General features: G+C 46.7%; 2 protein-coding genes and 1 long non-coding RNA gene across 20 annotated transcripts; 1 reads left to right on the forward strand and 2 right to left on the reverse strand.

The window, feature by feature from the left end:
• The first annotated feature begins 75,539 nt into the window (after positions 1 to 75,539).
• Positions 75,540 to 81,800, forward strand: LOC144325718 (uncharacterized). The gene is made up of 2 exons (XR_013390926.1): positions 75,540 to 78,800; positions 81,383 to 81,800. It is a non-coding gene; the product is annotated as an uncharacterized LOC144325718 (long non-coding RNA).
• A 10,151-nt stretch (positions 81,801 to 91,951) lies between these two features.
• Positions 91,952 to 171,807, reverse strand: LOC114585055 (indoleamine 2,3-dioxygenase 2-like). Of its 8 annotated transcripts, none has more exons than XM_028707298.2 (10): positions 170,864 to 171,807; positions 165,164 to 165,250; positions 162,842 to 162,961; positions 161,742 to 161,860; positions 160,050 to 160,064; positions 158,126 to 158,225; positions 108,018 to 108,135; positions 106,296 to 106,347; positions 97,063 to 97,211; positions 91,952 to 95,938 (listed from the first exon to the last, which is right to left on the reverse strand). In XM_028707298.2, exons 1-10 carry the CDS (start codon positions 170,963 to 170,965, stop codon positions 95,586 to 95,588), a joined length of 1,215 nt encoding a protein of 404 aa, XP_028563131.1. In that variant the 5' UTR covers positions 170,966 to 171,807; the 3' UTR covers positions 91,952 to 95,585. The 8 variants fall into 8 exon arrangements, with proteins under 8 accessions (XP_028563131.1, XP_028563130.1, XP_077775985.1 ...); XM_028707297.2 differs by having other exon boundaries at positions 165,155 to 165,250; XM_077919859.1 differs by having other exon boundaries at positions 170,800 to 170,939.
• A 134-nt stretch (positions 171,808 to 171,941) lies between these two features.
• On the reverse strand, positions 171,942 to 243,411 carry LOC114585056 (disintegrin and metalloproteinase domain-containing protein 2-like). 11 transcript variants are annotated; one of them, XM_077919842.1, is made up of 21 exons: positions 243,221 to 243,411; positions 242,583 to 242,650; positions 241,594 to 241,655; positions 240,617 to 240,695; positions 239,092 to 239,168; positions 237,775 to 237,952; positions 236,493 to 236,549; positions 233,701 to 233,772; positions 233,120 to 233,286; positions 226,033 to 226,114; positions 224,626 to 224,759; positions 204,679 to 204,859; positions 202,222 to 202,317; positions 200,522 to 200,720; positions 199,635 to 199,740; positions 198,155 to 198,338; positions 196,612 to 196,692; positions 179,420 to 179,531; positions 177,810 to 178,017; positions 175,607 to 175,639; positions 171,942 to 173,445 (listed from the first exon to the last, which is right to left on the reverse strand). In XM_077919842.1, exons 1-21 carry the CDS (start codon positions 243,276 to 243,278, stop codon positions 173,427 to 173,429), a joined length of 2,253 nt encoding a protein of 750 aa, XP_077775968.1. In that variant the 5' UTR covers positions 243,279 to 243,411; the 3' UTR covers positions 171,942 to 173,426. The 11 variants fall into 11 exon arrangements, with proteins under 11 accessions (XP_077775968.1, XP_077775972.1, XP_077775970.1 ...); XM_077919846.1 differs by lacking the exon at positions 243,221 to 243,411 and adding an exon at positions 242,847 to 243,185; XM_077919844.1 differs by lacking the exon at positions 243,221 to 243,411 and adding an exon at positions 242,772 to 243,185.
• Positions 243,412 to 243,793: the final 382 nt, after the last annotated feature.

Here is a 243,793-nt window from a genome sequence, read left to right on the forward strand (position 1 = left end):
CTCTCCATCAGGTCAGGTTGTTGTGCTATGTTGATTTGTAAAAAATCAGATCTTGTGACAAAATTGATTACATTTTGTGGCATTATCAGCTGATTTTTGTCAACACATATCATCCTAAATATGTTTTTAAGAGAAAATAATGTTTTTCCAACAACATATATTGATTACCTGATAGAAACATCGATTACTGTAAACTGAATGCTGGGCATTGATAAAGGTAAGAATACATAAATTGCACGTTGCTTCACCATTTTTCAAACTTCAGGGCTTGAACTTCCGTTTCTTGGAACTCCTGGAATGCTCAGCGGCAGGGAGGTCTCTCTTCAGAGTCCAACAGTAGTCAGCCATCATGACTGCGTCCCAGCGACCCTGATACCTGGTCTCCATCTCTTTCATGTCCTGATGGAATCTCTCCCCCTGCTCGTCACTCATTGAACCCAGGTTCTCAGGAAACCGGTCCATATGTGAAAATAGGTAGTGCATCTTGACGCTCATGTTGCAGCCCAGGTTTCTGAAAGCAGTCAGCATGTTGTTGACAAGTTCTGCATAGTTTCTGACCTTATTGTTGCTTAGAAAGTTCTTCACTACCAGAACAAATGCCTTCCACGCTTCCAGTTCCATTTCCTTCATTGAGTTTCCGAACTCTGGATCTCTGATGAGCTGACGGATCTGAGGACCATCAAAGATGCCAGCTTTCAACTTCTCCATGGTCAATCCTGCCACAAGTGAAGCAGTCACCATCCTTGTCCAGAGCCTTTTGTGAACTGCTTGATTAAGCCAAGCTTGATGTGCAGCGGTGGGAAGAGTATTCTGTCTCTGTCCACCAGAGGGTCGTTGATGACGTTCCTTTCTTTGCAAGGCACCAATTCCTCCCGCACAGGCCAGTCCTTCTTCGTGTAATGCTGAGCACGGTCCCTACTATCCCACATGCACAGAAAACATGGGTACTTGTTGAAGCCAGACTGTTGTCCCAACAAAAAGTTCACCATCTTCAGGCCAACACAAATAAACCACTTATGCTGAGCATAACCAATTTTCTCCAGCACATACTTCACTGCTTCATAGTTCTCCTTCAGTGTAGTCGAGTGAGCCAGGGGTATAGAGGCAAACTGGTTGCCGTTGTGTAGCAGAACACATTTCAGTGATCGCTTGCTGCTGTCAATGAACAGTCTCCAATCTTTGGGTTCGTACTGTGGCACTCCAAGCTTGAGCAGAAGCTGCGCAATATCTGCACAGTACACCAAGTCCTTCTCTTCTGAGAAAAAACGGAGGTAACTCTTGATGCCTGTTGCGGAAGAAGCTGATGTCAGAGAGGAGTTTTTCCCCCTTCAATCTGGATGCCAACAGTTCGGCAGAGTCCTTTGACAAGCTGAGGTCACGAACTAGATCATTCAACTCCTTTTGGGAAAATGGATGTGGAGCATCATCTTCAAGAACCACTTCTTCTTCATGTCCTTCAGCACTGGAGGTATCTTCGTCACTAATGTCAGGAAGTTCTCCGAAGACAGGCACTGGAATTTCATCACAATGGGGCAGGACTCTTGAGGAGGAGGAGAAAGGGGAGGGAACTGGAAGGGGAATATATGCTCTGCGCAAATGGCTGTGAACTCATGCTTGTTTTGTGAATCTATCACACTTGCTCCTTCTGCCACCCCGGATGGCAGAATAAAGCTTTTCTCTGAAACTATTCCTTGAGTGTCTGTTGACTCCCAATTCCTCGTCCCGGGCGCAAAGCTCTTCTCACCCGAGGCTAAAAAGGCTACAAGCAGAGTCTGTAACCTGAAGTGTATGTTAACCCAAGGTACCACTGTATCATTGAATTTGTCCATGGCAAGTCTGCGTTTATCTGCAGGTTGTTCATATGTGGTGATGTCAGGGGTTCAGGAGCAGAGGCAAGGGCAAGGGAGGAAACAGAGAGCGAAGGGGAGGAGGCAGAAGAAAGGATGAGCGATGACGACGACCCGAGATCTCCGAGTCTCTCCAGTGAGTCGGAGGATTCACAGAAAGGAGCACCAGTGGCCAAGGCAAGGGGGGAGTTTAGGGGGGCACCCCAGGGAGATAGAGCCAGAGGGGAATCAGAGGAGAGCAGTTGGAGATCGGGTCCAGCGTCACCGCCAGAGAACAGGGAAGAGGAAAGGAGCCAGGGGGCAAGCGCTGGCAGCTCACAGCAGGAGGGAGGGCACGAGTCAGGGGTGGCCACACCTCCATCTGGGAGCGAAGAAACGGTTAGACGGAAGGTGGAAGGTTGGGCGCGCGCGCCAAGTTCAAATGCACAGGAAGGAGGCGCAGTAGGCAGCCCGGAAAGAGAGCCGGGTCCTAAAGCCCGGCGCAAGGAGACAGGAGAGTCCGGGGGGTCAGCGTCCGAAGAATCCCGGAAGGAAGAGACCCAGGGGGGCAGAGGGACCCAGAGAAGAACAGTCAGGCGGAAAAGGTGGAGCAGGGCTAGGATATTAAGTTGGTGTACGAGGGGCGGAGATTCAGACGGAGCTTCGCCGATCTAGCTACTAGACGTAGGGTTGCACGCAGCAGCTTGAGAATGGAAACTGTAACTCAATAAAGACTTTTACTTAATGACCGTTGGCTAGCGTGATCCTCTGTGAGCTAGGATCTTGAAGCAACCCTGACAGTAAGCTCCGTCTCACTGTATTGTGGGCATCTACAGCCTCGAGGAGAGGAGAGAAGCAGGTGCCTACTAGTGAGCTCACGAACGGCAGCCGACATGACGGCTGAACAGCAGATAGCGGAACTCAGAGAAGCAGTGTCACAGCTGAATGCCGAGGCTCTCGCATCCAGGAAGAGAGAGGAGGACGCAGCTGCCGCCTACAGGGATCTCCAGGTCAGGTTGGAAGTGCTTACGAAGCAAGGGCAACAGACACCCAAACCAGAGGGGATTGGGTTGGGGAGACGCACAGGCGGTCTGGTCTCTCACTTCGATGGGAACCTGCAACAGTATCCCAATTTTAAAGCAGACGTACTGTGTGCACTGCAGCTGCTGAGTAAAGATTTTAGAGATGAGCAAGAGAAAGTGGGGTTCATCATGTCTTATTTGCATGGGGATGCCAGAGCATGGCTGCGCAATTTATGGAGGGATAACGATCCGGCGCTCCAAAATGCGAATGCCTTTATTAAAGCGATGGATGCGTGTTTTTTATCAAGCATTGACGTGGATCTTGCTCGGCAACAGATTCATGGACTGAAGCAGGGAAGGGCCTGCTGGGCATTGATAAAGGTAAGAATACATAAATTGCACGTTGCTTCACCATTTTTCAAACTTCAGGGCTTGAACTTCCGTTTCTTGGAACTCCTGGAATGCTCAGCGGCAGGGAGGTCTCTCTTCAGAGTCCAACAGTAGTCAGCCATCATGACTGCGTCCCAGCGACCCTGATACCTGGTCTCCATCTCTTTCATGTCCTGATGGAATCTCTCCCCCTGCTCGTCACTCATTGAACCCAGGTTCTCAGGAAACCGGTCCATATGTGAAAATAGGTAGTGCATCTTGACGCTCATGTTGCAGCCCAGGTTTCTGAAAGCAGTCAGCATGTTGTTGACAAGTTCTGCATAGTTTCTGACCTTATTGTTGCTTAGAAAGTTCTTCACTACCAGAACAAATGCCTTCCACGCTTCCAGTTCCATTTCCTTCATTGAGTTTCCGAACTCTGGATCTCTGATGAGCTGACGGATCTGAGGACCATCAAAGATGCCAGCTTTCAACTTCTCCATGGTCAATCCTGCCACAAGTGAAGCAGTCACCATCCTTGTCCAGAGCCTTTTGTGAACTGCTTGATTAAGCCAAGCTTGATGTGCAGCGGTGGGAAGAGTATTCTGTCTCTGTCCACCAGAGGGTCGTTGATGACGTTCCTTTCTTTGCAAGGCACCAATTCCTCCCGCACAGGCCAGTCCTTCTTCGTGTAATGCTGAGCACGGTCCCTACTATCCCACATGCACAGAAAACATGGGTACTTGTTGAAGCCAGACTGTTGTCCCAACAAAAAGTTCACCATCTTCAGGCCAACACAAATAAACCACTTATGCTGAGCATAACCAATTTTCTCCAGCACATACTTCACTGCTTCATAGTTCTCCTTCAGTGTAGTCGAGTGAGCCAGGGGTATAGAGGCAAACTGGTTGCCGTTGTGTAGCAGAACACATTTCAGTGATCGCTTGCTGCTGTCAATGAACAGTCTCCAATCTTTGGGTTCGTACTGTGGCACTCCAAGCTTGAGCAGAAGCTGCGCAATATCTGCACAGTACACCAAGTCCTTCTCTTCTGAGAAAAAACGGAGGTAACTCTTGATGCCTGTTGCGGAAGAAGCTGATGTCAGAGAGGAGTTTTTCCCCCTTCAATCTGGATGCCAACAGTTCGGCAGAGTCCTTTGACAAGCTGAGGTCACGAACTAGATCATTCAACTCCTTTTGGGAAAATGGATGTGGAGCATCATCTTCAAGAACCACTTCTTCTTCATGTCCTTCAGCACTGGAGGTATCTTCGTCACTAATGTCAGGAAGTTCTCCGAAGACAGGCACTGGAATTTCATCACAATGGGGCAGGACTCTTGAGGAGGAGGAGAAAGGGGAGGGAACTGGAAGGGGAATATATGCTCTGCGCAAATGGCTGTGAACTCATGCTTGTTTTGTGAATCTATCACACTTGCTCCTTCTGCCACCCCGGATGGCAGAATAAAGCTTTTCTCTGAAACTATTCCTTGAGTGTCTGTTGACTCCCAATTCCTCGTCCCGGGCGCAAAGCTCTTCTCACCCGAGGCTAAAAAGGCTACAAGCAGAGTCTGTAACCTGAAGTGTATGTTAACCCAAGGTACCACTGTATCATTGAATTTGTCCATGGCAAGTCTGCGTTTATCTGCAGGTTGTTCATATGTGGTGATGTCAGGGGTTCAGGAGCAGAGGCAAGGGCAAGGGAGGAAACAGAGAGCGAAGGGGAGGAGGCAGAAGAAAGGATGAGCGATGACGACGACCCGAGATCTCCGAGTCTCTCCAGTGAGTCGGAGGATTCACAGAAAGGAGCACCAGTGGCCAAGGCAAGGGGGGAGTTTAGGGGGGCACCCCAGGGAGATAGAGCCAGAGGGGAATCAGAGGAGAGCAGTTGGAGATCGGGTCCAGCGTCACCGCCAGAGAACAGGGAAGAGGAAAGGAGCCAGGGGGCAAGCGCTGGCAGCTCACAGCAGGAGGGAGGGCACGAGTCAGGGGTGGCCACACCTCCATCTGGGAGCGAAGAAACGGTTAGACGCAACTCTTGATGCCTGTTGCGGAAGAAGCTGATGTCAGAGAGGAGTTTTTCCCCCTTCAATCTGGATGCCAACAGTTCGGCAGAGTCCTTTGACAAGCTGAGGTCACGAACTAGATCATTCAACTCCTTTTGGGAAAATGGATGTGGAGCATCATCTTCAAGAACCACTTCTTCTTCATGTCCTTCAGCACTGGAGGTATCTTCGTCACTAATGTCAGGAAGTTCTCCGAAGACAGGCACTGGAATTTCATCACAATGGGGCAGGACTCTTGAGGAGGAGGAGAAAGGGGAGGGAACTGGAAGGGGAATATATGCTCTGCGCAAATGGCTGTGAACTCATGCTTGTTTTGTGAATCTATCACACTTGCTCCTTCTGCCACCCCGGATGGCAGAATAAAGCTTTTCTCTGAAACTATTCCTTGAGTGTCTGTTGACTCCCAATTCCTCGTCCCGGGCGCAAAGCTCTTCTCACCCGAGGCTAAAAAGGCTACAAGCAGAGTCTGTAACCTGAAGTGTATGTTAACCCAAGGTACCACTGTATCATTGAATTTGTCCATGGCAAGTCTGCGTTTATCTGCAGGTTGTTCATATGTGGTGATGTCAGGGGTTCAGGAGCAGAGGCAAGGGCAAGGGAGGAAACAGAGAGCGAAGGGGAGGAGGCAGAAGAAAGGATGAGCGATGACGACGACCCGAGATCTCCGAGTCTCTCCAGTGAGTCGGAGGATTCACAGAAAGGAGCACCAGTGGCCAAGGCAAGGGGGGAGTTTAGGGGGGCACCCCAGGGAGATAGAGCCAGAGGGGAATCAGAGGAGAGCAGTTGGAGATCGGGTCCAGCGTCACCGCCAGAGAACAGGGAAGAGGAAAGGAGCCAGGGGGCAAGCGCTGGCAGCTCACAGCAGGAGGGAGGGCACGAGTCAGGGGTGGCCACACCTCCATCTGGGAGCGAAGAAACGGTTAGACGCAACTCTTGATGCCTGTTGCGGAAGAAGCTGATGTCAGAGAGGAGTTTTTCCCCCTTCAATCTGGATGCCAACAGTTCGGCAGAGTCCTTTGACAAGCTGAGGTCACGAACTAGATCATTCAACTCCTTTTGGGAAAATGGATGTGGAGCATCATCTTCAAGAACCACTTCTTCTTCATGTCCTTCAGCACTGGAGGTATCTTCGTCACTAATGTCAGGAAGTTCTCCGAAGACAGGCACTGGAATTTCATCACAATGGGGCAGGACTCTTGAGGAGGAGGAGAAAGGGGAGGGAACTGGAAGGGGAATATATGCTCTGCGCAAATGGCTGTGAACTCATGCTTGTTTTGTGAATCTATCACACTTGCTCCTTCTGCCACCCCGGATGGCAGAATAAAGCTTTTCTCTGAAACTATTCCTTGAGTGTCTGTTGACTCCCAATTCCTCGTCCCGGGCGCAAAGCTCTTCTCACCCGAGGCTAAAAAGGCTACAAGCAGAGTCTGTAACCTGAAGTGTATGTTAACCCAAGGTACCACTGTATCATTGAATTTGTCCATGGCAAGTCTGCGTTTATCTGCAGGTTGTTCATATGTGGTGATGTCAGGGGTTCAGGAGCAGAGGCAAGGGCAAGGGAGGAAACAGAGAGCGAAGGGGAGGAGGCAGAAGAAAGGATGAGCGATGACGACGACCCGAGATCTCCGAGTCTCTCCAGTGAGTCGGAGGATTCACAGAAAGGAGCACCAGTGGCCAAGGCAAGGGGGGAGTTTAGGGGGGCACCCCAGGGAGATAGAGCCAGAGGGGAATCAGAGGAGAGCAGTTGGAGATCGGGTCCAGCGTCACCGCCAGAGAACAGGGAAGAGGAAAGGAGCCAGGGGGCAAGCGCTGGCAGCTCACAGCAGGAGGGAGGGCACGAGTCAGGGGTGGCCACACCTCCATCTGGGAGCGAAGAAACGGTTAGACGGAAGGTGGAAGGTTGGGCGCGCGCGCCAAGTTCAAATGCACAGGAAGGAGGCGCAGTAGGCAGCCCGGAAAGAGAGCCGGGTCCTAAAGCCCGGCGCAAGGAGACAGGAGAGTCCGGGGGGTCAGCGTCCGAAGAATCCCGGAAGGAAGAGACCCAGGGGGGCAGAGGGACCCAGAGAAGAACAGTCAGGCGGAAAAGGTGGAGCAGGGCTAGGATATTAAGTTGGTGTACGAGGGGCGGAGATTCAGACGGAGCTTCGCCGATCTAGCTACTAGACGTAGGGTTGCACGCAGCAGCTTGAGAATGGAAACTGTAACTCAATAAAGACTTTTACTTAATGACCGTTGGCTAGCGTGATCCTCTGTGAGCTAGGATCTTGAAGCAACCCTGACAGTAAGCTCCGTCTCACTGTATTGTGGGCATCTACAGCCTCGAGGAGAGGAGAGAAGCAGGTGCCTACTAGTGAGCTCACGAACGGCAGCCGACATGACGGCTGAACAGCAGATAGCGGAACTCAGAGAAGCAGTGTCACAGCTGAATGCCGAGGCTCTCGCATCCAGGAAGAGAGAGGAGGACGCAGCTGCCGCCTACAGGGATCTCCAGGTCAGGTTGGAAGTGCTTACGAAGCAAGGGCAACAGACACCCAAACCAGAGGGGATTGGGTTGGGGAGACGCACAGGCGGTCTGGTCTCTCACTTCGATGGGAACCTGCAACAGTATCCCAATTTTAAAGCAGACGTACTGTGTGCACTGCAGCTGCTGAGTAAAGATTTTAGAGATGAGCAAGAGAAAGTGGGGTTCATCATGTCTTATTTGCATGGGGATGCCAGAGCATGGCTGCGCAATTTATGGAGGGATAACGATCCGGCGCTCCAAAATGCGAATGCCTTTATTAAAGCGATGGATGCGTGTTTTTTATCAAGCATTGACGTGGATCTTGCTCGGCAACAGATTCATGGACTGAAGCAGGGAAGGGCCTGCTGGGCATTGATAAAGGTAAGAATACATAAATTGCACGTTGCTTCACCATTTTTCAAACTTCAGGGCTTGAACTTCCGTTTCTTGGAACTCCTGGAATGCTCAGCGGCAGGGAGGTCTCTCTTCAGAGTCCAACAGTAGTCAGCCATCATGACTGCGTCCCAGCGACCCTGATACCTGGTCTCCATCTCTTTCATGTCCTGATGGAATCTCTCCCCCTGCTCGTCACTCATTGAACCCAGGTTCTCAGGAAACCGGTCCATATGTGAAAATAGGTAGTGCATCTTGACGCTCATGTTGCAGCCCAGGTTTCTGAAAGCAGTCAGCATGTTGTTGACAAGTTCTGCATAGTTTCTGACCTTATTGTTGCTTAGAAAGTTCTTCACTACCAGAACAAATGCCTTCCACGCTTCCAGTTCCATTTCCTTCATTGAGTTTCCGAACTCTGGATCTCTGATGAGCTGACGGATCTGAGGACCATCAAAGATGCCAGCTTTCAACTTCTCCATGGTCAATCCTGCCACAAGTGAAGCAGTCACCATCCTTGTCCAGAGCCTTTTGTGAACTGCTTGATTAAGCCAAGCTTGATGTGCAGCGGTGGGAAGAGTATTCTGTCTCTGTCCACCAGAGGGTCGTTGATGACGTTCCTTTCTTTGCAAGGCACCAATTCCTCCCGCACAGGCCAGTCCTTCTTCGTGTAATGCTGAGCACGGTCCCTACTATCCCACATGCACAGAAAACATGGGTACTTGTTGAAGCCAGACTGTTGTCCCAACAAAAAGTTCACCATCTTCAGGCCAACACAAATAAACCACTTATGCTGAGCATAACCAATTTTCTCCAGCACATACTTCACTGCTTCATAGTTCTCCTTCAGTGTAGTCGAGTGAGCCAGGGGTATAGAGGCAAACTGGTTGCCGTTGTGTAGCAGAACACATTTCAGTGATCGCTTGCTGCTGTCAATGAACAGTCTCCAATCTTTGGGTTCGTACTGTGGCACTCCAAGCTTGAGCAGAAGCTGCGCAATATCTGCACAGTACACCAAGTCCTTCTCTTCTGAGAAAAAACGGAGGTAACTCTTGATGCCTGTTGCGGAAGAAGCTGATGTCAGAGAGGAGTTTTTCCCCCTTCAATCTGGATGCCAACAGTTCGGCAGAGTCCTTTGACAAGCTGAGGTCACGAACTAGATCATTCAACTCCTTTTGGGAAAATGGATGTGGAGCATCATCTTCAAGAACCACTTCTTCTTCATGTCCTTCAGCACTGGAGGTATCTTCGTCACTAATGTCAGGAAGTTCTCCGAAGACAGGCACTGGAATTTCATCACAATGGGGCAGGACTCTTGAGGAGGAGGAGAAAGGGGAGGGAACTGGAAGGGGAATATATGCTCTGCGCAAATGGCTGTGAACTCATGCTTGTTTTGTGAATCTATCACACTTGCTCCTTCTGCCACCCCGGATGGCAGAATAAAGCTTTTCTCTGAAACTATTCCTTGAGTGTCTGTTGACTCCCAATTCCTCGTCCCGGGCGCAAAGCTCTTCTCACCCGAGGCTAAAAAGGCTACAAGCAGAGTCTGTAACCTGAAGTGTATGTTAACCCAAGGTACCACTGTATCATTGAATTTGTCCATGGCAAGTCTGCGTTTATCTGCAGGTTGTTCATATGTGGTGATGTCAGGGGTTCAGGAGCAGAGGCAAGGGCAAGGGAGGAAACAGAGAGCGAAGGGGAGGAGGCAGAAGAAAGGATGAGCGATGACGACGACCCGAGATCTCCGAGTCTCTCCAGTGAGTCGGAGGATTCACAGAAAGGAGCACCAGTGGCCAAGGCAAGGGGGGAGTTTAGGGGGGCACCCCAGGGAGATAGAGCCAGAGGGGAATCAGAGGAGAGCAGTTGGAGATCGGGTCCAGCGTCACCGCCAGAGAACAGGGAAGAGGAAAGGAGCCAGGGGGCAAGCGCTGGCAGCTCACAGCAGGAGGGAGGGCACGAGTCAGGGGTGGCCACACCTCCATCTGGGAGCGAAGAAACGGTTAGACGGAAGGTGGAAGGTTGGGCGCGCGCGCCAAGTTCAAATGCACAGGAAGGAGGCGCAGTAGGCAGCCCGGAAAGAGAGCCGGGTCCTAAAGCCCGGCGCAAGGAGACAGGAGAGTCCGGGGGGTCAGCGTCCGAAGAATCCCGGAAGGAAGAGACCCAGGGGGGCAGAGGGACCCAGAGAAGAACAGTCAGGCGGAAAAGGTGGAGCAGGGCTAGGATATTAAGTTGGTGTACGAGGGGCGGAGATTCAGACGGAGCTTCGCCGATCTAGCTACTAGACGTAGGGTTGCACGCAGCAGCTTGAGAATGGAAACTGTAACTCAATAAAGACTTTTACTTAATGACCGTTGGCTAGCGTGATCCTCTGTGAGCTAGGATCTTGAAGCAACCCTGACAGTAAGCTCCGTCTCACTGTATTGTGGGCATCTACAGCCTCGAGGAGAGGAGAGAAGCAGGTGCCTACTAGTGAGCTCACGAACGGCAGCCGACATGACGGCTGAACAGCAGATAGCGGAACTCAGAGAAGCAGTGTCACAGCTGAATGCCGAGGCTCTCGCATCCAGGAAGAGAGAGGAGGACGCAGCTGCCGCCTACAGGGATCTCCAGGTCAGGTTGGAAGTGCTTACGAAGCAAGGGCAACAGACACCCAAACCAGAGGGGATTGGGTTGGGGAGACGCACAGGCGGTCTGGTCTCTCACTTCGATGGGAACCTGCAACAGTATCCCAATTTTAAAGCAGACGTACTGTGTGCACTGCAGCTGCTGAGTAAAGATTTTAGAGATGAGCAAGAGAAAGTGGGGTTCATCATGTCTTATTTGCATGGGGATGCCAGAGCATGGCTGCGCAATTTATGGAGGGATAACGATCCGGCGCTCCAAAATGCGAATGCCTTTATTAAAGCGATGGATGCGTGTTTTTTATCAAGCATTGACGTGGATCTTGCTCGGCAACAGATTCATGGACTGAAGCAGGGAAGGGCCAGCGTACGGCAGTACCATGCCCGCTTTTTCGCCTTGGCCAGTGCCCTAGAATGGGACAGAGATGCGACCCCTGTAAGAGACCTTTTCTGGGAGGGACTAAACAGCTCTGTAAAAGATGAGATTGCGAGGGGGGAGAGACCCCGGACCACCCAGGAGGTCGTGCAGAGGGCGCTGGCAGTGGGGGTACGGCTGGAAGGACGTCCGTGGAGCAGGGACGAAGGGCGTGGAGGGCGCGAACCAGCCAGGGGCTCCTCCTTCTTTCCCAGAGAAGCAGCACGTACGCAATCCACGCCTCCGCCAGGGGGAGGAGCTGAACCGATGGAGGTTGGAGGTGCCAGGGCTCAGTCAGCAACCAGAGCCCTAGCACCAGCAGCAGTGAAAGCGAAGCCTCCTAGAGGGAACAGGAAGTGTTACGTCTGTGAGGAGCCAGGGCATATGGCGAAAGAGTGTCCCCAGAGGCTCCACAAGCTCACTGCAGCCTCAGCAATGGCGACTGCAGCAACGCAGCAAGGAGAACCACAACAGGGAAACGACGCTGTCTGGCTGGAGGAAGAGGCACTGGGGCCCAGCCAGACGTATTAATGATGCAGTCCCCAGAGATTTTACAGCCCGTGAACCCCCTCCCGCCCAAACCAGTGGTGAGGCTCACCGCGTCGCTCCAGCTGCCCAATGGCATCACCATGGACGTGCCAATCACCATTGACTCAGGCAGCAATGCGGACTTTATGGGGCAGGACTTTGTCAACCAGCATGCTATTCAGTTGCTGCCGGCCACACTGCCCCTGCAGGTGGTCACGGTGGATGGCAGGGAGCTGCTAGGAGGGCAAGTGGTGCAGCAGACGCCACCGATGGTGATGCGACTTGGGAATCACCAAGAAGTCATCAGCTTCAACGTCACTCAATTGTCGGACACGCCCATTGTGTTGGGCATGAGTTGGCTGGACAAACACAGCCCAACGCTGGCTTGGTACCAGAGGCAGCTGACCTTCGGCTCTTCCTTTTGTGCTGAACACTGCATCGTGCCCAGGCAGGAAGGAGAGGAAGAGGAGTCACAGCTACTGCTAGGCACGCTGCAAGCGATTCCCCACAAGTACGCAGAATTTTTGGAAGTTTTCTGCGAGAAGGAGGCAGACAGGCTACCCCCTCACAGGCCATATGACTGCAAGATTGACCTGCTGCCAGGGGCGGCGCTGCCTAAGGGGAGACTGTATTCCATGTCAGAGGACGAGCTGCAAGAACTCAAGGAGTTCATAGATCATAATTTGGAGCGCGGTTTCATCCGAGAGTCCAAGGCGGTGGGAGGCAGCCCGGTGTTCTTCGTTAAGAAGCGGGATACGCCCCAAAAGAGGCTCGTAGTGGATTACAGGATCTTGAACAGTGTGACTAAGCCGTCGGACTTCCCCATGCCCCGAATTGACGACCTCCTCGCAAAGGTGCGGAAGGGCAGAGTGTTCACCAAATTGGATCTGCGAGGTGCGTACAACCTCATTCGCATGCGGGAGGGAGACGAGTGGAAAACAGCCATGTTCACGCCACTGGGGACCTACGAATATAGAGTTATGCCTTTTGGATTGCAAAATGGCTCCCACGTTTTTCAAGCATTCATGCATCACGTGTTGGCGGGACTTCTCTACAAGACGTGCGTCTGTTTCTTAGATGACATCCTGATCTTTTCGGAGTCGCAACAGGAGCATGACAAACACGTCAAGGAAGTACTGAACAGGCTGAAGCACCATAGGCTCTACGCCAAGCTGGAGAAGTGCCAATTTGACGTGACGGAGGTGGATTTTCTGGGCTACAAGCTGTCTGACAAGGGGCTCGCCATGGACAGCGCCAAGGTTCGAGCGGTGTTGGATTGGAAGAGCCCGCGCAACCGGAAGGAGGTCCAACGGTTTGTCGGCTTTGCGAACTTCTATCGCAAGTTTATCAAGGGCTTCGCTATGCAGACGGCGGCCATCACTGACACGCTTAGCTCCAAGAAGAAGAAGTTCATTTGGACAGAGCAGGCGGAACAGTCCTTTCAGGCACTCAAGCGTCTCTTCGCGTCGGAAGAGCAGCTGCTTCATGTCAACCCCAGCAAGCCGATGAGGGTGGAGACTGACGCCTCGGACAGAGCCGTGGGGGCGGTCCTGCTGCAGAAAGACCCGCAGGGGGTGTGGCGACCGGGAGCGTTTTACTCCAGGAAGCTCAGCAAGTCCGAGCAGAACTACACCATATGGGACAGGGAGTTGCTGGCCATTCATGCAGCGTTCAAGGCGTGGAGGCACTTTCTGATCGGCGCCAAGCACACGGTGCAGGTTTGCACGGACCACAAGAACCTAGAGCACTGGCGCACGGCACAGTTCCTGAACCAAAGGCAGATACGTTGGGCTGAGTTCTTTGCGAACTTCGACTTCCGAATAGAGTATGTCCCGGGGGACACCAACATCATGGCGGACGCTCTCTCCCGCAAGCCACAGTATCTGGAGGAAGCAACGCCAGCGGCCGCCATGCACATCTTCGCACCAACAGTGTGGGCGTGCGCCGCGGCAACCGTGGATCTGGAGGCGGTGCGACGAGCGTTGCAGGGGGACTCCTTCGCGCAAGCAAAGATCTCAGAGGTGCAAAGGGGCAAAGCAGCGGCCGACGGTTTCCAGCTAAGAGATGGATTGCTCATCCGTAAAGGGGCCATCTACGTGCCGGGAGACGAACTTCGCGCCAAGGTGCTGCAGCAGCTGCACGACGCGCCCACTGCAGGGCACTTCGGCAAGGAGAAGACGGTGGAACTAGTAGCCAGGGATTTCTGGTGGCCTGGAATGAGAAGGGAGGTCGCGGACTACGTGGCGAGGTGTGACACCTGCCAGAGGGCGAAGCCAGTGCTTAGACCGCCGGCCGGACTGTTGGAACCGCTGCAAACTCCGGCCGAACCTTGGGAGAGGGTGGCCCTGGACTTTGTCACGGATCTGCCCAGCTCGAGGGGCAAGACGGCAGTGCTGGTGGTGGTGGACTTGTTCTCCAAGATGGCACATTTCATTCCGTGTGCGAAGGTGGCCACGGCGGAACAAACCGCCAAACTGTTCATAGACCACGTGTTCAAGGTTCACGGTCTGCCACGGTCTATTCTGTCCGACCGGGGGCGGCAGTTCATCTCAAATTTCTGGCAGCGGCTGATGGGCTTCCTGAACGTCAAGATCAACCTGGCGTCGGCGAGACACCCGCAAACCAACGGGCAAGCAGAGCGGGTCAATGCCATCATGCAGCAGTACTTGAGGTGTTATGCAAATCAACAGCCTGCGACGTGGGTGGATTACCTGCCGCTCGCCGAGTTCGCTTACAACAACACGAAGCACGTGTCCACGGGGGTCACACCGTTCTTCGCCAACAACGGGAGGCACCCCAGAACCTTCCCGGGACTGGAAAGGCTGGGGGAAGGGGAGCCGCAGACGGCAGATGCGTTCGCGTCGGAACTGCAGGAAGTCCACGATCAGCTGAGGCGCCACCTGGAGCTGGCCAAGCACGCATACAAGGTACAAGCGGACAAACGCAGAAGGGTTGGCGAAGAGCTACACGTGGGGGACTGGGTCTGGTTAGCAGCCCACGCAGTGCCGGCCAGGTCGTTGGCCAAGAAGAAACTAGGGCATAAGCAACTGGGGCCCTATCAAGTCGAAGAGCAGGTCAACCCGGTGGCCTTCAGGCTGGCGCTTCCGGAGGGTTCCAGAATGCATCCGGTATTCCACAGATCGGTGCTCACTCCCTACAAGGCACCGCACAGGTTTCAGGAACCCGGAACGGCGCAGAGTCCGGCCAGAGACAGAACAGGGCACGCAGGAGTGGCACAGAAGGAGCGCATCAACGAAGTCACAGAGATTTTGGATTCCAGATGGGGGGAAGAAGGGGTAGAATACTTTCTCGCCAGGGAGGGCACCCCGGCCAGTGCGAACAGTTGGGTGCCGGACTACGCCTTGGACGAACCTCTGCTCAAAGACGAGTTTCATGCCCTCTTCCCACATAGACCGATGCCAGCAGACTTTTTCGACGACTGGCTTTTCACACCCACGCTTTCGGGCAGCACGTTCCGGGGGTTCGACTCGGACGAGGACCCGATACGAGACGTCCGTTCCCCGGAGGGGTCGCCCTCGGGATCTGCCTCAGAACCCTCGTATTGGTGGGACGACAAACCAGAGGAACAGTGGCGCAGGAAGTGGCAAGAAGGTCCAGGCCGAGCAACGCCGCCTGGAGGAAGCGAGGGAGAGACGATGGACATTTTCGGGGACGATCCAGGTTTCGAGCACGGCGGCACAGAGATGGAAGCAGAGGTGACCGTCGTCGACGAGAGAAGGGAGGAAGAACCGGAAGACTTCGGAGGGAGGCCCGCTACGGGAACTGAACGGTACCCGACATTCGTCTCCTTGACGCAGCAGCACCCAGCTCCAGCACCGGAAGGAGGGGAAGGGGGAGTGGGGGGCTTCGAGGGGGGGATGGATGTCAGGGGTTCAGGAGCAGAGGCAAGGGCAAGGGAGGAAACAGAGAGCGAAGGGGAGGAGGCAGAAGAAAGGATGAGCGATGACGACGACCCGAGATCTCCGAGTCTCTCCAGTGAGTCGGAGGATTCACAGAAAGGAGCACCAGTGGCCAAGGCAAGGGGGGAGTTTAGGGGGGCACCCCAGGGAGATAGAGCCAGAGGGGAATCAGAGGAGAGCAGTTGGAGATCGGGTCCAGCGTCACCGCCAGAGAACAGGGAAGAGGAAAGGAGCCAGGGGGCAAGCGCTGGCAGCTCACAGCAGGAGGGAGGGCACGAGTCAGGGGTGGCCACACCTCCATCTGGGAGCGAAGAAACGGTTAGACGGAAGGTGGAAGGTTGGGCGCGCGCGCCAAGTTCAAATGCACAGGAAGGAGGCGCAGTAGGCAGCCCGGAAAGAGAGCCGGGTCCTAAAGCCCGGCGCAAGGAGACAGGAGAGTCCGGGGGGTCAGCGTCCGAAGAATCCCGGAAGGAAGAGACCCAGGGGGGCAGAGGGACCCAGAGAAGAACAGTCAGGCGGAAAAGGTGGAGCAGGGCTAGGATATTAAGTTGGTGTACGAGGGGCGGAGATTCAGACGGAGCTTCGCCGATCTAGCTACTAGACGTAGGGTTGCACGCAGCAGCTTGAGAATGGAAACTGTAACTCAATAAAGACTTTTACTTAATGACCGTTGGCTAGCGTGATCCTCTGTGAGCTAGGATCTTGAAGCAACCCTGACAGGTGAGTTTGTAGAAATCTTCAATCCAATCATAGAAGGGAAACGCATTTTTATTTTTCCAGCTCACCAGTATCAGTCTTTTTACTGTGGTAAGGGCACAGAGAGTCCGCTTGTATTGCCCCTTTGTCAGGTTCCATGTGCTGGGTGTATAATTCGAAAGGATATTTTGCTCGGTAAAGGTACATTTGGCCTCAGCGATGGGAGTCCAGCAAGGAATCATTTAGCCAGTGCAATGGAGGAGGAAGAGGTTGAAAATGGGAGACTTACTGGCACCTGTAGTAGCAGCAGCAGCAGCTGGAGCATGGCCTGCAGTGCCACCTGGTGGCCCACCTCGGAACGTCCATGCCCATCCCAGATTTAAAGCTTTAGGCATGTGTTTTACACACACACACACACACACACACACACACTCACACACAAAGACACAAATAATAATTCACAAGCAGGAAATATCCCAAACAGCTCTTCCCCTGAAATATACTCGGAGTCGAGAGTGGATTTCATGCTCTATATTCAGCTCATAGCAGTGAGGAATGAAAGTTCCCCCACAATATCTGCTTTATATACATTATTTACACAATGGGCTGCACGTGATTGGCTAATTCTGGGATTCTCCTGTAGGCCAATCAGGTTGTGGATTCACTTCCACCTGGAGCTGGATTGGGTGGCTCCTGCGGACCAATCAGACTGCTGCATGTTGGATCCTATTGTTCTAGGACCAATCAGACTGTAGCATTATTATTTTTTAAAAGATATTTATTAAAGTTTCACAAGTAAAACACACTTCACCATACAAAAAAAAAAAAAAGAAAAAAAGAAAGAAAGAAAAAACCCCATTCAGACTCAAAAGAAAAACACAGTGAAAAACACAGTGAAAAAACCCATCAATAACAACAAGAAAAAGTTACCTAAACAAGCAATAAAAAGAAAGAAGAAAGAACCAATTTCTCATATGTTGTTCTCATAACCCTCTTTCCTGACTCCCTCACATCTCCCTTTTCTGCGTTCCTTTTTACAAAATCTTATTCAGCAATACCTCACCTTCTTTTAGATCTTACTTCAAGCTATACGTTTCCTATATTATGTCTCCAATTATTTCCCGTTATTTCCTTTTAAAAAAAAAAAAACCTTGACATAATATTGTTCTGACTTCACATTTGTTCTATCAACCATTTTTACATACACCTTTCAACTATACCACTAATACCATGTTATCTTCCTCTCCCGCATCATTCTAACATTCATACAATTTACAATGCTTTTGCAAATATTCTTTAAATTTCTTCCAGTCCTCTTCCACCAGCTCTTCTCCCAGGTCTCGGATTCTGCCAGTCATTTCTGCCAATTCCATATAGTCTATCAGTTGCATTTGCCATTCTTCCAAGGTGGGTAAATCTTGAGTCTTCCAGTGCTTTGCAATAAGTATTCTTGCTGCTGTTGTTGCATACTGTCAGGGGCTCAGGAGCAGAGGCACAGGAAAGGGAAGAAATAGAGAGCGAGGGGGAGGAATCCGAAGGAAATGTTAGCGATGACAGAGGTCCGAGGTCTCTGAGTCTCTCCAGCGAATCGGAGGATTCACAGAAAGGGGCTCCCATGGTCAGAGCAAGGGGGGTGCCGAGGGGGACACCCCAGGAAAAGGGGGCCAGAGGGGACTCAGAGAGCAGCAGTTGGAAATCAGGACCAGCTTCCCCACCAGAGCGCAGTAGGGGGGAGGAGTCCCAGGTATCGGGAGCAGGCGGCTCACCGCCAGCGGGAGGACATGAGTCAGGATTGGCCACGCCTCCATCGGGGAGCGAGGAAACGGTCAAGAGGAAGGTCGAAAGCTGGGCGCACGCGCCAAGTTCAAATGTACAGGAGGGCGGCGCAGTTGGCAGCCCGGATAGGGAGCCAGGTCCCAAAGCCCGCCGAAAAGAGGGGGAGGAGTCAGGGGGGTCAGCGTCAGCGTCAGAAGAGTCCAGAAAGGAGGAGACCCCGGGGGGCAGAAGGACCCAGAGGAGAAAGGAGAGACGGAAAAGGTGGAGTAAGATTAGAGCCTTAAGTTGGTGTACAGGGGGTGGAGACTCAGATGGAGCTTCGCCGGTCTAGCCTCTAAGACGTAGAGCTGGGGCGCTGCGGCTTGAAAATGGAAACTGTACTTCAATAAAGACTTTTGTACATTACTGCCGGCTAGCGTTGGTCCTCTGTGAGCTGGGACCTGGAGCCAGCTCTGACACATACATAAAAAAAGTTCTATCCTTCTTTAACACCATTTGGCCAACAATGCCCAAAAGAAAGGCCTCTGGTTTCTTAGGGAAGGTATATTTAAATACCTTTTTCAGTTCATTATAGATCATTTCCCAGAAAGCCTTAACCCTGGGGCATGTCCACCAAAGGTGAAAAAAAGTTCCCTCAGTTTCTTTACATTTCCAACACTTATTATCTGGCAAATGGTATATTTTTGCAAGCTTGACTGGGGTCATGTACCACCTATATATCATTTTCATAATATTTTCTTTCAAGGCATTACATGCCGTGAACCTTACTCCAGTGGTCCATAACCTTTCCCAGTCAGCAAACATAATATTATAACCAATGTCTTGAGCCCACTTTATCATAGCTGATTTAACCGTTTCATCTTGAGTGTTCCATTTTAACAGCAAGTTATACATTCTTGACAATACCTTGACTTTCGGTTCTAACAATTCAGTTTCTAATTTCGATTTATCCACCTGGAACCCTATTTTTTTTGTCCTCATTAAAGACCTCCCTAATGTGACAATAATGTAACCAATCTCGCACTTTGTCTTTTAACCTCTCAAAACTCTGCATTCTCCAAGAGTCTCCATCATTCTCTAGTATCTCCCAATATTTTGGCCATTCGGCCTCCATATTAAGTCTTTTCTGAGCCTTAGCTTCCATTGGTGACAACCACCTTGGGGTCTTATTTTCCAATAAATCTTTATATCTTGTCCAGACATTAAACACTGCTTTCCTAGCATTTTGGATCCTATTCAACTCAGTACATAACATCCCCACAAACCACCCCCAAATTCCCCAGCATAGGAATAGTGTGAGTGGAGGCTGGGTGCACCACATTGGAGACCCCAAGCGGAGTAGTAGGGGAATCTCATCCTTTACTTCCACACAAGGGTGACAGGCCAAATCATCTGTCAGGATAGATATGGTGGCCACGATTTCGCTGAAAACCCGATGTCTTAGGATTCACAACAAAGCAACAGCAAACACCTGCTAAAGACCCCCTGAAATGTTTGGCAGTGAAAACCCCACATTTCATGACACCCCAAAAAATGAGCCTTCGGCGCCGTAACTCACGGGATCCCAATTTCTCCAAAAGTCAGACGTTGTCCAATTCACTCCAAAGCGGCGCCAAACATCCAGACAATGCCCCCTGCAAGGTTTGGGGGTGAAAACACTACGTTTCACATCGCCCCACAAAATGAGCCCTCGACGTCGTAACCCACATGGTTGTCAGGGGCTGGACTGAGGAGGAATGGTGGGAGCCCCCCCCCCCCACTCTCGAGGACCTGCTCCACAACTCCAATTTATAAAGATTATAATCCAAGTTAACGAGATCTTCTTGCTATTAGAGGTCAAGAGATATGTAAAAGTCAGTGCTTTATATGATTCAGCCACATGGTGGAGCAATACACAAAGATTAAAGAAGCCATGATAGCCAGCTCTGAAAAGCTGGGATGGTTTGTGTCTTCAAAGGCATGGCAGTGTGGCTTGAAGTTAATGACGTGTAACACCTCACAGTCATCATCATAATTAATAATAATAATAATAATAATAATAATAATAATAATAATAATAATAATAATAATAATTTATTATTTATACCCAGCCACTCTGGGCGGCTTCCAACAAAATATTAAAATAAAATAGTCTGTCAAACATTCAAAGCTTCCCAGAACAGGGCTGCCTTCAGATGTCTTCTATATGTCAGGTAGCTGTTTCTCTCTTTGACATCTGGTGGGAGGGGGTTCCACAGGGCAGGCACCACTACCCTGTAACTTGGCTTCTCGTAGGGAGGGAACCGCCAAAAGGCCCTCAGCGCTGGACCTCAGTGTCCAGGCAGAATGATGGGGGTGGAGGCGCTCCTTCAGGTATACTGGGCCTTTGAGGCCGTTTAGGGCTTTAAAGGTCAGCACCAACACTTTGAATTGTGCCCGGAAACATACTGAGAGCCAATGTAGGTCTTGGGGGCCACTCCCAGTCACCAGTCTAGCTGCCGCATTCTGGATTAGTTGTAGTTTCCGGGTCACCTTCAAAGGTAGCCCCACGTAGAGCGCATTGCAGTAGTCCAAGCGGGAGATAACCAGAGGATGCACCACTCTGGCGAGGCAATCCGCAGGCAGATAGGGTCTCAGCCTGCGTACTAGATGAAGCTGGTCAACAGCTGCCCTGGACACAGAATTGACCTGCGCCTCCATGGACACCATGAACTGAAAGGTCCCGGGGGCGTTACCCTGAGCCTCAGCCACAAGGAATGTGCAGCAGCAGAAAATGGTAACGCTGTTCTAGATTGCATCTATGGAAGTCCAGGGTCCTGATGAAACAAAGTCCAAGTCCTACTCTCTCCTACCTTGGTCAGGCCACACCTGGAGTCCTGTGTCCAGTTCTGGGCACCATCATTGAAGAAGGATGTTGACAAGCTGGAATGTGTGCAGAGGAGGGCAACCAAGACAACCAAGGGTCTGGAAACTAAGATTGAAGAGAAACACTTGAAGGAGCTGGGGAGGTTTGGCCTGGAAAAGAGGAAACTGAGAGGAGATCTGACAGCCATCTTCAAATATCTTAAGGGCTGTCACATGGAAGAGGGAACAAGCTTCTTTTCTCCTGCTCTAGATGGTAGGACTCGAACCCATGGATTCAAGTTATAAGGAAGGAGATTCCAACTAAACATTCATAAAAACTTTCTGACAGTAAGGGCTGTTTGGCATTGGAACAGATTCCCATGAGAGGTGGTGGACTCTTCTGACATATGGTTGTCAAGCCTCTGCTTAAAGACCTCCAAAGAAGGAGACTCCACCACACTCCTTGGCAGCAAATTCCACTGTCGAACAGCTCTTACTGTCAGGAAGTTCTTCCTAATGTTTAGGTGGAATCTTCTTTCTTGTAGTTTGGATCCATTGCTCCGTGTCCGCTTCTCTGGAGCAGCAGAAAACAGCCTTTCTCCCTCCTCTATGTGACATCCTTTTATATATTTGAACATGGCTATCATATCACCCCTTAACCTCCTCTTCTCCAGGCTAAACATGCCCAGCTCCCTTAGCCGTTCCTCATAAGGCATCATTTCCAGGCCTTTGACCATTTTGGTTGCCCTCCTCTGGACACGTTCCAGTTTGTCAGTGTCCTTCTTGAACTGTGGTGCCCAGAACTGGACACAGTACTCCAGGTGAGGTCTGACCAGAGCAGAATACAGTGGCACTATTACTTCCCTTGATCTAGATGCTATACTCCTATTGATGAGGCCCAGAATTGCATTGGCTTTTTTAGCTGCCGCGTCACACTGTTGGCTCATGTCAAGTTTGTGGTCAACCAAGACTCCTAGATCCTTTTCACATGTACTGCTCTCAAGCCAGGTGTCACCCATCTTGTATTTGTGCCTCTCATTTTTTTTGCCCAAGTGCAATACTTTACATTTCTCCCTGTTAAAATTCATCTTGTTTGTTTTGGCCCAGTTCTCTAATCTGTCAAGGTCGTTTTGAAGTGTGATCCTGTCCTCTGGGGTGTTAGCCACCCCTCCCAGTTTGGTGTCATCTGCAAATTTGATCAGGATGCCCTTGAGTCCATCATCCAAGTCGTTGATAAAGATGTTGAATAAGACCGGGCCCAAGACAGAACCCTGTGGCACCCCACTAGTCACTCTTCTCCAGGATGAAGAGGAACCATTGATGAGCACCCTTTGGGTTCGGTCAGTCAGCCAGTTACAAATCCACTGAGTGGTAGCATAGTCAAGACCGCATTTTACCAGCTTCTTTACAAGAATATCATGGGGCACCTTGTCAAATGCCTTGCTGAAATCAAGGTAGACTACATCCACTGCGTTCCCTTCATCTACCAGGCTTGTAATTCTGTCAAAAAACGAGATCAGGTTAGTCTGACATAACTTATTTTTCAGAAATCCATGCTGACTATTGGTGATCACAGCATTCCTTTCTAGGTGCTCACAGACTGTTTGCTTAATGATCTGCTCCAGAATCTTCCCTGGTATTGATGTCAGACTGACTGGGCGGTAATTATTTGGGTCCTCTCTTTTCCCCTTTTTGAAAATAGGGACAACATTTGCCCTCCTCCAGTCTGCCGGGACTTCGCCTGTTCTCCAGGAATTCTCAAAGATGACTGCCAGTGGTTCTGAAATCACATCTGCCAGTTCTTTTAATACTCTTGGATGCAGTTCATCTGGCCCTGGAGACTTGAATACATCTAGACTAGCCAAGTATTCTTGTACTATCTCCTTAGTTATTCTGGGCTGTGTTTCCTCTGCTGAATCATTTGCTCCAAATTCTTCAGGTCGGGCATTGTTTTCTTTATCGGAGAAGACTGAGGCAAAGAAGGCATTGAGGAGTTCAGCCCTTTCTGTGTCCCCTGTTTGCATTTCACCATCTTCTCCTCTGAGTGACCCCACGGTTTCTTTGTTCTTCCTTTTGCTACGAACATACCCATAAAAGCCTTTTTTGTTGCTTTTAACCTCTCTAGCAAGCCTGAGTTCATTTTGTGCTTTAGCTTTTCTGACTTTGTGTCTACACGTGCTGGCTATTTGTTTGAATTCCTCTTTGGTGGTTTCCCCCCTTTTCCATTTTTTGTACACATCCTTTTTTAATCTTAACTCAGTTAAAAGTTCTTTAGATAGCCACCCTGGCTTCTTTAGGCACCTTCCATGTTTCCGTCTCATTGGTATTGCCTGAAGTTGTGCTTTTACTATCTCCCTCTTAACAAACTCCCAGCCATCTTGAACTCCCTTTCCTTTTAGTATTACTGTCCATGGGATCTCACCCAGCACTTCCCTAAGCTTTATGAAGTCGGCTTTCTTAAAGTCGAGAAATTGAGTCCTAGTATGCTTGGCTGCTCCTTTCCGCTGTATAGTAAACTTCAGAAGAGCATGATCACTCGCGCCTAATGATCCTTCCACTTCTACCCCACTAACCAGGTCATCAACATTGGTTAGGACCAGATCTAAAATGGCTGTTCCTCTTGTTGCTTCTCCCACTTTCTGGACAATGAAGTTGTCTGCAAGGGCAGTGAGGAATCTGTTTGACCTTATGCTCTTGGCTGAGTTTGACATCCAACAAATATCCGGGTAATTGAAGTCCCCCATTACTACTATCTCCCTTCCTTTTGCATGCTTGGCCATCTGTTCCAGGAAGGCATCATCTATGTCCTCCGTTTGGCTTGGGGATCTATAGTAAACTCCCACAATGAGGTCACTGTTATTCTTCTCTCCCTTAATTTTGACCCAAATGCTCTCACTTTGGCTTTGAGGTTCTAAATCTTGGATCTCTTCACAGGTATACACATCCCTGACATATAACGCCACTCCTCCTCCTTTCTTGTCTGGTCTGTTTCTTTGAAATAGATTGTATCCCTCCATTATTACATTCCAATCGTGGGATTTATCCCACCAGGTTTCAGTGATTCCTATTATGTCATATTTAGTTTGCTGTACCAGGAGCTCAAGCTCATCTTGTTTATTTCCCATGCTTTGCGCATTAGTGTACAGACATTGAAGTCCATTAATCATTCCCCCGTGCCTCTTATTTAAGGATTTTCTCCTCCCACCACTAGGTCTGCATGCTCTTTGCTCCATTCGGTCTATGACATTTGGATGATCATCTTCATCAATTGATAGACTCCTACCTTCAGGAGCACTGTCTCCCTCCCCCACATTAGTCAGTTTAAAGCCCTCCTGATGAGGTTTCTGAGATTTATTGCAAAAACATTCCTCCCAACCGTTGTGAGGTGCAGCCCATCGCTTGCCAGAAGTCCATCTTCAAGAAACTGCATTCCGTGATCTAAGAATCCAAACCGTTCCTGTTTGCACCATTTGCGAAGCCAGTTGTTCACTTCCACTATTTTTCCCTCTCTCCCTGGGCCACGTCGTTCAACTGGGAGGACAGATGAGATGACAATTTGTGCATTTAATTGCTTCAATTTCCTGCCCAGAGCCTCGTAATCTCTTTTGATCTTCTGGAGGCTATTGCTTGCAGTGTCATTGGTTCCCACATGAACCAAGAGGAAGGGACTCTCCTTCCTTGGAGGTTACTAAGCAGAGGTTGGATGGCCGTCTGCCATGGATGCTTTTGCTGAGATTGCTGCATCACAGGGGGTTGGACTAGATGACCCTTGGTGTCCCTTCCAGCTATAAGTTTCTATGATTCTATGAAATTGATCTGGATTAATGACAGCCATCCACCAGTTTCATATGCAAAACTGCTTCCCACCCCACCCCCTTACTGATTAATATATATAAAAAATACATTAAAGTAGACAAATAATAACTTACAAAAAGGATCAATAAACGTGTCACCTTTATTATATAAACTGTTATCATAATCACATGTCAAAATTTCTTTTGTGAATGAAATAAAATGGTTTCAATCAGTTTTTAATAACCAACAATCAAATGTAGTGCTTGGGGTACAGCTTAGATCAATTCCCCCGATGTTCAGTGTCCAGGGGTTCAGTGCCTGGCACCCAGAAACTCATGGCAAAGGGGAGTCTGGCACCAAGTAACTCATAACATTTCACTTCCTTGCAAGCTAAGGAAAGCTGTTGATTGGCCGAAGACACGGGGCAGAAACAGAAAGAAACAGGGGGATGAGGGGGTCTAAGGGTGAAGTCCTGCTCCTGTCCATCCTAATACTGGACAGATTATTACAGGATGTTGAGAAGGGTCATTTTTTACTATGAATTGAGAAACAGCAGCCATAGTCTAGGCCAGGAGTGTTTTTCCTTGGTGACACCGCCATGTTGAAAAGTGTGTGTTTGCAAGGTGTTTCCTGTCCTGTCCAGAAATGCACCATGCTGGATGAAGCCAGCTCTAGATCCTTCCTAAATAAATAAAATAAAAACCCACTGGAAGATATATTTGAAAAATTAATGTTAAGGGGAACAATTCACATTGTTAAGCAAGGTAGCTAAAGCAACAGGGTCAGGGCCTCCATTGTGACACGTCCCCCTGCTGAGTGACTTGGCTGAGGACTTTGGGAAGAGCAACTATTTGAGGATAGTTCAGGAGAAAGGAGGTGGTTTGTGAGAAGTAATGATGTTTTCCGGCAAAATAAAGATTTCTTCTTCTTGAGTGTAAGTAGGATGTCTAATTCTTTCTGCATTCTGCTTCTTTTGCTCTCCCTCAAGATTTAGAAACATAGGGCAGTAAGGCAGATCTGGAAAAAGCCTAGGTAAAGGTACAGGTACCCCTGACCGTTAGGTCCAGTCGCGGACGACTCTAGGGTTGCGCGCTCATCTCGCTCTATAGGCTGAGGGAGCCGGCGTACAGCTTCCGGGTCATGTGGCCAGGATGACGAAGCCGCTTCTGGCAAAAGCAGAGCAGTGCACGGAAAGGCTGTTTACCTTCCCGACAGAACGGCACCTACCGTATTTTTGGCTCTATAGGACGCACCGGACCATAAGACGCACCGGATCATAGGAGGGGGAGAACAGGGGAAAAAAATTCTCTCCCTCTCTGCTCAGTGTCCCTTCAGTGAAGCGGCAGGAGAAATGGAGCCCCTTCCATTTTTCCTCCTGCTTCGCTGAAGGGGCGCTGCGCAGAGAGGGAAAACTGTGCAGCGCCTCTCCAGCGAAGCGTAGCCTGGAGAGCAAGAGGGATCGGTGTGCACCGACCCCTCTCGCTCTCCAGGCTTCAGGCGGCTATCCGCAAGCCTTCTGAGTGCAGCGGGAACTCCTGCTGCTCTTGGAAGGCTTGCGGATAGCTGCCTGAAGCCCCCAGAGCGCAGCCTTTGAAGCCTCCACAGAGCAGCAGGGTAAAGGCACCCCGCTGCCCTGCGGAGGCTTTGTGCAGCCATCCCCAAGCTAGAACAGTGAGACGGAGCGCCGCGCAGTGCTCTGCCTCACTGTTCTGGCTTCGGGGATGGCCTTTGAAGCCTCCGCAGGGCGGCAGGGTGCCTTCACCCCACTGCCCTGCGGAGGCTTTGCGCAGCTAACCCCAAGCTAGAACAGCGAGACGGAGCGCTGCGCAGCACTCCTTCTCCCTGCTCTGGCTTTGGGCTTAGCTGCGCAGCCTGCATTCACTCCATAGGACGCACACACATTTCCCCTTAATTGATTTTTTTAAAAATAAAATAATTTTTATTAGCAAACCAATCAAATCACATTAGTTCCAAATTACAAAACCGAATTTTAAATTTTGTTTGGGGGTACCCATGCTTCGAGCTCAGAAAGGGATCCAATCATCTCTTATTTCTGCTGCTTTGATCATTTCCTCTTAATTTTTGGAGGGGGAAAAGTGCGTCCTATAGAGTGAAAAATACGGTATTTATCTACTTCCACTTTCAAACTGCTAGGTGACTTCAGGCAGCTATCCGCAAGCCTTCGAAGTACAGCGGGAACTCCTGCTGCGCTCCGAAAGCTTGCGGATAGCTGCCTGAAGCCAATGGAGTGCAGCCTTTGAAGCCTCTGAAGAGCAGCGGGGTGAAGGCACCCCGCTGTCCTGCGGAGGCTTTGCGCAGCCACCCCCAAGCTAGAACAGTGAGACGGAGCGCTGCGCAGCGCTCCGCCTCACTGTTCTGGCTTCGAGGACGGCCTTTGAAGCCTTCGCAGGGCAGCAGGGGGCCTTCACCCTGCTGCCCTGCGGAGACTTTGTGCAGCTAACCCCAAGCTAGAACAGCGAGACGGAGCGCTACGCAGCTCTCCTTCTCCCTGTTCTGGCTTTGGGCTTAGCTGCGCAGCCTGCATTCACTCCATAGGGCGCACACAAATTTTCCTTAATTTTTGTTTGTTTTTTAAAATATTTTTTATTAGCAAACCAATCAAATCACATTAGTTCCAAATTACAAAACCGAATTTTAAATTTTGGTTGGGGTACCCATGCTTCGAGCTCTTAAAGGGATCCAATCATCTCTTATTTCTGCTGCTTTGATCATTTCCCCTTAATTTTTGGAGGGGGGAAATTGTGTCCTATAGAGAGAAAAATACGGTATTTATCTACTTCCACTTTGTGCTTTCGAACCTCTAGGTTGGCAGGTGCTGGGACCGAGCAGCGGGAGCTCACCCCGTCGCAGGGATTCGAACTGCCGACCTTCGGATCAGCAAGCCCTAGGTTCTGTGGCCACCCGTGTCCCTATGGAAAAAGCCTATCGCAGACCAAATCCCCCTCCCAAACCTGGTATGTAAGGGCTTCCGGTTTTTCCGCCCTCTGTTGTGGATGTGTTTCGTGGGTTCTCCGTGCCTAGCAGGTGTTAGAGGGAACTTGGGGGGGGGGGCAACGCGGAGGCTACACGACCCCCAAAAAGGCTCTGGGCGTGGCCCAGGGCTGACATTGTCCGGCAGCGTCAAAAAAGGAACCCTTCGAAGCCCACGTCCTAAGCAGGAGGTGAGTCGACAGAGAGTACCTAGACGCAAGGACACGAGCAATCCTCAGCAGCAAGCCTCAAAGTCCCAAACGGTAAGAACAGCAGCTAACAAGGAGAGCTTGAGGAGAAGAGGGTCTGTGAGACTTATTTATACAAACTGAACTGCTCAGAAACAGACCCGAAAGGCTAGCACATAAAGAGTAAAGAACGGGAGATTTTATCTTAAACATATTGGAAATCTTTCTCATTATACGTAACCATAAGCAAAGATTTCTCTAACAAGTACCAGTAAGAAAAGGAAGACAGATTCAAATTTCACTCTGCAGCAGCAGTAGTAGCCCATTAAAAGAAGCGGAATTCAAGGACTTAACTTGTTTTTTACTTTGAAGTGGCGTGAGCCCAGCGAAAGAGACTGAGTTAAAAGATTTGGATTGTCAACGCTGTTTGTGGTAAAAGAGTGGAAGTTACTGGAAAACAAAGGTAAAAGAGAAGGCAACACTTTTAATATTGAACTTATATTAAACACTAACCTATAAAGATGGCAAAGATGGCGTAGCGTGGTCTAGGAGAAGGAGGAGGTGGTTTGTGAGAAAGGAAATACGTTTTCTGGTGTAACGAAGAGACTTTCTTCATCTAAAGTATAAGTAGGATTCCTAATTCCTTCTGCATTCTGTTTCTTTTACTATCCCTCAAGATTCAGAAACCTAGGGAACCATGTCATGGTTAAATTAGTTTATAAAGATTGGCTGTGTGAGCTGCTGGTCTCCTGCTGTCACGTGCCAAAGATCCATCCCCTGGTCTGTGAGGAGGAGGAGGAAGAGATATTGGAAGAGAAATGGGAGGATGAAGTGATGGTTATGAAGATCAGAAGGAATCTTTAGTGAAGGTGAAAATAATTTCTGATACCCATATATAGATGGGGAGTGTTGATCTTTGTTCATCAGGAACAGGGAGGCCAGAGAAAATCCCGCTCGCTGGGGAGCAGGGAGGCAGCTCCCTCATTCAAGAAGAATTCAGGGATGGGATGAGGACTTTGGGATGAGAAACTATTTGAGGATAGTTCAGACGAGAGGAGGAAGATTTTGAGGAAGCAAACATGTTTTTTAGCGCAACGAATTGACTTTCTTCATCTAAAGCGTAAGTAGAATGCCTAAATCACTGTGCTACATGAAAAGGAAGAGGTATCGAACTTTTAAAAATAAACTAAACAAAACTGCTTAACCCACTAAAATATATATTTTTAAAAATGAATATTAAAGGGAGCCATGTCCCTTGTAAAGACAGGTAGCTAAAGTGACGGTGTCATGTCCTCCATTGTGACACGTTCTCCGGCTGACAGGCTTGGCTGACAACTTTGGGAAGAGCAACTATTTGAGGATAGCTCAAAGAAAATAGGTTGTTGGTGTGAATTGTGTTTTCTGAAAAATGAAAATTTATTCATCTTGTGTATACGTAGGATCTCTTATTCTTCCTGCATTTTGCTACATTTGCTATCCCTCAAGATTCAGATATATAAGGAACCATATCATGGTTAGATTAATTTTTAAAGATTGACCTCAGGACCCTCTTAGATCCTTTGAGGGAAATGGCTTGCCTTCTCCCTTGCGGGCATCACCACAAGAAAGGGATCTCCCAGTTCTGGAGGGTCTCTTGACAAGATGCCCTCCTCTCTGGTTTCAGCTGCTTGCTGCAATCGCCATGAGAGGTTTCTGAAAGTAGGTTTATCTGCCAGATAAAGAGTATCAAGGAAGCATCTAGAACCCATTTCCTGACTATTTTCCCTCTTCTTCCCTAGATTCTGCAGTCTGTGAAGGCTGGGTGAGCTGCTGGTCTCCTGCTGTCGTGCCACAAAAATCCATCCCCTGGTCTGTGAGAAGGAGGACACAGTGAGTGTAATGAAGGATGGAAAGGAAAGAAGGGTAAAGGTGAGAACAATCTACGTAAGGCCAAGGGACCAGAGGATGGATACCACAGATGCTACTACCAATGGTGAGTGTTGATCTTTGTTCAGGAGGAACAGGGAGGCCAGAGAGAATCTGGATCACTGAGGGTGGGGGGAGGCAACTCCCTCATTCAAGAAGAGTTCAGGGATGGGATGAGGAAGGGAGGAAGGGAGAATAACACAAGTCACCTGGAGATCCTTGCAGGAAAGATGGGTATTCAATGTAATAATTAATGAAAAAATTAAGAATCTTTTCTCTTCATTTCTCTTCAGGCAGTGATAGCAGTGAGGCCAGCAGCTCCAGTACAGCTCTACCCCGCTCCAAGACCCAGTTCTCCCTTCGCCCAAAACCCAAGTATCTAAATAAATAAATAATAGGGATGCGGGTGGCGCTGTGGGTTAAACCACAGAGCCTAGGACTTGCCTATCAGAAGGTCGGCGGTTCGAATCCCCACGACGGAGTGAACTCCCGTTGCTCGGTCCCTGCTCCTGCCAACCTAGCAGTTCGAAAGCACGTCAAAGGGCAAGTAGATAAATAGGTACCGCTACGGCGGGAAGGTAAAGGGCGTTTCCGTGCGCTGCTCTGGTTCAGAAGCAGCTTAGTCATGCTGGCCACATGACCCGGAAGCTGTTCATGACCGGTCCGCCAATAAAGCGAGATGAGCGCTGCAACCCCAGAGTCGGCCACGACTGGACCTAATGGTCAGGAGTCCCTTTACCTTGATATATTTCAAAAACACTGAGTCTCCAGTGTGGTCTCTCGTCACAAGGAAACAGACTTTATAAAGAGGCAACCTTTCAAACTTCTTATAAATGGAAACTGGGGAAAGCCCCCTCCAAAAGAATAGACTGTGCCCAGTGACTAGCTGATCCACATGCCTGTTCAGTTGACGCTCTAGATGCCTAATCAGTTGTTCTCCAAGGCTGTTGAAAGAGAGAATGGCCAGTGTGGCAGGCTGTGCGAGCTGCTGGCCTCCTGCTGTCGTGCCCCTAAAATCCACCCCCTGGTCTCCGAGGAGGAGGAGGAAGAGATATTGGAAGAGAAACGGAATGAGGAAGTAAATATAATTAAAGAAAGGGAGAATAGCGTAAGCCACCTGGAGATCCTTGAAGGAAAGATGGGTTGTCAACAGAATAATTAATGGAAAGATTAAAAATATTTCCTCTTCTTCTCTCTTCCGGGCAGCGACAGCAGTGAGGCCAGCAACTCCAGCACAGATCTCCCTCCCCACCAAGACCCAGTCCCCCCCTTCCCCACAAACCCAAATAGAAAAATAAAAAAAAATCATCATCATCATCATTATTCTAATCAAGTTCCTTTACAAACATGCTATTCTGTGATCATCCTTTTATCCTAGGCGGTGCTTTTTCCTACGTTTGTGAGCATGAGTGGAAATCCTGAGTCTCACTGCAGGAGTCGACAGTTTGGCTCCTTCCCTTGTTGGTGCTCCTAGATGGAACTGCGCATGTGCGAAGACAAGACAGAGCCTTCCAAACTGGATCAATAAACGTGTCACCCGTTGTCTGAAAACCACTGTCCTAATCACATGCCAGTTTGTCTTTTGTGAATGAAATAAAATTCTTTCAAATAGTTTTTTAATGTTGGCATTTGTCTGTCTTGAGAAGCAATGGAGTGCGCCTCCGGGGGTGAGGTCAAAAGTCAAGCAACAGTGTCAGCAGTCCCAAAGTGACCTCTCCAGGGAGCAAGACTGGGCAGTGTGTCTGGAGGTCCTGGGCTTCCCAGATGACAAGACTCCCTCTCTTGGCTTTGCAGATGTGTCTCCAAGGAAAGCAGAGTTAGGCACCAGTTGGGCTGCAGGAGTTGTCAGAAGGGGTTGTAAACGGCGCCATCCAACCGCCTGAGGGACTCCACTCCAGATTTGTGTAGGCTTTACTCCTTAGCCTTTTCAGCTCCCAAAGATATCCCACAAGGCAAATTAGGATCAGAGTTTTCCTTCTCTTCGATGGGCTATCTTTATAGGTGGATGAGCCCCATCTGCCCCTCACTTCCCTCCACAGCATTGCAGAAACCACCTTCTTGACCACTGGGCCCACGCTTGGTCTTGTCCGCTCAATCTGCTGGAGCCTGTCTTTGCACACAGGGGAAGTTCCTGAGCATTTGAGACTCCTTGGCTGCTCTCACCTGGTTTGGGTGGTCAGTCAAACCGTTCCCAGGGTGTGGCCTCTGTCACATGCTGACCGTTTCTAGGAGCAAGAGAACAAACTTTTTATTAAAGAATGGAAATGGTTTAATGAATAGTTACAAACTGTAAACAGATAAGAACATTGGCAGGATTATTGGAATAACCTGCAGTTGAATAAGATTATATATTTAAAGCAGATGCATAAATGAAGAAATTGAGGTAATTTGGATATGCATAAGATATGAAGAATCAATTTAAAGAACTGCAGAAAGAGGGGGAAGGAAGTCAAGTTTTGAAATGTTAAAATGACTGCAAAATTATTGAAATGTATAAACTTGAAAATCATAATTTTTTTTAAAAAAAATATTTCGCCAAAAATCAGACGTCATCCGTCTCGCTCCCAACTGGAGCCAAAGGACACAGGCCTGGCCAGGACAGCTTTCCAGTTATAGCTTCTGCGGTGATGAGGCATGTGAGCCTCAACTGTCCTGCATCTACTCCAGCTGAGGAATCACACACCTCCTCCCCAAGCTAGCGAGCCCCACCTGGGCTGTGGGTCCTTGCCTTCCGTCCCTCCCAACTGACAGCTGTTAGTTCTGGAATCCTGAGCTTGAGGGGGGGGTACATCCCATTTCGCCCCGTGGGACACGCACCACCCCTTAGCCACCTGCCTTTGGCGCTGCAGCAGTGATGGCTTTGGTCCCTGAAAGAGCATGCAAGATCTCTCCCAAATCTCAATACATATTTTGCTCTCCTAGACATCATGCAAGACTTCAATGAGATCTCACAAGATCTTGCAGAAAATCTCCAATCTGTTTACCTGCAAGCACACACCTTTATTTTATTTTTTCTTATTTAGTACAAATTTCTCAATCTAACAGATTTGCACATAGGATTCTGTATCACATGAAACGGCACATTTGTTTTGTTCTATTGTTACATTATTTGTGGCCTTCTAACACTTTGGGAGAAGCCTTCTCTCCCTTTTCCCTTAAAAAATGAGGATCTATGCTTTACACTCAGCAGGAAGGCCCATTTAAAAGGAAACATGTAGTTGTTTTGCTGCTGCTTTTTTGTGTTCTCAGGTGTCCAAGTTAGCCTCCTGGCCCTGCTCCTCCACTATACCACAGCAACACGCCCCACTAGGAATCCCTACTTGGGCTTTCATTGGCCATCAGCAATATCCGGTGGAGCCAGGTGGAGAGAAATGCCCCATCTTGCCCATCTTTGGGGTTTCAAGAAGTATAGCCTCTGTGCATGTACAGAATTCATGATTCAGCAAATCTATTACACCACGGAAAGAGTTCTTTCCTCTGATTAAATTACCAAAGGAAGAAAGCAGGATTGGCTTTTCTCCCCAGGGACACAAGGAAGGGGAAGGTGTATGTTTAAGAAATGAAATTTCCCAAGGGCTGAAACTCTGTTCAGCCAGTTAAAAAACCCAAATTCTCTCCGTACAGTGCTTCACATCTGGCGGGCAGGGCTTGTGTGCTTTGCTCATGATCCCTTGGATGTCCTGAGGCTGTTAGAGCAGCAGCCGTAAGTCTTGGGGCTCTGGGAGGGAGACATTGTCCTCAGAAGGCAAAGAGTAACTGAGGTTCCCTTTTCTCTCCCTTGGAGGCCCTGAACCAGGAGCTGGCCAGTTCAGGGCCTCCATGGGAGAGAAAAGGGGGGCCAGCACTTGTGCTCAAATGAGCTTTCGTACGCGGTCATCCTGCCCCACACTCACATTCCAAAATATCTGCATGCTCACCTATCCAAGAGGTGGTTGGTCTTGGGCTGGGGGGTCCCAGAAGGCAGAATAAGTTGAGAAGCAAAGCCCAAGAAGTTGGAGGCATCCTCTTCGCATCCACCCAAACCCAATCTAAACAGCTTTGCTCCAGAACCAGCCCCTCCCTTCAGTTCTGTTCAGTTCAGAATGTCAGTTAAGAGGGACTACCTGTATTTTCTTGATTCTTGCCTGAGGTCATAATGGGCATGCACACTGGTATCTGTTTACCTGTAAGCACACACCTTTAGTTTATCTTTTTAAAAATAAAAATAAAATACTAGTTTCTCAGTCTACCAGCTTTGCACAAAACAGCAGCCGTTTTGTGATCCATGGCAGTGAAAACCCCACGTTTTATGGCGCCCCCCCCCCAAAATGAGGCTTCAGTGCCCTAACACACAGGGTCACGATTTCTCCAAAGGTCCAATGTCATCTGATTCACTCCAAAGCAGCACCAAACACCCAGAGAATGCCCCCTGCAACATGGGGGGGGGCTTTGAAAACACTACATTTCCCATTGTTATAGTGGCATACGAAGGATGAACAAGTTAAATCTTTTTTTTTTTATAAATCATTTTTATTCAATTTTTCCAATACAAAATTATACAAGTCATACATCTTTTTTTATAATATCCACTCCCTTTTTGGACTTCCCTCATCCTGCCTGATACTCCTTCCACTTTAAGTTTCATACACATTTCTAAGGTCTTACTTCAATTATTCTTAAAACTAAAGCCTTGCTTTACTCCAATTCTAACATTTCTTTTTACAGAGCTTCATTTAAGCTTACAAGCGTTATTTGATTGTCACTTAATTTATGCATATATTCTTTAAATTTTTCCCAATCTTCTATAAATCTTTGGTCTTGCCGGTCTCGGATCCTTTCCGTCAATCTATCAAGTTCTGCATAGTCCATCATCTTCATTCTCCATTCGTGTAGTGTAGGCAGCTCCTCTTGCTTCCATTTCTGAGCCGGATGAACAAGTTAAATCAGTGATGATAGATTGGGCAAGACATGTAGGACATAACATAATGTTTGAGGATTGGGAAAGATTGTGGAAGAAAGGGGTCAAGTTCACTGCATGTACTGTACTAAAGGAAAACATAATGAAAATGGTGTATAGATGGTATCCGACCCCAGTTAAATTAGCAAAGATTTATCATAACTGTGATAACCATTGCTGGAAATGTAAAGAAAACGAAGGTACTTTCTATCATATGTGGTGGTCCTGCCCCAAGGTGAAAGACTTCTGGGGAAAGATTTATAATGAATTGAAAAAAATGTTGAAATATACATTTATAAAGAAACCAGAGGCCTTTCTTCTTGGAATAACAGGTTTGGAATTGCCCCCAAAAGATGCAAAAACTTGCTCCGACCACAATGCTGTAAAGATGGTGATGAAGCAAACAACAGCTGGCACCTTCAGATGGAGGATGAATGACACCTTATTTGGAGATGAGGAAATTTGTAAAAAGGCCCAAAAAACCTTGAAAGACTACTTTGAAATTAATATGAAGACTGACGTAGAAAAAAGAGTAATCTGGGATGCAAGTAAAGCTGTTATGAGAGGATTCTTGATTCAACAAAATGCAATAAAGAAGAGAAGCCAAAATGAAAAGAAAGATAAAATTTTGGAGAAGATAAAAGATGGGGAAAGGAAACTAAGATCAAAACCAAAATCGCATGAGAGTTTGAGAGAAATTAAGTTATATCAAACACAATATATGGAATTGATGAATCAAGAAATAGAATGGAAAATTAAACAAATGAGACAAAAGACTTTTGAATCAGCAGATAAATGTGGTAAATTGTTGGCTTGGCAAATAAAGAAAAGACAAAAGCTGAATACGGTAACAAATTTAGAAGTGGATGGAAAGAACATTTATAACCCTACGGAGATTAGGAACTGCTTCCAGAGATACTTTAGACAACTTTATTCACAAGGGCCGCAGAAAGATATGGACATAGAGCAATTTCTTGGAAAAAACGGACTGAAAAAGATTTCACAAGAAAGTAAAATAATATTGAACCAGGAAATATCAGAACAAGAAATAGAAGGTGCTATTCAAAATTTGGCATTGGGCAAATCCCCAGGACCTGATGGACTGACTTCCAGATATTATAAAGTTTTGAAGGAGTGGTTATTACAACCTTTGAAGGAAGTTTGTAATGAAATTTTGGAGGGGAAAAGGGCACCAGAAACGTGGAAAGAGGCTTATATTACACTTATCCCGAAGACAGAGACTGAAAAGACTCAACTTAAGAACTACCGCCCCATTTCACTACTAAATGTGGATTACAAAATTTTTGCTGACATTTTAGCAAAGAGATTGAAAATAGTTTTGATGGAGGAGATTCATAGAGATCAAGCGGGCTTTCTCCCGAGAAGACATTTGTCGGATAATGTAAGGAACATAATTGACATTTTGGAAAAGTTGGAAGTGAACATAAATACGAAAGCAGTTTTGATATTTGTGGACGCCGAGAAAGCCTTTGACAATATTTCTTGGAGTTTCATGATGAAGAACCTCCGGGGGATGGGGGTAGGCCAAGGGTTTGAAAATGGTATAGGTGCAATATATTCTGAACAAAAAGCAAAGTTGATTGTAAATAATGTGGTTACGGAAGAATTCAAGATAGAAAAAGGGACACGACAGGGATGCCCAATCTCTCCATTACTTTTTATATCAGTCCTGGAGGTTTTGCTGAATATGATTAGAAGGGACCAGTTAGTTAAAGGAGTGCAGGTCGGAGCTAAACAGTACAAATTGAGAGCATTTGCAGATGATTTGGTACTTACATTACAAGAGCCTGAGTCTAGTACGAAAAGAGTATTAGAATTAATTCAAGAATTTGGTCAAGTGGCAGGGTTTAAATTGAATAAGTCAAAAACTAAGGTATTGGAGAAAAATTTAACACTTTTGGAAAAAGAGGTTTCAGAATGAGACAGGATTAACTGTGGTTAAGAAAGTGAAATATCTGGGGATAAATATGACAGCTAAAAATGTGAACTTATTTAAAGACAATTATGAGAAATCTTGGACAGAAGTGAAAAAAGATCTAGAAATTTGGTCAAACTTGAAGCTTTCCTTGTTGGGTCGAATTGCGGTTATAAAGATGAATGTATTGCCTAGAATGTTGTTTTTGTGTCAAACATTGCAAATAGTGGACAAGATGGATTGTTTCAAGAAGTGGCAGAAAGATATTTCAAAATTTGTCTGGCAGGGCAAGAAACCCAGAATTAAATTTAAGACTTTAACTGATGCAAAAGAAAGGGGGGGATTTGCCCTGCCAGATCTCAAACTGTATTATGAATCGGCAGCTTTCTGCTGGTTGAAAGATTGGCTACTTCTTGAGAACACAGATATCTTGGATCTAGAAGGTTTTAACAACATCTTTGGGTGGCATGCATATTTGTGGTATGACAAGGTTAAAGCTCATAAAGGTTTTAAAAATCATATTGCCAGGAAAGCACTATATAATGTCTGGACTAGATATAAAGATTTGTTGGAAAACAAAACTCCACGGTGGTTGTCCCCAATGGAGGCAAAAGCTGTTAAAAAGCTTAATATGGAGTCCAAATGGCCGAGATATTGGGAAATTTTGGAACAAGAAGGGGATAGATGGATACTGCAGAGTTTTGTGAAATTAAAAGATAAAGTGAGAGATTGGCTCCATTACTATCAAATAATGGAGGTTTTTAAGATGAACAGGAAAATTGGCTTCCAGGTGGAAAAATCAAAACTAGAGACAGAATTGTTAGAATCCGGTACTAAAAATTTGTCAAAAATGTATAACTTGCTGTTGAAATGGAATACACAAGATGAAACGGTTAAATCAGCAATGATTAAGTGGGCACAGGATATTGGTCATAACATTATATTTGCTGACTGGGAAAAGTTGTGGACCACCGGGATGAAATTTACGGCATGTAATGCCCTCAGAGAAAACATTATGAAAATGATTTATAGGTGGTACATGACCCCAGTCAAGCTTGCGAAAATTTATCATTTGCCTGATAACAAATGCTGGAAATGTGGAGAAAAGGAAGGTACATTTTTCCACCTCTGGTGGACGTGCCCAAAGATTAAGGCGTTCTGGGAAATGATTTATAATGAATTGAAAAATCAGATGGAATCTCGAACCGTGGGAGAGGGTGGCCCTGGACTTTGTCACGGATCTGCCCAGCTCGAGGGGCAAGACAGCAGTGCTAGTGGTGGTGGACATGTTCACCAAAATGGCCCACTTCATTCCGTGCGCGAAGGTGGCCACGGCGGAACAGACCGCCAAACTGTTCATAGACCACGTGTTCAGGCTTCACGGTCTACCACGGTCCATCCTGTCCGACCGAGGGTGACAGTTCATCTCGAACTTCTGGCAGAAGCTGATGGGCTTCCTGAACGTCAAGATCAACCTAGCGTCGGCGAGACACCCGCAGACCAACGGACAAGCGGAGCGGGTCAATGCCATCATGCAGCAGTACCTGAGATGCTACGCAAATCAGCAGCCCGCAACATGGGTGGACTACCTGCCGCTCGCCGAGTTCGCCTACAACAACACGAAGCATGTGTCCACGGGAGTGACACCGTTCTTCGCCAACAACGGGAGGCATCCCAGAACTTTCCCGGGATTAGAGAGAGTGGGGGAGGGGGAGCCACGGGCAGCGGAAGCCTTAGCATCAGAGTTGCAGGAGGTCCACGAACAGCTTCGGAGGCAGTTAGAACTAGCAAGGCATGCATACAAACTGCAGGCTGACAGACACAGAAGGGTTGGGGAAGACATACAGGTGGGAGACTGGGTTTGGTTAGCAGCTCAGGCAGTGCCGGCCAGATCGTTAGCCAAGAAGAAGCTCGGACATAAGCAGCTAGGGCCTTACCAAGTCGAGGCACAGGTCAATCCAGTGGCCTTCCGGTTGACACTTCCGGAGGGATCCAGAATGCACCCGGTGTTCCATAGATCAGTACTCACGCCCTATAAAGCACCTCACAGATTTCAAGAGGCAGGCACGGCACCAGACCCGCTCAGGGAAACGCCCACAAAGAGGGGGTCGCCAAGGGGGGAGCCCATCAACGAAGTCACGGAGATTTTAGACTCGAGATGGGGGGAAGAGGGAGTAGAATATCTCCTCGCCAGAGAAGGTACCCCGGCCAGCGCCAACAGTTGGGTGCCGGATTATGCCTTGGAGGAACCTTTGCTCAAAGAAGAATTTCATGCCCTCTTCCCACACAGGCCCATGCCAGCCGAGTATTTCGACAACTGGCTTTTCACACCCACACTTTCAGCCAGCACGTTCCAGGGGTTCGCCTCGGACGAGGAACCAGCACCAGACACACGCTCTCCGGAGGGATCACCCTCGGGGTCGGCCTCAGACCGCTCTTATTGGTGGGACGATCAACCAGAGGAGCAGTGGCGCAGGAAGTGGCTGGGGGGTCCTTGGCAGGCAACACCCTCAGATGAGAACGGGGGAGAGACGGACATGGACCTGTTGGGGGAGGACGTTGGGTTCGAGCACGGAGGCAGAGAGATGGAGGCAGAGGAGATCGACGTCGGCGAAAGCACGGAGGACGAGCCGGACTTATCCGGCTGGATGTACGACAAGGGGGACGAACTGTATCCGGCACTCACCCCCACAACGACGGAGCACCCAGTACCCACACCGGAAGGAGGGGAGGGGGGAAGGGGGGGCTTCGAGGGGGGGATGGATGTCAGGGGCTCAGGAGCAGAGGCACAGGAGAGGGAGGAAATAGAGACCGAGGGGGAGGAATCTGAAGGAAATGTTAGCGAAGACAGCCGTCCGAGGTCTCTGAGTCTCTCCAGCGACTCGGAGGATTCACAGAAAGGGGCTCCCATGGTCAGAGCAAGGGGGGTGCCTAGGGGGACACCCCAGGAAGAAGGGGCAAGAGGGGACTCAGAGAGCAGCAGTTGGAAATCAGGACCAGCTTCTCCACCAGAGCGCAGTAGGGGGGAGGAGTCCCAGGCATCGGGATCAGGCGGCGCACCGCCAGCGGGAGGACATGAGTCAGGATTGGCCACACCTCCATCGGAGAGCGAGGAAACGGTCAAAAGGAAGGTTGGAGACTGGGCGCGCGCGCCAAGTTCAAATGTACAGTAGGGCGGCGCAGTGGGCAGCCCGGATAGGGAGCCAGGTCCTAAAGCCCGCCGAAAGGAGGGAGGAGACTCAGGGGGGTCAGCGTCAGCGTCAGAAGAGTCCAGGACTGAAGGGACCCCGGGGGGTAGAAGGACCCAGAGGAGAAAGGAGAGACGGAAGAGGTGGAGTAAGGTTAGAGTCTTAAACTGGTGTACAGGGGGCGGAGACTCAGATGGAGCTTCGCCGGTCTAGCTCTAAGACGTAGAGTTGGGGCGCTCCGGTTTGGAAATGGAAACTGTACTTCAATAAAGACTTTTGAACATTACTGCCGGCTAGCGTTGGTCCTCTGTGAGCTGGGACCTGGAGCCAGCTCTGACAATAATGAATTGAAAAAGGTATTTAAATATACTTTCCTGAAGAAACCAGAGGCCTTTCTCTTGGGTATTGTCGGCCAAGGGGTGTCAAAGAAGGACAGAACATTTTTTATGTATGCTACAACTGCGGCAAGAATACTTATTGCAAAGTACTGGAAGACACAAGATCTACCCACCTTGGAAGAATGGCAGATGAAGGTGATAGACTACATGGGACTGGCAGAGATGACGAGCAGAATCCGAAACCAGGGAAGGGAAACAGCGGAGGAAGATTGGAAAGATTTTAAGGACTATCTAAAGAAATATTGTAAAATCAATGGATGTTAGAATGACGCTGGATTAGAAAATATGTGGTTATTAGCGGCAATGGATAAGCTTAAAAGAAAAAGAAAGGTTAAAATTTAAGTGAAAAATAAGGGAAGGATTTGCTGAAGAATAATTTAGAAATTGGAATACAGGAAGGGGAGGTAAGAGGAAGTCGGGGAAGTAAGGTATAAGAAAAGAAGGGCTGAAATTATATTTGTTTTTTATATGTTTTTTGTATGTTATTTTTACTGTATTGTTTTGTTTTTTGTTGTTATAAAATTTCGGAAACTTTAATAAAAATTTATATATATATATATATAAAAGATGTCAAATTATACACTGGGCAACAATTTTTTACCTTTTGAATGTTGTCTAGATTTCTACAATTGATTTAGGGTCTTTTTGCACTGATGAATCAGGAAATGGCATCCGTTTCTCTCCATCAGGTCAGGTTGTTGTGCTATGTTGATTTGTAAAAAATCAGATCTTGTGACAAAATTGATTACATTTTGTGGCATTATCAGCTGATTTTTGTCAACACATATCATCCTAAATATGTTTTTAAGAGAAAATAATGTTTTTCCAAGAACATATATTGATTACCTGATAGAAACATCGATTACTGTAAACTGAATGCTGGGCATTGATAAAGGTAAGAATACATAAATTGCACGTTGCTTCACCATTTTTCAAACTTCAGGGCTTGAACTTCCGTTTCTTGGAACTCCTGGAATGCTCAGCGGCAGGGAGGTCTCTCTTCAGAGTCCAACAGTAGTCAGCCATCATGACTGCGTCCCAGCGACCCTGATACCTGGTCTCCATCTCTTTCATGTCCTGATGGAATCTTTCCCCCTGCTCGTCACTCATTGAACCCAGGTTCTCAGGAAACCGGTCCATATGTGAAAATAGGTAGTGCATCTTGACTCTCATGTTGCAGCCCAGGTTTCTGAAAGCAGTCAGCATGTTGTTGACAAGTTCTGCATAGTTTCTGACCTTATTGTTGCTTAGAAAGTTCTTCACCACCAGAACAAATGCCTTCCACGCTTCCAGTTCCATTTCCTTCATTCAGTTTCTTACCTCTGGATCTCTGATGAGCTGACGGATCTGAGGACCGCCAAACATGCCAGCTTTCAAGTTCTCCATGGTCAATCCTGGCACAAGTGAAGCAGTCACCATCCTTGTCCAGAGCCTTTGGTGAACTGCTTGATTAAGCCGAGCTTGATGTGCAGCGGTGGGAAGAGTATTCTGTCTCTGTCCACCAGAGGGTCGTTGATGACGTTCCTTTCTTTGCAAGGCACCAATTCCTACCGCACAGGCCAGTCCTTCTTCGTGTAATGCTGAGCACGGTCCCTACTATCCCACATGCACAGAAAACATGGGTACTTGTTGAAGCCAGACTGTTGTCCCACCAAAAAGTTCACCATCTTCAGGTCTACACAAATAAACCACTTATGCTGACCATAACCAGTTTTGTCCTTTGACAAGCTGAGGTCGCGAACTAGATCATTCAACTCCTTTTGGGAAAATGGATGTGGAGCATCATCTTCAAGAACCACTTCTTCTTCATGTCCTTCAGCACTGGAGGCATCTTCGTCACTAATGTCAGGAAGTTCTCCGAAGACAGGCACTGGAATTTCATCACAATGGGGCAGGACTCTTGAGGAGGAGGAGAAAGGGGAGGGAACTGGGAGAGGAATATATGCTCTGCGCAAATGGCTGTGAACTCATGCTTGTTTTGTGAATCTATCACACTTGCTCCTTCTGCCACCCCGGATGGCAGAATAAAGCTTTTCTCTGAAACTATTCCTTGAGTGTCGCTCTTCTCACCCGAGGCTAAAAAGGCTACAAGCAGAGTCTGTAACCTGAAGTGTATGTTAACCCGAGGTACCACTGTATCATTGAATTTGTCCATGGCAAGTCTGCGTTTATCTGCAGGTTGTTCATATGTGGTGAGTTTGTAGAAGTCTTCAATCCAATCATAGAAGGGAGACGCATTTTTATTTTTCCAGCTCACCAGTATCAGTCTTTTTACTGTGGTAAGGGCACAGAGAGTCCGCTTGTATTGCCCCTTTGTCAGGTTCCATGTGCTGGGTGTATAATTCGAAAGGATATTTTGCTCGGTAAAGGTACATTTGGCCTCAGCAATGGGAGTCCAGCAAGGAATCATTTAGCTAGTGCAATGGAGGAGGAAGAGGTTGAAAGTGCGAGACTTACTGGCACCTGGAGCAGCAGCAGCAGCAGCTGGAGCATGGCCTGCAGTGCCACCTGGTGGCCCACCTCGGAACGTCCATGCCCATCCCAGATTTAAAGCTTTAGGCATGTGTTTTACACACACACACACACACACACACACACACACACACACACAAATAATAATTCACAAGCAGGAAATATCCCAAACAGCTCTTCCCCTGAAATATACTCGGAGTCGAGAGTGGATTTCATGCTCTATATTCAGCTCATAGTAGCGAGGAATGAAAGTTCCCCCACAATATCTGCTTTATATACATTATTTACACAATGGGCTGCACGTGATTGGCTAATTCTGGGATTCTCCTGTAGCCCAATCAGGTTGTGGATTCACTTCCACCTGGAGCTGGATTGGGTGGCTCCTGCGGACCAATCAGACTGCTGCATGTTGGATCCTATTGTTCTAGGACCAATCAGACTGTAGCATTTTGGATCCTATTCAACTCAGTACATAACATCCCCACAAACCACCCCCAAATTCCCCAGCATAGGAATAGTGTGAGTGGAGGCTGGGTGCACCACATCGGAGACCCCAGGTGGAGTAGTAGGGGAATCTCATCCTTTACTTCCACACAAGGGTGACAGGCCAAATCATCTGTCAGGATAGATATGGTGGCCACGATTTCGCTGAAAACCCGATGTCTTAGGATTCACAACAAAGCAACGGCAAACACCTGCTAAAGACCCCCTGAAATGTTTGGCAGTGAAAACCCCACATTTCATGGCAACCCCAAAAATGAGCCTTCGGCGCCCCAACTCACGGGATCCCAATTTCTCCAAAAGTCAGACGTTGTCCAATTCACTCCAAAGCGGCGCCAAACACCCAGACAATGCCGCCTGCAAGATTTGGGGGTGAAAACACTACGTTTCACATCGCCCCAGAAAATGAACCCTCGACGCCGTAACCCACAAGGTTGTCAGGGGCGGGACTGAGGAGGAATGGTGGGAGCCCCCCCCCCCCCACTCTCGAGGACCTGCTCCACAACTCCAATTTATAAAGATTATAATCCAAGTTAACGAGATCTTCTTGCTATTAGAGGTCAAGAGATATGTAAAAGTCAGTGCTTTATATGATTCAGCCACATGGTGGAGCAATACACAAAGATTAAAGAAGCCATGATAGCCAGCTCTGAAAAGCTGGGATGGTTTGTGTCTTCAAAGGCATGGCAGTGTGGCTTGAAGTTAATGACGTGTAACACCTCACAGTCATGATCATAATATAATAATAATAATAATAATAATAATTATTATTATTATTATTATTATTATTATTATTTAGTATTTATACCCAGCCACTCTGGGCGGCTTCCAACAAAATATTAAAATAAAATAGTCTGTCAAACATTCAAAGCTTCCCAGAACAGGGCTGCCTTCAGATGTCTTCTAAATTTCAGGTAGCTGTTTATCTCTTTGACATCTGGTGGGAGGGGGTTCCACAGGGCAGGCACCACTACCCTGTAACTTGGCTTCTCGTAGGGAGGGAACCGCCAAAAGGCCCTCAGCACTGGACCTCAGTGTCCAGGCAGAATGATGGGGGTGGAGGCGCTCCTTCAGGTATACTGGGCCTTTGAGGCCGTTTAGGGTTTTAAAGGTCAGCACCAACACTTTGAATTGTGCCCGGAAACATACTGAGAGCCAATGTAGGTCTTGGGGGCCACCCCCAGTCACCAGTCTAGCTGCCGCATTCTGGATTAGTTGTAGTTTCCGGGTCACCTTCAAAGGTAGCCCCACCTAGAGCGCATTGCAGTAGTCCAAGCGGGAGATAACCAGAGCATGCACCCCTCTGGCGAGGCAATCCGCAGGCAGATAGGGTCTCAGCCTGCGTACTAGATGATCCTGGTCAACAGCTGCCCTGGACACAGAATTGACCTGCGCCTCCATGGACACCATGAACTGAAAGGTCCCAGGGGCGTTACCCTGAGCCTCAGCCACAAGGAATGTGCAGCAGCAGAAAATGGTAACGCTGTTCTAGATTGCATCTATGGAAGTCCAGGGTCCTGATGAAACAAAGTCCAAGTCCTACTCTCTCCTACCTTGGTCAGGCCACACCTGGAGTCCTGTGTCCAGTTCTGGGCACCATCATTTAAGAAGGATGTTGACAAGCTGGAATGTGTGCAGAGGAGGGCAACGAAGACAACCAAGGGTCTGGAAACTAAGATTGAAGAGAAACACTGGAAGGAGCTGGGTAGGTTTGGCCTGGAAAAGAGGAAACTGAGAGGAGATCTGACAGCCATCTTCCAATATCTTAAGGGCTGTCACATGGAAGAGGGAACAAGCTTCTTTTCTCCTGCTCTAGACGGTAGGACCCGAACCCATGGATTCAAGTTATAAGAAAGTAGATTCCATCTAAACATTCATAAAAACTTTCTGACAGTAAGGGCTGTTTGGCATTGGAACAGATTCCCATGAGAGGTGGTGGACTCTCCTTCCTTGGAGGTTACTAAGCAGAGGTTGGATGGCCGTCTGCCATGGATGCTTTTGCTGAGATTGCTGCATCACAGGGGGTTGGACTAGATGACCCTTGGTGTCCCTTCCAGCTATAAGTTTCTATGATTCTATGAAATTGATCTGGATTAATGACAGCCATCCACCAGTTTCATATGCAAAACTGCTTCCCACCCCACCCCCTTACTGATTAATATATATAAAAAATACATTAAAGTAGACAAATAATAACTTACAAAAAGGATCAATAAACGTGTCACCTTTATTATATAAACTGTTATCATAATCACATGTCAAAATTTCTTTTGTGAATGAAATAAAATGGTTTCAATCAGTTTTTAATAACCAACAATCAAATGTAGTGCTTGGGGTACAGCTTAGATCAATTCCCCCGATGTTCAGTGTCCAGGGGTTCAGTGCCTGGCACCCAGAAACTCATGGCAAAGGGGAGTCTGGCACCAAGTAACTCATAACATTTCACTTCCTTGCAAGCTAAGGAAAGCTGTTGATTGGCCGAAGACACGGGGCAGAAACAGAAAGAAACAGGGGGATGAGGGGGTCTAAGGGTGAAGTCCTGCTCCTGTCCATCCTAATACTGGACAGATTATTACAGGATGTTGAGAAGGGTCATTTTTTACTATGAATTGAGAAACAGCAGCCATAGTCTAGGCCAGGAGTGTTTTTCCTTGGTGACACCGCCATGTTGAAAAGTGTGTGTTTGCAAGGTGTTTCCTGTCCTGTCCAGAAATGCACCGTGCTGGATGAAGCCAGCTCTAGATCCTTCCTAAATAAATAAAATAAAAACCCACTGGAAGATATATTTGAAAAATTAATGTTAAGGGGAACAATTCACATTGTTAAGCAAGGTAGCTAAAGCAACAGGGTCAGGGCCTCCATTGTGACACGTCCCCCTGCTGAGTGACTTGGCTGAGGACTTTGGGAAGAGCAACTATTTGAGGATAGTTCAGGAGAAAGGAGGTGGTTTGTGAGAAGTAATGATGTTTTCCGGCAAAATAAAGATTTCTTCTTCTTGAGTGTAAGTAGGATGTCTAATTCTTTCTGCATTCTGCTTCTTTTGCTCTCCCTCAAGATTTAGAAACATAGGGCAGTAAGGCAGATCTGGAAAAAGCCTAGGTAAAGGTACAGGTACCCCTGACCGTTAGGTCCAGTCGCGGACGACTCTAGGGTTGCGCGCTCATCTCGCTCTATAGGCTGAGGGAGCCGGCGTACAGCTTCCGGGTCATGTGGCCAGGATGACGAAGCCGCTTCTGGCAAAAGCAGAGCAGTGCACGGAAAGGCTGTTTACCTTCCCGACAGAACGGCACCTACCGTATTTTTGGCTCTATAGGACGCACCGGACCATAAGACGCACCGGATCATAGGAGGGGGAGAACAGGGGAAAAAAATTCTCTCCCTCTCTGCTCAGTGTCCCTTCAGTGAAGCGGCAGGAGAAACGGAGCCCCTTCCATTTTTCCTCCTGCTTCGCTGAAGGGGCGCTGCGCAGAGAGGGAAAACTGTGCAGCGCCTCTCCAGCGAAGCGTAGCCTGGAGAGCAAGAGGGATCGGTGTGCACCGCCCCCTCTCGCTCTCCAGACTTCAGGCGGCTATCCGCAAGCCTTCTGAGTGCAGCGGGAACTCCTGCTGCTCTTGGAAGGCTTGCGGATAGCTGCCTGAAGCCCCCAGAGCGCAGCCTTTGAAGCCTCCACAGAGCAGCGGGGTGAAGGCACCCCGCTGCCCTGCGGAGGCTTTGTGCAGCCATCCCCAAGCTAGAATAGTGAGACGGAGCGCCGCGCAGTGCTCCGCCTCACTGTTCTGGCATCGGGGACGGCCTTTGAAGCCTCCGCAGGGCGGCAGGGTGCCTTCACCCCGCTTCCCTGCGGAGGCTTTGCGCAGCTAACCACAAGCTAGAACAGCGAGACAGAGCGCTCCGCAGCGCTCCTTCTCCCTGCTCTGGCTTTGGGCTTAGCTGCGCAGCCTGCATTCACTCCATAGGACGCACACACATTTCCCCTTAATTGATTTTTTTTAATAAAATAATTTTTATTAGCAAACCAATCAAATCACATTAGTTCCAAATTAAAAAACCGAATTTTAAATTTTGGTTGGGGGTACCCATGCTTCGAGCTCAGAAAGGGATCCAATCATCTCTTATTTCTGCTGCTTTGATCATTTCCCCTTAATTTTGGGAGGGGGAAAAGTGCGTCCTATAGAGTGAAAAATACGGTATTTATCTACTTCCACTTTCAAACTGCTTGGTGACTTCAGGCGGCTATCCGCAAGCCTTCGAAGTACAGCGGGAACTCCTGCTGCGCTCCGAAAGCTTGCGGATAGCTGCCTGAAGCCAACGGAGTGCAGCCTTTGAAGCCTCTGCAGAGCAGCGGGGTGAAGGCACCCCGCTTTCATGCGGAGGCTTTGCGCAGCCATCCCCAAGCTAGAACAGTGAGACGGAGCGCTGCGCAGCGCTCGGCCTCACTGTTCTGGCTTCGGGGACGCCCTTTGAAGCCTCCGCAGGGCAGCAGGGGGCCTTCACCCTGCTGCCCTGCGGTGGCTTTGCGCAGCTAACCCCAAGATAGAACAGCGAGACGGAGCGCTGCACAGCGCTCCTTCTCCCTGTTCTGGCTTTGGGCTTAGCTGCGCAGCCTGCATTCACTCCATAGGGCGCACACAAATTTTCCTTAATTTTTGTTTTTTTTATAAAATATTTTTTATTAGCAAACCAATCAAATCACATTAGTTCCAAATTACAAAAACGAATTTTAAATTTTGGTTGGGGGTACCCATGCTTCGAACTCTTAAAGGGATCCAATCATCTCTTATTTCTGCTGCTTTGATCATTTCCCCTTAATTTTGGGAGGGGGGAAATTTTGTCCTATAGAGCGAAAAATATGGTATTTATCTAGTTCCACTTTGTGCTTTCGAACTGCTAGGTTGGCAGGTGCTGGGACCGAGCAGCGGGGGCTCATCCCGTCGCAGGGATTCGAACTGCCGACCTTCTGATTAGCAAGCCCTAGGCTCTGTGGCCACCCGTGTCCCTACAGAAAAAGCCAAATCCCCCTCCCAAACCTGTTATGTAAGGGCTTCCGGTTTTTCCGCCCTCCGTTGTGGATGTGCTTTGCGGGTTCTCCGTGCCTAGCAGCTGTTAGAGGGAACTTTGGGGGGCAACGCGGAGGCTACACGACCCCCAAAAGGCTCTGGGCGTGGCCCAGGGCTGACATTGTCCGGCAGCGTCAAAAAAGGAACCCTTCGAAGCCCACGTCCTAACCAGGAGGTGAGTCGACAGAGAGTACCTAGACGCAAGGACACGAGAAATCCTCAGCAGCAAGCCTCAAAGTCCCAAACGGTAAGAACGGCAGCTAACAAGGAGAGCTTGAGGAGAAGAGGGTCTGTGAGACTTATTTATACAAACTGAACTGCTCAGAAACAGACCCGAAAGGCTAGCACATAAAGAGTAAAGAACGGGAGATTTTATCTTAAACATATTGGAAATCTTTCTCATTATACGTAACCATAAGCAAAGATTTCTCTAACAAGTACCAGTAAGAAAAGGAAGACAGATTCAAATTTCACTCTGCAGCAGCAGTAGTAGCCCATTAAAAGAAGCGGAATTCAAGGACTTAACTTGTTTTTTACTTTGAAGTGGCGTGAGCCCAGCGAAAGAGACTGAGTTAAAAGACTTGGATTGTCAGCGCTGTTTGTGGTAAAAGAGTGGAAGTTACTGGAAAACAAAGGTAAAAGAGAAGGCAACACTTTTAATATTGAACTTATATTAAACACTAACCTATAAAGATGGCGAAGATGGCGTAGCGTGGTCTAGGAGAAGGAGGAGGTGGTTTGTGAGAAAGGAAATACGTTTTCTGGTGTAACGAAGAGACTTTCTTCATCTAAAGTATAAGTAGGATTCCTAATTCCTTCTGCATCTGTTTCTTTTACTATCCCTCAAGATTCAGAAACGTAGGGAACCAAGTCATGGTTAGATTAGTTTATAAAGATTGGCTGCGTGAGCTGCTGGTCTCCTGCTGTCACGTGCCAAAGATCCATCCCCTGGTCTGTGAGGAGGAGGAGGTTTAGATATTGGAAGAGAAATGGGAGGATGAAGTGATGGTTATGAAGATCAGAAGGAATCTTTAGTGAAGGTGAAAATAATTTATGTAAGACCAAGTGACCAGGGGATGGATGCCACTGATACCAATTTAGATGGTGAGTGTTGATCTTTGTTCATCAGGAACAGGGAGGCCAGAGAAAATCCCGCTGGCTGGAGATCGGGGAGGCAGCTCCCTCATTCAAGAAGAATTCAGGGATGGGATGAGGACTTTGGGATGAGAAACTATTTGAGGATAGTTCAGACGAGAGGAGGAAGATTTTGAGGAAGCAAACATGTTTTTTAGCGCAACGAATTGACTTTCTTCATCTAAAGCGTAAGTAGAATGCCTAAATCACTGTGCTACATGAAAAGGAAGAGGTATCGAACTTTTTAAAATAAACTAAACAAAACTGCTTAACCCACTAAAATATATATTTTTAAAAATGAATATTAAAGGGAGCCATGTCCCTTGTAAAGCCAGGTAGCTAAAGTGACGGTGTCATGTCCTCCATTGTGACGCGTTCTCCGGCTGACAGACTTGGCTGACAACTTTGGGAAGAGCACCTATTTGAGGATAGCTCAAAGAAAATAGGTTGTTGGTGTGAATTGTGTTTTCTGAAAAATGAAAATTTATTCATCTCGTGTATACGTAGGATCTCTTATTCTTCCTGCATTTTGCTTCATTTGCTATCCCTCAAGATTCAGATATATAAGGAACCATATCATGGTTAGATTAATTTTTAAAGATTGACCTCAGGACCCTCTTAGATCCTTTGAGGGAAATGGCTTGCCTTCTCCCTTGCGGGCATCACCACAAGAAAGGGATCTCCCAGTTCTGGAGGGTCTCTTGACAAGATGCCCTCCTCTCTGGTTTCAGCTGCTTGCTGCAATCGCCATGAGAGGTTTCTGAAAGTAGGTTTATCTGCCAGATAAAGAGTATCAAGGAAGCATCTAGAACCCATTTCCTGACTATTTTCCCTCTTCTTCCCTAGATTCTGCAGTCTGAGAAGGCTGGGTGAGCTGCTGGTCTCCTGCTGTCGTGCCACAAAAATCCATCCCCTGGTCTGTGAGGAGGAGGACACAGTGAGTGTAATGAAGGATGGAAAGGAAAGAAGGGTAAAGGTGAGAACGATCTACGTAAGGCCAAGGGACCAGAGGATGGATACCACAGATGCTACTACCAATGGTGAGTGTTGATCTTTGTTCAGGAGGAACAGGGAGGCCAGAGAGAATCTGGATCACTGAGGGTGGGGGGAGGCAGCTCCCTCATTCAAGAAGAGTTCAGGGATGGGATGAGGAAGGGAGGAAGGGAGAATAACGCAAGCCACCTGGAGATCCTTGCAGGAAAGATGGGTCATCAATGTAATAATTAATGAAAAAATTAAGAATCTTTTCTCTTCATTTCTCTTCAGGCAGTGATAGCAGTGAGGCCAGCAGCTCCAGTACAGCTCTACCCCGCTCCAAGACCCAGTTCTCCCTTCGCCCAAAACCCAAGTATCTAAATAAATAAATAATAGGGATGCGGGTGGCGCTGTGGGTTAAACCACAGAGCCTAGGACTTGCCTATCAGAAGGTCGGCGGTTCGAATCCCCACGACGGAGTGAACTCCCGTTGCTCGGTCCCTGCTCCTGCCAACCTAGCAGTTCGAAAGCACGTCAAAGGGCAAGTAGATAAATAGGTACCGCTACGGTGGGAAGGTAAAGGGCGTTTCCGTGCGCTGCTCTGGTTCAGAAGCAGCTTAGTCATGCTGGCCACATGACCCGGAAGCTGTTCATGACCGGTCCGCCAATAAAGCGAGATGAGCGCTGCAACCCCAGAGTCGGCCACGACTGGACCTAATGGTCAGGAGTCCCTTTACCTTGATATATTTCAAAAACACTGAGTCTCCAGTGTGGTCTCTCGTCACAAGGAAACAGACTTTATAAAGAGGCAACCTTTCAAACTTCTTATAAATGGAAACTGGGGAAAGCCCCCTCCAAAAGAATAGACTGTGCCCAGTGACTAGCTGATCCACATGCCTGTTCAGTTGACGCTCTAGATGCCTAATCAGTTGTTCTCCAAGGCTGTTGAAAGAGAGAATGGCCAGTGTGGCAGGCTGTGCGAGCTGCTGGCCTCCTGCTGTCGTGCCCCTAAAATCCACCCCCTGGTCTCCGAGGAGGAGGAGGAAGAGATATTGGAAGAGAAACGGAATGAGGAAGTAAATATAATTAAAGAGAGGCAGAATAGCGTAAGCCACCTGGAGATCCTTGAAGGAAAGATGGGTTGTCAACAGAATAATCAATGGAAAGATTAAAAATATTTCCTCTTCTTCTCTCTTCCGGGCAGCGACAGCAGTGAGGCCAGCAACTCCAGCACAGATCTCCCTCCCCACCAAGACCCAGTCCCCCCCTTCCCCACAAACCCAAATAGAAAAAATAAAATAAAAATCATCATCACCATTATTATTCTAATCATGTTCCTTTACAAACATGCTATTCTGTGATCATCCTTTTATCCTAGGCGGTGCTTTTTCCTACGTTTGTGAGCATGAGTGGAAATCCTGAGTCTCGCTGCAGGAGTCGACAGTTTGGCTCCTTCCCTTGTTGTTGCTCCTAGATGGAAGTGCGCATGTGCGAAGACAAGACAGAGACTTCCAAACTGGATCAATAAACGTGTCACCCGTTGTCTGAAAACCACTGTCCTAATCACATGCCAGATTGTCTTTTGTGAATGAAATAAAATTCTTTCAAATAGTTTTTTAATGTTGGCATTTGTCTGTCTTGAGAAGCAATGGAGTGCACCTCCGGGGGTGAGGTCAAAAGTCAAGCAACGCTGTCAGCAGTCCCAAAGTGACCTCTCCAGGGAGCAAGACTGGGCAGTGTGTCTGGAGGTCCTGGGCTTCCCAGATGACAAGACTCCCTCTCTTGGCTTTGCAGATGTGTCTCCAAGGAAAGCAGAGTTAGGCACCAGTTGGGCTGCAGGAGTTGTCAGAAGGGGTTGTAAACGGCGCCATCCAACCGCCTGAGGGACTCAACTCCAGATTTGTGTAGGCTTTACTCCTTAGCCTTTTCAGCTCCCTCTATATCCCACAAGGCAAATTAGGATCAGAGTTTTCCTTCTCTTCGATGGGCTATCTTTATAGGTGGATGAGCCCCATCTGCCCCTCACTTCCCTCCACAGCATTGCAGAAACCACCTTCTTGACCACTGGGCCCACGCTTGGTCTTGTCCGCTCAATCTGCTGGAGCCCGTCTTTGCACACAGGGGAAGTTCCTGAGCATTTGAGACTCCTTGGCTGCTCTCACCTGGTTTAGGTGGTCAGTCAAACCGTTCCCAGGATGTGGCCTCTGTCACATGCTGACCGTTTCTAGGAGCAAGAGAACAAACTTTTTATTAAAGAACGGAAATGGTTTAATGAATAGTTACAAACTGTAAACAGATAAGAACATTGGCAGGATTATTGGAATAACCTGCAGTTGAATAAGATTATATTATTAAAGCAGATGCATAAATGAAGAAATTGAGGTAATTTGGATATGCATAAGATATGAAGAATCAATTTAAAGAACTGCAGAAAGAGGGGGAAGGAAGTCAAGTTTTGAAATGTTAAAATGACTGCAAAATTATTGAAATGTATAAACTTGAAAATCATAATTTTTTAAAAAACAAATATTTCGCCAAAAATCAGACGTCATCCGTCTCACTCCCAACTGGAGCCAAAGGACACAGGCCTGGCCAGGACAGCTTTCCAGTTATAGCTTCTGCGGTGATGAGGCATGTGAGCCTCAACTGTCCTGCATCTACTCCAGCTGAGGAATCACACACCTCCTCCCCAAGCTAGCGAGCCCCACCTGGGCTGTGGGTCCTTGCCTTCCGTCCCTCCCAACTGACAGCTGTTAGTTCTGGAATCCTGAGCTTGAGGGGGGGGGTACATCCCATTTCGCCCCGTGGGACACGCACCACCCCTTAGCCACCTGCCTTTGGCGCTGCAGCAGTGATGGCTTTGGTCCCTGAAAGAGCATGCAAGATCTCTCCCAAATCTCAATACATATTTTGCTTTCCTAGACAACTTGCAAGACTTCAATGAGATCTCACAAGATCTTGCAGAAAATCTCCAATCTGTTTACCTGCAAGCACACACCTTTAATTCCCCCCCTTATTTAATACAACTTTCTCAATCTAACAGATTTGCACATAGGATTCTGTATCACATGAAACGGCACATTTGTTTTGTTCTATTGTTACATTATTTGTGGCCTTCTAACACTTTGGGAGAAGCCTTCTCTCCCTTTTCCCTTAAAAAATGAGGATCTATGCTTTACACTCAGCAGGAAGGCCCATTTAAAAGGAAACATGTAGTTGTTTTGCTGCTGCTTTTTTGTGTTCTCAGGTGTCCAAGTTAGCCTCCTGGCCCTGCCCCTCCACTATACCACAGCAACATCCCCCACTAGGAATCCCTACTTGGGCTTTCATTGGCCATCAGCAATATCCGGTGGAGCCAGGTGGAGAGAAATGCCCCATCTTGCCCATCTTTGGGGTTTCAAGAGGTATAGCCTCTGTGCATGTACAGAATTCATGATTCAGCAAATCTATTAGACCATTGAAAGAGTTATTTCCTCTGATTAAATTACCAAAGGAAGAAAGCAGGATTGGCTTTTCTCCCCAGGGACACAAGGAAGGGGAAGGTGTATGTTTAAGAAATCAAATTCCCCAAGGGCTGAAACTCTGTTCAGCCAGTTAAAAAACCCAAATTCTCTCCGTAGAGTGCTTCACATCTGGCGGGCAGGGCTTGTGTGCTTTGCTCATGATCCCTTGGATGGCCTGAGGCTGTTAGAGCAGCAGCCGTAAGTCTTGGGGCTCTGGGAGGGAGACATTGTCCTCAGAAGGCAAAGAGTAACTGAGGTTCCCTTTTCTCTCCCTTGGAGGCCCTGAACCAGGAGCTGGCCAGTTCAGGGCCTCCATGGGAGAGAAAAGGGGGGCCAGCACTTGTGCTCAAATGAGCTTTCATACGCGGTCATCCTGCCCCACACTCACATTCCAAAATATCTGCATGCTCACCTATCCAAGAGGTGGTTGGTCTTGGGCTGGGGGGTCCCAGAAGGCAGAATAAGTTGAGAAGCAAAGCCCAAGAAGTTTGAGGCATCCTCTTCGCATCCACCCAAACCCAATCTAAACAGCTTTGCTCCAGAACCAGCCCCTCCCTTCAGTTCTGTTCAGTTCAGAATGTCAGTTAAGAGGGACCACCTGTATTTTCTTGATTCTTGCCTGAGGTCATAATGGGCATGCACACTGGTATCTGTTTACCTGTAAGCACACACCTTTAGTTTATCTTTTTAAAAATAAAAATAAAATACTAGTTTCTCAGTCTACCAGCTTTGCACAAAACAGCAGCCGTTTTGTGATCCATGGCAGTGAAAACCCCACGTTTTATGGCGCCCCCCCCCAAATGAGGCTTCAGTGCCCTAACCCACAGGGTCACGATTTCTCCAAAGGTCCAATGTCATCTGATTCACTCCAAAGCAGCACCAAACACCCAGAGAATGCCCCCTGCAACATTGGGGGGGGGGCTTTGAAAACACTACATTTCCCATTGTTAGAGTGGCATACGAAGGATGAACAAGTTAAATCTTCTTCTTTTTTTAATCATTTTTATTCAATTTTTCCAATACAAAATTATACAAATCATACATCTTTTTTTATAATATCCACTCCCTTTTTGGACTTCCCTCATCCTGCCTGATACTCCTTCCACTTTAAGTTTCATACACATTTCTAAGGTCTTACTTCAATTATTCTTAAAACTAAAGCCTTGCTTTACTCCAATTCTAACATTTCTTTTTACAGAGCTTCATTTAAGCTTACAAGCGTTATTTGATTGTCACTTAATTTATGCATATTGTCAGGGGTTCAGGGAGAGAGGCGCAGATGAGGGAGGAGACTGAGAGCGAGGGGGAAGGATCCCAGGGCGACGAGGAAGAAGATGACAACGAGTCGAGGGGTTCCATGAGTCTCTCCAGTGACTCGGAGGATTCCCAAAAGGGAGCGCCCCTGGTCAGGCCAAGGGGAGCCACAGGGGGGAGTAGTCAGGAGCAGGGCAGCAGCAGGGGAACCCCCAGTGGGAGTTGGAGATTGGGACCGGCTTCTCCGCCGGAATGGAGTGAAGGGGGTGGAGTTCCCAGTGTGTCAGACGGAGCAGAGCAGGAAGGAGAGAGGGGAAGGAGATCGGGGCAAGACGTCCTGCCGGAAGGGGTGGAGAGTAGTACCGAGAGCAGTGTAACTGTCAAAAGGAAGGTCAGAAGCAGCGTACGCGCGCCAAGTTCAAATGTGGAGGCGCGCGGAAGTGAGGAGAGCCCGGAGGAGGAGCCTGGTCCCAAAGCACGGAGGAGGGGGGAGCAGGCGTCAGAGGATTCAGCCTCTGGGGAATCCCGGAGGGAGGGAACCCAGGGGGGCAGAAAGACCCTGCGGAAAAGGAAGGAGAGGAAGAGGTGGTCCAGCGCAAGCCTCTTAAACTGGTGTAGAGGCGGGACTGATTCAGAAGGGACTTCAGCGGTCTAAGCCTAACAGACGTGGGGTCACACGCCTCGGATGTGGAGCTAACAATGTTCTTCAATAAAAGCTTTTGTACATAAGCTGGACTTGGCGTTGGTCTCTTGTGAGCTGGGACCTTGGGTGGCCCTGACAGTAAGTCCCTTCTCCTAAAGAACGCAAAAAAATTTTTTTTGCAAAGCTCACGAAGTGTGGCAGCCATGAGTGCGGAGGAATAGATGACAGCACTGCGGAACGCAGTCACCGAGCTCTCCGCTGCAGTCGTTGCATCTCAGAAGAAGAGTGACGAAGCGGAAAAGCGCTGCCAGGATCTGCAAACCAGGTGGGAGCGTGCATGCAGAGAGGGGTTCCCAGGGTCCAGATCAGAGGGAATTGGACTTGGAAGGCGGGGGGGCAGTTTAGTTGCCCACTTCGATGGGAACCTGAAGCACTACCCAAGTTTCAGAGCAGACGTCTTATATGCACTGCATTTGCTTCGTAATGACTTTAAAGATGAAGAGGAGAAAGTGGGATTTATTGTGTCTCATTTGCATGGGGACGCTAGAGCGTGGCTGCGCAATTTGTGGCGCGAAGATGGCCCTGCCCGCCGCGATTCTGATGAATTTATTAAAGCTATGGACGCTTGCTTCCAGTCCACCGTGGATGTTGATGTTGCGCGCAAAGAAATGCACGGACTCCGGCAAGGCAAAGCCACTGTGCCTCAGTATCATTCACGCTTTTTTGCATTGCTGACTGTATTGGGCTGGGAAAAGGACTCCAAACCAGTGAGAGATTTGTTCTGGGAGGGTCTCAGTGGCCCCATAAAAGATGAATTAGCCAGGGGTGACAGACCTCAGACCCTAGCAGACGTAGTACAGAGGGCTCTTGCGATTGGAGTGAGACACGAAGAACGTCCTTGGCACAGTGAGGAAGGTCGCCAGGTGCGTGCGCCAGCGAGGGCACCTCCTTTTATCCCCAGGGAGTTCGGCCAGGCACTTCCCTCGCCTCTGGTGCGGCAGGGGGAGGAACCGATGGAGATTGGCGGCGCTAAGGCTCAGACAGCAGCCAGAGCCCCAACGTCCGGTGCAGTAAAGGCGAAGCCTCCTAGAGGGAACAGGAAATGTTACATCTGTGAGAGTCCACAGCACATGGCTAAAGAGTGTCCCCAGAGGCTCCAGAAGCAAACTGCAGCGTTAGCAACAGTGGCAGCAGACGTGCTGCACAAAGAGCAGCCTCAGGGAAACGACGATGCCTGGCTGGAGACAGCGATGCTGGGGCTCAGCCAGGCGAGTCTGTAGAGCAGTCCCCAGCGCCTTTGCAGCACACAGACCCTTTACCACCCAAGCCAGCGGTGCAGCTCACTGCAACACTCCAGTTGCCGAATGGAACCACCCTGGAAGTCCCCATTACAATCGACTCTGGTAGCAACGCGGACTTTGTGGGGGTGCAGTTCGTCAAGCAGCATCGCATAGCGCTTCTGCCAGCTACGACGCCCCTGAACGTAGTCACGGTTGATGGCAGGAAATTGCTAGGAGGGCAAGTTGTGCAACAGACGCCTCCTATGGTGATGCGGATTGGAGATCACCGAGAAGTCATTAGCTTCAATGTCACCCGCCTGTCAGACACGCCTATAGTATTAGGCATGAGTTGGCTAGAGAGACACAGTCCAGCTGTAGCGTGGTACCAGCGGCAGATCACCTTTTGCTCATCGTACTGTGCTCAACATTGCATCCAGTCCAGCCGAGAGGAGGAAGCTGAGCAGCAGCTGCAACTCGGCATGGTGCAGGCAGTCCCTCGCAAGTACGAAGGATTTTTGGAGGTTTTCTGCGAGAAGGAAGCTGACCAGTTGCCACCCCACAGGCCTTACGACTGTGCGATCGACCTGCTGCCGGGGGCGAAGCTGCCGACTGCAAAGCTGTATTCCATGTCTGAAGATGAGATGCAAGAACTCAGGGAGTTCATAGAGCATAATTTGAAGCGCGGATTCATCCGGGAATCCAAAGCAGTGGGGGGCAGTCCTGTGTTTTTTGTGAAGAAAAAAGACACGCCCCAGAAGAGGCTCATCGTGGACTACCGGGCCATAAACTCGATGACTAAGCCCAAGGCCTTTCCCATGCCCAAGATTGACGACCTCCTAGCAACCGTGCGGAAGGGGAGGATTTTCACCAAGTTGGATCTGCGTGGAGCGTACAACCTCATACGTATGCGGGAGGGCGATGAGTGGAAGACGGCCATGTTCACGCCTCTGGGCACGTATGAATACAGAGTTATGCCATTTGGTCTCCAAAATGGATCTCACTGTTTCCAAGCCTTTATGCATCACGTACTGGCGGGACTCCTCTACAAGAAGTGTGTGTGTTTCCTCGACAACATCCTGATCTTCTCGGAATCGCAGGAAGCTCATGAGAGGGACATAAAGGAGGTCCTGCAGAGACTACGGGAACACAGGCTTTACGCCAAGTTGGAGAAGTGCCAGTTTGATGTGACGGAGGTGGATTTCCTGGGCTACAAGCTGTCCGACAAGGGACTGGCCATGGACAGCGTCAAGGTCCGTGCGGTGTTGGACTGGAAGAGCCCACGCAATCGGAAGGAAGTCCAGAGATTCGTCGGGTTCGCCAATTTTTACCGCAAGTTCATCAGAGGTTTCGCGAAGGAGACGGCAGCTATCACGGACACTCTCAGTTCCAAGAAGAAGTAGTTCACTTGGACGGACCAGGCGGAGCGCTCTTTTCAGAAGCTTAAAAGCCTCTTCGCCTCCGAGGAGCAGCTGCTGCACGTAAATCCCGGCAGGCCCATGCGAGTCGAAACTGACGTGTCAGACAGAGCGGTTGGAGCTGTCCTTCTGCAAGAAGATCCGCAAGGGAATTGGAGACCCTGTGCTTTCTACTCCCGAAAGCTCAGCAAGGCGGAGCAAAACTACACTATCTGGGACAGGGAGCTGTTGGCCATTCACGCAGCTTTCAAAGCGTGGCGGCACTTCCTCATAGGAGCCAAGCACACCGTGCAGGTCCGCACGGACCACAAGAACTTAGAGTATTGGCGCACGGCGAAGCTCCAGAGCCAAAGGCACATGCGCTGGGCGGAATTCTTCGCGGATTTCGACTTCCGAATAGAGTACATCCCGGGGGATTCCAATGTCATTGCTGATGCGCTCTCCAGGAAACCGCAATATCTTGAGGAAGCAGCAACAGTAGCAGCCAAGCACATTTTCGCACCGCAGGCGTGGGCGTGCGCTGCCATCGACGTCGACCTGGACGCGGTGCGACGCGCGTTGCAAACGGATCAGTTTGCACAATCCAAGATGGAGGAGCTGTGCAGGGGTGCAGCGAGAGACGATGAGTTCCAGCTACGCGACGGGCTGTTAACTCGCAAAGGTGCCCTCTACGTGCCAGGGGACGAGCTCCGCGCGAAGGTTCTGCAGCAGTTGCACGACGCCCCCAGCGCGGGCCACTTCGGCAAGGAGAAGACAGCGGAACTGGTGGCCAGGGACTTTTGGTGGCCCCAGATGCGGGGAGAGGTCGCGGATTACGTCGCCAGGTGTGACACCTGTCAGAGGTCCAAGCCAGTACACCAGAAGCCAGCGGGACTACTGGAACCGCTGGAGACGCCACAGCAACCGTGGGAGCAGGTAGCGCTGGACTTTGTTACTGATCTGCCCAGCTCCAGAGGCAAGACGGCGGTACTGGTGGTTGTGGACCTGTTCACCAAGATGGCGCACTTCATTCCTTGCGCGAAGGTGGCGACAGCGGAACAGACCGCCAAGCTCTTCATCGACCACGTGTTCAAAGTGCATGGGCTGCCACAGTCCATCCTGTCCGACAGGGGGCGCCAGTTTGTTTCCAATTTTTGGCAGAAGCTCCTAGGTATCCTGCACGTCAAGATCAACCTAGCGTTGGCGAGACATCCACAGACCAACGGCCAAGCAGAGAGGGTCAACGCGATCATGCAGCAGTACCTGAGATGTTACGCCAATCAGCGACCCGCAGCTTAGGTGGACTACCTGCCGATGGCTGAGTTTGCCTACAACAACACAAAGCACGCGTCGACGGGGGTGACGCCGTTCTTCGCGAACAATGGGCGTCATCCCAGAACCTTCCCGGGGTTCGTAGCGACGGGAGAGGGGGTGCCACAAGAGGCCGACCAGTTCGCAGCAGAACTGCAAGAGGTGCACGAGGAGCTGCGGAGACATTTGGAACTAGCCAAACAAGCCTATAAGGTGCAGGCGGACAGACACAGGAGGGCGGGAGAAGACATCCAGGTGGGGGACTGGGTATGGTTAGCAGCCCAAGCGATGCCGGCCAAGTCGTTAGCTAAGAAGAAGCTAGGACACAGGCAGCTAGGGCCATACCAAGTTGAGGCCAGGATCAATCCCGTAGCGTTTCGACTGGCCCTCCCCGAAGGCTCCAGAGTGCACCCGGTCTTTCATAGGTCGGTGCTCACCCCCTACAAGGCCCCGCACAGGTTTCAGGAGTCAGGGACGGCACCAGACCCACGCAGAGAGTTACCCAAGAGGGGGGGGTCACCTAGGGCCGAACCACTCAACGAGGTCACAGAGATCCTGGACTCGAGATGGGGGGAAGAGGGAGTAGAATACTTTCTCGCCAGAGAGGGTACCCCAGCCAGTGCCAACAGTTGGGTGCCGGACTACGCTTTGGATGAACCTCTTCTCAAAGACGAGTTCCATGCCCTTTTCCCACATAGGCCCATGCCAGCCGAGTACTTTGATGACTGGCTCTTTACGCCCACACTTTCAGCCAGCACTTTCCGGGGCTTTTCTTCCGCCGAGGAGGAAACGCCAGAGTCAAGCCCGCCCAGGGGATCGTGCTCGGGGGTGGAAACGGAACCCTCTTATTGGTGGGATGAGCAACCGGAGGAGGACTGGCGCAAGAGGTGGATGACGGGGCCTTGGCCAACAGCACCAGACGAAGTAACAATGGAAGAGGAAACTGAGAACACTTTGGGTGACGAACCCGAGTTCGAGCACACATACACCGAGCTGCTAGCAGAGGACATCGAAGTAGACGAACTGTATCCTGCATCTACCTCCGAAGAGACGCAGCTCCCACAACCTGCGCCCGATGGGCGGGAGGGAGGAAGGGGGGGCTTCGAGGGGGGGATGGATGTCAGGGGTTCAGGGAGAGAGGCGCAGATGAGGGAGGAGACTGAGAGCGAGGGGGAAGGATCCCAGGGCGACGAGGAAGAAGATGACAATGAGTCGAGGGGTTCCATGAGTCTCTCCAGTGAATCGAAGGATTCCCAAAAGGGAGCGCCCCTGGTCAGGCCAAGGGGAGCCACAGGGGGGAGTAGTCAGGAGCAGGGCAGCAGCAGGGGAACCCCCAGTGGGAGTTGGAGATCGGGACCGGCTTCTCCGCCGGAACGGAGTGAAGGGGGTGGAGTTCCCAGTGTGTCAGACGGAGCAGAGCAGGAAGCAGAGAGGGGAAGGAGATCGGGGCAAGACGTCCTGCCGGAAGGGGCGGAGAGTAGTACCGAGAACAGTGTAACTGTCAAAAGGAAGGTCAGAAGCAGCGTACGCGCGCCAAGTTCAAATGTGGAGGCGCGCGGAAGTGAGGAGAGCCCGGAGGAGGAGCCTGGTCCCAAAGCACGGAGGAGGGGGGAGCAGGCGTCAGAGGATTCAGCCTCTGGGGAATCCCGGAGGGAGGGAACCCAGGGGGGCAGAAAGACCCTGCGGAAAAGGAAGGAGAGGAAGAGGTGGTCCAGCGCAAGCTTCTTAAACTGGTGTAGAGGCGGGACTGATTCAGAAGGGACTTCAGCGGTCTAAGCCTAACAGACGTGGGGTCACGCGCCTTGGATGTGGAGCTAACAATGTTCTTCAATAAAAGCTTTTGTACATAAGCTGGACTTGGTGTTGGTCTCTTGTGAGCTGGGACCTTGGGTGGCCCTGACAGTGTATGTAATGAGACCCAAATGACAAAACACCGTCTTTTCGCTACCATATGCGCAGAAAGAAGACGAATAAGCTTTGATTGCGCTTACTTCCAATTGTTGCTTTTCGGATTAGAATGCACATTCACCTAAAAATCAGGCAGTGTGATGTTTGTTATCAGCTCAAATTAAGCATACGTGTTTTGGTTCCATCTCAATAGAAACAAGACGAAGAAGCTGGGATTTTTTCATTCGGTGTTCATTCACCAACAAATAGCAAAGCAAAGTGTAGTAAGCTAAAACAGAGCAAAACAGGTTGTTTTGCATTCCAGCTACATCGAAACAAGAATCTTGGATGTCGCTTATTTCAAGTTGTGTTCTCCGGTGTTAATGCAACATTAACCCAGAAATCGCAAAGTGTATGTAATGAGACCCAAATGACAAAACACCGTCTTTTCGCTACCATATGCGCAGAAAGAAGACGAATAAGCTTTCATTGCGCTTACTTCCAATTGTTGCTTTTCGGATTAGAATGCACATTCACCCAAAAATCACGCAGTGAAATGTTTGTGATCAGCCCAAATTAAGCATACGTGTTTTGGTTCCATCTCAATAGAAACAAGACGAAGAAGCTGGGATTTTTTCATTCGGTGTTCATTCACCAACAAATAGCAAAGCAAAGTGTAGTAAGCTAAAACAGAGCAAAACAGGTTGTTTTGCGTTCCAGCTACATCGAAACAAGAATCTTGGATGTCGCTTATTTCAAGTTGTTGTCAGAGCTGGCTCCAGGTCCCAGCTCACAGAGGACCAACGCTAGCCGGTAGTAATGTACAAAAGTCTTTATTGAAGTACAGTTTCCATTTTCAAGCCACAGCGCCCAGCTCTACGTCTTAGAAGCTAGACCGGCGAAGCTCCATCTGAGTCTCCACCCCCTGTACACCAACTTAGGACTCTAACCTTACTCCACCTCTTCCGTCTCTCCTTTCTCCTCTGCGTCCTTCTGCCCCCCGGGGTCTCCTCCTTTCTGGACTCTTCTGACGCTGACCCCCCTGACTCCTCCCCCTCCTTTCGGCGGGCTTTGGGACCTGGCTCCCTATCCGGGCTGCCAACTGCGCCGCCCTCCTGTACATTTGAAATTGGCGCGCGCGCCCAGCCTCCAACCTTCCTCTTGACCGTTTCCTCGCTCTCCGATGGAGGCGTGGCCAATCCTGACTCCTCTCCTCCCGCTGGCGGTGAGCCGCCTGATCCCGATACCTGGGACTCCTCCCCCCTACTGCGCTCTGGTGGGGAAGCTGGTCCTGATTTCCAACTGCTGCTCTCTGAGTCCCCTCTGGCCCCTTCTTCCTGGGGTGTCTCCCTAGGCACCCCCCTTGCTCTGACCATGGGAGCCCCTTTCTGTGAATCTTCCGATTCGCTGGAAAGACTCAGAGACCTCGGGCCGCTGTCATCGCTAACATTTCCTTCGGATTCCTCCCCCTCGCTCTCTATTTCCTCCCTTTCCTGTGCCTCTGCTCCTGAGCCCCTGACATCCATCCCCCCCTCGAAGCCCCCCCTTCCCCCCTCCCCTCCTTCAGGTGTGGGTACTGGGTGCTCCGTCGTTGTGGGGGTGAGTGCCGGATACAGTTCGTCCCCCGTGGCGTGCATCCAGCCGGATAAGTCCGGCTCGTCCTCCGTGCTCTCGCCGACGTCGATCTCCTCTGCTTCCATCTCTTTGCCTCCGTGCTCGAACCCAAGGTCCTCCCCCAACACGTCCATGTCCGTCTCTCCCCCGGTCTCCTCTGGGGACGTTGCCTGCCCAGGACCCCCAAGCCACTTCCTGCGCCACTGCTCCTCCGGTCGATCGTCCCACCAATAAGAGCGGTCTGAGGCAGACCCCGAGGGCGATCCCTCCGGGGAACGTGTGTCTAGTACCGGTTCCTCGTCCGAGGCGAACCCCTGGAACGTGCTGGCTGAAAGTGTGGGTGTGAAAAGCCAGTCGTCGAAATACTCGGCTGGCATGGGCCTGTGTGGGAAAAGGGCATGAAACTCGTCTTTGAGCAGAGGTTCCTCCAAAGCATAGTCCGGCACCCAACTGTTGGCGCTGGCTGGGGTACCTTCTCTGGCGAGAAGATACTTAACCCCCTCTTCCCCCCATCTCGAGTCTAAAATCTCTGTGACCTCGTTGAGGGGCTCCCCCCTTGGCGACCTCCCCCTTGTGGGCGCCTCCCTGAGAGGGTCTGGTGCCGTCCCTGGCTCCTGAAATCTGTGAGGTGCCTTGTAGGGCGTGAGCACTGATCTATGGAAGACCGGGTGCATTCTGGACCCCTCCGGAAGTGTCAACCGGAATGCCACTGGATTGACCTGTGCCTCGACTTGGTAAGGCCCTAGCTGCTTATGTCCGAGCTTCTTCTTCGCTAACGATCTGGCCGGCACTGCCTGGGCTGCTAACCAAACCCAGTCTCCCACCTGTATGTCCTCCTCAACCCTTCTGTGTCTGTCAGCCTGCAGTTTGTATGCGTGCTTTGCTAGTTCTAACTGCCTTCGAAGCTGTTCGTGGACCTCCTGCAACTCTGATGCGAAGGCGTCCGCTGCCTGTGGCTCCCCCTCCCCCACTCTCTCTAATCCCGGGAAGGTTCTGGGATGCCTCCCATTGTTGGCGAAGAACGGTGTCACCCCCGTGGACACGTGCTTCGTGTTGTTGTAGGCGAACTCGGCGAGCAGCAGGTAATCCACCCATGTTGCAGGCTGCTGATTCGCGTAGCATCTCAGGTACTGCTGTATGATGGCGTTGACCCGCTCCGCCTGTCCGTTGGTCTGCAGGTGTCTCGCCGACCCTAGGTTGATCTTGACGTTCAGGATGCCCATCAGCTTCTGCCAGAAGATCGAGATGAACTGCCGCCCCCAGTCGGACAGGATAGACCGTGGTAGACCGTGAACCTTGAACACGTGGTCTATGAACAGTTTGGCGGTCTGTTCCGCCGTGGCCACCTTCGCGCACGGAATGAAGTGGGCCATTTTGGTGAACATGTCCACCACCACTAGCACTGCTGTCTTGCCCCTCGAGCTGGGTAGATCCGTGACAAAGTCCAGGGCCACCCTCTCCCACGGTTCGAGCGGTGTCTGCAGCGGTTCCAGCAGTCCCGCCGGCGGTTTGTGCACTGGCTTGGCCCTTTGGCAGGTGTCGCACCTCGAGACGTAATCTGCGACTTCCCCCCGCATCTTGGGCCACCAAAAGTCTCTGGCTACTAATTCTACAGTCTTCTCTTTGCCAAAGTGCCCGGCGGTGGGTGCGTCGTGCAACTGCTGCAGTACCTTCGCGCGGAGGTCGTCTCCCGGTACGTAGAGGGCCCCTTTGCGGATGATCAATCCGCCGCGTATCTGGAACTCGTCGTCCTTCGCCATGCCCCTGTACACCTCCTCCATCTTGGCTTGTGCGAAGGAGTCCTCCTGCAGCGCTCGACGTACCGCATCCAGGTCCACGGTTGCCGAAGCGCACGCCCACGCTTTCGGTGCGAAAATGTGCTTGGCCGCCGCTGGTGCCGCCTCCTCGAGGTATTGCGGCTTCCTGGACAGTGCATCCGCCATGACGTTGTTGTCGCCTGGGATGTACTCTATCCTGAAGTCGAAATCCGCAAAGAACTCCGCCCAGCGTATGTGCCTCTGGTTCAGGAACCTTGCCGTGCGCCAGTACTCCAGGTTCTTATGGTCTGTGCGTACCTGCACTGTGTGTTTGGCTCCGATAAGGAAGTGCCGCCACGCCTTGAATGCTGCATGAATGGCTAGCAACTCCCTGTCCCAGATGGTGTAGTTCTGCTCCGACTTGCTGAGCTTCCTGGAGTAGAAGGCGCACGGCCTCCAGTCCCCATGCGGGTCTTGCTGCAACAGGACTGCTCCCACGGCCCTGTCTGAGGTGTCCGTTTCAACCCTCATCGGTCTGCTGGGATTCACATGCAGTAGCTGCTCTTCGGACGAGAAGAGACGCTTGAGTTTCTGAAAGGACTGCTCCGCTTGCTCCGTCCAGATGAACTTCTTCTTCTTGGAGCTGAGCGTGTCGGTCTGCATAGCGAACCCCTTGATGAACTTGCGATAAAAGTTTGCAAAGCCGACAAACCGCTGGACCTCCTTCCGATTGCGCGGGCTCTTCCAGTCCAACACTGAGCGAACCTTGGCGCTGTCCATGGCGAGCCCCTTGTCCGATAATTTGTAGCCCAGGAAATCCACCTCCGTCATGTCGAACTGGCACTTCTCCAGCTTGGCGTACAGTCTGTGCTCCTGCAGTCTCTGCAGAACGTCCTTGACGTCTCTCTCGTGAACCTCCTGCGATTCTGAGAATATCAGGATGTCGTCCAGGAAGCAGACGCACTTTTTGTAGAGGAGTCCCGCTAACACGTGATGCATGAAGGCTTGAAAACAGTGGGAGCCATTTTGTAATCCAAACGGCATAACTCTGTATTCATAGGTGCCCAGGGGCGTGAACATGGCCATCTTCCACTCGTCGCCCTCCCGTATGCGAATAAGGTTGTACGCCCCTCGCAGATCCAACTTGGTGAAAACGCGTCCTTTTCTCACCGTCGCGAGCAGGTCGTCGATTCTGGGCATGGGGAAGGCCGTGGGCTTGGTTTTCGAGTTCAAAATTCGATAGTCTACCACAAGCCTTTTTTGGGGCGTGTCTTTTTTCTTCACAAAGAATACGGCACTGCCCCCCACTGCCTTCGACTCCCGGATGAAACCGCGCTTCAAGTTGTGATCTATGAACTCCCTGAGTTCCTGCAGTTCGTCTTCGGACATGGAATACAGTTTCCCGGTCGGCAGCGTCGCACCCGGCAGGAGGTCAATCTTGCAGTCATAGGACCTGTGGGGAGGTAGCTTGTCCGCTTCCTTCTCACAGAAAACCTCCAAAAACGCTGCGTACTTGTGGGGCACTGCTTGCAGCGTGCCTAATTGTAGCAGTGGGTCATCCTCTTCCCCTTCCGGGCTAGGCAGAATGCAGTGTTCTGCACAGTAGGAGGAGCCGAAAGTCAGTTGGCGCTGGTACCAAGCCAATGCTGGGCTGTGCCTGTGCAGCCAACTCATGCCTAATACTACAGGCGTGTCCGACAGTTGGGTGACATTGAAGCTGATGACTTCCCGGTGATTTCCAATTTGCATCACCATCGGGGGCGTTTGCTTCACCACCTGCCCCCCCAGCAATTCCCTGCCATCCACCGTGACAACCTTCAGGGGCAGCGTGGCTGGCAGTAGCGCTATGCTGTGTTGCTTAGTGAAATCCAGTCCTATAAAGTCTGCGTTACTACCAGAGTCGATGGTAATTGGCACTTCCATTGTGAGTCCATTGGGTAGCTGGAGCGATGCGGTGAGCTGCACCACTGGTTTGGGCGGGAGAGGGTCTGTGGGCTGCAAAATTTCTGGGGACTGCTTCACTGACTCGTCTGGCTGGGCCCCAGTGCCTCTGCCTCCAGCCAGACTCCGTCGTTTCCCTGCTGTGGTTCTCTCTGCTGAGTTGCTTCTGTTACTGTTGCGGAGGCTGCAGTGTGCTTGTGGAGCCTCTGGGGACACTCTTTCGCCATGTGCTGGGCACTGTCGCAGATGTAGCATTTCTTGTTCCCTCTAGGAGGCTTCGCTTTGACTGCTCCCGGTGTTAGGGCTCTGGTTGCTGACTGAGCCCTGGCGCCTCCAATCTCCATCGGTTCCTCTCCCCCTCCCAGCGGAGGCGTGGATTGCGCACGCGCTGCATCCTTGGGAAAGAGGGGAGGTGCTCTCGCTGGCGTGCGTCCCCAACGCCCTTCTTCTTTGCTCCATGGACGTTCTTCCAGGCGCACCCCAATCGTCAGCGCCCTCTGAACAACTTCCTGAGTGCTCTGGGGTCTCTCCCCCCTTGCAATTTCGTCTTTCACAGCTCCATTCAACCCTTCCCAGAAAAGGTCTCTGACTGCAGCTGAATCTTTCTCCCATCCCAGCGCATTGACCAATGCAAAAAAGCGGGAATGATACTGCCTTACAATGGCTCTCCCTTGTTTCAGCCCATGTATCTCTTTTCTGGCGATATCAATGTCTATATTTGATAAAAAACACGAATCCATCGCTTTAATGAAGGCATCCGCACTTCGGAGCGCCGGATCCTTATCTCTCCACAGATTGCGCAGCCACGCTTTAGCTTCTCCATGCAAATGAGATAAGATAAACCCCACCTTCTCTTGCTCATCTCTAAAGTCTTTATCCAGCTGTCAAAGCTGGCTCCAGGTCCCAGCTCACAGAGGACCAACGCTAGCCGTTAGTAATGTACAAAAGTCTTTATTGAAGTACAGTTTCCATTTTCAAGCCGCAGCGCCCAGCTCTACGTCTTAGAGGCTAGACCGGCGAAGCTCCATCTGAGTCTCCGCCCCCTGTACACCAACTTAGGACTCTAACCTTACTCCACCTCTTCCGTCTCTCCTTTCTCCTCTGGGTCCTTCTGCCCCCCGGGGTCTCCTCCTTTCTGGACTCTTCTGACGCTGACCCCCCTGACTCCTCCCCCTCCTTTCGGCGGGCTTTGGGACCTGGCTCCCTATCCGGGCTGCCAACTGCGCCGCCCTCCTGTACATTTGAACTTGGCGCGCGCGCCCAGCCTTCAACCTTCCTCTCGACCGTTTCCTCGCTCTCCGATGGAGGCGTGGCCAATCCTGACTCCTCTCCTCCCGCTGGCGGTGAGCCTCCTGCTCCCGATACCTGGGACTCCTCCCCCCTACTGCGCTCTGGTGGGGAAGCTGGTCCTGATTTCCAACTGCTGCTCTCTGAGTCCCCTCTGGCCCCTTCTTCCTGGGGTGTCCCCCTAGGCACCCCCCTTGCTCTGACCATGGGAGCCCCTTTCTGTGAATCTTCCGATTCGCTGGAAAGACTCAGAGACCTCGGGCCGCTGTCATCGCTAACATTTCCTTCGGATTCCTCCCCCTCACTCTCTATTTCCTCCCTTTCCTGTGCCTCTGCTCCTGAGCCCCTGACATCTAAACTAGGAAAAAGAGGATGTTTTGGGTTCCAACTACATAGAAAGAAGAATCTTGGCTTTCGCTTATTTCAAGTTGTGTTCTTTAGTGTTACTGCAATCCAGAGATCGCAAAGTGCATGTAATGAGACCAAAATAAGAAAACACCGGCTTTTCGCTTCCATATGTGTAGAAAGAAGACGAATAAGCTTTAATTGGGCTTATTTCAATTCACATGGTGTTTTTTAGGTGTGCACCAGAATCACCCCTAACCAAATCAAAATGTCGTTTTGGGTTCCATCTGCATAAAAAGAAGATGATAAAGCTCTGATTGGGCTTATTTCCAATAGTTGTTTTTGGGGTTAGAAAGCACGATCACCCAAAAATGAAACTGAAATGTATGTTATCAGCCCAAATTAAGCATAAGTGTTTTAGTTCCATCTCAATAGAAAGATGACGAATAAGCTTTGATTTTTCTTTCGTTGTTCATTCACTCACATATAGCACAGCGGTGTAATGTCTAAACAAGGCAAAACAGGTTGTTTTGGGTTCCATCTGCATAAAAAGAAGATGACAAAGCTCTGATTGGGCTTGTTTCCAATTGTTGTTTTTGGGGTTAGAATGCACATTCACCCAAAAATCGCAGAGTGAAATGTTTGTTATCAGCCCAAATAAAGCATAGGTGTTTTGGTTCCATCTCAAAAGAAATAGCTCGAATAAGCGTTGATTATTCTTTCGGTGTTCATTCACCCACATATCAAAGCGAGGTGTAATAAACCTAAACAAAGCAAAGCAGGTTGTTTTGGGTTCCAACTACATAGAAAGAAGAATCTTGGATTTCGCTTATTTCAAGTTGTGTTCTTTGGTGTTAATGCAACATTAACCCAGAAATCGCAAAGTATGTAATGAGACCTAAATAACAAAGCACCGTCTTTTCTCTTCCATATGCGTAGAAAGAAGACGAATAAGCCTTGATTGGGCTTATTTCAATTCGCATGGTGTTTTATAGGTGTGCACCAGAATCACCCCTAACCAAATCAAAATGTCGTTTTGGGTTCCATCTGCATAAAAAGAAGATAAAGCTCTGATTGGGCTTATATCAAATTGGTGTTTTGTGCGTTAGAATGCACATTCACCAAAAATCGCAGTAAAATGTTTGTTATCAGCCCAAATCAATTATAGGTGATTTGGTTCCATCTCAATCGAAAGAGCACGAATAAGCTTTAATTGTTCTTTCCGTGTTCATTCACAAACAAATAGCAAAGCAAATAAGTCTAAACTAGGAAAAAGAGGATGTTTTGGGTTCCAACTACATAGAAAGAAGAATCTTGGCTTTCGCTTATTTCAAGTTGTGTTCTTTAGTGTTACTGCAACCCAGAAATCGCAAAGTGCATGTAATGAGACCAAAATAACAAAACACCGGCTTTTCGCTTCCATATGTGTAGAAAGAAGACGAATAAGCTTTGATTGGGCTTATTTCAATTCGCATGGTGTTTTATAGGTGTGCACCAGAATCACCCCTAACCAAATCAAGATGGCGTTTTGGCTTCCATCTGCATAAAAAGAAGATGATAAAGCTCTGATTGGGCTTATTTCCATTTTTTGGGGGGGTTAGAAAGCACACCCAAAAAATCAAACTGAAATGTATGCTATCAGCCCAAATCGAGCATAAGTGTTTTAGTTCCATCTCAATAGAAAGATGACGAATAAGCTTTGATTTTTCTTTCTTTGTTCATTCACTCACATATAGCACAGCGATGTGTAATGTCTAAACAAGGCAAAACAGGTTGTTTTGGGTTCCATCTGCATAAAAAGAAGATGATAAAGCTCTGAGTGGGCTTATTTCCAATTGTTTTTTTTTCGGGTTAGAATGCACATTCACCCAAAAATCACAGAGTGAAATGTTTGTTATCAGCCCAAATTAAGCATAGGTGTTTTGGTTCCATCTCAAAAGAAATAGCTCGAATAAGCTTTGATTGTTCTTTCGGTGTTCATTCACTCACATATCAAAGCGAAGTGTAATTAACCTAAACAAGGGAAAACAGGTTGTTTTTGGTTCCAACTACATAGAAAGAAGAATCTTGGCTTTCGCTTATTTCAAGTTGTGTTCTTTGGTGTTAATGCAACATTAACCCAGAAATCGCAAAGTGTATGTAATGAGACCTAAATAACAAAGCATCGTCTTTTCTCTTCCGTATGCGTAGAAAGAAGACGAATAAGCTTTAATTGGGCTTATTTCAATTCACATGGTATTTTTAGGTGTGCACCAGAATCACCCCTAACCAAATCAAAATGTCGTTTTGGGTTCCATCTGCATAAAAAGAAGATGATAAAGCTCTGATTGGGCTTATATCAAATTGGTGTTTTGGCGATTAGAATGCACATTCACCAAAAATCGCAGTAAAATGTTTGTTATCAGCCCAAATCAATTATAGGTGATTTGGTTCCATCTCAATCGAAAGAGCACGAATAAGCTTTAATTGTTCTTTCCGTGTTCATTCACAAACAAATAGCAAAGCAAATAAGTCTAAACCAGGAAAAAGAGGAATTTTTTGGGTTCCAACTACATAGAAAGAAGAATCTTGGCTTTCGCTTATTTCAAGTTGTGTTCTTTAGTGTTACTGCAACCCAGAAATCGCAAAGTGCATGTAATGAAACCAAAATAACGAAACACCGGCTTTTCGCTTCCATATGTGTAGAAAGAAGACGAATAAGCTTTGATTGGGCTTATTTCAATTCGCATGGTGTTTTTTAGGTGTGCACCAGAATCACCCCTAACCAAATCAAAATGTCGTTTTGGGTTCCATCTGCATAAAAAGATGATAAAGCTCTGATTGGGCTTATTTCCAATAGTTGTTTTTGGGGTTAGAAAGCACGATCACCCAAAAATGAAACTGAAATGTATGTTATCAGCCCAAATTAAGCATAAGTGTTTTAGTTCCATCTCAATAGAAAGATGACGAATAAGCTTTGATTTTTCTTTCGTTGTTCATTCACTCACATATAGCACAGCGGTGTAATGTCTAAACAAGGCAAAACAGGTTGTTTTGGGTTCCATCTGCATAAAAAGAAGATGTTAAAGCTCTGATTGGGCTTATTTCCAATTGTTGTTTTTGGGGTTAGAATGCACATTCACCCAAAAATCGCAGAGTGAAATGTTTGGTATCAGCCCAAATTAAGAATAGGTGTTCTGGTTCCATCTCAAAAGAAAGAAGACGAATAAGCTTTGATTGGGCTTATTTCAATTCGCATGGTGTTTTATAGGTGTGCACCAGAATCACCCCTAACCAAATCCAAATGGCTTTTTGGTTTCCATCTCCATAAAAAGAAGATGATAAAGCTCTGAGTGGGCTTATTTCCAATTGTTGTTTTTCGGGTGAGAATGTACATTCACCCAAAAATCGCAGAGTGAAATTGTCAGGGGCTGCCTCAGGTCTCAGCTCACAAAAGACCAACGCCAAGATCTTCTTATATACAAGGATGTTTATTGCAGTTCATTAATGGTTCCACAACCGAGGCGCGCAGCCCCGCGTCTGTTAACCTTAGACATTTGAAGTCCCCTCTGAATCGGTCCCGCCCCTACACCAGTTTAAGAGGCTTGTGCTGGTCCACCTCTTTCTGTCTTTCCTTTTCCGCAGGGTCTTTCTGCCCCCCTGGGTTCCTTCCCTCCTGCTTTCCCCTGAAGCGGATTCCTCAGATGCCTGCTTCCCCCTCCTTCGTGCTTTGGGACCAGGCTCCTCCTCCGGGCTCTCTGCATTTCCGCGCGCCTCCACATTTGAACTTGGCGCGCGTTCGCTACCCCTGACCTTCCTCTTGACACTCACACTACTCCCTGTACTACTCTCCGCCCCTTCCGGCAGGACGTCCTGCCCCGATCTCATTTCCCTGTCTCCTTCCTGCTCTGCTCCGTGTGTCCCACTGGGAACTCCCCCCTCTTCACTCCGTTCCTGCTGGGAAGCCGGCCCCGATCTCCCACTCCCACTCGGGGTTTCCCTGCTGCTTCCCTGCTCCTGGCAAGTCCCCCCTGTGACCCCCCTTGGCCTGACCAGGGGCGCCCCCTTCTGGGAATCCTCCGATTCACTTGAGAGACTCATGGAAGACCTCAAGTCATTGTCATCCTCTTCCTCACTCTCCTGAGATTCTTCCCCATAGCTCTCCGTCTCCCCCCTCACCTGTGCCTCTGTCCCTGAACCCCTGACAGAAATGTTTGTTATCAGCCCAAATTAAGAATAGGTGTTCTGGTTCCATCTCAAAAGAAAGAGCACGAATAATCTTTGATTGTTCTTTCGGTGTTCATTCACCCACATATCAAAGCGAAGTGTAATTAACCTAAACAAGGCAAAACAGGTTGGTTTGGGTTCCAACTACATAGAAAGAAGAATCTTGGATTTCGCTTATTTCAAGTTGTGTTCTTTGGTGTTAATGCAACATTAACCCAGAAATCGCAAAGTTTATGTAAAGAGACCTAAATAAACAAAGTGTATGTAATGAGACCTAAATAGTTTAGACTTTTTTGCTTTGCTATTTGTTTGTGAATGAACACGGAAAGAACAATTAAAGCTTATTCGTGCTCTTTCGATTGAGATGGAACCAAAACACCTATAATTGATTTGGGCTGATAACAAACATTTAACTGCGATTTTTGGTGAATGTGCATTCTAACCGCCAAAACACCAATTTGATATAAGCTCACTCAGAGCTTTATCATCTTCTTTTTATGCAGATGGAACCCAAAACGCCATTTTGATTTGGTTAGGGGTGATTCTGTTGCACACCTATAAAACACCATGCGAATTGAAATAAGCCCAATCAAAGCTTATTCGTCTTCTTTCTACGCATATGGAAGAGAAAAGACGGTGCTTTGTTATTTAGGTCTCATGACATACACTTTGCGATTTCTGGGTTAATGTTGCATTAACACCAAAGAACACAACTTGAAATAAGCGAAATCCAAGATTCTTCTTTCTATGTAGTTGGAACCCAAAACATCCTCTTTTTCCTAGTTTCGACTTATTTGCTTTGCTATTTGTTTGTGAATGAACACGGAAAGAAGAATTAAAGCTTTTTTGTGCTCTTTCGATTGAGATGGAACCAAAACACCTATAATTGATTTGGGCTGATAACAAACATTTAACTGCGATTTTTGGTGAATGTGCATTCTAACCGCTAAAACACCAATTTGATATAAGCCCTCTCAGAGCTTTATCATCTTTTTATGCAGATGGAACCCAAAACGCCATCTCTCTCGCTGGAGCTCCGGGCAGCTGAAGGGGAGATTGTGTGCGACTCCTCTCTGGAATGCTATAATTTGTCTTTTGTATGCCTGCTGCTATCTGTTAACCTTATGCAAATAAAGCATTGCTTATTCTTCATCCACTGGCGTTCTTTTTTGGCTCCAGATCCAGAAATAACCCTGCCCTTGGCAGAACATATACAGTGCTTTTTTCTGGGGGGGAACATATACAGTGCTTTTTTTTATGCAGAGGAATGCATAAAACATTTTGTGAATGTACTTTTGTCCATTTACTGTATTTATTTTTCCCGGTTTGAACTATAAAATGGTGATTTTCTTGAGTCAAAATGAGAGTACCCCCAATCATTTTTTTTAGAAAAGAAGCACTGCATATATACACATATACATATATCCATTTTATTTTTATATATTTACAAACGGACACCTATATCTAGGTATGTATATTCTTGTATATAAACTTCCGTGGCCCACCCGCACCATCCCTCCGCCAAGGTGCACGAGAGGAAGGCCACTGGGGGAGAAAGGCAGGTGAGGGCGGGGCGGGGGGCAGGGCTGCACCCTGGGGAGAGCGGGGTCGAGAGAGCAACGTCGCAGCGCCTCTTCCGCTCTTTCCCCTCCCCTTCCTGTCCTCTTGCCTCTCCTCCGCTGGCACCTCCTTCCGGTAATCCTACCCTCGCCAAACATGGCGGCAGCACAGCCTCTTCCGCCCTTTACTCTCCCCTTCCTGTCCTCTTGCCTCTCCTCCAGTGGCACCTCCTTCCGGTAATCCTACCCTCGCCAAACATGGCGGCAGCACAGCCTCTTCCGCCCTTTACTCTCCCCTTCCTGTCCTCTTGCCTCTCCTCCAGTGGCACCTCCTTCCGGTAATCCTACCCTCGCCAAACATGGCGGCAGCACAGCCTCTTCCGCCCTTTCCCCTCCCCTTCCTGTCCTCTTGCCTCTCCTCCGCTGGCACCTCCTTCCGGTAATCCTACCCTCGCCAAACATGGCGGCAGCACAGCCTCTTCCGCCCTTTCCCCTCCCCTTCCTGTCTTCTTGCCTCTCCTCCGGTGGCACCTTCTTCCGGTACCCCTGCCCTCGCCCAACATGGCGGCAGCACAGCTCTTCCGCCCGTTTCCATCCCCTTCCTGTGCTCATGCCTCTCCTCCGGTGGCACGTCCTTCCGGTACCCCGTGCCCTCGCCCAACATGGCGGCAGCACAGCCTCTTCCACCCTTTCTCCTCCCCTTCCTGTCCTCTTGCCTCTCCTCCGGTGGCACCTCCTTCCGGTACCCCTGCCCTCGCCCAACATGGCGGCAGCACAGCTCTTCCGCCCGTTTCCATCCCCTTCCTGTGCTCATGCCTCTCCTCCGGTGGCACGTCCTTCCGGTACCCCGTGCCCTCGCCCAACATGGCGGCAGCACAGCCTCTTCCGCCCTTTCTCCTCCCCTTCCTGTCCTCTTGCCTCTCCTCCGGTGGCACCTCCTTCCGGTACCCCTGCCCTCGCCCAACATGGCGGCAGCACAGCTTTTCCGCCCGTTTCCATCCCCTTCCTGTGCTCATGCCTCTCCTCCGGTGTCACGTCCTTCCGGTACCCCTGCCCTCGCCCAACATGGCGGCAGCACAGCCTCTTCCGCCCTTCCGAACTAGGAGTGCAGAAAAAGGTGAAACTGCCATGAAAAGGAGAGGAGGAGTGTGTGACTGAGAGTGAGACAGGGAGCATCCTAGTAGAGATGGAAGGGGAACCCAAGGGTCATCTAGTCCAACCCTCTGCAAAGAAGCTCAGAGCTACAATTCCCAGGTCTTCTTTGGGAATCCTATGGGAAGTAAGAGTTTCTACATTCATGAGCATTCACTTAGAGTGCGCTCATGTTTTTACCTTTTATTGAAAGCGGCCACTAGTGACTTGGGTGGAGTATAAATAATAAAATTATATTGCTAATTTAACCCTAACCCTAAGTAATAAAATTAAATTTCTCCTTCTGCTGTTCTTCTCTTACCGTAACTCAACCCCAACTCTAACTCCTAATCCTAATCCAACTCAAACCCAACTCTCACTGTAACCCTCTGCTTCTTTATGATTTGTTTCTGTGTTTCTGGTGTTTTGGCTTGGTTATGTCATAAAATTGAAGAAATACCACCAGAAGCACAAAAACCAAGAAATACTCCCAAAATGAGGCAAAACCAGGAGACATGAAAACCAAGCCAAATCAATGGAAAAGAAACAATCTCACCCAAAACCGCAGAACCATTCAAAGTAAAAGAAGCAAAACAATTAAATGCAAAAAAAAAAAAAAGCAAAACCACCCCAAATTAAACAAACCAGCAGAAAACAAAAAAGAAGCAGTAAAGCCACCAATTACAAAGCAAGGCCACAAGAAACTGGAAACCAGTTTTTAAAAAGCAAAACCAGAAACTCAACAAGCATGCAATTTATGGGAGTCCAAAAGCACTTCAAGCAACAGAAATTAACCAACATAGCATACTAGTTTTCACTTAGTCTTGGGTTTCTGGTGAATGTGCTTCGTTTGCAGCTGGCTTCATTTCTTTTCCATTGGTTTAGCTTGTTTTTTGGACTTTTGCTTTATTGCTTCTTTTGAGAAGTTTTCTTGTTTTTGCATTCTGGTGGTAATACTTTTGAATGCTTTGGGGGTTTCTGGTGAATCTGCTTTGTTTGGGATTAGTTGGCTTCTTTGCCAGTTTCCATTGATGTTGCTTTTACATGGTTCTTCTGCTTCTTTTCAGTAGGTTTTTGTGTTTTTAGTGGTTGACTTCATTGTTGGAATGGTCATTTCTGGTGGTTTTCCTTTTATTCTTGGGATTATCAGATCTCATACAAATTAATATTCTCAAAGGTGCAAAACCCAAAAAACCTAGAAAGGAAGCAAACTCACCATCAATCCAGCACCCAATCTGTTATGTACTAACCTTGGATCCTAGAATGCTACAACTGATTGGTCTTTTCCTGCAGGCCAATCAGGCTCCAAGAGGGAAGCAGAGTTAGCCAGTCAGACGGTACTCATTGTGTAAATAATGTATATAAAAGCATGAGGTTGGGGGGCGGGGGCAATAAAGAGCATGAAATACATACAAGACTCTGAGTATATTTCACAATCGTAATTTATATAAAAGAATCTATGAAACAAAAACCACAGAAAAAATTCAACATAATCCCAAAAACAAACAAGAAACAACAGAAACAAACCACATCCACAAAAGATGAGAAAACCAATTGAATAGAACCACAAGAAACCCACGCAGTAAACAACTCAGGGAAAAGCGAAATCACCCCACACCATGCAAAACTAAGGTTTAAATGGCTTTGGGGTTTCTGCGCAATTTACTCTTGTTGGGGGTTTCTGGTGGTATTTCTTCTGCTTCTCACATTTCTGCTTCTTTTCAATTGGTTTTGGGATTCTGGTGAATTTGGTAATGATTTGATTGAAGTCTCTGTCTGGCAATTTTCCTTTTTCATGAATTCCTTCCTTGTTGGGTTTTTGGTATCTCACTTTTGGTTTTCACGTTTCTCTTAGTTTTGCTACGTTTCAGGTAGTTTGCTTACTTTTTGGAATTATCCAGTCTCATAAAAATGAAGCAATATCATTAGAAGCTTAAAAAGCATGAGAAAAAAAAACCCCAGGCACTAACCCTAACCCTGAACGTCCACCTATCCCCTGCCCTAGCCCTAACCCTAACCCTGATATTCTGGTCATCCATCTTGGGGATAACAGTCTGGTGAGGTAAATTCAGTTGAGATCACTAAATATCTCCATCAGCTGTGCTTCCTCATCCCTGAGCTTATCATAGTTTGGTTTGGAATGTTGTAGAGGTGCTTATGGAGTGGGGGCAGCCTTCCTAAGAAGGTGGATGGGCAAGACACAAAGCTAATCATTCTACAACGATGTTTGTGTTTGAAAATGTGGGTGCTTATATCCCTCATGGCAGAATTATGTTCTGTGCCCAACAGCTGTATAGACCTGGTGGTATGCATCTTTCTGATTTGGGTTGTGACATCTTTCTGATTTGGGTTGGGTTCTTAAGGATCTGCAAAGAGCTCTGTTTGAGCACTTGTGTGTTTGTGGGTGGAGGTGAACAAGCACACCTGCCCAGACTTACCGGTAATTTGATTTGGTTACATTGGTCGAATCTGACTAGTTTTGCCGATCCTCAAGTTGTTATATTTAATAAATACAACCTATTTATCCACTTTTGGTTGTCTTGACTCTTCCTCCTGATGTGCTAGGAACCACTCCGTTTGGGGGGCACTGCAAAACATGCGGTTTTTACTGCAAACATTTTGCCAGACTTTGGCCTTGATTTGGAGTGAATCAGGCGATGTTGGGTTTTGGGGCGACCTTATGACCCCTGTCACTTACTTGGTTTGTCGGGCAAAATGCTAAAAAAATTCTACAATGTCTGGCAAAATGCTACAAAACTTTTGCCAGACTTTGGCACCAGTTTGGAGTGAACCGGACAATGATGGGTTTTGGATATTAATTATGAACCCCGGTTTGATGTATCAATTACTCTGTTTATGGGGTGTTACAAAATGTGGGGGTTTTGCTGCAAAACTTTTACCAAACATTAGTTTTGATGGGATCCCAGATTTGGGGGTTTGTAGTTAAATGAAGCATTCTTTCAGTGCTTCTCGGGAAATGTGCAGTTTCCGTCAGATCAAACTAATACTACTGGATAAAATTATATGGTTGTTGATTATCAGACAGTTCTCCCATTTATCAAGGAAAACGTCTGTTATGGGTGGCTTTTGCTTGGTGTGTGTGACTGTTGACAGACAGATTTGAAAAGGAACACAGCTTCCTCTGTTTGTCTCGCAGTAACTTACTGGCCTTTTTGATTATGCAGTCGGCTCGCCCAACACTTCCAGTTGGATTCCGAGGACAGGAAATGATTCTGCTAAAGGCTTTCTGTGAATATACCGGTAATTCCAGTTGATTTGATTTAATGGTCACATAAAGGCACTTTCTTTGGTTATAAAATGATGTTGTGAGTCTTATATCTGAGCAGTCAATAAACTCCCTCCCCCACAGAAACGCTTGTCTTCTTCTTCTGCTTGGCATCCATACAGTACTTACATGTTTGTTTAAAGAAAGACTAACCCCACCCCGAACCCCACCTCCAGCTTTCATCTTATTATTCTAGTGACTAGTCAGTGTTCATAGCAACACTTGCTTTTGTTCCTAGACAAACTGCCCTGAAAGACAGTTACTATGAACTACATGTGTCTTCTTGATATATAAGGTTGTTGCTAGTTTCTGAAAAACACTTCTTTATCTTTCAACAAGAAATAAATGAATAGGAGGCTGCTCTAAGGAAGAAGTGTGATTGCATCTGGAATATCAGACTCTCCGTATTTTTATTTATTTACTTGATTTAGGGGTGGCCACTTCACCTCCTGGCTATGCCCATGTCCCCAACTAACTGAGCTTCTTGGGATCACCCTGCCATGCTGTGAGCTACTACATTATCCTGCACTTTACAGAACCTTCCTTAGAGAATAAAAAACTGAGGCAAATTTCCAGTCTAAACAGGCTACACAAAAAGAAACAGCAGCGATTCTTTATGTTTGACTTGTGCTTGAGCGCCTGATATCTCAGAAAATCAACATCAGTGTTGGGGTGGGTGGGTCAGGGCATTTCCAAAATGTTATGATAGATGGAGCCATGGATGTGGCCAAGGGGGGCCAACTAAATAAAAATACATAGCTAACTGAGGTTCTGACCCCCTAACAAAAGGCCTGCCTCCACTAACAAAAATCCTGGCTACGCCCATGGATGAAGCCAACTACAGTAACTCTGGTTTTGTCCCCACCCAGAAGTGTAGCATATGTGGGCCGTGGGGGCACAAATTTGTGTCAGGGGGCACAAACAGGTGCCCCCACAGCAGGCTCCCTCATTGGTGCCTGGCTCCACGTGAGAAGGAGCTGACCTAAGCTGCTGTGCTTCTGCTGGCCATAGCTCTGTCCTTAGGTTAGGCCTGACCCAGGGAAGAGAGCAGGAGGGTGGGTGGCTGCAGTGCACCTCGCTCCCAGTCACAGCAGCAGCTCCGCCTCCGGGTCGCGTCTGACCTGGCGCACTCAAGGAGCCTGAGCAGCAGCTTCCCTGCCCCTCTCCTCCCCTGGACAGGGGCATGTGGGGCATGCCCCTCCCCCCTCGTTGAGTTCTGCAAAGGCAGCCCTGAGACTGAGGAGGAAGGAGCTCACTGCTCATGCCAACCCTAGAGAGGATGTAAGAAAGAAGCAGGCTGTTGGAGGACAGCCAAGAAACAATTGAGCTTGGTGGAGCAGTGCCCCAGTCCCCCTTAAGGACGAGCCTCCACTGACAGGGAGCAAGAAGGAATTTGAAATGGGGAACTACAATATTGGCATGGGAACTACAATAGCTCAATGTTGCAATTTGTCTACCCTACTTAGTATTTACCATTAAGGAAAGTATAAAGTCATGGAGTAAATCCTTTCAGGTTGTTGATGTGAAGCAGCAGACCTCAATCTGATACTGCAAATGTTATAGAATTATTGAATATTCAGAAGTATACCTCTCCACCACTCCTTAGTCAGGCTAGTTTTGGGCATTTATGGCAAGATTATCCCAAGTGGAAAGGAATAATGTATTTTCACTGTTATGTATTCAGTGGTCTCTCTTTGCTTCCCATTGTCTCAGGAATTGGGTAATTACCATCTCAAAGGAATGGCCAGACTACCAGGAAAGGCAATCAGACAAGGCATTATCAGATAACCTGGCAGACAGGAAAAACAACATTCAAATTTCTATTGTAGAAATTTTCCTTTTCTGTGATGTAGGTATGATGTTTGTGGGGGTGGTCTTGAGCTCCAGGGCAGGGAATTTCAAAATGGCAAGCACACATTGTTTGCGGTCCTCCTCCTCTCTCCTGCGTGTGGGTGGAGCACCCTGTTGCAACAGTTTAATAAAGATCAGGCTTACTAGCTGCTTTGCTTCTCAATATTCTCTGGTTGGCCTCTGTTATTTTCTCCTACCGATGGAGAACCTACAAGGTTCTCCAATACATAAAGGAATAAGGGCAGATTTTGTTTACAACAACACAAAGCCATCTGAAACTGTCAAATAAACTGCAAGAGCAGCAATGGAAAATTGCTTTCACACACTAAAAGTTCCCTGCAACTAGAAAGCCAGCAAAGCAGGGGAAAGGCTAGCTTTTTTAATTGACAAGTACCTTCTCTATGATGTGCTAGGCTTTGGTTTTTACGCATAGAAGTGTTATTCCTCACCTGTAGCTTGAGGTAGTATGGTCCATTTGGCCACCTCATTCTGCTGCATATGGAGAGTGCTGGAATTTTTAATTCTTAAGGAAACATTGTGTCTATTTTTCCCACATGAGCTGTTTCTTTACTTATATCAATAATGTTATGAAAGACTTGTAGCATGCTTCAAGCTGATTAGCACTTGGTGGCTGTGAAGCTTTAAATACAAAACAGACACATAGTGAAAGGATTTCTACACACTGAATTTTTTATTTATTTCACAGAGCAATTGCTTTCAGCTTTGCAGAGGAGCCCGTAGTATCCAAACTACAGTACTTCCGTGAGAGCTGTGAAGCAGAGCTCCCTCCACTGGCTCTGCTGTGACAGGACAGCTCCCTCAGGCCTCCTCTCCCCACAACTGTTATCTGGGGCAGCCATCAGTGGGAGAGCTTTGCTGGAGGTCCAGCTCCTTCAGGCACCTCCAGCCCCTGAACTGTGCCAGCTGGTCAACATAGGAACAACTGTTTAGTGATTTGTGACTGAGATTTGATACTCCTCTTCCCTCCCTGCCCCCTTTGCCTGTGGGTAGGGACCATCTTGCTTTGATTGCATTTAAGTTGTCTGGTGGCCTTGTTGGCTGAACAGCGAGGCACAAATGTTCCAAATAAATAAATCTCTATACACAGTATAGAAAATTAGTGATCTTTGTAATGTGTGATTTTGTAGTACTACTTTGTAGTAGGGTGGCCAGATATCACATAGTATTTGAGCAAGAACAGAAGACCAAATAAGTGAATAAGGCTAAAACCGGAGTGGGGGGTTGGGGGTGCAAATGTGATTTACAAATTATAGAATCATAGAATCATAGAGTTGGAATAGACCACAAGGGCCATCGAGTCCAACCCCCTGCCAAGCAGGAAACACCATCAGAGCACTCCTGACATATGGTTGTCAAGCCTCTGCTTAAAGACCTCCAAAGAAGGAGACTCCACCACACTCCTTGGCAGCAAATTTCACTGTCAAACAGCTCTTACTGTCAGGAAGTTCTTCCTAATGTTTAGGTGGAATCTTCTTTCTTGTAGTTTGGATCCATTGCTCCGTGTCTGCTTCACTGGAGCAGCAGAAAACAACCTTTCTCCCTCCTCTATATGACATCTGTCAGGGGTTCAGGGACAGAGGCACAGGTGAGGGAGGAGACAGAGAGCGAGGGGGAAGAATCCCAGGGCAGCGAGGAAGAGGATGACGATGACTTGAGGGATTCCGTGAGTCTTTCAAGTGAATCGGAGGATTCCCAGAAGGGGACGCCTGTGGTCAGGCCAAGGGGAGTCACAGGGGGGACTCGTCAGGAGCAGGGGACCAGCGGGGGAACCCAAAGTGGGAGCTGGGAGTCGGGACCGGCTTCTCCGCCAGAGCGCAGTGAAGGGGGTGGAGATTCCAGAGTGACAGGAGAAGCAGGTCCGAAAGCAGAGAGGGAGGGGAGATCGGAACAAGACATCCTCCCGGAAGGGGAGGGGAGTAGTGCAGGGAGTAGTGTAACTGTCAAGAGGAAGGTTAGCGGTTGCGAACGCGCGCCAAGTTCAAATGTGGAGGCGCGCGGAAGAACAGGGAGCCCGGAGGAGGAGCCAGGTCCCAAAGCACGCAGGAGGGGGGAAGAGCTGTCTGGGGATTCCGCGTCAGGGGAATCCAGGAGGGGCGAAACCCCAGGGGGCAGGAAGACCCTGCGGAAAAGGAAGGAAAGGAAGAGGTGGAGCAGCACAGCTGTCTTAAACTGGTGCAGAGGAGGGACTGACTCAGAGGGGACTTCAGCGGTCTAAGCGTAACAGACGTGGGGCTGCGCGCCTCGGCTGTGGAGCGTACAATGAACTTCAATAAACATTTTTGTATATAAACTGGACTTGGCGTTGGTCTCTTGTGAGCTGGGACCTGAGGCAGCCCTGACAACATCCTTTTATATATTTGAACATGGCTATCATATCACCCCTTAACCTCCTCTTCTCCAGGCTAAACATGCCCAGCTCCCTTAGCCGTTCCTCATAAGGCATCGTTTCCAGGCCTTTGACCATTTCGGTTGCCCTCCTCTGGACACGTTCCAGTTTGTCAGTGTCCTTCTTGAACTGTGGTGCCCAGAGCTGGACACGGTACTCCAGGTAAGGTCTGACCAGAGCAGAATACAGTGGCACTATTACTTCCCTTGATCTAGATGCTATACTCCTATTGATGCAGCCCAGAATTGCATTGGCTTTTTTAGCTGCCGCGTCACACTGTTGGCTCATGTCAAGTTTGTGGTCAACCAAGACTCCTAGATCCTTTTCACATGTACTGCTCTCAAGCCAGGTGTCCCCCATCTTGTATTTGTGCCTCTCATTTTTTTTGCCCAAGTGCAATACTTTACATTTCTCCCTGTTAAAGTTCATCTTGTTTGTTTTGGCCCAGTTCTCTAATCTGTCAAGGTCGTTTTGAAGTGTGATCCTGTCCTCTGGGGTGTTGGCCACCCCTCCCAGTTTGGTGTCATCTGCAAATTTGATAAGGATGCCCTTGAGTCCATCATCCAAGTCGTTGATAAAGATATTGAATAAGACCGGGCCCAAGACAGAACCCTGTGGCACCCCACTAGTCACTCTTCTCCAGGATGAAGAGAAACCATTGATGAGCACCCTTTGGGTTCGTTCGGTCAGTCAGCCAGTAACAAATCCACTGAGTGGTAGCATAGTCAAGACCGCATTTTACCAGCTTCTCTACAAGAATATCATGGGGCACCTTGTTGAATGCCTTGCTGAAATCAAGGTAGGCTACATCCACTGCGTTCCCTTCATCTACCAGGCTTGTAATTCTGTCAAAAAACGAGATCAGGTTAGTCTGACATGACTTATTTTTCAGAAATCCATGCTGACTATTGGTGATCACAGCATTCCTTTCTAGGTGCTCACAGACTGTTTGCTTAATGATCTGCTCCAGAATCTTCCCTGGTATTGATGTCAGACTGACTAGGTGATAATTATTTGGGTCCTCTCTTTTCCCCTTTTTGAAAATAGGGACAACATTTGCCCTCCTCCAGTCTGCCGGGACATCGCCTGTTCTCCAGGTATTCTCAAAGATGACTGCCAGTGGTTCTGAGATCACATCTGCCAGTTCTTTTAATACTCTTGGATGCAGTTCATCTGGCCCTGGAGACTTGAATACATCTAAACTAGTTATTCTGGGCTGTGTTTCCTCTGCTGAATCATTTGCTCCAAATTCTTCAGGTCGGGCATTGTTTTCTTTATTGGAGAAGATTGGGGCAAAGAAGGCATTGAGGAGTTCAGCCCTTTCTGTGTCCCCTGTTTGCATTTCACCATCTTCTCCTCTGAGTGACCCCACTGTTTCTTTGTTCTTCCTTTTGATACGGACATACCCATAAAAGCCTTTTTTGTTGCTTTTAACCTCTCTAGCAAGCCTGAGTTCATTCTGTGCTTTAGCTTTTCTGACTTTCTGTCTACATGTGCAGGCTATTTGTTTGAATTCCTCTTTGGTGGTTTGCCCCTTTTCCATTTTTTGTACACATCCTTTTTTAATCTTAACTCAGTTAAAAGTTCTTTAGATAGCCACCCTGGCTTCTTTAGGCACCTTCCATGTTTCCGTCTCATTGGTATTGCCTGAAGTTGTGCTTTTACTATCTCCCTCTTAACAAACTCCCAGCCATCATGAACTCCCTTTCCTTTTAGTATTACTGTCCATGGGATCTCACCCAGCACTTCCCTAAGCTTTATGAAGTCGGCTTTCTTAAAGTCGAGAAATTGAGTCCTAGTATGCTTGGCTGCTCCTTTCCGCTGTATAGTAAACTTCAGAAGAGCATGATCACTCGCGCCTAATGATCCTTCCACTTCTACCCCACTAATCAGGTCATCAACATTGGTTAGGACCAGATCTAAAATGGCTGTTCCTCTTGTTGCTTCTCCCACTTTCTGGACAATGAAGTTGTCTGCAAGGCCAGTGAGGAATCTGTTTGACCGTATGCTCTTGGCTGAGTTTGACATCCAACAAATATCCGGGTAATTGAAGTCCCCCATTACTACTATCTCCCTTCCTTTTGCATGCTTGGCCATCTGTTCCAGGAAGGCATCATCTATGTCCTCCGTTTGGCTTGGGGATCTATAGTAAACTCCCACAATGAGGTCTCTGTTATAGAAATAGATTGTATCCCTCCATTATTACATTCCAATCGTGGGACTTATCCCACCAGGTTTCAGTGATTCCTATTATGTCATATTTAGTTTGCTGTACCAAGAGCTCAAGCTCATCTTGTTTATTTCCCATGCTTTGCGCATTAGTGTACAGACATTGAAGTCCAGTAATCATTCCCCCGTGTCTCTTATTTAAGGATTTTTTCCTCCCACCACTAGGTCTGCGTGCTGTTTGCTCCATTTGGTCTATGACATTTGGATGATCATCTTCATCAATTGATAGACTCCTACCTTCAGGAGCACTGTCTCCCTCCCCCACATTAGTCAGTTTAAAGCCCTCCTGATGAGGTTTCTGAGATTTTTGGCAAAAACATTCCTCCCAACCGTTGTGAGGTGCAGCCCATCGCTTGCCAGAAGTCCATCTTCAAGAAACTGCAGTCCGTGATCTAAGAATCCAAACCATTCCTGTTTACACCATTTGCGAAGCCAGCTGTTCACTTCCACTATTTTTCCCTCTCTCCCTGGGCCACGTCGTTCAACTGGGAGGACAGATGAGATGACAATTTGTGCATTTAATTGCTTCAATTTCCTGCTCAGAGCCTTGTAGTCTCTTTTGATCTTCAGGAGGCTATTGCTTGCAGTGTCATTGGTTCCCACATGAACCATGAGGAAGAGGTATTTGTCAGTGGGTTTTATGATTCCTTGCAGTCGTTCAGTTACATCTTGGATCTTAGCCCCAGGGAGACAGCACACCTCCTAAGACATCTTGTCAGGCCCACGGATCACTGCTTCTGTTCCCCTCAGTAGGGAATCCCCTATCACCGCTACACGCCTCCTCTTAGGTTTAGTCAGGGTTCTTCCGTGAGCTCTCCATTCCAAGGTTGCCTGCACATTCCCGGAGGGCTGACTTTGCTGCTCGTCTTCATATACCTGATCGACTGTAATGAGGGAGAGATCCTCAAATGGAGTCTGTTCTTCGTCTTCCATGCTAGGGGAGAGGACTTCAAAGCGATTGTGTATTTCTAAACAATCAGAGCGAACCCTGGGCTCTGAGTCACGTTTCTCCATATATCGAGTCACGTTTCTCCATATAGCTGGCACCTGTGTTGGTGAACTAGCCTCCTTCTCAGGGGTGTCCCCTGTCTCCTCCTTGGTGGAGACGGTGTTCTCTGTTGCTTCCAAGAAGAGCTCCAGCTCTCTAATTCTTTGGAGCGTAGCTACATGTTCCTCCAGTTGCTGGACTTTGTCTTCTAAGGGCAATCAACATACAATTGCTGCAGGTAAAGCTGCCTGCAACCTTTGGCAAGATGGCAAACATTGTGCAGGAACCGCAGGCGACTGCAGCTGTTCCCTCACCCTCCATCTTGAAAACGTGTCGTTGGGGGTGGCTACAGTGGTCCTCCATCTTAAAAAGCGTGAAGACAGAACAAATAACCCCCCCCCAAAAAACCTAGGTCTCCCCCAACAAACGTTTGAGACTAGCTCCCCTAAATCTAAAAGATGGATCAAACTGCGTGCACCGCCAGGCGCACGCCGCTGCCCTGCAAGCTCTGATAAGCTCCTCCCACAGCTAATCACCTGACTCAACAGAAACCCTGCCCCCTCTGACCTTTGCACAGGGAGAGCAGCTAATCAGCCACAAACACACACACAAGAAAACCCTTATGTGCTATAAGAAATTATGTGCTATAAGAAACCAAGAAACCTCCTGCTGGGTCAGACCAAAAGCCAAGAGCCTTTCTTCCTCCAGTACCCAATCAGATGCCTCCAGGCATCTCCAACAGCCCTCCCCAATTGTTGCTCCCCAGCAACTAGAATTCAGAGACATACTGCCTTTGTACAAGGATCTATCACTTCTCCTTTGGGCAGACCACTCCTCCATGATTTTGTCTGATTCCCCTATAAGCCAGTGACCATGAGCACATCCTGTGGCTTTTTAGTACCATGCATTCATTATGCACAGCATGAATAAATACTTTGTCCTATTCTGCTGCCCACTTATTCCAATCCAAATTGTACATTTTAAAAACTTCTCCATAAGTTAAGAATGCACATGATTTGCAGTGCATGTTTACTCAGGAGTAAAACTTAAGTTTAGTAGGACTTGCCTAGGAGTGTATATAAGACGACAGCCATATTCTGCTTTTGTTGGTCATGGGGAAATGCACTGAACTATTGATTCTATATGGATGCTTCAGTTGCGAATCCTGCACTGCACTACATGACCCTTGGGGTGCCTTCCAACTCTATGATTCTATGAGTCCCTCCCCATGGTTCCTGACCCACTTTCTGGTGCCTGAGATTTCATCAGTTATTTTGCACACACTTTGAAGGCTCTTCTTTTACTAGAATCCTTTTGTTGAAATGAAACCTGAGGTTACCCAGATGCTGAATTCTACATCCACCCTCTAAATTTTGATGGCTTTTCCTTCACTTGCCCCACCTAAGTCACGCTTGGTCCCAGACAAAAACAAAACTTTATGGTCCAATACTGTGGTGAAATTTATCAGTGTGAATTGTTTTCTTCATTTTTGGGGAACAGACGTGGTGAAGCAGTGGGGAAAAATAAGTGCCTGCTTACTGCTGACCAAAGGGAATATCAACAAGAATTGAAAAAGAACTACAAGAAGTTGAAAGAGAACCTCAGACCAATGATCGAGAGGAAGATCCCAGAGCTGTATAAACCTATTGTGAAAGTTAACAGTATTTCAAGGTATAAGAATAGCCCTTTCCCCCACATGCCCAATAACCATAGCAAAATACAACATAGGATGGGGGGTAAGCAATATGGTTCACTCCAGATGATCAGCCTCAGTTATCATGGCCAATGGTCATTTTCTTCTTATTTATTTTAGGGGCTTATTCTAGTTTTAGGAAATATGAAAATCTGCCTCCACAGAACAGTTAAGAGCAGCTTCATGAAAAGGAGCTATCTACTTGCAGTGGATCAAATACTAGAGGATATGCAAATGTTGTTTGAAGTCGAAAGATTTCCCTTCTTTCTGTACTCAACAATCACATCTTCTAAGGGAGGGGATATTGAAACTACTTGCAGAAAAACAGATATTTTATTATAAATTGACATGGATATTTGCACGCACAGAGAAAACAGCTTTGTGTTTTCTCTAAATTCTAAAGGCCAGTTCACAATATTGCATTGTCAACACAATGTTCCCTGTATGTATGTATGTATGTATGGGTATCTATGAAACTTCATCTGTGGATGTTTGACCATACCAAGCTCAAGGAAATGTTCCTGAATGCAACCCAAAGCCCCTTCTGCGCAATCATGAATTTGCATCAATGTTACATATAAGCACATTCACCAAGCAGCAGATACGAACAGTTAACCAAAACAAATCAACCCATTTTTAAAGCACATTTCTATTGCATTTATTGTGATAAGAAACTTACAGACATTTGTATCTAGATTCCAACTTATATAAAATTATTGTTGTTTGAATGGGAATAATCTTATTGCTTGATGGAAAGTACTGCAATGGATCTGGTAATAACTTTTCTCATGGAAGTGGACGCCATTATGCTTTTTAACAAGTAAGATAAATTTGCAGGAGGATAAAGCAATGCTCTGTAATATTTAAATCTCATTGGATGGAGGCCACACAAATGCAAAATGGAGACCACTCATAGAATCATAGAATCATAGAATCATAGAGTTGGAAGAGACCACAAGGGCCATCGAGTCCAACCCCCTGCCAAGCAGGAAACACCATCAGAGCACTCCTGGCATATGGTTGTCAAGCCTCTGCTTAAAGACCTCCAAAGAAGGAGACTCCACCACACTCATTGGCAGCAAATTCCACTGTCGAACAGCTCTTACTGTCAGGAAGTTCTTCCTAATGTTTAGGTGGAATCTTCTTTCTTGTAGTTTGGATCCATTGCTCCGTGTCCGCTTCTCTGGAGCAGCAGAAAACAACCTTTCTCCCTCCTCTATGTGACATCCTTTTATATATTTGAACATGGCTATCATATCACCCCTTAACCTCCTCTTCTCCAGGCTAAACATGCCCAGCTCCCTTAGCCGTTCCTCATAAGGCATCATTTCCAGGCCTTTGACCATTTTGGTTGCCCTCCTCTGGACACGTTCCAGTTTGTCAGTGTCCTTCTTGAACTGTGGTGCCCAGAACTGGACACAGTACTCCAGGTGAGGTCTGACCAGAGCAGAATACAGTGGCACTATTACTTCCCTTGATCTAGATGCTATACTCCTATTGATGAGGCCCAGAATTGCATTGGCTTTTTTAGCTGCCGCGTCACACTGTTGGCTCATGTCAAGTTTGTGGTCAACCAAGACTCCTAGATCCTTTTCACATGTACTGCTCTCAAGCCAGGTGTCACCCATCTTGTATTTGTGCCTCTCATTTTTTTTGCCCAAGTGCAATACTTTACATTTCTCCCTGTTAAAATTCATCTTGTTTGTTTTGGCCCAGTTCTCTAATCTGTCAAGGTCGTTTTGAAGTGTGATCCTGTCCTCTGGGGTGTTAGCCACCCCTCCCAGTTTGGTGTCATCTGCAAATTTGATCAGGATGCCCTTGAGTCCATCATCCAAGTCGTTGATAAAGATGTTGAATAAGACCGGGCCCAAGACAGAACCCTGTGGCACCCCACTAGTCACTCTTCTCCAGGATGAAGAGGAACCATTGATGAGCACCCTTTGGGTTCGGTCAGTCAGCCAGTTACAAATCCACTGAGTGGTAGCATAGTCAAGACCGCATTTTACCAGCTTCTTTACAAGAATATCATGGGGCACCTTGTCAAATGCCTTGCTGAAATCAAGGTAGACTACATCCACTGCGTTCCCTTCATCTACCAGGCTTGTAATTCTGTCAAAAAACGAGATCAGGTTAGTCTGACATGACTTATTTTTCAGAAATCCATGCTGACTATTGGTGATCACAGCATTCCTTTCTAGGTGCTCACAGACTGTTTGCTTAATGATCTGCTCCAGAATCTTCCCTGGTATTGATGTCAGACTGACTGGGCGGTAATTATTTGGGTCCTCTCTTTTCCCCTTTTTGAAAATAGGGACAACATTTGCCCTCCTCCAGTCTGCCGGGACTTCGCCTGTTCTCCAGGAATTCTCAAAGATGACTGCCAGTGGTTCTGAAATCACATCTGCCAGTTCTTTTAATACTCTTGGATGCAGTTCATCTGGCCCTGGAGACTTGAATACATCTAGACTAGCCAAGTATTCTTGTACTATCTCCTTAGTTATTCTGGGCTGTGTTTCCTCTGCTGAATCATTTGCTCCAAATTCTTCAGGTCGGGCATTGTTTTCTTTATCGGAGAAGACTGAGGCAAAGAAGGCATTGAGGAGTTCAGCCCTTTCTGTGTCCCCTGTTTGCATTTCACCATCTTCTCCTCTGAGTGACCCCACGGTTTCTTTGTTCTTCCTTTTGCTACGAACATACCCATAAAAGCCTTTTTTGTTGCTTTTAACCTCTCTAGCAAGCCTGAGTTCATTTTGTGCTTTAGCTTTTCTGACTTTGTGTCTACACGTGCTGGCTATTTGTTTGAATTCCTCTTTGGTGGTTTCCCCCCTTTTCCATTTTTTGTACACATCCTTTTTTAATCTTAACTCAGTTAAAAGTTCTTTAGATAGCCACCCTGGCTTCTTTAGGCACCTTCCATGTTTCCGTCTCATTGGTATTGCCTGAAGTTGTGCTTTTACTATCTCCCTCTTAACAAACTCCCAGCCATCACTCAAGTGAGAACAATAAAACTCCATTTACTGCAAAAGTTATATTTCTTCCTATGGGCTACAGGGATTCATTCTAGTTACAGATAGGTAGCCGTGTTGGTCTGCCATAGTCAAAACAAAAAAAATTCCTTCCAGTAGCACCTTAAAGACCAACTAAGTTAGTTCTTGGTATGAGCTTTCGTGTGCATGCACACTTCTTCAGATACACTGAAACTGAAGTTGCCAGATCCTTCTATATAGTGAGAAGGTGGGGAGGGGTATTACTCAGAAGGGTGGTGGGAATGGGTGATTGGCAGATAGGGATTCATTCTAGTTAGAATATTTTATTATTGTAATTATAATTGTTATTTAAAAGTAGCACTATATTTCTTCTAATACTTGAAATACAGTGTTGGTTCCTGACTTTTATTTTTGCTTCATGTTGGGTGGGACTCATTTCCCTTCAGTTCAGTGTTCACGAGAGGCAAGGTAAAAACTTTGCCAATTTGTATAAATTTGTGGTCTAAGCCACTGAGCCTCTTGGGCTTGCTGATCAGAAGGTCGGTAATGCGAATCCCTGTGACAGGGTGAGCTCCCATTGCTCGGTCCTAGCTCCTGCCAACCGAGCAGTTTGAAAGCACGCCAAAAAGTGCAAGTAGATAAATAGGTACCGCTCCGGTGGGAAGGTAAACGGCATTTCCGTGAGTTGCTCTGGTTTCGCCAGAAGTGACTTAGTCATGCTGGCCACATGACCCAGAAAAACTGTCTGCATACAAACACCGGCTCCCTCGGCCTATAAAGCGAGATGAGTTCCACAACCCCAGAGTCGTCTGTGACTGGACTTAACTGTCAGGGGTCCTTTACCTTTTTTATGTATATGGTACTGTGAAATGGTACTGTATTGTGGGAACTTTTAGCACTTAGCAGTTCTTTTGTTCTTAAATGGCCTAAAATTAATCTATGAAATAGAAAAATGTAAATAAAATACTGTATTAACAGGGGAAAGAATATTTTATTTAGAATTCAAACATCACTGTTTTTCTCTCTTCCAAACACCATGCTAGAAAAAGTTAGAATTAAAAATTAATCTGCAAAGCGTTGTTTAAGTGATCCTGATTGTACATTATGGAGATTACCCAGTGTTAAATAGATTTATAATTGTTAGGAAGCTGATATTCCTATTAACATCACGTATATTTAATTGCTTCTTTGGAGTTAGTTGTAAAAATTGATTCTTTATTTTTGTGGTGTGTGCACAGGAAGTTTTTAGAAAAGGCAAGGCTTGTGTGCACCATTTGCTTTAATTGCCTAAGACCTGGGGCCCTGAGACCTCCATTGGTCTTGGGACAATATAAAGTCTGACATGTCACTCTGCTTCTCCTTCCAAAAATAAAATTGTTAAGTAAGTGACGCCAATGAGACAGTTGGGAAAGGGGGATAAGTACAGGTAAGGTCTGAAACAAGAACAGGAATTGGGGGAGTATGGACATCTTTATGGCTGCTATATAACCTAGCCAGCTTAAGTTTAGGTTAGGGTTGCCATAGGGTTGCCAGCAAATAAAGGACAATTTGCTAGTGGGGTGGGTGGGTGGAAAAGTGCATGTGCTGGGGTCACCAGGCGCTGGAGTGACATCGGAGGGAAGAACGCAGCAAATTTTGCATGCAAAATGGGGGGGGGGCATATAGAAAGAAAGAAAGAAAGAAAGAAAGAAAGAAAGAAAGAAAGAAAGGAAGAAAGGAAGAAAGGAAGAAAGCTGCCAGTTTAATAGTTTTGTTCAGTATTAATAAGTTGTTTATCTTAAGAGTGGGGGAAGGATTTAGATACCTACCATAGTGAGGATCTGAAGGCACATGTAAAAGAGGGGGAAGTGTTGCAGCTCACTACTTCTGCAAGCAAAAGATCCCAGATTCAATCCCTAGCATCTCTTGGTAGGGCTGGTAATGATTTTTGCCTGGAAAGCTTCTGCCAGTAAGTGTTGGCAATTTTGATCTAGATGGACTAATGGTTCTGATATGCTTCCTATATTCTAAAAACCGACAATGGATTCCAAAGCTGTGGCATGTGCTGTTGTTGCAGAATCCTAGTGTCAGGGGTTCAGGGACAGAGGCACAGGTGGGGGAGGAGACGGAGAGCGATGGGGAAGGATCCCAGGGCAGTGAGGAAGAGGATGACAATGACTCGAGGGATTCCATGAGTCTTTCGAGTGAATCGGAGGATTCCCAGAAGGGGGCGCCTGTGGTCAGGCCAAGGGGAGCCACAGGGGGGACTCGTCAGGAGCAGGGGGCCAGCAGGGGATCCCAAAGTGGGAGCTGGGAGTCAGGAGCGGCTTCCCCGCCAGAGCGCAGTGAAGGGGGTGGAGATTCCAGTGTGACAGGAGAAGCAGCTCCGACAGCAGAGGAGGGGGGAAGGTCGGAGCAAGACAACCTCCCAGAAGGGGAGGGGAGTAGTACAGGGAGCAGTGTAACTGTCAAGAGGAAGGTTAGAGGTTGCGAACGCGCGCCAAGTTCAAATGTGGAGGCGCGCGGAAGAACAGGGAGCTCGGAGGAGGAGCCAGGTGCCAAAGCACGCAGGAGGGGGCAAGAGCCGTCTGGGGATTCAGCGTCAGGGGAATCAAGGAGGGGCGAAACCCCAGGGGGCAGAAAGACCCTGCGGAAAAGGAAAGAAAGGAAGAGGTGGAGCAGCACAGCCCACTTAAACTGGTGCAGAGGAGGGACTGACTCAGAGGGGACTTCAGCGGTCTAAGCGTAACAGACGTGGGGCTGCGCGCCTCGGCTGTGGAGAGTACAATGAACTTCAATAAACATTTTAATATATAAACTGGACTTGGCGTTGGTCTCTTGTGAGCTGGGACCTGAGGCAGCCCTGACACCTAGTTTTGTAATTTGAATGACTGCTAAAAATACCAGAAAATTAAAGTTTGGTTCAATTGCTGGCCTTACACTTTCCCCTTACTTAAGATGGGCTGTTCACTTTTTTAAAAAATAATGCTATTAAAGCTCTGTATGTTTATCTTTTAAACCATTAATTCATCAAATACCTTTCTTAAATGTCTGGAAAAGAATAGCTTTCCATTTGCAAAAGAGCTTTCAGATTAGCCCCACTATAAGATTATGCTTTGCCAAAACTGGGTGTGCCTACTTGGGACACCTGTTCTCGCTGCTTCATCAATTTTGTTCAGATTTTATTTTTAGGGTCTCAGACCCACCTCTAACGGGGGGAACAAGTGTATTGGAGGAAAGGCTGTAGCCAGGGTTGCCAACTTGAATAAAATTTGAGGGGCAGGTCAGCCCCCCCCCACTTTATCATTGATGACATGACATGGTGCATGCACATACAGTACTAGCTGTGGAATCTAGACTGTAATGTTTTAATTCATCTCACCTCTTGTTCAGATCAGATATGAAACAAAAAGCCCTCTCCATGAGAAGACTTGATTAGTCAAACGAAGCAGGGAGAAATCCTTTACTGGGCAATTAAATTCACTTAAAACCAAGAATTGAGAAGAATGGCCTCTGGTTTCATCTATCAATCTTTCAGGATGATGGATTTATCATGCAAGGAATGTGCAGTTTTCATTCATTTGTTGACTTTAAAATAGTCAGCATTTAAATGAGCATTTCCCCTAATATAGGTAATTTCTGCAAGCAATTTCCCCTAATATAATGCATTTCTGTAAGTTATTTTCACAAACACCTTTGTTTTCAGAATACACATTCGTGTATTTTCACAACTTTGTGAAACACATTTTTGTTTGGAGAGTTGCATCTCAAAATTTTGCATCTCAAAATTTAGAGAAGTGTGAATTTTGAATGATAGTGACGTCTCAGTTCACTTTTTGCTGGCACTTATGGGCTCCCTAGCACCACATGGAGCTTGTTCAGAGCCCTGAAAAATAAAGCAAGGGCTTCTTCTGGTTGCTTGGGAGGCATCTATTTTGGAGGGGGAGGGCAGACACTGCTTTGTGGTGGGGGGCATAGGAATTTTGCTAGCTTTTTTTGTGGGGTGGGTGAGAAAGTGGTAAACTGTGGCACCCATAATAGTTTCTTAGTTTTCCTGATGTGCTTCCAGGGCCAAAAAAGTTGTGCTTTATTTTAAGTAGGTAAAGTCAAGCCTATGTCTGGTTTAAAAAGAAACAGTTGCATCCAGTGTAGAGCTAAGTAACTCATGCTATCAGTGCAAGGACTTTCGCTTGCACAATGGAAACTCCCCCCTCTTCTCACTTTAATTTATTCTAGAGCACATACACACACACCCCGAGCAGATTTGGAGAGGGCAGGGGTGCACATGGGAGCTGGGAATGGGGGGAAGTGCTGTTGCACAAGCGGAAATCCTTGCACTGCCACCTAAAAGTGGGAGCAGGGGAGGGAGAGAGTTTATATTTGTTCATCTGACAGCAGCCAGGGAGCAGATTGAGCAAGCTCCTAGGTCAATCTGGTGCTGCTGTGATGAGATGTATCCAATTTCCATTTATATTGTAGTAATTATTTCTACCTTTCCACCAATACATATAAATAAGCACAGAAACATTTTGTGCCAATTTGGTTTGTTTTTTGTTTGTTTTTTTGGGTAGTGCTACGTCATTGGCCATCCTAGCTTAACCCCCAACGCAGAAAAAGCGCAAGCTTTTAAAAAGTTATAATTGCTTCTTTTGTTGTGTTCCGGACACTCTTGAGAAAGCTCAGAACCCCGGAGCCACCTGTCCCTCTCTCTTCCAGGAAAGATGGTGGGTTTGGAGAAGTGGATTCACTTGGCTTCGCTTTGGCGTTGCGAGCTGCTGAAATGATGTACTTGGTGACCATGGCAATGTGGTAGGTCCTCAAGTCAGAAAGGGCTGCCACACACATGTTATATGCAGAACAGAGCTTCTCCTTGCCAGAGGATAGCACATGACTCCTCAGTGGGGGAAGGGACTGGATTTCCTCAATGAAGGCCTGATGGTGAGGGGGCATGTACTCCCTCATTCCATGCAAAAATGTGGCTAGCAAAAGGACACAGAGAAGATGAGTGAGTAGGATTAATAGTTCAACAGTGTGTGTGTTAATACATAAATATTGTACTGTTATGCAGCAGGAATGGGGGTGTTGCTGGACTCCAGCTCCCATCATCTCTGCCCATTGGCCATGCTGCTTAGGCTCATGGGAGTTGGGAGTCCAACAATGTCTGCAGGCTCAACATTTCCCCCATCCCAGTAATAAATGAAGGTCAGGATGATAAAAGCATACCTGGTGAACTATACCATTTCAGACCACAGGTGGATAAACTGTGTGTTTGTCTCCTCTCTTTTCTGTGATCCTTTCCTACATTGGTAGCCAAAGTTGGAACTTCAACTCCCCTAACCATTGGGCTATGTGAGCTAGGGATGATGAGAGTTGTCTACAGCATCTGAAGGGTGCTTATAAGGTGCATATTGAAAAGGGAAGTCTGGTCACCTATACGTGTGGGTTTCCATGCAACCAGGGTTCCCGATCATGAATGCATTGCCTGCTGCCATGTGTTGGAGGCTGGAGCCGTTGCTTCCTTGGCAGCCCTTCATCCAGCAGTACTGGCTTGCCTCCACAACTGCAGGTGCCTGGGGCCTCACGCAATCACCAGGTTCCGCACAAATGCTGTGGGGAAAATGCTCTACATCTCCATGAGCCCTGGCATTTGCTTGCTATGTTATCAAGTGTGAGCGTGCACATGGTGGGGTGATGTAGCACGTGCACACCAGGGCACCCACGGCTCCTCTACTGTGTCGCCTCTACAGTGGCCTCTCAGTGAATAGGGTTAGGGTTAGAGTTAGAGTTAGGAAGGAACTGGCAGCGGCTGTCCTCTGGGGTCTTCTGGGTTCTGCACCTGCTAGGCATGATTCAGAGTGGGCCCCTTCCCACCCCATGATGGAGTTTGAGTCCCACTTCAACTGTCAGGTAAGGCTGATTTGATCCCCCTCCTCTTGTTCTCAATCTAGATATTCACTCATTCCTTCTTCCCTGGGGCAGGGGTGCACCATTTTGTGGTTCACTTCAGCTGCCAAAATGTCTTGGGACAGCCCTGCCACAGACCATCTACACAAACCACATGCAGTGCATGTATGTCTCCAGTTCATCAAAGCAACAGACTTACTGCTTTCCCTACAATGCTGGATTCCAAGAAGTTCATCAAAGGTGTGCAGTGTGGTGCTTTGTGCTGCACTCGCCCCAGAGTACACCAGAGGCTTGTCCGAGATACCCTCATAGATCAGCCCTTCTGGCAGGGCAGGATTGTCCTTCCATCTAAAAGGAAGTAAAGGCAGTGAGAGATTGCGTCTCAAGGAGCTGCATGGTAGATCCAATAAGCAGTAGTAATAATACTAGATTGTAATTATAGTAGTAGTAGTAATAATAATAATAAATTTTATTTGTATCCCTCCCTCCCCAGCCGAGGCCGGGCTCAGAGCGGCTAACATCATAAAAACAACACAATATGCATAAAAATAGACATCAATTAATTAAAATACACCTTAAAATTAATTCAGACAAGTTAAAATCTGAGCAGGTGGAATCAGGTTGGAATTGAGAGTGGTTAATACTTGCCAGGACCAACTGTTTCCACTGATCATACCTGTGAGCGGGTTGGGGGCCTCTTTCAGGCTTGTTTTATACAAAGGAAAGTACCTAAGTTAAACTGCATCCTGCCCAAAGGCCTGGCGGAACAGCTCCATCTTGCAGGCACTGAAAGATGTCAAATCCCACAGGGCCCTAGCGTTCCACCAGGCCGGGGCCATGGCTGAAAAGGCCCTGGCTCTAGTCAAGGCCAGTGTAATTTCCCTGGGGCCCGGGATCTTCAAAGTGTTGTTGTTAACAGACCATTAGCAGAAGAGGCGGCCGCATAGGTACAATTGTCCTACGCCATATAGGGCTTTAAAGGTTTAAACCTGATCCTGTATCCCACTGGGAGCCAGTGCAGCTGGTATAGCACCCGATGAATGTGCTCCCGCGGCGAGAACCCCGTAAGGAGTCTCACCGTGGCATTCTGCACACACTGGAGTTTCAAGGGCAGCCCCATGTAGAGTGAGTTACAATAATCAAGCCTGGAGATGACAGTCACAAGGATCACAGTGGTGAGGTCAGGGAGAGAGAGACTTAGCTTGACGGAGATGGGAAAATGCTGCCTTTGTTATAGCTGCAACCTGCGCCTCCATATAAAGGGAGGCATCGAAGATTACACCCAAACTCTTGATGGAAGGCGCTGGCACTAATTGCACCCCCACAAGGGATGGGAGTTGTCCCCCCAATCCCATATCGTCCCGACCCAGCCAAAGGACTTCTGTCTTCAAAGGATTTAACTTCAACCAGCTCCCATGTAGCCACAACTTCCAAACATCTGATTAGTGTGTCTGGGGCCGAGCCAGGATGGCAGTCCATCAACAGGTAGAGTTGGCTGTCATCAGCATACTGATGGCAACCCAAACCAAAATTCCAGACAAGCTGGACGAGGGGGCACATAAAGAAAAGCATTGGGGGGGGGGAGCCCGTGTTTCCGGGTCATGTGCCAGCATGGCTAAACTGCTTCTGGTGCAACAGGACACCATGATGGATGCCAGAGTGCACAGAAATGTCATTTACCTTCCCACCACCTATTTATCTACTTGTGCTGCTGTGCTTTTGAACTGCTAGATTGGCAGAAACTGGGAGCCTTCTGATCGGCAAGCCCAAGAGGCTCAGTAGTTTAGACCACAGCACCGCCTCCTCCCCTTTGACTACAGTAGTAATAGTACTGTTAGTAAAATAGTATTCTTTTATCGAAAGTATTTTTTATTAAACTCCACTCTCGACTCTGAGTATATTTCACTTTGTTTATATAACCCATATCACAATAGAGACCATGAGACCAACACATAAAAACTAAACCAAACCAAACCAAGGGTGGCATGGAATGTTACATTTACAATTGGTACAAGTGGAGAGTACCATCATAAGAAATGAGAGACCCAGAGATGTGGCAGACATGGCTTGCAAGATTTACAGAAATATAAATCTGTAGCTGAAACCATCAGAGGCACAAGGAGTACCAAGAATAAAAGGTTCTTTCTTACATCAAGAATTTTTTTCAACCAATCAGATGTTGCTTTCCCCAAATTTATTGGGAGACTTGTGGAAGAGACAAATGTAGATTTTCTTTTTTATGTAAAAATAGTATAGTACTAATTAGTAGTATAGTAGATTTGTTTATATGTATCTAGTCATCAGACCATTACAAAACAAAAGTTTGCTGCTATGAAAGTATAACATGAAGTTACCCGAGATCCAAACAAACCTTCGCCCCTCCAAATGTTGCTGAACTACGACTCCCATCATCCTATTGGCCATGCTTCCTAGGGCTCACAAGAGTTGTAGTTCAGAGACATCCAGAGGGCCAAGGTTTCCCCAACTACAACCTAAACTAAGTTAAATTTCCAGTTTTCACTGGCAGATCGCAACATGCCCCTTTAAAAGGAGGGGGCATGTTCCTCTTTTAACAAAGTTATGTAATGTTAAAATAAAATAGAACGGAAAAAATGAATGCACAAAACCCAGAATAAAACCTCAATGAGTAAAAGCATAAAATAAACTTCGCGTTCTGGATCTCCCTGACAAGGCACAGCATTCTGTCTCAATGCAAATAGAAAATTTGCAATCTTCTTCAGAGTTGCATCTTCTCCCATAAATGAAATAACAACAGCAATATTAATAATAACATCCACTATATCTGCAAAGGAGCCAGCCTCTAGTTGCAACCCTGGTTAGCAGAGTTTCAGAGCATTCTCTGGCTGCAACAGATGTGAATTGCAAAGCTTTCATACCTCTCTGCTTGGTGACACATTGCAGGAAATGTGCTTTAGATAGAAATGAGGATTGGGCTCACTTAGGACTCAAGCTGTATGCAGGCTCATTAGCCATCCTTTGCCACCTGCCCCTGCCAGATGTTAGGTGCGACTCTGGAGATCAGCAAGGCTCAATTTTTAGGCAGTTGTTTTATTAAAATGATCACACACATACACAAGAAAGAAAAATGCAAGCTGAAAAACCCGCTCCTTTTCAACAGCTTGGAAGACCTTGCAGCATTCTGAGAATTTTTGCCAAGCAATGTGGAAATGTCGCTGGGAGACAGTTCTGTTCCTCTTAAAGGCAGAGGGCTGAGGCCCAATGGTAGAGCACTGGCTGAGTGTGCAAAAGGTCATGGGCTCCAATTCCAGCAAGAGTTGGGAATGTCTCCTTTCTGGAACCCTAGAGAGATGCTGCCAGTTAATGTAGATGATACTGAGCACTATTGGGGAAGAGTAAGAATAAAAGAGCATAGGATCCTTACACAAAGTCAGACCATTGGCACACCTTGTTCATTATTTATCTACACTGACTGAGAGTGGCTCTCTAAGGTTTCGGACATAAGTCTTTCTTAGCCCCTACCTGGGACCATCTGCAGGCAAAGTAGATGCTGTATCACTGAGAAACAGTTCTTCCTCAACAGCTTCCTCTGCTTCTCCACCCTTAGCCAACCCCCTTCTTGGCAGCTGCAGGTATCATTGGATGTGTCATTTTTTCCAGCAGAGAAAACTACATAACCCCATAGGGCTAATGGGGCACTGTCCCAATAATTTCTGTCAGCCCCCACCTGCCTGCTTTCTGAGTTAGTCCAGAGTAGGGGTTGGCAAACTAAGGCCTGGGGGCTGGATGTGGCCCCCCCAGGCTTGTAAATCTGGCCTGTGGACCCTGCCACATGCTCGGTCAGTCCCTGCGTGCTGACGACGCCTCGCCACGCGGGGACTGACTTCTGTGACGCTGGGATGGCTTCTGGGCGGGCGGCGACACTGGCGTGGCTTAGGATTGGCTGCAGGAAGTTCCTGCAGCAAATCCAGAGCCTCGCTGTCTGCACACTGAGGTAAACCTAGTGTGGCCATGGACGGAGAGGGCGGGCGGCAGGCGGGCGCCAGGACATACACATAAATATATTAAACTGGATATATGATTGTTTAACATGATTGAGAATCAATCCTCACTGGCCTTGCAGACAACTTCATTGTCCAGAAAGTGGGAGAAGCAACAAGAGGAACAGCCATTTTAGATCTGGTCCTAACCAATGTTGATGACCTGGTTAGTGGGGTAGAAGTGGAAGGATCATTAGGCGCGAGTGATCATGCTCTTCTGAAGTTTACTATACAGCGGAAAGGAACAGCCAAGCATACTAGGACTCAATTTCTTGACTTTAAGAAAGCCGACTTCATAAAACTTAGGGAAGTGCTGGGTGAGATCCCATGGACAGTAATACTAAAAGGAAAGGGAGTTCATGATGGCTGGGAGTTTGTTAAGAGGGAGATAGTAAAAGCACAACTTCAGGCAATACCAATGAGACGGAAACATGGAAGGTGCCTAAAGAAGCCAGAGTGGCTATCTAAAGAACTTTTAACTGAGTTAAGATTAAAAAAGGATGTGTACAAAAAATGGAAAAGGGGCAAACCACCAAAGAGGAATTCAAACAAATAGCCAGCACATGTAGACAGAAAGTCAGAAAAGCTAAAGCACAGAATGAACTCAGGCTTGCTAGAGAGGTTAAAAGCAACAAAAAAGGCTTTTATGGGTATGTCCATATCAAAAGGAAGATAAAAGAAACAGTGGGGTCACTCAGAGGAGAAGATGGTGAAATGCAAACAGGGGACACAGAAAGGGCTGAACTCCTCTTTCTTTGCCTCAGTCTTCTCCGATACAGAAAACAATGCCCGACCTGAAGAATTTGGAGCAAATGATTCAGCAGAGGAAACACAGCCCAGAATAACTAAGGAGATAGTACAAGAATACTTGGCTAGTTTAGATGTATTCAAGTCTCCAGGGCCAGATGAACTGCATCCAAGAGTGTTAAAAGAACTGGCAGATGTGATCTCAGAACCACTGGCAGTCATCTTTGAGAATTCCTGGAGAACAGGCGATGTCCCGGCAGACTGGAGGAGGGCAAATGTTGTCCCTATTTTCAAAAAGGGGAAAAGAGAGGACCCAAACAATTATCGCCCAGTCAGTCTGACATCAATACCAGGGAAGATTCTGGAGCAGATCATTAAGCAAACAGTCTGTGAGCACCTAGAAAGGAATGCTGTGATCACCAATAGTCAGCATGGATTTCTGAAAAATAAGTCATGTCAGACTAACCTGCTCTCGTTTTTTGACAGAATTACAAGCCTGGTAGATGAAGGGAACACAGTGGATGTAGCCTACCTTGATTTCAGCAAGGCATTCGACAAGGTGCCCCATGATATTCTTGTAAAGAAGCTGGTAAAATGCGGTCTTGACTATGCTACCACTCAGTGGATTTGTTTGTTTTTTTAAAAATCATATTTATTAAGTTTTCCAACAATAAAAGAAAAAACTCCAAAAAAAGAAAAACAGTAAAAAATAAAAATAAAAAACATTTACATTTCAAGCCTTAATTTCAATAACATCTTTCCCGGACTTCCCCACCCCTCCCCTTCTTGTATTCCATTTCTGTTTGTTTAATTCAACAAGTTCCAATCCCACATTTTTAACCTTATCATATTTGACCCATTATTCAATTTAGCTCATTTTACATACCCTCTTTCATAATCCACCGTCTTTAAACATAAACCTCTTTTTTCTAAGATCGACCCCTGTTCCCTTCCACGAATTCCCCTTTTTTATATTCACTTCAAAACAACATATGAAAGAAAGAAAAATTCAAAATATAATTGTACACCCTTTGGATTCCCATTCTCCCTCCCCTCTTTCCCAGTTTCAATCCCCAAAATCCATCAGTCTATCTAGTATCAGCCTGGCGATCTCACGTCCGAGGCTCTTAATTCTCTCTCTGCTCCTCTTTGCCGGTTTTTTTGATAGTCTTTTATGTCAGGCACCAGATCTCGTAGAAGTTCTGTCCCAAAAATGTCCATTTTTCTTGCATCCAGGCCTCTATAGTTAAAAATAGAACTCCAATCTTGTTTCTTAATCCTTTTGATCCTGAATGTTCCAAGTAGTCCCACTTCCATCTTGCTCAGGTTTGTACTCCATAGATCTTCTAGTCCCTCCATCAGGAGGTCTCTCCAGTTTTCAATGTCCAGTTCACGCCAGATTTCCATAATCCAATTCCTGTTTTCCTTTATGTCCTTCCTGACAGGCCCTTGGCCTTCCTTAGTCTTCTGCGATGGTGAAACTCCTCCTTCATTCCCTTCCCACTCGTCATAGATCTCCTGTTCCCTTCCATCACATTCTTCAGATTTCTTTTCCTGTTCAGTTGTGTTTCCAGTTTCGCTACAGAAGCTATTTGTTCAGGAACCAAAACTTGCGTCAAGGCCCTTCCATTTTCAGTAGATGCCTCTATTGTTTTCTTCAGTTTAGCTACTTCTGTAGACAAAACAATACTCTGGTCATGCAGTTCTCCCAGGAGATAAAAAGTCCTGTTCAACTCCATCAGTATTTTTCCACTTGCAGCCATACTTGTAATGTCCCAAAACCCCTCTAGCGGGGTTTTAGTTACTTAGTTTCCTTCCAAATCCAAGCCAAAAGTCAAATTAACTTGTTATTCCTTGTTTTCAATACATTATGTCCAAATTGTAACCAATCTAGCCAGCAAAGTCACCAGAACAAAGTTCTCTTTTTTATACTTCACTTTGACAGCTACTTTGACAGCTGTCAAAATCTCAATCTCTCTTCCCCAGGCTCTCTCGCAGTTTACTCCCGGTTCCGAGGGGGGGTTGCACTTTAAATCTCAGTCCACTCTTATCCTCCAGCACAATTACTTGTAATTTAAACTCGTGGAATTTATAATTTTTTCTCAATGAAGAAAAGACTCTTTTTTCGACCTTAATTGTTAAATCCTTGCTTTAAATTGTCTACAATGGGGGGGAGACGGACTTCCTCTTTGCACCTCCCCCGCTCGTGCCGAATTTCAAAAAAAAGACGAAATTTCCCTTTTAAGTCCAATTTCCGTATTACTCACGGGTTGTTGTTTTGATCCAAATGTTCAGAAGAAGAAGTCAGCGCTCTCCACCGAATGGCATGCGGCTTCGCTCAGCAGGGGAAGCAGAGGACTCTCAGCACCGCGCCGCTCCCCGTCCCCCGTTCCGTAGCCTTTAAAAAGGCTCCTTCACGGGTCGGGCGCTAACGGTGCCCGCCGAGTCACCAAGTCCACGGGCATCCGCGCCCGTGGTTTTTAAGGGTCCCCGTGTTGCCGGCGCGGTAGAACCCGATCCCTACTGAGCAGATTCCCTCCGGAACTCGGAGGGAATCCGCCATTCGGCAATGGCGCCAACCCGGAAGTCCACTCAGTGGATTTGTAACTGGCTGACTGACCGAACCCAAAGGGTGCTCATCAATGGTTTCTCTTCATCCTGGAGAAGAGTGACTAGTGGGGTGCCACAGGGTTCTTTCTTATTCAACATCTTTATCAACGACTTGGATGATGGACTCAAGGGCATCCTGATTAAATTTGCAGATGACACCAAACTGGGAGGGGTGGCTAACACCCCAGAGGACAGGATCACACTTCAAAACGACCTTGACAGATTAGAGAACTGGGCCAAAACAAACAAGATGAACTTTAACAGGGAGAAATGTAAAGTATTGCACTTGGGCAAAAAAAAATGAGAGGCACAAATACAAGATGGGGGACACCTGGCTTGAGAGCAGTACATGTGAAAAGGATCTAGGAGTCTTGGTTGACCACAAACTTGACATGAGCCAACAGTGTGACGCGGCAGCTGAAAAGGCCAATGCAATTCTGGGCTGCATCAATAGGAGTATAGCATCTAGATCAAGGGAAGTAATAGTGCCACTGTATTCTGCTCTGGTCAGACCTCACCTGGAGTACTGTGTCCAGTTCTGGGCACCACAGTTCAAGAAGGACACTGACAAACTGGAACGTGTCCAGAGGAGGGCAACCGAAATGGTCAAAGGCCTGGAAACGATGCCTTATGAGGAACAGCTAAGGGAGCTGGGCATGTTTAGCCTGGAGAAGAGGAGGTTAAGGGGTGATATGATAGCCATGTTCAAATATATAAAAGGATGTCATATAGAGGAGGGAGAAAGGTTGTTTTCTGCTGCTCCAGAGAAGCGGACACGGAGCAATGGATCCAAACTACAAGAAAGAAGATTCCACCTAAATATTAGGAAGAACTTCCTGACAGTAAGAGCTGTTTGACAGTGGAATTTGCTGCCAAGGAGTGTGGTGGAGTCTCCTTCTTTGGAGGTCTTTAAGCAGAGGCTTGACAACCATATGTCAGGAGTGCTCTGATGGTGTTTCCTGCTTAGCAGGGGGTTGGACTCGATGGCCCTTGTGGTCTCTTCCAACTCTATGATTCTATGATCAGCCAGGGACTGAGGACTTTTAGAGTTTAAGATCGGAATGTGGAAAATATGAAAACAACAAGAGGGCAGAAATACAACTATCTGAGATGAAACAAAAAAATTCCTTCCAGTAGCACCTTAAAGACCAACTAAGTTAGTTCTTGGTATGAGCTTTCGTGTGCATGCACACTTCTTCAGATACCAAGTGTGCATGCACACGAAAGCTCATACCAGGAACTAACTTAGTTGGACTTTAAGGTGCTACTGGAAGGAATTTTTTTGTTTTGACTATGGCAGACCAACACGGCTACCTATCTGTATCTGAGATGAGTTCTTCAGAGGTCCAGAATATGGGAAGTCCGTGTGAAATTTAATAATTAACAATTTGGATTGTAATTTGGTGGTTTTTTAATTTAATTTTAATTTTTGAATTGGATTATTATTTGATTTGTTATAAATTGGAGGTTCTTAATGGAAAATTAATAAAAATAAATTAAAAAATAAATAAATTCAGTGATTTGGATGTTTGGAGTCACTAAGGCCACTGGTATGTAATTTTCCACTCCCCTTTCTAGCAGCGAAGAGGAAGAATCCAGTGGCATTTGCCAGTCTTTTGGGGCCTGTTAAAGACATTCCTCTTTCAACAAGCCTTTTAGGGTTGAGATTTTTTATCCCAGTTAGTATCTGTAATGGATTAGAATTGATTTTATGTATGTGTTGTTGTTTTAATGTTTTTAATGTTTTAGCCACTTTTATACAATGCATACAATTGTTTTGCATGTGCTTTTATTGCATTTTAAATAATTTCAAGATGCCTTGTGGGAAGCAATTCATAAATGAAATAAAAAGTTATCCTTGATGTTTTCACTGTGGACTCACCTCAACTTGTTTTACAGGAAATGATGCATAAATGGAATCAAATGTATAAAGAAATAAGAGCAGCATGTGTGGCTGTTTCTAGAGTGCGGATTTTCTCAAGAGTGTACCCCTGCTTGTCCTCTACTCCTACTTGGAAAACGTTTGGAGAGCAAAAAGTATACATGCTGTACTTACCCAGAAAAGAAGATCCGTATCACACTGTAGAATATTGCAGGATCCACGTAATCTAGGAAGTGAAGCATAAAAACAAAAACAAAACTGGATCAAAAATAAATTTCACATTTCCAAAACTGGTAAAGTCAGTTTATTTATTTATTTTATTAAATTTATATCACACTGTCAGAGCTGCCTAAGGTCCCAGCTCACAGAGGACCAACGCCAGTCCGTTGTTATATAAAATAGTCTTTATTGAAGTTCAGTTTCTCTTTTACAGCCACGGCGCGCAGCTCTACGTCTTAAACCCTAGACCGCCGAAGCTCCGTCTGAGTCTCCTCCCCCCAGACACCAGGTTAAGACCCTAGCCTTGCTCCACCTCTTCCTCTGCTCCCTCCTCCTCTGGGTCCGCTTGTCCGCCGAGGTCCTGCCCTTCCTAGACTCTTCTGACGCTGAGTCCCCTGAGTCTTCCCCCTCCCTCCGGCGAGCTTTAGGACCTGGTTCCCAATCCGGGTTTTCTGCTGTCCCGCGCGCCTGTACATTTGAACTTGGCGCGCGCGCCCAGCCTGCCACCTTCCTTCTGACCGTTATACTGCTCCTGTCGCTGCTTCCCTCTTCGGGGATGCTAGCTGGGTCTGACTCCTCCTCCCTGCTTGCCGGAGGAGACGCTGACTCTGACCTATGGGGCTCTTCCCCCCCACTACGCTCCGGTGGGGAAGCTGGTCCTGATTTCCAGCTACTGTTTTGGGAGTCTCCGCTGGCCCCCTGCTTCTGGTGTGTCCCCCCTGGGACCCCCCTTGCCCTGGCCATCGGCGCCCCCTTCTGGGAATCTTCTGATTCACTGGAGAGGCTTATGGAATCTCTCGGGTCACTGTCATTCTGCCCTCCGCTGCCCTCAGATTCTTCCCCTTCGCTCTCCATTTCCTCTCTCCCCTGTGCCTCTGCTCCTGAGCCCCTGACACACACCCTTTCTCCAAAGGAGCCCATGCAGAAAACACATCAATACCAAAACAAGACTAGTGAGATTTCTTGAAACAGTTGAAAACAATATTCTAAAAATGCCAAAAAACTGTTCCTATTCTCAAATTAATAATTTCAGGGGTGCCAGGGGTGCCAGCTCTTTAAAACAGGAGTGTTTTAAAATTTCTCCTAAAAGCTAATAATGAGGGAGACTGACACACCTCACTATGGAGGGCATTCCACAAATGAACGTTTCACCAAGAAAGTCATGTGACAGGTCACTGCCAAGCAGGCAACCCTCAGTGGCTGCATTGGGTTTCCCTTGCTGATCATATCCAGTGCTAGTTCTACTCAGAGCAAACCCATTACTAACTTAGGTTCATTCATTTCAATGGAACTACTTTGAGTAGCTGAATCTGCACTTTCTTTTTCACAGGGCAGTAATATTCTCAGGAAGTTGAATTCTGTTGTCAGGATCACATCATGAGACTTTTCCATATTTCTGCACAATCATAGTCTACACACACAACTGTTGTCTTTTAGATAGCCAGCCTTCAGGGGTCTTTGGACTCCAATTCCCATCAACCCCACCCAACATGAGCAATAGTCAGGGATGATGAGAGTTGTGTCCAACAACATCTGGAGGGCCCTACATTTGCTACTCCCATTTTAGAGTGCATATCGCTTTTATGCTATTTTCTCCAGCTTTCTACCTTTTCTGTCCTTGTCCTATGAATGGCTGAGCAATAGTTTGTGAATGAAAATGGGAAATATCAAGCTTACCATGCATTTTCTTCAACACCCTGGCCATGTCTCTGAGACTGCTTGCCACATCCTGCAGTGCTTCTTCCAGGATTCTATTGTCAGGCTGAAGCATGCCATTAACCACCTGTGGCACTGCCTGTAATAATAATAATAATAATAATAATAATAATAATAATAATAATAATAATAATAATAATAATACCTTTATTGTCATTACACCACCTGTGTGCAGTGAAATTAAATGAGCCCCCCCCCCATACAATGTAGGAGGCAGAGAGGGGTTGGATACAGACTTTTCATTCTAGAATCAAAGTGAACTGAGCACTTGTGCTTTCTATGCAATCAACACACAACTGAGATCCATTGTACATTGTTTTGCCCCTGAAAAGTGTTTCTTGAGAAACTAGCTTCATTCCAAAAACAAAAGCTTATTTGCAGTTTGATTCTGCATTGCCCTTACTTGCCCTGCAGTAAGGCCACATTCACACTCATACATTTAAAGCTCTATGACGCCAAAAGTCATGGCTTCTCCCAAAGATTTCTGAGAGCTCTGATCTCTTAAGAGTGCTGAGAGTCATTAGACAACCCAAGCTTAGTACATAACAGTGTAAAACCATTCTGGGAATTCTAATTCTGAAAGGGGTCTCTCCCAGCAGTCTTAACAAACTAAAGATTGCATAATTCTTTGGGGGGAAGCCATGACTGTTTAAAATTGTATAGTATATGGTGTGAATGCGGCCTGTGTCCATTTGAAAACAGATCAAAATAGACGGGGCATTTCTGGCAATGGAGTGTGTGTATCCACAATGATGTTGTGATTGCAATAATAGCTCCCTTATTCACCTAGGACATGTGCAGGCAAAAAAGGCTTGGGTAATCTAATCAGGGGGAGGGTAAACACACCCACCCTTGTGTTGTGTATTGAGTCAAAGGATTTTATGTCTGTATTATTATTATTGTCTGTATTTGCATTAGGGTAAAGTAACTGCCTTTTGGTTCCAGAGGGTACAGCTACTGTTGGTTCATTTATGCTGCTGTATTTGGATCCTCTGTCTTATTGGTTTCCTCCAAAAGGCAGGACTGTGATTGCCTGATATTGTTCCCTCCAAAATGTATCCTTTCTAGCTAGTTCCCTGTCCCTATAAATGTAGCTCTTCCCTCCTCAGGTTTCAGTCTTGTTTGCTTTAATAAAGAAGTGTTACTAGAGAACTGACTCCAGCATATTATGTCAAGAGAGCTGAAATCACAAACCCCACGTCACAACAACTGGCGACGAAGGTGGGATCCGGAATGCTGAGGAGCGGTTAAACGCAGCCCTGCCTCAGAGTCCGGATTGTAGCTAAGAACAAGACTCACTGGCCAGCTGAGAAGACGACCCTGCCCACAGGACAGTGGAGAGTCCAAGGGTATTGGAGCCCTTCCAGCCATCAGAGCCCCGCACGTGGGAAGGCTACGTCGAACGCTTCGAGTTCTTCGCAGTGGCTCAAGGGATCACCGATGCCAGCAAAAGAAGGGCCACATTCCTGAGCTACTGTGGGCCTGAGATCTTCAAGCTGGCCAAGGCATTGCTTGCTCCAGCGAAGCTAAGTGAGACATCTCTCAAAGATATTCTTGCCTGCCTAACAAGCCATTTGGCGCCTACTGAGACCAAGATGGCCCGGCGGATGGAGTTTCATAAGAGTCAGCAGCGTGCTGGGGAGTCTGTATCTGCATTTCTTGCTGAACTGCGGAAGCTCGCTCAGCACTGCGACTTCCAAGATCTGGAAGAGACTCTCCTGGATCGGTTTATTGGTGGTCTGAGCAGCAAGAAAGCCAGAAGACGCATCGTGGCTAAAGAAGAGGTTACCCTTGCTTCAGCCTTGAAGGAGGGCACCGCCACGGAGAATTATGAAAGAGAGGAGCTTGATGCCAGTCGCAAGGCCCCTAAGCCACAGATAGAAGTTGCGCATGTGTCAGAGCTGCCCGAGGTCCCAGCTCACAAAGGACCAACGCCGGTTCATTGTTATATACAAAGGTCTTTATTGAAGTTCAGTTTCGCTTTCACAGCCGCAGCGCGCAGCTCTACGTCTCAAACTCTAGACCGCTGAAGCTCCGTCTGAATCTCCTCCCCCCAGACACCAGTTTAAGACTCTAGCCTTCCTCCACCTCTTCCTTTGCTCTTTCCTCCTCTGGTTCCGCCTGTCCGCTGGGGTCTTGCCCTTCCTAGACTCTTCTGACGCTGAGTCCCCTGAGTCTTCCCCCTGCCTCCGGCGGGCTTTAGGACCTGGTTCCCAATCCGGGTTTTCTGCTGTCCCGCGCGCCTGTACATTCGAACTTGGCGCGCACGCCCAGCCGGCAACCTTCCTCCTGACCGTTACACTGCTCCTGTCACTGCTTCCCCCTTCGGGGAGGCTAGCTGGACCTGACCTCCCCTCCGTTCCCCCACTCTCCGATAGAGGCGTGGTCAGCCCTGACTCATCTTCTCTCCCCGCTGGAGGAGACGCTGGCCCTGACACATGGGACTCTTCCCCCCCACTACGCTCTGGTGGGGAAGCTGGTCCTGATCTCCCGCTGCTGCTTTGGGAGTCCCCGCTGGCCCCTTGTTTCTGGTGTGTCCCCCCTGGGACCCCCCTTGCCCTGACCATCGGCGCCCCCTTCTGGGAATCTTCTGATTCGCTGGAGAAGCTCATGGAATCTCTCGGGTCACTGTCATACTCCCCTACGCTGCCCTCAGATTCTTCCCCTTCGCTCTCCATTTCCTCTCTCCCCTGTGCCTCTGCTCCTGAGCCCCTGACAGCATGCCATGGACGAGCTAGAGGCTACTCCAAGCCAGAGCCCAGTCCGTGGGGTCGAGTCAGTGCGTCAGGCCTGCACAGTGCACAAAGATCACCGAGGCAGATGCCCTGGTTGTGGCGGAAACCATGAGCGGAAGAGTTGTCGTTTCCGGGATGCTATGTGCCGGACGTGCAGGAAGACAGGTCACATCGCCAGGGTCTGTAGATCGGCGGCGTTGGGAGCGACAGGAGCACCTAGACTGGAGCATCGCAGACCGCCCACAGCAAACCATGTTCTAAAGGACTGCCACTACGTAACGGAGATCAACGGGAGGGTCGTGCAGTTTCCAGCGCAAGGCAAGGCACACGTCAAGGTGAAGATTGAGGGTTAGCTGTGCGACATGGAGGTGGACTCCGGATCTGGATTCACTATTGTGTCGGACCAGACCGCGAGGACATTCTTCCCCAGGGGTAAGTTGCCCCCTCTGGAGCCCTTCCCGGCAACTTTGCAGTCATACTCAGCGGGCCGCATCCATGTCATGGGAATGTGTGCCGTGAGAGTACAGTTCCGGGACAAACAGGCGGTACTCAAACTGGTGATTGCGAAGGGCAGTCGCCCCAGTCTCCTGGGCACTGACTGGTTCCCCGCCCTGGGACTGAGTATATCAGGGCTTAATTCAATCCAAACCTGCCCTGCGATGAGCGAGGCATTATGCAAAGAATTTGCTGGTCTCTTTAATGGAAAACTGGGTTGTTATAAAGGGCCCCCAGTTGACTTCGAATTGGACCCTGGGGTGGCCCCAATCCGACTCAAACCAAGGCGAGTGCCATTTGCACTGCAACCCAAGATCGAAGCAGAGCTGGATAAATTGGTCAAGCAGGGAGTTCTCTCACCTGTGGACTCTGCTAAGTGGGAGACTCCAATTGTCACGCCCCTTAAAGCAAATGGGGAAGTCAGGATCTGTGCAGATTACAAATGTACTATCAATAAGGCACTCAGGGGAAACTCATACCCCATTCCAGTCGTATCACATCTGTTGGCTAAACTGGCTGGGGGCAAGGTGTTCGCCAAAACTGACCTGGCACAAGCTTACCAACAGCTGCCAGTAACCCCACAATCAGCGGAAGCACAGACTATTGTCACACATAAAGGGGCGTTCAGAGTTAACAGATTACAATTTGGAGTTTGTGTGGCCCCAGGGATTTTTCAAGGGCTCATGGAACGCCTGTTAAGAGGTCTGCCGGGGGTCTTGCCATTTTTTGATGACGTTTTGATTGCTGGAAAAGACCCACAGGAACTGGTTGCGCGTGTCCGTGCAGTGTTGCTCAAGTTCAAGGAGGTGGGGTTGCAACTGAAAAAGGAAAAATGCAGTTTTGGGGTGCCAACTGTGGATTTCTTGGGGTAAAATTGATGCATCAGGCATCCACCCCACAGATGCTAAGATTAAGGCCATCAGCGAAGCACCACGACCACAGAACAAGACGGAGCTGCAGTCATTCCTAGGACTTATTAACTTTTATCATTCGTTCTTACCCCAGAAAGCTTCGGTAGCTGAACCATTACATAGACTGTTGCAGAAAAAGAATGTGTGGCGATGGGGGCAGGGGCAGCAGAAGGCTTTTGACTCCCTGCGAGGAATGCTGAGTAGCAGGAGCGTCCTTGCTCATTATGATGAGTCGAAGCCGCTGGTCCTGGCATGTGACGCCTCTCAATACGGCCTGGGTGCTGAGTCATAGGGAACCGGATGGGTTGGAAAAGCCCATCTCTTTCTATTCCCGTACGTTGTCACCCACGGAGCGCAACTATGCTCAAATTGACAAAGAGGCGCTTGCAATTGTGGCAGGAATCAAAAAGTTCCATGATTATGTGTACGGTCGCCATTTCTCCATTGAAACGGACCACAAACCACTGTTAGGGTTGTTCAACCCGAACAAACGAACGCCACAAATTCTCTCCCCCAGAATGTTGCGTTGGTCTATATTCCTGAACGGGTTCCAGTACACCTTGACCCATGTGCCGGGGAAACGGTTGTGCCACGCTGATGCGCTGAGTCGATTGCCCCTTCCTGGCGGGAGCAATGAGGATCCTGCTCCAGCAGAGCACATAATGATGCTGGAAACACTTCCGGGGGCTCCTGTAACGGCTACTGATATAGCTGAGAAAACGAGGAAAGATGCTGTTCTCTCCCGTGTGCTCACTTGGGTGGGGAGGGGGTGGCCAGGTGGTCCGCATGAAGACAAATTCAGGCCTTATGCGACAAGGCAGCACGAGTTGTCCATGCATAAGGGTTGTCTCCTGTGGGGAGATAGGGTGATCATACCAGCACCACTGAGACACAGGGTTCTTGAGACGCTTCACATGGGACACCCGGGAATGGTCAGGATGAAGTCGCTAGCCCGATGTTATATGTGGTGGCCTGGAATGGACCAGAACATAGAACAATGGGTACAAACATGCAAGGCATGCCAAGAGGTGCGGCCAGAAGTGGCCAGAGCACCAGTTCACTGGTGGGAGCAGTCCAGATCTCCCTGGAGCCGGCTGCACTTAGATTTTGCTGGGCCATTCCAGGGGAAGGTCTTTTTGGTTATCGTCGATGCATATTCCAAATGGTTAGAAGTGGCGATGGTCCCTAGCATGGCATCAGCTGCCGTAATCAAGGTGTTGAGGCAGCTGTTTGCAACCCACGGGTTACCTGAGACCATTGTATCAGATAATGGGGCAGCTTTTGTATCCCAAGAATTCAGGGCATTCTTGGCTGATAACTTCATAAGAGGGGTCACATCCGCTGAGCGCATGGTAAGAACAGCCAAAGAATCCATTGCGCGCTTAATGGAGGGTAACTGGTCAGCTCGCATTGCGCGAATGTTATTTTTGCAGCATGCGACGCCGTGTACTGCGACGGGCAAGTCGCCAGCTGAGCTGCTCTTGGGTAGAAGACTGGTAACGGTGCTGGATTATGTCCACCCGGATAAAATGCCAAACTGTAATTCAAGAGCAGCCCCCCAGGCTGAGACTGACACAACAAGGTATCTCGCCCCTGAAGATCTGGTCTGGGTGAGGAACTATTCACGAGGTTCGCGGTGGGTGGCTGGTGTGGTCACCCGAACTAGTGGACCTGTGTCCTATTATGTGACCTTGGAAAATGGGCAAGTTTGGAAGAGACATTGTCAGAGCTGCCCCTGGTCCCAGCTCACAAAGGACCAACGCCACTTCCTCTTTATATACAGAAGTCTTTATTGAAGTTCATTATTGGTTTGACAGCCGTGGTGCGCAGCCCTACGTCTGAAACCCTAGACCGTCGAAGCTCCGTCTGAGTCTCCTCCCCCCAGACACCAGTTTAAGACCCTAGCTTTGCTCCACCTCTTCCCCTGCTCCCTCTTCCTCTGGGTCCGCTTGTCCGCCGAGGTCTTGCCCTTCCTAGACTCTTCTGAGGCTGAATCCCCTGAGTCTTCCCCCTCCCTCCGGCGAGCTTTAGGACCTGGTTCCCAATCCGTGCTTTCTGCTGTCCCGCGCGCCTGTACATTTGAACTTGGCGCGCGCGCCCAGCCTGCCACCTTCCTTTTGCCCGTTATACTGCTCCTGTCGCTGCTTCCCTCTTCGGGGATGCCAGCTGGGCTTGACTCCGCCTCCCTGCTTGCCGAAGGAGACGCCGACTCTGACCTATGGGGCTCTTCCCTCTCACTACGCTCTGGTGGGGAAGCTGGCCCTGATTTCCAGCTACTGCTTTGGGAGTCTGCGCTGGCCCCCTGCTTCTGGTGTGTCCCCCCTGGGACCCCCCTTGCCCTGGCCATAGGCGCCCCCTTCTGGGAATCTTCTGATTCACTGGAGAGGCTTATGGAATCTCTCGGGTCACTGTCATTCTGCCCTCCGCTGCCCTCAGATTCTTCCCCTTCGCTCTCCATTTCCTCTCTCCCCTGTGCCTCTGCTCCTGAGCCCCTGACACACACCCTTTCTCCAAAGGAGCCCAAGGGCAAGGGGGATCCCAGGGAGGACACACCAGAAGCAGGGGGCCAGCGGAGACTCCCAGAGCAGTAGCTGGAAATCAGGGCCAGCTTCCCCACCGGAGCGTAGTGGGGGGGGGAAGAGTCTCATAGGTCAGAGTCAGCCTCTCCTCCGGTAAGCAGCGACAGAAGCAGTATAACGGTCAGAAGGAAGGGGGCAGGCTGGGCGCGCGCGCCAAGTTGAAATGTACAGGCGCGCGGGACAGCAGAAAGCCCGGATTGGGAACCAGGTCCTAAAGCCCGCCGGAGGAAGGGGGAAGACTCGGGGGAGTCAGCGTCAGAAGAGTCCAGAAAGGGGAAAACCCCGGCGGACAGGCGGACCCAGAGGAAAAGGGAGCAGAGGAAGAGGTGGAGCAAGGGTAGGGTCTTAAACTGGTGTCTGGGGGGAGGAGACTCAGACGGAGCTTCGACGGTCTAGAGTTACAGACGTAGGGCTGCGCGCCACGGCTGTAAAACCAACAATGTACTTCAATAAAGACTTTTGTATATAAAGAGATACTGCCGTTGGTCCTTTGTGAGCTCGGACCTGAGGCAGCTCTGACATATTGGTTCATTTAAGCTGCTGTATTTGGATCCTCTGTCTTATTGGTTTCCTCCAAAAGGCAGGACTGTGATTGCCTGATATTGTTCCCTCCAAAATGTATCCTTTCTAGCTAGTTCCCTGTCCCTATAAATGTAGCTCTTCCCTCCTCAGGTCTCAGTCTTGTTTGCTTTAATAAAGAAGTGTTACTAGAGAACTGACTCCAGCATATTATGTCAAGAGAGCTGAAATCACAAACCCCACGTCACAACACCTTGTGGATGGCACAACTTTCTGCAGTTTCTCATTTTACCACTCTTAAATTGACTTTACATTTTTGCTGTGATCTGAGGTATTTCTTAAAAAAGGCTCATGGACGAGGCAAGATGGTGGGCGCCACAGCAGCATGGAGCTCCTGAAGACAGCCAGCTCCAACTGCGCTGCCTGGCTGGCCTCCAGTCTGCCAGGGCCGCCGCTGCTACCACCGGAGGGGAACCGGGAGTCAGCGGGGGAAGCCGCCAAGACTCTCCCCAGTGACCTTGGCCATGCCGGTGTGGTAGTGACCCAAAGGGCCATAATGAATGTGATAATATGAACCCCTATAAATCCTTGAATATGCTTCTAATAGAGAAGTTATGGTAACCTGTTGCTTTACGAAACTGATGATTTGGCAAGTTGCCGTGCCCCACTGGGACAGAAGGACAGCTAATACGTCAATCACAATAAGCTAGAACATAAGCTAGAACATAAGTTCATAAGCTAGAACATAAGTTGATACATGGTGCAAATGGCTTCCCAACATGCATACTAACACAATCACGGTGAGAATCAAAGCTTAGTTAGCAATGCTTATTGCACATGTGTATTAAAGATGAAATGAGGTAATGATGTACATGATTGGTGAAAACTGAAATCCTTTGTTTGAAATGTTATAAATACCCCTGCCCAGACCCTTGGGCGGGGTTGCAGTTTTGCAAAAAGATTTGACTGTAACCTATTGCTTTGCAATAAACAACAATGGACTCCTAACTCCTCTTGTCTCTGAGTTTTATTGGCTTTACTCAGAAGATAAGCCATTTTTGGCTTACAAGACCGGCACCAAGAGCACCCAGCCAATGCCCCAGCAGAGCTCCAGGGCCTGAAGGCCTCTGAAGCCAAAGGGAAAACAAAGAAAAAAGTGGCTGTCACCACTGCCACCGACACCAAAGAAAGAGGAGAGGTAGGTGAGAACCAGGAGGGCCAGGGAGGATTTTTTACCTCTATTTTTTCTAACTCCTAAGAATTAAAATGGAGGTGCCCAGAAGGGAGACCTGAACAGGCCACTTCCTGGGATCGTCACTTCAGCCCTGATTTTCTGTCCTTCTAATTTTTTTTCTATTATTATTATTATTTCTCATTTTTTATATTAAATAGAAAAAAGAGAATAAAATAAAAATCTGAGTCCCTGTGTGTTTGTTTCTGGGGGGGGGGGAATCCTCCCTCCCCCCACCTTCCCATTACTACCATCAGCCTCTTTTAAAACAAAACTTTTCCATTCCCCCCTCCTTTCCTCCCTATTTTATTTTCCCCCTCTCAAAGCGAGTTTCTACATATATAGATATATTTTACTTTTATCATTTGATAGTATATATACTACTGTACTTCCAGGCACCACCACCTCGACATCTTCAGTTTCTTCTTTTCTCTTTCTTTTCTTTTTTCGGTTTTGTTGTTTTTTGCTTTCTCTTTCCTTCTTTCTTAACTCTTAAATTTCCTACTGCCTCCTTCCTCTCTCCTTTATTTTATCTCCTTCCCCTCCAACAAATAATAATAATTAAAATAATTAAAATTACAGACCTATATCTCCCCACCCGCTTTCAATAGTAACCCCCCCTTTGTGGTCACCTACCTCATACATCCATAACTTGGACCACCACTGCAATTTTTTAATCATTACTGTTATTATTTCCACCCTCCTCTCTCCTTCTCTCTCTCTCTCTCTCTCTCTCTCTCTCTTTTTCATCTTTATATTTCCCTCCTTTTTTATCCCTTCTTTCCTCTTCCTCTTCCTCTCTCCCTTTTGTCTTTCTTTGGTTTGGCTTGGTTCCTGAACACAACCCTGCCTGTCTTAAATTTTTAACTCTCTAATCTCATTTCCCACGCTTAATTGGACCCACTCCTCCCCATTGTACGCACGGGGGTATCCAAAATTAACCCCCATCCTCCCTCTGGCCCCACCCCATCGGTCTCTTGCATCTCTGCCTTTTATGTCCCCCTTTTATGTCAACTGTTTGTCTGTTGGTCTACTTGTCTGTCTGCTTGTCTGTTGTGCTCTCAGTGCTGTTCACCAACACCACTGGGACAACTATGGAAACCCCAGAGAAGCCCTTAAAACACATCCCGGACATGACAAAACTGGCCATCTAATCCAGATGCTCTGTAAAAGCCACCAATCAATAATGTTCAGCAACCCAACAACACCCAGGAACCACCACTACCACAACTCCTAACCGTAACACGCTCCACACCAAAAGGACACCACACAGATCTCAAACCAAGAGCATCAGGGAGATCGAGATGGCACCAACCAGGGAGATGGTGAACAGCACTGAGAGCACAACATCCCCCCAAAAAATGACAACAACCCAACAACAGAACGAGACCAGAGGGAAATGGAACTGAGATTAGCAGAACTACTGAAGACCACAGTGTCTCCCCTGCAGATAATAATCAGTGACCTGACCTCCAAAGTGGGAACTCTAGAGAACAAGAAGCAAATGCAAGAAAGAATAGTAGAGCAGTACCGAGAGGAAAACACATGTGTGAATAATAAATTGGCTGAACTGGTAAGCTGCCTGGAAACAGAAAGCACAGAAATGAGAATCAAACAAGTGGACATTGAAGATTGCTGTGGACATCTGCAACTTTCCCGAAAAAGTGGAAGAGAAAAGCCTAGCAGACCTCATAGTACACTGGCTAAAAACCACAATTCCAAACCTGACACTCCCAGAGCTCTAAAACCCATGCTGAAAACCAGCGCCCCCCAAAACACATCATCATGTGCTTCGCCTGCTACAAAAATAAAGAAGTATGGAACAACCTCAGAAACTCAACCAATCTCTGAAAACCCCATCATGGCCTTACAGGATCTATTTCAGGAGACCCTAAACTGGAGAAAAAGCCTACCCAACATCTCCAACAAGCAGGGATCAAGTACTGATGGGGCTTCCCCGTCCACCTCATTGTAACAACCAACACAGCACAGCACACGGCTACCAACATACCTGAAGCCCTGCAATTACTGAAGAACCTCGGACTCGACCCTCCGCCAGAATGGCAATCGACAGACTCACAAAGCGACAGCCATGACGAAACCACAGCAAGTAATTGGATGACAGTAAAGAGGAAGAAGAAACCACAGACACGACATGACAATGCAAACTGGTACAGTCAAGCACTGCTCATAGAATCATCCCACTGAATATACACCACAAGACAGCAAACCAACATCAACCAAATAAATCAAACCATAGTTTGACAACCCTGCAGCAACACAGCTGACAGACTAGTGACCCCCCTTCCCCTTTTCCTCTACCCCATGCCAGTAATATTGCCAACACAACCAATACCTTCCCTGCCCCACACCTCCATAGAGATCCCCATTCCCACCCCACCCCAACACCAACCCAGACAACATCAAATCACGTTCCCCAACTACCCCAACCACTGAAAGACAACCTCAAAGTAGAATCATACTGCCCAATCTCATTAATAAACCAAGACTAAAAGATATTCACATCAATTTTGGCCAACCCCCCAAAAAATTTCTTACACAAGTTAATAGCCCCAGACCAGACTGGCTTCATCCCTGGTCGCAATATAACAGACCCCATCAAGAAACTACTGAATCTGATTGAACACAGCAAGGTAACTAAACTTCCACTGACAATTATGTCCCTAGACATCCTCAAAGCTTTTGATTACTTAGAGTGGAAGAACCTATTAGCAGTACTGTCAGGGGCTCAGAAGCAGAGGCACAGGAAAGGGAGGAAATAGAGAGCGAGGGGGAGGAATCCGAAGGAAATGTTAGCGATGACAGCGGTCCGAGGTCTCTGAGTCTTTCCAGCGAATCGGAAGATTCACAGAAAGGGGCTCCCATGGTCAGAGCAAGGGGGTGCCTAGGGGGACACCCCAGGAAGAAGGGGCCAGAGGGGACTCAGAGAGCAGCAGTTGGAAATCAGGACCAGCTTCCCCACCAGAGCGCAGTAGGGGGGAGGAGTCCCAGGTATCGGGATCAGGCGGCTCACCGCCAGCGGGAGGAGATGAGTCAGGATTGGCCACGCCTCCATCGGAGAGCGAGGAAACGGTCAAGAGGAAGGTTGGAGGCTGGGCGCGCGCGCCAAGTTCAAATGTACAGGAGGGCGGCGCAGTTGGTAGCCTGGATAGGGAGCCAGGTCCTAAAGCCCGCAGAAAGGAGGGACAGGAGTCAGGGGGGTCAGCGTCAGCGTCAGAAGAGTCCAGAAAGGAGGAGACCCCGGGGGGCAGAAGGACCCAGAGGAGGAAGGAGAGACGGAAGAGGTGGAGTAAGGTTAGAGTCTTAAACTGGTGTACAGGGGGTGGAGACTCAGACGGAGCTTCGCCGGTCTAGCTTCTAAGACGTAGAGCTGCGCGCTGCGGCTTGAAAATGGAAACTGTACTTCAATAAAGACTTTTGTACATTACTGCCGGCTAGCATTGGTCCTCTGTGAGCTGGGACCTGGAGGCAGCTCTGACAGTAAGCTCCGTCTCTCCTTTTTCACCAAAAACCTCGCAACGTGAGTAGGCGCAGCGAGGGGCGAAGATTGGTGCTTCGCGAGCTCACAAAAGTCAGGCAAGATGACTACCGAACAGCAAATAGCAGCCCTGCAAAATGCAGTGACGCAACTCAACGCGGAGATACTCGCATCCAGGAAGAGGGAAGACGAAGCAGCTGCCGCCTGCAGGGATCTCCAAGCCAGGTTGGAAGTGCTCACTAAGCAGGGGCAACCGGGACCCAAATCAGAGGGGATTGGGCTGGGGAAGAGAGGAGGCAGCCTTGTATCTCATTTCGATGGGAATTTACAGCAGTACCCTAACTTCCAAGCAGACGTGCTGTTTGCGCTGCAATTGCTGGATAAAGACTTTAGAGATGAGCAAGAGAAGGTGGGGTTTATCTTATCTCATTTGCATGGAGAAGCTAAAGCGTGGCTGCGCAATCTGTGGAGATCTAAGGATCCGGCGCTCCGAAGTGCGGATGCCTTCATTAAAGCGATGGATTCGTGTTTTTTATCAAATATAGACATTGATATCGCCAGAAAAGAGATACATGGGCTGAAACAAGGGAGAGCCACTGTAAGGCAGTATCATTCCCGCTTTTTTGCATTGGTCAATGCGCTGGGATGGGAGAAAGATTCAGCTGCAGTCAGAGACCTTTTCTGGGAAGGGTTGAATGGAGCTGTGAAAGACGAAATTGCAAGGGGGGAGAGACCCCAGAGCACTCAGGAAGTTGTTCAGAGGGCGCTGACGATTGGGGTGCGCCTGGAAGAACGTCCATGGAGCAAAGAAGAAGGGCGTTGGGGATGCACGCCAGCGAGAGCACCTCCCCTCTTTCCCAAGGATGCAGCGCGTGTGCAATCCATGCCTCCGCTGGGAGGGGGAGAGGAACCGATGGAGATTGGAGGCGCCAGGGCTCAGTCAGCAACCAGAGCCCTAACACCGGGAGCAGTCAAAGCGAAGCCTCCTAGAGGGAACAGGAAGTGCTACATCTGCGACAGTGCTCAGCACATGGCGAAAGAGTGTCCCCAGAGGTTCCACAAGCACACTGCAGCCGCCGCAACAGTAACAGAAGCAACTCAGCAGAGAGAACCACAGCAGGGAAACGACGGAGTCTGGCTGGAGGCAGAGGCACTGGGGCCCAGCCAGACGAGTCAGTGAAGCAGTCCCCAGAAATTTTGCAGCCCACAGACCCTCTCCCGCCCAAACCAGTGGTGCAGCTCACCGCATCGCTCCAGCTACCCAATGGACTCACACTGGAAGTGCCAATTACCATTGACTCTGGTAGTAACGCGGACTTAATAGGACTGGATTTCACTAAGCAACACAGCATAGCGCTACTGCCAGCCACGCTGCCCCTGAAGGTTGTCACGGTGGATGGCAGGGAATTGCTGGGGGGGGCAGGTGGTGAAGCAAACGCCCCCGATGGTGATGCAAATTGGAAATCACCGGGAAGTCATCAGCTTCAATGTCACCCAACTGTCGGACACGCCTGTAGTATTGGGCATGAGTTGGCTGCACAGGCACAGCCCAGCATTGGCTTGGTACCAGCACCAACTGACTTTCGGCTCCTCCTACTGTGCAGAACACTGCATTCTGCCTAGCCCGGAAGGGGAAGAGGATGACCCACAGCTACAATTAGGCACGCTGCAAGCAGTGCCCCACAAGTACGCAGCGTTTTTGGAGGTTTTCTGCGAGAAGGAAGCGGACAAGCTACCTCCCCACAGGTCCTATGACTGCAAGATTGACCTCCTGCCGGGGGCGACGCTGCCGACCGGGAAACTGTATTCCATGTCTGAAGACGAACTGCAGGAACTCAGGGAGTTCATAGATCACAACTTGAAGCACGGTTTCATCCGGGAGTCCAAGGCAGTGGGGGCCAGTCCCGTATTCTTTGTGAAGAAAAAAGACACGCCCCCAAAAAGGCTTGTGGTAGACTATCGAATTTTGAACTCAAAAACCAAGCCCACGGCCTTCCCCATGCCCAAAATCGACGACCTGCTCGCGACGGTGAGAAAAGGACGCGTTTTCACCAAGTTGGATCTGCGAGGGGCGTACAACCTTATTCGTATACGGGAGGGCGACGAGTGGAAGACGGCCATGTTCACGCCCCAGGGCACCTATGAATACAGAGTTATGCCGTTTGGATTACAAAATGGCTCCCACTGTTTTCAAGCCTTCATGCATCACGTGTTAGCGGGACTCCTCTACAAGAAGTGCGTCTGCTTCCTGGACGACATCCTGATATTTTCAGAATCGCAGGAGGTTCACGAGAGAGACGTCAAGGACGTTCTGCAGAGACTACAGCAGCACAGACTGTACGCCAAGCTGGAGAAGTGCCAGTTCGACATGACGGAGGTGGATTTCCTGGGCTACAAATTATCGGACAAGGGGCTCGCCATGGACAGCGCCAAGGTTCGCTCAGTGTTGGGCTGGAAGAGCCCGCGCAATCGGAAGGAGATCCAGCGGTTTGTCGGCTTTGCAAACTTTTATCGCAAGTTCATCAAGGGGTTCGCTATGCAGACGGCGGCCATTACCAACACGCTCAGCTCCAAGAAGAAGAAGTCCATCTGGACGGAGCAGGCGGAGCAGTCCTTTCAGAAACTCAAGCGTCTCTTCTCGTCCGAAGAGCAGCTACTGCATGTGAATCCCAGCAGACCGCTGAGGGTTGAAACGGACGCCTCAGACAGGGCTGTGGGAGCAGTCCTGTTGCAGCAAGACCCGCATGGGGACTGGAGACCGTGCGCCTTCTACTCCAGGAAGCTCAGCAAGTCAGAGCAGAACTACACCATCTGGGACAGGGAGTTGCTAGCCATTCATGCAGCATTCAAGGCGTGGCGGCACTTCCTTATCGGAGCCAAACACACAGTGCAGGTCCGCACAGACCATAAGAACCTGGAGTACTGGCGCACGGCACGGTTCCTGAACCAGAGGCACATACGATGGGCGGAGTTCTTTGCGGATTTCGACTTCAGGATAGAGTACATCCCAGGCGACAACAACGTCATGGCCGATGCACTGTCCAGGAAGCCGCAATACCTCGAGGAGGCGGCACCAGCGGCGGCCAAGCACATTTTCGCACCGAAAGCGTGGGCGTGCGCTTCGGCAACCGTGGACCTGGATGCTGTACGTCGCGCGCTGCAGGAGGACCCCTTCGCACAAGCCAAGATGGAGGAGGTGCACAGGGGCATGGCGAAGGACAACGAGTTCCAGATACGCGACGGATTGCTCATCCGCAAAGGCGCCCTCTACGTACCGGGAGACGACCTCCGCGCGAAGGTACTGCAGCAGTTGCACGACGCACCCACCGCCGGGCACTTTGGCAAAGAGAAGACTGTAGAGTTAGTAGCCAGAGATTTTTGGTGGCCCAAGATGCGGGGGGAAGTCGCGGATTACGTCTCGAGGTGCGACACCTGCCAAAGGGCCAAGTCAGTGCACAAACCGCCGGCGGGACTGCTGGAACTGCTGCAGACACCTATTGAACCGTGGGAGAGGGTGGCCCTGGACTTTGTCACGGATCTGCCCAGCTCGAGGGGCAAGACAGCAGTGCTAGTGGTGGTGGACATGTTCACCAAAATGGCCCACTTCATTCCGTGCGCGAAGGTGGCCACGGCGGAACAGACCGCCAAACTGTTCATAGACCACGTGTTCAGGGTTCACGGTCTACCACGGTCTATCCTGTCCGACCGGGGGCGGCAGTTCATCTCGAACTTCTGGCAGAAGCTGATGGGCTTCCTGAACGTCAAGATCAACCTAGCGTCGGCGAGACACCCGCAGACCAACGGACAAGCGGAGCGGGTCAACGCCATCATGCAGCAGTACCTGAGATGCTACGCGAATCAGCAGCCTGCAACATGGGTGGACTACCTGCCGCTCGCCGAGTTCGCCTACAACAACACGAAGCACGTGTCCACGGGGGTGACACCGTTCTTCGCCAACAATGGGAGGCATCCCAGAACCTTCCCGGGATTAGAGAGAGTGGGGGAGGGGGGGCCACAGGCAGCGGACGCCTTCGCGTCAGAGTTGCAGGAGGTCCACGAACAGCTTCGAAGGCAGTTAGAACTAGCAAAGCACGCATACAAACTGCAGGCTGACAGACACAGAAGGGTTGGGGAGGACATACAGGTGGGAGACTGGGTTTGGTTAGCAGCCCAGGCAGTGCCGGCCAGATCGTTAGCGAAGAAGAAGCTCGGACATAAGCAGCTAGGGCCTTACCAAGTCGAGGCACAGGTCAATCCAGTGGCATTCCGGTTGACACTTCCGGAGGGGTCCAGAATGCACCCGGTCTTCCATAGATCAGTGCTCACGCCCTACAAGGCACCTCACAGATTTCAGGAGCCAGGGACGGCACCAGACCCGCTCAGGGAGGCTCCCACAAGGGGGAGGTCGCCAAGGGGGGAGCCCATCAACGAGGTCACAGAGATTTTAGACTCGAGATGGGGGGAAGAGGGGGTTGAGTATCTTCTCGCCAGAGAAGGTACCCCGGCCAGCGCCAACAGTTGGGTGCCGGACTATGCTTTGGAGGAACCTCTGCTCAAAGACGAGTTTCATGCCCTTTTCCCACACAGGCCCATGCCAGCCGAGTATTTCGACGACTGGCTTTTCACACCCACACTTTCAGCCAGCACGTTCCAGGGGTTCGCCTCGGACGAGGAACCGGCACTAGACACACGTTCCCCGGAGGGATCACCCTCGGGGTCTGCCTCAGACTGCTCTTATTGGTGGGACGATCGACCAGAGGAGCAGTGGCGCAGGAAGTGGCTGGGGGGTCCTGGGCAGGCAACGTCCCCAGAGGGGACCGGGGGAGAGACGGACATGGACGTGTTGGGGGAGGACCTTGGGTTCGAGCACGGAGGCAAAGAGATGGAAGCAGAGGAGATCGACGTCGGCGAGAGCACGGAGGACGAGCCGGACTTATCTGGCTGGATGCACGCCACGGGGGACGAACTGTATCCGGCACTCACCCCCACAACGACGGAGCACCCAGTACCCACACCTGAAGGAGGGGAGGGGGGAAGGGGGGCTTCGAGGGGGGGATGGATGTCAGGGGCTCAGGAGCAGAGGCACAGGAAAGGGAGGAAATAGAGAGCGAGGGGGAGGAATCCGAAGGAAATGTTAGCGATGACAGCGGTCCGAGGTCTCTGAGTCTTTCCAGCGAATCGGAAGATTCACAGAAAGGGGCTCCCATGGTCAGAGCAAGGGGGGTGCCTAGGGGGACACCCCAGGAAGAAGGGGCCAGAGGGGACTCAGAGAGCAGCAGTTGGAAATCAGGACCAGCTTCCCCACCAGAGCGCAGTAGGGGGGAGGAGTCCCAGGTATCGGGATCAGGCGGCTCACCGCCAGCGGGAGGAGATGAGTCAGGATTGGCCACGCCTCCATCGGAGAGCGAGGAAACGGTCAAGAGGAAGGTTGGAGGCTGGGCGCGCGCGCCAAGTTCAAATGTACAGGAGGGCGGCGCAGTTGGTAGCCCGGATAGGGAGCCAGGTCCTAAAGCCCGCAGAAAGGAGGGACAGGAGTCAGGGGGGTCAGCGTCAGCGTCAGAAGAGTCCAGAAAGGAGGAGACCCCGGGGGGGCAGAAGGACCCAGAGGAGGAAGGAGAGACGGAAGAGGTGGAGTAAGGTTAGAGTCTTAAACTGGTGTACAGGGGGTGGAGACTCAGACGGAGCTTCGCCGGTCTAGCTTCTAAGACGTAGAGCTGCGCGCTGCGGCTTGAAAATGGAAACTGTACTTCAATAAAGACTTTTGTACATTACTGCCGGCTAGCGTTGGTCCTCTGTGAGCTGGGACCTGGAGGCAGCTCTGACAAGTACTAACTAACATGAAATTTGGTTCAAACGTCTTAGAAACCCTCAAACAAATGCAGGACTAACAGTATGGACTCTAATACCATAGCTATCCAAAGTGTGCGGGCAGGTAGGGTCTCAGCCTGTGTAGCAGGTGGAGCTGGTAGACAGCTGACCTGCGCCTCCATGAACAGCTGTGAGTCCAAAATGACTCCCAGACTGCACACCTGGTCCTTCAGGGGCACAGTTACCCCATTCAAGACCAGGCCCACGCTCTGTCCCCCAAGAACAGTACTTCTGTCTTGTCAGGAATCAAGAATCCATTAGCCGCCATCCATCCTCCAACCGCCTCCAGGCACAGGACCTTCACTGCCTTCACTGGTTCTGATTTGAAAGAGAGGTAGAGCTGGGTATCATCTGCATATTGAGGGACACCCAGTCCAAACCTCCCAGCGGCTTCATGTAGATGTTAAAAAGCATGGGGGAGAAGACAGAACCCAGAGGGCCAAGGGGTCTGAACACTCATTCCCCACCACCACTTTCTGGACACAGCCCAGGAGGAAGGAGCGGAACCACAGTATAACAGTGTCCCCAGCTCCCAGCCGCTCTAGACGGTCCAGAAGGATGTTATGGTCAACCCCACACTTCCCTAGGAGTTTGTTCCAAATGAGTCCAGCCCCACACTCTAAGCATTGCAACAGGAGTCCTTTTGTAGCTGGGAGTGTGAGGGCCTGGGCGCCGCACCCCCAGGTCAGCTGGAAAAGGCCTTGGAAGGGAGCAGGCCCTGCAGTCCTCACCACAGCCGATGGTTTAATGTTTAATGAATGCAACAAAAGAACAAGCGACCATTCTCAGAGTGCAGGTGCTCCCAATTAATGTTCCTCCCACTTCGCTCCAGTCACTTCTCCCCTCTCATCTCCTAGCCACCTGATCTCTCAACCACTGAGCACAGCCACCTTATCCTAGCCTTGGAACTGAGAGGCTGCACATCTTCTGGTGAGAGAGAGTCGGCTAGATCACTCTCTCCCCGTTCTTCTTGCTGTTCACCTCCCAGTTCTGCCCAACTATTGTCTTCCAAACTGTGCCACTCAGCAAACCATTGTTCCAAATCAACACTACTCCACTGCTCCTGTGGAGTTTTAGGATCCTGGTCGTGAGTAGGGGTAGGGGTAGGCTCCCACCATTGCCACTGTCTCCCTTCCTATTCATCCTGGCTCTGGAACCCTTAGCAATCTGAATCTGAGCAGCCATACACAGGGAGTGGAAATAAAAGGCAGAACCTATAAATCAGGGCTCTTTGCAGGCGACCTAATGGTTACAACCCCAGACCCCATAAACCCAGACCTCCCTAATCAGAGAACTCAACACATTTGCAATGGTGTCGGGGCTACAGGTAAATTTTGCAGTCTGAGGCTATGTGCTTCAACACACCCTCTCATACCCAAAAAGAATTTACTAACATCACCAAGATAAAACTTTGCCGTACCTATCTAAAGAACTTTTAACTGAGTTAAGATTTAAAAAGGATGTGTACAAAAAATGGAAAAGGGGGGAAACCACCAAAGAGGAATTCAAACAAATAGCCAGCACGTGTAGACACAAAGTCAGAAAAGCTAAAGCACAGAATGAACTCAGGCTTGCTAGAGAGGTTAAAAGCAACAAAAAAGGCTTTTATGGGTATGTCCGTAGCAAAAGGAAGAACAAAGAAACAGTGGGGTCACTCAGAGGAGAAGATGGTGAAATGCAAACAGGGGACACAGAAAGGGCTGAACTCCTCAATGCCTTCTTTGCCTCAGTCTTCTCCGATAAAGAAAACAATGCCCGACCTGAAGAATTTGGAGCAAATGATTCAGCAGAGGAAACACAGCCCAGAATAACTAAGGAGATAGTACAAGAATACTTGGCTAGTTTAGATGTATTCAAGTCTCCAGGGCCAGATGAACTGCATCCAAGAGTATTAAAAGAACTGGCAGATGTGATCTCAGAACCACTGGCAGTCATTGATAATTCCTGGAGAACAGGCGAAGTCCCGGCAGACTGGAGGAGGGCAAATGTTGTCCCTATTTTCAAAAAGGGGGAAAGAGAGGACCCAAATAATTACCGCCCAGTCAGTCTGACATCAATACCAGGGAAGATTCTGGAGCAGATCATTAAGCAAACAGTCTGTGAGCACCTAGAAAGGAATGCTGTGATCACCAATAGTCAGCATGGATTTCTGAAAAATAAGTCATGTCAGACTAACCTGTCAGATCTCGTTTTTTGACAGAATTACAAGCCTGGTAGATGAAGGGAACGCAGTGGATGTAGCCTACCTTGAGTTCAGCAAGGCATTTGACAAGGTGCCCCATGATATTCTTGTAAAGAAGCTGGTAAAATGCGGCCTTGACTATGCTACCACTCAGTGGATTTGTAACTGGCTGACTGACCGAACCCAAAGGGTGCTCATCAATGGTTCCTATTCATCCTGGAGAAGAGTGACTAGTGGGGTGCCACAGGGTTCTGTCTTGGGCCCGGTCTTATTCAACATCTTTATCAACGACTTGGATGATGGACTCAAGGGCATCCTGATCAAATTTGCAGATGACACCAAACTGGCAGGGGTGGCTAACACCCCAGAGGACAGGATCACACTTCAAAACGACCTTGACAGATTAGAGAACTGGGCCAAAACAAACAAGATGGACTTTAACAGGGAGAAATGTAAAGTATTGCACTTGGGCAAAAAAAATGAGAGGCACAAATACAAGATGGGGGACACCTGGCTTGAGAGCAGTACATGTGAAAAGGATCTAGGAGTCTTGGTTGACCACAAACTTGACATGAGCCAACAGTGTGACGCGGCAGCTTAAAAAGCCAATGCAATTCTGGGCTGCATCAATAGGCGTATAGCATCTAGATCAAGGGAAGTAATAGTGCCACTGTATTCTACTCTGGTCAGACCTCACCTGGAGTACCGTGTCCAGTTCTGGGCACCACAGTTCAAGAAGGACACTGACAAACTAGAACGTGTCCAGAGGAGGGCAACTGAAATGGTCAAAGGCCTGGAAACGATGCCTTATGAGGAACGGCTAAGGGCATGTTCCCTTGGGCATGTTTAGCCTGGAGAAGAGGAGGTTAAGGGGTGATATGATAGCCATGTTCAAATATAGAGGAGGGAGAAAGGTTGTTTTCAGCTGCTCCAGAGAAGCGGACACGGAGCAATGGATCCAAACTACAAGAAAGAAGATTCCACCTAAACATTAGGAAGAACTTCCTGACAGTAAGAGCTGTTCGACAGTGGAATTTGCTGCCAAGGAGTGTGGTGGAGTCTCCTTCTTTGGAGGTCTTTAAGCAGAGGCTTGACAACCATATGTCAGGAGTGCTCTGATGGTGTTTCCTGCTTGGCAGGGGGTTGGACTCGATGGCCCTTGTGGTCTATTCCAACTCTATGATTCTATTCTATGAAATTAACCAACCTATTCCAAATCCTCCCAATCAGGATTCCCCCAGCCCAAATGGCAGAAAAAATTATACTCATTTATCTTCTCACACAAAAAACCAAGAATGAGCCCCAAATACTTGCACCTCCCTTCCTCAGAAGGAGGATGGGGAATCCCCAACATAGAAGCATATAACATTGCCAACTAAGTACACCACATAATCCCGTATACTGGAAGATGAGGGGAAAAGGTGGATCCAGACGGATCCTCATGAATTCATATGATTTTTTCATTCAAATTAAATAAAACCACCATGATACTGTAGACCATGTCTTACTCTGTAGGCAGCATCAAAAAAATCATGCATCCACTGTTTCGTGGGGCCGCAGGGGCGCAAACACATGGTTAAAAAACATGGATCCTCATGGATCCTCATGATTTCTGCACTAGATCAGCCCAAAGTCACCATCAGATCACACGTTATAGCAAGGAGCACAGCCTGCACCACAGAAAACTCGGATCCATGGCTTCCTGGCCACTTCATGGCCCAAAAACATGGTTTTGAAGCACGGATCCTCATGGATCTTCACGCTTTTTGCATTGGGCCAACCCAAACTCAATGTCAGATCACACAACATAGCCAGGGGCACAGCCTGCACCACAAAAATCATGAGTTGCACTACAAAAATCCCAAAAATGCCCTTACCTGCACTGTTAATGTCACCACTGGAACATTATTATTAGAGGCGATAGGAGAATGTATGACTATATATTGTACCAAGATATGGTTCATCTTCAAGAACAGATCAAATACATGCCAAAGTATTAAAGAGGAAAAAAAATATGAAACTACTTACATACTGTCAACTAATATCCAGATTCAAGAAAGACTGTATAGCAAACATTTAAATCAGTGAAAAGACAGAATTTGAGTCCATCATAACAGAGTTCTACCTTTTGGGTAAAATTTATAAACTATTACTCAAATATGACACTGAGCCCGAACAAGCAAAACCTTATATGACAAAATGGATGCAAAAAGTTTGAGCACTTTACAGTGGAACAATGAGAACAATTACGAATAAAGGAATAAAATTTACTGCAAGTTAAGCCCTAAAACAAAATTGGTACAGTGGAAGCTCGGGTTGCAGACATAACCCATGACGGAGGCACGTCCGCAACCCACAGCACAATTTGGCCCTTCTGCACATGCGCGAGCAGCGAAACCCGGAAGTAACCCGTTCCGGTACTTCCAGGTTTCCCGTGGTCTGCAACCCAAAAACACGTAACCTGAAGCGGCCGTAACATGAGGTATGACTGTACAAAAATGTTCTTTCAATGGTATATAACTTTGAAAAATATACAGAAGATGAATAATGAAATGAATGGACATTGCTGGAAATGTCATAGATCTTAAGGAATCTTCTTCCATTTATGGTGGACCTGTGAAAAGACAAAAAGGTTTTGGAGGAAAGTTCATTTCGAAATGAAAAAATGTAAAAAAAACCCCTAAATTTACATTGGACCCCAAAACTATGCCGTTGGGAATGAAATCGTCAGTGGAACTATTTAGTTATATGACCACAGCAGTCAGAGTGGTGTTGGCTAACATATGGAAATCTGATATAAGAGGAGGCGTGTAGTGGTGATAGGGGATTCCCTACTGAGGGGAACAGAAGCAGTGATCTGTGGGCCTGACAAGATGTCTCGGGAGGTGTGCTGTCTCCCCGGGGCTAAGATCCAAGATGTAACTGAATGACTGCAAGGAATCATAAAACCCACTGACAAATACCCCTTCCTCTTGGTTCATGTGGGAACCAATGACATTGCAAGCAATAGCCTCCAGATGTTCAAAAGAGACTACGAGGCTCTGGGCAGGAAATTGAAGCAATTAAATGCACAAATTGTCATCTCATCTGTCCTCCCAGTTGAATGATGTGGCCCAGGGAGAGAGAGGGAAATAGTGGAAGTGAACAGCTGGCTTCACAAATGGTGTAAACAGGAACGGTTTGGATTCTTAGATCACGGACTGCAGTTTCTTGAAGATGGACTTCTGGCAAGCGATGGGCTGCACCTCACAACGGTTGGAGGAATGTTTTTGCCAAAAATCTCAGAAACCTCATCAGGTTTCTGACTAATGTGGGGGAGGGAGACAGTGCTCCTGAAGGTAGGAGTCTATCAATTGATGAAGATGATCATCCAAATGTCATAGACCAAATGGAGCAAACAGCACGCAGACCTAGTGGTGGGAGGAAAAAATCCTTAAATAAGAGACACGGGGGAATGATTAATGGACTTCAATGTCTGTACACTAATGCGCAAAGCATGGGAAATAAACAAGAAGAGCTTGAGCTCATCTTAAGCAAACTAAATATGACATAAGTGGCATCACTGAAACCTGGTGGGATAAGTCCCACGATTGGAATGTAATAATGGAGAAACAGACCAGACAAGAAAGGAGGAGGAGTGGCGTTATATGTCAGGGATGTGTATACCTGTGAAGAGATCCAAGATTTAGAACCTCAAAGCCAAAGTGAGAGCATTTGGGTCAAAATTAAGGGAGAGAAGAATAACAGAGACCTCATTGTGGGAGTTTACTATAGATCCCCAAGCCAAACGGAGGACATAGATGATGCCTTCCTGGAACAGATGGCCAAGCATGCAAAAGGAAGGGAGATAGTAGTAATGGGGGACTTCAATTACCCGGATATTTGTTGGATGTCAAACTCAGCCAAGAGCATAAGGTCAAACAGATTCCTCACTGGCCTTGCAGACAACTTCATTGTCCAGAAAGTGGGAGAAGCAACAAGAGGAACAGCCATTTTAGATCTGGTCCTAACCAATGTTGATGACCTGGTTAGTGGGGTAGAAGTGGAAGGATCATTAGGCGCGAGTGATCATGCTCTTCTGAAGTTTACTATTCAGCCGAAAGGAGCAGCCAAGCATACTAGGACTCAATTTCTTGACTTTAAGAAAGCCGACTTCATAAAACTTAGGGAAGTGCTGGGTGAGATCCCATGGACAGTAATACTAAAAGGAAAGGGAGTTCATGATGGCTGGGAGTTTGTTAAGAGGGAGATAGTAAAAGCACAACTTCAGGCAATACCAATGAGACGGCCCTTGTGGTCTATTCCAACTCTATGATTCTATGACATATGTCCTGAAATAGTTGCATGGAAAGAGAAACTATCAGAATATGCAGTAATGGCAAAACTCGCCAATTTAGTAAATAATTGACTCATCTTTATAATTTGTATACAACTTAACAGAACTGTAACAAAATGAACATCTGTATGGATTTGCATAATAGACCTTAGTTACAAAAATATTTCTTGTTTAAAAATAGAAGCTTTGTGTGTGTATGGTAAAGAAAGAAATATATAGCAGAATAAATCTTGTCTGATCTAGAAATGAAATCATATTTTAAAATAATTCTTGCTTTAGATTTTTATAATCATATATGGTATTTCTCCAATAGCAAACAACCTAGAATTGGAAATAATATTTAGCACACTAACCTTTGTTTAACTTGATAAATGTCAGCTTGCTGAGTTTGTACCATTGTGATTCAATGTTATATTTGCGCTCAACAAGGGAAACCCACATGACCTGAAGGTGTTGCTGTGCAATGCCAGGTCAATGATTCATAAGACCACTGCCCTCCATGACTTGATCGTGGATGGAGGACTTGACCTGGCATGTGTAACAGAGACTTGGTTGGATGAAGCAGATGGTCCTGTCCTAGCTGCTGCTTGTCCACCAGGTTTCTCTTACACACAGCAACCCAGGTCATATGGGCAGGGGGGTTGCATTGATTTTTAGGAAGTCACTAGCTTGCATCAGGCGTCCTACTGGGAAGACCCAGTTCTCTGAGTGCATGTTCTGGAAGTTGGGCAATAGGGGCAGTACAGGATTCCTTTTGGAATCAGAACTTGCAGGGCAGCAGCTGAAGAAGGTGCAAAAAAGGGTTTTCTTGTGTGTGTTACTTGTGGCTGATTAGCTACTCTCCCTGTGCAAAGGTCAGAGGGGGCAGGGTTTCTGTTGAGGTAGGTGATTAGCTGTGGGAGGAGCTTATCAGAGCTTGCAGGGCAGCAGCTGAAGAAGGTGCAAAAAAGGGTTTTCTTGTGTGTGTTACTTGTGGCTGATTAGCTGCTCTCCCTGTGCAAAGGTCAGAGGGGGCAGGGTTTCTGTTGAGTCAGGTGATTAGCTGTGGGAGGAGCTTATCAGAGCTTGCAGGGCAGCGGCGCGCGCCTAGCGGCGTGTGCAGTTTGATCGATCTTTTAGATTTAGGGGAGCTAGTTTCACACGTTTGTTGGCAGAGACCTAGGTTTTTTTGGGGGGGGAGTTATTTGTCCTGTCTTCACGCTTTTTATGATGGAGGACCGCTGTAGTCACCCCCAACGACATGTTCTCAAGATGGAGGGTGAGGGAACAGCTGCAGTCGCCTGCGATTCCTGCGCAATGTTTGCCATCTTGCCAAAGGTTGCAGGCAGCTTTACTTGCAGCAATTGCATGTTGATTGCCCTCTTAGAAGACAAAGTCCAGCAACTGGAGGAACGTGTAGCTACGCTCCAAAGAATTAGAGAGCTGGAGCTCTTCTTGGAAGCAACAGAGCACACAGTCTCCACCAAGGAGGAGACGGGACTCCCCTGAGAAGGAGGCTAGTTCACCAACACAGGAGCCAGATATATGGAGAAACGTGACTCAAAGAAGTAGGAGGCCCAGGGTTCGCTCTGATTGTTTAGAAATACACAATCGCTTTGAGGTCCTATCCCCTAGCATGGAAGACGAAGAGCAGACTCCATTTGAGGATCTCTCCCTCATTACAGTCGATCAGGTATATGAAGACGAGCAGCAAGGTCAGTCCTCAGGGAATGTGCAGGCGACCTTGGAACGGACAGCTCACGGAAGAACCCCTACCAGACCTAAGAGGAGGCGTGTAGTGGTGATAGGGGATTCCCTACTGAGGGGAACAGAAGCAGTGATCCGTGGGCCTGACAAGATGTCTCGGGAAGTGTGCTGTCTCCCTGGGGCTAAGATCCAAGATGTAACTGAACGACTGCAAGGAATCATAAAACCCACTGACAAATACCCCTTCCTCTTGGTTCATGTGGGAACCAATGACACTGCAAGCAATAGCCTCCAGAGGATCAAAAGAGACTACGAGGCTCTGGGCAGGAAATTGAAGCAATTAAATGCACAAATTGTCATCTCATCTGTCCTCCCAGTTGAACGACGTGGCCCAGGGAGAGAGGGAAAAATAGTGGAAGTGAACAACTGGCTTTGCAAATGGTGTAAACAGGAACGGTTTGGATTCTTAGATCACGGACTGCAGTTTCTTGAAGATGGACTTCTGGCAAGCGATGGGCTGCACCTCACAACGGTTGGGAGGAATGTTTTTGCAAAAAATCTCAGAAACCTCATCAGGAGGGCTTTAAACTGACTAATGTGGGGGAGGGAGACAGTGCTCCTGAAGGTAGGAGTCTATCAATTGATGAAGATGTACAAAGATTTATTAGAAAACAAGACTCCAAGGTGGCTGTCACCAATGGAAGCTAAGGCCCAGAAAAGACTCAATATGGAGGCCAAATGGCCGAAATATTGGGAAATATTAGAAAGGGATGGAGAGTCTTGGAGATTGCAGAGTATGGAGAAACTAAAGGATAAAGTGCGGGATTGGCTACATTATGCTCAGATCAAAGAGGTTTTTAAGTCGGACAAAAAGATAGGATTCCAGGTGGAAAAATCGAAGTTAGAAACAGAGCTGTTAGAACCTAAAACTAAGGTTCTTTCAAAAATGTATAACTTGCTGTTAAAATGGAACACACAAGATGAAACGGTTAAATCAGCCATGATAAAATGGGCACAGGACATTGGGTATAATATTATGTTTGCTGACTGGGAAAAGTTATGGACCACCGGGATGAAGTTTACGGCATGTAGTGCCTTAAAAGAAAATATTATGAAAATGATCTACAGGTGGTACATGACCCCACTCAAGCTTGCAAAAATATATCATCTGCCTGATAACAAATGTTGGAAATGTAAAGAAAATGAAGGAACATTCTTTCACCTGTGGTGGACTTGCCCTAGGGTTAAGGCTTTCTGGGAAATGATATACAATGAGCTGAAAAAGGTATTTAAATATACCTTTCCTAAGAAACCAGAGGCCTTGCTTTTGGGCATTGTCGGTCAGAAGGTGCTAAAGAAGAATTGTACTTTTTTTATGTATGCAACAACAGCAGCAAGGATACTTATAGCTAAACACTGGAAAACTCAAGATTTGCCCACGCTGGAAGAATGGCAAATGCAACTGATAGACTATATGCAAATAGCAGAAATGACTGGCAGAATCCGCGACCTGGGAGAAGAAGCAGTGGAAGAGGATTGGAAGAAATTTAAGGATTATTTACAAAAACATTGCAAATTATATGAATGTTAAGAAGGATGCAAGAATAAAAATAAATATGGCACCAGTAAGCTAGTTGAAAAGAATCTGAGAATAGGTGAAAATTGATAAAAAGTTAATTCTTTAGTTAATATTATGCCTAAATTGAATATTTAAGTCTTTGGTAAACAAACTTAGATTTAGAGACATAATATTGGAAAAATATAAATAAGAAATTGAAACAAGGTGATAATTTGCTGTTCAGAATTTTATGAATTTGGAAAACAGGAACGAAAGATGTGAGGAAGTCTAAAAAAGTGAAGAAAGTTTGAATATTAAGAATTTGATTTTGATGTTGTTGTTGTTTTTTTCTTCTGTATGTTTTATTTTGTTTTTTGTTTTTTGTTTCATTATTGTATTGTTGGGGATGGGTTTATATGTGTTGGGTGTTAAATGTTTAAAATTTTGAATAAATATTTTATAAAAAAAAAAATCAATTGATGAAGATGATCATCCAAATGTCATAGACCAAATGGAGCAAACAGCACGCAGACCTAGTGGTGGGAGGAAAAAATCCTTAAATAAGAGACACGGGGGAATGATTAATGGACTTCAATGTCTGTACACTAATGCGCAAAGCATGGGAAATAAACAAGAAGAGCTTGAGCTCTTGGTACAGCAAACTAAATATGACATAATAGGCATCACTGAAACCTGGTGGGATAAGTCCCACGATTGGAATGTAATAATGGAGGGATACAATCTATTTCAGAGAAACAGACCAGACAAGAAAGGAGGAGGAGTGGCGTTATATGTCAGGGATGTGTATACCTGTGAAGAGATCCAAGATTTAGAACCTCAAAGCCAAAGTGAGAGCATTTGGGTCAAAATTAAGGGAGAGAAGAATAACAGAGACCTCATTGTGGGAGTTTACTATAGATCCCCAAGCCAAACGGAGGACATAGATGATGCCTTCCTGGAACAGATGGCCAAGCATGCAAAAGGAAGGGAGATAGTAGTAATGGGGGACTTCAATTACCCGGATATTTGTTGGATGTCAAACTCAGCCAAGAGCATAAGGTCAAACAGATTCCTCACTGGCCTTGCAGACAACTTCATTGTCCAGAAAGTGGGAGAAGCAACAAGAGGAACAGCCATTTTAGATCTGGTCCTAACCAATGTTGATGACCTGGTTAGTGGGGTAGAAGTGGAAGGATCATTAGGCGCGAGTGATCATGCTCTTCTGAAGTTTACTATTCAGCCGAAAGGAGCAGCCAAGCATACTAGGACTCAATTTCTTGACTTTAAGAAAGCCGACTTCATAAAACTTAGGGAAGTGCTGGGTGAGATCCCATGGACAGTAATACTAAAAGGAAAGGGAGTTCATGATGGCTGGGAGTTTGTTAAGAGGGAGATAGTAAAAGCACAACTTCAGGCAATACCAATGAGACGGAAACATGGAAGGTGCCTAAAGAAGCCAGGGTGGCTATCTAAAGAACTTTTAACTGAGTTAAGATTAAAAAAGGATGTGTACAAAAAATGGAAAAGGGGGGAAACCACCAAAGAGGAATTCAAACAAATAGCCAGCACGTGTAGACACAAAGTCAGAAAAGCTAAAGCACAGAATGAACTCAGGCTTGCTAGAGAGGTTAAAAGCAACAAAAAAGGCTTTTATGGGTATGTTCGTAGCAAAAGGAAGAACAAAGAAACAGTGGGGTCACTCAGAGGAGAAGATGGTGAAATGCAAACAGGGGACACAGAAAGGGCTGAACTCCTCAATGCCTTCTTTGCCTCAGTCTTCTCCGATAAAGAAAACAATGCCCGACCTGAAGAATTTGGAGCAAATGATTCAGCAGAGGAAACACAGCCCAGAATAACTAAGGAGATAGTACAAGAATACTTGGCTAGTTTAGATGTATTCAAGTCTCCAGGGCCAGATGAACTGCATCCAAGAGTATTAAAAGAACTGGCAGATGTGATCTCAGAACCACTGGCAGTCATCTTTGAGAATTCCTGGAGAACAGGCGAAGTCCCGGCAGACTGGAGGAGGGCAAATGTTGTACCTATTTTCAAAAAGGGGAAAAGAGAGGACCCAAATAATTACCGCCCAGTCAGTCTGACATCAATACCAGGGAAGATTCTGGAGCAGATCATTAAGCAAACAGTCTGTGAGCACTTAGAAAGGAATGCTGTGATCACTAATAGTCAGCATGGATTTCTGAAAAATAAGTCATGTCAGACTAACCTGATCTCGTTTTTTGACAGAATTACAAGCCTGGTAGATGAAGGGAACAGAATTGACAGAATTACAAGCCTGGTAGATGAAGATGACAGAATTACAAGCCTGGTAGATGAAGGGAACGCAGTGGATGTAGCCTACCTTGATTTCAGCAAGGCATTTGACAAGGTGCCCCATGATATTCTTGTAAAGAAGCTGGTAAAATGCGGCCTTGACTATGCTACCACTCAGTGGATTTGTAACTGGCTGACCCAAAGGGTGCTCATCAATGGTTCCTATTCATCCTGGAGAAGAGTGACTAGTGGGGTGCCACAGGGTTCTGTCTTGGGCCCGGTCTTATTCAACATCTTTATCAACGACTTGGATGATGGACTCAAGGGCATCCTGATCAAATTTGCAGATGACACCAAACTGGCAGGGGTGGCTAACACCCCAGAGGACAGGATCACACTTCAAAACAACCTTGACAGATTAGAGAACTGGGCCAAAACAAACAAGATGAACTTTAACAGGGAGAAATGTAAAGTATTGCACTTGGGCAAAAAAAATGAGAGGCACAAATACAAGATGGGGGACACCTGGCTTGAGAGCAGTACATGTGAAAAGGATCTAGGAGTCAAGGGAAGTAATAGTGCCACTGTATTCTGCTCTGGTCAGACCTTACCTGGAGTACTGTGTCCAGTTCTGGGCACCACAGTTCAAGAAGGACACTGACAAACTGGAACGTGTCCAGAGGAGGGCAACCAAAATGGTCAAAGGCCTTGAAACGATGCCTTATGAGGAACGGCTAAGGGAGCTGGGCATGTTTAGCCTGGAGAAGAGGAGGTTAAGGGGTGATATGATAGCCATGTTCAAATATATAAAAGGATGTCACATAGAGGAGGGAGAAAGGTTGTTTTCAGCTGCTCCAGAGAAGCGGACACGGAGCAATGGATCCAAACTACAAGAAAGAAGATTCCACCTAAACATTAGGAAGAACTTCCTGACAGTAAGAGCTGTTCGACAGTGGAATTTGCTGCCAAGGAGTGTGGTGGAGTCTCCTTCTTTGGAGGTCTTTAAGCAGAGGCTTGACAACCATATGTCAGGAGTGCTCTGATGGTGTTTCCTGCTTGGCAGGGGGTTGGACACGATGGCCCTTGTGGTCTCTTCCAACTCTACGATTCTATGATTCTATGATTCTATGACCTCCCCGCTGCACCAAGGATTCCCTGCCCGAGCTGCTTCAGGTCATGGCGGATGTTCTCCTGGAGACACCTAGTTTGGTTGTCCTAGGGGATTTTAACATCCATGCCGACACAACCTTACAAGGGGCTGCTCGGGACTTCGTGGAAAGCATGGCCTCCATGGGGCTGTCCCTGAATAAGTTTGGCCCAACTCATAGTCACGGACATGCTTTAGACCTGGTGTTCACCTCTACTGACGTGGGTGATCTGACACTAAGTAAAAGTGAAACAAAAGAAGTGCCATGGTCAGATCACTTCCTGGTGCAACTGGACTTCTCCGTGACCCTTCTACTCTGCAGAGAGGTGGGACCAATTCGGATGGTCCGCCCCTGCCACTTAATGGATCCAAATGGTTTCCAGAGTGTGGTAGGGCATGCTTTATCCCATGTTGATGGCCTTTCAGCTGATTCCCTGGTGGCCCGCTGGAATGCGGAGTTAACCAGGGCTATCAACTGTCTGGCTCCGAAGCGCCCTCTCTGATTGCATGGAGCCCAGACAGCCCCATGGTTTTCTTTGGAGCTGAGGGTGAGGAAACAATCGCTGAGAAGGCTAGAGCGCCGGTGGCAGAAAACTCATTCTGAATTGGACCGGACACTGGTTAGAGCTCAACGTCGAGCCTACCAAGTGGCAATAGTGATGGCGAAGAAGACTTTCTTCACCACCTCTATTGCATCTGCAGAACATAGTAGCAGGAGACTCTTTCAGGTGGTTTGCAATTTAACGGAACCACCTTTACCACTGGGGCCCCAGTGGTAAAGACCCCAAGATCTCCTGCAACGATTTTGCAAAGTTTTTTTTTGCAGATAAAGTCGCTCTTATTTGGAAGGAGGTAGACACCACCGTGGGAGCAGGCCAGGGCGGGAGAGTGCTAGCATTCTGTCTGGTCAAGTTGCATGGAATCAGTTTCAATCCGTTACCCCCGAGAATGTGGACAGGCTGCTTGGATGCGTGAAACCAACCACCTGTCTCCTTGATCCTTCCCCATCCTGGCTAATAAAAGCAAGCTGGGAAGGACTGGGCGATGGGCTCTGCGGTGTGGTGAATGCTTCCCTCTGTGAGGGAGCATTCCCAGACCTGCTGAAAGAGGCGGTCATTAAACTGCTTCTTAAAAAAACATCTTTAGACCTGGCCAGTATGGCCAACTATCGCCCAGTCTCAAATCTTCCATTCTTGGGCAAGGTGATTGAGCAGGTGGTTGCTGAACAACTCCTTAGAGGATGCAGACCATTTGGATCCCTTCCAATTGGGATTCAAGTATCATCATGGACTGAAACTGCCTTGGTCGCGCTGATTGATGATCTCCGGCGGGCTAGGGACAAAGGTGAGAGCTGTTTCCTAGTTCTGCTGGATCTCTCAGCGGCTTTTGATACAATTGATCATAACATCCTTCTGGACCATCCAGAGGAGCTAGGAGCTGAGGGCCCTGTTATACAGTGGTTCCGCTCCTTCCTCCTGGGCTGTGTCCAGAAAGTGGGGGGGGGGTGAGTGTTCAGACCCCTGGGCCCTTACTTGTGGGGTGCCTTGGGGTTCCATCCTCCCCTCCATGCTTTTTAACATCTACATGAAGCTGCTGAGAGAGATCATCAGGGGGGTTGGGCTCAGTGTCCATCAATATGCGGATGATACCCAGCTCTACCTCTCTTTCAACTCAGAACCAGTGAAGGCGGTGAAAGTCCTGTGTGAGTGCGGTTGGAGGATGGATGGCAGCTAATGGATTGAGGTTGAATACTGACAATACGGAAGTACTGTTCTTGGGGGACAGGGGGTGGTCTGGTGTGAAGGACTCTCTGGTCCTGTGTGGGGTAACTGTGCCCCTGAAGGACCAGGTGCACTGCCTGGGAGTCATTTTGGACTGACAGCTGGACTGACAGCTGCTCCATCTGGTACGCAGGCTGAGACCCTACCTGCCCGGAGACTGTCTCACCAGAGTGGTGCATGCTCTAGTTATCTCCCGCTTGGACTACTGCAATGTGCTCTACGTGGGGCTACCTTTGAAGGTGACCCGGAAACTAATGCAGAATGTGGCAGCTAGTCTGGTGACTGGGAGAGGCTACCGAGACCATATAACACATGTCCTGAAAGACTTACATTGGCTCTGAGTACATTTCCGAACACAATTCAAAGTGTTGGTGCTGACCTTTAAAGCCCTAAACGGCCTTGACCCAGTAGACCTGAAGGAGTGTCTCCACCCCCATCGTTCTGCCCGGCCACTGAGGTCCAGCACCAAGGGCCTTCTGGTGGTTCCCTCACTGCGAGAAGCAAAGCGACACCCTGTGGAATGTCCTCCCATTAGAGGTCAAAGAGATAAACAACTACCAGACATTTAGAAGACATCTGAAGGCAGCCCTGTTTAGGGACGTTTTTAATGTGTGACTTTTTAATGTATTTTTATTTCATTTTTTTGGAAGCCGCCCAGATGGGCAGGGTACAATAATTATTACTACTACTACTACTACTACTATTATTATTATTATTGTTATTGTTATTGTTATTATTATTATCAGTACTTTGTAGGATTTGATAATCTTTATAGGTCTTTTAAATTTCTAATCTATATCTCTATCATCTATCTGTCTATCATCTATCTATCTATCTATCTATCTATCTATCTATCTATCTATCATCATCTATCTATCTATCTATCTATCTATCTATCTATCTATCTATCATCTATCTATATCTATCTATCTATCCCCTCCCCCTTTTCCCTTTCTGTACTTTCCTATCCTTATAAAATTGAATATATATATATTTTAAAAATTCATGGCTCCACAGTTTTCTGGGTTGCCCCATACCCTACCACCTATGCTGCTCATGGCCAGATCACTTTGGGGCACTGCCATGCTGTAAAAACATTCTCATGAATCACAGATTCCCATGGATCCTTAGGTTTTTTATGTTTGGTCACCCTGAAATCACTATCAAATCACACATGATGTATATGACCACAGAATGAACCACAAAAACCACAGAGCACAGCCAAGGAACAAACACTATATTACATACTTTAACCCTCATGGATTGTCATGATTGTTAAATGGACTCCACCAAATTACATTGTAAATCACACCAATGCCCATGGAATGACCAAAATAAAAACTCTATCTGAAATGGTTCTGCATTAGCAAGAACATTGTATTAAAATGACATTCATATCCATAGCTTCCACTGTGAAGAACTGCACCTGGAAATTTTTGATGCTGCTAAACTTCAAGAATATCCAAGGCAGAGATTGTGATGATCTTACCTGTGAATGTAAATTATAAAACCAATTCAGCTACAAATGGTTTTGGGACAAAAGTTGGTTGCTTTGGGGGGGGGGTGTAATTATAAATGGAGGTTTAACTGCAAGTTTTCTTGCCAACAGATTTTGTCAGTGCAAACTTTGAAATAGGGGGTCTCCAACGTGGTGCCCATGGGCACTGTGGTGCCTGCTGACAGCTTTCCTGGAGTCCACCACGTGTTTTTAGAAAATGAACAGGATTAGTGGTGAATTGTGTCCAGCATGGCTTCAGATTGTTCATAGTACATTTGGTTGGCTGCAGGGGCATACGAAGGGGCAGCGGGAGGGTGACAGTACGGTCGCTGTAGTGGCTGCCGCTTGTGCGGCATCCGTGTGGGATGCCGCTCTTGCGGCAACTGTACAGGCAGCCCCTCTCGCAGCAACCATATGGGTCGTACAGGCAGCTGCTCTTGTGGTGACTGTACAGGCTGCTGCTCGCGCATCCATACAGGCAGCCCCTCTCACAGCAGCCATACAGGCTGTACAGGCAGCCGCTCTCCTGGCAACCATATGGGCTGCTGCATGCGTGGCGTCCGTACGGTCTGCCATGCATGCGCAGTCCGTACAGGACATTGTGTGCACGCCCATCATCCAGGATTTGTTACCATATTATAGCTGCCACAAAATCTATCGGCATGCCACCAGAACCAGGGAAGCCTTGCCAGTTGCAGCTCACACAGTTGAAGCGAAATAAAAGAAGAGTAGATCGGGAAGAAAGTTCCCCAGACTGCAGGAAAAGATGACAGTAGCTCCAGCATCTGATTCAGTGCAGGCTGCTGAGGGGTTGGACTGACTATGAGACACCTGGAAAGCACTCAACCTCAGATGACCTCCACTCCAAAAAGTGGGAAAGAGGATTTGACCGTGACCAATATTGATTCTTTTGATAGCAGCCCCATATTCTCAACACAAAGTGAGAAGTGTTTGGACAAATCACTGATTTGTACATCAGTTCCCCTATGGCACAACTGTACCCCACACTCAGTCTACAAACAATGGGACTTGTGGGTTCAGTTGCCAACATCTGTGTGTATGAATATGACATTAACACACTGAAAGGATCAAACTGGATAAATGACTACCTAATAGATGCCTTTCTTGCCTCCAGGGTGATCATGGCCAAAGAGCTAGGTCACGATGGAACAATTTTCCCACTTACTTGCCAATTCATGCAGATATGTCAAAAATTGCCAGTGCAAGCCCTGAAGAACTGTTTGAGATTTGGAATGCTAAAGAAAGATGTTTTGATTATTCCAGTAAATGACAGAGAAGTCCACTGGATACTGATAGTAATCATTTTTAAAAGGAAGACCATGCTCTACCTAGATTCCAAACATGGATTGAACCACTCTGTGATTGATGCAATAACATCCTTCTTAGCATGTCTGTATGAGATGGATTCAAAATATCCCTATAGTTTTGTGGACTGGTCATTTTTTGCACCAACTGATATACCCAGGCAAGGTAATTCCAGTGACTACGGTCCTTTCACATGTACCATTGCCCATCTGATTGCTTCTGCTGCCCTATTACACTTCATACAAATGGATAAGGCTGCCATTAGATTGCAAAAGATTGCAAAAGAATTATAGGATAGCAAAAGAATAGGATTGCAAAAGAAATAATACAGTACAGTGGGAAAACCTATTTTGAAGGACAAGACAAATATTTTCAAGTGGAAATTGATGCTGTTCCTCCCAAGAAGAGACAAATCTTGAAAGAGAGTCACATTACTGTGTCTCGATCATGCCCAGAGGGATGGAAGGACACACTAACCTATTGCTCAGATATTTTACCTTCCTTGTTTGAAGGCTGCTGGTCACTATGTTTCTTGAAGGAAGGGTGCAGGAGGCCCAGTGGTGACCTAACCATGGTTTACTGTGAAGGAAACTGCAAGGACTGGTACCACTGCTTTCGCATAGGCATTGATTCAAAAGATCTTCCAGAGGTTTCCGTGTGTCCAGACTGTCAATCCACTGTGGCCAAATAGATTTTGAAACTGCGAACTGTCATATTCCACATATTCCACAGCAAAATCCAAACATATAGTTTTCATCATCATGGCAGGGGTGGTCCTTTTCCATCAAATTCTTATTCATTGAGTTGGTTTTTATATCCTGCTTTTCTCTACTTTAAGGAGTCTCAAAGTGGCTAAAAATCTCCTTTCCCTTCCACCTGCACAACAGACACCTTGTGAGGAAGGTGGGGCTGAGAGAGTTCAGAGAGAAGTGTGACTGGCCCAAGGTCACCCAGCAGCCTGCATGTGGAGGAGCGAGGAAGCGAACCCGGCTTGTTAAGTAGTGGGTGAACATATCAGACGACACAGCGATTCTTCAAACAGCTCTTGTTTATTCACAGGCCAGAACAGAACTGAAGGGTTCAGCCAGCCTGCTTATATAGAGCTCCACTAGAACACAGCAGTAACCATTTTCTGTAACTATCCAATCACTGAACGTCACTTTCGATCCCTTATTTGCATATGTAGACCTGAGTGAAAACTATCTACAGTATCCCCCTGCTGGCCCAGGGTGAGAACTTCAGTACATAACACGGCTCACCAGATTAGAGTCCACCGCTCTTAACCACTACACCACAGAAACGTACTGTATCTCTTAAAACTCTGGAGGAAGCTGTTCAGTTCAGCCTCATAGTGATACTGATTTGCGGAGGGAAGGTTGGTGATGAGCAAGATCTGTTCCCATTTCCCAACACAGAGACCATAGAGCAGTTTCTTTTGGGGGCTGAACCTGCAGAGTGTTTCTGTTCAGAGTTTCCGTGGCAGAAATTGGCTAAGTGCCTTTATAAACATTCAGCTTCTCAAATAGAACCCCATCATGAAACTTTCAGGTGTAGCTGTTGGAGGTGGAGGGCAGAGAAGGTGCTAGTCCTTACCTCCCTCCTCCCAGCCCCATGATCAGTTGCCCAGTGGGCTGGATTTCAGGGCTTTTGCATGTAATGGGCAAGCTTGTTTACTTGTTTAGACTCTTTAAACTTGGGAACAGATATTTGGCTCCATGACCAAAATGACCAAAAGGGTCAGCTTCTAGAGGACTGGAAAGATTATGATTGTACTTCCCCTACCCTCAGCCCTAACTCCGTTGAGTATTTTTTGTTATGAGACTGAGTGTTTGGGGCTTGATGCTGTAGCATTCTTATCTGGGGGCTTGGTGGAAAAACAGAAAAGTGACCCTCACCTAACTCTCCAATGCCCTTCAACAAGAATGCTGTAGGAAATATTGCTAAGCCCAAAGGGAGGTAAGAATTTGCTTCAGCTCACCCTGTTAATGGAAGAGCAAAAGCTATGCGTGTGTCATTCTCAATCAGTCTGCTTTCAGGACTGATTTTAGAAGCCTCTTATATCAGGCCACATGGTCACTGGAGGTGGCCCCATCATGCAGACTTGACTATCCACACAGGGACCATCTTTTTTAATTTTTTTCTGATACTGGATTTTAAGTTACAGTTACATCTTTTAAAACAGCTGTCAGCATATCACACTGTATTCCACCTGCCTTCCAAAGGAACACGTGGCTCTCCCCACGTAGCGGGTTAGGTTGAGACTGCTGATCCAAAGTGATCAGTAATTTTTACGGTAGTTACAATCCTGCTTTCCCTTGTACCAGCTTACCTTGACTTCAGTAAGGCTCTTGAAAAGGTCCCCCATGATATTATTGAAAAAAAGCTAGTAAAATGTGAGCTAGACAAAGCTACTGTTAGGTGGATTTGTAATTGGTTGACGGGCCAAACCCAAAGAGTGCTCATCAGTGGCACTTCATCCTGGGAAAAAATGACTATTGGGGTTCCACAAGGTTCTGTCCTGGGCCTGGTGCTATTCAATATTTTTATAAATGATTTGGATGATGGAATAGAGGACATGCTAATCAAATTTGCAAATGACACCAAACTGGGAGGGGTTGCTAATACCCAAGAGGAAAGGGTCAGAATTCAAAATGACCTGAATAGCCTAGAGAGCTGGGCCAAAACCAACAATATGGAGTTCAATAGGGAGAAATGTAAGGTACTACACCTGGGTAGAAAAAATGAAATGCACAGGTGGGGGACACTTGGCTTGACAACAGTACCTGTGAAAGGGATCTGGGAGTCTTAGTCGACCACAAGCTGAACATGAGTCAACAGTGTAATGTGGCAGCTAAGAATGCCAATGCGATTCTGGGCTGCATCAGTAGGAGTATAGTGTCTAGATCAAGCGAAGGAATGCTAACACACTATTCTGGTTGGACAGACCACCCCTGAAATACTGTGTCCAGTTCTGAAGAAGGATATTTTCAAGCTGGAGCATGTCCAGAGGAGGGTGACCAAAATGTAAAAGGTCTGGATTCCAAGCCCTATGAGGGGAGACTTAGGGAGCTGGATTTGTTTAATCTAGAGACGAGAAGATTAAGGAGTGACATGATAGCCATGTTTAAATATTTGAAGGGATGTCATGTTGAAGAGGGAGCAAGCTTGTTTTCTGCTGTTCCAGAGACTAGGATGCAGAATAATGGATTCAAACTATGGGAAAAGAGATTCCATCTAAACATTAAGAAGAACTTTCTGACAGTAAGGGCTGTTGGACAGTGGAATATGCCACCTCGGAGTGGAGTGGAGTCTCCTTCTTTGGAGGTTTTTAAGTGGAGGCTGGCTGGCCATCTGTCAGGAGTGCTTTGCTTGTGTGTTCCAGCATGGCAGGGGGTTGGACTAGATGGCCCTTGCGGTCTCTTCCAGCTCTATGATTTTATGATTCTATGAAACTAGCTAGTACACTGCACTGTTCCATTAGATAGATATTGTTGCTATTTTTTAAGCTAAAGGTTGTGTACAGCTGCCATCTATTAGTCTTTGAGCCAGTGTGGTGTAGTGATTAAGAGCGGTGGACTTGTAATCTGGTGAGCTGGGTTCGCTTCCCCACTCCTCCACATGCAGCTCCTCACAGGGTGTCTGTTGTGGGGAAGGAAGGGAAAGGAGATTGTTAGCTGCTTTGAGACTCCTTAAGGGGAGTGAAAGGCAGAATATCAAGTCCAAACTCTTCTTCCAAACTCTTTATAATAGTGACATTTCCCATAAATATGCTGAGACACAACCGAATAATGTTATAGATTTCAATGGGATTCATGGAAGGGCCAAGTTTATTCAGCAGTTTAAATGAATGGGGCACGGAAGTGCTTAACTGGTTCTTGAGCAGAGCCAAATCTTGGGGGAAGGAATCTTCAGTCTCTGCAGCAAACAGCAGGCACAACAACATTTTGTATGGAATGCAGAGCCAGTTCTTCTCATAAGCAAGCAAGGGGAGCCCCTGAGGTGCTGGATGCACCACTAGAACTGGCAGCATGGTGTGAGTACCAAGGTTGGTTTTGCTCTCTGCATTTTTCCTGAAGTTGTTGAGCTGTGAAAATCATGTCCACTGTCCCCCTAGAACACGGGTGTCAAACACAAGGCCCACGGGCCGAATCTGGCCTGCGAGACCTCATCATGTGGCCCGTGTAGCTGCCGCCGGCCTTCACCTTTTATTCTCGCTTTTTTTTTTTACACAAGAAAGCCGCCTCTTCAGCGCATGCGCGGCAGCCTACAAGCCAGAGAATGTCTGCCCTCTAGCGGTGCCGGCCGTTCTACACAGGAAACCTCCACTTTACATGCATTCAGGAAACCTCCACTTGTTTTTATATTGAGCGCATGCCATCCTGTGATGTGACAGATCCAACGGCTGCATGAACCCTTCTCTCCTGTACTGTAAGTCCTACCGGCCCTTTGAGGGTGACCAAACTGCTGAAGTGGCCCCCGATGAATTTGAGTTAGACACCCCTGCCCTAGAAGGCTGAAAACCATTTTGGGATTCAGGCAGGGTCACCTCGGATAATGTTAAGAGACGGTTTGCAAGAATTTTGCCGGCCACAGCTAATAGAGAGATGCCTTGATAGTTTCTGCAATCAGTTCTGTCACCTTTTTTAAAAGAGATTGATAATTTTGGCATCCCTGAAGTCTGCTGGGATTGCTTCTCTCTCCCAGATTTTTTTTGATGAGCTTGTGAAGTTCCACCCACTTTGAAGATTTCAGCAGCTATCTCATCAGGTCCACTGGCTTTGTAGTTTTTCACTTGGTTAATAGCTGTACACAACTCTCCCAGATTTGGAGATACAGCAAGCTCATCTCTAATTTGTTTTTGAGGGATTTGTGAGAGGACCTCAGCAGTTATGGAGGAGTTGTGATAAAGGAGATGTTGGTAGTGTCCTTTCCAGCGTGGTACCATCTGCTGAGCATAGGGGGCATATGCCATGATTTGTGGCTTTAAAGAAACTCTGTGCATCATGAGTGTCGGCTAAGTGCTGGATCTCTTGAGCTTTTTTTATCCACCAGGTGTTTTTTAGTTCTCTGGTTCTTAATAATAATAATAATAATAATAATAATAATAATAATAATAATTTATTATTTGTATCCCGCCCATCTGGCTGGGTTTCCCCAGCCACTCTGGGCGGCTTCCAACAAAGATGAAAGATACACTAAAATGTCACATATTAAAAACTTCCCTGAACAGGGCTGCCTTCAGATGTCTTCTGAATGTCAGGTAGATGTTTATTGCTTTGACATCTGATGGGAGGGCGTTCCACAGGGCGGGCGCCACTACCGAGAAGGCCCTCTGCCTGGTTCCCTGTAACTTGGCCTCTCGCAGTGAGGGAACCGCCAGAAGGCCCTCGGAGCTGGACCTCAGTGTCCGGGCAGAATGATGGGGGAGGAGACGCACCTTCAGATATACTGGACCAAGGCCGTTTAGGGCTTTAAAGGTCAGCACCAACACTTTGAATTGTGCTCAGAAACGTACTGGGAGCCAATGTAGGTCTTTCAAGACCGGTGTTATATGGTCTCGGCGGCCGCTCCCAGTCACCAGTCTAGCTGCCGCATTCTGGATTAGTTGTAGTTTCCGGGTCACCTTCAAAGGTAGCCCCACGTAGAGCGCATTGCAGTAGTCCAAGCGGGAGATAACCAGAGCATGTACCACTCTGGCGAGACAGTCTGCAGGCAGATAGGGTCTCAACCTACGTACCAGATGGAGCTGGTAAACAGCTGCCCTGGATACAGATTTGACCTGTGCCTCCATGGACAGCTGTGAGTCCAAAATGACTCCCAGGCTGTGCACCTGGTCCTTCAGGGGCACAGTTACCCCATTCAGGACCAGGGAATCCCCCACACCTGCTCGCCTCCTGTCCCCCAAAAACAGTACTTCTGTCTTGTCAGGATTCAACCTCAATCTGTTAGCCGCCATCCATCCTCCAACCGCCAATCTCTCCCAGTGGCTGCATGTAAATGTTGAAAAGCATGGGGGAGAGGACAGAACCCTGAGGCACCCCACAAGTGAGAGCCCAGGGGTCTGAACACTCATCCCCCCCCCCCACTTTCTGAACACGGCCCAGGAGGAAGGAGCGGAACCACTGTAGGACAGTGCCCCCAGCTCCCAGACCCTCAAGACGGTCCAGAAGGATGTTATGGTCGATGGTGTCAAAGGCCGCTGAGAGATCCAGCAGAACTAGGAAACAGCTCTCACCTTTGTCCCTAGCCTGCTGGAGATCATCAACCAGTGCAACCAAGGCAGTTTCAGTCCCATGATGAGGCCTGAATCCCGACTGGAAGGGATCCAAATGGTCCGCTTCTTCCAGGCGTGCCTGGAGTTGTTCAGCAACCACTTAGCATTGGCATAGGTTTTTTTTCTTAGTGGCACAGTTTCTTTCTCTTTGCCAGATCTGAAATGCCTTCCTTTTCTTGTCAATCATGCATTAAATCTCACTGTCATTCTCATCAAACCAGTCCTGGTGTTTCTTGGTTTGGTATCCAATAGTTTGTTCACAGACTGCAATAATGGATGTTTTTAGCTTGGTCCAGTGTTCCTTGATGTTATCAGGGAATTCTGAAAGCAGATGGTCCTTAAGAGTCGTTTGGAAGCAATCTCGCTTAATGGGAACTTGAAGGCCTTGAGTGTTCATTTTGCGCCTTGGTTTTCTTCCCTGAAGCCTGCGTTGAGGTATAATCTTGATAGCCATCGTGGTGTGTATTAGTTGGTGATCTGTCCAGCAGTTGTTGGCGCTCGTCATAGCTCTGGTAAGGAGCACATCACGTTGATCTTTAGCATGGACAATAACATAGTCTAAGAGGTGCCAGTGGTTTGACCAAGGATGCCTCTATGAAGTTTTAAATTTATTTTTCTGTCAAAAGAGTGTTTTGGTAATAACAAGGTTGTGCGTTGCACATATCGACAAAAGTAAGATTCCATTCTGGTTGCTGTTGCCAACTCCTTCTTTCCCAATAGTCCCAGGCCACAGATCGAAATCTCACCCAGGAGGATAATTTTATCTTCCTTAGGTGTCTCTGATAGGATTGTATCCAGCTGAGAGTAAACATTTCTTTAATGTCTTCATTGGCATCCAGTGTTGGTGCATAAGTGCTTATAATAGTAGTCTGTTAGTTTTTTGTGAACTTTATTCGAAGGATTGAGAGTCGCTCATTAATGCCAGTAGGGACTTCTGACAGGAGCTTCACAAGGTCGTTTTTCATAGCGAAGCCTACCCATGTATTCAATATTCTTGTTCAGATAGACCTTTCCAGAAGAATGTGTAGCCTCCTTTTTCTTCCTTCAGTTGTCCCTCGCCTGCTCTTTGAGAGTCTTGAAGCACTGCAATATCGATGTTAAAACGTTGCACCTCTCTTGTAATGATGGCAGTTCTGCGTTTAGGACGTTCGCTGTCTGTGTTATCTGACAAAGTCCATATATTCCATGTTCCAAAGTTCAATTGTCTTTTACAACCCCTGGGTGGTGACTCCACTGGGCGCGGTAATCCAGTCAGGGAAAAAGGGAGGCAGACTATGAGATAGACCAATTTATAAAAGTCAATGGATTACCAAAACTATCCCAGGAGAGGACAACAATTTTGAATCACAGAATAACACAACAGGAAATCGAGGGCGCCATTCAGAATATGCAATTGGGCAAATCCCCAGGCCCTGATGGACTTACCTCCAAATATTATAAAACATTAAAAGACTACTTGATACAACCACTAATGGAGGTTTGTAACCAGATCATGGAGGGGAAGAAGGCACCGGAAACGTGGAAAGAAGCTTTCATCACATTGATACCCAAACTGGAGACTGAAAAGACTCAACTTAAGAACTACCGTCCCATCTCACTCCTAAATGTGGATTACAAATTTTTTGCAGACATTTTGGCAAGCAGACTTTAAAAAGTACTCAACGAAGTGATTCACAAAGACCAGGCTGGCTTTCTCCCAGGTAGACATATGTTTGATAACACTAGGAACATTATTGATATTTTGGAACTTTTACAAACAAATATCAATACGAGAACCGTGTTAATCTTTATTGATGCGGAGAAGGCCTTTGATAACATTTCCTGGATGTTCATGAAGAAAAACTTGGAAGGGATGGGAGTGGGACGGGGGTTTGAAAATGGAATAGAAGCAATTTATTCAGAACAAAAAGCTAAATTGATAGTGAACAATGTGGTGACCGAGGAGTTCAAAATTGAAAAAGGGACACGACAGGGGTGCCCCTTATCCCCTCTTTTATTTATTTCAGTCCTGGAGGTGCTCCTGAACATGATTAGGGAGGACCGGTTGGTGCAAGGAATACAGGTCGGAGTGAAACAATATAAACTGAAAGCCTTTGCAGATGACCTGGTGTTAACACTACAGGAGCCAGAATCTAGTACAAAAAGAGTTCTAGAATTGATACAAGAGTTTGGTCGGGTGGCGGGATTTAAACTGAATAAGCAAAAAACCAAGGTTTTGGCAAAAAACTTGACATTATCGGAAACAGAGGGGTTTCAGAGGGAGACAGAACTAAGTGTGGTTAAAAGAGTGAAATACCTAGGGGTTCATTTGTCTGCTAAAAATTTGAATTTATTCAAAGACAATTATGAAAAATGTTGGACGGAAATTAAAAAAGATTTAGAGACTTGGTCAAGATTGAAACTTTCCTTGTTGGGTAGAATTGCAGCTATAAAAATGAATGTATTGCCGAAAATGTTATTTTTGTTCCAAACCCTACAGATTGTGGACAGAGTGGAATGCTTTGGAAAGTGGCAGAAGGATATTTCTAAGTTTGTTTGGCAGGGCAAAAAGCCCCGAATAAAGTTTAAAATATTAACTGATTCAAAAGAAAGAGGGGGGTTTGCCCTGCCAGACTTAAGGTTGTATTATGAAGCTGCAGCCTTCTGCTGGATGAAAGATTGGTTACTTCTTGAGAACACTGATGTTCTAGATCTGGAAGGGTTTGATAACGCTTTTGGTTGGCATGCATATCTGTGGTACGACAAGGTAAAGGCTCATAAAATGTTTAAAAATCATATTGTCAGAAAAGCAATATTCATGGTCTGGACAAAATACAAGGACTTGCTAGAAGGTAAGACCCCGAGGTGGCTATCACCAGCAGAGGCCAAGGCCTGGAAAAAACCTAATATGGAGGTCGGTTGGCCGAAATATGGGGAAATTTTAGAAAAAGTTGGAGAAAATTGGAGGTTGCAGAGCTATGAAAAATTAAAAAATAAGGTGCAAAATTGGTTCCATTATGCTCAAATACAAGAGGTTTTTAAATTGGATAAAAAAGTAGGCTTCCAGGTGGAAAAATCGAAATTAGAAACTGAATTGTTAGAACCAAAGACTAAAGTACTTTCGAGAATGTATAACTTGCTGCTTAAATGGAACACTCAGGATGAGACAGTCAAATCAGCAATGATAAAATGGACTCAGGACATTGGGTATAACATTATGTTTGAAGACTGGGAAAGGTTATGGACCACTGGTATGAAATTCACGGCATGTAATGCCTTGAAGGAGAACATTATGAAAATGATATACAGGTGGTACATGACCCCAGTTAAACTTGCTAAGATATATCATCTGTCTGATAATAAATGTTGGAAATGTAAGGAGGCTGAAGGGACATTCTTTCACCTCTGGTGGACTTGCCCAAAAGTGAAGGTCTTCTGGGAAATGATTCATAACGAGCTAAAAAAGGTGCTTAAATACACCTTTCCTAAGAAACCAGAGGCCTTTCTCCTGGGCATTGACGGCCAGAAGGTGTTAAAGAACAACAGAACCTTTTATATGTATGCAACAACAGCAGCAAGAATATTAATTGCAAAATATTGGAAGACACAAGATTTGCCCACACTGGAAGAGTGGCAGACGCAATTGATGGACTACATGCAACTGGCCGAAATGACTGGCAGAATTCAAGATTTGGGAGAAGAAACAATTGAAGAGGGTTGGAGGAAATTTAAAGACTATTTACAAAAATACTTTAAGTTATATGAATGTTAAGAGTTTGCATGATTCAGAAAATTTAGCTTCAGTAATAAGATTCGGTGATATGGAAATTAAGTTTATAATTATGAAAGGACCAATGTTTAAAGTAACATGATTTTTATTTGAAGGTAATGTAATTAGATAATAAGTTTTAAACATAAAGTATACTTATTGGAAAGTACAAAGGAATGCATGAAACAAGGTAATAATTTGCTGATATCTTTATTGTAAAGAATGCAGGGTGAGGGAGATGTGGGGAAGTCCAGTTGGTTTTGAGAAAAATATTTTGGAAAGTTGGTTTCTTTTTTCTTCTGTTATCTTCTTTTTCCTTTTTTTTCTTTTTCTATAACTTGTATCTGGAAAAACCAATAAAAATATTGTTAAAAAAAACAAAACAAAAAAACGTTGCACCTCTCTTGTAATGATGGCAGTTCTGCGTTTAGGACATTCGCTGTCTGTGTTATCTGACAAAGTCCATATATTCCATGTTCCAAAGTTCAATTGTCTTTTACAACCCCTGGGTGGTGACCCCACTGGGCGCGGTAATCCAGTCAGGGAAAAAGGGAGGCAGACTATGTTTAGGGCACCGTTTCCAGCCCCTTCCCCTTTTCGGGGTGAGCAGAGTGGATCCTAAAAAGGGCTGCTCAGTCATGGATACAGCTGCTGAGCTGCTCAACTGCCTCATTCCGTGAGTCAGAACGACTGAATCTGTATCCACTGCCCATGTGTCGGTTCATGACTAGGGGCTTCCAGATTTCACATCCCTGCCCCCCCCGTAGACATTTGCTGATCGCCATGGGGGGGGGTTTGGGTTTTTGGAAGAGTCCTGTGCGTGAATTTGTTTTATGTGTGTAGATCAGTGCACGCTGACCAACGCACAGTCTTCGCAGTAGGGCTCTGTTCTGATGGCATGAGTAGTCACGACGAACTGGTGGATCCTATCTGCTGCAGCCTTCATCCGCCTTCACAGCCGTTTTAACACACTGCTTGTTATCATGTGGAATGATATTTTTTAAACCAGCAACTGGAGAAATATTTTTTTTATTTGACTATATTACTAATGTAATTATCTGGAAGTAATTGCTGCTGTTTTGGGGGGAGGTTAGGGGAAAACTGTATTTGATTGCTTGTATGTTGTTCTTATATTCAACTAATAAAATATTATTATTTTTTAAAAAAAGTAATCAAAAAACAATGGGAGGACTCCGGCTTCTGGCGATGAGATATAGCGGCCTCCCAAGAGATCGGACAGCCAGTTGTGCCAGTAATTCAGGGTTAAATGAGGGCGGGGGGGGAGCGGAGGCAGGGACGCTGGGTGATGTCCAAAGTCAATCTCATCAGCCAGGAGTCTCTTTTTCCTAAAAATTAAAAAGATTTGGCAAAAAAACAGGCGTGTTCTAAATGGAAAGAGTTAAAAGAAAAATCTGCTAAACTACACAGTCGCTGGAGGCCAAGTTTCGGACTTCAAAAAGACTCCTATCTTGTCATCTTGGTGAATGAGGTGAGAGGCTGTCATGTTTTTGTATTCGTTATATCTGCTATTTCATTATTTGGCGAACCTCACCAAGAAAGTATTAATTATCCAAAGCAAACACAGGAGCCATAAAATAATTGGACGTATTGGCATCATCACAGTCTTCGGCGGAAAGCCCTGATCAAAATTGGCAGAGTAAGATCAGATATGATCAGATTAGCTCAGGCTGAGAAAGGAAGATGGTGACGGGAAGCTCTGATGTAGAAAGAAAAAGGACATGATCAGAAAAAGTCTCCTTTAACGGGAGGTGATTGGAGATTTTTTTTTATTGGAATTACAAAAGGAGTGTACTTTACAGAGGATGCATTTGCTTGCATGGAATATTATCATACAGTTTGAAAAGAGAGTGGTGGAAAACTCTGGATGCCTGTCTGAGGGCCCTGGAACGCTGGCGTGGGTTTTTATGGGGAAACCGAAACAATCTTTGTGTAACTTACGGATTGCAAAGTCAGTCCTACAGTACATTTGAAATATTGGCTGGTTTGGAAAAATCAAAGACAGTGCAAAGTTGCAAATTAACTTCAACCTCAGATGGAAGCCCAGAGCCTATTAAAACAACTCTAAGCAGAAAAAGGAGGTGTAATCGAAGGAGGACTGTGCTTCGAAATATTAAGACTGAGAACAATGTGGGAAAAGCCCCCTGCGTGATTATAGAAATAGGGAATGGTTAAATAAAACAAGATAGTGAGTTATACCAGTGACCGACTGATTGAGAGTGGAGATTGTCAACATCAGGATTGGAAAATTGTAACAAAGAAGATAGTGGAAAGATAAAGGATGAACATGGGAAGTCCGATTGAAATTAATTAATTTGGACTCTATAATTGACTGTATTGTTTATTGTTTTTGAATGTGGTAATATTTGGCCTGATTTGTTATTAATAAGAATTTTTTCCCTCTTTATTGGAAAATGAATAAAAATTATTTACAAAAAACAACACTAACAACATAGACTATGAGATTAACCTCACCTAATGGACCAGAATGTGGTCTAAACCTCCCTTTAAATCCATATCAGTGAAAAGAAAAGAAATTCTGAATCTTACTTATAGGTGGTACCTAACACCACGTAAACTAACGCTAATAAGCCCGGGAACCTCACCAAAATGCTGGAGAGGATGCACCTCCACAGGCACATACCTCCACATGTGGTGGGAATGCCCTAAAATCCAACCTTTCTGGAGATCAGTCCTGCAAGAGATATGCAAAATAGCTAAACAGGTATTAGAACTCATCCCTGAACCAGCCCTACAAGATCATAATGACCACTCACATTATATAGAGCTTATAACACACCTACTCTCAGCAGCCAGAAGCATCACTGCATCAATGGTATCAAATAGTATGGGAAACAGCCTTACTAGAAAAACTAACCAACAAACTGAAACTGACATGGGGACAAATAGAAGAAGACACCTTCACCCTGGTTTGGTTCCCCTTTATCACATACACAGCCCAACAAGAAAAGAACAAGAATCCGCCAACAGCATTCAAATCAATCTGGCTAACCTGATCCAAAAACACACACACACCTCACACACAAAAACAAATTTCACTACAACCAACCACACTGTAGGCCAACTCTCTCACCACCAAAGGAATGCAAGCAAATAGTAAAGAGAACCCACACAAGTGACGCTGACACAAAACCCCACACATACACTAAGTAGAATAGAAGCATTGCCACCCCACCCCACCCCACTCACCATTCCCCCTCCCCCTTTTCTTCCTAACACTAATGTCTCAACAAATGAAACTGATCTGTAGAAAACGTAACTTGAAAAAAACCAGACATTGCACATGTGTAAACCAATAAATTTTTAATAAAAATATACAGTGGTACCTCGGGTTACAGATGCTTCAGGTTACATACGCTTCAGGTTACAGCCTCCACTAACCCAGAAATAGTACCTCGGGTTAAGAATATTGCTTCAGGATGAGAACAGAAATCACATGGCGGTGCAGTGGCAGCGGGAGGCCCCATTAGCTTAAGTGGTACCTCAGGCTAAGAACATTTTCAGGTTAAGAATGGATCTCTGGAATGAATTAAGTTCTTAACCTGAGGTACCACTGTATTTTTTAAAAATAGGCAAGTTTGAGGACAGGCAAGTGACTGACACTCCCAAGACTTTTGCAATTAAGAAGGAATATTGCTGCATGGGAAAGCCCCAGGAAAGATTTTGCAACAGTTTTGTCTTTGTATCGCAATGAAGATTTCTTGGGTTTTTTTAAAAAAAGGTCATGAAAATTCTTCAGCATTCTGGTGCTAATATCTCCTAAGAAACATATGTTGGCTTGTAATTTTTACTAATGCACACTTTTTTGCAAGCAATAATATACAGTGGTGCCCCGCAAGACGAATGCCTCGCAAGACGGAAAACCCACTAGATGAAAGGGTTTTCCGTCGCAGAGGCGCTTCGCAAGACGAAGTTCCCTATGGGCTTGCTTCGCAAGACGAAAACGTCTTGTGAGTCTCGCCATTTCCCCCCCGCTTTCCCCCCCTTTTTCAAAGCGGCTAAGCTGTTAATAGCCTTTTAACAGCTTAGCCGCTAAGCCGCTAATAGCGCTAAATCGCTAATAGCGCTAATCGACTTAGCCGGCAATGGGGTTGCTTCGCAAGACGAAAAAACCGCTAGAAGAAAAGAATCGCGGAATGGATTCTTTTCGTCTTGCGAGGCACGACTGTAATGCATTTTTATAAACATTGTTTGACTGGAGAAGTGCATTACAAAATTCGAAGAAGTGTGCACAAAGAACACCTATGTTTTGGTTTGCATATTATTTCAAAAAGCGTGTATTTGGTAGATTTGTCTTCAAATGCTAACTTAATCAGATTTCTTTTTCATCTCTGCTCATAAGGCACCCCAAGAAAAAGATGCCAAATAATTTGGGACAGACATTACCTTGATCCCAGGTGCGGCAGCTTTCTCAACTAGAAAAGTGACGAGAATGAAGCCCCTGAGGCTTGCTCCACCAGGCAAGCAAATGATGGGTTCCAGATTCCTGTGGGGAAGGCAGAATTGAAAGCCTAGAAAATACAGTACAATTTAAGATATTAAATGCTAGGGCATGGGAGACTGTTATGAAAGTCAAAGGTAGAGAGAAATGTCTGTCCAAGACTCCCCACCTCACATCAGTTGATTGACTGGTGGGTCATCCTTTGGAGCAAGACTGAACTATATTTTGAAAAAAAGAAAGAAAAAGAACAAATTCCCACAAATAACCCAGAGATGACTTTTAAATAAAAGGACACAGCATTCTATGCAAGAGCTGAAGGACACGTTCTACTGAGGTAAGCAAAAAACCCCCCACTGACTCTCCCCTCCCTTCTCCACAGCACCAGATGAGCCCTCGTGGCTGCTTACCTGTGTTTTGCGAGTGGCAGGGGCTGGCAGTGGTGGGACGATGAGTGGTGCGCGAAAGGGCTCCGGAGAGGAGCCGGCAGCAACAAAGCCCGAATTGAGCCTGCTTACAATGGCGGCCGCTCAAGCGCTAACGCTGCTGCTGCTGGCACCAACAAAGCCCAGCCCCCTTCCTCTCAGCTCTAGGCAGGGCAGAGAGAAGCCAGGAGGAGGGTGGGAGGAGGCGCCACTGAATGCATGAGCTGGGGCAGCCCAAATGATAAGATCCATGCCGATCCACATGGTGACCGTCCATGGGCCAGATCCAGAAGGCAACTGGACCAGATCCAGCCCCCGGGCCTTAGTTTGCCTATCCATGATATATGATGTCAGCTGAGGGGCAGGGGGCACGGTTTAGGGGGAACAGCCCCATGGGCCAAAAAGGGGGCTTGTTGGACCAAGTTTGGCCTGTGGGTTGTGAGTTCCCCACCCTGGGACTAGATATTTTTTACTGCAGAGGTCAGTGTAAGCTATGAGAGGATGAGGTGGCAAAAGGGAACATTGCAGCTATGTAATGTTGTAGATTTCTATTTACGGTACCTTATACTAAAAATAAACCCTCCACCCAAGGCTAACACCAGAATGCTGGTGGAGAAACAATACTGCACCACAGAATTATATCTGAGCTGTAGTCTGGTGACAGGTTTTACTTACCATATTTTTCGCCCTATAGGACGCACTTTCCCCCCTCCAAAAATGAAGGGGAAATGTGTGTGCGTCCTATGGGGCGAATACAGTCTTTCGCTGAAGCCTGGAGAGCGAGAGGGGTCGGTGCGCACTGACCCCTCTTGCTCTCCAGGCTTCAGGAAGCTATCCACAAGCCTGAGGAGCCCGTGGGCTCCCTAGGCTTGCGGATAGCAGCCTACATCCCGAAGCCCGAGGCACGCTGAAGCAGCGCACCCCGGGCTTCGGGCAGATATCCGCAAGCCTGGGGAGACTGGCACGACTTCCCGCCGGGCCCCCTAGGCTTGCAGATAGCAGCCTGTCCTGGGGGCTGGGGTTGGGGGAAGCTCGGGCTGGGGGGGAAATAATCCCCCCCTTTATTCCCCCCCCCCCAAACTATGGGGCGAAAAGTACGGTACCTAGAAAATTAAATTTGGCTTACTAAATTAAGCAGAGCATAGTGCCCATAAAACAGCCAAACACAAACTGTTTTCTACCAGTGTTAAAAAACATTGGGTTGGAACCAAAGAGAACTGGATTCAGATCACAAAACTCACAAGGTTGTTTTAGGGATATGAATGGAAAAGAACTCAGCCTGAGCACCTTGGGATTAAAATGTAATAAATCTATACAGACACAAATACAGAAAGAATATTTCTCAGAAGCATTCAGATATAAATTACTGTTGCAGCTGTTTAACTTCAAGCAGTGACCTCAGCAGACTTTGAACGAAAAAGGCAAACATCATTTCCCGAATACTTACTCAATTTCTAGAGGCCTTTTGACAGATTGGGTTATCAACAGCAAACACACATGGAAAGGAAATAGAAAGATCCAAGTCAGTTGCTGAGCAAAGTCCAGTCCAAATAATAGCACTGGTTTTTTTCCTGAAAACCAAAATCTCCCCAAATGCCCTGTCTTGCTTGCAGCAGTGGCACAAAAACAAAGCAGAGACTCCCTCTTTTATTACAGACTTCCCAAGATGTATTCAATGCTAGCCCTACTCAGAGTAGACCCACTGAAGTTACCACAGTGCCGATCTTATACATGTCTACTAAAAAATAAGGCCTATTGAGTTGAATGGGCTAACTCTCAGTTAACTAGCAATAGGATTGCAGATCCAAATGCTTATTTATTATTTGTTATTGAAAACATTTATAGGCCACCTTTCTGAATTTGAACTCTCTTTGGTGGCTTAGGTAAAGGTAAAGAGACCCCTGACTGTTAGGTCCAGTCGCAGACAACTCTGGGATTGTGGAGCTCATCTTGCTTTACTGGCCGAGGGAGCCGGCGTTTGTCCGCACACAGCTTCTGGGTCTTGTGGCCAGCATGACTACGCCACGTCTGGTGAAACCAGAGCTGTGCACAGAAATGCCGTTTACCTTCCCGCCGGAGGGGTACCTATTTATCTGCTTGCACTTTGATGTGCTTTCAAACATGATAACAATTCAAACATCTAAAACCAACAGTTTAAAAATGTAAAATAGAAGAAAAATGTCTAGCAAAAACACCCCTGTAAATACGCCTGAAAAAATATTTTTTACACAACCCTACCCAACCCAAAATATAAAAGCACAATTCATCAAAATTGAAAGTACTTTTCTCAACACAGGAGTTGAAAATTTTAAAACTGCCATCCCTCCCAAGGTACTGATCAAAGCTTTGCCATCTCAAAATTTGAATCATTATTGGCTGCACATGGTTAGGGTGATCAGCGGGAGAGAGAGAACCCTCCCACTATTCCCCTGCACCTTGGATAGGCCCTGGTCTGCTCTGGAAAGTATTGCCCATATTAAAAAAAAAATTGGGGGGGACAATCACTCACACTACGAATACAAAAAACACGACCAACTTCTTGTTTCTCTATCATCATCAAAAGTGTTTGAAGCTAAATTTTGAAGCTAAATTTTTGAAACTTAAGCAATTAGAAGTGTAGTGATGTGACAGCTAATGTGATGATATTTGTTACAGGCTATTTTTATTTGATTAACAAATGCTATAAAATAGATGTCTCAGATCCATGTTTTAAATGGTACAATGGTACAAATACAATAACTTAATAACATAATATATTGTTCTGCACTCTGTGTCCTTCATTCTGGACACTTTTCAAACTTGAAGACAAAAACAATATAGTGGTATAGGAATCTGTGATTAATGTGTACTTGACAATGTGAAAAAACAATTAAAATCATACTATTTTTCTGTTTTTTAAAAAAGTTGTGCAGTAGATGGAACATCCAACAGTGTAGTTATGCTAAACCTGCACAAATTCCTTCAATGCATCTATTGAAGGCGCAGGAGCCAGCCTGCGTCCTCTGTCCATCTGGTCACCCTTCATCTGATGAAGGCATATTAGTTGTGTGTGTGTCAGTTGACCTAAGGAGTGTAGCTCAGGCTGACGGCACCAACTTTATATCCATTAAGGCCCAGGTGTCCTCCTTCTTATACTTACCCACAAGGATTCCTTTTCTTCCAGTTTACTAAAACAAAATCTGCATGAACCAGGATTGGAGGTAATCCTAACACCCGAGAAATCTCCACGAAGGGGATGGCAAGGTTTTGTGGCAAGACCTGGAAATCAAAATGGCAGCAAGCCAATTCATGCTCCCCCAAAGATGTAGCTGTTTAGTTAAACCTGTTATCATGAGAATGCTGCACTGTTGTGCTGCCCCTCAAGGCTTTTGCACAGTGTTTCTGGCTAAATGTGCCCTTTGCAATGTTATTGGAGCAATCCTGCAACATGCAGCCAGACATACCTGCTCCAAGTGTTGCACCCTCATCACAGTATGCTGTGGCAACAGACTCTGGGGCACAGCTGTTGAATTATTCATTGTTTCATTATTACTACTGCCTCCAAGTGACTAGGTTGCTTGTGCAGCTTAGGCTCACCCATGCAGTACTGTAGCATCTTTCAGACTCTATAAACTGAGCTACACAGTTGCTCCCCATCAAGGCTTGTTGGAAGAAGTGGGAGAATAAAAGCTCTTCGCAAATCCACTCTAATATATGAATGATGTCATATTTCAGGGCAGCTAGAACCTTGAACCCAGGAACAGCTGGGAAAAGGACAGTGCCAGCTCCTTGTGGAGACAAACCTGGGCATTTGCCTGGACTCCAAGACCCAACTCTCTAACATCAACCCTATTTTTCACTTTGTACAAAATATCAAAGAAGATCAGGTGGAGCCTCAAAAATTTCCCAGTTTGCATGTCCCACCTGACCACTTCCAGGTAAAAGAGAGTGTTGGTGAGGACACCATGCTCCTTTGAGCTCTTCCCCAGATCCTGGAGTCACAGAGTTCACTATGAAGAGGGATTCATTGTTAAACCACCTTGGGAACTGGAAAGGGAACAGGGGTCTCTGAACAGTTTTCTCCACCCTTAACAAACTACAGCTCCCATAATTCTTTGGCGAAAACCATAACTGTTTAAAGTGACATCATAGCCTTTTAAATGCATGATGTGAATTAGTCCTAACTTCCAATCCACAGATGAGTTTGGGATGTATAGAAGATCAAATTCTTCAACATCCCTAAATGGGTATGGACAGTACCTTTGCAGTCCCTTTTTCACCATCCTGCCAAACGTAGCCCATTGTGATGTAGCTAAGGACCAAATGGGCTAGATACAGTTCTTTGTGTCCTTTGAGATACTGGCTGCTTAGCAGAGGCATCTGTTAAGACAGTTACAGGTTACATAAAGCTTTTTTTTTTAAAACATATTGTTATGTAGTTGGTGAAACTGCTGCTTCTTTCCATCATAAGTGCCATAAGCCACTAGCTCAGAATTCATGTACACACATTCATCACTTGATGTTTGCAACACTGAGTGGTGTTTTGAATGTGTAAATTACTGTAGTCCTAACTTAGTCCCCAACTATTGAACACCACAGATCTCCAACTACTGAAAGAACCTGCTCGTCACTCCTCTTGCACAATTTTCAATAGAGTAAAACCACACATTCATCTAAGAATGAATAACAAAGTTGAAAGAGATGAAGCAATATTAGAACCAGACATTAAATTCTATCAACCATGTAGAAGGTTGTGTCGGCCAATTGGTGTCAAAGAAGGATAGAACATTTTTTATGTATGCTACAACAGCAGCAAGAATACTTATCGCAAAGTATTAGAAGACAGAAGAACTACCCACCTTGGAAGAATGGCAGATGAAAGTTATAGACTATATGGGACTGGCAGAGATGACCGGCAGAATCCGAGACCAGGGAAAAGAGACGGCGGAAGAAGATTGGAAGAAATTTAAAGACTATCTCAAGAAATATTGCAAAATTGCTGAATGTTAAGACGATGTTGATTCTGAAACTAAGTGGTTGTTAGCTGTAACCATCATGTGAATATGAAAAGAAAGGTTAAAATTTTAATAGAAATTAAGGGAAGGATTTGTTGAAGAGAATTAATTAGAGATTGGAATGCAGTAAGGGGAGGTATGAGGAGGTCAGGAAAGTAAGTTTCATGAACATAAGGGAATGAAGTTATACACGTGGTTTTTTGTTTTTTGTATGTATTTTTGTATTTTTTTGTTTTTTGTGATTTTTATGTTATATAAATTTGTGAAAATGCCAATAAATATCTTATATATATATAAAAAAAACAACCATGTAGAAGGTTGCTTGAAAGTAGATTGACTTGGTGGGGGAAAGAGGACTAGATTCCTGCACCTTTAATAATTGTGTAAAAAGGGTTGCGGCGCTCATCTTGCTTTATTGGCCGAGGGAGCTGGCATACAGCTTCTGGGTCATGTGGCCAGCATGACTAAGCCACTTCTGGCAAACCAGAGCAGCACACGGAAACACTGCTTACCTCCCCGCCGTAGCAGTACCTATTTATCTACTTTCACTTTGACGTGCTTTTCAACTGCTAGGTTGGCAGGAGCAGGGACCGAGCAACGGGAGCTCACCCCGTCACAGGGATTTGAACTGCTGACCTTCTGATCAGCAAGTCCTAGGCAAGTCCTGCATCCCTAATAATTGTGTAGAAAAGGTCATTTCAGCAGGTGCAGCTTCTGCAAGAGCAGATAGACCTGCTGAAATCAGGGGTGTTCTGGCGCGCGGGGGGGGGGGGGCAGGCTGCCCTGGGTACCATTCCAAAGGGGGAATGACAAAATGCCCACCCCCGATCGGTGGCACCCCCTGGGGTGCACGCCATGCCCCTGGGATGCACACCATGCCCACTGGGACACATGTCGCTCCGGGTACTTTGCCTCTGGCTGAAATGTCCCCTTCTATACCACTATGAAGAATGCAAGAGATCTGTTCTCATTTTCAGCTGACCACCTGATGCAGCAGCCTTACATATTTTAACACCCCATTCCTAAGAGCAGGCTTCCTCAAACTCAGCCCTCCAGATGTTTTTGGCATACAACTCCCATGATCCCTAGCTAGCAGGACCAGTGGTCAGGGATGATGGGAGTTGTAGTCTCAAAACATCTGGAGGGCTGAGTTTGAGGAAGCCTGCCTAAGAGCATGGTCTGCAGGTTGCTTCTCTGCTAATGCACTAGTGACCTCTAGAGGAATTCACTCTGCATTGCAGATATGGAAGCAAATGGTTCTTTTAATTTGCATCAGACTAAGAAGCACACCTGCATCTATACTTCTTTTTTAAAAAAACAACAACAAGGATTAGCACACAAATGTCTATGCATTGCTTTGAGGCTAATAATGAAAAGTGACACTTTGACCTAAAACGTAGAAGGAAGAGTGAAGCTAACCAGAGTTTGATTAGCTGGCATGTTCCTCTTGCATTTCATTTATATCCCTACTACTTCCACCAAGGAACTCAAGGTGGCATGTGGTTCCCCTCCTCACTATTTTATCCTCACACCCTCTATGGGATGGGGAATGCAATACCTTGTTCACCTGTGAGCGAAGTTGATGGTTCTCAATAAGGTGAGGCAGGCTGTGAGCGATCTCCATCCAAGGGCTATAGAAAGGAGGAAGATCTTTCTGATAAGAAGAAGAACCAATTATCATTAATCAGGAAAACTAGTTCATTGTGGGTTTTCATATAGGCCAGAAAGATGAAAACAGAGCTGTGTATAGGCCAAGAACTTATGCATTGCTAAAAAAACAGGAGGTAGACTCACACAAAATTTGCATATGGTAAATTATGTATGTATATGCACATTTAGAAATAACTGCTAAAATAGAAATAGAAATACAGTTCATCTCCCCCTAGTGACCAGGTCACTTGTGTACCTGCTCAGTCTGCTGTCCAGGTACTCACTCTTGATGGGCAACTTCAAGGCCCTTTGACTCCCTTCTTATGGCTTTTCAATCTTTAAACCAGACTGGGACCAGCCAACAGAGGACCATTCACTGTGAAGTAAAATACATACCTACCCTACCTGCATACTTTGTGACGGGATGCCGACTTCCCCCCACATTGGGGGGGTGTGCATCCCGTGATGCGTCCTAGAATCATAGAATCATAGAGTTGGAATAGACCACAAGGGCCATCGAGTCCAACCCCCTGCCAAGCAGGAAACACCATCAGAGCACTCCTGACATATGGTTGTCAAGCCTCTGCTTAAAGACATCCAAAGAAGGAGACTCCACCACACTCCTTGGCAGCAAATTCCACTGTTGAACAGCTCTTACTGTCAGGAAGTTCTTCCTAATGTTTAGGTCGAATCTTCTTTCATGTAGTTTGGATCCATTGCTCCGTGTCCGCTTCTCTGGAGCAGCAGAAAACAACCTTTCTCCCTCCTCTATATGACATCCTTTTATATATTTGAACATGGCTATCATATCACCCCTTAACCTCCTCTTCTCCAGGCTAAACATGCCCAGCTCCCTTAGCCGTTCCTCATAAGGCATCGTTTCCAGGCCTTTGACCATTTCGGTTGCCCTCCTCTGGACACGTTCCAGTTTGTCAGTGTCCTTCTTGAACTGTGGTGTCCAGAACTGGACACAGTACTCCAGGTGAGGTCTGACCAGAGCAGAATACAGTGGCACTATTACTTCCCTTGATCTAGATGCTATACTCCTATTGATGCAGCCCAGAATTGCATTGGCTTTTTTAGCTGCCGCGTCACACTGTTGGCTCATGTCAAGTTTGTGGTCAACCAAGACTCCTAGATCCTTTTCACATGTACTGCTCTCAAGCCAGGTGTCCCCCATCTTGTATTTGTGCCTCTCATTTTTTTTGCCCAAGTGCAATATTTTACATTTCTCCCTGTTAAAGTTCATCTTGTTTGTTTTGGCCCAGTTCTCTAATCTGCCAAGGTCGTTTTGAAGTGTGATCCTGTCCTCTGGGGTGTTAGCCACCCCTCCCAGTTTGGTGTCATTTGCAAATTTGATTAGGATGCCCTTGAGTCCATCATCCAAGTCGTTGATAAAGATGTTGAATAAGACCGGGCCCAAGACAGAACCCTGTGGCACCCCACTAGTCACTCTTCTGAAGGATGAAAAGGAACCATTGATGAGCACCCTTTGGGTTCGGTCAGTCAGCCAGTTACAAATCCACTGAGTGGTAGCATAGTCAAGGCCGCATTTTACCAGCTTCTTTACAAGAATATCATGGGGCACCTTGTCAAATGCCTTGCTTTAAATCAAGGTAGGCTACATCCACTGCGTTCCCTTCATCTACCAGGCTTGTAATTCTGTCAAAAAATGAGATCAGGTTAGTCTGACATGACTTATTTTTCAGAAATCCATGCTGACTATTGGTGATCACAGCATTCCTTTCTAGGTGCTCACAGACTGTTTGCTTAATGATCTGCTCCAGAATCTTCCCTGGTATTGATGTCAGACTGACTGGGCGATAATTATTTGGGTCCTCTCTTTTCCCCTTTTTGAAAAAAGGGACAACATTTGCCCTCCTCCAGTCTACCGGGACATCGCCTGTTCTCTAGGAATTCTCAAAGATGACTGCCAGTGGTTCTGAGATCACACCTGCCAGTTCTTTTAATACTCTTTTAATACATCTGGCCCTGGAGACTTGAATACATCTAAACTAGCCAAGTATTCTTGCACTATCTCCTTAGTTATTCTGGGCTGTGTTTCCTCTGCTGAATCATTTGCTCCAAATTCTTCAGGTCGGGCATTGTTTTCTTTATCGGAGAAGACTGAGGCAAAGAAAGTTCAGCCCTTTCTGTGTCCCCTGTTTGCATTTCACCATCTTCTCCTCTGAGTGACCCCACTGTTCCTTTGTTCTTCCTTTTGCTACGAACATACCCATAAAAGCCTTTTTTGTTGCTTTTAACCTCTCTAGCAAGCCTGAGTTCATTCTGTGCTTTAGCTTTTCTGACTTTGTGTCTGCATGTGCTGGCTATTTGTTTGAATTCCTCTTTGGTGGTTTCCCCTTTTCCATTTTTTGTACACATCCTTTTTTAATCTTAACTCAGTTAAAAGTTCTTTAGATAGCCACCCTGGCTTCTTTAGGCACCTTCCATGTTTCCGTCTCATTGGTATTGCCTGAAGTTGTGCTTTTACTATCTCCCTCTTAACAAACTCCCAGCCATCATGAACTCCCTTTCCTTTTAGTATTACTGTCCATGGGATCTCACCCAGCACTTCCCTAAGTTTTATGAAGTCGGCTTTCTTAAAGTCAAGAAATTGAGTCCTAGTATGCTTGGCTGCTCCTTTCCGCTGTATAGTAAACTTCAGAAGAGCATGATCACTCGCGCCTAATGATCCTTCCACTTCTACCCCACTAACCAGGTCATCAACATTGGTTAGGACCAGATCTAAAATGGCTGTTCCTCTTGTTGCTTCTCCCACTTTCTGGACAATGAAGTTGTCTGCAAGGCCAGTGAGGAATCTGTTTGACCGTATGCTCTTGGCTGAGTTTGACATCCAACAAATAATTGAAGTCCCCCATTACTTTTGCATGCTTGGCCATCTGTTCCAGGAAGGCATCATCTATGTCCTCCGTTTGGCTTGGGGATCTATAGTAAACTCCCACAATGAGATTGTATCCCTCCATTATTACATTCCAATCATGGGACTTATCCCACCAGGTTTCAGTGATTCCTATTATGTCATATTTAGTTTGCTGTACCAAGAGCTCAAGCTCATCTTGTTTATTTCCCATGCTTTGCGCATTAGTGTACAGACATTGAAGTCCATTAATCATTCCCCCGTGTCTCTTATTTAAGGATTTTTTCCTCCCACCACTAGGTCTGCATGCTGTTTGCTCCATTTGGTCTATGACATTTGGATGATCATCTTCATCAAGTGATAGACTCCTACCTTCAGGAGCACTGTCTCCCTCCCCTACATTAGTCAGTTTAAAGCCCTCCTGATGAGGTTTCTGAGATTTTTGGCAAAAACATTCCTCCCAACCGTTGTGAGGTGCAGCCCATCGCTTGCCAGAAGTCCATCTTCAAGAAACTGCAGTCCGTGATCTAAGAATCCAAACCATTCCTGTTTACACCATTTGCGAAGCCAGCTGTTCACTTCCACTATTTCCCCCTCTCTCCCTGGGCCATGTCGTTCAACTGGGAGGACAGATGAGATGACAATTTGTGCATTTAATTGCTTCAATTTCCTGCCCAGAGCCTCGTAGTCTCTTTTGATCTTCTGGAGGCTATTGCTTGCAGTGTCATTGGTTCCCACATGAACCAAGAGGAAGGGGTATTTGTCAGTGGGTTTTATGATTCCTTGCAGTCGTTCAGTTACATCTTGGATCTTAGCCCTGGGGAGACAGCACACCTTCCGAGACATCTTGTCAGGCCCACAGATCACTGCTTCTGTTCAGTAGGGAATCCCCTATCACCACTACACGCCTCCGCTTAGGTTTGGTCGGGGTTCTTCCGTGAGCTGTCCGTTCCAAGGTCTCCTGCACATTCCCTGAGGACTGACTTTGCTGCTCGTCTTCATATACCTGATCGACTGTAATGAGGGAGAGATCCTCAAATGGAGTCTGTTCTTCGTCTTCCATGCTATGGGAGAGGAGTCCTGCCCCTGCCTAGCATGTGAACACTGGCACGCTGAGCTGGGCTGGCGTCCCACTCCTGCTGCCACGATGCCAGCACTTGTAGGGAAGGGGGAGAGCAGAGTTGGGCTCCTTCTCCCTGAGCAGCAAGGAGCTGTGCTCTGCGTTCAGCCTCCTTCAGCCTGTGCAACATCAGGTGGAGAGGAGGAGGAGCGGGGCCACAGGATTTGGGCTTCCTTGAATTTTTTGGGGGAGCTGAAGACCCCTCAGCCCACACTACTCAGCACACCTGCTTTTTAACCCTCTAAGACAAAGAGCACCAGCCACCAGACATATGCAAGCACTCCATTGAGGACTTTGGGCACATTCACACCATACATTTAAATCATTCTAACACCACTTTAAACAGGTGTGGGTCCCCCAAATAATTCTGAGAGTTGTAGTTTGTTAAGGGTGCTGAGAATAGTTTGGAGCCCCTTTTCCCTTACCAAAGCTACAATTCTCCACGAAGAATTGATTGTCAAACAAATGTGGAAAGAATACAACAAACAACTCCTTCTAGCTCTTTCAAGGTTTCATTAAGTTTGATGGATTGTTGTGTGTGTGTGTGTGTGTGTGTGTGTGTGTAGGGAGGGACTGTCGGTGTGTCTGAGGAGTCTTTTTGTTTGTTTTTAAATCCCATCACACTGGGCTTTCCTCCCCTCTTTTCAGGCACAGTCCACACTCCAAGCATCCTCCTTTTTTGCTCCAGAGCTTTTCCCACAAAAACTCACTCTTTAAAGCTCAATCAGAGCAAATGGCACACTTTAATTTATGTTTGCTCCAACTGAACACTATAGAGAGGGTTTTCATGCGGAAAGCTTCAGGGAGGAAAAAACAAACCCATGCTCACAAACAGAGCTTTTAAGTATGGACAAGTGCCTGAAAGGAGGGGAGGAAGGGTAAGTGTGATAAGCCCTATGTTATGTATTTCTATATTTATACTGTAAACAGTCCTGTGATATAAATAAATAAATAAAATAATAATGCCTGCTGAAAAATTTTCTATTCCACCTCGCTTGTGAAGAATATATATTTCAACAATAGTACTTTGGTTTCTGCTCTTAACTTTTTATATGGTTTTTATTGTATTGGTTTTATGTATAATTGAGTTGGCCAAACCCCGGCAGTGCTGGAATCATTTGCCTAATGTGGGTCTTGAACCCACAACCCTGAGATTAAGAGTCTCATCACCAACTATATAAAATCCATATAACTATATAAATAGTTAGTAATAAAGTAATATAAATAGTAATATAAATAGTCTACCAACTATATAAATCCATATAATTCCATATTTTTTATAAATAAATGAAAAATAAAATCTGGGGTTAGGGGAACAGGGTAACCACACATTTACATTCTCTACTGCATTTTGTTTCCACTGTTAACCCAACTGAGAATGTCAGCATGCTTAGGCTCCTCCTGAAGTGTTGCTTTCTCCCTTAAAAGCCTTGGTCATTTACTCCAGCCAACCTCCCAGCCTGCCTTTTCTCACAATCCTGTGATGAAACATTAGTGATTGAATTTGGTAAAATGCATGTCAATCCCCTGTAGGTCTCTGATCTCTCCCTACCTGCTACACACACACCGCAACCCCCTCCTGCTCCAAGCATCTCATGCAGCCACCATGTTCCTACCAGTGGATTTGGAAGGAGGAAGCCATAATCTTCAGAAATATGGAATCTCCTCAAAATGAATGGCAGCTGCTCTTTCGTGCACTCAGTGTTCACCTCCATCATTAACAGCCAGAGTCAGGAGCTTGATCTGGAAATGAAGGGCCTTTGCCGCACTGGGTGCTAGATTCAAATCGGCTATGGATTCAAATCGGTATGTGCTGTGCAGGCAAAACCTTTCCTTTGTGACTCTAGGTATCGAACCTTTGGACTGGGTGGAGCATCCTCAGTGACCAATGGTCAGTAAAGCTTAGTAAACAACATTGAAGGTTGCTGATAAGTAGATCTAGATACAGGGTGGAGGGAGGGCCTGTTATAGGATCACCATACAGGGAAGTTAGTTTGGTTGGTAAGGAAAATGGCACGGAGTAATGCAGCTTCTTAGCATCTACTGTATGGACTGGTATCCAGTTCAAAACTTAGAATACCAACAATTAGCTTAGGCACCCACTGTAATAAGATGGGATGTAACTTACTGGCTAGGGTGTTTTTTTTAGAAAATAGATAAATTGCATGATCTTTCAATTGATACTAGCCTCAGTTGCTGGTGCTTGTATCACCAGAGGCAACTTCATGTTTAGACTACTGCAATGTGCTCTATGCTCTCCCTTGCAGCTGCTCCAAAGCCTGCTGATGGTGCAGAATGCTGTGGGCCAGCTGGTTAGTGGTGCTGCTTACGGGGCACTTTTCACACCCATGCTAATGGATCTGCACTGACTGCCTCTTAGCCATTGAGCAATTTTTAATGTCTTGTTACTTACATACAAAGCTTTCAAGAATTCTAGAACAGATCACCTGAAAGACAGGCCTGGTAAGGGTAGTAAGATCAACAAGTAGAACTGGGTTGGTCTTGCCATGGCCTAATGATTATTGGCTTCTGGTTATATGGAAGTGCCCCCCCCCCCCCGTGGCACCAGTATTCCAGAAGGCTGTAATGTGAGAAGCCCCCTCTGTATGGGCATTTCACTGTCTTTTGTAGATGCATATGCTTACACAGATATTCCCTTGATCTCTTGGCCAGAGCCTCCTGCTTTAATTACTGTGTTGTTCAACGGGTTTGTTTTTATTGTACAATTCAATTATGGATGCTTGTACTTAATTTTTTTTAAGAGCCCAGGGCAGCAAACAAGTGATAAAGCAATAAAACATTCAAAAATAGTATTTAAAACTATTCCAGTATAGATGCAAACTGGGAAAAACATTGCAGTAAAAAGACTTGTTGGAAGAGATGGCACCTAATATTCCGTGAGAGGGTATTCCAAAAAGTAGGTGTGTCGACATTAAAGGTGCAATTGCTACACCATATAGAATGGACCTCTTGATAAGATGGAATCTGCAGGCCATCATCTGTCGAGCACAGCAAGTGGTTGCGAATATAAGGGGTCAGACAAGTTATATAGGGCTTTATACACCAAAACCATCATCTTGAACTTAGCCCTGTAGCTACTTGTCAGCCAGTGTAATTTTTTCAACAGCAGAGTAATGTGTTGGTGAAATCCTGCCCCAGTGAGTGAAAATTTGCGCCACCTGCAACTTCTAGGGCAGGCTATCTCAGTCCAGAAACAGCTGTAGCTACTTCACCAGCTGAAGCTGGTAAAAGGCACTCTTGGGCACTGAGGTCATCTGTAACGAAGTAACGAAGATGGAGCCAGGAGCAGCCCCAAACTACGAACCTGCACTTTCAGGGAGTGTGTAACCCCATCCAAAGCAAAAAAATCACCCATTATCCAGAGTTTGTGACTCAGTCACAGCACCTCCATCTTGCTAGGATTCAAAGTCAATTTACTGGCCCTCATTCAGTGCACCACTGAGTCCATACACTGCTCCCATCTCACTCTGCCCATGCATGGCCTTGGAAAGAAGGTGCTGCTGCAGAGACCAGCAGCAAAAGCCCCATCCCCAGTCCTCCTAGTAATAACCACCACTCCCCTGGTCTTATAAAACTTTCTGGCCCATCTCTACCAGAAGAAGCACCGTTCTCAGGCTGATCAAAGACCAGGTCCAGTCACTCCCAGAAAATGTATCCTTTTCCCCCTAAGCTGAGCCCAACCACACTCACTCCATGCAACCAGAGTGGAGGCTGGTCTGTAAGGGTGAATAGGGAACTGCCCCACCAACCTCGGCCTGGCTTCCTCCAGTAGTTGCCTGCCTTTTCACTTGTAGCTAGTCAGAGGATGGTTCTGCTTGCCATTGCCTCTGGGTGCGCCCAGTGGCATAGCATGCATTGCCAGTGCCCAAGGGTGGTGCAGGTGTCCCGCCCATCTGGTGGACTGAGCAGCTGGGCTGAGGGTGCGTGAGGAGCCCGTGTGGAAGGTGGAGGGAGCCCAGGAGGCACATGGCTGTCAGCACTGCTGGTGGTGGTGGCGGTGCCTGCACTTCTTCTCAGTCTGGTGCTGCCTCCTGTCCTCTCACTGCCTCGGTTGGACAGCTTTGGCCACTGTGGAGGCTGGAGAGGACTATTGGCGTCACCACATGTGGCAGCGGCAGCGGAGAGCATGGGGCCTGGAGAGCGGTGGCTCCTTCGTCTTCATCTGTCAGGGAATGGTCTGAAGCAGAGGATTGGAAAATGCATTCTGAGGCAGAGCAGCTTCTCTCAGAAAAGGAGCTGAAGATCCCCCCCACCCATTTCTAGTGGCTCAGAAGCAGAAAGAGACACATACACAAAGCAGATTAGGCAGGAGATTAGACAAGAGAAACAGAAGGGCGGGGATAGATAGGAGAGACGTCATTAGGGAGTGTGGGGGACCCTCCCTCCCCACAAATTAGGAGATCCGAATGTATTAGAGCACAAAGAATGCAGAGAGGAGGAGGGACTTCCTGTTGGAACCTAGGATGTTGCGGAAGATGGAAAGGGGAAGAATTAGAGTAGACAACTCTACAATCCCTCCTTGTGGAGGGAGGTGGCTTTTTGCTTGCAACCTGATGCCTGAATAAAAAGGACTATAAAATATAAATTGCTCGTTAATTCTTATCTGTGAAGTACTGAAGGGGGAGGTGGACTCTCCACACACACATGACACACTCCCTCCTCAGTGGGCAGCAGCAGCACTGCCCCAACTCCCTCTATCTCGGCCGGGACAGGCAGAGTGTAGGTGGAGGTAGAAAAACATGGGGTGGGGGGGCAAGCTGGCAGGCACCTGCGCTGGGAGAGCTCAGGGCTGCTCTTGCACACCCTGACATTGCCCACTAGCCATGGCCCACCACCACTGTTGCTGTGGAGCATGGAGCATGGCCATCGCATGGCAGCAGGGCATACCCTGGGGAAGAGAGGAGAGCATCTGGCTTGGAACGTGGGCAGGTGGGTGCTGAGTCAGCGACCGGGCGAGCTGGCAGTGGCTTCTGGCACCCTCCCTTCTTCCCTCCCACGCATGGGCTGCCCCAGTCCCAAAGCCCCAGCGGGAGGGGGTTGCCTCCCTGCAGCTCTGCAAGGCAGCAGGAGCTCAGCCACATGGCCTGTCATGAGGGCACCTGGTTGCACCCCTCTCAGAATTTTGCACCTGGGCCCCCGCCCTTCTGCCTCCCATGCTACGCCACTGACTCCCCCAGTTGTTGATCTCCCTGCCTTCCACCCAAACACATACTTCAAACTAATTTTAAGAGAACAAATACACTTTATCGTAGAAACAAACAGAAGCAAGCAGCAGTCACATTCACAGCAGAAAGAACGATTCTAATTAAAATATTTTCATGCATTGTACTTCATGGAGAGAAGAACAGGAACTTCTGTAACCTTTTGGCAAGCCAGGGCTTCTGCTGTCCTTACCTATACACTGTGGTGCAGAGCATAAAAAACAGAGCAAAGAATTACCAGGAATATACATCAAATATACTGCTTCAGTTGCTGTACCTGCTTCTTGTTACTACTGTTGCTATTACTATGTTATAGATTTTTGTGGGGAAGGGCCTAAACCCTAGAAATTAATGAATGGTAGGATTTTGATTATTTGGAATGTTGAGAAATACAAACTGCAGAGGAATTCCTGAGCTAGCCTATGCCAAGCTAGGTCCATTAAGAAACAATTCAGGGTCATTGAGAGCCATTGACAAGACAAGAAACCTTCCCACCTTCTCTCCACCTTCCCACCAGAGAAAAGGATTTGGAAGATTGCCAGGGTAACAGGTGTGAGGAGACAGGAAAAGAGAGTTTTTAGCAGGGTGTTCTGGGAAGAAGGAAAACTGGAATCCATCTTGGGCAGGATGGCAGGAGGTGCAATAGATTCAAGTTACAAGAAAGGATTTTACTACTGAACATCAGGAAGAACTTTCTGATAGCAACAGCTGTTCGACTGTAGAACGGTCTCCCTCAGGAGGCTGTGGACTCTCCTTCCTTGGAGGTTTTTAAGCAAAGGTTGGATGGCCATCTGTACGGATGCTTTAGATGAGATTCCTGCATTGCAGGGGGTAGGGTCCCTTCTAACTCTACAATTCTAGAGACCCTCCTAAGACCCTCTTGGGGTGTTAATGCTGTGATCTCCTCCATGGTTTTATATAAAGCATATATCATAGAGAACACCACAGTCTGTGCTGTCCCTCATTCTGAGGAAGCTGAACCCTGGATAAAGGCCTGGAATCCCTGGAATCTTGCACCATTCAGAGATTGGGGTGGTGTTCAATGCTATCAAGTACAAGCTCCACCCTAGAACCCCTTTAAAACAAAGACAACAAGAAATTAGAATACACATATAGGGTTATGTATAAGAAATCTACCTTGCAGTCTGTGGCTGATGAACTTGTTGAGATCTAAATTGAAAAGGGGAGGAAAACACACTGTTCAAAAATAATATTTTAGGGTACATGAAGACATCTCCCAAAGCTTTACCGCCCAGTTCTGCAGCCAGGTCACTGTGGGTTGTCATCAGGAAGCCAAGTGTATGCATTTGGCTGTACCACTTCAGAATAAAAAAATTCCTTCCAGTAGCACCTTAGAGACCAACTAAGTTTGTTATTGGTATCTGAAGAAGTATGCATGCACACGAAAGCTCATACCAATAGCATAGTTGGTCTCTAAGGTGCTACTAGAAGGAATTTTTTTATTTTGTTTTGACTACAGCAGACCAACATGGCTACCTACTTGTAACTTGTACCACTTCAGGTTTTACATCAGGGGTGGAAAACCTCAGGCCCAGGGGCTGGATGTGGCCCTGTGGACCACTCCATCTGGCCCTCAGGACTCTCCTTAGGCCACACTCCTCATTGGTTCTGCTTGAGTGCTTTTGTCTGGCTTGATCCTCCCCCTCCCCCCATTGAACAGTGAAAATACATCTTGCTTCCCTGGATGGAAAGAATGCATGTGATGGTGCTTGCCTTTAAACCTCTGATTTTGTGTGTGTCAGGAATGTGTGACCTGATGTACAAAGCTAAGAGTCACAGCTGTTGTTCCACCTACTTTCTTCCTGTGGCTATGCCCTCCCACTAGCATTAGACCCCTGGAAACTGGCCCTTGGCTTCAAAATGGCCCCTCACCCCTGCTTTAGGTAATGGTGGGATTGCATGTTTGTTCCCCCATGTGTGTGTGTGGGAGGGGGAGTTTGAACTTTAGGAAAATTGCTTGTTAGGGAAGGCTTGTCTTCTTCCCCTAATCATAGACTAAAGCACGAGTTCTCTCCCTGTGAGTCTTGAGATAAACTAAATCACACACCAGACTGGATGCATTCACCTCACCACACTGTATCTGTCGGGGTGGGGAGTGTCATGTCTAAAGTACTGGTCCCTTCCTGCCAATAGGTGGGCAGAAGAGTAAGGAAGGATGTAAGAAACCAAGGTTCAATGGTGTAAAATGTGCTCCTAGGGAATCTCAGAAGCATCACTCAGCCCAGTCTGATACCTGAATCACAACTCGTTTATTTTATTTATTCCTTCCCCTCTTCCCAAAAGAGTCCAGGGTGGCTCCAGGGGTAGCAGCATCAGGGAGGTACCATGCAAGCTATCCCTGGAGGAGGGATCAGTTGCATAGTGTGGGGGGAGGGGTGGGAGGACATTGCCCAGGGAGCATTTGTCTGAGACGGCGTGACTAGGCGCCCCCACAACAGGCTCCCTCATCAGAGTCTGGCTCCAGCGCATGGGCGTAGCCAAGATTTTAGTTGGGAGGGCAGGTCTTTTGTTACAGGGCGCAGAACCTCAGTTTGCTATGTCTTTTTATTGATCTGGAGGGGCCGCTGCCCCCCCCCATCTACACCCATGCAACAGCGAATGGAGGAGTCGCAGCTTCCTCACACAATGGCCCAACAAGTCAAGGGGTCAAGCCAGACCTAGGGGCAGAGAGAGGCTGAGGCATGTGAAGCACCTGGCGGCTCGGAAGCTCCAGCAGAGAGAGGAGAGTGGGCGGCAACACTGCTGCTCATGCTCCTGGACTGTGGTGTGCAAGTGCACCCCCTGCACTGCATTGTGAGCCAAGCCACAGGGCTCTCCCTTGTTCTGCCCCCACCCCCCTCAGGGCTGCCCATGCACTTGTCCCACAAAGCATTTGCATTCACTTCACCACTGGTTGGGATGGTGAGAGGCAACATGCTGTGAGCTGGTCTACTGTGCAGTTGCAAGGAGGACAGCTGTTTATTGCCCTGGCAGCAGACTGAGAAACTGTATTTAGAGGAGAAAATAGGTAAGATAATATGCAGTGATAATATGCAGGGGAAATGATTATTAGTGGACCCCACGAAAGGGAGGATAGAAGTCAGAGAATTTGGAGAAGTCTATGTTTTTGGATTGTATTTTTCTTTTTGTGTGAATGAAAAACTAAATTGTAAAACCAATAAGAATTATTATATATATAAAAAAGAGAAACTGCATTTACAGGTTACAGAAGTGGCATACACCTCTGGGAAAAGGAACAACTGTGTGGGGTCGGGAAAAGTTGGGAAGCACATTTGCACCAAATGCACAAATTTGATCATTAGGCAAACAAAGCCGTTACCTTTTCGTATCATAACCTTTTCCTTCCTCTTCTTCCTCTTCTGCATCTTCCTCCTCTTCCTCCTCCCCTTTCACATTTGAGAAAAAGTCCCTCAGTTTTATGATCAAGATGACAGAGCCAATCAGGACAGGCAGGAAAAGGAAAAAGCTAATCAGGAGCCAGTTTCTTGTAGCTGTACCAACATTGAGAGTTTCGTCTACAGTTGCAGCTAGCAATAAAAAATAAAATAAGAATGTTATACACTCCCCATTTCTCTGAGCAGTGTTCCAGAGCAGGAGATAGAGACTTGGATCTGTCTTTCCTGCAAAAGTTGCAGGGGCAGGGGCCAAAGAACTGCGTTCAACTGATGTTAAGTTTTGGACAGACCAATAAACTTAAAATTAAGAACTCACCAGGCCTAGACAGCATCCATCTTAAGAAAGAAAAATGTGAAGCCCTGACAATCAGCTGGGATTGGTTGCAGTAAAGCAGCCAAGGGGGCTGACAAAAGCACTTTCTCTGCAGAAGATGATTGTTGATGGCCCCTTTCCTGCCTCTCTCCACCTGGCCTCATAAGGACTGCTGCTGCGGCTGCTGCCCAGCAAGGACTGGGGTATTTGGGGGAAAATTTTGCTGTTGTTACTGATATTAACTAATATTACTGATATTAACTTTTTGTATCTTTATTTTTATGTGGAAATTGTTCAGTTTGATTATGAAGCTTTTAATGTGCTTTTTTAAAACTACTTTGCTATATTTGTAACTATGTAAATCTTTCATATGGTAAGCCATCTTGAGCATTGTTTTAACTGTGGAAATGCAGCATACAAATAAAATGATGATGATGATGATGATGAAAAGGAGCCTCTTTGATGGTTTGGTACTGAAACCATGTCTTCCAAAGAGGATGCTGAAACCACTGATCAGCTGATCACCAGATTCATCAACCTCCTTTGCACTTGGACTGATGTCAACTGATACCATTATGACATCAGGTGAATGACTGGTGGGTGGTTAAGCCCACCTGTCAGAGTTGGCCCAGGAGGTGGAGAAGATGAAGATCTGGCCAGATCCAGTTTTCCACTCCTGCAACAGACAGGGAAAATCATTTAATGGTCAGCCAAGACAATCAGCAGTTGGGTGTTAGAGAGCTTGGGATGGCCTTACTGAGTCATCAACAGACACTCCTCATGATTGTTGTGGGTTAAACCACAGAGCCTAGGACTTGCCGATCAGAAGGTCGGCGGTTTGAATCCTCGTGACAGGGTGAGCTCCCGTTGCTTGGTCCCTGCTCCTGCCAACCTAGCAGGTTGAAAGCACGTCAAAGTGCAAGTAGATAAATAGGTACCGCTCCGGCGGGAAGGTAAACGGCGTTTCCGTGCGCTGCTCTGGTTCGCCAGAAGTGGCTTAGTCATGCTGGCCACATGACCCGGAAGCTGTACGCTGGCTCCCTCGGCCAATAAAGCGAGATGAGCGCCGCAACCCCAGAGTCGGTCACGACTGGACCTTTACCTTTATCTGCCAAACAATCCTCCACATGATATATTGTTTAAAATTCATTCTGCTTATGGACAAATATGAACTAAAATTAATAAAGTTATTTTTAAAAACAAACCAAGAAACCAACTCACCACTTCGAAATGTGCTGTCAATGCTTCCACCCAAGCCTCCTCTATCTTCCATTGTGCAGTCAGGGGGGGCCCACCCCATATTGCAGTGGCAATTTCCTTTATTGTTGCATACCTGGATTGCATGGGAAGGGGAGGAAGGAAGCCACAATAATTTATTTACCAGAGTCCAGACTTCCCAAGATAGCCCTTTCAATGTTTTGGATTACTGCTTCCAACAGCTGCAGTCAACATGGCCATGCAGAATGGAGCTCAATGGAGTTGGAATAAAAACAAAACAAAACAAAACAAAACAAAACAAAACAAAACAAAACAAAGCTACTTATTCCAGAGCTATAGCCGGGGGGGGGGGGGTAGCCAGGTGTTTTGTTTTTTTTGCTTTGTGTGAAGCCTCCAGTGGGGCACTATTGAGACTGTGTGTGTACACAAATGTGTGTAGGTGATTTGTGCCAAACTGGGTCTTTGATCCGGGTGAAATAAAGCCTAGTTTTGCCCCTGCTTATTCAAAGATATAGAAAAATACAAACCCATTACAAAGTATCTTTTTATAATATGCTAAAATAAACAGCTACTTAATCTAAAAAAGAACAAAGGAGAAAACAAAAAGAAAAGTAAAACCTAGAGAAAGAGAAATAAAAGATTAAGGAAAAATTTAAAAAGATAAAAGGACTTCCAGCTCTCTGTCCTGCTGCTATATATAGTATTTACTCATTAAGATCAAACTATTCTATTTTCTGTCTTCTTTAAACTAGTATTTACATAAGAAATTTCCAATGTTTTCGCTAATTAAACATGTTAACTTAACCTATCTGAACCAAGTCATTCTGCATCTTTCCATCTTTGTGCATATAGCAATCTCCAATGGAGATTGGATTGGAGTAATCTTCCATAATCCTTTTCCAGTTGTGTAACTATTTAGCCTTAAAAAAAAGAATTCTGACTTTTGTTGTTGTTTAGTCGTTTAGTCGTTTCCGACTCTTCGTGACCCCATGGACCAGAGCACGCCAGGCACTCCTATTTTCCACTACCTCCCGCAGTTTGGTCAGACTCATGTTTGTAGCTTCGAGAACACTGTCCAACCATCTCGTCCTCTGTCGTCCCCTTCTCCTTGTGCCCTCCATCTTTCCCAGCATCAGGGTCTTTTCCAGTGAGTCTTCTCTTCTCATGAGGTGGCCAAAGTATTGGAGCCTCAGCTTCACGATCTGTCCTTCCAGTGAGCACCCAGAGCTGATCTCCTTAAGAATGGATAGGTTTGATCTTCTTGCAGTCCATAATTCTTGCAGCACCATAATTCAAAAGCATCAATTCTTCGGCGATCAGCCTTCTTTATGGTCCAGCTCTCACTTCCATACATCACTACTGGGAAAACCATGGCTTTAACTACACGGACCTTTGTTGGTAAGGTGATGTCTCTGCTTTTAATGATTCTGTCTAGGTTTGCCATCGCCTTTCTCCCAAGGAGCAGGTGTCTTTTAATTTCGTGACTGCTGTCACCATCTGCAGTGATCATGGAGCCCAAGAAAGTAAAATCTCTCACTGCCTCCATTTCTTCCCCTTCTATTTGCCAGGAGGTGATGGGACCAGTGGCCATGATGTTTTTTTGATGTTGAGCTTCAGACCATATTTTGCGCTCTCCTCTTTCACCCTCAATAAAAGGTTCTTTATTTTATTTTATTTTTAATAAATTTTTATTGAGTTTTCAAAATTTTATAACAACAAAAAAACAAAAAACAAAAGCAAAAATAATTCTTTCATAACCCTCTTTCCTGACTTCCCCCCACCCCCCCCATGCATCCCAATTCTCCTGTATAATTCAGCAAGTTCTTATTTCACCCTTCAACCTGTTTTTGTTATGCTTAAACTTAATTTCCTTTACTAGGCCCAATTTAATTATCTAGTTCTCTTGTATACTTTAAATCCATTTTCTAAGATTCTAAGATCGATCCAGGTTCTTATACCATAAATTTCCACTTTTTCATATTAGAATCTAGATTAAAATAATAAAACCCAAAAAAAAAACATAAGATGAAGTGAGATTTCCCCCCCCCCCTTCCTCCCTGCCCTGGTATCTGTCCCTTCCCAGATCACTGTCCTCTTGTAGAACTCTTAGCCCGGATTTCTCACATCAGAGGCTTTTAAGTCCCTTTGAATCTCTCTCCGCCTGTTCTGTTGGTAGTCCTTCTTGTAGGTCTCCAAGTCTCGAGGGATGTTGAACACAGTCTCTTCACCTTCTCTCCAATCACATTCCAATCGGATTTGCTGCCAGGGTTCTAGCAGAAATTCCCCCAAATCACAGTCAGCAAGGCCAGAAAAAGGGAGAAAGTCCCAGTTATGTTTCTTTATTCCTTTAACTTTACCTCCATAGTGTCCGTAGGCTTTCTCCTTTGCTTTTCTTCTCCTGTAACTTATAATCCAAAAGATTTCTCTGTTCCCTGGCTGCACAAGTTCATATTCCTGCACTTTTTCCCCTCCAGACTCCTTTTCCACCAGCTCCAAAGATGTTTTTCCTGGTTCAGTTGTAAAATCTTTCAAAGTCGAGTCCTCACTCCCATCAGCAGAGTTGTTTATTTTAGAGATCAAGGTCGTCAGCTGCTTTTCCATAACCATCTCTTGCTCTTGTAAAGTTCCCACGAGAAAAAGAGTTCTTTCTATTTCTGCTAGTAGTTTTCCTTCTGCAGCCATTGTAATATCACTAGTTCCCCCTAGGGGGATTTCCATTTTTCAAAGTTCAAAGTTTTTCAAAGTTCCTCGCCAACAGTCCTGTACTTTATTGTTACTTGTTGTTACTTTATTTCCAGTCCCTTCTAGTTAAATGTAACACCTTTGTGTCAGAGAGATATAAGGATATTCTTATCTTGATCTAGCCGTTTGACAGTTCAGTTGACAGCTGTCAAACTCCCGTTCTTTCGCGCTAAGTTAACACGGGACACTCCAGGGTCCCGGAGGGGGGGGGGGCTCCGTAAAAACTTTTCAGAAAACACCTCTTCTCTCCAGCACAGCTTTAAGATAAAAAAGTAAAAACTTATTCTCGCAAATTTATGGAATCTCTTGTCAGTCCAAAAAGGCACAAAAAGATTTTTTAATCCGATCTTAGGTTTTCGTTCCTTGCTTCCAATTGTCTGCATAAAAAGGGGGGTGCGGACTTCCCTTTAGCACTACCCCCCCGTTCGTTCCAGATTAGGGATATTAATTTCTTCTAAAGTCCGAATTTCATTCTACTTACGGGGTATTTGTTTCCAGTCCAATTGTCGGGAAAAAAGTTGACGCTCTCCGGCAATGGCTTGCGGCTTCGCTCCGCCGAGGTAGCGGTCTACTCTCAGCACCACGCCACTCCTCGTACCTTCTCCGCAGCCTTTAAAAAGGCTCTTCGACTGTCAAGGAGGGCGCTTAAGGTGCCCACCGAGTCACCAAGTCCACAGACATCCGCGTCTGTGGTTTCTAAGGGTCCCCGCGTCGCCGGCACGGTAAGACCCGTCCTCAGCGGAGCCGATTCCCTCCGGAGCTCGGAGGGAATCCGCCATTAGCCGATCGCGTCAACCCGGAAGTCCAATAAAAGGTTCTTTAATTCCTCCTCACTTTCTGCCATCAAGGTTGTGTCATCTGCATATCTGAGGTTGTTGATATTTCTTCCGGCAATCTTAATTCCGGCTTCGGATTCATCCAGCCCAGCCTTTCGCATGATGAATTCTGCATATAAGTTAAATAAGCAGGGAGAAAAAATGCAGCCTTGTCGTACTCCTTTCCCAATTTTGAACCAATCAGTTGTTCCATATCCAGTTCTAACTGTAGCTTCTTGTCCCACATAGAGATTTCTCAGGAGACAGATTAGGTGATCAGGCACTCCCATTTCTTTAAGAACTTGCCATAGTTTGCTGTGGTCGACACAGTCAAAGGCTTTTGCATAGTCAATGAAGCAGAAGTAGATGTCTTTCTGGAACTCTCTAGCTTTCTCCATAATCCAGCGCATGTTTGTAATTTGGTCTCTGGTTCCTCTGCCTCTTCTAAATCCAGCTTGCACTTCTGGGTTGTTCTCGGTCCACATACTGCTTAAGCCTGCCTTGTAGAATTTTAAGCATAACCTTGCTAGCGTGTGAAATGAGTGCAATTGTACGGTAGTTGGAGCATTCTTTGGCACTTCCCTTCTTTGGGATTGGGATGTAGACTGATCTTCTCCAATCCTCTGGCCACTGCTGAGTTTTCCAAATTTGCTGGCATATTGAGTGTAGCACCTTAACAGCATCATCTTTTAAAATTTTAAATATTCCAGCTGGAATATCATCACTTCCACTGGCCTTGTTATTAGCAATGCTTTCTAAGGCCCATTTGATTTCACTCTCCAGGATGTCTGACTCAAGGTCAGCAACCACACTACCTGGGGTATACGAGACATCCATTTCTTTCTGGTATAGTTCCTCTGTGTATTCTTGCCACCTCTTCTTGATGTCTTCTGCTTCTGTTAGGTCCTTTCCACTTTTGTCTTTTATTATGGTAATCTTTGTATGAAATGTTCCTTTCATATCTCCAATTTTCTTGAACAGATCTCTGGTTTCTCCCATTCTATTGTTTTCCTCTATTTCTTTGCATTGCTCGTTTAAGAAGGCCTTCTTGTCTCTCCTTGCTATTCTTTGGAAATCTGCATTCAATTTCCTGTATCTTTCACTATCTCCCTCGCATTTTGCTTGCCTTCTCTCTCCCGCTATTTGTAAGGCCTCGTTGGACAGCCACTTTGCTTTCTTGCATTTCCTTTTCATTGGGATGGTTTTAGTTGCTGCCTCTTGTATAATGTTACGAGCCTCCATCCATAGTTCTTCAGGCACTCTGTCCACCAAATCTAAATCCTTAAACCTGTTCCTCACTTCCACTGTGTATTCATAAGGGATTTGGTTTAGATTGTATCTTACCGGCCCATTGGTTTTTCCTACTTTCTTCAGTTTAAGCTTGAATTTTGCTATAAGAAGCTGAATTTTGCTATAAGAAGCTACAGTCAGCTCCAGGTCTTGTTTTTGCTGACTGTATAGAGCTTCTCCATCTTTGGCTGCAGAGAATATAATCAATCTGATTTCGATGCTGCCCATCTGGTGATGTCCATGTGTAGAGTCGCCTCTTGTGTTGTTGGAAAAGCGTGTTTGTGATGACCAGCTTGTTCTCTTGGCAGAATTCTATTAGCCTTTGCCCTGCTTCGTTTTGAACTCCAAGGCCAAACTTGCCTGTTGTTCCTTTTATCTCTTGATTCCCTACTTTAGCATTCCAATCCCCTATAATGAGAAGAACATCCTTCTTTGGTGTCACTTCTATAAGGTCTTGTAAGTCTTCATAGAATTGGTCAATTTCAGTTTCTTCAGCACCAGTGGTTGGTGCATAAACTTGGATTACTGTGATGTTAAAAGGTCTGCCTTGGATTCGTATCGAGATCATTCTATCATTTTTGAGATTGCATCCTAGTACAGCTTTTGCCACTCTTTGTTGACTATGAGGGCCACTCCATTTCTTTTACGGGATTCTTGCCCACAGTAGTAGATGTGATGGTCATCCGAACTGAATTCGCCCATTCCCGTCCATTTTAGTTCACTGATGCCCAAGATGTCAATATTTATTCTTGCCATCTCATTTTTGACCACATCCAACTTACCAAGGTTCATGGTTCTTACATTCCAGGTTCCTATGTAATATTTTTCTTTACAGCATTGGACTTTCCTTTCGCTTCCAGGCATATCCGTGACTGAGCGTCCTTTCAGCTTTGGCCCAGCTGCTTCATCAGCTCTGAATCTACTTGTACTTGTCCTCCGCTCTTCCTCAGTAGCATGTTGGACGCCTTCCAACCTGAGGGGCTCATCTTCCAGCATCATAACTTTTATATGCCTGTTGCCTTTGTCCATGGAGTTTTCTTGGCAGGGATACTGCCAATCCAGGTGGATCACGTTTGGTCAAAACTCTCCACTATGACCTGTCCATCTTGGGTGGCCCTGCACGGCATAGCTCATTTTTGATGTTTTCATTTCCAGCAAACATTTAAAACATCTTTATACATTCTAAATAGTTTCTTAGTAGTTTAATACCAATGATACATCATTTTATGGAAATTCTCTTTACGATCGTAACACAATGTAAATTTTAAACCCTTAGTCCACATATGTTCCCATTGTTCCATCTGTATATTCTAACAAAAATTTCTTCCCCATTAAATCATGCATTTTTAAAATTAATTTTATTGATACCATTCATACACCATTCACATTAACACACCATACAGAAAAAGAAAATAAATTTCCATCACCGCCAAAGCAAAAAGAAGAGAATTAATACATCAACTAATAACCTTCAAAACATAAAATAAAAGTGGTCTTTTTCTATCGACCAGACTTCCCGTCTATTCCTTATTACTGATTCTGTATTATTTGTTCAAATTTAATATCCATAGGTTTTACCACATTCTTAATACTGCTACTGAAATTATTCAAATGCAGCAAATGACCTTAGACTAACTAGACTAATATATTTTTAAAACTTCCCATTTTGAGATAAATACCTGTTTTGGTTTATTTTTTATTTTTTCTGACATGCTATCTAATTTCGCGTATTCAGCCAATTTTTGACCATTCTAATATTGACGGGACTTTATCACTTTTCCAATTTGCCGCAATGAAAACTCTTGTGCTACCGTAGCATATAAGAAGATCTCTTTAGCCTTTTTAGGAATATCTGAATCTGTGATTCCCAAAAGCAAAGCTTCTGGTTTCCTATTGAAAGATATCTTTAACATTTTTTTCCAATTCTATGTGGATGTCCTCCCAAAATACCTTGAGTTCTTTACCTGGCTTTTCTTTTCACCTCCAGCAGTTATTTGGGACATTTTTGAACATCTTGGACAATTTCCAGGGGGTTAAATACCACTGATGCTGCATTTTAAGAAAATTCTCTCTCAGAGAGTAACAGGCTGTAAAATTCCAGTTTGTTTTCCACAGGTTTTCCCACTGCTTCATTGTTATTGAGTACCCAAAACCCTGTGACCACTTAATCATAGCCGCTGTAACCTCCTCCTCCTTGACTTCCCAGTCAAGGAGGAGTCAGTATACTTTAGAAAGTGTTTTAATTCTGGAGTTCACCAAATCCGATTCAAATCTAGAGGTCTCAGTGGGAAAACCCTTTTGTTTGTCAATTTTGAATGTCTCAAATAATTGGTGATATTGAAACCAATCGAAAAGGTACTCTCTTATTTCCCCAAAACTTTTTAATTTCAGTTGGTTATTAACCTCCTTTAGGTGTACTTTGTATGTTGGCCAGGGTCCCCGGGTATTTTTTCTCTTGACCGCCTTCGCCTCTATTGGCGAGATCCACCAGGGAACCTGGGGTTCGAACAGGTTTTTATACTTCTCCCAAACTGTCATTAAGGATTTCCTAATAATATGGTTTGAAAAATTCCTATGAACTTTTGCTTTCCCATCCGCTAAGTATGTGTGCCATCCCCATCGGTTATCATAACCCTCCAAATCTAAGAGGTCTGGGTACTGCAGCGAACACCACTCCTTTAACCAAATGAGGCAGGTAGGGAGAAGCCTCCTCTGTCTTTTATGTCAATTAAAAATAAATGTTTATTTCTAGGTCTTTTCTCTAACCATAAAAATTTGGAAATTTCTTTTTGCCAATTTTTGAGGCAGCCCGGCTCCACCCAGTATAGGGATCATTTGAAATAGAAATGTTAATTTTGGGAGCACATTCATCTTTATAATGGAGATCCTGCCCAGAAATGACAATTTCAACTGCTCCAAATCTCAAGATTTCTTTTAATCTTGAGCCAAATTTTCATATACTTATCCTGAAACAAATTTATATTTTTAGGGGTAATCCAAATACCTAAATATTTTACTTTATTGCATATCTTTAGGCCCAATGTTTTTTCTAACTCCTCATTTTCCAAATTTGATACATTTTTCATCAGGATTTTTAATGGTATTCACTTTGAAGTCTGCCACTTCTCCAAAGTCTCTAATCAGTTCCAGCACTCTTGACAGGATTTTCTGTCATAATGAGTAGGTCATTGGCAAAGGCCTTGAGTTTATATGCCTTATTCCTCAAGGTGATTCCTTTAACAAGCTGGTCTTTCCATATCTAGATATTCAGAACCTCCATCACCAGGATGAATATCAGGGGTGACAATGGATACCCTTGCCGAGTTCCTTTGTTTATCTTACATTCATCCGTGATTTTGCCGTTGATGATTAATTTAGCCGATTGTTCCAATTAGATGGCATTTATTCCTTTACAGAGATTTTCACCAAGTCCAATTTCTTGTATTTTTTTTCATAAACTTCCAGGAAATGTGGTCAAAAGCCTTTTCAGCATCAGCTTTAATGTTTTAAAGCTGCAGTTTATCAATTTTACAATCTAGGTATTCTAAAACATTAATTACATAATCTAAGGTTGGATTGCATATGACGTCCTAGAAGAAATCCAGTTTAATCTTTATGAATTAAGTCATTTAGGACTGTTTTTAGTCTGTTTGCTATGATGTCAGTAAAGATTTTATACTCATTATTTAACAAGGCGATGGGTCTATAGTTTGCAATAATTGAGGGATCTGTTCCTTGTTTATGAATAAGGGTGATGAAACTTTTATTCCACGAATTTGGTAACTTTCAGTTTTGTAAAATCATTCATTGTATCTTTCAGAGGTAAGAATAATGATTCCTCTAGTTTTTTTTATAATAAGTTGCCAGAAGCCCATCAGGGGTCTTCCCTATTTTGGATCTTTGGATTGCTTGCTGCACCCCTAGAACGGTTATTGTCGAGTTCAGCGAAGCAATTTTCTCCTTGTATCAGATTATTCACCTGGGTTGATAGCTCTGCTATGATTTTAACATTTTCATCAATTTTAACCCCCATTGAAACTAGTTTCTCTTCTGTCATGCATTTTTTAAACCTATTCCTCTTCAGTTTCAAATTTCAACAATGATTTATACATTTTTGCAATAACATGTTCATCATCAGCACACAGGTCAGTTTCAAAGTCTGTCTTTTCTTTCTCTATACCATTTTTAAAAATCCATCTTAAACCTCTCTACTAATGGCATATAAGGGAACCAATGAAGATTGTAAAAAAGGTAAAGGTACCCCTGCCCGTACGGGCCAGTCGTGTCCGACTCTAGGGTTGCGTGCTCATCTTGCTCTAGAGGCCGTGAGCCGGCGCCGTCTGAAGACACTTCCGGGTCACGTGGCCAACGTGACGAAGCTGCAGCTGGCGAGCCAGCACCAGCTCAGCACACGGAAACACCGTTTACCTTCCCGCTATAAAGCGGTACCTATTTATCTACTTGCACTTAAGAGTGCTTTCGAACTGCTAGGTGGGCAGGAGCTGGGACCGAACGACAGGAGCTCACCCCGCCGCGGGGATTCGAACCACCGACCATATGATCGGCAAGTCCTAGGCACTGAGGTTTTACCCACAGCGCCACCCGCGTCCCCATACAATGAAGATTGTAACCTTCCATTATTAATTGTTCCTTTGATTTTGTAATCTTCTTGATGTCAACCACTCCTTCATCCACATTAAATGAAACAATTTGAGATTTGGTACACCTAATCCTCCCCTTTCCTTTACATCTTATACCCCATGGTTATTTCCTTTGCCATAAAAACCTGGATATATTTTTTCCATTGTTTTTCCATTGTTATTAACTATAACAGGTATTGTTTGGAACAAGAGATAAAAGGTAAAACAAGAGGTAAAAGATTTTAAAAAGTTTGGAACAGGAACATCATTCCAGGCAACATATTCATCTTTATTACAGAAATTCAACCCAGCAAGAACAGTTTTAATTTCCCCCATCTTGTAACCTCCCAAGCCTGGGAAGAAAAGCCTTCAATAATCTTATCTATCTGAGGGAAAAAGCTTTATGCAAAGCACAAGTGGTTAATCCAGGGGTGTCTAACTCAAATTCATCGAGGGCCGCATCAGCAGTTTGGTCACCCTCAAAGGGCCGGTTGTATCTGTAGGACTTACAGTACAGGAGAGAAGAGTTCAGGCAGCCGTTGGATCTGTCACATCACAGGATGGCATGCGCTCAATATAAAAACAAGTGGAGGTTTCCTGAATGCATATAAAGTGGAGGTTTCCTGTGTAGAACGGCCGGCGCCGCTAGAGGGCAGACATTCTCTGGCTTGTAGGCTGCCGTGCATGTGCTGAAGAGGCGGCTTTCTTGTGTCAAAAAAAAAAAAGCGAGAATAAAAGGTGAAGGCTGGCGGCCGGCGGCGGCTACACGGGCCACATGATGAGGTCTGGCGGGCCGGATTCGGCCCGCGGGCCTTGTGTTTGACACCCGTGGATTAATCCATTGACTCTGCTCCTTGTCCGAAGTGAGTCCACCTCCCCCCAAATGCCCCGGACAATTTTAAATATGTTAAAATTATTAATATGTGGAATTAATTCATATCTGAGAGATTCTGATATTTCTTAAGATACCTATAATATGTTTTCACGTGTTAGCAAGACCCAAAGAATTTAGTATGCAACTTGGAGAAGTTTGAATGAGTATTGGGGACTAGCATCCACTCAGTCCTGTTCCCACAGTAGAGTCTACCTTTTCCTGAATCTGAGCAAAAAACTTTGCAAAACCACTGCAGGAGATCATGTGGCCTGTACTGGGCCCCGATGGAGCAGGTGGTTCCGTTAAATTGTGAACCACCTGAAAGAATCTCCTACTGCTGTTTTCTGCAGATGCAATAGAGGCAGTGAAGAAGGTCTTCTTCGCCGTCACTATCACCACTTGTAGGCTTGACATTGAGCTCTAACCTATGTCCGGTCAGATTCAGAATGAGTTATCCAGCACTGGTGCTCTAGCTATCTCAGCAATTGTTTCATTGCTCTCAGATCCGTGGAAAACCAAGGGGCTGTCCGGGCTCCATGCAATCGGAGAGGGTGCTTCGGAGCCAAACAGTCAATAGCCCTTGTTAACTCCACATTCCAATGGGCCATCAGCTGAAAGACCATCAACATGGGATAAAACATCCCCTACCACTCTCTGGAAACCATTTGGATCCATTAAGTGGCGGGGGCGGGCCATCCCAATTGGTCCCACCTCCCTGCAGAGGGGAAGGGTCGCGGAGAAGTCCAGTTGCACCAGGAAGTGATCTGACCATGGCACTTCTTTAGTTTCACTTTTAGATCACCAGGTGAATGCTGGTCTGTAAGAAATGTAATGGAGTCCGGCACACTTCCCTGTCCCGATCTGAGCCTCAGGCTCTCTTCCTGGCTCTCAGCAGAGTATTGCAGCAGCAAAAAGGTGCCTTGTGTGGGTGATAAATCAAAGACTGTACGCAGGCTTCTTGCTAATCTAAAGAAGTCTTTAATGAGTAGAAAAACATCATAAATCAACCCGGAGATCAAGCGGACATCTTCTCCGGCTGAACAGCCAAAACGAAAGAAACTCACACACGAAGGAAAATTCCCGGATGTGAACAAAACCATGCCTTAGAATGTGAGACGTCACACAGAACTGTTTAACCCTGTAAGTTCTGATTCTCCTCACAGTGAACACCAGGTCTAAGGCATGTCTGCGGCTATGAGTTGGGCCAGACTTATTCAGGAACAGCCCCATGGAGGCTATGCTTTCCACGAAGTCCCGAGCGGCCCCTTGTAAGGTAGTGTCGGCGTGGATGTTAAAATCCCCTAGGACAACCAAACTCCAGGAGAACATCTGCCCCAACCTGAAGCAACTCGGGCAGGGAATATTTGGTGCAGCGGGGAAGTTGGTACACCAAAAGGAATCCTGTACTGCCCCTATTGCCCAACTTCCAGAACATGCACTCAGAGAACTGGGTCTTCCCAACAGGATGCCTGCTGCAAACTAATGACTTCCTAAAAATCACTGCAAACCCCCCCCCCATGCCCACAAGGCCTAGGTTGCTGTGCGTAAGAGAAACCTGGTGGACAAGCAGTGGCAAGGACAGGCCCATCTGTTTCATCCAACCAAGTCTCTGTCACACATGCCAGGTCAAGACCTCCATCCACGATCAAGTCATGGATGGCAGTGTTCTTATGAATCATTGACCTGGCATTGCGCAGGAGCACCTTCAGGTCATGTGGGTATCCCTTGCTGATTCCAGTATCCGTACGGTCAAGACCAGACCCGGAGGCAGAGATAGTCCTCAAACAATGACTAAACCTGCCTCCTCGGTAATGACATGGTCTGGTCTTATCGTAACTCCTCCTCCTACCCATGATCACTGAGATCAGTTGTCCCAGTGCATCCCCTCTGTGGAACCTGCCCCAGCCATTTTGTTGGCTGGGACCCACTCCCAGGCAGCCCTGATCCCTCCCCTTATAAACAAAATAAAATCTATATATAAAAAGCAAACAAAACAAATAAACAATAAATACCAAAAACAGTAAAAGTTAAACATACCAAAATGGAACAAATTCCTAAACCCAACTAAATATCCATCCAACCCCACACACCAGAAAGAATTTAAAGAGGTAAAAAAGAACTCTGCACTGTTTTGAGTTCTCCTGGGCAGAAGCAGCAGTGGCTGTCCTTATGAGGCCTGTCAGGCCCCACCCTGGGCCAGGTGGTGAGTGGCAGGAACGGGACCCTCAGGCACTCAAGCAGGGGAGTCCTGGGCGGCGGCAGCAGCAGCAGCAACCGTCCTTATGAGGCCTGTCAGGCCCCGCCCTGGGCCAGGTGATGAATGGCAGTTTCCCCATAGAATCATAGAGTTGGAAGAGACCACAAGGGCCATCGAGTCCAACCCCCTGCCAAGCAGGAAACACCATCAGAGCACTCCTGACATATGGTTGTCAAGCCTCTGCTTAAAGACCTCAAAGAAGGAGACTCCACCACACTCCTTGGCAGCAAATTCCAGTGTTGAACAGCTCTTACTGTCAGGAAGTTCTTCCTAATGTTTAGGTGGAATCTTCTTTCTTGTAGTTTGGATCCATTGCTCCGTGTCCGCTTCTCTGGAGCAGCAGAAAACAACCTTTCTCCCTCCTCTATGTGACATCCTTTTATATATTTGAACATGGCTATCATATCACCCCTTAACCTCCTCTTCTCCAGGCTAAACATGCCCAGCTCCCTTAGCTGTTCCTCATAAGGCATCGTTTCCAGGCCTTTGACCATTTTGGTTGCCCTCCTCTGGACACTTTCCAGTTTGTCAATGTCCTTCTTGAACTGTGGTGCCCAGAACTGGACACAGTACTCCAGGTGAGGTCTGACCAGAGCAGAATACAGTGGCACTATTACTTCCCTTGATCTAGATGCTATACTCCTATTGATGCAGCCCAGAATTGCATTGGCTTTTTTAGCTGCCGCATCACACTGTTGGCTCATGTCAAGTTTGTGGTCAACCAAGACTCCTAGATCCTTTTCACATGTACTGCTCTCAAGCCAGGTGTCCCCCATCTTGTATTTGTGCCTCTCATTTTTTTTGCCCAAGTGCAATACTTTACATTTCTCCCTGTTAAAGTTCATCTTGTTTGTTTTGGCCCAGTTCTCTAATCTGTCAAGGTCGTTTTGAAGTGTGATCCTGTCCTCTGGGGTGTTGGCCACCCCTCCCAGTTTGGTGTCATCTGCAAATTTGATCAGGATGCCCTTGAGTCCATCAGGCATCAGCCCATAACAGGCATCCCTTGCTGACTGACAGTTCATATTGCTGGGAGATGAATAGGGAGAACTCTGCATCAAGGTGACCCGCTGGCCACCCCCTCCACACCCAGTTGAGGATTGCTAAGTGTGTGGCAACATCTGTGGCATGGAGCGGTGACTGAGGCAGAGTCTCCAGCAGCATCACACCATGGGCTGGAGATGAATCGGTGTCAATGTCTGGCAATGGCAGGCAGATTAGGTAATCTGCGTGGTCCAGTTTCTTACCAGGACGGTGGTGCAGCACGTAGTCATATGCGCTGAGAAAGAAGGACCACCTTAGCATCCTCGGAGACAGGATTGGGGGAGTCTGCCGATCAGGAACAAAAAGGCCCAGCAGAGCTTTGTGGTCAGTCATGATCGTGAAGTGGCGGCCATAGATGTAGTCATGGAACTTCTTCACTCCTGCCATGGTAGCCAGGGCCTCTTTGTCAATCTGGGTATAATTGTGTTCTGTAGATGACAAGGTCCTGGAGCAGAATGCTATGGGGGCCTCCTGCCCATCTGGCAACTGACGGCTGCAGACCACACCAATTCCATATGGGGGAAGTATCACAGGCAAGCACAGCGGGCTTGGTCTCATCAAAATGGGTAAGGACACTGTCAGAGGAGAGCAGGTGTTTGAAAGCTGTGTCCTGAGCATGGTCTCATTTCCAAGGGTATTTCTTGTTCAATAGCTGGTGCAGGGGCTCCGCAATTGCTGCTTTGTGTGAAAGAAAGGAGTGGTAGAAGTTCAACCTTGTGGTCTATTCCAACTCTATGATTCTATGATTCTATGATTCAACAGGCCCAGGAAGGACCGCAGCTCTTATTTTTAGCGTAGTGGTGGAGAGCATTGGATGGCCTTGACCTTTGCCAGTGTGGGATGGATGCCGTGAGCACCAATCAGGAACCCGAGGAACTCAACCTTGGGCCCCCCCAGCTGGCATTTTTCTTTCTTCACTTTAAGACCAGCGTCTTGGAAACGTTGCAGGACCTCTCACAGATGGGCCGCAAGCTCTGCCTCGGACTCCCCTGCAATGAGGAAGTCATCGAAATAAGGAATGATGCCCGGGAGGTCCTTCAGGACATCTTCCATGAAGTTTTGAAAGAGGCCTGGGGGCACACTGACACCAAACTGTAGTCTCTTGACAAGGGTCACGATTGTTTGTGCCTCATTGACTGGGAGTTGCTATACCTGGGCCGAGTTGAGCTTTGCAAAGACTTTTCCACCAGCAAGCGATGCAAGGCAGTGACTCACAACTGGAACAGGAGTGCCTTGTTGAGGGTGAACTTGTAGTCAGCACAGATCCTCACATCCCCATTTGCCTTAAGGGGAGTGACAATTGGGGTCTCCCATCGAGCATGCGGGACTGGCTCAAGGATCCATTGTTCAATGAAATGATCCAGCTCTGCATCAATCTTGGGATTCAGGGCAAATGGCACCCACTGAGCCTTCATGTGAATTGGTACAACAGCCAGGTTGAGACTCAGTACAACTGGTGGGCCCTTGTTGCACCCCAACACCCCATGAAACACAGCTGCAAACTCATCACAGATGGCCTCGTAGCTGAACTGGCTGATGTGCTGCACCCTGGTGACATGGATGCCCAGTGCATCGAACCAGTTGAGGCCAAGGAGGCTGGTGAGGTGGCCATCAACAACCACCAGCTGCAGGGGTCTGTTAAAATGCTTGAACTTGACTGTGAATGTGTGATGCCCCAAACAGGCACACACCTCAAACGGTTGCAGTTTTTTTCCCTTCTGGCAGATGCGACGGTATGTCTCCACAGAAATAATTGAGAGCACTGACCCGAAGTCAACCTCCATTTTGAATGGGACCCCCTGGAGACTTGAGAAGTCACAGGTTGGCTGCTGCACACTCTGAATAGACATGGCAGCTGGCCTCATTGTGCAGGCACAGTTTGTGATGGTGTGGCATTCTTCCACACGTGAAATCCGACGACGACCCTCCCCAGTCCCTAACATTGGTTGCTGGTGTGTGTGCTGGAGGTATGTGCTGCTCCTTCATTTGGCAGGTGTGTGCAATATGGCCGATACTGGGCGTCGTGGAAACAGCATGATCGGCGTTCATGCAGGCCCCCACAACTGGTGCAAGGCACCCCTGTTGGTCAAAACGCTTGGACAAGTCAAGGAGCAGTCTCAGGACCTCCTCGTCTTCCTCACTGTCCACAATCTCCTCAGAATGCACAGCCTCAGCCTTCCGTGCCATGGGTGGGCTGTGCGCTTGGCGAGTCTCTCTCGCTGTTTTGTCAGCTGTCTCTGCTGTCAGGGCCTCATCTAAGGCAACCTGGAAGGTGCCGCTGTAGCTTCAGACACAATACGGTCACAGAACATTGTCTCCAGGTCACTGAAGTTGCAGTGGCAGGTGGCCTGCTGCAAAGCTGCAACAAAGGCCACAATGGATTCACCTGAGGCCTGGTCTCATTTGTAGAAGGCATACCGGCAGGCAATCTTCAGCCTCAGCATTATTGCATCAAATGTATTGTTTAGCTTGGCCGGGGACACCAGAGCCTGGGCAATCTCAAATGTAGCAGGCCCACACACTGAACAGCATAGCCCACTTCAGTTCGGGGACAGTCACCTTATTGGCTATGAGGAAGAACTCAAGCCGGGTGGCGTAGGAGCCCCATTTCCCTGTAACCGTGGTGTCAAATTCCTCAATGTGGCCATGGGTGGCAATGATATTCGCTCTGTGTGATCTGCCTTGTGGCTGCAGTCAGTGATTTCAGCTCAGCTCAGGCGAAAGTTCTCCAGCAGTGATTTCAGCTCGTGGAAGCTAGCCAGGGCTGTATACCTAGCCTAGCATCCCACCTCCGTCGCCAGTGAAGTGTAGGTGGGTTGCCACGAGGCAAGACACAGTGATAACAGCAAGAACCTTTATTGAACCACATAACTGGGAAACAGAAGCAAAGCAATTGCTTATATACATTTCTGGAAACCTGGGCCACTTCCACTCCCAACGTGATTGGCTGTCTAAACTTCCAAGCTGCGAATCACGACTCAGAATTCAAGGGGCAATGGCAGCGGCCCAAATCCTGAAATGTTCTGTGATTGGACATCATGTATCGAATCAGAACACAGGAGCTCAGACTCAAGCTAAGGCAAACACAGACCACTGAATACGTAACAACTCACAGTTCAAGAATACCGTACTAGAGGTCATTAGACTCCCGGCTCCACCCCTTGACCTGTCCTAGGTTACACCACTGATTCTACCCAGATGTCAGAATTTTGAAAGCCAAAGGTTAGCAGGTGTGATGGGAAAACACTAGATCAATCTTTTTATAAAAAATGTTATAGGTATCTGCCCACCAGCATTGATAACAGGATTCTTATTCTATCTTTATATTATTTTATATGTTGCTATCCCTGTAACTTGTCTCATTCTGGCTGAGTAAAGAGATGCATAAATTGAATAAAAGGAGCTTCTCCTAAGCTGCTCCTTGAAAAACTGCCTTTCCCACGTATCCCTGGAGAGGGGATGACTGCTAAACATATTTGCAAAGCAATATGCCACATATCTGATACTATTAGAAAAAAAATGTTGCTTTTACTCACTCCTTTCCTGTTGCACTTTTTCACTGGATCACAAGTTGTTTTTAATATAGACCTATCCACACACTTCTGGGTCATGCAAACCTAAAAAATAAAATTGGGACCACTTCAGGCAAAGACGCAGCCAGATGGAATAATAGCCATGAGAGACCTTTGCCCTTTGAGGCTGGACACACATACATACCTAAGTAACTGACAGAGGAGACTGGAGGGGAGACAGATTGCATGCAGAGGGAAAGAGGGGGATTGTACACCTTTTCCATATACCCCTATCATCTCAATTTTAACAGGTAATATGCATTTATTATTTCTATTTGTATGCTGCTTTCCTACATAAATGTGCCCAAAGTGGCTCAGAACAGAACAGCATAAATGCATATCAATACAGTGGTACCTCGGTTTACAAACTTAATCTGTTCTGGAAGTCCGTTCTTAAACCAAAGCGTGCTTTCCCATAGAAAGTAATGGAAAATGGATTAATCCGTTCCAGACTATGAAAAGCAACCTCTAAAACAGCAATTTAACATGAATTTTACTATCTAAGTAGACCACTGATCCATAAAATGAAAGCAGTAATCAATGTTCTGTACTATAAATAAGACAGTATTGTAGATGATAAAAATTAAAATAATTATTTTTTCCTTACCTGCACTGATGGTAGCCATAAAACGAAAAACAAGCCACAGTCACTAAAATGAAAAAGTCATGCAAACACAAACGCAAAAAATAGCAAAAACAAAAGCACCAAGTATCACCTCAGAACACTGCAATCAGAAACAGAAGGCTTTAATTATGACGGGGGGGGGGGGGGACAGGGACTCAGATGAGCAGCGCAAGGGCAGAAGTGGGAGGGGAAAGGCTTAAATTAAAATGGGGGGATGCAAACGAGCCGTGCAAGGGCAGAAGCGGGAGGGGAAAGGCTTAATTACTATGCGGGAGACTCAGATTTGCTGCACAACAGGAAAAACGGAAGCTCGGGAGCACATTCGGCTTCCGGGGCAAAGTTTACAAACCGGAAGAATTCTGGGAGCTGTAGTTTTGTTAAGGGTGCTGAGAGTTGTTAAGAGATCTCTACGCCTCCCACTCCAGAGCTATAATTTCCAGAACAATGTAACAGTCAATCCCTCTTTCCAGAAAACTCTGGGAATTGTAACCCCATGAGGGGTACAGGGGTATATCATATAGTGATAGGTTGGGAAGTCTGTACAATGCATGATAAAAAAGTATGTTTTGTAAATAGAAAACTTGAAAATGTGTGTGTGTGTGTGTAGCTTTGATGACTTTAAAAGGGATTGAACAAATGGACAGATCTAGCCAGTGGCAACATGGAGAGACAGCACGCCACTGAATATACCAGACCCTTGCTAATGCACACCCCCCTGCCTTGCTGCACCACATCCCAGAGCAGTTGTTTGCTCCAGTTCACTTTTGCAGGATAGAGACCCCAACATTCCTGGCAATTTGTCCACACCAACAGAACTGCACTATCCAGACCAGAAATCAAACCTGTTGGGACTGCTTCAGAATCCATGCTTCAGATCCTTACCTTATTATCCCCACAGATGGAGCCATCACGAACCAAGAATGGGTCCTTCACTCCCGGCCCTTTCATGTAGTCCAAAGTGACACACAAGCGATTCTGCACCTTTGCATAAATTATCGCTGCATTTTCGATAGCATAAGGCTTTTTACCTGGATATTCACACACCAGCTTGCCACACTTGAGGTCCCTGCAAAAGAAGCATGGGTGTGTGGGAGGACTCACAGGTGATATCAGATGCCTAGAAGAATGAATCTCCCATAACACAGCTATTGGAGCACCTACAGGTAAAGTTTTGGTTCATTGCCAGAATTCCTGAAAAAGGGAATTGCATGAGCATAGCTCAAACCAAGCCTAATAAGGAATGGTTGAAGGAGCTGTGTATGTTTAGCCTGGAACAGAGGAGACTGAGAGGAGATATGATAGCCATCTTCAAACATCTCAAGGCTGTCACATGGAAGAGGGAACAAGCTTGTTTTCTCCTGCTCTGGAGGATAAGATTCAAGTTACAAGAGAGGAGATTCCAACGAAACACCAGGGAAAACCTTCTTACAGTGAGAACTGATAAGACAGTGGAACTTTGGAAGTTCCTTTGGGAGGTTGTGAACTTGGAGGTTTTTAAGCAGAGGTTGGATGGCCAACTGTACAGATGCTTTAGCTGAGATTCTTGCATTGCAGGGGGCTAGATTAACCTTGGGACCCTTCCAACTCCACAATTCCATGACCCTACGATTCTATTAGAATTGACCTGGAAATATGCTGCCAATAAGCAGCACACAGGCCAGCAAAGCCATATGGTGATGCTTTGGACTACAATTCCCATCAGCCCAAGCATCACAGGATTGGCTGGAAATGATAGGAGGTGCAATCCAAAACACATGGAGGACACCAGATTCGGAAAGGTTGTGTAACCATTTGGTATGCTGGTTGTTCCAGTCCAGGTGTGGGGTACATTTGGCTCTCCAGATGTTGCTGTACTACAGCACCAATCAGCTCCAGCCTACATGGTTAATGGCCAATGCTGCTGCATTGTATTGCAGCAGCAACTGGAAGGCCAAAGTTTTTTCACACCTGTTCTAATCTGCTCCTCATAAAACTGCTGAGGAGAAGGCTATTTTGGTCCTGGACTAGAACACACCAGATTGCCAGTTATGTCGAACAGAACTCAGGCACTTTATAACAGTAGTTTAACCAAATTTGTGGCTTTTGCATGAAAGAGGGAGCCATATTTCTAGTAGTTTTACCACATCTCTTGTTTGCCTGGACTATGGCCTTTGTATCATGCTGTCAAGTGATGCTGATTCAAATGAGTTTTAGCACACATCAGGTGCAGGTGTGTGACAGAATAAATTGTACCCTGTATATCCACCCTGTAAAACTTCCTGCTGCACAAACACCGCTGCTTTGGGCTGTATTCCATAAATGCTCTTAGTGGTAGGAATGTGACCTTCTCATCACACAATTTCCATTTTTGTTCAAAACGTACTGCCACTGACAGTTCTCATATCCTTTGGCAGAGGAACCACAATGTCCCATCCTGTCCTTTTGACTGTTGATTTCCTCATAACACTGAGATGATCCACTTTTTGAATCTGCAATATAGATCAGAATTATTATTTATTGATATGAAGCATTTTCATCCTATTCTTTAGCAGCAGTGGCAGCAGCAACAACAAAAGGTTTCGAGAATGGCACAGAAATATCATTGATAAGATGGTTCCTGCTCTCAGACTTACAATCTAAAAGGCAAAAGGAAAAAGGGATTGAGAGGGAAGTGGAGGGGAAGAAAGCTCAGGTACTAGTTCTTAGAACTTACATTATTCTAATGATTACCGTATTTTTCCATGTATAAGACTAGGTTTTTCCCCTTAAAAAAAGTCAAAAATTACGGGGCGTCTTATACTCTGGGCCATCTCCCCCCATTTTTCTTAAATCTGAGTCCCCAAAAATATACATGGGTGCGTCTTATACATGGGGCCGTCTTATAGATGGAAAAATACGGTAGCTAGAATGGAATGATTCAGTGGGGAGGAACCAAACCTGTTGGGTCTTTCAGATAAGCAGACAGAGAGGCCCCGCAATCTCATTGCTCTCTTTCCTGAGGCTGCAGATTGGGGACATAATGCTCTGTAATGGCCTGTCAGACACCTCAGAACACTCTTTGCTACCCCTGCCAGTCCCTGAAAAGGGATGCATGAGTAATGTACACAGCAGCTTCAAGAAGACTGCTGCATCTCTTGAAATCTGCCGGATTAAAAATCAAAATCTACTAGTCTGAATACTGGGTGAGGTGTGGGGAATGAAGGACAGAGAAGGAAAGAGAGAAGGGCTGTTCAGAAGGGAGAGATGAGAGAAAGAACTGCTTTCAGTTACCTTTTCCAAATACTTTGCGGCACCACAAATCTGCACTTTGGCATGTTCCTTCCATGCAAATCCCTGTCTCCCCCTCACAATTCTGTCCATCCTGGACATAAAAATTCTCTGTGCACTCAGCAGAGGTACCATTGCAGTATTCCTTCAGATCACAGTATTCATCTTTAGTGCCTCTGCATAATGTGCCTTTTGCTTTCAACTGGCAGGAAGAAAAGAGAAAGAAAAGCTCTGAGTTGCATTTCAGGCCTCTGAGACATTGATCTCTGCAGGCATTTTGGCACATACTTAGACCTCAAACTCTGCTTTGTGTGGATGCTACCTTCTCCTTGATAATGTGTGGTCAAGACTGGGGGGAGGGTCCTGCCATCACATCAGCATTGTTTCCAGCACTCTATGAAGTGGTGCAGGGGTGGGAAACAGGGTTGTTTTTGTTGTTTCTGCTAATAATTGTAATAGTAATAGAACTTGTCAGCTGCTCAGTGAAAGCACACAAAACGTTTCCTTGCAACTTAGAACAGTTCTCAAGAGCATAAGCACAGGTAAAGGAACACATTAAAACAAAAGCATGCAATTTTGTAAAATCCACAAAACAATCCCTAGAAATAGCAGCGAGCAGTTCGAAAGCATGCAGTGCAAGTAGATAAATAGGTACCGCTCCAGCGGGAAAGTAAATGGTGTTTCCGTGTGCTGCTCTGGTTTTGGTGTTCCATTGCACCAGAAGCAGCTTAGTCATGCTGGCGACATGACCCGGAAAAACTGTCTGTGGACAAACACCGGCTCCCTCAGCCAGTAAAGCGAGATGAGCGCCACAACCCCAGAGTCGTTCGTGACTGGACTTAATTGTCAGGGGTCCTTTACCTTTACCTTTATATTTGGCTAATGAAATAGTGCCACACCCCAGCTTCACATTCATGTGACCAAGGAGAAGGGAGTCCAGCCTGCTCCCTAATGATGGACTGTTTAAGCCTACTGTTCTTTCAAATATGTTTTGTTCACACCCTTAAAATACATAACACAGATTTGTATGAATAACAATACCCACTGAATAGACTGAAATTACATAAAACAAGAAATCTGATCCCTTCCATACATCAGTAGTATGACCATCTCGCTGTATTACAACTCCATCAAAGAAACAATCCACCTGGGTGATTCCACGTTCTAGCATTATGAAAGAGAAACTCTCTATCCACTGCCTCCTGCTTCTTAATCATGGATCCTATTCCTCAGCAAAGGCCCTCTGGAGGCTGCTTGTGGGCTTTATATATCTCATTGGTTGAGCTTGCCTCCATATTCAAAATTTGCTCTGCATCCCTCACCATCCTACAACCCTGCTTTGGGGAATAGCTTGAACACAAAAGGTCTCAGGTTCAATCCTCAGTATCTCCAGGTAGGGCTGAGACTGTCCCCTGTCTGAAACCCTGGAGAGTGCCTGCCGGTCACTGAAGACAAGATTGAGCTAAATGGGCCAATAATTACACAAACTTTGCTGTCTTTACAACCCCATTCATTCCAATGCAAAAGAAACAAAACACAAACAGTGGGGAGGAGGTGTAAACAGTTTTGTGAATCGAAAGCAACAGTAACAGTGAACATTGGACTGATTTCCATTCTGGACACGGCACAAACAAGTGAACATGGATGATTCTGTCAGAATTCTCTGGCATCTCTAAGAGGGCATGGGGCTTGAGCTAGCTTACCCTGCAATACCTCGACCAGCAACAATCACCATGGGCACAGGCTTTCCCTCTTCTCAACAGACAATTTGGCTCACAGCATGGATTGCTTTCACATTCCTGGAAGGGGGCAAATGGGATAGCAGGAGTCAGGAACCTATAGACACATTGCAGTCCACTTTGGGAGAAATGTTGGAAGGGCCAGGTGATCAACTCCATTACTCCACCTCACCCCACTATGCAAACTCAACTCACACAAAGGAAGCATCCCAGCTGGTGGTGACCTGTGACAGGGCCTTATTGGTGGTGGCTCCCCATTTGTGTAACGTCCTCCCTAATGGGGTGTCAATCTCCTTCATCATCAGCTTTTAGGATTTTTTTTTAAATACTCCTGTTTCAATTTGGGTATTTGATGGCTGAAAGACCTGTCCCTGGCAACCCCAAAATTATCAGCAATTATCAGCAGGCATTTTAAGTAAGCTTTCGGTTTTATCCACTGTATGATTTCTGGCAATCTGATTAAGTGGTACAAAACCCGCCAAAATAAATATAAATAACACCGACAGTCCCCAGGCCTTCCTTCTGGCTTGCATAACATCTGAAAAGGGAGGAAGAAGAGAAAGACACACAGCACACAATACTTCCTGGACACAGGGGAATGTGCAAACCACACACACAGCCTTCCCTGGGGTGAGATTTCAAGATCCATCCAGGAAGGGAACATTCCTTTTGCCAATGGGTTCCACAAACACTAGTAGGCAGCAGCAGCTTCCAGAGGCTTCCAGAGGAGGTAGCTTGAGCCCCACCGGAGAGTTTGGAGTTCCAAGGCAAAGTTCAGATAGACTTTATTATTATTATTCAGAAATCACCTTTTACATACATGTCTTGAGGTGGTAACAGACATATAAAAACAGCTAAAATAGTTTTTTGAACAGTACAAAAAACAGTCATACATAGGTTTTAAAGTAATACAAACTGAACTAAGGCAGAGACCTTTTCAGGCAGCTGGAAAAGTGTGGAAGTTAGGAAGGCCAAGTTGTTTTGTGCAAACTGCCTCTCTCACCAGCATTCCCCTTGTGACCTAAAAGTGTACATGGTCTTTTGCTGCCCTTTCTTAGCATCTGAGCTATGTTCTCCCTGGGTTGGGTTTATCTATCAACTGTGTTGCAATTGGGTACTGAACTGCACAGCATTCTATGTCGTGGCTGTCAATGTGTCAGCGTGGGACCAGTTGTTTTTTTCCTTCTCCCACTGAAGGGGAACTGTGTCTGCATGGGTGTATTCGGGGGGGGGGGGGGCTATGCTCATGTGAGTCTAGTCAGTGTCTGGATGCGAAACAGCCTAGGAACTGTCTTGGTTTTCATGATGAAAGAAAGGCACTGAGTGACAAGTTAACTGTATATAAAAACATTTATTTTTCATGTTTCATTTATTTATTACATTTGTTTTCTCAACCTTCCACCAAAGGATCCCAGCATGGCAAACATGTCAATGCTAAAACAATACTATTAGAACTTTTAAAAAAAATAATCCTTTAAAACTCTTAAAAGCAATAAGCAATTCTCAAAACTAATCACTTCTAGGCTGCTAAGGACAGATATTTCAGCGATCAAATGTCTGGGTGTGTAGCCTTATGAGGCTTTGCCCTCGGGTGGGAAAAATATTGCGCCTGGGAAAGGGAAGTGGAAATGTAGCCTTATGAGGCTTTGCCCTCGGGTGGGAAAAATATTGCGCCTGGGAAAGGGAAGTGGGAGTCAACAGACACTCAAGGAATAGTTTCGGAGAAAAAGGTTTATTTCTACCATCCATGAACTGGTAGAAGGAGCAAGTGTGATAGTCCACAAAAGCATGCACGAGTTCACAATCATGTGCACAAGCATATATACCCTTCTAGTTCCCTCCTCCTTTCTCCTCCCTCAGGAGTCCTGCCCCTGAGTTCCTCTGAGCATGAACAGAAAGCTGTCTTGGGACTATTGTGGACTCTTGGCAGGAAAGGGGGTGAGGGGGTTTTCAGAGTGTTCCCGTTGTTTCATTCTTGTGCTTTGGCATGGTTCCCGGAGAGAAAGCAAGTTGCAATGTGGTTCTGAGAAAGGCCTGAGAAGACAATGGGCTCTGTTCTCTACCTTGTTGCAATCTTTTTAGTTACAGCAAGCGGAATGTTTCTGATGCTTAGCTAATGCCTTTTAGCTGCTGAGAAAAATGATTTTGAAAAGATCTGAGAAGCTTTGAGCCTGCTTGGGGGGGGGGGGTGACTTCGGGCCTAGGTGAGGTCACCTGTCCTCACCTTCCTTCAGGTGAACAGGAGGAATGTTTTAAATTTTTTCCTAAAAGTTAATAACGAGGGAGATTGAGGCCCTCACTAAGAGTGCATTCCGCAAACAGGGGAACACCACTGAGAAGGCACAGATGTGGCTTATTTAAGTCACCATTAGCTCGCTCTCCTTTATTTGCTCTTCTTTCTGGCTTCTCTTTCTAACAAACCTTTGCTGTGCCACAGTCACACTGCTCCCCGTCTTCCACCACTTTGTTTCCGCAGTAGGGGGCTCTGTACATGAGATCCATGCGTGGCTTGTTCAAGAGGCACTGCGATGCTCCGGACTCCAGAAAATTCCGGAAATCTTTTATACTGCAGCTGCTGAAGGACTTGATGCCGCTGGCCTGCCTGTGGGCAATAGGCAGTACAGAAAAGCTTCCATAGCACAGAAAACCATGCCAAAGCTGGTATGATGTTGTGGGGAAGACAGGCTAAAGACTCCCAGATTTATGCATTTTTTACCTCCAAGCTGAGTTGCCCAATGAAGAACCCCTTGAGCTGGTCCAATACATTTTGGCACCTGAGGTGAACCACAAACTGGTGCTCCGCTCCCCGCCAGGGAAGAAAGTGAGAGTGAAGATTTGCATCAGGAATAAGTGTGAATAAATATCTACATCACGACCAGTTGTTCCTGGGGATCCTGCCACCTGAGGCAGTTGCCTCACCATGCCTCAAGGGTGCCTTATCTATTAAAAAGTTTGTGGAGCGAAATGAACAGTGTCTTTTATTAGAATACCCAGCAGAAAGTGCCTTTTAAAACAATGGATATAAGGTTGAAACCATGGGCAAAGCTATAGTCTCTATGTGTCAGTGTAAAACAGTTTCCTTTTTCCTGTGGAACCGTGTGTAAGGAGAATCAGCAAAAAGTGGATTAGACTCAACTGGGAGTTGAAATACTATTTTTCTTTTTGCTTTGTTTCTGGTAATACGTTGCCCTGTTTGGTGGAGGTAACTCCACTTCCCCCATTTCCCAGCGATTGGGGTGAAAATTGGATTAGGCGTAGAAGAACTGAAGATAATATTTTGTATATTTCCTGTTTGATAGATTGGATTACTTTTACCGTTTTTACATTTTCCTTATATTTACCAGTATTGTTCAACTGAATCTACCCCCCTTGTGGATTACAATTAACATCCAGGACTTTGGTCAGGAAAACAAAAATTTTTTGAGAACAGGACTCCTTATCAACATTTTAATATTTTAATGTTCCATTATTTTAATGTTGTATTTTATTTTTGTTTTTAAGTTGTAATCATTCTTCTTGTTTTTATTATTGCTTGTAAGCCGCTCTGAGCCCGGCCTTCGCTGGGGAGGGCGGGGTATAAATAAAAAATTATTATTATTATTACTGCAGGCAGACTGAGAAGTTAAAAAGAGCAGTCTGAGACAAAGGCTGACAGAGATGAGGGGGAAGGGGAAGGAGAGAAAGAATAGGGAAGCCACCTAGTAGTTAGAAGGAGCTATTACACAGACCTGACTATATTTTTGGAATACCTCCTCTATACCTAGCTATTTCATCCATTAGATATAGGGAGGGGAGATAGGAGGTGAAGTATTGAGGTTGGAAGAAACGACACAGGACAATAATAATAAAGGATATAAGAATAAAAAAATAAACATGGCAGCAAATAAACCACCGTCTGGAGCAGGAAGCTGAACAACAACACCAATTCTGGACCCATTTCAGTCCAGCTTTTGCCCTGGTTATGGGACCAAAACGGCTTGGGTCGCCCTAACAGATGATCTCCACAGGCAGCTGGATTGAGGTGGGTCAGAACTGCTGATTCTTTTGGACCTGTCAGCAGCCTTCAACATTGCCGATCACGAACTTTTGGACCACCACCTTGCCGACGTGGGAATTCAGGGCACAGTCTGACAATGACTGTGCTCCTTTATCTCAGGTCGGGGACAGAGGGTGGCTCTAGGGAGGGAGTTGTTGCCGCGGCACACCTTGGTGTGTGGAGTCCCGCAGGGCGCAATCCTTTCACTGATGCTTTTCAATATCTTTATGCGCCCCCTTGTTGAGATTGTCCAGAGCTTTGGGCTGGGTTGTCATCAATATGCTGATGACACCCAGCTTTATCTGTTGATGGACGGCCGCCCTGACTCGGCCCCGGACACACTGACCAGATGCTTGGAAGTCTGTGGCTGGATGGCTGCGTGGGAACTGGTTGAAATTAAATCCTTCAAAGACAGAGGTCCTCTGGCTGGGTCGGGACGACATGGGGTTGGGGGGCCAACTCCCATCTCTTGCAGGGGCTCAATCAGTGCCAGTGCCTTCTGTCAAGAGCTTGGGTGTAACCTTCGACACCTCCCTTTCCATGGAGGTGCAGGTTGCAGCCACAGCAAAGGTGGCATTTTTCCATCTCCGCCGTATTAAGCAGTTGGTCCTTTACCTTTCTCGCCCTGATCTGGCCACAGTGATCCATGCAACGGTCACCTCCAGGCTTGATTATTATAACTCGCTCTATGCAGGGCTGCCCTTGAAGCTGTCCAAGAAACTCCAGCAGGTGCAGAATGCCGCGGCGTGGCTCCTTACGGGGTCCTTGCCACGGGATCACATTCATCCGGTGCTTTACCAACTGCACTGGCTCCTGGTGGAGTACAGGGTCAGGTTTAAGGTGCTGGTTTTGACCTTTAAAGGCCTATGCGGCCTAGGACCTACGTACCTACGGGACCGCCTCTCCTGGTATGCCCTGCGGAGGACCTTAAGGTCCACAAATGACAACATTTTGGAGGTCCCAAGTCACAAGGTGGTTAGATTGGTCTCAACTAAGGCCAGGGCCTTTTCAGTACTGGCCCCGACTCGGTGGAATGCTGTCACAAAAGACTAGGGCCTTGCGGGAATTGACATCTTTCTGCAGGGCCTGCAAGACAGAGCTGTTCCGCCTGGCCTTTGGTTTGGACTCAGTCTGACACTTATGTTTCCCTCCCCTTATGGTTTTGATCTATGGGTTATTATTAAAATGAGGTTGCATTTTAAATTCTATTTTTAACCTGTATTTTAAATTGTATTTTCCCTATTATGTTTTTATTGTAATTTTACTGGTGTTAGCTGCCCTGAGCCCGGCTCTGGCCAGAGAGAGCAGGGTATAAATAAATAAATTATTATTATTATTATTATTATTATTATTATTATTATTATTATTATTAATATTATCTCAAGGAAGAAGAGGATCTGCTCAGGATACAGATCGTAAGACTGAAATTGCAGATTTAATTTTAGATCTGAAGAAGGACATTAGGGAACAAACTAAGGCTCTTGAGACGAAAATGGATGGAAAGATGGAGGACATATCTGTACAGATAAAAGAACTTAGTTGGTCTTTAAGGTGCTACTGGAAGGAATTTTTTTTGTTTAGATAAAAGAACTGTCAACAAAAACAACAGTTTTGGAAAAATCAGTACAGGACTTAAAGAAAAAAACACAAGAGTCTAGAGGATACGTCTTAAAATATAAAGGTAAAAAGTACAGACGCAGAGACCCGGCAGAAGCAGATAAGTTTTGGAGAAGATATCAAAAAGAATGAGGAGGGAAGAGACCTGAAGAAGAATTGAAGAAGTGGTTGGAGGCTGTAGTGGAGGAAATAAAGGTGAAAATAATGTACAAGAAGATTTAATTTGTATTTAATTTTTTGATAAATTAAAAAATTAAAGGAAGATGGAGCTGAAAATTTTAATGTGAAATGTAAATGGACTAAATCAGGGGTCTGCAACCTTTAAGACAAAAAGAGCCACTTGGACCCGTTTCCGAAGAAAACAACAACTGGGAGCTGCAAAACCATTGCGACATTTAAAGCATGCGCGCCGCTGCCCTCCGATCTGACAGCGGGTGGGAAGGTGACGTCGGGACGGTGCGTGACTAACGCACGCACCGCCCCCATGCGACGTCACAGCCAGTACAGCGCCCGCCACAGTGGGGAGTGTCGGGGCGCACAATGTGCCTCCTCCCCTCGCTAGTATCTGCCCCGGAGCCGCGGCAAAGGTGTAAAAGAGCCACATGCGGCTCCGGAGCCGCGGGTTGCAGACCCCTGGACTAAATGATAAAAAGAAAAAGAAAAACAGAATATATGTTAAAGAAAAAAATTGGATATGTTTGCAAGAGATGTGGCGAGAAATAGTGATAGTTGTTCAGGGAAGAGTGATAGTTGTTCAGGTGATGTCCCAAGGAGAAAAAATGGTGATTGTGGGAATCTATGCACCAAATGAGAGAAAATTGGAATTTTATAGAAGAGAAAATGAGTTTATGGACCAAAAAATGATTTTGCTGGGAAATTTGAATGGGGTGGTGTCACCGGATATGGACAGAATAAAAAAGAAAATTAATTATAAGGAAGGGAGACTACCTGTTACTTTCTTCAAACCAACCAAGGTTGAGAATTTTAATTGACGGATGTTTGGAGATTCAAACATCCATTAGGGAGAGAGTATACACATTTCTTAAAACCCAATTAATCTGCAGGCCATATCGACTCGATTTGGACAGTAAATGATCTTCTGTTAAGAACAAATAAATAATAATAATAATAATAATAATAATAATAAAAATTATTTATATCCCGCCCTCCCCAGCCGAAGCCGGGCTCGGGGCGGCTAACAACAATAAAATAGTAAAGGTAAAGGTACCTCTGCCCGTTCGGGCCAGTCTTGCCAGACTCTAGGGTTGTGCGCTCATCTCACTCTATAGGCCGGGAGCCAGCGCTGTCCGCAGACACTTCCGGGTCACGTGGCCAGCGTGACAAGCTGCATCTGGCGAGCCAGCGCAGCACACGGAACGCCGTTTACCTTCCCGCTGGTAAGCGGTCCCTATTTATCTACTTGCACCCGAAGGTGCTTTCGAACTGCTAGGTTGGCAGGCACTGGGACCGAACGACGGGAGCGCACCCCGCCGCGGGGATTCGAACCGCAGACCTTGCGATCGGCAAGTCCTAGGCGCTGAGGTTTTACCCACAGCGCCACCCGCATCCCTACAATAAAATAGTACAACATTCTAAAATCATTTCATTATAAAATTAATTCAAATCAAATTGATGGCAACCATTGGGCTAGAGTTCTGTGAAGATTGCCAAAGCAGGGAGTCAGGCTGTGCCCTGACCAAAGGCCTGGTGGAACAGCTCTGTCTTGCAGGCCCTGCAGAAAGATGCCGAGTCCCGCAGGGCCCTAGACAGAGCGTTTCACCAGATCGGAGCCACAGCTGAAAAAGCCCTGGGTCTAGTTGAGGCCAGCCTAACCTCTCTGTGGCCTGGGACCTTCAAGATGTTTTTGTTTGAAGACCGTAAGTTCCTCTGTGGGACATACCAGGAGAGGCGGTCCCGTAGGTACGAGGGTCCTAGGCCGTATAGGGCTTTAAAGGTTAAAACCAGCACCTTAAACCTGATCCTGTACTCCACCGGGAGCCAGTGCAGCTGGTAAAGCACCAGGTGAATGTGATCTCGCAGCGAGGACCCCGTAAGGAGTCTTGCCGCGGCATTCTGCACCCGCTGGAGTTTCTGGGTCAGTCTCAAGGGCAGCCCCACGTAGAGCGAGTTACAATAATCCAGTCTGGAGGTGACCGTCACGTGGATCACAGTGGCTAGGTTAGGGCGAGAGAGGTAAGGAGCCAACTGCTTAGCTTGGCGGAGATGAAAAAATGCCGCCTTTGTCAGCAGCCTTCGACATGCAATCTGCGCCTCCATGGAAAGGGAGATGTCGAAGATTACACCCAAACTCTTAACGGACGGTGCTGGCACTAATTGTACCCCCGCAAGAGATGGGAGTTGCCCCCCATCCCATATCGTCCCGTCCCAGCCAAAGGACCTCTGTCTTCGAAGGATTTAACTTCAACCGGCTCCCATGTAACCATCCAGTCACAGCTTCCAAACATGTGATCAGTGTGTCTGGGGCCAAGTCAAGATGGCCATTCATCAACAGATAGAGTTGGGTGTCATCAGCATACTGATGACAACCCAGCCCAAAACTCCGGACAAGCTGGGCGAGGGGGAGCATAAAGTTGTTGAAAAGCATCGGGGAGAGTATCGCACCCTGAGGCACTCCACACACCAAGGAGTAGCACGATGACAATTACCCCCCAAGCCCCACCCTCTGTCCCCAACCAGAGAGAAACGTGCGCAGCCATTGAAGGACTGTGCCCTGGATCCCCACATCGGCAAGGCGGTGGTCCAGGAATTTGTGATCGACCATGTCGAAGGCTGCTGACAGGTCTAGAAGAATCAGCAGCCCCAACCCGCCTCGATCCAGCTGCCTGCGGAGATCATCTGTTAGGGCGACCAGAGCCGTCTCGGTCCCATGACCAGCGCAGAAGCCGGACTGGAATGGATCCAGAGCCAATGTTTCATCCAGAAACCTACCAAGCTGTTCAGCAACCGCTCTCTCAATCACCTTACCCAGGAATGGAAGATTTGAAACCGGGCGGTAATTTCATAGATCTAAGGGATCTAATGATGTTTTCTTTAAGAGCGGGCGCACCACTGCCTCCTTCAGTTCCCCTGGGAATGTCCCGGTGCCAAGGGACAAATTGATGATATCCCCTAGGGGGGCCCGCACCTCGTCTGGGCATGCTCTAATCAAGCAAGACGGGCACGGGTCAAGAGGACAGGTGGTGGGCTTTCCAGCTCGGAGGAGTCTGTCCACATCAGCTGGGGATATCCGGACCCGAAGACAGTTGAGGGGCTTCCAGTTCTAGGCTGTTATCTCTGCTAGCACCCAGCAATCACCCTGACAGATAAGGTTTCGTGGATGTTTATAATTTTTTTTTTAAATGATGAACTTTGGGTAATCCTTTCTTAGAGGTATAGAAGCTATTTATTCAGACCAACAGGCAAAGTTAATAGTAAATAATGTAGTAACAGAAAAATGTAATATAATGAAAGGAACAAGGCAGAGTTGTTCCCTGTCCCCATTATTGTTTATTCTGGTACTGGAGACATTGGTGAGGAACATAAAAGCAGACAAAAATATTAAAGGTATTACAGTGAGGCGCAGATCATACAAACTTAAGGCATTTGCAGATGACCTGGTAATAATGGTAGAAAACCCCTTGGGAAGTATACCAAGGGTATTGGATAAGATTAACCAATTTAGCCAAGTCACAGGTTTCAAATTGAATAAAAATAAAACTAAATTGCTGGTAAAAAATATGACAGAACAGAAGAAAACGAATTGAGAAAGCTAACAGAGTTGGGGATGGAAATTAAGGTGAAATATTTAGGGGTGCAGTTGACAACAAAGAATATAAACATTTTTAAAGATAACTATATAAAAGTTTGGAATGACATCAAAAGAAATATGGAAATATGGGGAAGAATGAAATTATCATCATGGGGAAGAATCTCAGTAATAAAAATGAATGTATTGCCAAGAATGTTATTTCTATTTCAATCTATACCGAAAGTCAATGGAACAGGACTCTTCAAACAATGGCAATATATCCAAATTTATTTAGCAGGGGAAGAAATTTAGGATTAAGTATAAATTATAAATTATTAACAGATGCTAAAGTAAGAGGTGGATTCGCCCTACTGGATTTAAAATTATATTGTGAGGTGTCTTGTTTTTGTTGGCTATGAGAATGGCTGACATTGAGGAATCCAGATATCTTAGATCTGAAAGGTCATGATAATAGATTTGGGTGGCATGCATATCTTTGGTATGGAAAAGCTAAAGTTCATAGGAGATTTCTAAGCCATATTATTAGAAAATCAATTTATGTTGTTTGGGAAAAATATAATAATTTATTAGAGAACAAAACCCCATGGTGGCAGTCACCATTAGAAGTGTTGTCAGTTTAAAAAATATATGGAAAAAGAATAGGCAACATTTAGAGAGTTGTTAACTGAGGAGGAAAATCAATTGAAAGTAAAAAAAAGTTTGAAGACATAAGACATCTGTTAACTGATTGGCTCCAATACCATCAATTAAATGACATCTTTAGGTTGAATAAAGGAGTTGATTTTGTTAAAGAATTTTTGAGATTGCAGAAAGAATTGTTGGAAAATAATGAAAAAGTTCTGTCAAAAATGTATAACTTGTTGCTGGAATGGGAAACAAAAGATGAGGAAGTAAAATCTGTAATGGTATACTGGGCAAAAACAGCTTCTGGTCTGTTTTCCGCTCAGAATGGCAGCGCCATCTGAGTTGTCCTCATAAAGGAACCGGTTCGGGGCTGCTCTGGGCTGTGGGGGAGAGTGTTTTGGGCTCAACACCCCCCCAAAAAAAATCCCACAGAAGAGTGCGACTTTGAGAGGATCCTGCGGAGTGAGATGACAACCTCCCTACAACCTGCAGCTGTCTCCAGCAGTGAGCGGGTTCCCGCGGCTTGAGTCTGCTCAAGGAAACATCGTGCTCAGTAGCGAAAGTCTCAAGCCACCCCAAACAGATCTTCCAAACAAGGTAACATTACTACAAGAAATTATAAAATAAGATCTGGGATGCAATTAACAATTTGGATGAAAACAGAAACTAAAAAGGAAGTCAGCTTCTGTTCTCTGAAGGTCAGGCTCTGCATCGGAGATTTGTGAATGAGAAGAGCCTCTGGGAGGAATTTTAACCCTTTCAAACTGCAACTTAGAAATACTTTAAAGATCTCCCTTCTGCTGGAACATGATTAATTTAACTGAACTTGAATTATTGAACTTTTGAGAAGGGGAAGTGCACAGCTATATTAAGGATAGTTTGAATGTTTGAAAGTAAAAAAATCACCTTGGAATTCCACAATTGGAGCCGAAGCCAAGCAGGAGAACACTCAGCCAAACTTGGGGGTACCCCAAGGGGGGCAGAGTGCCTGGAATAGCTGGAGTTTTAAAAGTGGAACTTTAATCAATTGGTGGAGACCAGGGTGCAGCATTTCTCTTTGATTATCTTTGTTGTTGCTCATTTGGATTATAATGATATTTGGACTATAATGATATTTGGATTATTCTTGCTATTATTCTTTTTTGCTTCTAGTCAGCAAAGACCAAACTGGGATTACAATAAGCACCAAGCTTGACTGGATTACAAGTTTACAATTTTACAAGTTGAGAATAACTTTTCAATACCAGAACTTAAAGATTGACCTGTTAGACATCCCTGTAATAAACAATTTGCTTCATGGGAGAAGTTATGGAATGAGGATTTAAAATTTACAGCCAGCTGTACGTTAAAAGAGAATTATATGAAAATGATGTATTTGACTCCTACAAGACTAGCAAAAATGTATAAGAACATAGGTTGGAAGCGTAAAGTTAAAGAGGGTCCATTTCATCATATGTAATGGACCTGTAAAATAGCTAAAGCCTTCTGGGAAATGATTTATAATGAACTGAAAAAAATGTTTAAAATAACTTTTGTTAAAAAACTGGAGGCCTTTTTACTAGGTATAATAGGAGAAGAATTACCGAAGGATAAGAAAGTACTGTTTATGTATGCGACAACAGCGGCAATAATACTATTTGCCCAGAGACGGAAATAAGAAAGAGCCCTATCGAAAGAAGAATGGATAATGAAGATGATGGACTATGCAGAGATGGCAAGGCTGCCCAGGAAGCTCAAGTACCAAGAAGATAACAAATTTACCGTATTTTTCGCCCTATAGGACGCACTTTTCCCCCTCCAAAAATGAAGGGGAAATCTGGGTGTGTCCTATGGGGCGAATGCAGGCTTTCGCTGAAGCTTGGAGAGCGAGAGGGGTCGGTGCGCACCAACCCCTCTCGCCCTCCAGGCTTCAGGAAGACATCCGCAGCCTGCTTCCCGGAGTGCCGGGTGCGCTGAAAGCAGAGTGCCCGGTGTCAGGGAAGAGTTAGAGGTTTTCAGTTTATCAGAGGGAGAAAGCATTCCCCAAGGGGGGGAGGAGAGCAGTGAATCTAATAGAAGGGAGCAAGAGGAACAACAGGGAAGGACCGGCTGTTCACAGGAAAGGCAAGGGTTAAGTTCTAGCTCAGATTCGGAGGAGGGGAGATACAAGCCAGCTCTAGCCAGGAGGGTAGGAAAAAGAGCGGGAAAGCGAAGGGAAAGGCGCCTTCGCCATTTGGAGAGTGGCTGGTCATGGAGAAGCAGAGCTCAGAAGGTATCTGAAAGAAGTGACTCTGAGGAATAATAGTTAAGAACTGTTTATAAGAATGTTTTGTTAATACGCAATAAAAAGTTTTATAAAAGAACAAGAAGCGTTTCTGTGGTGATCTGAAGAGGACAACGACCAGTCCTGACAGAATACCTTCTGCTCTGTGCCTCTTCACTATAAGTAAAGAAGGAGAAACCAAAATGGATGGAGCTGTGGCGCCAGTTGGGCAAGGAGAAACCCCAGCGCTCCAGCTAACATTACAGGACTTATGGCAACAGAACTTACAGTTGAAAAGTCAAGTCGACGTCCTATCGGCAGCACTGGGAGAACATAGAACCAGGCTGCAATCGACGTGTGGAGATAGAGTGAGTAAAACATTGACTGTACGTTCACGTAGCTTCAAGGGAGAAAGCTCTGAATACATGGCTTTCAAGACAGAAATTTCTTACATAATTGAGATAAAGGATAAAGAATTTCAATCTGAGCAAGAGAAGGTTGCTTATGTGATTAATTTCTTGGAAGGGAGGGCTAAGGACTGTGTTATACCCCTCATATCTCGGAGGGATGCCGCCCTAGGAAATCTACAAATTTTTCTGCAGTATCTAGACACGATTTTCTTAGACCCTGCGCATGAAACAGAAACAGACCAGACAAGAAAGGAGGAGGAGTGGCGTTATATGTCAGGGATGTGTATACCTGTGAAGAGATCCAAGATTTAGAACCTCAAAGCCAAAGTGAGAGCATTTGGGTCAAAATTAAGGGAGAGAAGAATAACAGAGACCTCATTGTGGGAGTTTACTATAGATCCCCAAGCCAAACGGAGGACATAGATGATGCCTTCCTGGAACAGATGGCCAAGCATGCAAAAGGAAGGGAGATAGTAGTAATGGGGGACTTCAATCACCCGGATATTTGTTGGATGTCAAACTCAGCCAAGAGCATAAGGTCAAACAGATTCCTCACTGCCCTTGCAGACAACTTCATTGTCCAGAAAGTGGGAGAAGCAACAAGAGGAACAGCCATTTTAGATCTGGTCCTAACCAATGTTGATGACCTGGTTAGTGGGGTAGAAGTGGAAGGATCATTAGGCACGAGTGATCATGCTCTTCTGAAGTTTACTATACAGCGGAAAGGAGCAGCCAAGCATACTAGGACTCAATTTCTCGACTTTAAGAAAGCTGACTTCATAAAGCTTAGGGAAGTGCTGGGTGAGATCCCATGGACAGTAATACTAAAAGGAAAGGGAGTTCAAGATGGCTGGGAGTTTGTTAAGAGGGAGATAGTAAAAGCACAACTTCAGGCAATACCAATGAGACGGAAACATGGAAGGTGCCTAAAGAGTGGCTATCTAAAGAACTTTTAACTGAGTTAAGATTAAAAAAGGATGTGTACAAAAAATGGAAAAGGGGGGAAACCACCAAAGAGGAATTCAAACAAATAGCCAGCACGTGTAGACACAAAGTCAGAAAAGCTAAAGCACAAAATGAACTCAGGCTTGCTAGAGAGGTTAAAAGCAACAAAAAAGGCTTTTATGGGTATGTTCGTAGCAAAAGGAAGAACAAAGAAACCGTGGGGTCACTCAGAGGAGAAGATGGTGAAATGCAAACAGGGGACACAGAAAGGGCTGAACTCCTCAATGCCTTCTTTGCCTCAGTCTTCTCCGATAAAGAAAACAATGCCCGACCTGAAGAATTTGGAGCAAATGATTCAGCAGAGGAAACACAGCCCAGAATAACTAAGGAGATAGTACAAGAATACTTGGCTAGTCTAGATGTATTCAAGTCTCCAGGGCCAGATGAACTGCATCCAAGAGTATTAAAAGAACTGGCAGATGTGATTTCAGAACCACTGGCAGTCATCTTTGAGAATTCCTGGAGAACAGGTGAAGTCCCGGCAGACTGGAGGAGGGCAAATGTTGTCCCTATTTTCAAAAAGGGGGAAAGAGAGGACCCAAATAATTACCGCCCAGTCAGTCTGACATCAATACCAGGGAAGATTCTGGAGCAGATCATTAAGCAAACAGTCTGTGAGCACCTAGAAAGGAATGCTGTGATCACCAATAGTCAGCATGGATTTCTGAAAAATAAGTCATGTCAGACTAACCTGATCTCGTTTTTTGACAGAATTACAAGCCTGGTAGATGAAGGGAACGCAGTGGATGTAGTCTACCTTGATTTCAGCAAGGCATTTGACAAGGTGCCCCATGATATTCTTGTAAAGAAGCTGGTAAAATGCGGTCTTGACTATGCTACCACTCAGTGGATTTGTAACTGGCTGACTGACCGAACCCAAAGGGTGCTCATCAATGGTTCCTCTTCATCCTGGAGAAGAGTGACTAGTGGGGTGCCACAGGGTTCTGTCTTGGGCCCGGTCTTATTCAACATCTTTATCAACGACTTGGATGATGGACTCAAGGGCATCCTGATCAAATTTGCAGATGACACCAAACTGGGAGGGGTGGCTAACACCCCAGAGGACAGGATCACACTTCAAAACGACCTTGACAGATTAGAGAACTGGGCCAAAACAAACAAGATGAATTTTAACAGGGAGAAATGTGAAGTATTGCACTTGGGCAAAAAAAATGAGAGGCACAAATACAAGATGGGTGACACCTGGCTTGAGAGCAGTACATGTGAAAAGGATCTAGGAGTCTTGGTTGACCACAAACTTGACATGAGCCAACAGTGTGACGCGGCAGCTAAAAAAGCCAATGCAATTCTGGGCCTCATCAATAGGAGTATAGCATCTAGATCAAGGGAAGTAATAGTGCCACTGTATTCTGCTCTGGTCAGACCTCACCTGGAGTACTGTGTCCAGTTCTGGGCACCACAGTTCAAGAAGGACACTGACAAACTGGAACGTGTCCAGAGGAGGGCAACCAAAATGGTCAAAGGCCTGGAAATGATGCCTTATGAGGAACGGCTAAGGGAGCTGGGCATGTTTAGCCTGGAGAAGAGGAGGTTAAGGGGTGATATGATAGCCATGTTCAAATATATAAAAGGATGTCACATAGAGGAGGGAGAAAGGCTGTTTTCTGCTGCTCCAGAGAAGCGGACACGGAGCAATGGATCCAAACTACAAGAAAGAAGATTCCACCTAAACATTAGGAAGAACTTCCTGACAGTAAGAGCTGTTCGACAGTGGAATTTGCTGCCAAGGAGTGTGGTGGAGTCTCCTTCTTTGGAGGTCTTTAAGCAGAGGCTTGACAACCATATGTCAGGAGTGCTCTGATGGTGTTTCCTGCTTGGCAGGGGGTTGGACTCGATGGCCCTTGTGGTCTCTTCCAACTCTATGATTCTATGATTCTATGATTCTATGAAACAACCACAGCTAGGCAGCTGTTGAGAATGAGACAAGGAAAAGACACTGTGGGAGTTTATTGGTCCAACTTTAGTTTGCTGGTGCAGAAATTAAAATGGGATCTGAATTCCCCAACAGTTGCAGCCCTTTTAAGGGAAGGACTGAATAATGAGATTTTAGACCAATTGGCCCAAATGCCAGAACCTAGTTCCTTGGACTCTCTGGTCCGAACGTGCCTGCAATTGAGCCTACGCGTGGAACGGAGGGCTAGTGAAAAGAAGGAACAATGGAGACCACGGTGGCGGGAAAATAATATTATCGAAAGTACAGAGAGCAGAGCGGGCAACGTGACAGGACGAGAGCGGCCAGAGCCCATGGAATTAGGAGTAGCCAGACCCCTCCCAGTTACTACCTCTTCCATGGTAAGAGGAAATGCAGGGAAAGGAAGAGATGCAAGGCGTTGCTTTGTCTGTGGAAAACAAGGGCATCTAGCACGACAATGTCACAATCGTAAAGTCAGAGAGAGCCAGTATGGTGTAGTGGTTAAGAGCGGTAGTCTGCTAATCTGGGGAACCGGGTTCGCGTCTCCGCTCCTCCACTTGCAGCTGCTGGGTGACCTTGGGCCAGTCACGCTTCCTTGAAGTCTCTCAGCCTCACTCACCTTACAGAGTGTTTGTTGTGGGGGAGGAAGGGAAAGGAGAATGTTAGCCGCTTTGAGACTCCTTAAAGGGAGTGAAAGGCGGGATATCAAATCCAAACTCTTCTTCTTCTAAAGGATGGGAGTCTCTATCTGGAGCAGACATGAGAGACGACAATTGCCCAGAGGAACTGCATCAGGGAAACGAATGTCCCCGGCTGGAAATGGGAGCTTGCAGCCGGGTGGAGAAGCAATAGAAGGCTCTCACGCGGAACCACCTATCCCAGGGCTAACGGTGAAGGAGCAACTACAACTACCCAATGGACACAGCGTCCAGGTAGAGGCGTTGTTAGACTCAGGAGCGTCAGCAGATTTCATAGACCAGAAATTGGTACAGGAACACAAAATCGCTTTGTTACCTTTGAGTTTCCCACTGCGAGTGAAAACAATCGACGGCAGACCGCTACTTTCAGGAGAAGTGACTTATGAGACTCCACCAATGAGAATGGATATGGGTCATCACTCAGAGACCAGGGCATTTCATGTGACCAAACTAGCTGGGCACCCAATGGTGCTGGGCATGAGTTGGCTCAATCGTCATAATCCGGTGATTGCCTGGCATCAAAGATCTTTGGTTTTTGGTTCGATATATTGTATGACACATTGTTTGGGGCAAAAGGGAAAAATCTCGGTGGAAGTAATGGGAACAGAGGTAGAAGGGAAGTTGATGGGGAATGAAAGTGAGATTCCATCACAATATATGGCTTATCAGGATGTTTTTTGTGAAAAAGAAGCAGATAAACTTCCACCACATAGGCCCTATGATTGCAAGATAGATCTAGTCCCTGGGGCACAGTTGCCACCAAGCAAGATATATGCCATGTCGGAAGTAGAATCTGCAGCATTGAGGGAGTTCCTGCAAAAGAATTTGCAGAGAGGTTTTATTAGAGAGTCTACGGCCTCTGGGGGTGCTCCTGTCTTTTTTGTCAAAAAGAAAGGTGAGGAAGGGGCACCAAGATTAGTATGTGACTTCAGAATCCTTGTGCCACTGCCACGTATAGATGACCTCTTAGAGAGAGTAAGGTCAGCCAAAGTCTTTACCAAGCTTGATCTACGAGGAGCATATAATCTGATAAGGGTCAGAGAAGGGGATGAGTGGAAAACCAGTTTTTGTACTAAGTATGGTGCATTTGAATTCTTGGTAATGCCTTTTGGCTTGCAAAATGGCTCAGGGGTATTTCAAACTTTCATCAATCATGTCTTAGCAGGTATACTGGATCAGTTCTGTGTCTCTTATTTAGATGACCTCTTAATATATAGTGAAAGTATGGAGGAACACGTAAAACATGTCACACAGGTGTTAGAGAGATTGAGGACCAACAGGTTATATGTGAAGTTAGAGAAGTGTAAACTCCACACACAAAAGGTGGAGTTCCTGGGATATTGCATTTCCCACAAAGGGGTGCACATGGACCCCAGTAAAGTTCAGGCAGTGGTGGAATGGGAGGCACCTAAAACTAAGAAAGATCTACAGAGGTTTTTAGGATTTGTTAATTTCTATCGTAAATTCATAGGTAATTACTCCAAAATCACAGCGCCACTAACTGATTGTCTAAGAGGCAAGGGGCCATTCAGATGGACTGAGGAAGCACAGGAAGCCTTTGATAAATTAAAGGTGGTGTTTGCTTCAGAAAAGTATCTTATGCACCTAGATCCAAGTAAGCGTATAAAGGTAGAAACTGATGCCTCTGACAGGGCTATTGGGGCCATTCTGCTGCAACAGGACAAGGAAGGGGACTGGAGACCCTGTGCATTCTACTCTAGAAAATTAAATCAATCAGAACAAAACTACACCATATTTGATAAGGAACTTTTAGCTGTGCACGCTGCCTTTAAAGTGTGGAGACATTTTTTGGAAGGGGCATCACATCAGGTGGTGGTACAAACAGATCATAAGAATTTAGAGTATTGGAGAACTGCTAGACAGCTAAACCAAAGGCAAATTAGGTGGGCAGAGTTTTTTGCTGGGTTTAATTTTAGGATTGAGTACATACCTGGGCATCAAAACATTTGTGCAGACGCGCTATCGCGCAAACCTGAGTATATGGAAGGGGAAGCACCTCCCAAGTTGTGAGAAATGCTGAGATCGGATCAGTGGGGGTGTGCAGCCGTAGTAGTGGACGGCAGGGAATTCCAGCAATTGACAGTAACAGATGAGTTTGCACAAAAGAAAATGGAGGAACTGAGAAAAGGTAGAGGGGAAGAGGAAGGTTTCAAAGAAAAAGATGGATTGTTGTACAGGAGAGGGGTGCTGTATGTACCTGCAGGTGAATTAAGAGGTAAAGTGTTGAGGCAACATCATGATAACCTGACTGCAGGACATTTTGGTAGAGAAAAGACCCTGTATCAGATCACACGGCAGTTCTGGTGGCCAAAGTTGAGGGAGGAAGTAACACAATATGTAAGAGGTTGTGAAGTATGTCAACGAGCCAAGGCACCCAGAGCAGCTCCCGCAGGGTTGTTGCAACCTATGCCCACGCCGGGAAGGCCTTGGGATGTGGTGTCTATGGATTTTATAACGGATCTACCGTCATCGCACAGGCAAACAGTGATCTTTGTAGTGGTTGACATGCTAACCAAGATGGCACATTTCATACCATGTACCAAAATTCCGACCGCACAGGAAACTGCAAAGATGTTTTTAGATAATATTTTTAGGTTGCATGGTATGCCATCACAAATCATTTCAGATAGAGGGGCCCAATTTACATCACAATTTTGGAAGAGGTTAATGCAGTTACTAGATGTGGAGCTAAGCCTCATGTCAGCGAGACACCCGCAAACCAATGGGGAAGCTGAAAGAACGAATGCAACACTACAACAATATCTGAGGTGTTATGCTGGTTATCAGCAGAGCGGGTGGTTAGAGAAGTTGAGTCTAGCAGAGTTTGCGTATAATAATGCAATGCATGTGTCTACGGGCAGAGCCCCATTTGTGGCAAACTATGGCTTGCACCCAAGGGCATTCCCAGATCAAGAGGAGCAGTTAGCAGTACCAGCAGCAGAACAAATGATAGAGGAGTTGAGGTGCATTCATGAGATATTGAAAGAGGATTTGGAAGAAGCTAAAGAGGCTTACAAGAAAGCTGCAGATAGGCACCGGCGAGTTGGGGAAGAAATCCAAGTAGGGAGCTGGGTATGGCTGTCTACCAAGGGACTACCAATACGAGGGAAGTGTAAAAAGCTAGAACCAAGGAGATTGGGACCTTTCCAAGTAAAGGCTCAAATTAACCCAGTCGCTTTCAAGCTTCATTTGCCTGAAAATATGAGAATACACCCTGTATTTCATAGATCTTTATTGTCAGTGTTTGTACCAGCACATAAGTATCAAATTTCAAGGGAACCACCTCCTTTTCCCACCATGATGGGGGAAGCGGAGACCGAAGTGGAAGAAATATTAGACTCGAGAATAAGTAGGAGGAAATTACAGTATTTGGTTGCATGGAAAGGGTTAGATGAGTCTGAGAACTCATGGGAACCAGCAGAAAAAATTAACGTTCCAGAATTGCAGAGAGAATTTCATAGAAGATATCCCCACAAGCCAAAACCTCAGAACTGGCATCTTCAAGAATTTTTTGAAGAGACAGATAGCGAGGAAGAAGAGTTCATAGGGTTCGGTCCTTCAGAAACAGAGGAGAGCGAGGAGGAGGAAGGGGTGCTTAGGGGAGGGGGTGATGTCAGGGAAGAGTTAGAGGTTTTCAGTTTATCAGAGGGAGAAAGCATTCCCCAAGGGGGGGAGGAGAGCAGTGAATCTAATAGAAGGGAGCAAGAGGAACAACAGGGAAGGACCGGCTGTTCCCAGGAAAGGCCAGGGTTCAGTTCTAGCTCAGATTCGGAGGAGAGGAGATACAAGCCAGCTCTAGCCAGGAGGTTAAAAAAAAGAGCGGGAAAGCGAAGGGAAAGGCGCCTTCGCCATTTGGAGAGTGGCTGGTCATGGAGAAGCAGAGCTCAGAAGGTATCTGAAAGAAGTGACTCTGAGGAATAATAGTTAAGAACTGTTTATAAGAATGTTTTGTTAATACGCAATAAAAAGTTTTATAAAAGAACAAGAAGTGTTTCTGTGGTGATCTGAAGAGGACAACGACCAGTCCTGACACCCGGCGCTTCGGGAACATATCCGCAGCCTAGGCAGCCCTGCGGGAGGTCCCGCAGGGATGTCTAGGCTGCGGATAGCAGCCTGCTTCCCGGAGCGTCGGGCGCCCTGAAAGCAGAGCGCCCGGCGCTTCAGGAACACATCCGCAACCTAGGCAGCCCTGCGGGAGGTCCCGCAGGGATGTCTAGGCTGCGGATAGCAGCCTGCCGCCCGGCGGGCGGGGCGCCCTGAAGCAGAGCGCCCCTCGCGCCAGGCAGACACCCGCAGCGTGGGGAGCCCTGCAGGAGTTCCCCGCAGGGCTCCCCATGCTGCGGATAGCAGCCAGCCGCCCGGCGGGCGGGGCGCCCTGAAGCAGAGCGCCCCTCGCGCCAGGCAGACACCCGCAGCGTGGGGAGCCCAGCAGGAGTTCCCCGCAGGGCTCCCCACGCTGGGGATAGCAGCCTGCCGTCCGGCAGGCGGGGTGCCCTGAAGCAGAGCACACCTCGCGCCGGGCAGACATCGGCCAGCCCCACAAGCTCGGGGGACAGCAGGGAGGTGCAGTGCCGCCATCCCGCTGTTCCTCGACCTGGTTCGGTTTCCCCGACCTGCTTTTGGGGGGGAAATAAAGGAAAAAAATTTTTCCTTTATTTCCCCCCCAAAAAACTAGGTGCGTCCTATGGGACGGAGCGTCCTATGGGACAAAAAATATGGTAATAGAGAATGGCATTACTTTATAGAATATAATAAAGAACACTGTAAAAATCTAAAAACGTTAGCAGGATTGACATAGCACTTGTAATTTAAAATAAAGTTCAATAATTTGGATAAATGAAATTAGATGCAGTTAAAAAAGGAAGCTACATTTTGGAAGCCAAGGGAGGGGTGGAGGGAAGTTCAGGGAACCCCATAAAGGTACTGATATGGACTATGGTTTAATGTAAACGTGTGTGTGTGTATGTGTGTAAAAAATTGCTTTTTTTTCTTTTTGAAACTTTGAAAAGAAGGAGGAGAAGGAGAAGGAGAAATATCTCCCCCCCCACATCCTTATGTGTGGGAAACCAGCGGGACAGGGAGAAAGTTTGGTTAAGGCCCTTCACCCTGAAACACTGCTTTAAGTTTATTTGTCTCAGTTAACCTTAGGTAGGGAATATTTTTCAGCCCAAGGACCACATACCCTTCTGGACAACCTTCCCAGGGGCCATAGGCCAGTGGAGGCCAAGACTCGGTGGAGCAACAAATGTGAACTATGCCTTGGTAAGGCAGGGCAAGTTTCTATGCCTATGCCTCTTTTTCCTCTCTCTGGGCAAACAAGAGGCACCTCAGAAATCAAGGGCACATTCCAGACCTGTAAAAACACATAAGGTACAGAACAAGGCCACTGAGGGGTGTCGCATGGGGGAAAGGGTGTGTGGTTGCACCACTCTGACCAGTAAGCAGCAGCAACCCACCAGTCAGGAAACTAGTGGGCACTCCTGATGAGCTGCTCCCAATTGCTTGGCACCTTTTTGGGGGGAGAGGGGGATCGGCAGGAACCGGGGCTCTCTAGCAGAATGCCTGCCATTAAAACAGGTGGTGGAAGTGTGGGGAGAGCTTGCCTGCTTCAGGACCCTTCTACGGTGCTGCCCTTCGCCCTCTCAACCTTTCCACCCCACCCTAGGGGAGAATGGCAGCTGTTCACTTCTGAAGGCAGTAATGGTGTACCATCAGGGGACGGTTTCAGTCTCTATTGCCTCTTAGAAGGCTGGGAAGTGGCTAGGATAGATTAGATAGATAGTTTATCTAACAGACAGCTAGATGGGCCTTCCCCAATCTTGAGCCCTCCAGAGGTTTTGGACCACAACTCCCACCAGCCAAGACCAGCATGGCTGTCCTATCCTGGGACTAGTGGGAGCTGTAGTCCAAAGCATTGGGAGGGCACCAGGTTGGGGAAGGCTGACACTGATAAAATAACCAGGTTTCGGCTTAGCACCATGCTAATGATGAACGAAGCAACAAAGGCTCTTACACAGCATCGGTACTCATTAAGCAAGTGCCTGGGCAGTGGCATTGTCTTGAGTTGTCGAAGAACAGTCCTAGGCTGAATCCCAGCAGCTGTGCCACAATCACAGAGAAGGTCTCCAGCGTGATCCCATTTTCATACTAAGTAAGAGCACATGAACATTAATGGCTGATAGCTATGAATTACTACCATTACTACTACTACTACTACTACTACTACTACTACTACTACTACTACTACATCTTTATTGTGCATGGGGGCTTTAAAGGGTACAAGAGTACAGGCCTTTGCCCCAAGGAGCCTGGGTTTAGAATTCTGCTTGGTGCTTTGGGCAAAATCGCTACTCAAAACCTTCTTGTCAACCTCTCCCAGGAGCCTTCAGTTTGCTTGCAAGCTGAGACGTCAGGGACAGGAAGAACACAAAAAATGGCAAAAGCAAGAAGAAAAAACTCTGAGGACCAGAACTGTGTGTGGCCTAACAATTGACCTTGTAGGAAGATGGGGGGTGGGACCTAGGGAGAGGCGTGATAGCATTCACATGCACAAAGATATCCCCTTCACAGGTAAAACCCATGGACCTATCTCAGGCGTATTATTAAGTATTTGGCCTGAGCTTTGGTGAGGTGTTAATAATTTGTTCTTCCCATGCTATTCAATGTAATTGACCCTCACTTTCCTAACTGCTGGTCTGCTTCTTTTATAAACTGGATTTGCTGCACTAAAGCAACACTTCTAGGAGTAATAGACAAATAAAAACCAACAAATCACCAGTTCTGGAAGGTGTTCTCAAATAACTCAAAAGTGAAATTGCTGCTCTTCTAAAAAAACAACCACACCCATAACTTATCCCTCAGATCAGTCTGTGTACCTGAGGACTGGAAAGTATCCAATGTAACACCCATTTTTAAAAGGGATCCAGGGGGGATCCTAGAAATTACAGGCCAGTTATCTTAATGCCTGTCATGGGAAAACTGGTGAAAAGTTTTGTTAAAGATTAAAAAAACAACAAACTTTACTGAAGCACAGCAGCATGGCTTAAGCAAGTCCTTTCTTACAGACCTATTGTGAGTTCTTTGAGAGCGTTAACAAACATATAGATAAAAGTGATCCAGTTGACGCAGTGTACTTGGACTTTCAAAAAGCTTTCAACAAAGTCCCCGCACTTCAAAGAAGACTTCTGAGTAAGCTTAACAGTCAAGGAATGAGAGGACATTTCTACTCCCCACCCCCACCCCATGGTCTCAAGGGTGCTCAGAGTACCCAGCAATTATTTACAGAGCAGAAACATCCACTTCAGCTGTAGTCATGTGTTTAACCTCAGGTCTAGTTTGGCCCAAAGTTTTCAGACATCACAACTTTTAAGAAACCAAGAACAGTTCAGCAAGTGAATGAGCACAGTACATGCAGTCTTACCATGGCAATTGCTGCAGAAGAAGGTCTGTGGCACATCTTTCTTGCAAATGTTGACCCCACAGAATCACCCCTGTTCCTGTAGCTGGGGTGAGGAAGAAAGGAATTATGCTTTTGTTGCAATTAGCACCTTAGCAAAAAGCATAAAAGGAACACTTCCTTACATAACAGCTCTTTTGGGGGGAGCAGGGGCAGGCATCTGTGTGCTTTCCTGGGATGCCTCTTCCAACACCACCCAAAAACCCACATGGGACAGCTGCGCATTCCTGCATTGCAGGAGGTTGAACTAGATTATCTTCAGGGATCCTTTCAGCACTACAATTCTGATTCTATATAGCAGAGGAAGGAAGGAATGACCTGTCTCTTCTCTGCCAGCCTGCTCACTGTGTGGACCTCATTATCAGAGGGATTGACAAAAGATAGCACAGGATTTCCTGACAGATCTGTAAGCATCAGGCTCTAGAGTAGATCAGCAAGGATTCTGCCTCCCAAATGTTTAGCAACAATGGGGGGTTTGCCACCTTCTAACAGGCCACTTTCACATCATGCATTTAAAGATACCACTTTAAACAGTCAATGCTTCCACCAAATAATCCTGGGAGCTGTAGTTTGTTAAGGGTGCTGAGAGTTATTAGGAGATGCCTGTGAGGGGTCACAGAGCTACATATCCTAGGGTTCCCTGTGACATGAGATTGTTCTCCAGATGGTTCTCCAAATATCTCTCAGCACCCTTAACCAACTACAGTTCCCAGAATTCTTTGGTGGAAGCCATGACTGTTTAAAGTGATGCTTTAATTGTGTGAATGTAGCCTGAGATTGCTGAGATGAAGAAAGCTTGGGTGGCTTATACATTTAAAACTGCTATGTGCTTTGCACACAGAAGGTCCCAGGTTCAGCCCTCAACATCTCCATTTACATGTACCACTCAGGATCCTTCTTCGGAGATTCCCAGAGAGGCACTGGCAACCAGGGGTGTACAATACGGGGCTCAGTGGACTTAGCTTCTTACCTGCATCCAGAGCTCAAGGACCACAGCTCAGTGGCAGAGCACCAAAGTTCAATCACTGGAAGCATCTCCAGGTAGCAAGCAGGTGATGGGAAAGAAACCCCTTCTTTGCCTCATGTCCTGGAGAGATGCTGCCCATCAATATAGACAACACTGATCTACATGGACCAGTGCAAGTCCATATAAGACTGCTTCCCAGAAGTCCTTGGATACTTGCTTCCCTCACATGCCTCTTTGCTACCAACCATGTCCCTCCCTCCCCCTTCATGGATCACTGCCTTGCTGTGATGAAGGGGATTGAATAACTCAGAGCAGGGCACCCAAGATGAACAGGTCATAGTGGAGAGTTTTGACCAAACGTGATCCACCTGGAGGAGGAACCGGCAAGCCACTCCAGTATCCCTGCCAAGAAAACTCCATGGACAAAGACAACAGGCATATAAAAGTTATGACGCTGGAAGATGAGCCCCTCAGGTTGGAAGGCGTCCAACATGCTACTGGGGAAGAGCGGAGGACAAGTACAAGTAGATCCAGAGCTGATGAAGCGGCTGTGCCAAAGCCGAAAGGACGCTCAGTTGCGGATATGCCTGGAAGCGAAAGGAAAGTCCAATGCTGTAAAGAAAAATATTGCATAGGAACCTGGAATGTAAGAACCATGAACCTGGGTAAGTTGGATGTGGTCAAAAATGAGATGGCAAGAATAAATATTGACATCCTGGGCATCAGTGAACTAAAATGGACGGGAATGGGCGAATTCAGTTCGGATGACTATCATATCTACTACTGTGGGCAAGAAACCCGTAAAAGAAATGGAGTGGCGCTCGTAGTCAACAAAAGAGTGGTGAAAGCTGTACTGGGATGCAATCTCAAAAATGATAGAATGATCTCGATACGAATCCAAGGCAGACCTTTTAACATCACAGTAATCCAAGTTTATGCACCAACTACTGGTGCTGAAGAAACTGAAATTGACCAATTCTATGAAGACTTACAAGACCTTATAGAAGTGACACCAAAGAAGGATGTTCTTCTCATTATAGGGGATTGGAATGCTAAAGTAGGGAATCAAGAGATAAAAGGAACAACTGGCAAGTTTGGCCTTGGAGATCAAAACGAAGCAGGGCAAAGGCTAATGGAGTTCTGTCAAGAGAACAAGCTGGTCATCACAAACATGCTTTTCCAACACAAGAGACGACTCTACACATGGACATCACCAGATGGGCAACATCAAAATCAGATTGATTATATTCTCTGCAGCCAAAGATGGAGAAGCTCTATACAGCCAGCAAAAACAAGACCTGGAGCTGACTGTGGCTCAGATCATCAGCTTCTTATAGCAAAATTCAAGCTTAAACTGAAGAAAGTAGGAGAAACCACTGGGCCGGTAAGATACAATCTAAACCAAATCCCTTATGAATACACAGTGGAAGTGAGGAACAGGTTTAAGGATTTAGATTTGCTGGACAGAGTGCCTGAAGAACTATGGGTGGAGGCTCGCAACATTATACAGGAGGCAGCAACTAAAACCATCCCAATGAAAAAGAAATGCAAGAAAACAAAGTGGCTGTCCAACGAGGCCTTACAAATAGCGGGGGAGAGAAGGCAAGCAAAATGCGAGGGAGATAGTGAAAGATACAGGAAATTGAATGCAGATTTCCAAAGAATAGCAAGGAGAGACAAGAAGGCCTTCTTAAACGAGCAATGCAAAGAAGAGGAAAACGATAGACTTCCGGGTTGGTGCCTCCAGTAATGGCAGAATTCCTCTGATCGGGAGGAATTTGCCCCGTGGGAATCTGGGTCTGGCCGCCACGGCAAAGGCGGAGACCCGCAAAAAATCACAGGCGGGAGAAGCCTGTGAGCGTGGGATTCGGCGGGCACCCTTTGCACCTCCCCTACTCGCGGGGAAACCCGGTTTTGGGGGTCCGGAGCGACGTGGGGTGAGCAGCGCGGTGCTTCGAATCGTCTGCTTCTTCCACGGAGCGAAGCCGCATAGCTGTTGCCAGAGAGCACTGACTTTTTCCTGTGGACAATTTGACTTTAAAGTAATTACCCATGAGTAGAGCTGAAGCGGGACAATTGGATTTTTAAACGTTTAATTTGGTATCGAAATGGGGAGGTTCAATACAGGAAGTCCGCCTTCCCCTTTTGTAAATAGACTGAAGCAATGAGGCTGCAAGCTGAAGTCTTGGAAAGCCTTTTGTAAAAGACTAAAATTTCATCGGCAAAGAACATTAAACCCCCCCTTGGAGGCAGGAGAAGGGGGGGGGGAGTTGTGGACTGAGTATGCCTGTAGGAGAGAGTGAAGAGAGCTAAAATACCGCCGCTCTGACCCTGGAAACGGGCTGCTAGCAGGAATGACGTCTTTTGGAATGTTCATTGACAGCATTTAGAACGTTCATTGACAGCTAGCTAAATAAGAGAAATACATTGTTTCTACTGTCTCCGGCTGCTTTTAAAAAGGAGTAAAAGTAACTGAAAATTGAAACTAACTTTGGATTGTTTGAACTGTGTTTAAGAGAAGACATTACTGACTAATATAAATAGAAACTGTTTCCTCCTAGTGGAAGCTTTTGAAACTGGTTGCTTTACAGGAGCTGGGCTGGGGGAATTTCCAGTTGCAAGATAAAAAACTGTGAGACTCTGGGATTGACCTTGAATCTTTTAAGTGTTATGGAAAAAAAGACCAGTCAATTGCTGAAAAAACATTAAGGTCTGGGAGGACTTGGCAACAACCCAGGAGAGGCTCAACATCAGGCCTCCCTGCCTCCTCTGCTGCTGCTTCTGCACCAGTACACTCAAAACCAAGAGGAATGTCGACAGAAGAGGCCTTAGTGGTTGCATTAGGTAAGATAAATGACTCACTGGAACAACTTAACAAGAAAACAGACGCGATAAATGCGAAAGTGGATGCTGCAACTATTAAAATCAATTTAAATACAGAAGGTATAAATAATCTGGGACAAAAGGTGAATACCAATACAAAAACCATCCAGAAATTGATACAGGAATCTACTTCGATACGGCAGACCGCGGAGGAAGCCAGGGAGGAAACCGTTGCTGCTGAATGTAAAGTAACACAACTGGAGAGAGAGAGAGTCCCAGCCCTACAGAGGCAACTTGATGAACATAAGTTGATGCTTGCTAAGGTTTTAGAGAAAAACTTAACTGTGAATGAGAGAGAGAAGTCTCAGGAGGAGACAGGACTAACATTGGTTAAGAAAGTGAAATATTTAGGGGTTAATATGACTGCCAAAAATGTGAATTTATTTAAGGATAATTATGAAAAATGTTGGATTGAAGTGAAAAAGAATTTAGAAATATGGACAAATTTCAAGTTATCATTGTTAGGCCGAACTGCTGTGATAAAAATGAATGTGTTGCCAAGGATGTTGTTTTTGTTTCAAACATTGCAAATTTTGGATAAGATGGATTGTTTCAAGAAGTGGCAGAAAGATATTTTTGTTTGGCAGGGCAAGAAGCCTCGAATAAAATTAACTGATGCCAAAGAAAGAGGTGGATTTGCCCTGCCAGACCTTAAACTTTATTATGAATCAGCTGCTTTTTGCTGGCTGAGAGAATGGCTGCTTCTTGAAAACACTGAAGTGTTGGATCTAGAAGTATTGGAAGACACAAGCCTTACCCACCAGGGAAGAATGGCAGATGAAGTTGATGGACTATATGGAACTGGCGGAAATGACTGGCAGAATCCGAGACCAGGGAGAAGAGTCGGTGGAAGAAGACTAGAAAAAGTTTAAAGACTATTTACTGAAATACTGTAAAATTAATGAATGTTAGAAGAATGTTGGAATTGAAGTTATATGGCTTTAGTAGAAATGTTATAAGGAATTAAGTATAAATAGATTAATAGAATATTAAAGGAAAAAATAAGGTTAGAATGTGTTAAGATAATTATAGGATAGAAAACAGAGGAAGATGGAAAGAAATTGCTGAAACAATTAATAGAAGTGGAATACAAAAAGGGAGGTGTGAGGAGGTCGTTGAAATAAGTGAATGAAAGATAAGATATTGAAATTGTTTGATGTGTTTTAAATTGTTTTTGTTTTGTTTTGTCAGTGTTAGTGTTATGTAGTGTTTCTGTATTGTATTGTATTGTATTGTTCTTTTTTTGTAGTGTTTAAATTGTAGGAAAAGTAATAAATATTATTTTTAAAAAAAGAAATAGAGGAAAACAACAGAATGGGAAGAACCAGAGATCTTTCAAGAAAATCGGAAATATGAAAGGAACATTTCGTACAAAGAGTACCATAATAAAGGACAAAAGTGGTAAGGACCTAACAGAAGCAGAAGACATAAAGAAGAGGTGGCAAGAATACACAGAGGAATTATACCAGAAAGATGTCTCGTACACCCCAGGGAGTGTGGTTGCTGACCTTGAGCCAGACATCCTGGAGAGTGAAGTCAAATGGGCCTTAGAAAGCACTGCAAATAACAAGGCCAGTGGAAGTGATGGTATTCCAGCTGAACTATTTAAAATTTTAAAAGATGATGCTGTTAAGGTGCTACACTCAATATGCCAGCAAGTTTGGAAAACTCAACAGTGGCCAGAGGATTGGAGAAGATCAGTCTACATCCCAATCCCAAAGAAGGACAGTGCCAAAGAATGCTCCAACTACCGCACAATTTCACTCATTTCACACACTAGCAAGGTTATGCTTAAAATTCTACAAGGAAGGCTCAAGCAGTATGTGGACCGAGAACTCCCAGAAGTGCAAGCTGGATTTAGAAGAGGCAGAGGAACCAGAGACCAAATTGCAAACATGCGCTGGATTATGGAGAAAGCTAGGGATTTCCAGAAAGACATCTACTTCTGCTTCATTGACTATGCAAAAGCCTTTGACTGTGTCGACCACAGCAAACTATGACAAGTTCTTAAAGAAATGGGAGTGCCTGATCACCTCATCTGTCTCCTGAGAAATCTCTATGCGGGACAAGAAGCTACAGTTAGAACTGGATATGGAACAACTGATTGGTTCAAAATTGGGAAAGGAGTACGACAAGGCTATATTTTGTCTCCCTGCTTATTTAACTTATATGCAGAATTCATCATGCGAAAGGCTGGGCTGGATGAATCCGATGCCGGAATTAAGATTGCTGGAAGAAATATCAACAACCTCAGATATGCAGATGACACAACCTTGATGGCAGATAGTGAGGAGGAATTAAAGAACCTTTTATTGAGGGTGAAAGAGGAGAGCGCAAAATATGGTCTGAAGCTCAACATCAAAAAAACGAAGATCATGGCCACTGGTCCCATCACCTCCTGGCAAATAGAAAGGGAAGAAATGGAGGCAGTGAGAGATTTTACTTTCTTGGGCTCCATGATCACTGCAGATGGTGACAGCAGTCACAAAATTAAAATACGCCTGCTTCTTGGGAGAAAGGCGATGACAAACCTAGACAGCATCTTAAAAAGTAGAGACATCACCTTGCCAACAAAGGTCCGTATAGTAAAAGCTATGGTTTTCCCAGTAGTGATGTATGAAAGTGAGAGCTGGACCATAAAGAAGGCTGATCGCCGAAGAATTGATGCTTTTGAATTATTGTGCTGGAGGAGACTCTTGAGAGTCCCATGGACTGCAAGAAGATCAAACCTATCCATTCTTAAGGAAATCAGCCCTGAGTGCTCACTGGAAGGACAGATCCTGAAGCTGAGGCTCCAATACTTTGGCCACCTCATGAGAAGAGAAGACTCGCTGGAAAAGACCCTGATGCTGGGAAAGATGGAGGGCACAAGGAGAAGGGGACGACAGAGGATGAGATGGTTGGTGTTCTTGAAGCTACCAGCATGAGTTTGATCAAACTGCGGGAGGCAGTGGAGGACAGAAGTGCCTGGCGTGCTCTGGTCCATGGGGTCACGAAGAGTTGGACACGACTAAATGACTAAACAACAACAACACAATGTCCCTCCCTCACATGCATGGAGCCCCCAACTGTTTGGACTGCTCTTCACAGCCCTCTCCCTCTCTCCTGCCTGCCCAGCACTTTGGCCATGTTGCCCACTCAGGCAACACCAAAGGCTTTAATACAGGCATTCTTTAATAACGGGGGGAACACACTCCTTACACAAACAAGAATGCCACATCGTGGGGTCGTAGAGCAAGGTGGACCAGTTTCCAGTCCACAAACTTTTCCAGTAACTCATTGGCTGTCCCTGTGGTGGAGATTTTATCCCTGTCTTTCCAAAACTCCATAGAGGACAGTATAATCTTCATGTTGAGTTTGTAAAACATCTGAAAATAGGAGCAATATGGTTAAGTTCAATAGAGGCCACAGGCTTTACATGTTCAGACTTCAGTTCCCAGCTGGAGGAATTATTCTTAATAATAATAATAATAATAATAATAATAATAATAATAATAATAATAATTTATACGCCCATCTGGCTGGGTTTCCCCAGCCACTCTAGGCGGCTTCCAACAAAATATTAAAATACAATAGTCTGTTAAACATTAAAAGCTTCCCTAAACTTCCCTTTTCATTATCTTAATTTTGAGTAACCTTCTTCCCTTCTTATTTTCCCTTAAAAGACCAAACCATTCTAGATGTAGCAGCAACTGTTCTACCAGATTAAATATATTTAAATAGCTCTGGGCTGTTGTGCCCAGCACAATTTTGACTCAGGCTGTTTATTGCCATTGACTTACCGTGTTGATAAAGCTGATGAGCTGAGTGATTTTCTTCATCACAACATCTTCATCTGAACCCATATAGTCATACTGGGAAAGAATAAGATTCTCTCGTTAGCCATTGCATCAGGCTCACTGAAGATGCTCTAAGCCAGAAGCCACATTTTCTGGACCAGGATACACATTTCAATGTGCTGTGGCTGTCAGGCTCAGGATGGCTGCTGGTGCCACATCTAAAACAGAGCAAGCAAGAGCTGTTTGACAGTGGGACAGACTAGCTTGGGAGGTGGAAGAATCTCCTTTTCTGGGAGGTTTTTAAACAGAGGTTGGATTCTTTAGCTGTGGTTCCTGCATTACAGTTGGTTGGATTACATGACCTTTGAGGCCCTTTCTATGACGACAAAGGTGAGTAAGATTATGGACTTCTTCACGACCCTTCCCCTCTGCAGGGAGGTGGCATCCAAATGGTTTCCAGAGAGTGGTAAGGGATGTTTTATCCCATGTTGATGGTCTCTCAGCTGATTCCCTGGTGGCCCACTGGAATACGGAGTTAACCAGGGCTATTGATTGTCTGGCTTCGAAGTGCCCTCTCTGATTACACAGAACCCGGATAGCCCCCTGGTTTTCCCCGGAGCTGAGGGGGATGAAACAATCGCTGAGATGGCTAGATCGCTGGTGGCAGAAAAGTCATTCTGAATCTGACCGGAAACAGGTTAGAGCTCAATGTCGAGCCTACCATAACATCTTTCTGGACCGCCTAGAGGGGCTGAGAGCTGGGGGTACTGTTATACAGTGGTTCCACTCCTTCCTCCTGGGCTGTGTTCAGAAAGTGGTATTGGGGGGTGAGTGTTCAGACCCCTGGGCTCTCAGTTGTGGGGTGCCTCAGGATTCTCCCCCATGCTTTTTAATATCTATATGAAATTGTTGCGAGATATCATCAGGGGGTTTGGGCTGGGTGTTCATCAGTATGCGGATGATACCGAGCTCTACCTCTCCTTTAAATCAGAACCAGTGAAGGTGGTTAAGGTTCTGTGTGTGTGCCTGGAGGCAGTTGGAGGATGGATTGCGGCTAACAGATGGAGGTTGAATCCTGACAAGACAGAAGTACAGTGGTACCTCGGGTTAAGTACTTAATTCGTTCCGGAGGTCCGTTCTTAACCTGAAACTGTTCTTAACCTGAAGCGCCACTTTAGCTAATGGGGCGTCCTGCTGCTGCCAAACTGCCAGAGCACAATTTCTGTTCTCATCCTGAAGCAAAGTTCTTAACCTGAAGCACTATTTCTGGGTTAGCGGAGTCTGTAACCTGAAGCGTATGTAACCCGAGGTACCACTGTACAGTGGTGCCCCACAAGATGAACGCCTCGCAAGACGAACGCCTCGCAAGACGGAAAACCCGCTAGACGAAAGGGTTTTCCGTTTTGGAGGCGCTTCACAAAACGAATTTCCCTATGGGCTTCCTTCGCAAGACGAAAGCCCATAGGGAAATCTCCGGGACAGCGGGGAAGCACAGCGCGTCTTCCCCACTGTCCTCGGACCTCCTCCGAAGCCTGGCGGCGGGGCGGGGACACCTCCTTCCGCCGCCCGGCTTCGGAAGGCTCCTCGGAAGCCGGGCGGCGGGGCGGGAACACCTCCTCCCGCCGCCCGGCTTCGGAAGGATGCTCCGAAGCCTGGCTGCGGGGCGGGAACACCTCCCGCCGCCGCCCGGCTTCGGAAGGCTCCTCCAAAGCCGGGCGGCGGGGCGGGAACACCTCCCGCCGCCGCCCGGCTTCGGAAGGATGCTCCGAAGCCGGGCAGCGGGGCGGGAACACCTCCTCCCGCCGCCCGGCTTCGGAAGGCTCCTCGGAAGCCGGGCGGCGGGGCGGGAACACCTCCTCCCGCCGCCCGGCTTCGGAAGGATGCTCCGAAGCCTGGCTGCGGGGCGGAGAGACCGTCTCCCCGCGCCAGCCTTCGGATGGCTGTCCTGAAGACTTGGGGTGGGAGAAGGGTTTTCCTTCCCACCGCCAAAATTCAGAATGCTGTTCTGAATGTTGGCGGTGGGGAGGAAAAGCCCTCCTCCCACGCAAGCCCCGGGAACAGAGGAAAAGCGCTGCGTGCCTTCCCCTCTGTTCCCGTACCTGTCCTGAAGGCTTGCGGTGGGGAGAAAAGCCCTTCTCCACCCCGCCAGCCTGGCAAGCGGTTTCCATAGGAACGCATTAATTGATTTTCAATGCATTCCTTTGGGAAACCGTGCTTCGCAAGACGAAAAACTCGCAAGAAGAAAAAACTTGCGGAACGAATTAATTTCGTCTTGCGAGGCACCACTGTACTGTTCTTGGGGGACAGGGGGCAGGCGGGTGTGGAGGACTCCCTGGTCCTGAATGGGGTGACTGTGCTTCTGAAGGACCAGGTGAGCAGCCTGGGAGTCATTTTGGAAATCCAGCCAGATGGGCGGGGTATAAGTAGTAGTAGTAGTAATCATTATTATTATTATTATTATTATTATTATTATTATTATTATTAATGTGTGGAAAAAGTGGGCAGAGAGCTTTTCCTCCTACTCTCATTATCCTAGAACTCAAGATGTTTCCCCTCCACTGCCAGACATAGGAGTCTGGGAATTGCCCATGTTTTGTCACACTAAAATCCTGCTTGAAAGCTTCCCATGGGCATCTTGTTGGCCACCATGGGAACGGGATGCTGGACCCAATGAGTCTTCTCTTCTTATGTTTGTATATGAAGAAAGAACATACTTCTGAAAACCTTGTAATGAAAGCTTGAAGTGATGTAACGTAAGGGGGGGGGGCAACAGGGAGTCCTTCAAATAAACCTACCAATCCCTTGGCCACAACTATGTGCATTTCCACATATCTCGTGGTGCTGAAGTTAACCTATTGTAATTCAAGAAAGAACATTCCATTACTGCACTCATACTAACATCATGAAAAATTCACAGGTAGAACTCTAAATGCTGCTGAATCAGAATTCAAAATGTAGGTGAAGTATCTGGCAGATTTGGGTTGCATCAAGGCCTGGAGAAATGCGGGGTGGGGCTAGGGCCAGTAGGAACTGTAGTCCAACATTTGGTGGGGGAGCACTGCTTTCTCATGGCTCAGCTAGGAAGACCAATAGCCTGATTCTCTATTCTCAACATGTTCATTCAAAAGAATTATTTGAGAGAAGGCATTACTGTTTAAACTGGTATCATAGTGTTTAAAATGTATGGTGTGAATGTGGCCTAAGACAAGGATGGGGAATGTTTTTCAAACCGAGGCCACATTCCTTTCTATGCAACCTGCCAGAGCCAGACACATAATTAAACCAAGGGCCCATTAAGCAGACAGGCAACCAGAGCCAACCACACTTGGCCAGCTTTCATAAGGTTTTAGTTGGCTCTCTGGAGAGACAACATCTGTTGCTTCAGCAAGGCCCTTTGGAGCTGTTTTTCACTGGACTCTGCTGGCTTCCTTAGATGTGGACAGCATTTTCACCTTTTTATTTCTTGATTTTGGAGTCTCCCTTTAAGGCTACAATCCTGTGCACACTAATCTCAGTCAAAACAGTGGTACCTACTTCTGATGAAACATGCACAGAATTAGGCTGCAGAGGTGAGCATCACACATAGCTTGCTGGAGACGCTAAGCTATGAAGCTGATGCTCAGAGAGCCAGCAGGGCATCATAACTGTCAGTGTGAAAGCTGAGAAGAAGAAAAGCAGTGTTCTGCCAGAGTATATGCTTTCTAGGAGGTCAGAAAAGGAACAGCTCTATTGACAGGGGCGGCGGCAAGGTTTTGCTCCTGAAAATCAAGCAACAGGCTTGTGGGACCTGCAGTTGCTTTTAGGGTGCTACTTAAGGCCCATATTGCTTTCTCTGTTGACTGTGGGCTCACCTCTGTTCTGCATCCACATGTATATGGACAAACATTTACAAGCACTGAAGTCTTGGGGCGGGCGCAGTTCTCATCGAAAGAAAGCTGGCCTTGAAAAGGCTTCTCCCAGGAACTCCTACTGCTTAGGGGAGGGGGGGGAGGAGCATGTACATGCATAGGTGCACATATTACTATTTTGTTTTGGATCTATACACACAATTTTATTTAAAGAAAAAAAAGCACTCACTGGTATTCCTGATTCTACCCTTGGCGTTATTCCTGAACTCCATCTAATGGAATAATTCTGTTCAGAAAGTGGACGCTCTGCATCTTCATATTCAATCTGATAAACAAGATGCTGAAATCCAGAAGCAGATTCAACTGGCTCAATTCCATAGCTGCTGTTCTCAAACTGCAACAGCCCACTGGTAGGAGGAAATAAAGTGGAAAAGAAGCCCCCCCACCCAAAAAAAATGTTGATGGTGCAAACTGTGACTTGGTAGCCAAAAGCTAAATTCCCATTTCAGTCCAATGCAATGCTTCAGCTGGTGGGCAGGGAGTTCAATCCTACTTTCTGCAGGGACTGGCTGTGTGAGCAGCCAATCCAACTGTGTTTCTACATATGACCTACCACATATGGCATCAGCGTGGAGCACATAGGCATGGTTCATGGGGAAAGGTGTTTAGGCCAAACAGTAAGACCTAGTGGGCCAAATCTGGTCCACAGTCTGGGGTTTGCCCATCCCTAATATAGGAGAAGATGACATGGGATGGAAATAATCCCATTTGAAAGAAAACTGAAAAAGACAGCCTTTTCCCTGAGTACTAAACAAAAACCACAGAGCCCAGGGCTTGCCAATCAGAAGGTTGGCAGTTCGAAACCATGCGACAGGGTGAGCTCCTGTTGTTCAGTCCTAGCTCCTGCCCACCTAGCAGTTCGAAAGCATGTAAAAGTGCAAGTAGATAAATAGGTACCGCTCCGGCAGGAAGGTAAAAGGCGTTTCCGTGCGCTCCTCTGGTTTCGTCAGAAGCAGCTTAGTCATGCTGGCCACATGACCCGGAAGCTGTCCACGGACAAAATGCCAGCTCCCTCGGCCAGTAAAGTGAGATGAGCATCGCAACCCCAGAGTCGTTTGCAACTGGACTTAACAGTCAGGGGTCCCTTTACCTTTACTGACTAGAACACCCGACTATTCTGTTGTATCAGGTGTGCATGTTATGGCAATCCATATAAAATGAACAGATCCTCAGTGTGTGTTCAGAGGAACTATTTGGGAAATGTATACTTGAGACTGCATGTTACTGGTGAGGAGAAAATGTTGATATATGTTGTATGTCAGTTATAAAAGGCAGTTCAATTTATACCTTGACTTTTACCATGTGTGTGTTTGTGAAGAGGCTGATTCATCCATGCCTAGTTATACTTTGCCACTCTGGCTTATTAAGCAGGATGTCCAATTTCAGTGGGGTTATCCTTTCTCAAAGCCCTGGAGTGCTCTGCAGGCAGCTGAACTTGGGACTGAGGAACAAAGGGTTCTGTTCAAGAATAACACATAGGTCTCACCTAAGCCCAAGGCAGGTACTGAGCATCACAATGGAATCAGTATAGCCTTCAATGTAGCCTTGATAGTAGCAATTGCGCTAGAAAGAGTAATCAGAACAATTTACCTACAACCAGGGGGCAACTCAAAAGTGAAATACATACACTGCTATATGAAATCCAATCCTAGAGCACACAATTCAAATGAGAGGTTAACAGGCTAAATTTGGGGTTGTTACCTAAAGCCAAACTATGCAGTTACTCACCTTTCCTCTTGGGCTGACCAACTGCAGTTTCCCTTCTGGTTACAGTCAGGGTTGATGCTCACGTGGACAGTCCATTGAAAGCTGCTCCAGCAGCACAGAGAGTGGGGTATCTAGGCTTGTTTACAAAAACCCTCAGGTTGAGTTTCCTGGTGCCATGTACCCACAAAGCACTGATTCCCCACTAGCTAAGGTTTCTGGATATGTGCCTGCTCCATCAAGTGGGAAAAGTGTGTGGGGAAAGTGGAATGCAAAAGCAGTGGGTGAGAAAGGGTGAAGTGTCAGAAATATAAAATTTCCAGAAATGTGTATGTGGAAGGGGGTATTTCTAGAGGAAGGGGTAAACTATGAAGAACGACTGAAATAGGTGCAATGTTTATTTTTTTACCACACCTAAATTTATTTTTACTGCTTCAACATTTGGTATATTTGTGGAATTTAAGCACCTCAGTTTTCTACAAGCAAAATTGTGACTAGAACCATTTGTAGTTCACTCCCTTCTGTGGGTCTTGGCTAGAGCTCAGTTTTTACTTGAACTTGCAGATTTTTCCTCGAGTCTTTGGTATAACAAGGCATTGTTTGGTATTCTAGTATCCCATCTCCTTCAGACCTTTTTATAACACAGCAAAGTAATGCAATAAGCTGCAAGTTTCCCTGTCTGCAGCAGGGGCCCAATGCCATAGTCATGTTGAGGATAGAAGACAAAACCTCAGAAAGGAAGGGGTCATGTCAAAAGGAGAGTTGAAGCAGGGCATTTGCGGCTAGTACCCCCAAACTAGACACAGATGCAGCTATCCATTGCTTCTCCGCTGAATATTGCCTAACCATGGGTGCACTGGAACCCGCATATGAATTTGTGCGATGGGCCAATCCTCTGTTGCTGCTGCTGGTGGTGAAACAAGATGCACACGTGGCACCAGCAGCCTAACACCCCCACCAGTGCAGGAGCAGGCCAAAGGTGTTAAGCTTTGTTTAGGGCAACCAGCCGCCAATTTCAGGTGCCACCCTGGAGCACCTGAAATGACCAACAACTGCCGTGATCCTCCCTACCCCCGGCTACGCTAATGTGTGGCACACTCGGTGTAAGGATGTCTGTTTTTGTTTGAAAGGATGCGTGCTTTGAATATTCCCTGCCTTCTTAATTATTATCAACATATATATTTTAACTAATCAGTTAAAAGTACTATAGTTAATCTATTTTTAAAAAATTGGTTGGCAGGTCTAATGTAGCTCAAACGATAGCCACTCAAAGAGAAACCTGTTTCCTACACCTGAGAGAAACTTACCTGAATGGGAGGAACAAAAGACACTGCTGACCCTCCATGGCTATACGTATAAACTCTGAAATCGTTGGTTAAAAAGGATCTAAAAACAAAGCATAAAAAATACATAAAGGTGGCACGAAAAAGAGGGAAGGAGGGACAAATGGTCCAGAAAGTTACAACAATGCCTGCTGTCATGTCCTGACATGTGACAGTGACTCAGAGCAGTATCCAACCAATGCGTACCATCAGCGCAAGGAGTTCCATGATGTGCACATGGAGCCCGCAAGGCCTTTTTGGGTGTCTCTTGGCAATATTTAAGAAAAAGCATCTTAGCCTCCCAAAGTGCTTCTGCATGGCTGGAACGTGTTATGGAACTGTTATCACACCTCTTGCTTGCCTGGATGAAGGTGGGGGGTGGGGCAGGTGTATGAACCTTTGAATTTTGCATGGCTGGCACGTCTGCCACACAAGGGTGCACCCATTATTTGTTGCTGGACCCGCCACCCCCACCCCACTGGCATGCAGCTCCAGAAAAGCTGCCCTCTAGGGAATGAGGTCCTTGGGCCTTTATAAGGGGAGCCTCTCCCCTTCTGTTACAACATTTTACCTTCTCAGCAATTCCGTGCACTGGGTGGCAGAGGTACCTTTGTGGGCACATTTTAAATGCAAGAAGGTTTTCCCAGAGGCTACATAGGAGCCAACTCCTAGGGGCCAAGGTCCCACAAGTTGATAGGCATTGTCATTCAAACGGTCTGTGTGTGCTGCATCATGTGATCAATTATTCAGGGCGGGGCTTACCTGCACCCCATATTTTATTCAAATTGGCAGCCTAGGAGGCTATTAAGATTTGCTTCTGAAAGTAAAGCTGAGTGCTTTGTCCCCTCCCTTCCTCAGAAAAGCTTTCCAGGAAATCTTTCTAGACACTACCAGGATTTATTAAACAAGATTGCAATGTCTTATAGAATGGGGGGCAAATCCCAGTTATTTATTCTACTCACTGTTGCTTCAGATGAATGATATATGGCTTTCCATTTATATCAATATCAAAGGTCATCCTTTCCTGCAATAGCCAAAGGGTTAATCATGCTATAGTTTTTATTTTGTTTACACATTAAACTCCAGCCTATGCAAAGAATTTGTGCACACTCCCCATGGTACAGATGGTAAAAAGTGGTACAGATGAAGAACAGATTTTAACAAATGGCTTGCTGCCACTGCAAGCCAGAGTCATTTCAATCATGAAGCTCAGTACAGAAATTTAAATTAATAATAGTAATAATGGCTTTAGCTGGAAGTGGGATTAGAACAGTGGTTCCCATGCAGCGCTTTACAATGCTACAAATGGGATCCACAGCAAAATGTTGCAGCATATGTCCACCCCCTAAGAGGAGTGCTCCTGTTCCTGTCTCTAGGCTACCTGCAAGAGGAAGCTTGTTCACATTAGTGGGGGAACTTTTTTCTTGCCCTCCCCCGCTTCCCCAAACATAAGCATTTATCTTTATGGGATGATGTGGGAGTTGGCTTAGTTATGCACAATGTGGCAGTAAAAAGGACAAGGAGGGGGCAAAGTTCTCCAGGAACTCTACACGTTTGCGTAGTCTCAGTAAGCCATAGCTTCACTAACTGCCTCGTACAAACCAATTTGTCTGCTGCTGCTCAAATTAACATTGTTGGTTTTAAAAGTTAGCATTTTTTAAAAAAAAAAACTTTTAATTTAGGGCTGCCATACAGCCAGATTTTCCCAGACATTACCAAGATTTCAAAGGCGAAATTGTCATCCAGGGGGAATTTCCTAAAGGTGGTGCTTTGTCCTGGATCTTACGCAGGTCAAATGAAAAATCGAGGTCAACAATTTTGGGGTCAACAACTTTTGGGATGTCCTGGTTTTTACTTTTTGAAATATGGCAACCCTAAAAGTAAACAGCCTTGACAGGGCAGTCTGGAATGAAAGGTCAGGTAGAACACTTTTCATAATCAAACACAATACCGTATTTCCAGTGACGTAAGATGGGATCCTCTGAGGTACAGTCACTTGGAGGAATGTTCGCTGAGACCCTAGACAGAAGAGACCCTTCTATAGCCATTTATCCGTGAATACACTGCACTTAGATAAGCTCTGGGTGGGCACTACAGGGAAATCATTTTGCAAGAATTTTCAGCCCCCTCAACCAATTACCGTTTTTCAGGATATATGGCATGGAGCCATGACAGCTAAGGTGGCAGATTTGAATGTATGTCCGTACGTACGTACGTATGTATGTAACTACACATTTGCAGTGTAGCTGTGACTTTTTCAAGGGCAGGAGTTTAGGGGCCAAGGAAGGCGGCCTTCGTGCCCCTCAGCCTCATTCTGCAGCCAAGAGGCGCCGCCCCCGGAGCAGCTTCTTCCTCGGCTGCTGCGCTGGTGCGGGGCCGCAGCTCCCCCGCGCCGGGTCAGGCCTGGCCCCGGGAGCAGAGCAGGAGAGGGGGCAGCAGCGCGGCCGCACCGCCGCAGCGCTTCCCGGCCCTCTCGTCCCCCGCGGGACGGGCAATGCGCACGGATGGCGCCTGGATACGGAGAGAAACGGCGGCGGCCCCTCCGAGGAGCCAGGAAGGAAGGCGGAGCCCCGGGGGCAGCAGGCTCACCCAGCGCAGAAACCAGGCACACGCTGAGCAGCGCCAGCAGCAGGCCAAGCAGCGCCATGGCGCCCCTCGCTCGACCCGCAGCCGCCGGCGACCAGTAACGGGCGCCGAGGAACTCGAAGGCGGGGCCCGGGAGAAGGGCGCGCTGGCGCCGCCGCGGGCCAACGGCTGCCGGGCGGGGCGGAGACGCGCGAGGGGCCACGTTGCGGGCTGCCTTGGCCGAGGCTGGGAGAGGGGTGGGGGCTCGGTTCTCGCCAACGTGCCCCCTTCCTGCTGCTTTTGCGGATTGGGCAAGAACCGCTCATCCTGAGCCGGCGTTTGGATTCATCAAAATGTCTATAAACAAGTTTCAAAAAGCCATGATTTCTAATATATGAGCGTGGTGCAGTCTCCCAGTTGGTAGAGCATGAGGCTCTTAATCTCAGGGTCGTGGGCTCAAGCCCCACATTGGGCAAGATTCCTGTATTGAAGGAGATGGACTAGAAGAGCCTTGGGGTCCCTTCCAACTCTGTAATTCTGATTGTATGTATACATGAGCATGGGAAATGAGGGGCAGATGGAGCTCAACAACCTGGA

The sequence above is a fragment of the Podarcis muralis genome, chromosome 15 (assembly GCF_964188315.1).
Source record: "Podarcis muralis chromosome 15, rPodMur119.hap1.1, whole genome shotgun sequence".
In the NCBI taxonomy this organism is placed as follows: Eukaryota; Metazoa; Chordata; class Lepidosauria; order Squamata; family Lacertidae; genus Podarcis; species Podarcis muralis.

What these genes read in the sequence shown, in the direction of transcription:
- LOC114585055 (XM_028707297.2), bottom strand. Translation starts at nt 170,965, where the DNA reads ATGATGGAGGTGAACACTGAGTGCACGAAAGAGCAGCTGCCATTCATT. An exon ending in GGTGTTGAAGAAAATGCATG is followed by an intron (nt 106,348 to 108,017) that starts GTAAGCTTGATA and finishes TTCACTTCCTAG; the next exon opens with ATTACGTGGATCCTGCAATA. An exon ending in ATACGGATCTTCTTTTCTGG is followed by an intron (nt 97,212 to 106,295) that starts GTAAGTACAGCA and finishes ACTTCCTTTTAG; the next exon opens with ATGGAAGGACAATCCTGCCC.
- LOC114585056 (XM_077919842.1), bottom strand. Translation starts at nt 243,278, where the DNA reads ATGGCGCTGCTTGGCCTGCTGCTGGCGCTGCTCAGCGTGTGCCTGGTT. An exon ending in GTGACTGTGGCACAGCAAAG is followed by an intron (nt 202,318 to 204,678) that starts GTTTGTTAGAAA and finishes GCCCCCTTCCAG; the next exon opens with GAATGTGAAAGCAATCCATG. An exon ending in AAAAGTGCAACAGGAAAGGA is followed by an intron (nt 179,532 to 196,611) that starts GTGAGTAAAAGC and finishes CATGCAATCCAG; the next exon opens with GTATGCAACAATAAAGGAAA.